At 39.7% G+C, this 288,358-nt stretch overlaps 1 protein-coding gene and 2 pseudogenes across 2 annotated transcripts; 1 reads left to right on the forward strand and 2 right to left on the reverse strand.

Moving 5' to 3' along the window:
- Positions 1–30,632: 30,632 nt before the first annotated feature.
- On the reverse strand, positions 30,633–189,833 carry LPAR1 (lysophosphatidic acid receptor 1). Of its 2 annotated transcripts, XM_065878722.1 has the most exons (4): positions 189,509–189,833; positions 115,551–115,710; positions 89,567–90,314; positions 30,633–32,071 (listed from the first exon to the last, which is right to left on the reverse strand). In XM_065878722.1, the coding sequence occupies exons 2-4, from the start codon at positions 115,593–115,595 to the stop codon at positions 31,770–31,772; spliced, it is 1,095 nt and encodes a 364-aa protein (XP_065734794.1). In that variant the 5' UTR covers positions 115,596–115,710; positions 189,509–189,833; the 3' UTR covers positions 30,633–31,769. The 2 variants fall into 2 exon arrangements, with proteins under 2 accessions (XP_065734794.1, XP_065734795.1); XM_065878723.1 differs by lacking the exons at positions 115,551–115,710; positions 189,509–189,833 and adding an exon at positions 96,305–96,326 and having other exon boundaries at positions 31,770–32,071; positions 89,567–90,316.
- Positions 106,529–106,861, reverse strand: LOC136124769 (ADP-ribosylation factor-like protein 2-binding protein pseudogene; annotated as a pseudogene).
- Positions 189,834–245,551: 55,718 nt separating the features above from the next.
- Positions 245,552–246,506, forward strand: LOC136125115 (eukaryotic translation initiation factor 2 subunit 1-like; annotated as a pseudogene).
- Positions 246,507–288,358: the final 41,852 nt, after the last annotated feature.

The following is a 288,358-nucleotide window of genomic DNA, read 5'->3' on the forward strand; positions in this document are numbered from 1 at the left end:
GCAAATGGCAGGTTAACTACTAACCAAAATAATCAACATTATAAAACTTCACTTGCTTGGTTGAAAAAAGAAGAAAGCCTGTGCGAGCCAATTTTTAAAGAGAGGGATGGTTTATTTCTCTAAATGCTCTTTTACTGAACAGACAAGGATAACTACTAACAGCCTCCTGGAAAACCTATCAGGAATGAATGAGAAACATTTTTAATGACTTCAAATTGTTATATCCAGTTGCTTCCAGCATGCATAAAAATAGATTATTATCACCATATTAAGTACCCTGTCTTGTTTCTTAGAAATATCTTTCCCCATACATGTGAACATTTAAGACATCAGCCCACACAATGATACGATGATTAAAACCATAAATAGGTTGGACGTTAACTAATGAACGTTTCCATTTTTAGAAAACCAGCAGCATTATCGGAGAAAGGGATAAAAGAGCTGCAAGTACAGAGCTTTTAACCCTACCTCCTGCTGCCAAGGGGCTGTTAAATATTTGTAAACAGAAAGCAACCATAGAAGAAAAGCTTTCTGATTAATGGGGGCAAGTCTTTCAGGAAACACCCAACTTGAAAGATACTCTTTTCCCTGCCAAAAGCCAGAGAAGACACTAAACCCTCTCCCACCACAACTTCAGGAATTTTTTAGATGGCTTTTTTTTTTTTTTCTCAGAACTATTAACATTATGGAACAGAGAGAATTCCAGTATCCCTACATTTCATAGATAGCAAAAAGAACTCACAAAGAGCCAAAGTAATGGGAAAAGTTGATGAAATCATGTAGCCACAGTGGAAATTTCCTTAAAGAGCAAACTTTGGTCTGTTACAAAGTTTGGTCGGTGAAATCATTTTGTCTTATCTGAAATCAAGCGGTAACTAACATAGTATGTCCCATGTGATATGGTGTCCAGGGAAGACCAGCCTAGTGGTGACTACACCAGGCTCAGGGTTTAACCAATAAACCTAATGACAAGAATTGGTAACTAACAATATGGACATTTCATAGATACGCACATGGAGAGAAAGGGGCAGGGGGAGTAGGCTGTGATGACTATGGTTATATAACAGAAGTGCTATACTTTATTTCATAGTTTGGGATGACTCACTGTTTTATAAAATCCCAGGCTGAGTCACTTCATTATTATAAGCCAAGAAAGATGAAATGAGAGACTGAGCTGGCTTGCATCCTTACTACCCTGGGGGCAGAGCCTGGCAGCCCCAAACCAGAACCATGCTGAACGGGTTCCATTTCCCTTTCAAGTAGACCCCACATCAAAACTGGTACAAAATCTCTGTTCTGACACTTCCCCTAATTACAGAGGGGGCCAGTAATTTATTTTGAGGATCAATGTGTAAGAGAAAAAAAAAAGTTATAAAAATCACTTATCTCCATGTTGAAGTAGTAGTTTTAGGCACTTTACCTAGTGATAAAACGTCAGATATAGCTAATTGCTAAGCCAGTTGGAACAACGCTTGCAACCTGGGTCAGACACCTGGGAGAAGATAGACAGAATGGCAACACGTAAATATTGAGTAAAAGCTGAAGACAGACTGAAGTCAAAAATGAAGAGCTCAGAACACCAAGTGGTCATAGAGGGAAGCCTAAACACCATGGTCAGAGAGGCACATTCAAGATGAAGGCCATAGAGAATACTACTCACCCATGAAAAAGAATGAAATAATGCCATCTGCAGCAACATGGATGGACCTACAAATTATCATACTAAGTGAAGCCAGACAGAAAAAGACAAATATCATATGATATCACTTATATGTAGAATCTAAAAATAAAATGAAACAAATGAACTTCTTTACAAACCAGAAACATACAGACATAGAAAACAAATTTGTGGTTACCAAAGGTGAAAGGGGGTGGGGAAGGATAAATTAGGAGTTTGGGATTAGCAGATACAAACTACTATATATAAAATAGATAAACAACAAGGTCCTACTGTATAGCACAGGGTACTATATTCAATATCATGTAATAACCTATAATGGAAAAGAATCTGAAAAAGTATATATGTGTGTGTGTGTAAATATGTATATATATAACTGAATCACTTTGCTGTACACCAGAAACTAACACAACATTTTAAATTAACTATACTTCAATTTAAAAAAATAAAAAAGAAGATTAAGGCTATGGCCATAGAATTTGGAGGAGTATATGCTAGGTGCAGAAGCCATGCATAGTATATCTGAGAGCCAAGCTCCACAGAAAGAACAAACATCAATTACAGACAAGTACAGATAAAAAAGATGGATGCACAGAGTGGGGAGACATGAGACTCAGGAGCTGAGATCTTAACACGTCTTTAATCCTTGTTCTCATACTGTTTTAAGGCCCAACTGCAACACTGCCCTTGAATCGCCTGTGAGACTTCTGTATTCTTATAATAAACTCCCTGACCCCTTTTCTTTAAGTCAACTCCAGTTGCTTCCTGTTACTTGCAACCAAAGAATTTTAATTGACATAGCACACGCTCGTTATAAAGATCTTGAAGCATATTGCCAAGTCGCTCTCCAGAAAGTTCATCGGGATTCATTTACCTGACAACACGGTCTGTTTTTCTCCACTCTCACTAACTCTGGATATTTCCATTCTTTCAAATCTTTACAAATTCTCTTTTATATTCTAATGACTGGCATTTGCAGAAATAGCTTTTGCACGCCATGGCTTTGCCACAGAAATACAGAAGGAATGGAGAGCAGGGAGAGGTTTTGGACTCAGGGAACAGGCACTCCTATTGACATAAATGTGTATTATCTTCCAATGGGAAAATGATGAGATCATCTGTGGCTAAATATGGGATAGTAAGATCATGCTAAGCAAGGGAAACTTGCAATGAATGGACAGAAGAGTGGATGAATGTGCTCTGTGTCATATAGTCTAAGAGGAATAGAGCATAGTAGACACCTCTTGGGTCTCAAGGATTTCCTCTTCTTATGATCTCACTGATGTCCAGAGCTGATCCATCAAAAGGATGCATAATCCACCATACTACTGATATATTAATCATAACTTTACACAAAAAGATGAAGTGTAAGAATTAGAAAGGAAGGAACACTATCATTTTACTAGCTATATAAGACTGACTACTCTGATAGCCTATGAACAACTGAAAATTATGAGAACTTATGAACGAGTTCAGAGAAGAAAATAGTGAAAAATAAACATGTGCAAATCGATATATTCTGGAAAAAACTGATTAAAATAAACAATACAGATTATGTCACTCTCCATCACACAAAAAATTTTAATATCTGGGAACTAGCATGAAAATAAATCTGTTAGGTCTATATACAGAGTAACAAGCACAAAAAAAGAAACAATTCTCTTTATATAAATAAAGACTGCTTAAATAGAGAGACGTATGTTTTGAGATGGGACCATTTAGTATTATAAGATGTAGGTTATCTCCTGAAGTCAATTAAAATTCAAAGATCTATTTAGAACTTGACAAAAATATTCATCTGGAAGAAAAGCCCATGAGGTTTATAAAATGTTGGTTTAATAGGGGGCACTTATCCAAACACGTATTAAAGATTAACATAAAGCTACAGTAATCAAAGAAGGCTGGTACTGGCAGTAGAATAAACGGAAAAAAATTCAGTTAAAAAAAAAAGAACAGACTCAAAAAAACCCATGCATATATACATATATATATATATATATGCCATGCATATGATAAAGGTTAGATTACAAACCACTGGGAAGAGAATGAATTATTAATATATTATATTTGAGATAAATACAGTCAGAGCCATTATGTATTTGTTACACTCGGTTGCAAAAACCCAGTATCTTCTCTAGCTAGTTGAAGCAGAAATGGGTTTAGTGCATAGTACTAAATGGCTTACAGAATCATTAAGAGGACTAAAAAAAAAAAAAGGCTGCAGGCTGTATTTCCAAGAATGACTCCTAAAGCCACATGGTAGGTCTAGGCTAGGAGAGTTGGTGCCGAATGGCTAAGTTGCCTCTACTATTGCCAGCTCTGAAACCATATTACCTCTGCTAGTTTCTGTATCAGTAAAATGGATGTCATATACCTTACCTTCCTCCCCACTCAATTCACTTGCAAAGTCAAGTCTCACACAAGTACATCCCATTCACAAAACCTAAATCACATCGGAAACACTAGCTACCCAGATGTATGGGACTTTTAGCTTTCCCGCATGTGCAGTGCAAGAGATGCATTAGAGGAGGAATAGATGGTGAGCAGACCAATTCACACAGACCAAGATAACCCTCAGATAATTTACATATAAAGAACCAAGTCAGAGAGTAGAACAAAATGCAGATATATTTAAATATGCTGTATCTTGTAATGTGATATATAATAGAAATTGGAAAAATCCTAAAGTTATCAGTATGAAATAGCTTAAGTTAACTATGGTACATGTGTGGACTGTCATGCATCTATTAAAAGAATTACTTTTTTCACAGAAATTTTGCTTTACCAATAATAATTATTTCAGAGAAAACTGTAAAGAAATATAAATACTTAAGTGTATTCAGGTACCTTCTTAAAAACCTTCAACTATTACTAATCACAGATTTTTTTTTTTTTTGCAGTATGCGGGCCTCTCACTGTTGTGGCCTCTCCCATTGCGGAGCACAGGCTCCGGACGCACAGGCTCAGCGGCCATGGCTCACGGGCCCAGCCGCTCCGCGGCATGTGGGATCCTTCCGGACCGGGGCACAAACCCGTGTCCCCTGCATCGGCAGGTGGACTCTCAACCACTGCGCCACCAGGGAAGCCCACTAATTACAGATAAATCACAGATTATTACCACTCTGGTTTCCCTTACAGTTTTCTTTTTCTTTTTTTTTTTTACATCTTTATTGGAGTATAATTGCTTTACAATATTGTGTTAGTTTCTGCTGTATAACAGAGTGAATCAGCTATATGCATACATATATCCCCATATCCCCTCCCTTTTGCGTCTCCCTCCCACCCTCCCTATCTTACCCCTCTAGGTGGTCACAAAGCACTGAGCTGATCTCCCTGTGCTATGCGGCTGCTTCCCACTAGCTATCTATTTTACATTTGGTAGTGTATATATGTCCATGCCACTCTCTCACTTCATTCCAGCTTACCCTTCCCCCTCCCCGTGTCCTCAAGTCCATTCTCTACGTCTGCGTCTTTATTCCTGTCCTGCCCCTAGGTTCTTCAGAACCATTTTGAGGATAATTAATGGTATGAAAAGATGTTCACAGTGGATCACTGAATTTTAAAATCAGATAAAACACTGTGAGGAGTATAATCCTATTTTGTGAATTATTCCTGTAAATTGTGGTATACTCATTAATAGATATATTACATGTAATGTACATATTTAATTTATGCTCTAGGACAACACAAACACACACATATTTATCTGGGGAAAAAGAATGAGAGTAAGGAGAAAAAAGGTTATACACCAAAATGATAACACTGACTATCTCAGGACAGTGGGATTGTGGGTTAATTTTATTTTTTTTTTCTTGCTTATAATTTTAAAATGGATACATAACAACATAGTAACTCCTCTATTACGAAAGAAGGTTGCTTTTTTATAAAGAAAAGGAGGATAAATCAATATAATTTAAAGATTTTTAAAATCCTAAGTAAAATATTAGCTGAGAAATATTTTTAATAAAAGTTAACATTTACTGGGAACTTACTATTTGACAGACACTATTCTTAGTGCTTTAAATGTATTGATATATTTACTCTTTATAAAAAGTGAAAAGGTAGATACTATTATTTTACACTGAGGGAAACTAACCCCCCAAAAAGGTTAAGCAAGTTGCCTGAGGTCACACAACTTACAAGTGGTTGAGCCGGGCAAGGCAAACCGGTTATAGAACACTGCTCTCAATTCTAGCATTAAATAGTGTTATTAACATTGTTAGCTAACATTTACTGGGCACCAACATACAATTCAATTCAGCTATTTAAGGTGTACAATTCAATGGCTTTTCGTATATCCACAGACTTGTGCATCCTTCACCACAATTAACTTTGGAACATTTTCATTACCCCAAAAAGAAAATCCACACCATTTAGTTGTCGCCGGCCACCTCCACCAATCAACCTAAGCAAAATATATGTTTGATGCCTAATCTACTGTATCCTTGCAACGGCCCTGTATGGTTGGGACCCCATACCCACCTCCCCATACAGGTAAGGAAACGGAGGCACAGAGTGGTTAAGAAACTGGCCTGAGTTTACGCAACCAGCCAGCAGTGGAACTGGGACTTAAATTTAGGCTGTCTGCCTTAAGAACACTTCTCTTAACTATGATGTTATGCCACCATCACTATATTACATTCCAAAAGTTAAAATTTATGAACAAGTAGGAATTATTCCAATAATATAAGAATGGTTTGACTTGAATAAACCTAGTAATAAAACATATCAATAATTTCAATTTTAAAACTCATATGCCAAAAAACATTTGATAAAATTCAATGTCTATTTCTAGGAAAAAACAAAACAAAAAGATTTAAAAAACCCTAACCAAGAATAGAAGAATGCTTATACACCATCTCAAATAGATATAATACCTCACAGTGACACAATGAAGCCATCCATAAGTAATAAAGAATAAAACATGTCCATTATCATTACCCTAACGGATTTATTCTAGAAGTTTCATCCAATGCAGTAAGTCAGTAGAAAGAAAAAAAATGACGTTTCTCTTGAAAAAGAAAATGCAAAAAATTATTTCTAGAGAATATATAAATAGAAAAATACTAGAAAATCAACTTCTAAGTCATTTTTGGTAATATAACATTCCAGTACTCTAAGAAATTGAAAAGAAGACTGTGAAAAATAAAACGAGATAAATGTGCGTGGGATTGGCCCATGGGAGTCAGCTCAGAGCTCAAATCTGTCTATCAGGCTGTACGGTCCCCGTAAACTGGAAATCATTAAGTCCTGCTTCACCTCACAAGAATGCATCCCAGTTAGGATTCTTTACATTCTTTTCCCTTGCCTATTTTAACTGGAAGAGGAGAGGATTTTTCATGGCTCTTTTGGTTACAGTGATTTGACATTTTATTAGTTACAGGATTTATCACCCACATGGAAAAAGGAAGAACTTTTGCAAAGGAAGAGTGGAAAAGCTAAGGGCCAACATTGCATATTCCCTTCTTCCCTGACGTACTAGTCAAAACCTCCAGGTGCGTAGGGTAAAAAGAAAGGACCTCTCCTTTGACGTCCGTGTAACTCTGAGGAAATTACAGAGTGACAACGTCTTGGCGCATCTCACAGACTGCTGGTGTCACCAGGGATCCAGGCTGAAGGGAATCCATGGCTTTGCCTATCCTGGAGCCCAAACATATCTGTTCAACTAGAGGCTATCAGGACTTCCAAGAGCTTTGACCTAACAAACTTACCAGATATTTTTTTGATAAACTGTCATTTATGCATCTTTGCTCTCTCTCCTCCCTCCCACAAAGGCTTCTGTGGGTAAGTTGTCAATATATTAATTTATCTTCAGAAGTAGATCAATAGCTGAGATGCACAGGATGAAAACTGAATTGGAGTCCAAACCCTGGTCTGAGACTCAGATTTTCCATTTAAATATCGTGGGTAATCTTAGCTGAGCCACTTAACCCCACATTCACCTAAAATTATCCTCATCATTGTTACCAATAACCTGCTGGTTTCTAAGCCCAATAGATCCTTTTATTTAAAAATCTCACATAATCTCTCTATGGCTTTAGACTCTGCAGATCACCTTTCCTCCCTGGGTTTCATCATACCACCTTTCTGGTTTTCTTCCTATCCGTCAGATGATTCTTCTTATTCTTTAGCTCACTCCTTGCATCGAGGATCTGACTTCAGCGCTCAGTTATTTGGGTTGAAAACCCTTTCTCTGGGTAGCCTCATCCAAATTCACAGATTCAAGTCCCAGACCTCTTTCCTGAGACCCAGAACTGTAGACTGGACATCTCCACCGGAACAAACCATGGAGACTTGAACACAACAGGCCCCAGGCTGAACTAAACATCTACCCCCACGCCTCCTACACTGTCCAAATCAGAAAATGAGTTCCTCAGGTGAGGATGAGCCTGGTGGTCTGTGGATGACCCCTGAGTAGCAAGGTTTGAGAAGCGAGGCCTCTTTTTATAATCCCAACAACTAGATCATCAAGTCTTGTAACGTCCACCTTGTTGACATCCTTTTCCTCCCCATCATCCCCACCTCCACTGCCTTAATTCAAGATCTTATGACATCTCCTTCAATAGTCTCCCTAACGCCTTTCTGGACCAGGCTATTTTTTCCTACATACTTCTGCCATAAGGACCTTTATCAAAGACAAACCTGAGACTCTTCAATGGCTCTCTGCGGCTCTATAACTATTTAAGCTCCCTTATTTTGTACACAAGGCCCTTCATGGTCTGCCCTCATCCTATCTCTAGAATTTCATCTGCAATCACCTTCCCACATTCCCTGCACCTCAGTTAATTACTTCTATTTTCCCAAACATCATGCTCGTCCACTACGCTTGTCTCCCCTCCTTCTGTTGCAATGTCATTCCAAAACCCTAAGCTTACTCTTCTCTCATCCTCCTGGGATCAAGTCATTTGCCCCTTTCACAAGAAGTCTTCCCTTACCCTCAGTGTGATAGGTTGCATTTGTGCTCGCAATGCTTCACCATTTTCTGCATTTACATTTTTGCCATGGCCTCATCACGCGCAAAGTATACTTTCTCACACTTTAACTTTGAGGTCAGCTTTGTGCCTTCCTTTGGCCAATAACACAGAAGCAGAGATGATAACCTGCCAGTTCCATGTCCCTTTAAGCAAACTTCTGACATCGCTATGAGAAGAACATGTCTGAGCCTGTCCCAGTAGGAGCAAGAGAAACTCACGGAGCAGAACTTCTCCAGTGAGCTGACCTGAGTCTGGCTTTGATCAGCTGACCCTCAGAGGACCCACAGAATGTGAGATAAATGCTCACTGTTACATGGCACTGAGATTTTGTGATCGCTTGTTTGGCAGTATGTTCTAGCAACAGATTAACCAAGAAGCCAATGTGGTTTGTCTCTTTGTCCTCCAATAGCATCTTTGCATGCTTCTGTCCAGTTTCTTTCTGAGACAAATAAGAAAGCAAAACTGGCCCAGCTGCCAGTATTACTAGTAAGCACATCACACAAACTTCAGCCAGAGGAGAAAAAACTCCTCTGTGCATTCTGATTAAGTGTTTTTTTTTTTTTTTGTTTTTTTTTTTGCGGTACGCGGGGCTCTCACCGTTGTGGCCTCTCCCATTGCGGAGCACAGACTCCGGACGCACAGGCTCAACGGCCATGGCCCACGGGCCCAGCCGCTATGCGGCATGTGGGATCTTCCCGGACCGGGGCACGAACCCGTGTCCCCTGCATCGGCAGGCAGACTCTCAACCACTGCGCCACCAGGGAAGCCCCTTTTTTTTTTTTTTTTTAAAGGCAAGAACACCCTGCCTAGCACTGCTCCTCCAAATACAGGAAGCCTTGAGCCCTTTCCTCTAGGTTAACTCTCTAATCAAAACAATTTTACCCTTGACTTTTACAAGACTGATGCCGACACATGTATGTTAAACCTTTATTTATAGATGACTATCAAGTGAAGAAACATGTTTTTCTGCCATGAAAAAGCTAATTTAACCTCGGTTATTTGGGGAGCCCAGCTCTGTTAAAGTGTGGAGTAACTCGAAAAACTTCACAAGTAAAAATACTTTTATTTTCCAAGTGCTCTTGTCTGAGCTTTTCTTTGCCACAAGGTAAGGTGTTGCGCATTGGGCTCTACTGGGCTCAGTATTCCAAAAGCCTGTATCTTGCAAGGGTCATGGTAGCTTGGAGATTTGTCAGTGAGAGCAGAAATCTGAAAGGCACTGTCTTGGGGAGATGCTAAATCAAAAAGACCAGCCCCTAGTCCAAACTCATCACCAAACCCAGATGAATAGGTGGGCAGAGAACCCCAGAATGAGTTTGGAGACAGACCTTGGGTACCCACTGTTACACTGATGAAAAGGTATTGCTGTACTGCTTTAGGGAGTGCAGCCTCAGGCACAGGTGAGAGTCATGCTGGCATGGACAACCTCTAATGTCAAGCTTTTCACATGCTGGTGCAAAAATTTTTTTTTTTTTTTTTTTTTTTTTTTTGCGGTACGCGGGCCTCTCACTGTTGTGGCCTCTCCCGCTGCGGAGCACAGGCTCCGGACGCGCAGGCTCAGCGGCCATGGCTCACGGGCCCAGCCGCTCCGTGGCACGTGGGATCCTCCCAGACCGGGGCACAAACCCGTATCCCCTGCATCAGCAAGCGGACTCCCAACCGCTGCGCCACCAGGGAAGCCCATGGTGCAAAAATTTTGTATTTAATTCTTTTGTGCTGTATATACAAACAAGTCTATGATACTTGTGTGGCGATATTTAAAATGGTGTTTATGAATATAATTTAGCTGTATGAGGCATGCTTCTTATAGAATGTTAAATGAAAAAACAGAAAACAAAATGGCTTGCACACCATTATAATACATATTCGTAGAAAACAGACTGGAAGAAAATACATGCCCAAAATAGTTGTTAGGTGAAGTGAAATGAAGAGTCAGTCTCCAAGTGTTTCTATTTTTCAAAACAGTCAACGTAAAAACATAACTCACATAAAACAGCATACAAGTAAACACCGAAAATTTTAAAAGAAAGGTTTCTCAGTGAGCATTGAACCAGAACAAAGCAGTATGAAAAACTCCCTGGCGTCTCCCCATAGAGATACTCATATCAAGACTCCACTCCTCTCATTCCAGTCAGTGTGGTCCCATCTCCAAACTGGGTTGGAGATAAATGACTCACTCTTTGGCTCTCGATTTCTAGACTCCACATAGACTACCATCCTTCCAACACATTACAATTACTTCGATTATACGCCAGTTACAGATTCAGGACTGGTTTTCTTGATTAAACATGGGACATACCTGGATGTTTAGCCGAAGGTCTTGAAATATCTCAGCAGCAAAAGTACTCGGCTTTTTTACTGAGCGCTTGTACACAGAAACTAGAAGCTTCCTTTTTATTTCATTTTCAGAGGATGAATTTTCAGACTTCATCTCCAAAGGCAAGGCTTCCTCTGTTTGGTAGCTCCATACTATCTGCAGCCTGTTCCTGCTTTTAACAAGGGTGAGTGAAAGCAGCTGGTCCCAATCCCGTGTAACCCTTCACGGGCTTGATGTTTAAATGGTCCATCAGCTTTTTATTCAAATGAATTCACCTGCTATGTTTGGCTTTACCACTGAGGTTTTGTTTGCCAGGAGAGAAGTGAATTTTTTTCTGAATACCTGTGACTATCTCCCTCCCCACTGGTATTAAATCGAAGATATCGAAAAGGAATACTCAATATTGGTGCAAATATCCCCAGCATCGCCTTACTGTAAAGCAGAGTGTAGGGTGGCGTGGGGAAAGGAAGCAAACAAAGATATCTTTCTTTGTAGATTTCTTTTATAGGCTATCACACGTAGGCATGATGTTAGGCGATAAATACAATCTTTGTGCTAATAGGAATCTGTTTCAAATAACAGATTAGAAGTAATCTATTTATGGAACAACCAGATTGTAATAACAAAGAAATTAGTATGAGATTCCTGTAGGAATAACAAAATACCAAGAGTGCTTTTTAGAAAAGATTCACTTTGGGGACTAATAAAAGGGAATATAAAGCTTTACAAAACAATGGGATAGGAATATGCCTCTTGCCTTGCAGAGCTGACAGAACTGTTTGAACAAAAACACTTGGAGCAGAATATAGGAAAGAGAGGATTGGGACTGGATTTTCCAGGAACAGTTTGGAGATGGGCCAAATTGATAAGCGGGGGAGTCAACAGTCAGGTTCTTCTTATGATAGAGGCAGAGAAGTCAGAGTCAGAGGTTCATGTGCCGAGGCTTAGAGAACCATTTCTGGAAAGAGCCAGAATTCTGAACTCAAGTTAGGTATAAGCAGCAATGGGGATATGGCAGCAAGAACGGAAGCTGTGACTATTATGAATCTTGGACACAAGTGGACTTGGTTCCTGGATGATGTCACCTTCAAGGCAGCACGCTCAAAAGAGCCAAAAATAGTAATTTTTAAAAATGTCAACGTTAAACACACAACTCAAAACAAAAAAGAAAGAAATTGTACCCAATTCAAAACCCGTGCCTTTTCTCTTATTATGGAGATCAACTTCATATCTTTTCCCCTGAGGTCTTCTCCCCTCTTCATCTCCCATCTCCAGTTAGGGTTTTCTGGCCCCTTTCACTCTTTCCAGGAGCTAGTGAGGCAGAGAAAAATGCTCCTCAGAGAGAAGTAGAAGGGGAATAGCCAAGTGAGACAGCTCTCTCCTGGGTAAGGTGGGACGCTAAAATGATTTACATAGACTAATAATTTCTGACTATGTCTCCCTGCCCCTCTTTTCAAAATTACACCCCCAACACTCACATATACACACACAGACAAGAAAATTCTTCTATTAAGTGGGGATCCCAGAAGTTCTTTTTACTTACAACCTAGCTGTCCCTCTCTCTTCTACTGGGGACATTGTAAGTCACCCTTGTCATATGCTTCTGGATATCTTCCAGGTGGACAACACAGCCCCCTCCACTCTCCTTACTGAACTTGATGCTGGCAGATGGGCAAATTCCTGAGAGGCAAACACAGTCAACTCAATATTTAATGGAATGTCACTCCAGGAGTTCTGTCTCAGATTTTTGGTACCCAAGTTTTGTCTCTGGTAACAGTCCTCCTAGTTGCAGGTTACCACTAGATGTCTCTCTTCTCCTCAATCTACACCAAGGAGTGTGTACACTCCACCTCAGGGTCTGTAACCAAAAGGGGGAAAGAATATCTGTGTGGGCAGAGCCTGTCAGTGAATAATTAGAAATGCAATTCAGAGTCAGAACTTGGCTGCCTTGGAGAGGTCCACTGGCATCTCTCTTTCAGGTGCTCTGTCTTTAAAGAGTGGAGCTGCGTCTACACACTCTATCCCAGCATTAAGTTATCTTCATTAAGAAATCCTGTGCCTTCAAAGCTTTAAATGTTGACTTCTTTTCCTCCTCAATTCTATTCTTCTTAACAGTACGACTTAGAGGGTCTTCAGAGTGGCAGTGAAGTTCAATAATTCCTGATTGGAAATTGACACTGCGTGAATTCTAGAATCTCCATTCATTAACCACACCCAGAGAAAAACTTGTTCTCAGACTCCTCCAGTAAGTAGCCAATCAGATTGAGCCATACTGGGGAGGCCAAAAAAATGACATGTACAGTCACTGAAAGGGCTCAGATCAAGCTTACCCTTCACTGATAAAAAATATATTCACCAGGGCTTCCCTGGTGGTGCAGTGGTTGGGGGTCTGCCTGCCGATGCAGGGGACACGGGTTCATGCCCCAGTCCGGGAGGATCCCACATGCCGCGGAGTGGCTAGGCCCGTGAGCCATGGCTGCTGAGCCTGCGCGTCCGGAGCCTGTGCTCCGCAACGGGAGAGGCCACAGCAGTGAGAGGACCGCGTACCAAAAAAAAAAAAAAAAAAAATATATATATATATATATATTCATCAAAGTACCCTGCAATAAAGAGGATCACTAGCTTAGTGCCTAAGCTCATCCTCTTGGAGACATAGAGTTAGCAAAACCAGGAAAAACTTAAAACAAAATCACACTGTGTATTTTCAGAGCAATTTAATAGACTATAGGGATGCACAGAACTAACATGGGGGCTATGGGAAAAAGAGTAATCAGAGAACAAGAATGAGTTCCTGTAGGGGAAAAAAGATGATTTATCAAATTAAAAAATAAATAATAGAGGCCAGAAATAGCAGAATGGACACTAGACTGCTGAAAACAAATTAGAACAAGCACACCAAGAATTCACTCAGCTATTCAATAAATATTATTTAAGCACCTCCTCTGCTCTCTGTTCTGGCTCACATCCAGACACTGGGTATACAAGGAGCAAACAAACCCCTGCTCCTATGGAGCTTCCATTCTAGTGGGAATTATTACAGAATTTAGAACAAAAACAGACATTATGTAAATGATAAGAGGAATACTCACTAACATGAATAATAGAGGAAGATGGTCCAACATCTATATGATTAGGTCTTTCAGGAGACTAGAGAGCACAGGAAAGAAATAATAGAAGAAATTTTCTCTGAGTTGATTGAGGTTTACATCAGAAAATCTCACTGAATCCTGAGGAGAAATGGTAAAGAAGCATTCGATATCAAATTTAAAAACACAAGTTAAAAAGCATTATTAGAGATAACAAAAACCACTACATAATGACAGATTTAATTCACTAGGAAGATCTTTTTAAACATAAACACTAATAAAATAGCCTCAAAATACATAAAGAAGAAATGGATAGAACCCCCAAGGAAAAAGTGACAAATGCACTATCAAAGTAGACCTCCACACAGCTTTCTTGGTTATTGACAGGAAAAGCAGAAAACAGCAAAATATCAAAGACATTAAAATATAATGAATATGCTTGATCTAAAGAAAACATTAAATTTTGCATTCAACCATTAGAGAACATTATTTCTTCTCAAGCCTACAAGAGACATTTAGAAAAATGATAGATACTAAGATAGAGATTCCTGATTTCTGAATTCCAAAATAAACATTAAATCCTACACTATAATAATGTTCCAGATTGGCATCATTTATCACTCCTGTAACAATCAATGCTAGAGACAGCTGAGCAATGTTTAAACTTTTCTTAAGAAAAAAGATTATTACCCGAGAACTGTAAACTTGGCCAAAAAATGTTCACGTGAGAGGGAAAATGAAACATGTTTTAACACATAAAAGCAATCGCAAGGTACGCCTCCTGGAAGAAAAAAATCATTCATGGGAGCAAAAAGAAAAATGATTCAGCATAAAAATTTATAGAAAGAGGAAGACATAGTACAAAAAAAAACTAATGAGCTATATAACCAGCAAAGTACCATTTTCTAAGGACTTGTTGGCCTATGTTAGCAAAGATCCTTCAAAGAGAAACTGCATTATGAGAAAGAGGATCTGGAAATAAATATGCAGTTTTTTTTAGTATATGAGGAATTTTGGAGAAAAGGGTAGGAAGTAAAACTGCTAAATTTCTGAACTTGAAAAAGAAATACACATATTCTTTTCATTGATAGAAGTTAAAATGTTTTGAAAAATATTTTGAAATATATAACTTCAAAGAGATTAAAAAAGTAATTTAAAGATGGCAAATTAGAAAAAGAAAAATAAGGATATACAAAAGCATAGTAAAGAAAAATAAAGAGAATCAACTAAATAACTCTATTATACAAAACTTCATGGAATGAATAGTAAAGCAAAACCAAGCTTTTTGCTGTTTATAAACTGTATGCCCAAGACAAAATAACATAGAGCTGAAAAATGAATAAAGAAAAAAAACAGCAGGCTTGGAAACACTAACATTTGGAGAAGTCTAAATTCAAACAAACAAAAAATACTGTTATCAAGTTGATTTAAAAAAAAAAGCCCAACAATGTCCATCTAAGCCATAGGCATTAAATTTGGCCAAATTCACAATCATAAAGGGATACTATGGCAAACCATCCTAACGGGATACCTAATGTCAAAGAGAATAGTTTATGATATATTAAACTAAATATACCAGTCACAAATTTTATTAGAAAGAAAATATAGATCTGTGTATCTAGCAAAGAACTCACATGCTTTTCAAGTTACTTTGGGATTTGACGCATTAATTCTAAATTGTAAATAGAACAAATGTGTAAGAATACTTACAAAAATATTGACACAAAGGAATAGGATAAGTAAGTTTCCATGTCTTATATTAAAACATTTAACACTGTAATAATTAAAATATTAAATTATTATATATAAATTATTTAACTAAAAGAGTTGAGATCAACAGGCTACTTTTTCTTTCTCAGCCTTTCTCTTTCTCCATATGCACATATATTTATAAAGCATATATATATATATATATATATATATATGCACACACACATACACACAAATATGAACAACTCCGCAACTGATGTTAGAAAAATTGACTTCTTCTTGGGAAAAATAAAGGTATATCTTCAATTCTTACCATATACTTAAAAATTGCAGTAAGATTGTTAATATTTAACCACTAAAAATAATAGAAGCACAAAATAAATGAAACAAAAGATCAGATATACTTATAAAATGGGGGGAGGACAAAGCATTTCTAATCTTGTCACAAAATGCAGAAACCATAAATGAAAATAATATGGAATTTATTAAGGGAAAAATGAATGTAGCCAAAGACATTACATGCAAAGGTAGGAAAAACATTCACCATATATAAGAAAGACAAAGAGTTAGTGTAACAACTTCCAAATTAAAATGACCTATAACTCATAAAAAAATAGAAAAAGGGTATGCAAAGAAAAATAAGAAACTTATGAAAAAAAGGTCAATCTCACCAGTAAACAAATAAACTAAAATTAAAGTGAGAAACTGTTAAACACATGTCAATTTGGTTAAGAATCAAGAGACTGCTTAGGACCATTATTAGTGAAGGCATGGGGAATGGGCTCTCTAATGACTGGAAATCTTCAAGGACATCCAGTAAGCAGAATCAAAAATTGAGTGCACATATTCAATTGTTGTATCAGCAATTTCACTTCTAGAAATTTATCTTAGGGAAGCAATTAGACAAGCGTGCAAAGATACAAAAGATTCCAGCACTTTTCATGAAAGAAAAATTATAAAAACTTAAATGTTCACCAAGCATTATTTTAATTACAGTGCATGCACACAATGGAATATTATGCAGCAATTTAAGAGTTGAGATACGTGTGTATGCATATGCGTGAATGTTGCCCTGAGTAAGGGAGAAAGACAGATTATGAGGCAATAGGTATGCCATGATCCAATTTTTGCCTGATGAGATTAAAATTTATAGTTACATCTTGGAGGTGCAAAAATGTAACTTTATTTCTTTATAACTGAATTCGATCTTCTGAGGTCCTATTTCCATTCAGTGGTAGGAAAAAAAATCAATCTCACTCACGCAGAGTAACTTTGAAAATTACTTGAAAATTTAGTTTATTGAAGCTTAACTCAGTTTCCTCTGGAAAACTTTGCTCTGCACTGCATTTTCTTTATCTTGGAAACTTCTTGCCTGAGGCATCTAGGTATGGGGGGGGGGAGGGGGGGGAGAGGGGAAGCTCATGGATATCATGGCATTGGAAAAATGAAGTGGGTCTATCTCTGAAAGTTGCATTGATTCCAGGCTTATCCTACCTGGTGTCTGAGGATTAGACAGTGGCTTCTGCCTAGATGTTAAGTAACAAGTCCTGCCTTGCTCTTTTGTGTGTTTGCAGCGTGCCCTGCTGCTGTCTGTGGTTCTGACGTACCTCCTCCAACCCAGACCCTCAGCCTCTTCCCACCCACCAGGTCTCTCAGCAATTTGTGCAATACAACATGGTTTTTTGAGGGGATGATAGTGCTAAGTGGTTATTTTTTAGGAGATAAAATCACGACTCTCATTCAAAAATAAAATAATACATGGCAAAGATTTTACTAAGCTCATTAATTAACGAGGGAACCAATAAGATGTTACAATTCAGTAAAAAGGAGAATTGAAAGTATAGGATCTGGAATTCTTCCCATTAGTATTAAGCTGGAGCAGAGCAACTGCCACCAGGAGGCTCCAAACTATAAAAGGGAGGGGATAGCTTTGGCCCATGTAGCAAACCCCAGGAAATCTCAGAAGGCTCACTGCAATTTAATCACTTCATTGACCTTTAAATAATGTGCTACTGCATTTAATGCAATTAAATTAAATGGACTTCACTGATTGCATTACTGTTGGGATTTACGATATTTGGTTGAGTAGTGTCTTCTCTCTCTTAAATCTGAACTTACTCAACATAAGTAATGCAAACATCTGACTACCTCCTTATTTCCTCTACTGTAGTGCCTTTCTGAGCATTTACATATGAAGCATCACTTTATTGTAAATTAGTTTCCTTTCATATGTTTTCCATTATGTTAGTTAGAGAATTAAGAATATTGACTTTTTAAAAAATTATGAATTAGGTAGATTGCATTACCTAAGACTCTCATTTCAGGATAATAATAATTTTTTAAAAAATATATTTATTTATTTTTGGCTGCGTTGCGTCTTTGTTGCTGTGCGCAGGCTTTCTCTAGTTGCGGCGAGCAGGGGCTACTCTTCGTTGCGGTGCACGGGCTTCTCATTGCGGTGGCTTCTCTTGTTGCAGTTGCAGAGCATGGGCTCTAGGCGTGTGGGCTTCAGTAGTTGTGGCACGCGGGCTCAGTAGTTGTGGCTCACGGGCTCTAGAGTGCAGGCTCAGTAGTTGTGGTGCACGGGCTTAGTTGCTCCGCGGTATATGGGATCTTCCCGGACAAGGGCTCGAACCTGTGTCCCCTAAATTGGCAGGCGGACTCTTAACCACTGTGCCACCAGGGAAGTCCCAATAATTTTTTAAACAAAAAATTGTTAACAAAGGTAGGCACTGCCTCTGATAAAGTTGAGAGCCACTGTATTGCACCAGTCTGCTTCTTCTAGGGACCTGTGCTCTGGTCATCAAGGAGAGAAAATATCTCCAGTAGAGACAATGACATTGGGCTTTACTTAGGTTTGCCTTGTCATAATGGTGAGTCCTGGAACTCGTCCTATTTAATGGCCTGGGTGGGGCCAATGCCTCATTAGTATAGGTGACACCTGAAGTCTATCATGCTGTTTCTGCTCAGTATACTTGTATAATTGAATGCGGTGAAAAATTAGTATTCTTCTATTTCCCATAGCACTTCCAAAACTAAAATATGCTCAATTTATCCATATATATGGGTATGATTATTCTGAATATATGATTCTTTTTTCTATTATTCTCTGTGAAATGGGCATTTAAATTTTACACAGTAAATTAATTTTAAATTAGACAAAATCTAATAGATTCTTCCAAATCTGAATTCAGGATTCAGGGTAAATTCACATCTTTAAAATGTATAAACTTTTACATGAATGAAGCATTCAACTCATGTGTCCTAAAATAAGGCAAGGATATGAGAAGAAAAGAATGAACAAAAATAGGATCAAGAATTACTGAATTCACGTATAAGAATACAGTAGGAGGAATAACAAAACTCAACAGCTGTTGCTTGGAAAATACTAATATATTTGACAGCCTCTACCAAAGCTAATCAAGAAATAGAGGAAATGTCAATACATTAATAGTGAGAAGGGACTATAACCAATATAAAATTGATATGTTTTAATAAGGAAAACTTATTGACACACACTCAGCCCTGCAATCAGGGGTAAACAGATCTCCTTGAAGATATCAGAGGTAGCAACTACCAAACACATCTATAAGTGAACTCATATTCTTCTCCCTAACCCTCACTCCAAATCTGTTCCTTATCTAAGTTTTCCTATCTTAGTAAATGGCACCACTATCAGGCTTAATCCAGAGGCAAGAGAATTTTCTTTATTATTTCATTTTCCCTTACAAAATACATCCCATCAAATTACTAAATCCTGGTTGTTTTTATCTCTTACATATATCTCAAATTGTCCCTCTTCTTTCCATCTCCACCACCAACACCCTAGTCTAAGGTAACATCATTTTTCACCTCAGATACATTAGTTAGCGTCCTACTGGTCTCCTTTCATCCACTCATGCCCCCATCTAAACTATTATCCAATTAGCAAGCTTTGGAACCTGCAGAGCTCATGGTTTCCCTCCCTGCCTTGAAACCATTGAGTGGCTCACTGCCCTTAGATTAAAGGAAAAACTCCTTAGCACGAATGATAGAGTTCTGCCTATCAGATAATATAGCTCTTAATTATCATCCCAATTCTAGCCCCCCTTTTTTTTCATGCTCCATATATACAATCTTTCAAATACTTAAGGGCATGCTTTAAAACTTCTATACATGACTTTCCATTAACCTTTCCATGTCCCCCTTTCACCTAGATAACTTCTACACACTCCTTTCAGCTGTAAACTTGAAAGTTACTTTTTCAGAGAAGCCTTGTTTGCTACCTCACCCCCATTCTCAGACAAGGCTGAGTCCCCTATAACATTCATCTCATTCGTATTAATTACTCTTCCCATGGCTGTCCTCCTTTCTAACTGTAAGCCCTGTGAGGATAGGCACAGGATTGAACTTAGGGGACCCCAGCAGAAGAAATGATTCGATAATATAGTCTAATAACACCAAAGAAGTAACAATGTGAGATTTCCAAAAGTAGCATCATAAATATGGTCTTCAAGGCTGCTGCTGGTGAAGACTTAAGAGAAAGTGAGAAAAATAGTATTGGAAACTGGAAAAAAGGGGATCCTTTTTAAACAGTGGCAGAAAGTTTAGTAACACTAATACCTAAAGTAACATGGAAAAATAAAAAATGTACCTATAGGCTGGGTGGTTTAACTAAGGAGATTTCCAGATATAGTACTGGAGGTTTTGCTTGTGCTTTTTTTTTTTTTTTTTGACATTTATAGTAAAATGCAACAAGAGAGAGATGAGCTAAAGAAAGGACTGTTCAATACAAAGGATCCAGGAATTGTTTGGTTTGAAAACTGTCAATTTCTAAAAGTGGTAAAGAATGCTAAGTAAAAATGGCTTTGGGCAAAGAACGAATTGAGGGCACTGTCAGGAAAACATGGTCTAAAGATGAAGCTAAGTTTGTGACCATAAAATATTTTCTTCAGATTTCAGAAAGCTCTAAGTTGGTACCTCCAAGAACCATCCAAACATGGCTTCTAAAGAACAAAAAAGTGTTGTCCTTGCTATAAAAATCCATGTGAAGCATTTTCGTGTGGACATGAATTTTCAACTCCTTTGGGTAAATACCAAGGATCTCAATTGCTGGATGCTGGAAGGTAACAGTATGTTTAGTTTTGTAAGAAACCACCAAACTGTCTTCTAAAGTGGCTGTACCACATTGCATCCCCACCAGCAATGAATGAGGGCTCCTACTGCTCCATATCCTTGCCAGCATTTGATGTTGTCAGTGTTTTAAATTTTGCCATTCTAATAGGTTTATAGTGGTATCTTGTTCTTTTAGTTTGTAATTCCTTAATAACATATGATGTTGAGCATCTTTTCGTATGCCATCTATGTATCTTCTTTGGTGAGCCACCAGTTCAGGTTTTTTGCCCATAGTTTTTAATTGCATTGTTTATATTGAATGTAGTTCTTTGTTTATTTTGGGTAACAGTCCTTTATCAGATGTGTCTTTTGCAAGTATTTCCACCCAGTCTGCAGCTTGTCTTCTCATTCTCTAGACAGCATCTTTCACAGAGCAGATACTTTTAATTTTAATGAAGTCTAGCTTATCAATTATTTCTTTTATGGATCATGCCTTTGGTGTTGTATCTTAAAAATCACTGCCAAATTCAAGGTCATTAAATTTTTTTCCTTTGTTAACTTCCAGGAGATTTATAGTTTTGCTTTTTACATAATGTCTTTGATCCATTTTGAGTTAATTCTTGTAAAGAGTGTAAGGTCTGTGCCTAGATTCATGTTTTTGCATGTGGATACCCAGCTGTTCCAGCATCATTTGTTAGAAAGACTACCTTTGTTCCATTGTATTGGAAGAAATCTCTGTCGAAGATCAGTGGACTCTATTTGTGTGGGTCTATTTCTAGGCTCTCTATTCTGTTCCATTGATCTACTTGCCTAGTCTTTCACAAATACCAGACTGTCTCGATGACCATAGCTCCACAGTAAATCTTGAAGTTGGATAGTGTCAGTTCTCCAACTTTGTTCCTCATTATTGCATTGGTTATTCAGGGTCTCTTTCCTCTCCATAAAAACTTTAGAATCTGTTTGTTAATATCTACAAAATATCTTGCTGGAATTTTGGTTGGGATTGCATTCAACTTGTGAAAAACTGACACCCAACAATATTGAGTTACTATACACAAACATGGAATATCTTTCCACTTATTTAGTTCTTTTTGACTTTTTATCAGAATTTTGTAGTTTTTCTTGTATAGATCTTGCCCATGTTTTGTTAGATTTATATCTAAGTATTTCATTTTCTTTGGTGCTAATGTAAATGGTGTTGTTTTTAACTTCAAATTCCACTTGTTCGTTGCTGATATACAGGAAAGTGATTGACTTTTGCACATTAATCTTACATCTTATACCCTTTCTATAATTGCTTATTAGTTTCAGTGTTTTGTTGATTTGTTCAGATTTTCTATGAAGACAATCATACCATCTGCAAACAAAGACCTTTATATTTCTTCCTCCCTCACCTGTATATCCTTTATTTTTCTTGTCTTAGTACATTAGCTAGAACTTCCAGTATCATACTGAAAAGGATTGGTGAGAGAGGATATCCTTGCCTTGTACCTGATCTTAGTGGGAAAGCTTTGAGTTTCTCACCATTAAGTATAATGTTAGTTTTACCTTTTTTGTAGATATTCTTTACCAAGTTGAGGAAGTTCCCTCTATTTCTAGTTTACTGAGAGTTATTTACCATGACTGGGTGCTGGATTTTGTTCTTTTTCTGCATCCGTTCACATGATTGTGATTTTTCTTTTTTTGCCTGTTGGTGTGATGCATTTTTTTTTTTTTAATGTTTAACAAGCCTTACACACCTGGGATAAATTCTACTTGGTTGTGGTGTATAATTCTTTTTATACATCGTTAGATTCCATTTACTATATTTATTCAATATTTTATTGAGAATTTTTGCATCTATGTTCATGAAAGACATTGGTCTCTAGTTTTCTTGTAATGTCTTACTTGGTTTTATTAGGGCAATGCTGGCCTCATAGAATGAGTTAAGTAGTACTCCCTTTGCTCAATTTCTTTAATAGATACAGACCTACTCAGATTGTCTATTTCTTCTTGTGTGAGTTTTGGCATATTGTCTTTCAAGGAATTGACCCATTTCATATAGATTATCAAATTTATGAGCATAGAGCTGTTCATTGTATTTATTATCCTTTTTAAGTCAATGAGATCTATAGTGATATCCCCTTTTTCATTTTGATATTTGTAACTTGTTTCCTCTTTTTTTTCTTAGCCTGATTATAGGCTTATCAATTTATTGATCTTTTCAAAGAATCAGCTTTTGGTTTCATTGATTTTCTCTTCTGATTTTTTTTCATTGTCCCAATGTTATTATTTCTTTTCTTCTACTACTTTGGTTTAAATTTGCCCTTCTTTTTCTAGTTTCCTAAGGTAGAAGCTTAGATGATTGATTTCAGATCTTTCATCTTTCCTAATATACACATTCACTGCTATAAATTTCCCTCTAAGCACTGCTTTCACTGCATCCCACAAATTTTGATAAGTTGTATATTAATTTTTATTTAGTTCAAAATATTTTAAAATTTCTCTTGAGATTTCTTCTTTTACTCACGTTATATAGGAATTCTTTATATCCAAGTATCTGGGGATTTTTCATCCAAACTTCTTTTAACTAAAGGAACTTCAAAGATTGGTAGCATCCAGTATTGGTAAAATACAGATTAAAAAATGTTCTCATATATGCAGGACTATAAATGGTATGATTTTTTGAAATGTATTTTTGTATTATCTACAAAAGTTAAAATTTAAATGTACATTCCCTATGGTCCAGAAAAACAAAAAATTAGAAACCTAACATTCATCAAAATTTAATACTATTTATTAGTATTAAAGCTAGGTTATGTTGCAGTAACGAATGAACCACAAAATCTCACCATAAACACCGAAAATGTTTATTTCTTGATCATGCTATACATTCATTATGAGTTGGCAGGGATTCTGCTCTACAGAGTCACTCAAGGTCCCAAGCTGATGGGGACTTCACTCTCTTCATGTTCACATCTCTGTGCTTGGCTTTCAGGGGGGAAAAAGATCTGGAGAGTAGCACAGCGGTTTTTTACTTCCTCAGTCCAGAAATGACACTTGTCACATCCACTCACAGTCTACTGGCCAAAATTAGTCACATTGGACCTGCCTAACAGAACTTTAGTTTTCCCAGAGCCCAGGAAGGAGGAGAAAATAAGATATGAATAGGCTCTAAACATCTCTACCCCAACTACACAGCGAGGCAGATACATATTTATCAACCTTGTATCTATCTCTGTAATGTACTATCAAGTAAAAAGAACACCCACCAAATATACTATATATAGTTAACCTTATTTTGTGAAAAAGAAACATCTCCACGTTTCTAGATAATATTTTCAGATATTAAGTTCTGCTCTTTCATTCCTCCCCATTTCCTTCCTTTTCTTTCTTCCTAATCAAACAGATCAAAGGCTCTGTGTTTCCTATCTTGAGGAAAATGTGGCAGGATGACAGCAGAAGACTACAGACCCCAAAATCTAGATCTTCAGTCCAGAGATGCATCCTGAGCTTCATGTATCACAACGGCACTTCCCTACTTCAAAGTTCTCCTTGGGTGCCTCAGATATTTCAAAATGTACTCAATATCTTCTTTCTGTAAACTTGCTCCTCATCCCATGTTCCTTAATCTCACCATATCACATCCCCATCTGTCCGGAGGCCAAGGTCATAACCTGAGGTATGACCTCATTACACAATCACTAGGTCCCGCACACCTCTCAAATCCTTCCACCTCCTTCTCTACACCTCCATGACCATCTTCATCTTTCACTAAAGTGACAACCTCTGATCTTGTCTTTTGCCTCCAGGGTTCCTCCTCTTCAATTTATTCAGAAGCATAAATCAGACTGTGTCACTCCCTTATGTAAGTCCTTTAACTCATTCTCCATATTTCTCATCATAAAATGACTTTCAAAATCACTCAAGACACCATACTTACTGCCTTACAAGCCTCATTCTCACAGTCTCTACTGCCCTTCTTTCCAAAATGCATGCATTCTCTCACCAAGCATTTACATGTCTTGCCTGGAATTCCTATCTACCTATGCTGGATTCATGTCCATTTCTCTAATGGGTTGTTTTGATGTGTCCTGGTTACCAAAGTGGGTTCACGTTCAAGAGCTTGACAGAGCCACACCTTTGTGCAATGCAGGCTCAAGGTGAGGGCTTTGAGAGGACAATTCCTGTCCTAATAGGGAGCCTTCCTAGACTCTCTTTTCAAAGGTAGTTCCTCTCCCCGCCTTCTCTATCTCTTTTATCTTCAATTTCTGTGTCGTGATAATTTCCTTCACAGCTCTTAATACAACTTGTAATTTACTTTTAACTTCCTTATTTCTCTCCCTTATCTCCCTCACTCTTACTAAATTTCAAGCTCCATTAAAGATCTTGCGAATCTCCTTCACAGCAGTATCCTAAGGGTATACAGAGGGCCTCAAAAAAGTCCTTCTGGATGAAGAAATTACAGAACAAGTGATAGTAGTAACAATGACAACACCTGATTATGGTCTTACAGTCCTCACTCAAGAACCACTTAGTAAATGGCACCCTATTTTTAGTTTTGTTCTAGTGATATGAATCATTAAAAGGAGGTGGAAAATATAAGATTATCTCATTCTCAAAGAATTTATAACCTAGCCTGCGATATAGGCATACTTGCAACAATGTAAACCCAACACAGAACAATCCATGCGTCTGCTCATGACCTCATTTACCTATAGCTTTTACTGTTCTGGGTTCTTTAAAGGAATTTTTAAATGTAATGCATCATACTGATCAAGGAACTCATAATTTGGAGGACCAAGATAGATAAGTACATATGAGGAATTATGAATGACAATATAAAGAATAGGTAATTAGATTCAAAAAGTTCTCTAGGCAACAAATATTAGGCTTCCAATTATCCCCCTGAGACACAGTTTCCTCATGTGTAACAAGGTTATCGCAAAGATCAAAATACAAATTATATGAATGTCTTCTGTAAGCTGTAGATAGCATTACAGATTCAACATATGGTAATATTAAAAATCAAAATAAGTCAAACAAGACACTCAGAAAGCACAAACGTTGTATTATTCAAAGGCGTTGCCCTTGGTTTTTCATTGTTCTTACTTAATTTTAACTGCAATATTCTTAAACATGAAGGGAAACCTTTATCAGGCTTGTGGAACTAAGGAGCATTTCTTGGTCAAGAATACCCTTCCTTGTGGCTCACACATTTTCTTTCATTTAGACAAGCAAGTATTAAATACTATTTAGCACTGTGTGATGTGAGGTGGAGAACACAAAGTGAAATAAGATTCCTTTCCAGAAAGAAAGATGCAAGTTAAGAGATAAGATGCAAAACAAGTAACAAACCTGAAGCCTGGCTCCCCTGATGCCAATGGGAAGACATGGAAAGTTGCACAAAACAAGACGTAAAATCACTTTGTGGAAGTCTGTTTGACAGGTAACGTGCTCAACAAATATCTGTGGTCTAGCTTCCATCCTACAGGAGAGATTCTTACTTTTTACTTTATTCATTTCTGTATTCCTTGAAATATTAAGTTTGTGTAGCTTTTATAATCACAAAACTCTCTCTCTGGAAGTTGCATACACAGACACACACAACAACAACCACTTCAATACTCTGGGAAGTATCAGCCCCCAACCCTGAAACTGTTGTTGTATAGAAGTTTTTAGGAATATAAAAAAAATAGTTAAAATGTGACTGACAAAATGAGAACAGATTAGTGGTTGCTAGGGGTCAGGATGGGTGTAAGGGAGATGAGTGTGGCTATAAAAGTGTAACAGGAGGGATTCCTGTGGTGGTGGAACTATTCTGTACCTTGCCTGTATCCATGTCAATATCCCAACTGTGATGTTATACTCTGGTTTTGTAAGCTATCACCACTGGGGGAAACTGGGTTACGGGTATAAGGATCTCGCCATATTATTTCTTACAACTGCATATGAATCTAAAATTATCTCAAAAGTTTAATTTTAAAATAATAACAACATTATAACCAATTGAATAAAATCAGAATCCATGAGCCCATACTTGTATAAATAAATGAATAAACAAACAGGAGAGGACAAAGCTTTTTTTCACAGTAGACAGCTAACTAATAAATTTTAAAGAGAAAAGAATTAGAAATTCATCATCTGGCAATCATCAGAGTAATGATTCATTCATCCAAGAAATATCAATGGATGCTAAAACTAGATGTTAAAATTTGATGAGAACAGAAAATTTCCTACAAAAAGGGAAAAAATAGTTTTTTTCACAGTGGAGAAACCTGGCAGACTTCATAAGTAATCAAAGTTAATGGAACAAATCAACATCCTGTGCTCCTTGACAGGATGCAGTGAGAAGCACCACAGCAGCATTTCTATGTTCTTTTGTCAAAGATAAATGATACGAATCTAATTATGAAGAAATATCAGATGAACCCAGAGTGAGGGACATTCTATAAAATGCATAGCCTGTGATCTTTCAATGACAAGGTCATGTAGGTCAAGAAAAGACTGAGGGACTGTTCAAGATTGAAGATGGGGCTTCCCTGGTGGTGCAGTGGTTGAGAGTCCGCCTGCCGATGCAGGGGACGCGGGTTCGTGCCCTGGTCCGGGAAGATCCCACATGCCGCGGAGCGGCTGGGCCCGTGAGCCATGGCCGCTGAGCCTGCGCGTCCGGAGCCCGTGCTCCGCAACGGGAGAGGCCACAACAGTGAGAGGCCCGCGTACCGCAAAAAAAAAAAAAAAAAAAAAAAGATTGAAGATGATTCAAGAGGTATGACAACTAAACACAACCAGTGACCCTCGATTGGATTCCTTTGCTACAAGGAACATTATTGGAAAGACTAGTTAAACTTGAATGCAGTCTGTGAATTAAGTGGTAGTTTATGTCTCAGTGTTAATTTCCTGATTTTGATGGTTGTATTGAAGTTATGAAAGAGAATGTCCTTGTCTGTAGGAATGACACAGTATTCAAGGATGATGGGGCATCACACTGGCAACTTACAAATGGCTCAGGGAAAATGTTCCATAAATTCAGCAAACTCTTCTGTGAGTTTGAGATTGTTTCAAAATAAAAATTGTTTATTATAAAGAATGCAACTGACAATTTTCTCTGCAGTCTAGAGCTCAAGAGATCGCGGTGTGCCCAATTTCTGCTAACTCTTCCAACGAACACACAGTTAAATGAGGATAGCAATGACTGAAAATGCAATTCTCTAAATCAGGGGTTGGCACACTTTTTCTGTAAAGGGTCAGAGAATAAATATTTTAGACTTCGAGCGACAGTCTCAGCTGCAAGTATTCGATACTGCTGTTGTAGTACAAAAACAGCCATAAACAACACATAGCCCTAGTGAGTGTGACTGTGTTCCAATAAAACTTTAATTTATGGACGCTGAAATTTGAATTTCATATAATTTTCATGTTTCACAAAATACTCTTTTTTCCCCAATCACTAAAATGTAAAACCCATCTTTAGCTCATAGGTCATATAAAAACAGGTAGATTTGGCCATTGGGTCTTAGTTTGCCAACCTCTGCTTTAGATTTGTAAATGGGTCTTTATCTGCCATATCACTAAACAGAAGAGCAGTAAGTAATCTGTGAATATGAGCATTATCAATGGAAGAATTAGAGAATTTTATATGCAGACTATACAAAGTATAGGGACTGAATGGTCCCTGCTTTGGAAGACTGATGAGCCATTCTGGCTCCTCGTTACACACATTTCTTCTGTCAGATGGTGCCTGAATCCAAGTCCATCCCAACACACAAACTGACCCCAAGCCTTCCCAGGGTTTGGGATCAGGTAAACTTGGTGTTAAAAAATAAGCAATTTGTTTCAAACGGTCTTAATGTAAAAATGTTCTGCTTACCTTGGTGTAATGAAGGGACCTGATCGAGGAGCATTTCTATGGTTTTTATCTAGCACAAGTCACACTCTGGGTTTAAGAAGAAGGGCTGAAAACAGTATCAAAATTCCATTTCAGAAGCTGAGAGACTAATGGAATAAATGAGAAAGATGATGAACAATGGAACCTAAAGCAATAGCTAACTGGGAAAGAGGATGGGAAAACTGATAAGACTCACTAATTGTATAACGTTAGCTGAGGTTTTGAGTCTAGGAAATTACGGTTTCACTAAAAAAAAAAAAAAAAAAAAAAGCATGGTTAATTTGTGAAGAAGACTCCTGAGACATTTGATTTCTAACAATCTTACAACCACCTAAATTTAAAGGTTCAGTATTCTATTCCAAATACTCATTGAGACATTCATTTGAATAACCATTGTTATTTTTCCCGTCTTAGCAATATATCAAAAATACAATTAGCATATAACTGGAAGATACCTACCACTTTTATCCTGTTAGTCATTAAATCTAAAAACATAAAGACCACTGTAACTTTATAAACTCCTAGTGAGAGTTTTCTATAAAGTCATTGTAAAGTTTTTATAAAATCAGTTTTTCCAAAAGAAACTCACTCTAATAGTAATACTGCTGACAAGTGAAGTATTGTCCTAAGATGTTACCTCTCCTTTCATGCAACACAAACCACCACCTCTTGTACACTGGAAAGACTTATGACTCAGGTTGAAAAAAAAGCAGTTCTGAGCTGGGGAAGCATATGGTGGCTTCACCTGTGAGTTCAGAAGCCCTTGTGGCAGGAACAGAAAAGAGGTCAAAGAATGCAGGCACCATGCAGTGCAAGGATGACTCTCCAACAAAAGAAACAGCACTGACCAGAACCACACATTAGCAAACACTGATTGAGAATGATTTATTAAAGTCCAATTAGTATGTTTTTAAATTTCAAACAGTCCACATCTCCTTCAGAATAAATGCGCGTGAGTAAAAGTCCAAGTTCATTTGGTTCCCTTCCACTATAAAATGCTCTGTATTTTGTGTAAAGTCTGTGCAAACACCTTTCTGCTAACCGGTTCCCCATATTCTTTCCAGTTTGGGCACTTGTTGAGTCTGCCCTCTGCTCAAATGGTGACCATGCACTGACCTCCTTCTTCCTAAATAACCATTCTTCTTCTGGACATCTCTCTCTCAAACATACTCCTGACTTTCCCACACCTGCTTCGTGACTGTGACTTTACTGGTTACTTATTACGACAAACTGGTGCAATAATTAGTTTACCCGGACAGTTGAACAGGTATCACCTAATATGGCGGCATCTGTGGGGGCGACCTTAGAGAATACACAGTATCCAGTCACGTACCAACACGCTCAACCCATTTGCTACAGAAGCTATTTAATATGAAGATGATCCTTTATTCACTCGGCATGTTTGATTTCTTTGCATTGTCTTCAATTCTACACTAGAGTTGTGGCTACCGAGAGTTGGATCATCCATTGTTCAAATGAAATTTGGAATTGCTAGACATATTAAGTAGGGTATCCTGGCTATTTGTGGCAGTTGACCGTTTCTAGTCCATCTTGTTATATAAAAAAGTCACTCTCAACTAAAGTAACCACTGCATTTCCTTTGTAAAAAGGTAATTTAACTGCCTTTCCTCACAATTGCCACCTACATAGGGCAAAAGCAGGAAATCCCCTTTTATAAAAGGTAAGAGCATAAAAAGACATTTCACATTAAAAAAAAAAATCCTTCATGGGAATGTGTCCTAAGTAAATAATCAATTACATGGACGAAGTTTTATGTACATAAAATTTTTGCAACATTATTTATAATAGTGAAAATTAGACATAACCTAAGTAGTCAACAATACAGGAATGGTTAAATAAACTGAGTTGCATCCATTAAATGGAATATTATATAGCCATTAAAATTATGTTTTTGTAAAATTTTTAATGCCACAGGAAAATGTGGCAATTATGCAGTGGAAAAAACAAACTGGTTATAAAATTGTTTACAGTATGATCCCAATTATATAAAAAGGTATATAATATACATATAGGCATACGCAGGGGAAAAGCTGTTAATGGTGGTTACTTCTGGGTTGTGATATTATCAGTATTTTTTCTGAGTGTTTTATACATTTCTGTATTTTTCAAGTTTTCTACAATGACTATGTATTATAATACAGAAAAACACAGGTCATTAAAAAATTCCTCTGATGAACTAATAATTAGAATGTACTTGGATATTATAAATATGTGGGAACAATACCACTGTGCTCATCTCTATAACTTTTATAGAGTACAACATATTCTTCTGATAATAAACTTACATTCCCTGTTTGTTTTATACATGTTACAACACTTTAATAAAAAAGGTAATATTGTGATTAGATCATTGTTTGTTTCATAACCTAAACAAATACTGGCTTTGACATCTAGGTTTTTCTATTTCCTAGAAGATTTAAAATTAATACCCTTTTATCTTTTTAAGTACAGCATACTGCATACATACATTACATGCATGCTTTCTAGAAAAGTAATTCTAATTTACAGTTTTCCTACATAAGGAAAAAAAATGGAGTTATGGTCGTTTAAAAACAGTCTATAGTCTTATCCATCACAAGCATGCTGATAGGCATAAACGTGTTTATTAAATGAAATGTATCCTTTAAAAAGAAAAACAGGGAAGCCTGTATGTAAATGAAGTTGTGGATTCAATTAGTCAGAACTGATTCTGACTTGCACCAAACCATACAAAATCTTTTGAAGACTAGTTAGTGTAGTGTAAATGGCCACTCCAGAGTCTGTTTATGAATTCTATCGCAAGGTCTCCACTTTCTACTTTCAAAAGGAACGGGGAGAAGGATGAGGGATGTCCCATAAGCTAGTTTTTCAATATACATCAAGTCTTGGTGGGTCTAGGAACAAATACTGCCATGGGTTAGTGTTTAAGCACACGAGTGTGTTTTTCCTCTCTCTCACACCTCACCCTGCCCGTGCCTTTGGGAAGGGGGAGGATGATCATCCCTCAGTAGATGACGGCCGCGGCTCATCTTAGTTAGTTTCCTTTCTAAACCACGGAGTGGTCGTTGCTGTGAACTCCAGCCAGAATGGTGTGGTTGACGGAGGACGCTGAGCGGTCGGAGCCTTCCGTGGGGCCGCTGGTGTTCTCACTGCGCTGGCAGCAGAGGATCTGCCTGAAGGTGGCGCTCATCTCCTTGTCGCGGTAGGAGTAGATGATGGGGTTCATGGCAGAGTTGAACTCGGCAAGCAGAAGGAAAAACTTCTCATAGGCCAGAACGTCACACTGTGGGCAGCACACGTCAAGAAGTAACAAGACCAGTCCAGGAGTCCAGCAGATGATAAAGGCACCTGCGAGGACGGGGAGCGGGATCGGGAGGTTGAAAAAAAGAGAGAACAGAAAAATAGAATGATGAGGCGAGCAACCATGGGGTGACACGATTTCAGTTCAAGGTAAAAATACTGAGCTTCAAAGCCACCGGATCATCATTGGCAATAAAATGTTCAGTTTCTGAAATAATCAGAAAAGGTTTTGACGATAAAATGAGCAACTGATTAAAATCTCATTAATTCAGACCTTACTAAAATTGGGTATTTCTGAGACACTGACGATGATTATTTTGAGCAAAACAGAGTTTGCTAAGCAATTGCGGTATGAAATCGAGACATCCTGCAGTCAGGATACACACTTTGATGCTTATAGGTTTTTTTTTGTTTGTTTGTTTTTTGCGGTACGCCGGCCTCTCACTGGTGTGGCCTCTCCCGTTGCGGAGCACAGGCCCTGGATGCGCAGGCTCAGCGGCCATGGCTCACGGGCCCAGACGCTCCGCGGCATGTGGGATCTTCCCGGACCGGGGCACGAACCCGTGTGCCCTGCATCGGCAGGCGGACTCTCAACCACTGCGCCACCAGGGAAGCCCCAAAATACAGTTTTTAATAGTGTAAGACTGTTTTCAGGCAAAAGCACTGTGACAAACACCCTTTAACGTTTAGTTGAGGCACAGTTTCTGGATTCGGTTTGACTGGGCTCAAATCCTTGCTCTGCTATTTAACAAACTGGGCGAACTTAGGCAAATTGCTTTCCTTTTTTAATTGACGTAGAGTTGATTTACAACGTTGTGTTAGTTTCAGGTTTACAGCACAGTGATCCAGTTTTGCGTATATGTGTGTGTGTGTGTGTGTGTGTGTGTGTGTAGATACACATATATATGTACTCTTTTTCAGATCCTTTTCCATTATAGGTTATTACGAGGTCCTGAACACAGTACCCTATGCTACACCATAGGTCCTTGTGTTGGCAAATTAGTTTTTTACCTCAGTTTTCTCATCTGAGAAACAGAAATGATTCCATTTGCCTCATTTGGGGCGTGGCAGGAGTAAATGAGTGCCCAGAAAATAATCACCCAGTAAATCTTACCAGAAACAGCAGTAGCAATAATATTGTTATTATCTGCTCAGCGGCACGGGCCTGTTTGGAAATAGCAATTTCCAACAGTAAGATGCACATTTATTTTTATTTTAAGTCAACTATCACTTAAATGGTACTTTTCTATATGCTTTACAAACATTAACTCACTTAATCTGTACCACAGCTGTAGGAGATAGAAACTATTATCTCATCACCCAGAGGAAGAAACTGAGAAACAGAAAAGTAAAATAACTTGCTCAACGCCACAGTCCTGGAAAGTGGCAGACCCGAGGCAAACCCCAGAGTTTCTGCTTTTAAAGGCTGGCTCCAGAGTCCATGCTCCAGAAAACACTATGTTATATTCCCACTTCTTAAATTAATAAAATTAAATCTTTTAAACCAGAATTTTATGCTCTAGATGTTTCCTATTTAAATTCTCTTGCTTCCCCAACTCTTCTAAATCATGAATATTTTACTATAACTGTAAAGGGATGGAAATGCAAATTATGTTCTTGGTTCCAACTTATTTAGCTCCTGAAACCACTCACTTGGCTCCCAGGGGAAATGGAGGTTGTGAAATAGCATTAAAATCTACCACCGTATTACCCCAGGAATGAGCTGGGGATCCTTGGCGAAGAGACCGTGAACTGGTGGGCACCATCATGTCCCATTACATCTTACTTGATAGGCCCCTCCTTATGTGTAATTAGGCTACACAATGAGCAGACAGAGTAGGGATGATCCCAGAAGTGCATTTGAAGCTTTTGATTTAAATGGCACTGGCCTAGGTGAAGGCGGGCTTGGATTGGGGTCATGAATTGTACTAGCCTCAAGGAATGAGTTTCATAAAATGTAAACAAAGGAGATTTAGTCTCCAAACAGCCCAGTTTTGAATGTGAGCTTTCTTTTTTTGAAACTTTTCAGCAGGGAAATGAAAATAAAGCAAGGAGCAGAGTATCCCCATAAAGCTCTTTGTTCTAAACACAAATGTGTATTGGTTTTAAACTGCTGTTCGCTTTGAAGACTGGCCAAGGTGCTTCATTTTCTAATAAATACAATACCTTAGACTTTGCTTAGGGAGAAAAAAAAATATTTCAAAAATCAGGAGATAATAGCCAAGGAGCTATTTGAACTTCAAGTAAAAATGTTAATAAAGCATTCATTCCAAGTCCTTGAATTTCCTTGCTTGAAAATCACTCAGAAAGCTAAACATAAAGGAAAATCAAAGGAATGCCTCTTGAGTTTCAGAAATAATGCATTATTCATTGAGAAGCTGGGAAGGGAATTATTCTCAGGATGGAAAATGCCTGGATGGAAAATACATGGTCCCATTATTCCATTTACTTGGAAACTAAAAACATGCAGGCCCTTCATGAATGGGAGAGCATTCTTTCAAGTCTCCTTTCCCCTTTCTTTTATCAAAGCTCTAGTTGAGCTCAAATTCAGAGCTTGATTAGATACCAGCAACATGCATCTCAATAGATTTATTTTAAATAAACGATCTTTTTCTCCTTCCAGGCAGCAGAAGGGAAGACCCTTATTCTCATGGATTTGCTCAAGCTGTCTGACTTTCTTCAAAAGTGGCAGAATTCAAATACAGTCATTTGCTGTTTATAACTTCTTCTAATTTTTAAATTCAAAAAGAGCAAGATTTTTGCGATAAAACCCATGATGGTCTCAGGAACTAGCCCAATGGGCCTTATCAACTCTGCAAGGAGCCTAGATTAGAGACAGGAAGTGGGGACACCATAGCCTGACCAGGAGCTAATACACATGGGTGCTTCACTGAGGAACTCCCCTCCCTTCTTCTTCATTAAAAGGAACTGTTTTTAGTAGTACTATAATTAGGCCCAACCACACCGTCCCGACACTCTGTGTTTGGATCTTCGAGACCTGATTGAGTAATCTAAGAGACTCATAGTACAGGCCTCAAAAATCAACATCTAAAATCAATCATACAGAGCTTTTCCTTCTCCCTTCCCCTCTCTTTCACAGAGGTGCCAAGGATCAAACTGACCAAAAGCTGAAGGTGGACTACCTCAGTGGAAAATGGGCCCTGGAAAATTCCAAGGTGATTAGGCTTCTAAACAGTCGTGATTGAACATTATGAGATCAACTTTGCTCAAATCACGGATTTACCACCAAGTTTCTAAAAACAAAAACTACGACCAAGTCCCTTTAGTAAAAAGGAGCCAACCATAATCCAGTTGGGTCATAGAACTTGAGATGTGCATTGGGGACCCTTGATCTGTAACCTGTGGACAGATTACCAACATATAATCTGTAGAGACTCAAGTGCACACCTATAAGGCAGGTTGATAAGAATGAAAAGAACCTCCATCTCCACATCTGTAAAGTGGAGAAATAATAGCCCTCTGCCTACTCCACAGGGTGTGGCGAGGATCAAATTGAGATAGATATGACACGTAAAAGCCCTCTAGACACTGCACATCTACCTGACTACACTACCTATTGCCATCATGGGAAGCATAATGTGTGTAGGCTGGTGTAGCACAGTTCCAGGGCAGATTTCTTCCAGGGCAAAAGGTGGAAGCATGTTTTGGACCATGAAGACCTGGCATTTCAAAAAGTTCTGAGATGACACCATCCTAATGATAAGAGATTCCTAGGACTTGCAGTTGGATGTGACAAGAATAACAAGAAGGAAAAGAGAGGAACACAGAGAAGCATGGAAGCCCCAAATCATTTTGGAGTTTCTCATGGGTCAGCTCAGTACCTACCAAGATGATGTAAAAGATAATGTGGTACTCAGTAGGGACAGTCCTTTAGGTAGTTTGTATATTTCTGGAACATTTCTGATGGACAAATCCCCACAGATCAAGGCATAAAACCAAGGATGGTATGCAATAGCATGAAAGAAAGAGGAAGCACAAGTAGTTTGTGGTTGCTTATTGTAAAGTCAGAAGCAGAAGCAGCAGATGATAAGATGTTCAAGACCGTGAAGACCTTGTACATAGCCTGGCAAAGATATTTGAAAATTTTCCAGTCTAGCATTTATTCTCAGCCCCAGCCACATACTACAATGGCCTGCAGAACATATAAGAAATAATGATCTTCACCTATCCTTCCTCCCATGAGATTTTAATTTCATTGGCCTCATTGGCCGGAGTCTCATTTAATATACAACACTGTAAGAGAAGGGAAGAAGAAAATGATGTGGATAAAAATAAAGGCAAAACCATCAGATATTTCCAAATTCCAGAGGTGAAAGAAGAGCCTGAACACAAGCAGTGGCAATGGGAGAAGAGAGGTATGAAAGGATTGGAAAAGTATTTAGAAGATGGACTGCATGGAATGGATGAGAAAGATATGAGTCTAGAATGATTCCTAGATGTTCCATTTGGGTGACAGAAGGATGGTGCTACCTTCCACTGAAGGAAGAAATACAGGAGAAACTATCAGTTGGTGTTTTCTCAGGGTAGGTGAGGAGAACACAGATGGTGCCCTAGGTTTTATTTATCTTCAGCTTGAGGTACCTGCACGACTTCAGATGGAGAGGCCTCAAAGACACCCTGATGGGCTCATGGCAATTTGAGTCCTTTAAGACTGTTTCTCAGTGGGCTGAACAAGAGTGGTTACATTTGGCATGATTTGCCAATATTGCAAGTAACATGGGGAGGAGAATAATCAAAATATATCTGTCGTTTGGAATAAATAGCAGAAGTCGCTCTTCCTCGAGCGAGCTTCAGTCCTTTCTTCTACATCTGTCAAACCGGTCTGTGAGGGCCCCGGTGCCCACGATGATGGAAGGAGAGATGCTGGAATGTGGACGCAAAAAGCAGTGAGGAAGGAGGCTGTTTTGGAAGAAGGGGTCACAGCTGCAGAGCAAGATCAGATTACCACACCTTCCCTGAAATCTACACACCCCCATCAGCTGAATAATGCTTACCATCTGGTCTCAGAATTAGAGGCTTTTTTCTAGAGGGACTTTTTCCTAACTCGTTGAACTTTGCTTATATTTGGAACATAAGAACCAAAGTTAAAAAGAAAAAAATGTCTGACAGAGAAGACCTCAAGGGAGGGAGTCCAAGGTTTTTGATGAAAAAAACAGAAAGCACTTCCAGTCTGGTTGGCAAATTTGTGTTTTGACAAAAAAATCAGACATCTCACAGATCTAAAACGAGTCAAGGTAAATCCATCCTACACTGCTGCTGTGTCCGAGTTAACCTCTCCTTGGCCTCACTCTTCTTGCTTCTAAAATGAGGATCTCGGTCCTCCCTACGAAATCAATGTGTGTTAAACCATGTTAAGATGGGTCCCCGCCTCTCCTCTGCCCCCCTAAACATGTTTTCGGATTTCCACCCAGCTCTGTCTTGGAGTGAACTAACTAGAATAAGACTGGCTCACCAGAGCATTATTACCCACTAATATCTAAAAAACAATGCTACTCTAAATGCCTAACAAAGGTTTTTCTTATAAGCCCTTATCATTTTTAAGTAACAGATATATTTTAAACTTAAAAATAATATATAATTTATATATATGCATACATACATATATACACATACATATACTATATAAATGTACATATAACAAATATGTACGTGTTACATACCCATACACATTCAAAACAGTCACTGCGTCTTAGTGTCTTAAAAAAGACACACACAAAAAAAGACAATGAGATTTATTTTCTTTCATACGAGACCCAACGAAAAAGGGATAATGTCACTTGCATATTCTTCACACAGGAGATAATTCACCATTCTCAGAACAATTAAATCTGTTTTGCCTCCTAAACATAGTGATTACAAAATTTTTCAAACCCAGATTTCCCTCCCTTATTTTAAAAATGATCAATCTTAAACCTCACAGAAAATCAGTGTTGTCAGCCACAGTTCAACACCATCTAACTGAGAAAATGATACTAAACTTATTGCATGACTGTGGTCTAGCTGTTACCAAAGTGATTTGAATAATACTTATCCCTTAAAGGATAAATGAAACTCCCCCTGCCCAGAATCTTTCCTTAGAAAAAGTCCAACATAAACAGGGAATTTGTAATTGGTTTTACAACATATTTAATTTTTCAGCTATGAATTAGGATTCTCCCAAAATGGTACAAGTCTAAACGACTACTGAAATCTGGCTGAAAATACGCACAGAAGATAGCTGGTGACAGAATCCTGTGGATTTTATTCTTTGCAGTTCATGAACTACTGGCTGTGGTAGTTCATGGATCGACAAGATGCGTGTTACCCAGAAGACAAAATTCGAGGACGAAAAAACATAATGGAAATTTAATTTATAATTCATTATTTTACTAACAAAATGAGGGGAAAAATTAAAATTTAATCCAAAAGCATATTCAGAAATATTCTTGCAATCTAAAAATGTTTATTTAAAAATTATGTATGTGTTTATGTGTATATATATATATAAATGGTTATATATATATATATATATATATATATATACTTAATGGCTGAAAGACACAGAAAGAAGAAGAGCAGAAACTGTAAATATGATAGTGCATTTGGAGACTGGCTATGTCTCTTACAGTTGCTAAATGCTCTTGGCAGAGTAGGAGGGAGGCATAGTCTGTTCTACAGTGAGATAGCTGTGTGCCTAAGATATCTCTTGTTATCAGAAACTTGTATTAAAAAGTTCTTTTTAAGTGATAAAAATGATTATTCAATTGGGAAGTGGGTATTTAGGCTAAAGACTTCCAAATTCAAATCATAAACATATTTTTGTACGTGAGTTTCAATCAGTTTAACTACACGTTCAGAGTGAAATATCGGTTGCTCAAAACTAAGACAAAATATCACAAAGCAAGTTCTAACACATAAATCCTGAATAAAAATCAATCAGTTCTAAAGCCATCAAAACAAACTGCATCAAGATCACTTCTCAGAATTTATCCTATATATTTACACATAATAAAATTATGTACGTGCCAGGAATTCTTGGCAGCATTGTTTATTTTTAAAAATTGGAAATAATCTAGGCAACCACAAGTAGAGAAGTAAAATAAATTAAGTTGATTCATAAAGTGGGATTCTATTCAACTTTCTAAAGTTCTCAAGAAATTCTATCCTTACCAAATGATCTCCAAGATACACTGCTAAGTAAGAAGAACAAGGTGTTAAAACACATAAAATGTTAATACACATAAAATGCTATCAATTATGCTTTAACAACAGAGACAAAAAAAATGTGTGCACACACAAACACAGATACCCTATAATAAGCTTCAGTTGAAGCTAACAGTCAATTAATTTAAAAATTGTTCAGAATACAAAATTATAAAAATGATACCTTCAATATTTTATTTGAATTTAAAATACCGATTTGTATTCATGTGCCAATCCTTTAACCTAGAACCAAGGCTTTATATTTGAATATGGGTCTGTTAACTGGAGTTCTGCATCACCTTCCAAGCAAAGCCACACCAATAAAGCATCACATACTAACTCCCTCCAAATTGGCTTCTTCAAAGTGGAGTCAGAACTTAAAATTCTTGGAAAGCAATTTGAGTACAAAAACCTTGCTGATTTTTTATGGTTTTCCCCACACTGACAGTTGTTCTCCCCAGCAAACTTAAAGCAGTTTCTTTTTGCAACTTGTCTTCATTGAATATTAACAAAGCCTTCCCCTTAGCTTTCCCAGAAACGTTTTCTCATTGCCCTCATTTTGATTAGATAACGTGATATTTACCTAGTTACATTATTGTTAGAATAACCTGGCACCTTAGCAGCAAAAACAATTGATTCTTGGTAACTGTCAGAGCTGAATGACCTGGTCTTAAGGCTATAGTCGACTAACCCTTTTTAAAAAATTCATCTAAATATATGAGTGTATACTATATGTCAGGTACTATTCTAGGTACTGGGGATGCCACAGTGAACCAAACAGGAAAAACTATCTCCCCTCATGGAGCTTAGGTTCTAGGAAGGGTGTGAAAGACCTTTACTAACAAAATAAATCAGTAAAATATCTTTCAGAGGAGGACAGTATTTGGAGACTATGGGAGAGCAAGTGAGGAAGAAGCAGGGCAGCTAGAGGCTCACACAGTGATCCAGACAAGAGCTAAGGGTGGTTCTGAACATGAGAAGCTTGATGGTAAAGCTGATATGATTCGCTGATAGACTGAGTGCTAGGAAGAGGGAGAGGAGGGGAGGAAACCTATAAGCAACTGAAGGAAAGGATTTAGCGATAAGGAGGTCACTTGAGGACAGTTCAGTGGGTCTTGAGAATGTAAGCCTCATTGTAGTTGATTCAAGAGTGAACAGGAGAGAAACTGGACCCTCCAAGTACAGACAAATCTTTTAGGCAGTTTTGCTGTGAAAGGAATAAGAGAAAAGTGGCTATGGGCATGAATTACTATGTTTTACAAAGTTTTTGCTAATAATCAAGTTGGTTAAGGGAAAGCTAAGAATAGGTATATACTCTGTATGTGTGTGTGTGTGCATCACATATCCCTCACATATATGTTCATATACGTACAGATTTTTATTTTTTATATTATTATTTTTTTTTGCGGCACACGGGCCTCTCACCACTGTGGCCTCTCCCGCCGTGGAGCACAGGCTCTGGACGCGCAGGCCCAGCAGCCATGGCTCACGGGCCCAGCCGCTCCGCGGCATGTGGGATCCTCCAGGACCGGGGCACGAACCCACGTCCCCTGCATCGGCAGGCGGACCCTCAATCACTGCGCCACCAGGGAAGCCCCACATACAGATTTTTAGATTGCTATACCAGAAATTGATTATTATCAGTTATATCTAAACTGTATACTTTAAATATATGTAGCTTGTTATATGTCAATTATACTTTAATAAAGGCGGGGGGGGGGAAGAGGGGGAGAGGGAGGTGGGGAGAGAGAGAGAGAAACTGAGATAAGAAAGATTGAATTAGCACCAAATCATCTTTAGTTTGTTTTTCCCATCTGTTGGTAAGAAGCATCTGTCTGGCCCTCTCAGAATTCTGCATGCAGGGAGCTTAGTGGCTCAGACTGTGTGTGTGGGCAGGGAGAGGGGGCAGGGGCATGGCTGTCCAGCAATGTCCATGGCTGGGTGGTTGAGTCTTTCAATCCAAGAATGAAACGCTAGAAAGCTCTTTTGGCTTCAGAACTAAAGCTCATCTGCATTAAATATTATATTCTTATCTTAAAAGTACAGCTAACAGACTGGGGAAGATTTATAATCCTATTAATGACGGCATGAGTAGTAAATCCATGGACACACCGATATACTGCTGACAGAAGAGTCATCTGACAACCTTTTTGGAGGCAATTTGGCAATGTCTAAATTTAAAATGTCCTATCTAACAATTCCACCTGTAGAAATGCATCCCATCCAGAAATACTTGAAGCAGCATATACTATGAATACAGAATGCTTGATGAAGCAATATTTGTACTGGGGGAAAACTGTAAATCTAAACATTCGCCGACATTATATATAAGTGGAGTGGTAAGCAACCATCACACAGACTGACGTTGCTCTACTGTACTGACCCACGTCAGAAGATACACAAATTGTATTAAGTCTGTAAGGTTACAATACTCTATTTGTTATAAAATTTCTATAGATATGCATATATACCTTACATGTATTACAAAAAAGTCTAGAAGAATACACACCAGATTGTTGACAGGAGTTACCACAAGGAGGCAGGGTGGCAGTATGGACTTTAAATTTTAATGTAAATATTTTTGTAATTTTGGGTTTTTTACAAAGAGCATGTTTCTCTTTAATAATTAAGGAAACAATCGACAATATTCAGGCATTATTCCCACAGGCACTCAAGAAGCTAGTTGGGGGCTTCCCTAGTGGCGAAGTGGTTGAGAGCCCGCCTGCCGATGCAGGGGACACGGGTTCGTGCCCCGGTCCGGGAGGATCCCACATGCCGCGGAGCGGCTGGGCCCGTGAGCCATGGCCGCTCAGCCTGCGCGTCCGGAGCCTGTGCTCCACAGCGGGAGAGGCCACAACAGTGAGAGGCCCGCGTACCGCAAAAAAAAAAAAAAAAGAAGCTACTTGGTGAGGAAGAGGATGGATTGAGGCTCCTTGCAGATAAAATTTCTTTTAACCTCCCAGGCTGCACAACTGGAGGATTTTATGTTATAGGAGAAAAGAGATAGGCCTGAGGTCACATACTGTTTCTTTCCCTTACTAGTTGTGTGACAATGGACAAGTTATTTAATGTCACTGAGCCTCAGTTTCCTTATCTGTCAAGTGGGGATAATATGTACTTTCAACACTGCTGCAAGGACAGAATGAGACACCCTGCAGGTAGAATATAAAGCATGAGGCCACCTAGTAGGCTCCTTCCATTTTTTCCCCTTTTGTTCTCCTTCAGGGAAAACTCAAGGAATAAATCTATAAGAAATATGGATATCTGGGGCAAACTGCTATTGGTTCTTCCAGCCCAGAGAGAGAGCAAACTGCAGGGCTGTGTTCTCTGGTACACTGCCACCTCAGCCACAAAGGGACCATCAGCCTGCTTTCCTTCAGTTTAAAAACCTTCTGAAAGTCCCCACAAGCATTTCTTGATGAGCTCTCAAATTCCAGGTCATCCCCTTTCTTCTTTCAGTTGGAAATAAAAGGAGTATTTTCTTTTCATTTCTTACTTTTAGAGCCTACCTCATATGAAAAAGGATTTGAGGTAAGAGACAAATTAATACAAAGTTTAAGTGATCCTTGATTTTCCTATGCTTCAGGCAGAGGGGAACAATTTCAAAGAGTAATGGGCCACCTTAGCCTGTTCTGCTGCTCTCGAGTTCTGGAAACAATGAAATCCTTCTGGCTTCGGAGAGCCTGGGAACACAGGAATGGAGACGCTGTACTCTGAGCCTGTTCAGAGCTGGCCAGCCAGTGGGGGGTCTCTGGGCAGCTTGCTCCAAGTTTCTCTGGGGTGGATGCTGCCGCCTGGCCACGCGACAGTGTGGGCCCCTCCACGAGGAGAGGCAGGACTGAGTCCCCCGCTCAAGGCCCAAGGCGGAGGCCAGATCTTCCTCCTAACTGTGAAGCTGGGTGAGGCTGTCTTGTTTTTAACGACAGGGCCTGAGCCAGATGAGATGTTTGAAAAAAACAGATAAGGCAGGGAAGGAACTTCTTCAGGGAGCGGACGCAGGCCTCACATTTCTGTTGCCCACATGGCTGAGGAGGGGATGGTGGGGACGGATCAGACCATGAAAGCACTGAGGGTGGGTGGTCAGCATTCGATGCCCTCCGGCCACCTCAGTAGGACTGAACCCCACCCTCCTGAAACAGCTGGGCTGCAGGGAAAGGGCCAGTGCTGAGAGAATTCCACCACACTCTAGTTTTGGCAAAAGGAGAAAAGAAAACAGATAAAACAAAAAATTTTCCTAAGAACAAATGAAGTCGAGAGGGGTTGCATGTTTGCTTTTGTAAGGAAAGGGAAGGGACGCTTTGGACCACCCCAGACATTTCCCTTGCTTTTCTCGTTACATTCACCCACCCACTTCATATACATTTCTTAATAAAAGACCTTAATCAGTTCGGGCTTACAGAGAGAAAAATCCTGCTAGGGAAGATATAAGCTGTGGCGATTCATCTGCCTACTTTTTGCTCCAAGCTGTCACTAAAATATCTGCTTCCGGTTTAGACTGGAGAGAGAAATGGACTTTCCTGATTTCATCCAGGGCTATGATGCCGACGTAGACCTTCAAGTCCAATTTGTAGAGTCTTGTTACCTCTTAAGATTTTAAACTCTGCTGATACTTTTCAGGGCTCTAATTTTTCAAAATTACTACTGATGGTTTCCTTTTAATAAACCTTTATTTTTCAGACACCTCCTATTTCTTCCAGTCTTTTGTGGCTTTTGATTTTAACGATGTAAAGTTATAAAGTGCAATTACACTTTTTAAATGCATTTCTACAAGGTATCTTTTATAATGCCCAGTTGAACTTATCAGGGGCAACCCACATATGGAACATACACAAGGCACCTCAAAGTGTGAAATGTAGTTGCTTAGTCTGACTACTGACAGTTTATTCTGCAGTTTGCACTTAAGTATTTGATTTTTTTAAAATTCCCCATTGTGCTCCAGGGTACAACATGCAAAGTAACCCAACACCTAAACTGGTAAGAAAAACAAAGCAAAGGATCAGCAAAAATAGGACCATTCCATCTTATTAGATGGAATAGTATAAGATTAGAAAGTTCCAATAAGATGGAACTATTATTATATAATACAAGTGAGGTTGCTTGATTAAAGACTTCTGAAGAGTGTACTACACAAGAACATTTATCAAATAAATAATACATGTAAGCATGGCTTAAAAGTTGGGGCTGAGGGTGAGTAACTTGTATATGGATGTGCAACGTTTTATTCAGGCAGAAGAAATTTTTTCCTGCATCCTGCCTTCCCACCCTCCAACCCCCTTAGCATATTCACAAAGCTCCAACAGATCAGAATTGCACACAGATCATATAGGGAGAAACCTTTGTATCAGTGCTATCTCTTGCGTAAGTTATAGACACCTGTGTTTTCCAAACGAGAGTATTCTCATCATACTTTCTTTGATGAGCATAAGACCTATGGTAGAAGAAAAAAAAAGACAACTAGAAAGATAGGGAGAAAGGCAGCATAAGCAGCAAGAAAAAGAACCGGGTTTTGACTAAAATGAGCTCTTTAAAGTTTTTTTTAACTAAGCAGATACCCACACTACTCTTGTCAATGACTGTCATCTCTACAGCACTGTTGTCGAATTTTCATCATTTGGGGATTATTTCATAGAAGTTACATAAAGTTCACAATCATAGAAATTTTAGAGGAAGGAAGAAAACGTTTAATAGAAAAACGTTTCGAGAAAAAAGGTTTCGAGAAATCCTACTAATAAAACTTGCAATCTTGCAAAAGTCATGTTCTCACCAGCCCTCAGATTGTATATATATATTTCAGGAGTTGAAAAGACTGGGGGTTCTTAATCATTTCTATGACATCAGCCCCTCTCAGAGTCCAATGAAAGGCAATGCTCTATCCTCAGGGGAAAAAAAAGTGTCCTAAAACAACTTTTTGCTTACAATTCTAGGCAATCCACACCAAAATCTCTGGACCAAATTATTTTTTTGCAGTGCTAGTTGTGCTTTCAGGAATTTTAAGTCTGTTTGGCTTTGTCTAGTAAGTTTGGAATTGCAGAACTCTAACAGAGAATTTACATAATTTGACACTTTTATTCACCTATGTATGAAATTAAAACTTTTAAAATTCAGATTAATATGCACAAAGAAGCATGAACTTAAATCCAACTTCAATACCAGTACTGTAGTGAGGGTTTCCACCCAGATGGAAATAGTCTACAGAGAGGCAGTGTGAAACTATGAAAAGAACATTACTTTTAAAATAAGGAGAACTGGATTAAAAATGTTTTCAAAGTTGCGAGGGGCATGCGAGGATCTTCTGGTTCACTCACTGCATGCATTTATGAAATGAAGACAAGAGGTCTAAAAGAAAGGTCTCCCATGTTGCCCTTTCCACAAAACACAAGCAATGGGACCATCTTTTGCCCCACACTGACTTCTCTGGGTCTCAGTTTCCTTATTTGCAAAATGAAAGAGATCCCTTACAGTCTGAATAGTCTATGGCTAATTAAACTACAATTTTTAATTTGTCCCTTTGCTACAGGAGTTAATTCTTATGTATGCTACAAGCTGCAACACTCATAAAATCAAGCCGTTCATGGAGTCTACGTCACCTTACCTCCAAAACATCTGATGAATGTTTTCATTGCACTGGTGCAAAGAAAGAACAAGTTAATTCCTTGCAGTGGTAGCTACCACATAAAGTAACAGATTTTGATTGATACCAAAAAAAAAAAAACCTGATAATCCTCTTAGATGACTCAAACATGAGGCATTTAGTTTTTAATGCGATACAAATTATTCCAATAGAACACATGATGATTCTGGAGATGTCTGTAGTTAATATTAATAGTAAAAAGTGCTGCTTCATTTTGTTACCCAGAGACAGCATACTATGATGCATTCTCGTCTTCACATCGTGGAATCACTAGGAATTTTAATTCACAATGAACCTTTCATTCACAATATTTGAAAAGGTTTTTTTTTTTAATAATCAAAACTCTAGGAAATGCTCATATTATAAAGGAAAAGATGAAAATAGCCATCGTTTTGGTTAAAAGAAAAAGGACCTATACTAAGACTGCTCAGAAGTTATTTCAATACAATTCAGTCCAGAAACAATAACACCAAGCAACTATGCTGTGCCAGACAGTGTGTTAAATGTCTCTGGGGGAGGGGGGAGGGGGGAGGGGGGAGGGGATGAAATAAGACATAGCTCTGGCTGGAAAAGCCTAGAAACTGAAGTTGAGAAGAAAGGCGTTTTGTGCAGCCAAAAGGGAAACAGAAGGAGCACCAGAGGGAAGGAGAAAGGAAACAAGGCAAGAGAAAGTCACTGAGACTTTTCAAACTTGAATGTGAACATGAATCATCTAGGGATCTTATTAAAATACAGATTCTGGTTTAACAGATCTGGGGTGGGGTCTGAGAGTCTGCATTGCTAACATGCTCCTAGGTAATGCTGATTTTACTTGTCCATACATAACACTCCAGGTAGCAAGGGTCTGAAAGACCAGTACAACCCAACAGAACTTTCTGCAATAACAGAAATGTTCTATATCAGTTATCCAGTATGGTAGTCACTAGGCACCGTGACCAGTGAGCACCTGAAATAGGACAAGTGTGACTGAGAAACTTCATTTTAAAAGTATTTAATTTTAATGAATTTAAATAGCCATCTGTCTAACAGCCATCCTGTTGGAGACTGCAGGTACTAGATAGACCACGCAGGTAATATAGAGCAAACTGCACGGTAGGCCTCAACTTCCTGTATACTTATGAAAATCAATCTAGTTTAGGATTTCTCAACCTGGGCACTAATGACATTTTGGACTGGATAACACTTTCTTGTTGAGGGGCTGGTCTTTCCATTGTAGAACGTTTAGCAGCGTCCCTGGCCTCTCTATCCACTAGATGACGATGGCACCCACCCTACTCATGGAAATAAAAAATGTCTCCAGACATTGCCAAATGGGGGGAGGGGGTAGGGCAAAGTCAGTGGTGGAGTAATGCTTTTATATAGAAAAGCATATGAGGTGAACAGCAACATCCTTAAATATAACCTAAGTATTTGCATTAGTTTTCTACTGCTTCCATAACAAATTATCACAAACTTAGGAGCTCAAAACAACAAATTTATTATCTTATAGTTCTAAAGGTCAGAAGTCTGAGATGGGCTAAAATCAAAGAGTTGGCAGGGCTGGATATCTTTCTGGAGGCTTTAGGGAGAACCCATTTCCTTGACCTTTCCACCTTTCAGAGGCCACCTGTGTTCCATGGCTCATGGACCCTGCCTCCATCTCCCAAGCCTACAATCCAACATAATCTCCCCACCTCAAGGTCCTTAATTTCATCACATCTACAAAGTCCCTTCTGCTGTGTAAGGGGACTTACAGGTTCCAGGGAGAAGAATACAGATATCCTTGATAGGCTATTTTTCTCACTCTCATTGTATTAAAACGAAAACTTAAAACAGTAAATAAAGTTTTCCCCCAAAGTCCTGGAAAACTGTGATTTTATTCTGTGCTGCAAGTATTTTCCTAGCTGAAAACATTTTATAGCATTTTCCATTCACACATAAACTCATCTAAGGGAGAATCAAGTTTGTCTACTTTTACTATTACAGTTCTCATGCACTGCCCCAGGCCTCCCCAACCCTGCTGAGGTCACTAGTATAAAATTATATTGTTTATATTTCTTTACTATTACAGTTCTCATGCACTGCCCCAGGCCTCCCCAACCCTGCTGAGGTCACTAGTATAAAATTATATTGTTTATATTTCTCACACTCAACAAATGAGAAAATATCACTTATTTCTAGATCTTCGGATTTTTCCTAGAATTTGAGAATTCCATTTATAGATGTATATAGTTATTGTTCTGGTCCATTCACACTGCTGTAACAAAATACCACAGACTAGGTAGCTTGTAAACAACACAAATGTACTTCTCATTGTTCTGAAGGCTGGAAGTACAAGATCAGGGTGCCGGCATGGTCAGGTTTTGGGGAGAGCCCTCTTCTGGGTTGCAGACTGTCAGTTCCTCCTTGTATCCTCACACTGTGAGAGGGGCTAGGGAGGTCTGTGGGGTCTCTTTTATAAAGGCACTAATCCATTCATGGGGGCTCCACCTTCAGCACCTCCCAAAGACCCCACCTCCTAAGACCATCACCTTGGGGGTTAGGTTTCAACAAATGAATTTGAGAGGGACACATCAGATTACAGCTGTTATATTTACTAATTCTTTAAATTTCCTTTAGATTTTTAAAAAAATTATTTCCCTTAGAAATGAAATGAGTATTTGATTTTCTGAACCCTCATGCAAAATCTTCATCAGCAACTTCCCTGCATTTTTCAGATTTTTGCCCAAGGGCTGGGGCATTTTCAGTTATAATACAATTAGTGACTATGTTAATTAAATCAAGTTATTGTTCAAAAATTTAAAAACAAATCCTTTCTTTAATCTGTTTCTATAAACTGCTCTTTAGAGTAAAAGCTTGCATCTGTCCAGCTGTTTCTGAAAGAGAAGGGTGATGAAGAGTAAATAAAGGCAGATGGCATCTACACTTAAGGTTTCTTTCTCTTTTTGAGTTTGATGTTCAAGAGGTGACAAATTGTCTTTAAAAGCCCATTTTCCCAGTCTTGGGAAGTTAAGCTCGGTGAGGTTGACAAGAGGCCATGGTGGAGGAAGAAGTGGTGGCCCAAGGATAGAGCATTTGCTGACTCACTTTCCCACCACAAAGGGTGGCAAACTGAAACCAGGCTTTAATTTAACTCTTTTTCTGCACTTTCAAAGATACAAGAACTTCCATTCATAGAAGTCTATAGTGGTAGCATGATCAGAGAAGTGGAGGAAGGAGGGGGAAGAAGGAGCAGTTAGATTGTGTTCTGGTTTCATTTATAGGGAACTATAAGAGGTAGAAATGTACCAGAATAGAGTACTTTCTGCTGAAATAAAGCCACTGACCAAATTCATATTTTTCTATTATGGGTAGTCTTAAGGGTTTCCGTCCCCCAAAAGTCCATGAGCGAGACTTCCACTCATGGAAAAGTCTGTGAATGGCACAAACAACTTTCTCCCTGTACCTCTCCCAGCTAAGTATTGATATAAACACAAACCCTGGAAAAAATACAAGAGGCAACCAAAGAGAGCTCTGAAATGCAGAAAAGGAAGGTGAACGGATTAGAGACCCCAGGACTAAATGGTCTTGCAATCCCAGACCTAACATAAGAAGGTCAGCCAAGCCCAGACCTTCCAGACCCCCAAGCTAGCAACAGAAGGCAGCCCAGGTAGGCTCATTCCCCCCTCAGATCCAATGGGGTACCACCAATACCACCAGGCTAGCAAGCAGCTGGCAAAAGGGATAGATCGGGAGCACCACTGACAGTAAGCGGCCAGGGAAAGCACTCTCCTTACTCACCAGGCCTAAGACTCCCTTCGCCCAGTGAGAGATAGCAGGCAGCTAGCAGCACCAGCAAAGGGGATTCTGACACAAAAAAGCCCCACCTGGGAAGTGTTCTCCTTCCCTGCAATGTGGGGCAAGGAGTGAGGAAAAGAGGATCATAGCACAGCAAGCGCCAGGAAGTACGTTTGTTCTCACTGGCAAAAGAATTCCTCTCCCCACCCTCACCAGAGACACTGGGAGGCCACACCCAGGGAAACTCCTCCATCCCCTCAGGTGGAACCAGCAGGGACCGTGGGATCCTAAGCAGCCCCAAATAAACCAAGTTGATCAAAATAGCATCACAAAGTCTCTGAAAATGCTAAGCACAAATGGGATGACTGCCTGATAAAAGATTTAAATAGGACCTTGAGTCTCCAAATATAATAGCCAAAATATCTAGAATACAATGAAAAATCACCCATCAGCTTCCCTGGTGGCGCAGTGGTTGAGAGTCCGCCTGCCAGTGCAGGGGACACGGGTTCGTGTCCCGGTCCGGGAAGATCCCACAGGCCATGGAGCAGCTGGGCCCGTGGGCCATGGCCGCTGAGCCTGCACGTCTGGAGCCTGTGCTCCGCAACGGGAGAGGCCACAACAGTGAGAGGCCCGTGTACCGAAAAAAGAAGAAAAATCACCCATCACATCAAAAACTAAGAAAATCACTACTTGATTGAGAAAAGAATCAGCTGATGCTAACACTGAGATGAATCAGATGTTAGAATTATTGATAAGGATTTTAAAGCAGCCATCATAAATATGATTCAACACAATTGCAAATTCCTTAGAATGTAAAAACAAATATCTCAGCAAAGAACTAGAAGTTATAAAAAATAACTAAATGAAAGTTTAAAACTAAAATATGCAATAACAAGAATAAACAACGGGTTGAACAGTAGAGTGGAGATGACAGAGGACAGATATTAATGAACCTGAAGACACATCAATAGAATCTACTCAATCTGAACAAGAGAAATAAAATAGACTTAAAAAAAGGAAAGAAAAAATCCACAGTGGCAGGGACTGGGACGATAACAAAAGATCCAACATTTATATACATTATCAAAGTCCCAGAAGGACAGGAAAAAGGAAGTGAACTTAAAAGAATATTAGAGAAAACAATGGTTTAAAATGTCCAAATTTGGCAAAAAATATATATAAACCTACAGATTCAAGAAACAGTATGAAACTCAAAGAGGATAAATGCAAAGAAATCCACACCAAGACATGACATTTCAAAATTAAATTTTGAGAAATGAAGCAAAAAAAAAAACCAAAAACTTGACAGCATTCAGAGAGAAATGACACATTACCCATAAGGGAACACCGATTCAAATAAGAGCAAATTTCCCATCTAAAACCATGACGGCCAGAAGGAAGTGGTACATTTTCCAAGTGCTGGGGGAAAAAAAAAAGAACTGGTCATCTTCAAATTCTATATCCCGCAAAATTATCCTTCAGGAATGAAACGAAAACAGAGACATAACTCAGATGAAGGAAAAAAAAGAATTTGTTGCTAGCAGACCTTCCTTTAAAATACGGCTAAAAGAAGTTTTTCAAACAGAAAGAAATGGTAAAGGAAGGAATCTTGGAACATCAGAAAAAAGAAAAAAGGAAAAACAAAAAAAGGAACAGAAATACGGCTACATACAATAGACGATTCTCCTCATGGGTTTTATAAAACATATTAGATCACTGAAACAAACACTAAATATTGCCTGATACTCAAGATAATTATATTTAAAAGTGGGGAAAGTACCTAAAAGGTGGGGAATGGACCTAAAAGGAAATAAGGCTTCCACACTTCAAAGTGGTAAAATACTGATATCAGTAGATGGTCATAACACCCAGAGCAACCATTAAGAAAACAATACAAAGAGATACTCAATAACACTGTAAATCAAGATGCAATCCTAAAAGCCCTGAATATCGACTTGGGATTCTGTATATTAGGTGGCTAAATGTATACAAAAGCATAAAGTCATTCAGGGAACAGTCCTGGACTGGGAGCTACCTCACTCTGGGATAGATCTAGAATACAGCATGATCTGAACCTACCTGGGAATGTAGATCACCAGAACTTACTGGGCATCAGTTTCCACATCTTTGAAATAGAACTGGCTGGAGAAATAGGTCTATAAGACAACCTGGGCCATTTTTAGGGCTAAAATGTGATTGTTCCATAAATTATGGATCTCCATTCTTCTCATCCATCCTGTGTTATTCCTTAAGATTCAGATGTCTCTAAAAGTGTTCTGAAAACTGCATATTTATTTGTATGCACATTCAAGGCTCTCACAGATTCCAGTAAAGAGAAAAAGTAAAGAGGAGGAAGAGGCTTTAAATGTAACATATACCCATTGGAGTATGGACCATTTCCACTTAGAGGAACTATTCATTCCTTTCCCGCCATTGGTAGGAAATGAAAGTAAGCAAAGTATTTATTCCTGTTCACTTAGCATTCTTCTTAGATCAACCTATATCAAATCTCTGAAACCAAAGGGATTATAGGTAAACTGGCTGATTCCCATCACAGTACACCGATTCAACATGCTTTAACTTCTTCTTCATCTGGCCATGCTACCCTAATCCAAGTCTGCATCAGTGGTCCAAAAATAATTTACCTTTGGGAAGTGCTAGGTCACATATGGATTGTTTGGTACATTAGACAAAGAAATACATTTAATACAAAAATACCCTTCACTATGCTTTATAAATAAGTATAAACACCTTAACTTTATCATAAAGGTTAAAAGCCTTCTGTTTTCTTATCAGTAATGTGTAAGGATTAAAAAGACTCTAGGGAATTCCCGTGGCAGTCCAATTGTTAGGACTGCAGTTTCACTAATGAGGGCGAGAGTTCAATCCCTGGTCAGAGAACTAAGGTCCTGCAAGCCGTGCAGCGTGGCCAAAAAAAAAAATATATATATATATAAATAGACTATGAACTTCCTTCAATCTCTCATGTTATGTGACCAGAATTAATTATTTTTCCTAAACAGAATTAGGTGGAACCACTCAACAAGGCAGTCTAGCTTGGTGGTTAAGAGCTTAGGCTTTGATTTCAGATGTACCTGGACTAGAAAATGCCCTGGTCTGTGTACTTGCTGGCTGAGTGTCCTAGTTTAACATCCTGGGTCTCAGTTTATTCATTTGTAAAAAAGATGTGGTAATACCTACTTTACAAGACTGCTGTAAGAACAAAATGAAGTTACAAACATCAAGTGCTTGGGATATACTAAGCATTCTACAGCAAAAACATAATTTTGGAAACAAAGTGAAGCATTTCAAGAGGTCAGATCAGTAAGGGTTACGGCACAAAAATACAAGTTCTTAGAGATGTTACTTCTGAAGCCAAAATTCTCCTGTGTTCACACTTGGGACTCTCAGATCATTTAGCACATGACTACAATGCTGGGCTACCCTCTGTCTCCTATGTTAGTACAGTCGTTAACTCCTCCCAAACTTGGTGTAACATGTTCCGTAAAATAGGGTAAAATTCTACTTCATTTGTATGATGTAACTCTGACACTGGTGATTTTTTTTAAAAGCTTATTTCAAGCCATGTGTCCTTTTCTTTGAGGGAAAACTGAGTAAAGACATGTAATCATTAAAAACAGTATCTCCATAATTTTAATGTGTACTAGACATGTAAGCTTATCTTCTCTTTTTTAATACCAAAAAGACACCAAATGGTTACCTAAAAAAATGATCTAATAAAAGCACACATTCCAATGATTCTGTGGTAGAACTTTTGTCATATTTAAATATTTTCCTTGGATTTGACTCTCACAAGCATTAGCATTGATAACCAGCTAGTTTTCTTCTAGGCCTCTTCTGGGACAAGACTCTTTAAATTAAAGTGATTTCTATTTAAAAAATATAAATATATTTAGAAAGTATAAAATATAAGGGATATATCAGATAAAATTAAAGTAAGACCAAAATTTCTATAGTGATATTGGATACACTTTAAGAGGCCAACTTATGGATAAAGGAAGTTTCGGAAAGTTATGACATGAGGAAATCCTTCATTGATGCAAAATGGATTTGGAACAATATTTTAATTTTGTAATTTAAAGAAACCTTAAAATTAAGAATAAAATAACTTCAACAGATGTCTTTACAGTTTCTGCTATTACAGTGTAGATACCTAACCACAAAAGCTAACGCGTGTTTGAAAACATTAAAAATGTATTCATCATATCACTTTAACAAAGAGGACAAAAGGATAACACCGTATGAGATAAAATCTTATTTAAGAATTTGATGGAAATGATGTCACAGACAATCAATGTTCTTAATAATGCACTGTTCAGTGATTAGCATCATGGAACCATCAAGGGACGGGTAGAGAGAAACTAAGACTAACAGACATGGGTGGAGGACAACCTAGAAGGATTCATTAGAGACCTGGCAGGCCCCCAGGCACTAAGGGCTCTAATCCCCTTAGTGCTGTAAAACGGCAAGGGGTAAAGGTTCCAGGTTGCTCTTTGGTGGAAGAAAGTGCAGAGACAGAAGTAGAAAGACAGTGAAAGAACCATACAACCACCTACATGGAAATAAAAAGGTTACCCGTAAAGTGAGAATAATCAGACTGACCTCAGACTCTTCTAAATCAGGATCCAGTAAAGCAACATCTATAAGGTTTGCAGGAAACATCCCTATCCATTAATTCTATATTCTCTCCCTCATTCACATGTCAGGATAACAGAAAGACCCTCTCAGATTATGTTACTGTCTGTGTGATGGGACTATAGAGGTGACTATTTTCTTCTTTTTCAGTATTTCCTAATTTATCTGTATTGATCATATATTACCTCACAATGGAAGAAAATAAACATCATTAATAAAAACTTAGCTATTAAAGCAGAATAAGGAGAGAGTAGAAGATGGCTTGCTATATCCAAAGGACATTTGAGATTTCTGATTTATATCAGTTTAATCATTCTAAAATTTTCCTACCGAAAAAGAAAGACATCCTTAAAACACACACACACACACACCACATTCACATACCCCTTTTATGATTTCAGAATGGATTCATTAAAAAATTATAGTAGAAAAAGGTTAAGCTTTTTTTCAATCCAAAGAGTTCAGCCTCCCATCTACTGCTCTTTGTTTATTTGTCCTTCGGAAATAACTATTCAGTGTTTTTCTTTTTTTTTTTTTTTCCCTTAAGCTTATTTTAAGAACATTTTCCATTTAAACTAGGAATTAAAGTACTATTAATATTATTTTATTTAAATATTTAGAAATACTCATCTATTTTAAAATATCTTTATTTTTATTATTTTAAAATACTTAGGACAATTTAAAATGATTTTATGATTTATTAATACTAAAACAGTAATAAATTATTATTTAGATGGGTGTTTTTACTATTAAAATATCTTAAATATAATAGTTTAATTTTAATGATTAAAGTCTTAAAATAGGAAACTCCTATGTAAATGAATGCCTGATCACATAATATCTTTGAAAGAAACCCAGAGGGGAATGTAAAATAAAACAATAACCTAAGAGGATAAACACATTTTCGTAACTGCATTGAATAAAACATTCTAGTCTATGAGAGAGAAACTCATTAGGTAGTGGGGTTAACTAGATATTGTAAAGCAATGCCTTTTCCTCTGCAGACCAAAAACTCTCTGACGTGGGCACAACTTCCCAGAAACAAAACAGCTAAATCACAGGTTTTCAATACTTAATAATAGAAAATGGAAAGACAAACATAACATCTTTCCAAACACACCCACTTTTGACCACCCATAAGCCCAGACCTCTTTGCTGTGATCCTCTGCCTCTGTAGAACTGTGTAGCACAGAAACTTGGAACTTGGAAACTTGGACACTGCCAAGAATCTACCTCCCTCAAAACCAATTCTGACCTCTTTACAGATGCAAATGTCTGATCCCAGACCCAGAGACAGAATATAAAACTTTGAAAAAGGGAAAACCTTGTCTTTTAATGACAGTTTACAAAGGAAGAGAATTAAGAGAGGTCAAAGACCTTTTTGTTGACTAGAGTTCTCATTCAACTGTTTTTACTTCTAAAAGCAAAGAGAGAAGAGGCAAGATTAAATGAGCTTCACCATTCATAATAAAACCCCTTTTCAGACATTCGTCATTCAGACAGCACTGAAATGCTGTTAATGGAGCTAGTGTTTGGATGTTCAGGCTTTCACCAACTATAGAAACTGGCAATCTCTAAATTTGAACTATTATAGCCCTATGGCTCTTGCTGGAGACAGTGTCTCAACATCACAGTTTTTCATTACTCAGAAACTGTGCCCAGAGGGAAGGGCCAGAGATTCCACTCTAAATGTCACCAGGACACTGTCCTTCCTTCTTCAACCTCCCGATGAGACTGGCCCCTTTTAGTTCACAAGGTGCTTGCTAATCTTGCCTCTCTTGGGACTGCCCCAACTAGTGAAAGGGTTGACCTCAACTGGACTGAGCCACTGGTCAACCTTACGAGGGTCAGATTTTCAGCCATAAGAAGGTCTGGCACAGGAACAAGGACTCCATGGCAGAACATTTTTTGTTTACTCTTCAACACAGTGTATAAAGTAGGATCAGTTGTCTTACTTCTGATGAGGAACCTAAAGTTGAATTCAATTGACTTGTCAAGCTACCATTCAAATTAAATGTGTTCAAAACTAGATATTCCATTGTATTCCCAGACCCTGAAATTCATTTGGCATGTAACATACTACCTATCTACCTGCCTATCTACCTACCTTTATGGAAATAAAGTGTTGAACTATCTTATTCCAAGATAATTTTCCACCAGACCATGCCACATGAAAAGTACAGACTTTTAGAGCAACCATTACATTAGGTACAGGTTTGCAAAAGTCATATTTACCACTATTACAAGTCAGTCTTACAGCCAAATCAGAAAGGTTCATCTTCCTGAGAGAAATGAAAATTAGCACGAACTTGTCATTACACACACACACACACACACAATTCTAAAAGTCCCTAAGCCAAAGTTTTACAGAAGTATTGATAAAAGGTTTTATATATATTTAAATTATATCCATTTTTAGCGTTAGATATTACAAACCCACGTAATAACGAGACTAGAACAGCAGATAAGTGCATGATACACCCAAGAAACAAAAGCCCTTTTTGTAGGGAACAAAGTAAGTGAAGGGGAATTATGGGAAATAAGTCTGAAGAACAGGCTGCAATATGATTTTGGAAGGATGAGATTATTAGGGTAAGAGATTTCGGCTTTCCTTCTTAGGCAGAGCGGATGGATCCATTTGAACTACTGATTAGGAAGATCAAAGGGACTATTTTGCAGGATGTAGAAGGGTGAAAAGCTGAAAGTGGAGAGAATGGCTAAGAAGTTCAAGTGGTCACACTCCTGCACAGGAAGGCTGGTATTGTTAGATTGTATTAACAGGACATGTCAAAGCTTGACAAGTATCATCACTGCCCTTTATCTTTGGCAGGAGATGAGGAACCAAAAGTTCTCCACTGCATTTTTCCTGTGGTTCCTGCCCACAAAGGATGCCATCATCTTAAAAGGTGTCTCTCCCGAGGGGAAAAGCAACCTCCACACCCAAGAACTTACAAACTCCCCCTGGATTCTAACCATACTTCCCTTTGTCTTCTTATGTAGCTTCCTAACTTTTAAACTGTTTTATCACTGAGTACGCAAATGTCTTTAATAAACATGTTTCTAACAAACATCTAGAACAATCCTGGTTGAGAGAATAACTCATGGGTTACTCTGGTTGAGAGAATAACCCATGAGTTATTCTCTCAACCAGGATTGTTCTAGATGTTTGTCAGAAACACCTTCCTTCCCAGATTGTATCCATGTAAGCATCACAGAGGCTTACGTGGATATTCCCAGACACTTACAGGGAAGATGCCTAACACAGTATGAATACAAAAGTCTTCTCCCTCTCTTTCCACTTCTTTCCTCATTAAAGACTCAAAGAGAAGCTTGCTTTATTTTGCTTGCTGAGGTGCTGCTTCTGCGTTTTACTCCTCCTTAAAAAAGGATGTTTTTACCTCTTCCGCTAGGTCAAGTGCTAATCCTTGAAAACGGAAACTGTCCTTAGTTCTAACCACCTGGCTTGCATAGCAACCTTGGATGAAACAGACTTCACAAGTTAAAAATAAAAGTCTGAATTCAGCGATTGTAATGATGATAAGGGCCCCTTTGTGCCAACTGCATTGATGTGCAGCATGTGGGTCACATGTCTAAGACACAGACACTGTCCTCAAGAATACTTTAGACTGTTTTTAAACTCTGTTTAACTGTACTCTTAAAAATACTGTGTTTAGCTTTTTATAGCTTTTTTTTACCTTCTTTCACTAAAAAAAAATGTTACTATTTTGTGATCATGAGAGTTCTACACAATGTAGAACCCTTTAAAATGCAATATACAACAAAATTCATAATACCGTCTTTGAGAGCAAGTCTGTGAACAGCATATATATGTGTACACCTATGTACACGCAGACATATACATGTGTACATATACATACAACCATATACATATCTTTGTACACATTTTTTTCCTCAGAATAAATTCCTAGAAGTACAAAGACATAAAAAGGATATGAATAAAGTCTCTAAATGGAGCTTTTAGCTAATTTTCTATACTTATTATCATGGAGAATGAAACAGTGACTTCCCTAAGAAGAGAAACTGAACAAGTTTGCCTTCTATTACCTCTTCCTGCTTACTTCGAGTATCTGTCAACAAAACAATTTAATCAATTATCAAACCATAGTAACAGCATGAACGACCAAAATAAAGCAAACAGGTAAGTATAGAAATAAAATAACCCTATGGTAAATATTAGGCAGACTTTAAATATTAAAGATAAAGGAAGCAGTATCAAGTATGATATCAATTTTATGACTGTATCTATTTATGTGCATGTATACACACACACAATACCTGTTGAAGGCATCTGCCATGTGCCCTGCCCTGTGCTAAGCTCATCTCGCGTACTTGCTCATGTAGTTCTTTAAATAACCTCAGGAGACAGACACTCCTACTGTCTCCATCTTACAAATGAGGAAACCGAGGTTCAGAGAGCTCAAGAGGCTTTTGTGGGCTACACAACTAAGAAATGGTGGAGCTGGGATCTGAGTCCAGATCCGAATCCCTCCGGAAGCCTTTGTTCCGAGCGACAAGGCTACACTGCAATGGGAAAAAACACACTGGGTAGAAATATGTCCCAATGGTGGTGGTCAAAGGCAAGGTGGCTTTACTTGTATTTAAATGTTTGCCCTTTATAAAACATTGACATTAGATGTGATGTACTTTTCTAGGCAGGCATAAAATCAGTGAAGAGTGAATAAATATCACATGTAGCCCTTGTGACTCCAGGCCATCATTACTGATGATCCCAGGACATTTTTTTTTTTTTTTTTTTTTTTGCGGTATGCGGGCCTCTCACTGCCGCAGCCTCTCCCGCCGCAGAGCACAGGCTCCGGACGCGCAGGCGCAGCGGCCACGGCTCACGAGCCCAGCCGCTCCGCGGCATGTGGGATCTTCCCGGACCGGGGCACGAACCCATGTCCCCTACATCGGCAGGCGGACCCTCAACCACTGCGCCACCAGGGAAGCCCACATTTTTTTTTTAATTTTTAATTTATTTTAAACGTATTTATTGGAGTATAACTGCTTTACAATGGTGTGTTAGTTTCTGCTGTATAACAAAGTGAATCAGCTATACATATACATATATACCCACATCTCCTACCTCTTGTGTTCCCCTCCCACCCTCCCTATCCCACCCCTCTAGGTGGACACAAAGCACCGAGCTGATCTCCCTGTGCTATGGCTCCTTCCCACTATCTATTTTACATTTGGTAGTGTATATATGTCCATGCCACTCTCTCACTTCGTCCCAGCTTACCCTTCCCCCTCCCCGTGTCCTCAAGTCCATTCTCTACGTCTGCGTCTTTATTCCTGTCCTGCCCCTAGGTTCTTCAGAACCATTTTTATTTTTTAGATTCCATATATAGATGTTAGCATGTGGTATCTGTTTTTCTCTGACTTACTTCACTCTGTATGACAGACTCTACGTCCATCCACCTCACTACAAATAACTCAATTTCGTTTCTTTTTATGGCTGAGTAATATTCCATTGTATATATGTGCCACATCTTCTTTATCCATTCATCTGTCGATGGACACTTAGGTTGCTTCCATGTCCTGGCTATTGTCAGCAGAGCTGCAATGAACATCGTGGTACATGACTCTTTTTGAATTACAGTTTTCTCAGGGTATATGCCCAGTAGTGGGATTGCTGGGTTGTATGGTAGTTCTATTTTTAGTTTTTTAAGGAACCTCCATACTGTTCTCCATAGTGGCTGTATCAGTTTACATTCCCACCAACAGTGCAAGAGGGTTCCCTTTTCTCCACACCTTCTCCAGCACTTATTGTTTGTAGATTTTTTGATGATGGCCATTTTGACCGGTATGAGGTGATACCTCATTGTACTCTTGATTTGCATTTCTCTAATGATTAGTGATGTTGAGCATCCTTTCACATGTTTGTTGGCAATCTGTATATCTTCTTTGCAGAAATGTCTATTTAGGTCTTCTTCCCATTTTTGGATTGGGTTGTTTGTTTTTCTGATATTGAGCTGCATGAGCTACTTGTAAATTTTGGAGATTAATCCTTTGTCAGTCGCTTCCTTTGTAAATATTTTCTCCTATTCTGAGGGTTGGCTTCTCGTCTTGTTTATGGTTTCCTTTGCTGTGCAAAACTTTTATTTTTTTATTTATTTATTTATTTTTATTTATTTATTTTTTTGCGTTACACGGGCCTCTCACTGTTGTGGCCTCCCCCATTGCGGAGCACAGGCTCCGGACGCGCAGGCCCAGCGGCCATGGCTCACGGGCCCAGCCGCTCCGCGGCACGTGGGATCCTCCCGGAACGGGGCACGAACCCGTGTCCCCTGCATCGGCAGGCGGACTCTCAACCACTGCGCCACCAGGGAAGCCCTGCAAAACTTTTAAGTTTCATTAAGTCCCATTTGTTTATTTTTGTTTTTATTTCCATTTCTCTAGGAGGTGGGTCAAAAAGGATCTTGCTGTGATTTACGTCACAGAGTGTTCTGCCTATGTTTTCCTCTAAGAGTTTGATAGTGTCTGGCCTTACATTTAGGTCTTTAATCCATTTTGAGTTTATTTTTGTGCATGGTGTTAGGGATTGTTCTAATTTCATTCTTTTACATGTAGCTGTCCAGTTTTCCCAGCACCACTTATTGAAGAGACTGTCTTTTCTCCACTGTATATTCTTGCCTCCTTTATCAAAAATAAGGTTACTATATGCGCGTGGGTTTATCTCTGGGCTTTCTATCCTGTTCCATTGATCTAAATTTCTGTTTTTCTGCCAGTACCATACTGTCTTCATTACTGTAGCTTTGTAGTAGAGTCTGAAGTCCAGGAACCTCATTCCTCCAGCTCTATTTTTCTTTCTCAAGATTTCTTTGGCTATTTGGGGTCTTTTGTGTTTCCATACGAATTATAAATTTTTTTGTTCTAATTCTGTTAAGAATGCCACTGGTAGTATGATAGGGATTGCACTGAATCTGTAGGTTGCTTTGGGTAGTATAGTCATTTTCACAATACTGATTCTTCCAATCCAAGAACATGGTATGTTTCTCCATCTGTTTATGTCATCTTTGATTGCTTTCATCAGTGTTTTATAGTTTTCTGAGTACAAGTCTTTCACCTCCTTAGGCAGACTTATTCCTAGGAATTTTATTCTTTTTGTTGCAGTAGTAAATGGGAGTGTTCCCTTAATTTCTCTTTCAGATTTTTCATCATTAGTGTATAGGAATGCCAGAGATTAATGCATTAATTTTGTATCCTGCTACTTTACCAAATTCATTGATTGGCTCTAGTAGTTTTCTGGTAGCATCTTTAGGATTCTCTATGTATAGCATCATGTCATCTGCAAACAGTGACAGCTTTACTTCCTCCCTTCTGATTTGGATTCCTTTTACTTCTTTTCCTTCTCCGATTGCTGTGGCTAAAACTTCCAAAACTATGTTGAATAATAGTGGTGAGAGTGGACAACCTTGTGTTGTTCCTGATCTTAGAGGAAAATGTTTCAGTTTTTCAGCATTGAGAACGATGTTGGCTGTGGGTCTGTCATATACAGTCTTTATTATGTTGAGGTAAGTTCCCCCTATGCCAACTTTCTGGAGGGTTTTTATAAATAGGTGTTGAATTTTGTCGAAAGCTTTTTCTGTATCTATTGAGATGATCATATGGTTTTTCTCCTTCAATTTGTTAATATCGTTTATCACATTGACTGATTTGTGTATATTGAAGAATCCTTGCATTCCTGGGATAAACCCCACTTGATCGTGGGGTATGTTCCTTTTAATGTGCTGTTGGATTCTCTTTGCTAGTATTTTGTTGAGGATTTTTGCATCTATGTTCATCAGTGATATTGGCCTATAGTTTTCTTTCTTCATGACATCTTTGTCTGGTTTTGGTATCAGGGTGATGGTGGCCTTGTAGAATGAGTTTGGGAGTGTCCTCCCCGTGCTGTATTTTGGAAGAGTTTGAGAAGGATAGGTGTTAGCTCTTCTCTAAATGTTTGATAGAATTTGCCTGTGAAGCCATCTGGTCCTGGGCTTTTGTTTGTTGGAAGATTTTTAATCACAGTCCCAGTTTCAGTGCTTGTGATTGGTCTGTTTATATTTTCTATTTCTTCCTGGTTCAGTCTCAGAAGGTTGTGCTTTTGTAAGAATTTGTCAATTTCTTCCAGGTTGTCCATTTTATTGGCATATAGTTGCTTGTAGTTATCTCTCATGGTCCTTTGTATTTCTGCAGTGTCAGTTGTTACTTCTCCTTATTCATTTCTAATTCTATTGATTTGAGCCTTCTTTTCTTGATGAGTCTGGCTAAGTGTTTATCAATTTTATCTATCTTCTCAAAGAACCAGATTTTAGTTTTATTGATCTTTGCTACTGTTTCCTTCATTTCTTTTTCACTTATTTCTGATCTGATCTTTATGATTTCTTTCCTTCTGCTACCTTTGGTTTTTTTTTGTTCTTCTTTCTCTAATTGCTTTAGGTGTAAGTTTAGGTTGTTTATTTGAGATGTTTCTTCTTGAGGTAGGATTGTACTGCTATAAACTTCCCTCTTAGAACTGCTTTTGCTGCATACCATAGGTTTTGGGTCGTCACGTTTTCGTTGTCTTTTGTTTCTAGGTTTGTTTTTTTTAATGTATTTGTTGTGATGTCTTTGGCATTTGATATATGCTATAAAACATATAGAAATCTAAGAAATAATGTGATACCATCTGTGATATGCTTCAAAATTCTAGTGACAGTTTTATTTCTAATTTTTTGTTAAGTTTTTATTTATTCATGGACTGATTTCCCTTTGACCTTGCTAACTTCTTTAAAGCCTTGATTTGATTACCCTGACTGAATTATCTCTTTTCTAGCCTTAAGACTCTAAAACCAGAGTGAGCCCTAGCCACTGAAATAATAACTTCTTTACCTGGAATAAACGAATATTTTGCTCGAAATCCCAGTCCTTCAAGTTCTTCATCAGAACTGAACTTAATCCACATGAATCTCCCTGTTGATCTAATTCATGCAGGGCTTTTCACACCACAGTAACGATCTACAAGTGGAGACAAACCAAACGGCCCATCTCGAACTTCCAAGTGATCAGACCAACATTCAAATGATGGTTCTATATAATAATGTTCATCAAACGTCAACTCTACTCTTTGACATGGAGCAGCTTCCAAAATGTAGATACATTCCTTGTTTGGTGGATATGAGTCAGGATAATTTGGTGAAGCAAAATGACCTCCATTGCTGGTTCGAACCCAAATGCCACACTGGGTTGCAGGAATGTGCTTGATTCCAATATTTTGTCCATCTTGGGTCTTCTGGGCCACAGCAATCCCTTCCAATACAAGTACTGTTATTAACAACACTTTGAGGACCGAGCAGAGCTGCTCCAGGGCCATGTTCCCAAGCTGCCTGGCGCTGCACGAGGGGCCAAGGTGGCAACGAACAGGCGGTGGTGGCGGAAGTGCGGCGCTCATGGCTCAGCGCAGCGGCAGCCCCGCTGTGTCCCCATCGCCCGCCACCAGGTTGCTGCCCGTGGGGTAGGACTCAGGTCCTGCAGCCCGCCATGCCCGAGCCTCCTGGTGGGCTCTTGTGCTGCCCCAGCCCACCGATGGGCACTGCCTCCTGCTCCGCAGCACTCCGCTCCATGGACCGCCTAGCTGTCGGGGAGCGCAGACGTAGGGGACCGGACCTGCGTGGGCTGGTCCGCCTGCGGCCGTGGCCCAAGACCCACTGAAGTCTAGGTATTTTTTGATTTCCTCTTTGATTTCTTCAGTGATCTCTTGATTATTTAGTAGCGTATTGTTTAGCCTCCATGTGTTTGTACTTTTTACAGATTTTTTTCCTGTAACTGGTATCTAGTGTCATAGCGTTGTGGTTGGAAAAGATACTTGATATGATTTCATTTTTCTTAAATTTACCAAGGCTTGATTTGTGACCCAAGATATGATCAATCCTGGAGAATGTTCCATGAGCACTTGAGAAGAAAGTGTATTCTGTTGTTTTTGGATGGAATGTCCTATAAATATCAATTAAGTCCATCTTGTTTAATGTATCATTTAAAGCTTGTGTTTCCTTATTTATTTTCATTTTGGATGATCTGTCCATTGGTGAAAGTCAGGTGTTAAAGTTCCCTACTATGATTGTGTTATTGTTGATTTCCCCTTTTATGGCTGTTAGCATTTGCCTTATGTATTGAGGCGCTCCTATGTTGGCTGCATAAATATTTACCATTGTTATATCTTCTTCTTGGATTGATCCCTTGATCATTCTGTAGTGTCCTTCTTTGTCTCTTGTAATAGTCTTTATTTTAAAGTCTATTTTGTCTGATATGAGAATTGCAGCTCCCGCTTTCTTTTGATTTCCATTTGCATGGAATATCTTTTTCCATCCTCTCACTTTCAGTCTGTATGTGTCCCTAGGTCTGAAGTAGGTCTCTTGTAGACAGCATATATACAGGTCTTGTTTTTGTATCCATTCAGCCAGTCTATGTCCTTTGGTTGGAGCATTTAATCCATTTACAATTAAGGTAATTATCAATATGTATGTTCCTATTACCATTTTCTTAATTGTTTTGGGTTTGTTATTGTAGGTCTTTTCCTTTTCTTGTGTTTCCTCCCTAGAGAACTTCCTTTAGCATTTGTTGTAAAGCTGGTTTCATGGTGCTGAATTCTCTTAGCTTTTGCTTGTCTGTAAAGGTTTTAATTTCTCCATCGCATCTGAATGAGATCCTTGCTGGGTAATCTTGGTTGTAGGTTTTTCTGTTTCACCGCTTGAAGTGTGTCCTGCCACTCCTTTCTGGCTTACAGAGTTTCTGCTGAAAGGTCAGCTGCTAACCTTATGGGGATTCCCTTGTATGTTATTTGTTGCTTTTCCCTTGCTGCTTTTAATATTTTTTCTTTGTATTTAACTTTTGATAGTTTAATTAATATGTGTCTTGGCGTTGTTTCTCCTTGGATTTTTCCTGTATGGGACTCTCTGTGTTTCCTAGACTTGATTATTTCCTTTCCCATATTAGGGAAATTTTCAACTATAATCTCTTCAAATATTTTCTCAGTTCCTTTCTTTTTCTCTTATTCTTCTGGGACCCCTATAATTCAAATGTTGGTGCATTTAATGTTGTCCCAGAGGTCTCTAAGACTGTCCTCAATTCTTTTCATTCTTTTTTCTTTATTCTGCTCTGCGGTGGTCATTTCCACTATTTTACCTTCTTGGTCACTTATCCATCCTTCTGCCTCAGTTATTCTGCTATTGATTCCTTCTAGAGAATTTTTAATTTCATTTGTTATGTTGTTCATCATTGCTTGTTTGCTCTTTAGTTCTTCTAGGTTCTTGTTAAACGTTTCTTGTATTTTCTCCATTCTATTTCCAAGATTTTGGATCTTGAATTCTTTTTCAGGTAGACTGCCTATTTCCTCTTCATTTGTTTGGTCTGGTGGGTTTTTAACTTGCTCCTTCATCTGCTGTGTTTCTCTGTCTTCTCATTTTGCTTAACTTACTGTGTTTGGGGTCTCCTTTTTGCAGGCTGCAGGTTTGTAGTTACTGTTGTTTTTGGTGTCTGCCCCCAGTGGCTACATTTGGTTCAGTGGGTTGTGTAGGCTTCCTGGTGCAGGGGACTCATGCCTGTGTTCTGGTGGATGAGGCTGGATCTTGTCTTTCTGGTAGGCAGGACCACGTCCGGTGGTGTGTTTTGGGGTATCTGTGAACTTATTATGATTTTAGGTGGCCTCTCTGCTAATGGGTGGGGTTGTGTTCCTGTCTTGCTAGTTGCTTGGCATAGGGTGTCCGGCACTGTAGCTTGCTGGTCACTGAGTGGAGCTGGGTCTTAGTGTTGAGATGGAGATCGCTGGGAGAGCTTTCACCGTTTGATATTACATGGAGCTGGGAGGTCTCTGGTGGACCAATGTCCTAAACTTGGCTCTCCCACCTCAGAGGCACAGACCTCACACCCGGACCAAACACCAAGACCCTGTCAGCTACACGTCTCAGAAGAAATGGGAGAAAAAAGAAAGAAAGAAAAAAAAAAAAGAAAATGAAGTTATTAAAATAAAAAAATTATTAAAAATAAAAAAAATGTAAGTAATACAAATAAGGAAAAACAAAAAACGGACAGACAGAACCCTAGGACAAATGGTAAAAGCAAAGCTATACAGAGAAAATTCACACAAACAAGCATACACATACACACTCACAAAAAGAGAAGAAGGAAAAAAAAAATATATCTTTTGGGAAGTCTGAGGTCTTCTGCCAGCATTCAGTAGGTGTTCTGTAGGAGTTGTTCCACATGTAGATGTATTTCTGATGTGCTTGTGGGGAGGAAGGCGATCACCGCATCTTACTTCTCCGCCATCTTGAAGGTCTCCAGGACATCGTTATTATCATGAGGCAATCCTTCACTTGGCCCTGGTTCTCTTCCTCCTTTCCTTGCGACTGAGGTGGTACAGTCTTCTAAAGAGGCAGGTGTCTCCTTAAGCCCCTCAGGTTTTCTTCAGAGAATGTTAATTACTGCCCCTGACCTCCTGCCCCCCCACCGAAAACACCGCACTGACTCCAAACATTTTATACTTAACTTGAAATGTTAAGATAACAGTGGTCCAGATATTATCAGGACATACCATCTGAAAAACAAAACCTTGAAAAAGGAAGTATAATATGCTTGGCAAACTGCATAATTCATTCTTCTGAATAAGGTAAAATAAAGATTCTTAAAGGCTGTTGAGAGAAAATATAGCAAAATTCCGAGCGGTGGGCATATTCATTTTTAATGCTATAACAACTTTATAGCTAGAAGATTACCAACAGCATCTTTTCAAAACATAACCCAAGGTATGGAAAATGAAATTTTAAAATTTTCTTAAACTTCTGAGGTGCAGGACAATAAGATTTTAAAAGTCTAAGAAATACTCTAATGAACCTCACTCTAGATTGAATCAGCCAATATATTAGAAAGTCAAGCGGCACAGAAATGTTTTCACTGAACTGCCCTCTGGCAGCGGAACCCCTGCCTTCGTGAAGGAATATTATAAAAAATGGCCCTATGATGTGTGGTACTACTGCACGTGCTGACCATGGTTAGCTGTCCAGTACCTCACGCCGTAACCGATGTGTCCATCACAGACGAAGACCCGTAACAGAAATGTCTCTTTGGGCTCAGTATTCAAAAGTGCTGTTTCTCCTGATACCTTATGGCCACTAACTCATGAACTGTGTTTATATCTGCCTTAACTGCTAGAAAGTATATCTTTACATGGCACTTTCTTACACTTATTTTTCCCTTCCCCTCCTTTCTCTTGCTTATTTTAAACTTTGTCTTCTGAACTGTATGCATCTTTTTAAGCTGTCTTAAATCCTTTTTTTTATACAAGGTTAAGTATAAACAAACATAGGCAGACACCCTGCACACGTCTGTAAGACTGTTTATGTCATACTGCTATTTGGACATAACAATTACCCAACATGAATGGAATCAGCATGTCTCCTATAAACCAAAGAGGAGAAAATACATTTTCACTTCTATTTTCACAGTGAGGTCCAGTCTAAGGTCTGTCACAGGCCATTCAGCAGACACTCAGATGACAACTGACCCCAACAGAGTTGCTGGCTTATCTGCAGGGTCACAATTACATCCTGATTTTGTGTTTCTGAGCCACTGTGCTCAGGAAGTAAGTGGTCAGGGATATAAGACTTCTGCTATCCTTGAGGTGAGTGGACAAAGGGAATTGTCAGGTTGGAGATGTGACATCTGAAAAACAAACAGTGGACGGAGGAAGTGCAAGTGAAGGGATGGGGCAAGAGACAGGAGAATCAGGAAAGAGTAATGTCTCAGCAGCCAACAGAAGAGAAAAATTCAAGAAGGTCGTGTCCAATGATACATTCTTTAAGGAAGGACAAATATTTATGAAGCAAATATTTTTTAATGTACACTTAAATATATAATATTCCATCCTTTAGTCTTCCATCGAATAACATTAATTCCTTTTAAAATGGTGCTTTTCAAAAGCCAATTTTTCTTCCAACTGTGCTCATATTAAAACACATGGCACATCTATGGTGGGCGCACTCTACACAACCCCCCACGAGTCACAGCCTTGTACAGTCCCCTCCCCTCATGTGTGGGAAGAACCTGTAACTTGCTCCTAAGAAACAGAATATGGCAAAGGTTATGCATCATTCCCTTGATGGTTTGGTTACATGGCAAAGGTGAAAGGATTTTGTATATGTAATTAAACTGACTTTAAATGTATCAAAATGAAAATTACCCTGGGTCAGTTGGACCTAATCAAGTAAGCTCTTTTAAAAAGAAGTCAGACATTGGAAACTGTGAAGACTCTTTCTCTCTGTTGCTGACTTTTTTTTTTTCCAATTTATTATTCTTTTTATTGAAGTATAGTTGATTTACAATGCTGTGTTAGTTTCAGGTGTATAGCAAAGTGATTCAGTTTTATACACACACACACACACACACACACACACATATTGTTTTTAAGATTCTTTTCCCTTATAGGTTATTACAAAATATTGAGTATGGTTCCCTGTGCTATACAGTAGGTCCTTGTTGGTTATTTACTTTGAAGAAGCAAGCTGCCATGATTCCACAGCCACAAGAAAATGAACTCCACCAACCACCTGAGAGAACTTGGAAGCAGATCCTTTTCCTGGTCTGGCCTCCAGATGAGAAGGCAGCCCAGTCAACACGCTGATTTCAGCCTGGTGAGACCCTCAGCAGAGAACCCACTATGGTGCGCTTAGAATTCTGACCTACAGAACCTGTGTGATAGCAAGTAGATGTTTTTTTACCACCAAGCGTGTGATCTGTTATGCAGCACAGAAAGCTAATACAACATCTAAAGAAAGTCAATTTGCATGAGAATTGCCTTAAAATACTCACAGAAAAAAATGGAATGGAAGTTTCAGACTCTATTTGTGAGCTTCTAGGTATCTATCATTTATATATATATATATATTTTTTGGTAGCCTTAATGTTTATTTTTTAAACCTCTTTTTGAGGTACAACTGACTCTTAACTGCTCACATCCTACTTAGCCAAGCTCTCCCACATTAAATGTTCCAGATACTTAAAGCTTCTGCCACCACGTCCACGACGCTTGGCTGGAGGACCACCGCACTGTATCACTGTAGGGGTTCAGTGTTTGCCTGCCCAAAAAAACTCGCCTCCAGTAGGCCAGGAAATGTTTAGCTTGCTAGCCTGTGACTTTCACAATTTTCCAGTAAAAGCCAAGAGAGAACCGAGCTACGTCTTTACATTGTTACAGTGACTCAGCACTCGAGAGTCAACGCCTTCTGCCTCGAAGCTACAAGACCACTGGCTCTCCCCTCAGCTTCTATTTGGGCATGAAAACTACATTAACTATGGGACCAGCAAACTCCCTACAGACCTGAAAGGAGAGCCGAGGTTTCACTTCCATTTTTACACTGAGATGAAAACACAGTCTAAGGCCAGGCTATTCAGCTGACATGCGGTTCCATAATCGCATGTTCCAACATGCGGTTCCATAATCGCATGTTCTCTCTGCTGTGTGCAAAATTATACACTGATGATGTATTTCCATGCCTCTGTGCCCAGAAAGTGGTCAGGCAGCAATGGCTCTAGCATGGGTGAAAGGGTTAGGCATGTGAACATTTGGAAAAAAGGAGAATGGGGGAAGGGAAAGTTTGTCTCTTTCTGAAGCGCTCTTCTGTCAATTGGAAACTGAACTTAAAAATGCTTGTATTATATTTTTTGATAGATGAATACAATGTTTTGACATGCAGTTCGATAAGGCCACACGGCATTTTCTCTCTTGGCATTATTTCTAATGAAGCATTGGCAATATTTTTTTCAAACTGCTGTGGTCCTTCTACACTAAATTAAAACTACTGTAACACGTAAATGTACTAGACACAGCAGAAACAGCAAATTTTCATTGCTTAGAAAAATCGAAGAGAATAGCAATCATCTTTTTCTTTCCTTTCCTTCCTTCCTTCCTCTCTCGTTTTTAACGTTTTAAATATTAAAGGAAGCAACAAAGTAAGGAGGAGTGGCACTGAAATTGCAAATCTGGAGTGAGGGTGTGGCTTTCATCAAATGTTGAATTATCTTGAGCAATTCACAAAATCTCTTGAGCCTCAGTTTTATCATCTCTAAAATGAGCAAAATGTCATGTGCGTAAAGTATATACCTATTATGTCATGAAAATCTTGAGATTACGTGTCTATTAAGAATACTTTTGGACTTCCCTGGTGGCGCAGTGGTTAAGAATCCACCTGCCAATGCAGCAGACACAGGTTCGAGCCCTGGTCTGGGAAGATCCCACATGCCGTGGAGCAACTAAGCCCGTGCACCACAACTACTGAGCCTGTGCGCCTAGAGCCCGCGAGCCACAACTACTGAGCCTGCGTGCCATGACTACTGAAGCCTGTGCACCTAGAGCCCGTGCTCCGCAACAAGAGAAGCCACCGCGATAAGAAGCCCACGCACCACAACGAAGAATAGCCCCCACCTCGCCGCAACTAGAGAAAGCCCACACGCAGCAACGAAGATCCAACACGGCCAAAAATAAATAAATTTATAAATTTATTTTTTAAAACAAGAATACTTTAATTATATAAATCAAATGTTATGAGTGTAAGGTGTTTTTTCATTTTAATATTGATGTTCTCTCTCATAAACTGGTAAAAAGACAGATACTAAATTTTTTAAATGAGTGCTATTGTTACTTTATTCCTAACAAAAATCAACATAATTGAAAATAAATTTCATGAGTGCTTTCAGAAAAATAAAATTAGTAACGGTTAACATTTAGGCACCAGATTTTATTTTATTTCGTTTTATTTTCTCATTTTTCATACAAAGTCAGTCCTATTATTAATCTCCATTTTACAGATGAGGAATCTGAAGTTTCAGGAAATTAAGCAGTAAGTGGTAACCTAGGATACAAAAGCAAGCAGTCTAATCCAGAGCCCACAATTAACCACTCGACTACTTCAAATACATTTTCTGGATTGACATGCCAAGAACAGGGAAGTGAAATGTGTCCTGGGCAGGCCTCTGTTGCCATAAGGCCACGAGCGGCCCTGGTGGATTGGGACATCTGGTGTGGAGCACGTGCCCGTCCACACCACAGGGAGATGGCCACCAACCGATACCTAAAGATACTGCACATCACTGGCAGACCACCTGGGCAGCCTGCAGAGGAAATGAAGCTCCCTAGAGTTGTGAACTGACGGAGTCCTGTAAGATTTCGTGCCCAGTGATTGGTCCACAGCCAACTACCAAACCATACGAGTCCCTCCGGGGCTGCCTCTAGGTCTGCAAAAGTCAAGGAGTAGCTCCAGAGACGGCTGCTGCTTGATGCGGAAGAAGCGGAGCCAGGCTCGGGGCAAAGGGGAAGGAAACTGGACAGCTAGAACTAAGAGCTAAGTAGAAACAGGAACCAGAGAACAAGAGAAGTCGAGTAACCAGAAGAAAACAAAACTGAAGTAAATCCAGAAAGCAGGAATACAGCAGGGCTCTGGTTCCCAAACTGTGCCCCGAGGCACCTTAGAGTTCCAGTTGATTTAAAAGAACACAGCCAGATAAACAGATAGATAAATAAATATAGATATAGATTAGATACAGACATAGATATACGTCGAATGTCACTGTTTCCCTCCCCTTTATGTGTGTGTGTGTGTGTGTGTGTGTGTGTGTATATATATATGTTCAGAAACCATGTGAACTGCTAGCTTGAAGTAGTTCACAGTTTCAACATTAGGTGGCATTACATTCCTTTCTGTGACATCATGTCACTGCAGTTTGTCTGCTATGAAAAAAAGCAAGTATTGCCTAAAACTCAGTGTGGAACAGGAAATGAGGATGGTGGTGGCCCATCCAAGTCAGGTTTTGAGAAGCTGTGCAGTGCCAAACAAGGCACTCACATTCCTTAGTCACTGCTGCTAAGAATTAGTTAAAAATTATTTTCTTCCTTTCAGTGTATATGTTTTTGCTTTGTTTTATGAAATGGCTACTAATTAAGCAGGACCTATCTACTTATTAGGTTGATTTAACCGCTTAATAAGTGAAACTGTCAGGTACTTCTTCTGGTCTAAAAGCACTGTGAAAAAATTACTGAGACAATAAAGGGCACTGAGGGATGATGGGAACATCTGCATTAGGGATTCAAGTTGTCTAGGGAAGCCAGAAACATGGCAGATCTCAGAAGAAAGTTGTGTTATCTGTTTTCAGAGTCATTCAGGATCACCTGACATGGTGGCACCACCCAGTCCAAGTAAAACCTGTCCCACTGAATCCCAGAAGCACGATGGGTCCTAATCCTTCTGGACTGCCTCTTCTTCTCACAGCATAATGAAGATTTACAACAGTAAGGATTAATCCTGGGACTTTAGGTTTCAACACAGCTATATGATCATTCAATGAAAACACCACGTTTTGTATTTCGTAATAGTATCTACCAAGTCCTTACATGCCTGGTATCTTATATAATAATCTTACTTAATTTTTTGAGGTTTTACTGTTTCTGCCCTGCCTCTCATCGTACAGACAAGAAAACGGAAGCTTGGAGCCGTTGAATATGTTGCCCAAGTTGACTCTGCTGGTATGTAGGAGGGCCAGGATTAGAACTGAGGCAGTTGGCACTTGAGAGATAACACTGTTATCCCCTGTGCTATACTGTTCAGCTGTTAGGCCTTTAGTTTCTTAAGAAATAAATATACTTTAGACTTTTACACGGAACGAAGTACTTCAAAGTAGTACATACATTTAAATGGGGCTAAATGCATTTCTATTTTTGTTTAGTCTTAGCTTCTAAATCCCAGAAAAAGTTTCCATCTCTTTTCTAGTTTTGCTAATATCCATCCTCACAAATAGAAATAATGTTAACGGTTACAACATGACACCACTAAGAGAGAAAAAAGAGCCACCCAATATTGGCATGAATGTAACAAAATATTCTCATCCCCTTGTGGTAAGAGTGTAAATTGGTGCAGACTTTCTACAGAACATTAAACCATAGTTAATCAAGATTCACAAAGTCTCAGTGAAGAAAGCAGAGATTCATATTAGATAATATTTATCTCAATATTATTTATAAGAGTAAAAAAAGAGAATAAGAGATAAAACCTAAATACCCAGTGATTATATAATATTCCATCATTTGGATGTACTGAACTTTGTGTAGAAAACTCATGCTTTCAAACATTACTTAATGGCATGGTAACATGCACAGGATACTTTTAAAAATCATACAACAAAATTGTATGTACCATATGATTTCAGTTGTAAAGTATTAATCAGAACAAAGGATTGGAAAGAAACATTATATTCATTTTAATATTTTGGTTCTTCTCTGAATGGTTTCAGAATTCTAAATTTTCTTAATTTTTACTTCTTAATTTTTAAGTTCTTAATTTTGCCTTTCCCCCTCAATAAATATGTGTTACTTTGGCAATCAAGATTATTATTAAAATAGGATTCAGTCCTTAAGGGGGTAAATGCAGTCTAACAGATTACCTCATTCCTTGAACATCACCTATGATTCAATACTCAACTCAAAAAACTCATTTACATAAAGTTTTCCTGATTATACTATTGATGGGATTCCCTCTCTCTTCTAAATTCCCATACAGCTTTATCCAGACTTCTTTTCTGTTTTATAATAATCATCTATGTACATGTGGCATCTTTCCTACCAGACTGCAGGTTTTAGGATGGCAGGGCCATATTTGCTTTGTAACTGTATCTGCCTTAGGCCTTACTCCCATTCTGCCTTGTAATTTAGTCATATCTGTAAATGAGTAGGGATTACACATTTTGGTATTTGTTATCCCAACACACAAGAGGCAATAGATGTCACTTGAATTGAATTGGTTTGTAAATAGTTGCAGCGTTCTTTATGGCACCAAAGGGAAAAGAACTAGATCTAGTGGGTGGCACCCTAAAATATAGCTTTTTACCAGATTTTGGCTCAATATATATAATAGTCCTAGCTATATGAAGTCAGTCTGGCCTCTAGGGAGATGAGAATGTTTCCTGCATCCAAGATGTTTGAGGAAAGGCTGAGAGACAACATATTACTACTGTACAGACAAGCCAAGCCTGGCTTTGAAAGACGCTGTGAATGCCATAATCCTTGCAGTCTCAATTCCACACCAGGATTCTACATTCATTGGTTAAATGAGTAATTAAGAGATGAATGCATAGATGAATAAACAAACCACAGTAATGGGTTGAGTTCCCTAATAGGACACTCAATTCCATTTCTATGGGCAGACAGTGGGGAAATGCTGCTAGTGATTATATAGGTCTATAAAAGAGGGTAAATGGCTCCAAGGAATGACCATCCTAGGAAAACAGTTCTAAAAATTAATTGCTACTGGCCAAAGGTAGCACTTTTATGAATGCAGAACAACAGGTAAGGCATGAGAACTTCATGTTCACTGTAACATGTGCCAGATAGCATTCTAAGTACTTTAACATCTATTTAATTCCCACCACCTCCCCATTTGGGGGGAGAGTGATAAGTAATGCTGTCCCCAATAGGAAACAGAGCTCAGAAAGGTCAAATATACTGTCCAAGGTCATAAAGTCTGCACGTCAGCTGACTTGGGGTTTTTAACCCATGTACATGTAATGTAAGTCTTAATTCCATGCCCTTTAGATTACCCCGTGCTACCTCTGGAAGAAAAGGAAAGGGGAGACAGGATATCCTTTATGTAGCCTATGAACTAAATGATTGATTTATCCTATTCTGTGAAGGTCTCCATGTAGACAAATACAACTAACTGTATTAGGTTAATGCAAAAACAAACACTGTTGCTTTATCTCCTCTCTTGTGGGAGAGAAAAGGTTCCTCCTTAGAATAATATAAAATCACATGCCTACCTGAAAAAATCTTGGATTCTACGCCATGATTTCTCAAGGTATCTTAATGATAGGTCAGTCACATTTTCGGTCACTAAATTTAAAGGTGACATTTTTCTTGGATGATAATAAGAATCAGTGTGGCTACTTCAAATACTTTGAGGAAAGTCTATTAAGTGTAAAAGGATCAATTTTCTTTAATAGTAAGCTCTTCAGGAGCCAAGAATTTCATCTTAGTTCTGTGTTTTCTCCTCCCTCCACCTTCCTTTACCTTTTCTCCTCATCCTCTTGTAAAGCAGGTGTACAAACACACGTGTGTAGGGGTGATCACAGGTCCTCACTCACTGTTTAAATGATACCAATACATTTTGGCAGGAAAGGTGAAAAACAGACTTTAGAGATGAGCAAGGGCAGATTTAATGCCAGGTTTGTGTGACTGAACTATGGATGCCTGGAAACCAACACAAAGATTCTGCTTCAGTAGGTGTGGGCTGGGGCCCAGGAATCAGCTTATTAAACAAGCATCCCAGGTGATTCAGATGCAGGTGGTCCTTGGACCACACCTGGAGGAACACTGATGTAGCTGAGCCCTTCATGACAGATGAAGAAATTGCCATAAAGGTTATTTAATACGATTGCCCAAAGTCACACCAACCAGTAAGTAGCAAATCTGGAGTCAGAACGTAGTCAATGCCTCTGCAACCACACTACATCACATTTCATGCTTAGCATTCCAACCTTTTTTTTTTGGTCACTGCTCTATAAGCAGCAGCTGTGAAAACATTCATAGCTTACATTTATGTGACACTTCCTATAAAAAGAGCTTTCACAATCACTATCACATATGATCGTCACAAAAATATATTATCTATATCTGACTTATGAGAGAACTGAAATTCAGAGAGTTTAAGATTCTTGCTTAAATTTTTAAATAATATATATTTGAGGCAAAGTAGTGAATTTAATGAGTCTTGATGACTACTAAGCACTCAAATGTTAACCATTATTATTCTCATTTTTTTTTTTAGAAACTCTCAAAACTATAAACATTGACCTAGGTAACGTTAAAATTGGTATAAAAATTAATTAAAAATAAAATTAACGTCCAAACTACACAAAATCTATTACATATTAAAACCTTAAAAAATCAAATATCTGGGCTTCCCTGGTGGCGCAGTGGTTGAGAGTCCGCCTGCCGATGCAGGGGACACGGGTTCGTGCCCCGGTCCGGGAAGATCCCACATGCCGTCGGGCGGCTGGGCCCGTGAGCCATGGCTGCTGAGCCTGCGCGTCCGGAGCCTGTGCTCCGCAACGGGAGAGGCCACAGCAGTGAGAGGCCCACATACCACAAAAAAAAAAAAAAAAAAAAAAAAAAAAAAAAAAAAAAAAAAAATCAAATATCTTTGATAAAACTTAGCTGTAAAATAAAGCCAAAGGAAAGTAAATGTGAGCGGAAGAATGAAAACTCACAATGGTAGACACTTTAATTGTTACAATCTGGTTTGTTCCCAACAAACTAATGGATAAATTAAGTTTTCATTTTACAATCTATACAAAAACACTTGATGTTCATGAAAATTTCAGTTAAACTAAATCTGGAAAAGTATAGCGAATTAGAAATGTTTTAAGTATATTAAATTGTTGAAGGGATTAAAGTAGACTAATATACGCTCTAGAAAATATCTTCTCAACCAAAATTGAATGTTACTGTAATTTTGATTTAAATATCTATATTCACAAAGATAGTACAAAAATGTCCTTGAAGTCGAATTAAAACAATGGGTCAAAATATTCCATCACTTCTATAGGCTACCTAGTGATAAAGCTACATACAACATTATTAATGTTATAATTCAATAGTTGCGAAGGGACAACACATTGAACATACAATGTATTATAGTGTAACAGCAGCAAATCATTTACTATTTGATATATTATAGACAAATCAATGTATATAAATGAATGTATTTTCTAATTCTGTTTCAAATTCTTTCTGTTCCTGATTCTCATGTCTTTTGAATGTATGCATGCTTTAGTGACAGATTTCTAGCCTTAAAAGTGGTAGAACCAATTCAGATTGAACTAAAATATTAAGAAATTCCGTTATGGAATTTAGCATAGCAATGTAATCACCTATACTACAGTTAGACTTACTATTCCAATTTGATTTCTACAGTATTCTCTTCTATTTTAAATAAGCTGATCTTATGTATTAGTACTTGTAGATATGCTAGAGTACATGCATGGTGCCTTAGAAACAGTGTTTTTTAATGAAAACGTCTTCATTTTCCCCAAGACATAAGAATTTGCCTAATTAAATAAAGCTAGTGCTCTAATCTCTACGACTTTTGTTTATTTGATCATTACACATGGACTTTGCAGGATGTCCAAATATAGGCTTCCCCTGTTTCGTTCAGAAACTCAGATTCCAGAGCCTTGATTTATAGCTGGGCTTCTCCTCTGGGGCTGGGGCAATATACAAAGGAGCATTCCCGGGCATCATGTGCTTAGCAAGGTTAGCAAAGCAAATCCCTCCAGAATAACGTGGTGAATCACTTGTTGGCCACAGCAAACGCTTGTCAGCTTTTCACCTCATCAGTTTCCTGTGCAGGTCCTGTAAGGCTGGGCTCCTGAGTGGCTATCTTCCCTCTCCCCCCAAGAAAGGAAAATAACTCGAGCAAATGAATTCCTGCCTGCCACATGAAGAGAAGCTTTCTGAAGTGTAGAAATACCCATTTAGAATGAACTCATGGAAAACCCTACTTAAAGTGCAGTGTTCTTTGTGTCAACAAAAGTCTACTTGGGCAGGATAAACAGGTGAAGCCATGAATTTCCAGTCTCCCGATGCCATACTAAATCCCACTTCTTCAAAAAGACCCTGTTATTGCTGTGTAACCCTATTAGAACTTCATATTTGCTTTGGATCATTATAATAACTCCTCTATTGGTGGAGGAGACCAGCCAGGGTTTAAGTAAAGCCATGACCACACTCAGTCTAGACAGTATCATCTTCACTGAAATACATGAATAAAAAGTAGCTTCTCAGAGTATAAGGCTCTAGTTTAGACCTCAAAGAAAAAAACAGCAAAGGTACAAACACAGGAAAAAAGATGATTTCTATGGAAAAACAAATTGTTAAGATACTTTTTTTCAAAGGGCATGACAAAGTATATGTAAAAGGAGAGAAAAATTCAGTTTTGAATTGAAGGTATACATTACCTGTTTGTAAACATATATAATTGCTGATAAATAAATATAAGATTCTATAAAGCAGATATGTCCCTTTATTTCTAGACAACCCAAAATAAAAATCAGAAATATTAAATAAGTGAAACCCCTTTGTACTTAAATTGATCTCCAGGATAATACAGAAACCTGCAATACATAGAAAAAAAAAAATCTATGTATAGAGAGTTGATTGCCATCTAAAATGCTTTATTTCCCATCCAATGCTGTGTGTATTGGAGTTGCCTCATAAAATACATAAAGCCAGTTAAATCTGAATTTCAGATAAACAATGAATACTTTTGTTAGTATGAGTATGTCCCATGCAATTACTTATATTTGCTAAATATGGCAATTTGCATGCCTGTATGTGTGTTCATCAGAAGTGTAAGTGTCCACAGCTCCAGGCCATGATCTTTCAAGTCCTGAAAACATACATGTCACTTCAGAGCACTTCTTACTTGCTACAAGATGTTAATTTGCACACGCAGAAAAATCATCCCTTTCCTTATAGGTCAGTAACCATGCAAACTCATTTACTTCGTAACCAATTTAATGTGAATCTGATTAACTACAGTCGATTCAAAAAATGAATTATACAGTGCAAAATACAGGCAAAAAATTAATTAAGCACAATGCTGTCTTAAAATCATGCAAGCTTCCCCTCCCACCCCCCAAAAAATGCCAAATGGGTTATTTCCATATCTAAGTAACGTATTAATTGCAATATAAGGAAGTAACTGAATACTTAATTCAGAGTGCAAACAATAGCTAATAGTAGTAATTTCTTTGCCTGGGTTCACATGGCAAACTCCTATACATCATCTAAGATGTTATTCCTAAATCTCCTTCATCATGAAATATCCTGACATTGCCCAATCAGAAGACAGCACTTCCATAGCACCTTCCATATTTTATTTACCAAATTACATTGTTTTTATTTATTTAAGTTATCCATTATGATCTCCTAAAATAAGAGCCGCTTGAGAACAGGGTCCATATTATCACTGATCTCTGCTTCCCTACTCCTTAACAGAGGGCCTAGTACACATTCAATACATATTTGTTAACAAAACAAACTATTATTAACAAGCTCACAGTGGAACTTAACCTAAAGAAATGCCCTTGACAGGCAGGATGCGGAACTGCCTTATTACAACTACCTTTAAACAAATATTCCTTTGAATGAGACTCATTATTAAATCCCATTGAATTTCAAGCTACACAGGTATATTTCTACTGTTACTAGGGAACCTGTGAAACTCCATCCAGAATAAAAGGTGTAGTTCATTTATTCATTCAAAAAATATCTAGAGGGCTTCCCTGGTGGTGCAGTGGTTGAGAGTCCGCCTGCCGATGCAGGGGACACGGGTTCGTGCCCCGGTCCGGGAAGATCCCACATGCCGCGGAGCAGCTGGGCCTGTGAGCCATGGCCGCTGAGCCTGGGCGTCCGGAGCCTGTGCTCCGCAACGAGAGAGGCCACAGCAGTGAGAGGCCTGAATACCGCAAAAAAAACAAAAAACAAAACAAAACAAAAAACCAGAGTTTTCCAAGTGCTAGGCCCTGTTCTAGGGGCTGGGAAATAAGATAAAACCTTGCCATCACTGAACTCCCAAAACAATACTCCAAAGAGGTATGTAAAGTAGCAGTGAGAGATTAGATGGGGGGTGAAATATCCTTTCCTTTCTAGGTGGATAGTGATGGGACTCAGACTAAAGGAATCGCAAGTGGTCTCACAATAAAGCTGGGACTGACTAGGGAACAGCAATAAGGTCTCATGACCCTATCCATTTGCCATTTCTTTCATTTATGCCAGACACAGTCTTTCACTTCAGATCAAAAGGAAACAGAATGGTGCCCTGAATGATGCCTGGGTTGCCAGCTGTGCCCTAAGCATGGCAGGTCCACCAAAAGGAGCTAATGACCCTTTCTAACAGATATTGACAAAGTGGCCTGTTCCATTTCAAAACTCATTTTAATGGCCAACACTATTTAACTGTTTAATCTGGAGACGTCCAGAGAGTTACCAGGTCAAAACTGTCATTTCTTATGGGGTAATAGGACTTTTCATACATACGGCTGAGGCTTAACAAATAAGACGCAGGCAACTCTGCAGTGTAGATGTATCTTTGGGAAAGCAAAGGCCACTGAGAATAAAATTTACAGCCTGTTTTGGAGCCAAGAGCTGCTAAACCACAACAGTACTTTATTTTTTTTTTAATTTTTTTTTTTTTAATTTTTTTTTTTTTAATTTTGCGGTACGTGGGCCTCTCACTGTTGTGGCCTCTCCCGTTGCGGAGCACAGGCTCCAGATGCGCAGGCTCAGCGGCCATGGCTCCCGGGCCCAGCTGCTCCGCGACATGTGGGATCTTCCCGGACCGGGGCACGAACCCGTGTCCCCTGCATCGGCAGGCGGACTCCCAACCACTGCGCCACCAGGGAAGCCCCACAACAGTACTTTAATACCATGTCACAGAAATGAAGCACCATCACAGCCACCAAACCCACTATTGTATGTATGCTGGTGTGTGGATGAGTGGAGGTATGTCAGAGAGAAGACAGAAAGGGCGGGCGGGGCGCAGGGGGAGAAAAGGCACATGCAGACAAGACCTCATGGTAATGACAATACTTGCTACCATTCAGTAAGTGTTTTACATTAGCCAGATCCTGTGCTAAGTGTGCTTTACATGAATTACCTCGTCTAATGCTCGTGATCACTTGATTATAGGAAGGTCCTACTATCCCTATGCTATTAATCCTGAAACTGAGGCTCAGAGACCTTCAGTCATTTCCTCAAGGCTATGAAACTAGTAAGTGAGGGGTCAGGATTCCAATTCTAAACTCTGGCCTATTTTATTCCAAATCGAAGCTCTCAAGCCCTAAGCAACAGTGATTTCCAGTGGCTGCCACAATTCCTTCAGGAAACCTTTGCATCTTCTATGACCTTTAAGGACGAGGACAAATGACTGTGTGAGGTTCACTCTGGGACTGACAGGCATCTCAGCGAGACGAGGTCTGAATCACTCATCAGACCTGAAGTAAGAAACAGCTTCATGTTCTGCCTGCTCTGTCCACACCTCAGAAGAAACCCTGTTAGGTTCATGTGGTATTTTTGTTTTCTGTTTCTGTTTGAAATTTTCTTCTGAATAAAAATATTTGAATGGAGTTGGGCAACAAAAGGGTACAAAGAGCTGGTATTTGCAAGTTGTTTTCTCATTTGACCAGGCCCAGGATCTGGGGTCTGGGCAGCACTGTGGGGCTTCTGCAGGGATTCTCTCCTGACCACACCCGCAGTGCCAGCCAGCGCCGTGGCTCGTCCAACAACAGAGGCTCTCATGAATGGTCTCACAGGTCCTTCCTCAAAGAGGCCTTAACAGGGACGCCGCGGGGACCTGAGGAGACTCGGGGTAGCTCTGGTTCCTCTTCAGAGAAACAGGATGTGCAGTTGGTCACCTGTGGCCAGGGAGTAAGAGACTCTTGTGTCTAGTCCCTTCCCTTAGCAACAAGACCAACTGGGAAACCCTCCCTTCTTGCCACACAGCTCTCTACTGCAGAGTAATTTTTTTTCAAATCGTTTCTTTGAGACTGTCCTCTATCAATGTGCCGCTCCCTTTAATGGGGGAGAGTACACCTAAACCTAGTTATTCAAAAGCTGATATGGAGAAAAATCATAGTCCCTTGCTTTTACTCCAATTCTGTTTCTACGTTTTCCACTAGAAAACTCTACGTGGCTGATCCACAGTAGTTATGTCCTTATCGTTTTATTTATAGAGTTATAAGTAGAACTCTAAATAACCTTGGAAATCAAATTGGCCAACTCCATCCTAGAGATGAAAGTACAGAGAAATTGCTGCACAGAGAAAGTGACTTGCCCAGAATCACCAAGACAGTTAATGACAAGAGTCAGGAGTAGATCCCAGAGGCATCCTGCCTCAATGAATGTAAGTGGGAAAACTACACATACACATACACACACACACACACACACACACACACACACCACACACACGGTAAAATAGAAACAATAAAAAACCAAGATAAATAAGAAACTAATACAATGCTGTTATGAAGAAAGTAAATAGGATGATAAGAAGGTGTTGGGACTTCCCTGGTGGCGCAGTGGATAAGACTCCGCACTCCCAATGCAGGGGGCCTGGGTTCGATCCCTGTTCAGGGAACTAGATCCCACATGCATGCTGCAACTAAGGAGCTGGTGAGCTGCAACTATGGAGCCCGCCTGCCACAGCTAAGACCCGGCGCAACCAAATAAATAGTAAAAATTTTAAAAATAAAATTAAAAAAAATAAAGAGCATTAGTTTAAAAAAAAATGTGTAAAAACTACATAATGTGCCAGTAATTCAGCTTCCAATGACTTTTATCAAAGCTTCATTTCAGAGATCACCAGCTGTTTATAATAAGGCCAAATTCAAGGGAACCCTTTCTGTGGGTTCCGGGTACCTTTATAGCCACAATGTTTACACCTAAACCTGGGTAGCCACAGAAATACATGTTGATGTTCACAAGGAAGAAAATGATGGAAGGTGTGGATGGAAATGAACAAGCTGGAGGCCTAGGCAGTAGGAACAGCACCTTACTGGAAGTTAACAAACCTAGTTCTCGGTTTGAGCCACCAGCTAACTCAGACCTAAATTTCTCAATTAACTTGGGAGCTTCGGTCCCTTTATTTGTAGGATTAGGAAGTTGGATAGCGTGATTTTTAAAGGACCTTTCAGCTCTAAAATTCTAAATCTGGACAGATCCTTGCTTTAAAAAAAAAAAACAAAAAACGAAGAAGAAGTTGTTTCTTTACTATGTTTACACAGTGGAACAAGTCCAGTGTTGAGCTCTACATTTACAAAGCCAAACGAAAATGTAGAAAGAATACAAACAAACAGAAAGCAGAGCCTAGAAGGAGAATGACTGTACATCCTGGGTTGACCAGACTAGTCTTGGTTTAGGCCCGTTGTCCCACTGTCCCAGTTAGTGCCTGTTTTCACTACCAGAAGTGTCTCAGTTTGGATGATAAATTATATGGTTATCCCTATAAGGAACTGGTGTTCTTTATCTTAGGGAATCCTTTAGCATCTCTGATCACCTAAAGGCAGAAACTCAAACTCCTTAATACATTATAAAAGCTCTAAGCCAAAATTCTATCCAGCATACCCACCACATGGTAATCACACCTGACTACTTTCAGTTCCCCAAAGGTGAGCTGTTGCTTAGCTTCTCCTCTACCCCCACCCTACAGGAGGACAAGCTCCTCCACATGCATCAAGACCCAACTCAATATTTCCTCCTGTGTGAGGCCTCCCTTCCCTCCACTCTGCCCAGACATCAACTAGCACATGGACCCGACTGCTTTGCAACTCCTTCTCAGTCACCTCTAACACGCTGTAAGCTCAGCAAAGAATGACGTTTAAAAAGCAAAAATAAACAAATGGGACTACATCAAACGAAGAAGCTTCTGCACAGCAAAGGAAACCATCAACAAGACAAAAAGATAACCTACTAAATGGGAGAAGATACTTGCAAATGATATATCTGGTAAGGAGTGAATACCCAAAACATATAAAAAACTCACACAACTCAACACAACAACAACAAAAATCTGATTAAAAAATGGGCAGAGGAGCTGAACATACATATTTTCCAAAGAAGACATACAGATAGCCAACAGGTACATGAAAAAATATTCAGATCACCAATTATTAGGAAATGCAAATCAAAACCAAAATGAGATATCACCTCACGCCTGTTAGAGGGACTGTTATCAAAAAGGCAAAAAATAGGGCTTCCTTGGTGGCGCAGTGGTTGAGAGTCCGCCTGCTGATGCAGGGGACACGGGTTCGTGCCCCGGTCCGGGAAGATCCCACATGCCGCGGAGCAGCTGGGCCCGTGAGCCATGGCCGCTGAGCCTGGGTGTCCGGAGCCTGTGCTCCGCAATGAGAGAGGCCACAACAGCGAGAGGCCCGCATACCGCCAAAAAAAAAAAAAAAAAAGGCAAAAAGTAACAAGTGTTGGCGAGGATGTGGAGAAAAGGCAACCCTCCTACACTGTTGGTGGGAAATTGGTACAGTCACTATGAAAAACAGTATGGAGAGTCCTCAAACATTAAGAGTAGAACTACCATATGATCCAGCTATCCCACTCCTGGCTATTTATCCAAAGAATACGAAAACACTAATTTGAAAAGATATATGCATCCCATGTTCATCACGGCATTATTTACAATAGCCAAGAGATGGAAACAATCTAAGTGCCCATCAACAGATGAATGGATAAAGAAGATTGTAGTATATATGTGTGTACACACACACACACACACACACACACACACACACACACACACACAGGAATACTACTCAGCCATAAAAAAGATGAAACCTTGTCATTTGCAACAACATGGATGGACCTTGAGGGTATTATGCTATGTGAAATAAGCCAGAGAAAGACAAATATATGATTCCTCTCACTGTGGAATTAAAAAAAAAGAATAAACCAAATAAAAACAAACATGTAGATACAGAGAACAGAGTAATGGTTACCAGAGGGGAGGGGGTGGGGAGGAGGGTGAAACAGATAAAGGAGATCAACAGTATGGTGATGGATGGAAACTATATTTTTGGTGATGAGGATGCTGTAGAAATATTATGTTGTACACTCGAAACTTATGTTATAAACCAATGTTGCCTCAATTTAAATAAATGGTATTTACCTTATTCATCTTTTTATCCTTTAGCACATAATTAGCACTCAACAATATGTTTGTTGAATTAAACTGAACAGAGAAGTACATAAAGATTTGCTTACAGGATATTGGCCAAATTATCCTTCATCAGAGTAATGAGAAAACAATGGGCTTAAACTCATCTGGCCCCAACTACTATTATTAATACCAGTAACAGTCTCTTATATGGCACGTGACCAGTGTCCTATGATAGAAGGTCATGGTCCACAACATTCTTACAGCTGGATTCCAGTTCTGCTACTTACAAAATAAGCACTCTTGAACAAGTTACTTACCCTATCTTAATTCAGTTCCCTCAGTATAAAATGGGAGAAACACAACTTTCCTTGGTGTAAGGTTATAAACAGTGCACGAAGAGTAATGCCGAGTATTGACCCTGGCACAGGGTACGTAGGTAAAAAGCAGTAATTTAGCTTCAGTGGTGATCATTTCCAGCCAGAACAGATCCAACTAGAAAAGGTATCTCTCTCTTCTTCCCCAAAGACATAGGCTCCGCCAGGATTTATTTTGCTTTATTTTCCTCACTCTCTCCCACAATTAAGATGCAAAAACCTCTACACCATAACCATTATTTTCTCTTTCCAAATCCTGGTTTCTCTCTTCTCTAATTATCCCCAACAGAAGGGTCATCAGAAGGAACAGAGCAAGAAAGGCAAGGACTTAACAACTCAAGATAGACTGTGGTCAAATAAGGAAGAACTTGACTACCACTCTGATTCAACCGTGGAACAGACTCAAAAGGAATTCTTGGTAAAATGTCAAGTGGGGAGAATTCAAGCCTGGGGAAGGATTACATGACTTCGCACTAGGACAATGAACCCTCAAGTTAACTACACCTTGAACTAAACACTCCTTCAATCAGAAGCAGTCAGTTACTGGTGCTCCAACACCAAACAGTGGAAAAGGGCCAATGAGATGAGAGTCATAACCATCATGATCAGAAGCAAAAGGAGGAAAGGAATGCTCCCTGAAAGCTTTCTTCTACCCAGGAAATGAAGCACAGGCAGCTAGGCAGTATCAAGAGAAACAAATGGGATCACAATGTTTCAATTTAATAGCACAGTGCTGTTCAAACTTTATAAAACAATCCAGCATGTGCTGGTAGCTGTCTGTATTATAGAGAGGCAGGATAGCATGGAGGTGAAAAACACATGGGCTCTGGAACCAGACTGCCTGAAACGTATCCCAGCTCCTGTACTTAACTAGCTGTGTGATCTTGGGAAAGTTACTTAACCTCTCTGTGCCTCAGTTTTCACCTCTGAAAAATGAAGGTCACAAACCTAGACTCCACAGGGATGCTCTTTACAAAAACTCATTTCTAAGGCAGAGTAGTGCTAGGCACATGATTAATGCTTATACGTGTTTCACAAATAAAACTATTAAGATCCAGGACTCACTCAGGAGCAGCTTATACACAATCTTGTGCTTCAAAACTGCTGCTGGTATTGCCATCATAAATCTCAAAGACCCCTTTATTTTATGTTGACTCCTAGAAATTCAACTTGTTGACTAACAAATCCTTTTATTGAAGGATAAATAACCAATAAACACTGGTTTATTGAACCGAATAGGTCTAAAACCCAGAGGTCATTTTGACATGGTGAAATGGAAACCGAAGGTTTGACACTTAATCAAACTGTAATCATCCCCAGAATAAATGAACAAAATACACATTATTTATTGAGCAGCCCTTGTGGTCACTTTCCAAGCTGTTGTATTTGACTGGAAGGCACAAAACGAATAGTGGTGCAGCTAGGTTTGGTTTCTGCCACACGACTGAACCAAGTGGCATCAACTTAGTGAATCCACTATGGCTTTCTCTGGTCCTCAGTTCTGAAGGCTCAGAAACCTGGTTTTGTCACCACATTCATTCACTCAACAGTTATTTTACAAGTACCTACTTTGTGCCACATCCCACAACAGGTAATGTGGAGAAACTGGACAACACATCATCACACTTCCTGCTCACTGCCGAAAAGCTGACAATCTGGCAGAGAAGACATATTAAAAAACCGAACGTGCATCACAAAAAAACCTGATGGTCAATAAACTTGTTCCTACAAGACCAACCCATCTTTCGCACGCAAGCACGACTACATAGAATTCAAGCAGGGGAGTACGTTCTACGAATGGTAACAGGCACCAACTTGACAAACCTCTGGCTGTTTAGGGTGGTGAATTACCTATTCCGAGCCCTGCCCATTCTCCCATTCTTGCTGCTTTTCTCTGCAAGGTTACAGTCCACTTATTTAATTTCTCCTTCCTATACTACAATCCCATACACATCTTGCTTCACCAAATTTCTTTGCCTATCACCCTGACTGGAGTTCTCCATGTTCTGAACTTCATCCATCACACATCTATAGAGATAATGCCATTTATTCCAGAGGCAGCTACATGTATTCAATCTTGGATTGTGGAGCCCACTAGTTTAACCTCAGAAACCAGCGTTATATTCTGTTATTTTCAAGTCTGGGGTTGGTGTGGTAGGGCAGAAGGGGCATTTAGGGCCAACGTGCACTGAAACTGTGGCCCCATGAACCCTCAAAATAATTCTCGGGCTTTCCTGGTGGCTCAGTGGTTGAGAGTCCGCCTGCCGATGTAGGGGACATGGGTTCGTGCCCCGGTCCGGGAGGATCCCACATGCCGCAGAGCGGCTGGGCCTGTGAGCCATGGCCGCTGAGCCTGCGCGTCCACAGCCTGTGCTCCGCAAGGGGAGAGGCCACGACAGTGAGAGGCCCGCGTACCGCACCCACACACACAATAATAATAACTCTCATTTAACCTGCAAAACCACCCAATGAGGCACAAAAGTTAATTTTATATGAATCGTTAAGCATACCACACACCGGAAAATGCTAGTCATTGTACAAAGGTCAAAATTCAAACAAGAACTTAGCAGGTTCATAGTCCAAGTTCAGTAGTCATTTTCTACTGGTGGTTCTATGAACTACAAGCAGTACTTGAGATGATACTAGAAAAAGTGTACCCGTATGAAAAGTTTCAACCAACACTGAGATCAGCAGTAAACAAGCAAATACTTGAGTCAATACAGAAGTGAAATCTCTCATGTTATTTAATACAAAAAATAGCATCCACGGTAAACAAAGATGCGCTTCATCCCTATCATGGAGAATGTATACTTGTGGCACAGGTATGTGCAAGGCTTTTGTTGATAATTAAACATAGAGGGAAATCATTTTTATACTTCTACTGAACTTTGTTGGATGGAATAAGAAAATTTCACGTCTGAGGTGGTGGGGGCCTCAGTGGGGATACTACCTACACGTGCCAGTTAGTTACAGACAGGGCTTTAGTTGTGTCAGCAATCCCAAGGCCTGGTCTTTATTCTTAGAGCCATAATTAGGGCTTTCTTTCCTGGGGCTAAAATTAAAGTAGCTCCCAGAGTTTCAGAGGAGCCACACCATCCCAGGTTCCATCCACTCAACCCTGCTTTACAAACTGGAACAAAGAGCATTAGAGGAACTTTCCACTGAATTTCAATGGAGAAAGATGAACTACTAAAGATTTCTTAAAAGATATTTTTTAAATGTGATCAGACATTAACCCAAATATAGCCCATGGAGAAAATGTAATTCAGTAGGGTAATTATTTAAAATTCTCACTGGTTGAACTTTAAAAATAGGCCCTCTAAGCTCCAAAAGAAATGTTCTGTGTATGCTGTCTTCATGGACACAGTTCCGGGAGTCAGCACAGGGCCTGGAACTTATGAGGTTCTCTTTAACTATTTTCTGAATACATAAATGAATAAATATACTCCTTGTGATCATTAATCATGAATTTTTCACCCAGGAAAAACAATAGTTATTTAAAGGCAAAAGTTATTCGAGTATACATTACATAAAAGAATAAAATCCTGCTTTTCACCTTGAAATATGAATTAACTTCCACCACTAAAAACCGAAAATTAATGGAAAAAAAGTAAGTTTTCGTAAAGGTGACTGTCAGAGATGGTATTAATTCCAACCCATTTTGCGCAATAAATCTATACAAAAACTTGATATACTTACCTACGTGTGTGCAGTAACAATGACAGAAAGTGAAAGACTCCTTATTTGGAAACAGACTCATAAAAATAGCTATGTGTGAAAGCATATTCATGGGACAGTAAAAACACTTTCTGAGAATCTGTAATAAAGAGACTATAGGCAAAAGTTCCACAATTTGGGCTGTAATAAAACCTTTCAAAAGCTGATATCTTTCAATACTTGATAGCCAAACTCGTCAATGACATCTTCCACATCACCGTGATTTATAACACATCACTGAGACATTATTTCCCTGAAACCAGTTCTGTAATTACAGAAAGACTGGGATGCTGACTTCATCATAAACATTTGCTATAAAGGTGCCTTGTCCCCTTGTAATTCCTGCATATATACCCACTGATGTTCACATTGTTGCTTACCACTATCATAAACTACCCTGGTTTGTATTAAGACATCGAGAATCTGTAAAGTAAGTTACAGTCAAGACACAACTCACCGAGCACGATGACCACAGTCTTCAGAAGACTCATCATGGTATCTCGATTGCGCCGTGGCCCAGAACTGTGCCGAGACATCCTCATAGTCCTCTGGCGAACGTAGCCAAAGATATGAGCATAGAGAACCACCATGACGACAAAGGTCACCAAGTTGAAAATGGCCCAGAAGACCAAGTAAGAGTCACTGTAGAGGGGTGCCATGTTGGAACAGTTTTCAATATCACAGATGCAGTTCCAGCCCACACTGGGTATGGCCCCCATAACAATGGCCATGGTCCAGATGACCACAATCACCACCACCACCCGCCGGTTGCTCATCCGCGTGTGGAGCTGCATGCGGAAAACCGTAATATGCCTCTCGATTGCAATGGCCAGTAAGTTGGCCACAGAGGCTGTCAGGCTGGTGTCAATGAGGCCCTGACGCAGGAGCCACGTGCTAACAGTCAGTCTCCGAGTATTGGGTCCTGTGTTGAACATTAGGTAGAAGTAGGCCAACCCAGCAAAGAAGTCCGCAGCAGCCAGATTCGCCATTAAGTAATAAATAGGAAAATGGAAGCGGCGGTTGACATAGATCGCCACCATGACCAGCAGGTTGGCCAACATGATGAAGATACAGACGGTGATTCCAAGTCCCATCACCAGCTTGCTAACTGTGTTCCATTCTGTGGCAAGGTACTTTCCACTCCGGTTATAAAAGAAGGCAATGGACTCATTGTAGAAGCACTGTGGTTCATTCATGGCTGTGAACTAAAAGAGAAAGGAAGAGAGGTTAAAAAAGAGAAAAACCATGGACCCAAATTTAAAGATGTGTAGATAACGCAAGTCTTCTACGGTAAATGTGGCCAAAAAAGAGCAAAAGCAAAGAATTTGAAAATCTGATCCTGTGTACTGTTCTATGATTATGTTGAAACCCCAAGGTTTCTTACTGTTTTACTGTTCTCGAGATTAAAGACAGTTGGAGTTAAATAAATGACACGGTCTGTTCTTGGTGGCTGCACATCATTGAAGTCTACTAGAAAAGCCACACGACCCAGAAATCATGCCTAAAATACATGAGACAGATGAGAAGTTTGCAGAGCGTTGCGACTGGAATATTTACCATAGTGAAATCTATTTTGGCCCGTTATTTAGGGAATCTGTAAATACAGACGGTTTATAGATAGGGTATTATTGCCCTATTATTCTGCATTTCTGTTCTCACATAGTGTGTGCAATCTGTGTCAGATATCTTGTAACGCGAGTCCCCACAAGGACCATCAGTCCCAACATTGCAAAGAGGTCACTATGCATCAAAGCTACTATGCCCAAAGCCAGCATCTGCTGTTCAACATTCCTGTGGTCAGCACTGTCTTCCCCCACAACTCCTTACCCCAGAAGACCATTCATCAAACAATCTATGACGTTTGAGAACGTTTTTCTTCTTGGAGGACGTAAGAAATATGTAACTAATGTAACCGTCAGAGAGCAGTTCATACTTTGAAACTGCTCTAAAAGTACACCTTCTAAAATGTTGAGCGATAATGTTTCATTATGTGTTTTCTTATTTTTAACATCATCAATCAGAATATATTTGCTTATTAACTACTTATACTCTCACTTGAATTCAAAAGGATTGAGGAAGTTTCTAATAGAATGATGTAGGTGTCAATAAAACCATTAAAACAAAATTAGAAAGGAAAAAGTAACACGGAGGGCTTCCCTGGCGGTGCAGTGGTTGAGAGTCCGCCTGCTGATGCAGGGGACGTGGGTTCGTGCCCCAGTCCGGGAAGATCCCACATGCCGCGGAGCGGCTGGGCCCGTGAGCCATGGCCGCTGAGCCTGCGCGTCCAGAGCCTGTGCTCCACAAGGGGAGAGACCACACAGTGAGAGGCCCGCGTACCGCAAAAAAAAAAAAAAAAAAAAAAAAAAAAAGTAACACGGAGAAACTAGAAAATTACACATCAAATAGAATAAATCACCCTTCCTAAAGCCTTAGGTTTGTCTGTGACTTCTAAAATTAGAGAATATTTCTTGAAGATAGCTCACATTCAACCTTTTTCTTCATATCTTGCACTGCATTTAGTAAATTACCTAGCAAATATGACAGTTTTAACCACTATTTTTGACCGAATATTCTACCGAATATCCGTGAGTTGTGCCTTAATGTTTACCAAACACAGAAAGTTCCAAAACAGTGTGTGAAACTCTTCTTGAATGGTTAGTCTCCTGACCTGTCCAGACATCTAGGGTCTCTTTCCTCATTTAGACTAAATAGCTTTTAGATTATGCTTCTATAATAACCACTCTTAGCATGTTGTATAATTATGTATCACCTTGTTTCTTAAAAAGATGATAGTCCAGGGCTTCCCTGGTGGCGCAGTGGTTGAGAGTCTGCCTGCCGATGCAGGGGACACAGGTTCGTGTCCCGGTCCGGGAAGATCCCGCATGCCGCAGAGCGGCTGAGCCCGTGAGCCATGGCCGCTGAGCCTGCGTGTCCGGAGCCTGTGCTCCACAACGGGAGAGGCCACAGCAGTGAGAGGCCCGCATACCGCAAAAAAAAAAAAAAAGATGATAGTCCAGGGGAAGAGTGAAGACCTTGTCTTACACATCTTGGTATCTAATATACCTTCCACAGAGCCCCACTCATTGGCGATCTGAGAACTTGTGATGTTCCATTCCACTCCAAATCTTGCCATTACTCTGGGTATCTCATCTAATTTTCTAGCCTCTCAGTTTCTTGACCTCATCTTTCATGACTTCCTATTCCATTGCAACTCAGCTGCCCACTTCCAAGGTCACACCCTGGACTCTGTAACCACTCAGAACTGTCTCCCTTTGGAAATAATCGATTGATACATTCTAATACTCTTTCCATTCTAATTACTCTTCCCATTCTTCCAAATTTATACATTCTAAGTACTCCCTTCCCATTCTTCCAAATTTCTCAATTGATCCCCCTACCTCAGTTCTTTGAAGCCATCTATTTCCTTAAGCATCCTACTTTTTCCCAATGGATTACCTCCCTATCTTCCCCCTTTTCCCTATCTGGCTTAGGTTCCATAGGACACGTTTCAACCTCTTTTTTTTTTGCTAACGCAAGAACACAGTCTCTTCTTGAAGACTTTGAGGTCAGGTGTCCTTCAGAATTCAAAAGTTTGCCAGTTTTAAGAACAGTTATAGAGGACATAATCTATGTTTGATGTAACAGCCCCACCAAAATCTGAGACAGCACTCCATAATGATACACGCTAATCTCTAAAGTAAAATATATGAATATATACACTAAGTTTGATAAATAAAGGTTATAAGTAGCCTCATATCTATTCATTGAGAGCAACTTTTACCACTGCGTTAAGAAAAAATTACCAGTTTTCAGACCTTCTTAAATGTTATAGTTTCAGATAAGGAAGTAGAGACCTTTATCTTTTAATCTACTTGCTCCACTGCACTTCTGTAACAATTTCTTAGAATAACACCAGTCTTGGATGAATGCAATTGGTTCCCACTTCCACACCTACACCAAGGCTTCTGAGAAATGTTAGAGAAAAATCAACATCTCTGGCAGATTGATTCTGCTATAAATTCACATGTCTTGCCTCAACTGAGAATTTAATGCCACAAGAAATCTGATTTTCCCCCCAATTATTATTCTGTATCTTCTTCACAGTAAATACTCTAAATTTATTATTCTCTCTTGAGTCTCACCTTCCCTCTCTCCAGCAGCAGTTGCCAAAAGAGGAAACTTAGAAATCATCAGATTGAAACTCTTTTTCCTTTAAAATTACCTATTCAAAAACCCATTTTTTTCTTCCCCTTCTGTTACAATGGAAAAGGTGTACCCTTTGCCATCCAAGTGTTCTGAATCCCATCCATTCTTACTATTTCCAGAACCTTGTTCTATAAAATGCTTTCTTTCTTCAAGTCCCTCCTCACTCCTTCTCCTCTCTCTTGAATCTTTCCTATCTATATTCAAGTAAGTTTAATCTCTACCAAAGACAGGAAGGAAGGAAAGAAGGGAGGGAGGGAGGGAGGGGGAGGGGGGGAGGGAGAGAGGGAGAGAGGGAGAGAGGGAGAGAGGGAGAGAGGGAGAGAGGGAGAGAGGGAGAAAGGGAGAGAGGGAGAGAGGGAGAGAGGGAGAGAGGGAGAGAGGGAGAAAGGGAGAGAGGGAGAGAGGGAGAGAGGGAGAGAGGGAGAGAAGGATAGAGGGAGGGAGAAAGAAAGAAAGAAATCCCCATATAACTTCATGTTTGGCTTCCAGCTCTGATAATTTTTCCCCTTCATAGCCAATTGCTCTCCAGTGTCTCACTGGACACACACAAATTTCTCAATTACCTATGGTACAGCTTCTCCCCCTTCCCCTCCATCAAATCCACTCTAGTCAATTCTTGAGTTTCACATAACTTCCCCAAATCACACAATCTGGTGGCTGTTCCAATGGAAATTTTTCAGTTCTCACCTTATTAACCCCTCAAAGCATCAGATACATGACTGGGAGCCTCTTTTTTAGAAAATTCTCTTTCTTTAGCTATCATGACATCATACTATCCTGGCTCTTGATCTCTCTCTCTCCCTGGTCGGTCCTTCTCAGTCATTTCTGAGGTTCCCCATCCCCTGTGCAACATTACTGTTTCTACCCTATATTCTCATTCAACACACTTTCATTGAGTTTTCTAATATGTCTTCCAAGATTTCAATTATCTTATATATCTCAAATACTCCCATATCTACATATTTGACCCTTATTTCTTTCCTTAACTCTAAGCAAATACCAAACTGCCCACTGTTATCTCTGACAACCTCATAATTACTTCTGTCTCTGTGTTCAAAACCAAGCTCAAACTTGTAACCTTCCCCAACTTGTTCCTCCCGCGGTCACTATTTCAGAGGCTAGAGAACCACTATCTTTCTAGTGGCCTGAATGCTAAACGTGGGAATTCCTTTTCCCCTCATCTTCATCATTTAACCAATAACCATACCCTGTAACTTCTCCTTCCTAAGTATCTGTTCAACCTGTTTACTATTCCATCCTCATGGCCACCAGCATTACTACTACACTGGCTTCCTAGGTGTTCTTTCTACCTAGCACCAATCTCTTCTCTAGTGATCTTTCTAAAAGACAAAGTTGCCCAAACTGTTCCTCTACTAAAAATGCTTCAATGGCTAACAAGTGCACTTAAGCTAAAAATCCATACTCTTCAACCACCTTATCAGGCCTCCTTATCAGGCCTCTCCAGCCTCAACTCAAGCTATTAATGACTTTAAACTCTCTGCTTCAGCTCTATTTAATGTACTGTGCTCTCTCTCACCTCTGGTTCTCAGCACTGCTGAGAACAGAGGTTTTCTGCATCAGCACCCAGAGGGTTTGTAAAACACAGCTTGATGACCACATCTGTCTGATTTAGCAGATCTGAGGTGGGGCCCCCCATGACACTGAGGCTCCTGGGCTAAGGACCACACTTTGAATACCACTGGCCTAGAACAATCTTCCCCCCATTTTCACCTTATACTCATTCTTCATGTACCAGTTGAAATATTTTTATTTCCAGTCATTCTCCCCAGATCTTCCCATGTCTGGGCAAGGTGCCTCCTACCACAGTTCCCTGCATTACTCCTATAACAACACTTACCACACTGTATAATAATTGCTTCACTATCTATTGACATCTCCCCACACTAGGCTGTAAGCATTATGACGGCAGAGATTCTAGCTTTCTTGTTCACTGTTGTATAGCATCCAACTATTAGATTAGATTCTAAATATATACTGATTGCTTTAATAAATTAAAGATAATTCAAAAAACGTTTACACTTCACAAGTTTTCTTTCTGCAAAGGATATTAAAAAAATCATAAATATTATATAAATGAAAATTCTGTTCTTTCCTTTAGCTCCTGTAACCATTTACTTTCTCCGGACAAAGAAATTTCTTAATCAAACAGGAAGCATGTAGTATTTCACAGCATTCCAACTTCTAAACACCAACTGCCAACAAAGTCAAGCAGTGATATGAACAGCTTCTTTGCTTTTCCCACATAGAAAAACCATATAATTAAGAATGACAAAATAAAGTATAAATTGGCTTTTTAAGCCACAACATGCTAAGATGAATAAAACTGAAAAATTTTCTCTGAAGGTATCCAATGTTTACTCAGCAAATGGCATGTGACCTGGTTCTATTCCATCTCTTATCTCTCAAAAATTGAGTAGTGATACCATAAAAACCATATTTAATGACATAACTTACATGATTTTTTGAACCTCTCAGTTTTACCATCTGTTAAATGAGGAAATTGGACTAAATTATACATAAGGTCTATTTCAGATTTAAAATTCTATACTAAGAATATTATGGGTTAGAACTCTATATTTAATCAAATTGCCAACTAAATATTAAAGCAGTAGAAAATGTACCAGGAATTAAAAATAGTAAGGGTAGAATATACCTGAGAAAAACTTCAGGAATTTCAGCTAGATTTAGTACAACAGGACTGAATTGAAAGAAGAATTAAAACTTTTCTCCTATCATCTGCAAAAAGCAGCAGATCTGGAGAATAAGTGAAGGATACCCCGGCAGCATCTTCAAAGGTAGTCACAAGGGTAGTGTGAAAATGCTTCTTTCCTTTTTCAGGACCTGATGGATTTAGGCAGAAACCCACATCAAGCTCTGAGAGAATGCAATTCAACTGTGCTTGGACTATAAGACATTCAGGTAGTCATGGTTATAATGATATGGCAAACAGAAAAAATTAGCCAACACAGTGGGGAGGAAACAATCTCAGAGGAGGAGATGGCCATCCTAAAGAATAACAGAAAATACCTCCCCCTGAAGCAGATTTATTAAAAAAGAAAAAGGGGGGGGGAATGGAAAAGATTAAATACTAGGATATTTCTGATTTGATCCTCAAAATGCTTTGTTAGGGTACAGGCACTGAAAATACAGCCAGCCATTACGAAGACAAAAAAAAAATTTTTTTTTTTTTCAGAGAAAACTACATAGAGATTATATTAGCTTCCCATTGCTACTGTAACAGATTACCACAAACTTAGTAGCTTAAAAAGACAAATTTATTATCTTACAGTTCTGGAGGTCAGAAGTCCGAAGTGGGGCTCACTGGGCTAAATCAAGGTGCTGGCAGGACTGTGTTCCTTTCCAGAGGCTCTAGAAGAGCATTTTTCTGTCTTTTCCCACTTGCAGAGACTGCCCACATTCTTTGTCTCCTGGCCCCATTCCAGCTTCAAAGCCAGCAATGGCCAGCCAAGTCTTTCTCACACTGACATCATTCTAACACTGACCCTTCTTCCTCCATCTCCCACATTTAGGGACCCTTGTGATTACCTTCCCAGATAACCTAGGATAATCTCCCCATCACAAAATCCTGAACTTCATCACACCTGAAAAGCCCCTTTTGCCATGTAAATTAGCCTATTCAGTGGTTCCAGGATTAAATATGCAATGGACATCATTAGAACTTCATCACTGAGCCCACCAAAGAGATGAAAAACTATTTTTCAATTAAAAACAATAATTCAGGCAATGAAATGATGTATAAAAATTCCATAAAACTGGGCTTCCCTGGTGGCGCAGTGGTTGAGAGTCCGCCTGCCAATGCAGGGGACATGGGTTCGTGCCCCGGTCTGGGAAGATCCCACATGCCACGGAGCGGCTGGGCCCGTGAGCCATGGCCGCTGAGCCTGTGCGTCCGGAGCCTGTGCGCCGCAACGGGAGAGGCCACAACAGTGAGAGGCCTGTGTACCGCAAAAAAAAAAAAAAAAATTCCAGAAAACTGAAATGGCAAATAGAAAACAAACTTAGGAAGTTTACTCAGTGCTCAGAGAAGATGGTCAGAGATAAGAATGAAAGGAAAGAAGGCACGTATAGGAAAAACATTCCAAACATAACTAGCTTTCCAAGTAAGCCTAGGACAAAGCTTAAGTAACACAGCTTGAAGCATAAGAAAAGTTATTGGTTAAGGAGAAAGACCTCAGATTACTGGTTTAAGCTTACATAAATTACAAAAGAGTCGATTAAAATCACTAAAATTGGGCTTCCCTGGTGGTGCAGTGGTTGAGAGTCTGCCTGCCAATGCAGGGGACACAGGTTCGAGCCTTGGTCTGGGAAGATCCCACATGCCGCAGAGCAACTAGGCCCGTGAGCCACAACTACTGAGCCTGCACGTCTGGAGCTTGTGCTCCGCAACAGGAGAGGCCGCGACAGTGAGAGGCCTGCGCACCGCGATGAAGAGTGGCCCCCGCTCGCCACAACTAGAGAAAGCCCACGCACAGAAACAAAGACCCAACACAGCCAAAAATAAATAAATAAATAAATTTTTTTTAAAAAATCACTAAAATTCAGACATAGCTAGGTTAGATTTTGGAATCTCAAGGTTAACATTCGAAATTCTAAAAATATAAAAAAATAAACGAAAAGCAAACAAATCAAATATTGAGAGAAAGAGAGAAAATATGGTATTGCTAAGCTTCTGCTGTAGAATTCCAAAAGATAGAACACAACCAATCAAAATCTCCATTATTTCGATTATACTTCCATTTCGAAAAAATCTCCATTATATGGAGAAAATGTTTGAGATCCATAAATTCCACAGCCAACTATACTGATGTTCTCATAGGGGATAATAAAGAACAGTCCCAGAGATGTGGGAGCTCCAAAAGATCATCATCTACATTTCCTTCCTAAAGAAAATACAAATGCAAGTAAGCCATGAAAAAGTAAAAATAAAAACCACAATCGAATAGAAAGACTGGCAGTAAGCATCAAAAATACACAAAACAAAATTGAGTCTAAGTAATTGCTCTCCAAATGGTTATAAAACAAATATCAAAAATAACTCTTGAGGGTATACTTATTATAAAGACAATAAATTAATAATAATCTGGAACTAAAATCACTGTATCAATAAGAACTTAAAAATAGGGGAAGAGAAGTATGGAAATATCTGTTCATTTTCTCTTATTACTCGGGTACGAATCAAAACATACTATTTAAGTTGTAACAATAATTTTCAAAAATAAGTTTAAATATAATCGATTCAAAAGCCACCAAATTGAGTAGTTAATATACTAAAAGATGATTACTGGAGAAAATAGAGTAAAAAAACGATGTATAGAATGACAATTCTGTGAAATTTATATAGGTAAGACTATAAATGATTTTCTTTTCTTCTTTAGAAAAGTAGTATCTGTTGCAATAAATTTAGGGGGAAGCAAGAATATAATCAGACAAAACTCAAATACTTTTTCAAAGTTCATTATTCCAAAATCCCGATGACTACAATTAGAAATTTCTCTGTTAATAAGTTACAGAATTCCGCCCTGCCCAAGAAACAAAGATGTAAACAAAATAGAATGATTCCAAAAATAAACTGTCCTCAAAGCTAAAAAGAGAAGTCCATACTCACGCCCTTTGCACATCCACCAATTACATTTCAGGATGATGGGGTGGAGGGAGGAGGCCTCGTTTGCTGCTCTACAGAACAGATGTTCCAAATCTCAAAAATTTACCTCACCCATCATGTGATCTCAAAAGCCTTAACAACTCTGCCAAGCCTGAACTCTAAAGAGACACAGAGGGTGTTCATCTTCGCTATGCACTTCATTTCTTCATTGGCACGTTCACAAACATTTCTGGAATGCCAGGTATGGGGCATGGCACTACACTACGCTATGCCTTCCAGGGGTACCAACATGAAACACCCGGGCGCCTGGTGTGGGGTCACTCACGGTCCATTCAGTGTGGTATTTAATCTCCTGAAAGACAGCTACATCTTCATTAGCCAAGCGGAGAAGGGAGCACTTAGCACAAGCTCACGAACTGGTAACTAAACCTTTATGATTTAGTAAGCATTTAGATAAGAATGTAAATATGTACTCTATTGACATCCCAAAGGGAGATTTTAATTTATACTGAATAAAGGACCAGTAATAAGATCTAAATCAAGTCTATTTGGTTTCCCACTTCTGTTAAAGTACAACAATGGAGTGGGTGAGGACTTCTTCCTGATTCTGGTGCTCACCAGCTTCAGTAAGTCTCATAACTGCTCTGAGTGTCAATTTCTCATTTGTAAAATAAGATATCTCTAAGGGCTCTTCAATTCTAGTTCTTAAATCTAAAATAATCAGACCTTCCACACATTTCCTCCCTCTTCCCCCCCCACCAAAAAAAGACTGAAAAGAGACGGCACAGAATTTAATTAAATGCAATTAAGTCTCTATTAACAAGAAAAATAGTTCTCACACTTTTTAGAGTCTCAAATTAGAAACAATAAAAAGAAAAAAAGGAATGATCTACCACTATAATCAGAAAATAGGACACAAAACAATGCTGATGCAAACTAAAAATGTTCTAAAGTTAGAAAGTTAGCCTCACAGTAGCTGAAGAATGAGCAACTACTAGATTTTTTTAAACTTTATCTGAAAAAGTACATAAAATGCTACTTCTTATACAGTAACAATGTACGTGAATATGATGTACACACATGTAAAAAAGAAAACTATGGAAAACAAGTGTAAATCAATAAAAATACTTTGTATCTGTTATGGCCCCTTGTAACAGGCTGAGTGAGTGACATCATATTACTTGAATTTCCAGAGAGGATTTTGAGTCTGGGCCCAAGAGGAAGAAATGGAAAACAAACAAACAAACAAACAAACAAGCCTAAAAACACTAAGACATGCTGGAGAAAAAATATAGTGTTTTAGATACACTGCTGAGCTAAAAGGGAACAGCAAACTGAGGTGATAGGCTGCCCTGGTAGCATACTGTCAGGATCATGGAGACAGGGCGTTAAATATAACTGGGAAAAAGAAAATGAGCCCTTGGCCTTGACTGAGGAAGTGACTTAGAACTGAGACCCAGTAGTTAAGCTAGGAGTCTTGAAGATCTCCCTATCAGTAAAAGAGTGGAACAGAAAAAATAATCTACACAGGTGCACTGGGGAAAACAAGGAAGTTTGTCTTAGCTTAGGCTCCAGGTTGGGAAATAAATAAATTAAAAGACTCCCTTCAGAAATCAAAACCCCTCCCTTCCCCATCAAGATGGGATTTGAAGTTAGACCTTCTGCCAAGTCTGAGAATGAAGTTAGACCTTTGCCAAATCTGAGAACCCACAGGAGGAGAAATTAACACAAACCACAGTCCTTAGCCTGTGATATCTCCGCCCCCCCTCCGATCCACGTGCTGGTAGTAGCAAGCATCAAACCTCTCCAGAGGGCCAGACCTCAATACAGCCACACAGGATTCTCTCGAATCAGCCCCACTGATGATGAATTCATCATCCCAAAGACTACAAACACACAGGAAGGATACCATGTATGAGAATCAGCAGAACAGTACACAGTAGGATAGGACCCAAGAATATCAGACTAAAGAGATGACTGAACGGATTGAGGTTTTGCATTCTCCCTTCTCCACTTCAACTGGTTCCAGTTACATTTCCATTTCTACTCTTTCATGCTTATCTTTAATATTTTAACATGCATACTTGACTTGAAGTCTAAAGGTAATCCTCTTCCCTCGATGAGCTTTCACTCCAACACCTCTGGCTCCCATGTTACTGTAGTTCAGCATTTTACTTCCATTTGTTTTGAAACCTACCTAAAATTACCTCATACTACTGTTTTGATTTTCCATTCTCAGTTTATTTGGTTATATTTGTATGAAGCCAGCACACCCATGGTACAAGAACAAAAAGGAGATTAAGAGTGAAATAAATTACTGGCCAGTATTATTTAAGAACATAAATGAAGAGTTCCTAAATAAAATATAGTTTCTATATCTGTAGATCTACATCTAGATCTATATAGGGAAAGAGAGAGAGGTGTGACTAAATAGAGTTTATTCCAGAATGCAAAGATGATTTAACATTTAAAAATCTGGTAACAGAATTCATCACACGAACAAATTCAAGGAAAGAAGAAAGGCCAATGATCATCTCACTAGAAATGGAAATACGCGTTTGGAAAATGGAAAAGGCTATTAAATTTAAATAGCCTTTCATGATAATTTGGCAATCTAGGGTTAGAAGGAAACTTCCTTAACTTGGTAAAACGTTTATGTATGGCAACTGTCATACTTGATGGAAATATTCCCTTTTAAGGCAGAAACAAAACAAAGGTGATTCAATCACCAGTTGCTTTTAGCATGTATTGGTGATTATAGCCAAAACAATAAGGAAAAAAAAAAAAAGGAAAGAATTGGAAAAGAAAAACTTACTCTTTTTCACAAATGATTAATCAGTTACATATAAAATGCAAGATAATATATAAACAAACTGTACTAACAGAGTTTAGTAAATTTGCTGGATTAACTATCAAGCCACATGAATCAACTGTGTTCCTACAGAAACACCAGAAAAAAAATTTTTAATTATTATTTCAAGGACAACCCATTTACAATAACAAAAGGTCTAATGTATCTAGGAATAAGTCTAAATATTCAAAAGCTTACAGCGAAACCTAAATAATTGAAGAGATAATATTTCATGGGAAGAAAAAGGTGTTAAGATGTCAATTTTCCCAAGATTAATATATAAATTCAATGCAATAAAATGGAAATCCCAAAAGGGTTTTTCACGAAGTTTGACAGGCTCCCTAAACACTGCTACAGAAGTACAGAAGAACCAGAGTATCCAAGATAACTTGGAAAACAAAGAACTAGATGCCCTATGGAAAAGAATACGTTATTTTAAAGTGATAAAATAAGACATGATATTGGCACAGAAAATCATGAACAGCCAATGGAATAGAATAAAGAACCAGAAACACACATTTCCATGGAAACTCGATATAAGAGACATGGCTTTACCCACCAATGGGGAAAACAGTGTAACTGTTCATCTATATGAAAAAATAAAACAAATTGACTGTCTATGTCATATCATACCCAGAAATCAATTTCAGGTGATATAAAGACATACGTAAAAAGCAAATAAAGAATATATTTATAATTTGTGAATAGGGGGATTTTTCTAAACAAGATCAAAACATTGACAAAATTCAAGACTTCCGTGCAGCGAAACACTTCCTAATCAGTGGAAAGAAAAGCTGAAGAATAGTCAAAAGTCTGGCAATGCACCTAAAAAAGGCTTAGTTTACAAATCAAAATAGAAAAGCCAAACAATCCAATAGCAAAATAGGCAAAGATGGGGACAGGCAATTCAGAGAAGAGGAAAACTAAATGGCCAGTCGTCACATGAAAAGATAATTACCCTTCCGGGGAATCAGAGAAAGTTAAATACAAACTGCCGTCAGACCCAATTAATCATTCCATCAGGTGGACAAAATTTAACAAGTCTGAAAATATCAAGAGTTGGCGAAGACCGTCATACAGTTACGGTGGGAATAAAATTTCAGTGCAACTGCTTTGCAAAACAGTTTGGCAAAAACCACTTAAATTGGACATGTTCATACACGTGATTGAGAGATTCTAACGCCAGAAAAACTCACACATGTGCATAAGGAGACTTATACAAGAATTTTCATTGCCACTCCTTTATAATATCAAAATATTAGAAGCAACGTAAATATCTGTCAACTGGAGAATGATAAATTGCAAAATAACCAGAAGGGTATGCTATAAAGCAGTCAAAATGAACAAAGTTGAGCTTTACGTATGCTAATGACTAAAGCAATTTGCAAAGTATACATGCAGTGCACCATTCTTAGAAATGTACAAAACTTACATAAATACACTACATACTGTTTAAACATTTTCTCCACATATGTATATATCCACAAACACATGCGGGGAGATGATAAATAACAATATTTATGGTCTGAGTAATGACGGAGGTTAATAGAATTGGGAAGGAGTACAAGGGCCTTAACTTTATAATGGTTCTTTGTTTTATTTATTAAAGCCTAAGATATTTTCTTATTGAGGTATAATTGAGATATAGCACTAGTTTCGGGTGTACAACATAATGATTCGATATTTGTATATATTGTGAGATGATCACCATAATAAGCCTCGTTAACAAGCATCACCATATACATGGTTACAAAATTTTTCCCGTGATGAGAACTTTTAAGATCTACTCTCAGCAACTTTCAATAATGCAATATAAGTATTATTAACTATAGTCACCATGCTGTACATTCCATCCCCAGGACTTTTTTATTTTACAACTGGAGGTCTGTACCTTTTGACCATCTTCACCCAAAAGATTTTGAAGCAATTACATCAAAATGTTAACATTTTAAAAGCTGGGTAATAGACATCCTATTGTATTATAACACTCTCTACACTTTTCTGTATGCTTGACATATTTTTTTAACACCTTTATTGGAGTATAATTGCTTTACAATGGTGTGTTAGTTTCTGCTGTATAACAAAGTGAATCAGCTATACATATATCCCGACATTTTTAAAATAACAAACAAACACCTTATTCAGTCGGAGTCTAAGCAAATGGGTTCTGTTGTCAATAAAGCAGGGAGGAGAAGGAAGGAGAGGGGAAGGAAAGTAGTGAGCACTATTGCTAGGCTCCACCAGGCCCAAAGAATGATTAATGGATAAAAACCGAAATACGTGATCATGCTTCACTTAACATTCCTATTTCCTGGGAGACAGCGAAGGGTCTGGGAGATAACATTACAGATTTCTAGTAGCTTAGAGCTTAGACCCCAGAATTGGTGAGATCTGGGTTCAAATTCCAGTTGTTTTGTTTACTAATATGACTTCAATAAATTATTTAACACTCTCCTCTTAGAAGTTAGTTTCCTCATCTATAAAAGAGAGAGAAACACACCACGTTTTAAGGACTGAGTTTCTGTAACATCCATTTCTCCTGAAACTTTTAAATCAAGTAACCCAGGAGGTTTAAACCTTCATAAACCAAACACCACCTCTAAAATGCAGCCTTCTTGAACTCACGGATCAAAACAAGATAATTAAATAATTCATCCGATGAAGAAAATTATTTTCGTGGCCCTTTTTATTTCCATAGGCTAAGAACAGAGTATCTTTCTTTATTATCTTGTTTCAAATCCATTTTTTTTTTTTACAATAATACGTGTGGATTGGTGTCTAGGCTCTATTTCTTCCAATGGTTTATCTATCCCTATACAAATACCACATTGACTTATTTATTATAATGTTATAATAAATTCTGATATCTGGAAGATCACTTTTTCCCACCTCGGTCATCTTCTTCAAGATGATATTGGCTAGTTTTGACCTTTTGTAGTTTGATATGAATGTTAGAACCAGCTCGTGAGGTTTCAAGACAGTTTTTTGGAATTTTTACTGTGACTGCATTCGATCTCCAGACGCATTTAAAGAGAACTGACATGAAATCAATGAATTTCACAATCCACTGACATGGTATCTCTCTGTTTAAGTCTTCTTTAATGTCTATTAATAAGGTTTTATAAATAATCTCAGAGTCCTTATACCGAATTTATTATTAGAGTTATTCTTAAATACTTGATACTTTTAAGGCATTTGTATACAGGATTTTGGGGTAGTTTTCTCATTTAACAGTTTTTTAAATTGAGATATAACTGACATAGATCATTGTATTAGTTTTAGGTGTTCAATTTTTTATTATTTATTTTATTTTTACTCATGGTAAAAAGTATTTAATAAATGCCACATCGGCACAGAAAAACACACAGCCTATATAGCTCATCCTTTAAAACCAGAACAGCCAAGTGAAAAGTCAGCAGAGATTCTTATTTTTACTTGAAAAATAAAAATAAAAACAAAATAACAACTAAGGTACACATTGGGAATTGAACTACTACAGTTTTTCTTTCTAGCGATGTGACATCCATGTTTTCTTGTCAGTCACGTTCTATCAAACATTGTACTAAACCAGTGTACTAAACCCAAGCAGACAGATGACCAGTAAAGCTGTTTGCTACCTCCTACTGAGCTAGACCAGTGGAACACTATCTTGGTAATATTATTTTGACTGTAAGAAGTAAGTGCAGAGCCCCTACCCCAACAGAAAACCTAAGGAGCTGTTTTACACAGAAAGGGTTTTAAGCAAACCTGCACAAACACTAACACGCTCTAAGAAAGGAAACCTTTCAGGCTACTTCCAGCATACATTCATTGGTGCCCAGTAAAATAGGAACACCAACGTAGCAAGCATGTTTGCTTTCATAGCACTAACAGCTAAAAAGCACACAGCATATAATATTTTGATCTTGAAGTGGGTAATCATGGAAGTTCCAAGATTATATCCACTAGGTTAGCCTGAGTATTCATTTATAAAAATATTTTTTAAAAAACACGTAAACGAGAGTTATAGAAACAATGGGACTACATCAGGACCAGCAGAAGACAGTGATACAAGGACTGTACATGTAAGACTAGGAATTGATTTTCACATGCACCTTTTAGGTAAAGGGAATCTAAGTTGATTCCTACAGCCAAGACTAAATGTGATAGGATTTTCAGAAACCTTGAGATGGGCAGCTAGCTTGAGTTAACCCCTAGATAAATACTCCCAGTCAAAAACCCCACTGAGGCTGCAGGACTGAAACTCTGACCCATATAAAAAGCTGTGAGTGCACAAAAAGCCTGATGGGACATGCAAGGCCTGCTGGGCCAAGAGAGTTGATGATAGGGTTCTTCCAACATGGGCACACCAACATGTATGCTGGGGAAGTGCCCCCCAGGTGGAATGCTGGTCTTGGGCTTGATGCAGGAGCCAGACTCAGAAGCTCCTGCGAGAGGTGTCTACTCAGGGAGGAGTACGAGGGTTACCGAAGACAAGAACGTGTCCAGGAAGTCAGGTAATTTTCTTCTGACCCATCAATACTTAACATTAGTGAAGAGTTGTAGAACAGAGTCAGTCTTTCCAAGACATATTCTTCTGACATCATTAGCCAAAGCCTCTCCCAGTCTATTGGCCTGGTGATGTCTCGAAAGATCCCATTACCTGCAGGTGGGACCTAGCGTCGCAGACTGTTCTGGGAAGTTGGCATAGAAGATGATTTGCACAATGAAGTCACCACTCAACCGCTGCTTAAGTCCAGTCCCCAGCCTTCTCTTTCTGCTCGGTAGTCCAGAAAGCTTTCTTTAAAAGCCAGAAAATCTGTAAACGTGAGAAGCACGTCGAAAATGTCACCGGCCACTTCATCTTTATGGTGCTGTAAAGTTGTAGTGAAAGCCCCCATGTTAAATCCAGGAATCCGCTCCAACAGCTGTTCTTCTATATACTTTTCTACCAAAGAAATATATTCGTTAAAAGTAGGTGTGTAGGTGAGCTTACTCTCTTCTGCGTCTTCAAACTCCTGGTAGTACTTGTCCATGCAATTCCTCTGTAATAGCTGGAACTCACCATCCATGATAATGTCCTCTTAATATCCAACCACAGCATCAAATTCTGCATCATGGGCGAAGAGACGGCAGCGGGAAGCTCTCTTCCTCTAGGGCGTCCATTGCCGCCGCCGCCGCATCCACCGCCCGCGGGGGAGCGGGCCGCTGGCCTTCTACCACGCCCGCGGCACGGGCGCATCCTCCGCTCTGCTCCGCAGAGCCCCAACCGGCATCAGGAAGGCCTCGCCGCCGAGGCCGCGGGCGGCTCGCGGCCCAGCCGGGTAGTGCCTGCACACGACGCCCCAGCCTCAGGCTCCGCGGCTGCGGCCACGGGCCGGCCGGGCCTCTAAGCCCTGCCAGGCCTCACTAAACTCGCCGCTGCCGCCACGGGGTCCAGGCGTCCGTTACCGCGCCCGCCTCTCAATTTTTAAAAAATACGATTGTATACCTATTCTTTAAGTTCTTGTTGTATTCTACTACCCATACTTACTGTATTCTCTTATTCTTACAAACAGCTTCTCGATGCTTTTTCTGTGACTAGCTTAGAGGAAAGCAATAAGATGTGCAACTGAAAAGAGGCAGTTTTTAATATTTTAAATACTTAATGCAATTTTTTAATATGTTTGAGAAAAAAATCATGCAGAAAAGTTCTCATAAGAATAAATGTATATTCCGGATACATCATTTGAGTGAAACATCTTGGCACAACAGGACTACAACCTCTCAGATTCCCTGTCATTCGCCACCTTGTTCTTTCTACCTTTTTTCTCCGCTGATATAGAGTTGAATTCCCAGCTGCAGGCTGTGTTGCTCTGCTTTTCCAAACTGGTCTTGAATGAGACAGTGAGCTGACCAGCAACTGAGTGTCTCCATCTGACTTGTCACATCTATGCCTGACCATAACCTCTGAGTCCTCACTGTGCATCCATATACAAACCAGCATGTCAGAGGTAAGCCCAGAGCACAGACCATAGGGCTGGGCTTCTTCCTGGGCCCTTTGTTTTTGCCAGGTTTTTGCCAGGTGACTTCAGTAACTTGATCAACCACAGTTAAGGTAATGCTAAACAGAGTTCTAGAATATGCAAAGCCCTTGGAGTTGGGGCCCAAACCTGAATCCAGATGAATGACTTTTTCTCCCAGGCTTGAACTAAGGCTTCAAACCTCTCTATGCTGGCTGGTGGAAGTTCATCTCAGTGCAAATACTTTTAAATGGGGCAGCTATCTTGTTCACCAACAACCATACCCTATCCCTCTTCCTACAGGACAGGTGCTCTTGCTACCAAAGGTTGTCTGAATCTTTGAAAGTTGCTTAATACCTAACCTTGCCTTTCAGGAATTCATCCCTTTCAGAAACATTTTATCGGATGCTAAGGAGCAGATAACAACCCACTATCACTTCTCTCCCAGCCTGAGCCTGCCCAGGATAATCATTTACGAAATGGAATAAGTCTAACTTACAGGCACTTCTTTAAGGGATGCTATGTGATTACCAAATGGTAGTATCATCACTTGGTAGTATCATCCAAGGTGGAATTTTTAAATGACAGTCTTATTACAGCAAGGTACAGTTCTCAAAAGACAAAACTCCCCTGCACCCTCTGATTACCATCTCCTCAGCTGGTAAAAACAGCAGGGCATTTTCCCACCTGAGCATTTATTCATGGAATAGCTGCAACTAAAGTTCAAAGCAAAACAACTGGAGAAGCTAGGAGTGTACAAAGGAAAACAGGCCAAGAGGCCCATCATGGGCAGTAAGAGGGAAGAAGCCACATCACTCTGAAGGATAAAGAATTGGCTCCATTAATCATTAAAGACTAAACCAATTAGAAAGAAAAAGAAACAAACATGAAAGGTCTCATTTGTGGTTTGCCCTAGGTATCCCAGTAAAATTTTGTCTTATGAATAGAAAACTCCAAATGTGCCCTTGGATTCTGAAATAAGATATCCTCTCAAACTTCATCTGTGTTTATAAACACAAAAGGGGGCAGAGATGAATTCAAATTGCAATATGAGAACAAATTTAACTTCTAATAGAAACATGGTTCAAGGTGGAGTAAGTCAGAAATCTCAGTGTTTATCTCCACACGCATTTATTCCTGGCAATACACTGGAGTTTTCCTTAGAGTGTTTATCCAACTTGGCTTTCCTCTGATGGATCCTCTGGCATACTACACATAAGCGCGTCATACACACAGACCATATGTAGAGATAACCACTCACTCCCTGCAAAAAGCTATGGGGAATAATTATGGGGAAAAAGGAAGGAACTAACATATGTCAGGGATCCATTAAGAGGCTAATACTGTACAAAGCACCTAGCAGATATTTTGCCATTTAAATCTGTGAGCACAGTGTATATTATTTGAATTCTAGAGATTAAAAAAAAAAAAATTAGCTGAAGAGAGATTATATTGAAAGGGATTTAAACCTATATTTGAACCAAAATTCACCTGGATCTAAGCCCACGCATTCTCTTTTCTCTGGGTAGGTGAAACCAGACCACACTATGTCTTCATTATATGGCACTGGAAACATATGTCATACTACAAGTAATTGCTCACACTTTAGTCCAAAAGAAAGTTACTACCAAGAGAGCCATGATCCCTTACTTTAGGGACTGATAATTTAACAATTGCAACAATTCCATTTTTAAACCTTAAAAAGTCATTGAATAGTTTCAGGCAGAAGAGTAAACTGATCTAATCAGTGTTTTTAAAAGATAACACTTTATATACCAACTGCAAAAACACTTTTGAGAAAAGCAATTGGGAAATTCTGAATATGGACGAGTAGAAAATGATATTAAAATGTTGTTTATCATTTGCTATGTGTAAGAATGGGACTGTGGTTATATAAGTGAATTCTTTCTTAGAGATGCATATTAATGTATGAGGACTGAGATAAAATAACAGGATGCCAAGGATTTGCTTTAAAATATTTCATCCCCCCAAAATGGGAGAAGGTGACGCAAGTCTGGCCAAATGTTAATAACTGTTGAATCTCAGTGATGGCTATATTGGGATTCATTATATTATTCTTTTGATTTCTGTGAATGTTTGAAAACTGCCTAATACAAAGTTTCAAAAAAAAAAAAAAAAACACAGAAGTCTTTCAATCTCAAAAAACACAACCCACTGAACAAGGAATTCAACTGCTTTAATCCAAATGTATCCACTCTCTAATATCAGAAATAAAACCTCTAAAAACCTATTAGTAATGATGTTCAAAAACACCTGTCTTCCAGCAGACACCAAGTAGAGACCTACTTGTTAGTTATATCAGAGAACTGGGTAAGAACTAGGGGAACAAATCTGTTGATGAAGATGAAGACATTAAGCATCTATCCAAATTCACATCTTTAATGAAAGCTACGGGACATCACTTGAAGGGATCAAAATATCTTCGTTTCCTTGGCTTGAAACCAAGACAGCCACTTAGCAAATGAGAAAGAATGAAATACCTTGTAAAATACTGATGGCAAAGATTCCTTCCTTACTGGAATCACAGGTGTGAGATCCGAACGCCTTTGAAGTTCTTAAACACCTCTTCTGATCTCTAATACCGGTCTGTTTGAGAGAGCCCAAACCACCCATTCATGGATTGAACTATTGACCCCTCCATTCAAAAAGAAAATAAAACTTTTAATCCATACTCCACCCACAGTAACTGGATGAACCACCGTTAAAGTCCTGCTAAACAGCATTCTAGAAACAGAAAATGGTCATTGGTTACCTATTCTACCTCCATCCCCTACATTCTCCCATCCCCGCAGGGTAAGAGCGCATTCGTTTAACCAAAGGATGAGCATGTTCCTGTCTGTACACATCTCCAGAGCTTCCTTTGGGTGCTCTTTATCTGGACTAGCAGAACAACAAAGCAGCTACAAACAGTCTTCCTGCTGCTGCTAGCCCAGTTTCGCCTCAGTATGCATCTAGCTTCAGAACAAGGTGCTCTCTCTCTCAGCATGAGCAAACAAAAATCCATCTTACAGTCTAGGCAGGAGTCAAGCAGGGAATACAAACTTGTCCCACTTCAAAGCACCAGGCATATCTTTCACTGACTAAACAGCAATTCCAGCAAGAGTGACAATGAACCTTTCTTCCCTATTATTGTTGGAAACAATCACCAGCTATTTTGTTCATATTAATTAGTTTATATCTAGTAATAGGCAGCCTTGATTAGAAAAATGCTCTTTGTTACCAAATGAATAGAGTACCAAACAAAACCAAAAGCTTTTTTTTTAAATTGTTGTTTTTGTCTTAGGAAAGGATTGTCAGGCCTTTCACACTTGAATGTGGGTTTATCTTTGCACAGGTCCCTGAATTCACTCTAAAAGAATGCAAGTTGATGTGCCAGACAATACCGGGTGAAGCTGATTGAGTGAACAGCTTATTACGCCTTGCCTAAGGAGATGCTGTATTTAAATTACTTTTACCTTCTCTGAACCTGGGGAAAACTTGATAATAGGAGAGACTACAATAAATACAGGCTTGGGGGCAAGGGCAAATCAGCCTCGGATTAAAATCTGACTGCACAAATTACATGTGAAGAGTTGACATATAATCAAGATGCTCATCATGGGCGAGAGGATCCTGGGAACCAAGTGACCCAATGAGCTGCATCTCTCCGGAAGGGTAAGCTGCCTCTCTCTGTGACCTAACGCCCCAGCTTACAGCCGACTCCTTCCGAGAGGGCTTGAGTTCCCCCAACTATCAGAAGCTACTACTGCTCCCAACACATGGTGAGAATCATGGGACTCACTTCTCTGGTTGAGATTCTTTAATTAATTGCTTCAACACAGTTGTTAATAGTCAAGGTCTGAACCCAGCTCTAAGACACACGAGCTACACAGGCTTGTTTGAGGTTAATGTTAAATACCTTCATTTGGCTTCCGAGACCCTGCAAAACCTTCTCCAACTTTGTAACCTAAAACATCTACCTTTTCTACAACCTTAAGTATGCCGATAAGTATTTAACAATGGGTGCTCAGGAATGAGGGCCTGTGTTTGCCAATTTCTGTGGTGTAAATACTCCACCCTGGCTGATTTCAGGCTATAAGCATGAAGTCAACTGGCTCACGAAATTCCTTTTAAAGTTGAACAATCAGATCTTGTAAGCGGGCAGAGCTGGTTCTAGCCATCACTGCTCACAACCTCATACCCCAGTCTACTGCAACCACCCCTGAATTCACATGCAAATGCTGTGAGCTCTCACCTTGGGACGCCTGACATTCACACGGGCTGTCTCCTCTCCCTTACCAGAATAACTCATCCTCATTCACAAGCTCCCAGCCTGGCAGTCTTCCTTCGAGAAGCCCCTCCCCTGATTCTACACGTCTTTTCTGGTGTTCCACTTTACCCACAGAGCACCCATTCTTCCTGTATCATAGCATTTGTGACACAGCATTCTAATTTTTTGTTTCCCTATCTGTGTATTTCCCACTACATTTATAAACTCTGACAGGGCAAAAGCCTTCTTTATCTTATTTATTCTTGCATCCCTAGGCCTGCCACAGTGCTTGCTGAACAATACTGAGATGTATTGAACAATATGTCAGATACTGTTCTAAGCTCTACACACATGATCTCATTTCAACCCTAAAACCACCCTATGAAGTTGGCTTTTTCATGATGATGCTCATTTTGCAGATGAGGAAACCAAGGCACTGAGAGAGTGGATACCTTTTCTCCTCTCCCCCAACAGGCTCAGTTACGAAATACTGGAGCCAGGATTTGAACCTAGGCAATGTGACTGAAGAGCCTTGTGTATCCTTCTAGACCAGTGTTTCTTAACTTTTTTTTTTTTCTATTGGTGATGCTCAAGGAGGAAATTTTAATTAAATTCAAATTCTCCCTAAGTAGAAATTAAGGAATAGGATTTTATCAGGCAAGGTTAAGCTCTGGAGGGATTTTTCATCTCCCAAGATCCAATTTTTGCCCTCTTGGGGACAATCTCTTTCCCGTTGGCAATGTGTGTTACAGACTTTTCACTATACACATTTACATTAATGTACCATATGTTTATCCCTAAAAACATATGGTTTTGTTTCACAGTTTTAATGATATCTTCCTGTAAGTATCATTCTGCATCTTGCTTTCTTTTCCCTCCACGAGATATCTTGAGGAGACAGAGTTGTGCTGAGATAGACAGATATCCATCATTTAACTGCAGTATTAAAATCATATCAACGTGACCAACTTGATTAAGTCCTTCTACTATTGAATATTAGAAAGTTTTGTACTTCTTGGCCTTCAACGAATGCGTCAATGAATATCTTCCTGCACATCTCCTTGGACTCACATGTTTCTAACATAGGTACCAAGATGGGAACAGGGCATGTGCAAAGGTCTATAATTTTAACAGATACTGTCAAATTACTTTCCAGGGTGACTGGACCAATTTACTTTCCCACAGAGACTTTACAAGAGTATATATTTCCCCAAGTGTTTATACTAAATATGACCTCTTTCTACCTAGGGCAGTGCTAAACGTTTTCATTAAATGAGTCATTTAAAAATATTTATATTACTCACCAGCTGATAGTAGCTTGTGTAAGAGGGAAGATGTGTAGATAAGATGATGCTGTTGGAAATGCTGACAAAAGAGAGCAGTGAGACTGGGTTGCTGAAACGCCCTGTCCAGAAAACCTGTACTAGGGCCTAACTCACTCCACAAAAGGCTAAGAATAGTCATTGCAAGGGAACAGGTGCAGTGGACTTTGAAATGGTGACCTCAGGTAACAGGCAGTAAATCTTTTTACCCATTTACCATGTCTCTCTCGGGCACCAAGAACACTACTAAGGGGAATGGAGACCAAACACCCAAAGTAAATGAGGTGTTGAAAAGACAATGATCCATTTACCAGAAAACAGAAATACACATGATGGTGATAACACTAAACATCCTGGAAAATGATACTACAAACTTTATAATGTTAAGGAACAGCAACGACTATCCATGTGATAAAATTCCAAGGTCTTTCAGAGAAGAAGAAAACATTTATAGTAAATAAAGTGGAAATGCTCCTTTCTCCTTTCTCCCTCTCCTTCCTTTCCCTCCATCCCCTTCTTTACACACACACACACGCCTACCTGAAATATATACAACAAGGACCTACTGTATAGCACAGGGAACTCTACTCAATATTTTGTAATAACCTATAAGGGAAAAGAATCTGAAAAAAAAATATATATATATACACACAGACACACTCTCTCTATATATATGTATAAGTGAACCACTTTGTTGTACACCTGAAGCTAACATAACACTGTAAATCAACTGTACTTAAAAAAAAAAAAATTGAAAAAAAAAAAACAATAAAACCCCATCCAGCATAAAAATACATAGGTCTGTTTCTTCAGATCTTCATTTCCTTATGAAGGCTCCCATATCATATTAAACTTGTATTCAATTAAAAAAAAGAAATATATACAAAATTTAGCCTGCAAAATGATACAAAGAAAAAAAGTATGGACAATATTTTGTATCATAATGATTCAAATTCCAGTCAATATGGCTTTTTCTCAAAGGTGTACTTTTTTCTTCAATCTTGACCTAGAAGTGATTCTCATGAATGCGATCAGAGGTCACAGTCCAAAAGGAAGAGACGAAAATAATGGAAGAGCAAGTGGGAAACCACACTTGTTGAGTACTACATGCTTTGCATAGCTTCTCTCCTTTAATCCCCATAACCATGCTGTGAAAGATGATTACATGAGAAGAAATGGAAGCCGTGGGAGGTGAGCATGACTAAGGCACCTTATCCAGCAATTGAGATGTGAGCACAGGCCTAATGACTCCAAAGTCTGCTTCCCCACTATACCATGCTGCCTGCTGAAACTGAAAGAGTCCAGTTAATACTTGAATAGATCAAACTGTAAAACAGTGAGAACAATGTTCTTGCCACGTGACTGTTCTTCACTGGACAGAAAAAGTAACTCATATTACTGTGGTTCAGAAGTTTCTGGAATTGCATTTTCTTCTCAAAGTTACTAGAACAGGTCAAGACAAAATAATCATCATTATAAGAGGAGGACATCAAGACAACATTCAGAAAACTTGTTGTAAGATTAGATCTGTTCTGGACTTCCCTGGTGGCTCAGTGGTTAAGAATCCGCCTGCCAATGCAGGGGACATGGGTTCCATCCCAGGTCTGGGAAGATCCCACATGCTGTGGAGCAACTAAGCCCTGTGCACCACAACTCTAGAGCCCACGAGCCACAACTACTGAGCCCACGTGCCGCAACTACTGAGCCCGCGTGCTGCAACTCCTGAAGCCCACACGTCTAGAGCATGTGCTCCGCAACAAGAGAAGTCACCGCAATGAGAAGCCCACGCACTGCAAGGAAGACTAGCCCCCACTCGCCGCAACTAGAGAACGTCCGCGCACAGCAATGAAGACCCAACGCAGCCAAAAAAAAAAAAAAAAAAAAAAGATTAGATCTGTTCCAAAATAAACCCTAAAAAAGCCAACAGCAGGATTTACTACTAACTGTCTTGATTTGGAGTTTGATGCCTATGGTAACAGCCAGACACCCTAGGCACCAAAAACCATAAGCACCTCCCTCACAAAAATACTCTTCAAAAAAATCCCCACCAAATGACACTTCAGAGGAGACACATGATCTCCAAAGTCAAACACACTTTCTGAAATTCAATTGAAATACTCAACAAAACTATGATTAGCCCAAACCTATGCAGGTTTGAATCACATACCTGGGGCTGTGAAATGACAGGGGTGGACGTAGAGGCAGCAGCCATGGCAGCTCTGGAGTTGTGGGCGGTGACCAGGCCCCAGCACTAAGGCACCCCACACGGGAGTCAGATTCTCGTGGTTGCTGATCAGATCACGGTCATGCTAGGAGCAACTGTGTACCTGGAAAAGGATAGGAAAACCCACCGTCAGCCTCAGAGGACTAGCATATGCGAGTGAAGTACCTTTGGCCACGGGAAGTGAAAAATCCCCTATACCAAATGCCAACTACCAGCTTAATGAAAAGAGGAACCCGGGAGGGAGCATCTAACATCTCACGGGAGGACTTCTGTACCACTCAACCAAATCAGTTTATGTATTTTCATAAGTCTGAATCCAACTCGGTATGATAGCTAGATGTTCTGGGCAGGTGATTTCAAGTTGTGAAGACAGGGAGAGTGGGCAGAGGGAAGAGCCGTCCTGTCATTAAATAACAAAGGAATTGAGTGACTCACAATTAAGAGCTGACAGTTTATAGACAAAGGGCAAAAAGAATAATAGTATCAAGTGTCTTAGAGACACCCAGTTCAACCCTGCCCATTAGCAGATGAAAAACCCTGTGGGTTGGAGAAGAGAGATGACTGGAACCTTACTCTTCATTAATGGCAGAACCAGCCCTAGAGCAGCAAGCAAGTCCCAGTCCCAGATGAGACATAAGTGAATGTGTTCCATGTTTACATTTCTTTAGGGAACTTGTTACCACTTTCAGGATTAAAGAAAGGCAAGATGCCTCAAAGTTATAGACATGAGTCGGTCACAAGAAAAAGTAAAGTACTTGGGTTGGGGGAGGGGGAAGCTTTGTAAATCAGACTTCCACATGTATGAGGAAGAGTACGTTTCTCAGTTCCTCTCAATACCCTTAGAGAGAGGATGCTAGACCTATGTGATAATTTCCACATTGCAATTTAGTCCAGAAGGGGACATTTTTCCAGGTTAAGAATTTAAGAAAATTTTTCATTTTTAGGTTGTTTTCATACCATCTTACAATATTCTTTCTTTTATTCAAAAGATATTTATGGAGCATCTACAGTGAACTAAGGGCACAGTGAATAAAATTGAGGCTGCCCCTGCCTGCAGGGAGCTTTTGTCTGTAAATATACTTTCTGGTTTCAGCAGCATGCAAGATAACACTGGAATACTTTCAAACTATTGGCAAATGATACTCTTCATAATAGTAAAAGTTATGAACCAGGATCACAAGATCCAAGTCTTGAGCAGTTAAGTAATGGCAGAGTTGGATATTTAACCCAAGTCTTTGCCAAATCCTCTGGCACTATTTTCTATTAGCTGGATTATGCTGAGCAAGTCACATAACCTCAGAAGAACTGCTTCCTAAGAAACAATCAAGGTTTGGCAGCAACTTACATTCTGATTTTCGAACCTTACATTCTGATTTTTATCCTGTCTCTGTGTATTATCCTTCATACTGTAGTTTTAATCACTTTAGGTGTTAGTTGTTTAGAACCATGGCACCTTCCTATTTTCTTCCTCTACCTTTCTGTTAGAGTGACTTTTTTTTTTTTTTTTTTTTGCGGTACGCGGGCCTCTCACTGCTGTGGCCTCTCCCGTTGCGGAGCACAGGCTCTGGACGCGCAGGCTCAGCGGCCATGGCTCACGGGCCCAGCCGCTCCATGGCATGTGGGATCTTCCTGGACCGGGGCACGAACCCGTGTCCCCTGCATCGGCAGGCGGACTCTCAACCACTGCGCCACCAGGGAAGCCCTAGAGTGACTATTTTTATTAATAGATAAGAAGTAAAGCTGTCAAGCCACATTTTGGTCTAACATTCCACACAAAATTCCATAGCTGCCCTAAGACAACAGTGATGCTCTCCTCAGTCCCAGTTTTAGAGGGAAAAATACCTGCTGTTTATCACACTGTGATTTTAAGTAACAGCCCAGGAGAAAGGCACACATCCACAGAGTGTATTTCCTCTTTCATGAGGGGTGCCAGAGAGCCGAGCCTACCCTGGGAAAATTACAGGGTCCTATGGTGCACTCCTTCATACTGAACTTATTTCTGGTACCATTTTGTGCCACCCCTACTTTTGTATTTTTCCTTTTTCCTTCTCACATATTGACAATTCACATCTTCTTGCTCTATTATATGTGGAGTGGACAGATGAATATATAAATATGTTATATAATATATAAATATATAAACAATGATAACAAAAAAGCAAAACAAGCAGGCAAGTGAGATTCTATTCTAAAAGACTCACGCTCTGTGTGCTGGCCCAATATCACTTCTGCCGAGCTAAATCATTAAGCGATAAAACCATAAAATATTTTCAATGACCAGAGTACACAGAGTTGCCCAAAAGGTGAATGCTGGGCACCCAGCCTGCAGTCGGGAAAGGGATATCGAAATGGATGTGACAAATATGCCATATGGCATCACTGCTGACAGCAAAAGGAGGAGGGGCAGGAGACTGAGATTTAATGAACACCTACTAGATGCTGAGCACTGGGACAATCCTTTCACATACAGTTTAAGGCAGATATTGTTAACTCATTTCATAGATGAGAAACCCAATGCATTGTTCCCAGTCATGTGGTCAGGAAATGATGGAGCAGAGACCTGAACCAGGACCCACCCCAGGGCCTTTCCATAGATGAACCCTCCAAGTGTACAAAAATTAACAGTGAGAAAGTGCTTGGAGTTTTTTTAAGCAAAAATTTCATAAAGTCCTTCAGGAAGCAGGATGCAAGTCAGACGTTCTGCAGAGTAACTATTTCCCCAAAGCCTGAAACAGAGCACCCTGGGCTGCTCTCATCCATAAAAAACTTTCATGATGTGCCCCTAGTTTTGATTTATGTGACACATGCCTGAGCTACATAGTAGATAGTACAGATTGTTAGTTTCATATTTTGAAGAAGAACATTAACTGTCTTCCCCTAAAGCATCTAAGACATATCGAGTTTTGATGCTTTTGTTAAACCTTTTTTTTTTCAGAGGAAGAGATCTTTATTTCTGAGATAATAGTGTATAACACTAGAAGATTCATAAAAGTGTATGTTGAACCTATTCTTACATTATAAGAGCCTTTTGTAAGATGGGATATGGTTACTTAACTCTTAAAATATAAGAGCTAAACAATACTACCTCAAAGGGTATAAAATAGCTCTCTCGGAGCAACGTCTTAAAATTACATTTATGAAACCTATTTACTTCCCAGCCTATTTACAAAACTGTACAAATCATGGGGGAAGAGATGTGATGACAAAAAAGACAATATCCTAAATAATGATGTCATTCAGTCTCTGGCCAAGTAAGCTGGATTACTTTGACATCTTGTGTCCTGCTTTCCCAGAGCCCCAGACTGCTAACTACAGAATTGCATGGAATTTTTAAAGAAATTCATCCCTCTTTGAACTCTTCCAAGTATTTAGATACCTGACCTGCAATTCTTATAGCCTGCCCTCACCGTAACTCTCTACTTCATTTGCTTGAGCTCCAGGTACAGGAAACCATAAAGCAGTGTGAGTCAGCTCCATTAACCGCAGGTGCCCTTGGCCGTCACTATTGCCCATTCTCTTCTTCCCTAGTTGTCCCCATTTTCCATTCTAGGCATGCCTTCTAATGTATATCATTCTTGTCAAAACCGCAAAACTACATCTAATGCCAGTCACTTGCAAAATATGAGTTTTGTCACCTGTTGACTTGCCCATTCATCCATTTTACAGTCTTTGGGTATGAATTACCTCAAAATCCCTCCCTATAGTTCGAAATATATATATATATATATATATATACACACACATAAAATAGGTAACCAACAAGGGCCTACTGTACAGCACAGGGAACTCTACTCAATATTTTGTAATAACCCATAAGGGAAAAGAATCTGAAAGAAATAGATATGCATGTATATATAACTGAATCACTTTGTTGTATACCTGAAACTAACACAACATTGTAAATCAACTATACTTCAATTTAAAAAAATAATATTTTAAAAAATGGATAGATAAAATACCATTTACAAGTAAGAAAGCTACACAGGCTCATGGTTCTGTGCTAGATTAATGGAAAATAACCAATTGAATATAAGAAAAGGAAATAGCCTGAATCAACCCTAGAAGTCACAGATGGATCCCAGCTATTGCTTAAACTTCCAGAAACATACTGGAAAGAATTAATATGGAAGGTTGGAGAACATTTAAGGCTCAACATTCCCTTCATGTGAAACTGTAATTAGGTGGACAGAAAATAAGTAAATGAGACCCCAACAGACTCACAATGATGCTCCCTGTTCAGAGGGATGACGGCTGGAGTGAACTAAGCCAGGGAGCGTTGGAGTACATTTAAAATACACTCAGCTCCTTAAAAGAGGTTCATGGCTCCAACTGAGCAAGTAATCTCTGTCTGTATTTACTTCTAATTTACATGTGGCCATAACGACTGGCCCAGAAAATATGTGGGAGAAAAGCACTACCAGCTGGCTTTCTGATATGGGCAGCCATGCCAAGTGACAATGATCTTGCTAATTACTGAGTGCCACACCAAATACCTTAAAAAAAAGTCTCTGGTTCTGAGGCAAATGTTCCCTTTGATTACTTCTGGAGCTGATGCTGGCTCTTTTCCTAGGCCTCATAGGAAGATGAATTTCTAACCGGCAAATTTATCTACTATAAAGCTAACCTTTTTCCTTCATCTGGACTTGAGTCAAACAGTGACTCATTTCAGTCTCTAGAAAGAATGCAGGGTAATACCTGATACTGAATATGCATAGACTTCATTCTCTAAGGATAAGAGACAGAAAAATCCAAATCCACCAGGCAAATGAAAAATATTATGGGGCTCAAGAGAAGGAAGACTATAGAATCAGAGCAAATATTTACTTAAGAAATAGGTACACTACATAAAAGAGAACTTTAGAAAAACATGAGGTAAGAAATGAGTCAGCATTAACAAAAAAATTATGAATTATGAACTTGAATGAAGGCAGTCGATCAAGTAGAAAACAATAAAAAAGCAGAAAATGGTATTACTGAAGCAGAACATAAACCAGAGCTTTGGGTGGGGCCTACAGGACTAAAGATTTCAAAGCTTCCATTCTCAAAACAGAACAGATGAACACAAAGTACTAAAGGAGGAAAGCAGTCATCAATGCTGAAACCAGGAATGGATACATTTACCCTCAAAATTTTAGAAAAGTGTTACACATAAATAGAGCCATTTAGATCAGGTAGGAAAAAAATTCAGACTTGAAATGTGTGTATCCTTCTTCAGAGAGCTCTCTACTCTATAGAGTTCAGCAGAAACCAAATAGAAGAAACTCTCAACCTCAAGCCTGGACGGACAAGATGACGTGATAGAGGAAGGTCAGAGCTATAGCCTGTCTTTCTCAGTATTTATCTATTTCTATTTATCTATTTATTTATCTTAAGCATCTGAAGCCAGCCTTATATCTAAAGCCTGAGACTGGAAGATTCTTCTCTTGAATCTGAGATGAAAAGACCTTAACAACAGTAACATCACGAAGAAGATACTGCACCCATTCAAACAACAAATAGGAGACTTAAAAACCAATCACTGGAAATGCAGGAGAAGGATTGGAATATAAAGTTAAGAAACTTGCCCAAAATGTACAGCCAAAAAACAAAGTGAAGGAAAATAGAACAGTAAGAATGAGAAAGCTAGAGGACTAATCCAGGAGATCTAATTGCCAAATAAAAGCAATTCCAGAATAAAAAAAAATAAAGGAAATGGAACGGGGGCGGGGGGAGGATCAAACAACAAACTCAAAACATTTCCTAAAGTGACGAGTCCTAAGTTTGTTGACTGTAAGGGTCCACTGATGCATACCTGCCCACCTGCATCGATTTTAATATGCCCACGTTAAGCACATCATCATGATTTTTTTTTTTTTTTTTTGCAGTACGCGGGCCTCTCACTGTTGTGGCCTCTCCCGTTGCGGAGCACAGGCTCCGGACGCGCAGCCTCAGCGGCCATGGCTCACGGGCCCAGCCACGGGGCATGTGGGATCTTCCCAGGCCGGGGCACGAACCCATGTCCCCTGCATCGGCAGGCGGACTCTCAACCACTGCGCCGCCAGGGAAGCCCCATCATGATTTTTTTAAACACAGATTTTTTTTTTAATTGCTGTAACTGACCAGAAAGTGATGCGGGGGCTCATAAACAAAGGATTAGGCACCAGAAAGTCCCTGCATTTCTCAACAGCAATCTAGAAGCTAGAAGACAATGGACAATGAAGAAAGTGATTTACAGTCTACGATCTTATTGCAGGATGTCCTTTGCAAAACAGGGAGGAAACTAATCAAAATGAAGGCATGGGATGCAGGAACAGGAGCTCGATTCAGGAGAAAAATAAAGGGAATACCTGGCTTACTTGTGAAAGGACATCGCTGGGTGACAGGTAAGTGGACTCACAAAGTAGGTTTGCAGAATAACCATCTGTCTGGGTATGTTGAGATATTTCTGGAACTGACAGAGTTTGCGACTGAATGAGCATGTAGAATCCTAAGCACACAGAATAGAATAATAAGCACACAGAAAAATAATAAGCAAACATAAGAAGAAGAATAAGAAAACATAAGAAGAATAATTAAAATTTAAAGGAGAAGGATTTACAGAAAAAGAAAAGGATCCATAGAATTCTAAATGAATTCTAAATGTCTCCACTGTGAACGACATTAACAAGTTCATAATAACACTAACACTGAATATGGCCTGATCAAAATCACGACCTAATTATATCAGGATGAAGAGGTACAGGAGGGGAGTATGCATGCAGCACATCTTCCACAAAGGATGTCTATCAATACTTGAAACCGATGTATCAAAAAGTACAAGTCTTAGTGATGCAATGCAAATACCCAATGAAGCAGCTAAACCAACTGAAAATGGTAGCTATGGGGAAGGTAAATGGCAGGGAGAGAGAAAAGAATTCCTTTTCCTTAGAAAGCCTCATATAGCTATTTGACACTTTAAATTTCAAACATTTGAACATTTAAATCATTTCAACACTGATTTAAAAATAAAGCAAAAAAATATCACTGCCGAAACTAAAAATGTATTTAAAACTACAACAGGCAGAAGTGCCACTACAGAAAACCAAGCTAATGCCATGGAAGACAAGCTTAAGAAAAGTCACACGTGCTTATACTAAAAATAGTTACTAGACTGATTAGAAATTATGGCTGTGGAGCACAGAAAATAGAGATTCAGTATAAGAATTGGTACCCCTGGAAGAACAAATGGAACAGAAGTTATTTAACAATAAAAGTAAACTTTTCTTAAAAGATTAGAAGTTCTTAGGCTTAAAGAACACAATCAAAGAAAAAATAGATAAAATGCACTAAATCAAAATTTAAAACTTCTGTGCACAAAAACACAATCAAGAGTGAAAAGGGGCTTCCCTGGTGGCGCAGTGGTTGAGAGTCCACCTGCCGATGCAGGGGACGCAGGTTTGTGCCCCGGTCCGGGAAGATCCCACATGCCGCAGAGCGGCTGGGCCCATGAGCCATGGCTGCTGAGCCTGCGGGTCCGGAGCCTGTGCTCAGCAACGGGAGAGGCCACAACAGTGAGAGGCCCGCGTACCGCAAAAAAAAAAAAAAAAAAAAAAAAGAGTGAAAAGATAATCCATGGAATGGGAGAAAATTGATATCCAGAACATATAAAGAAAACTCAACAACAAAATCAAACAACCGAGCTAAAAATTAAAAGACTTCAATAAATATTTCTCCAAAGATATTCAAATGGCCAAAAAGCACCTGACAAGATAGTCAACATCACTAATAGTTAGGGAAATACATATCAAAACCACAATGAGATCCATTAGAATGGTTGCTAACAAAATAAACAAGGATGTGAAGAAACTGGAATCTCTATGTACTGCCAGTGGGAATGTAAAATGGTTCAGCTCCTACACAAATCAGAATGGCAGTTCCTCAAAAAAAAGTAGAATTATCCAGAATGACCATCATCAAAAAATCTACAAACAATAAATGATGGAGAGGGTGTGGAGAAAAGGGAACCCTCTTGCACTGTTGGTGGGAATGTAAATTGATACAGCCACTATGGAGAACAGTATGGAGGTTCCTTAAAAAACTAAAAATAGAACTACCATACGACCCAGCAATCCCACTACTAGGCATATACTCTGAAAAAACCATAATTCAAAAAGAGTCACGTACCAAAATGTTCATTGCAGCTCTTTTTACAATAACCAGGACATGGAATCAACCGGTGTCCATCAACAGATGAATGGATAAAGAAGATGTGGCACATATATACAATGGAATATTACTCAGCCATTAAAGGGAATGAAACTGAGTTATCTGTAGTGAGGTGGATGGACCTAGAGACTGTTATACAGAGTGAAGTAAGTCAGAAAGAGAAAAACAAATACTGTATGCTAACACATATATATGGAATCTAAAAAAAAAAAAGAAAAGAAAAAAAAATTATCAGAAGAACCTAGGGGCAAGACGGGAATAAAGATGCAGACCTACTAGAAAATGGACTTGAGGACACAGGGAGGGGGAAGGGTAAGCTGGGACGAAGTGAGAGAGTGGCATGGACATATATACACTACCAAACGTAAAACAGATAGCTAGTGGGAAGCAGCCGCATAGCACAGGGAGATCAGCTCGGTGCTTTGTGACCACCTAGAGGGGTGGGAGGGAGGGAGATGCAAGAGGGAAGAGACATGGGGACATACGTATATGTATAACTGATTCACTTTGTTATAAAACAGAAACTAACACCCTTGTAAAGCAATTATACTCCAATAAAGATGTTAAAAAATAAAATTAAATTGAAAAAATAAATAAAATAAAAATAGAATTATCCAGCAATTCCACTGCTGGGCATATATACCCAAAAGAATTGAAAGCAAGGTCTCAAAGAGAGATTTGTACACCCATGTTCATAGCAACATTATTCATGATAGACAAAAAGGTGGAAGCAACCCATGGACAGATGGAATGGATAAACAAAATGTAGTATATGCATGCAATTGAATATCATTCAGTCTTAAAGAAGAAGGAAATTCTGGCACATATTACAACATGGGTGAACCATGAGGACATTATGCTAAGTGAAATAAGCCAGTGACAAAAAGACAAATACTTTGTGATTCCACTTATATGAGGTGCCTATCGCAATCAAATTCATAGAAGACAGTACGTAGAATGGTAGTTGCCAGGGGCTGGGGGAGGAGGGAACAGGGAATTGTCTATAGGTAGAGAGATTCCGTTTTGCAAGATGAAGAGAATTCTGAAGATCTGTTTCACAGCAATGTAAATATACTTAGCACTACTGAACTTGAAAATGGTTAAGATGGTAAATTACATGGCATTTGTATGTTACCACAGTTAAAAGGCAGGTTTGTTAAATAACTAAACTTCAAGAGCTAAAAGAATTCCCATTAAAAAACAAAGTGGGGAAAAATCAAATCACAAAGGGAAAAACTTAGGCTGGACACAGTCATCAGCTTGGCCACAACAGATGACGAGACACAGAAGCAATTTTCATTATTTTGTCAGAAATATAGAATGACTCAAAAAGTATACATTCAGCCAAGGTGTCATTTACCTGCAATAGCAAGAACAAGGCACGTGTATTAAATATAATCAGGCTTTATTTCACCCTGAAATCTCCACTTGATGACGTAATGCAGGTAATCACGTGTCAAATCAAATTAATGTGCTCAGGAGAGCCTCGGCATGAGCTTCTTATCAATCCATGTAAACAAAGGATATCTGTGATAATAACGGTGACCAAAAAATGCAGCTATTGTAACTACTGAAAGAAAAGCTATATGACTGAAATGCATGTAACTGTAATAAACGAAGATAAAAACTCCAGGAAATCTCAAGAAGAAAGAAAACATTCTTCACCTTTTGAGAGTCAATCAATACTGTTTTATTTCTAAAGTTGCTAAAAGAGGAATTTCAGGGCAAATTTAAAGAGCAAAAAGGGGAAATGGGTGACAAAGGGATGGCAGTGCTACACTTTTTTATCTGAGCTTCCTATCCTTACCACTGCTTCCCATAAAACCAGGGAGGCAAATGGTCCAGCTGGGATGAAAAAAGCTGTGATCACTTTCAGAGTCCATTTGCTTCACATGCAGATTTAGAACAAGGAAGTCAGAAAAGCACTTGAGAGACCAAATAATTTCCTCATGTTTTGTTTTAAAATACCACCTTCTACCTATGGCAGCAGCAGCTTTCTTCTTCAGAGGATCAGACCCAAGATCTTCCTTCAATATACTCACTGAAGACAGTATATTTCATGCTCTTAAAAATCTTTCCTTTTCCACATATAGGATCAGTTTTTCCATTTGCTTCTCCAGCTTTTCAATCAGACCTACATTTGGCCTAAAAGTCTACCGTTCTTTCCACGTGGCACTCAGCTAATGCATTCAAAGGCAGGAATACAGCTAGCCCATCCTGCTTGCGCTGCCTGCACAAAAGACACCCAAGCACCGCAGTCGCAGTGTTTTACACGTATTTTAACAGTTCAGAGTTCAGGATTCTACAGATTGAAGGAACTGGCCAAAAAGTATTTAAATAAACTCACTGTTTGGATTTCAACGACTATATTGACAGACATACAGTTTTCCCTTTTGGAAAGTGTTCCTGCTGGGGAGCGATGCTACCCTGAAACTTGTCAAAATAACCAGGAATGGTAAAAACACAATTTTCAGAAAAATCTCAGAACAGTTGTCACTGCTAGGGCCAAGGATGTATTGGCCATACTCTATTTACAGTTTCAAGCTCAAGCTACTTTGTGCTGTATTATTTAGAAAATGGGGGAAATCTGAAGTTTAGGAATAATGGGTCAGAAATTGGCCCAAAGAGAAACACACCCTCTAAGTTCAAAACAAAAATAAAAGAATGGTGCTCAATCATAAGGGAGAGAGCAAGAAGAACTAGGTGATGAGAACAAAGGAAGAGAAGTCAACTCAAAAGACTGAGAAAATCCTCTTGAAAGACAGGACAATTAAAAGAATTACTCTTTGAATAAGGATTACTCTTTACTTACTACCACCCTGTTTCTTTCCATTACCCAAGGCCCACAATGTCTAAACTCCTGATCTCTTTAGTATCTGCATGCCTTGACTCAGTCAACTGTACAGGGACCCAGAGCCAGAGTCCTGAAAAGACTAATGGTAATCAAGAGTTCCACTCAAGAAAGTGGAAGCATAGATAGGGTTGATAAATTTCTACTGAGGAGTGTTCATGGAGTGAGCCTCTGAGCCACGCTGGAGCGTCTGCAGTCCACAGGTTTCAGGACAAGGAGATTACAACTTTATAAGCAACCCTCAGGCTGAGCTAGACTCTTCCAACCAGAGCCAATGGAGAAGTCTTTGGGGGATAGTTCCTTCTAAGAGCAAGCACATGTTTCTAAAATCAGAAGTAATTCCCAGATTACTTAGAATAGAAGGGTGTAAGGGGAAGGGAAAGAGGGAAAAAGGGAAAGCAAGTGCGGATGGGGGCAAAGTGTCAAAATAGCTGGCCAGAATGCAGAAGTCTACAGCTGTGATAAGAAAAGTATTCAGCCCAGAATAACAGTAAAGGAGGGTTTCCCTGGTGGTGCAGTGGTTAAGAATCCGCCTGCCTATGCAGGGGACACGGGTTTGAGCCCTGGTCTGGGAAGATCTCACATGCCACGGAGCAACTAAGCTCGTGTGCCACAACTACTGAGCCAACATGCCACAACTTCTGAAGCCTGTGCACCTAGAGCCCGCGCTCCACAACGAGGAGCCACCGCAATGAGAAGCCCACGCACCGCAATGAAGAGTAGCCCCCACTCGCCGCAACTAGAGAAAGCCCATGAGCAGCAACGAGGACCCAATGCAGCCAAAAATAAATAAATAAATGAGTAAATATATTAAAAAAATAACAGCAAAGGAGTCTGTGGACAGAGGCATCTTCCATTACTTAAGGTTTCCAGTAGCTTAAATTTCAAGTTCTTTTCAGAGAGTAAATGAAAATCCATTCTGAGGGCCTGAATTGAAGAAGAGTGGTTTAAAACTGTACCTCAGACTTGTGGTTGCCAAGCTGGGGGGCGTGAGGGGAAGGATGGAGTGGGAGTTTGGGATTAGCAGATGCAAACTATTACATATAGAATGGGTACACAACAAGGTCCCACTGTATAGCACACGAAACTGTATTCAATATCCTGTGATAAACCATAATAGAAAAGAATATGAAAAAGAATATATATATATATGAATCACTTTGCCATACACCAGAAATTAACACATTGTAAATCAACTATACTTCAATAAAATAAATTTTTAAAAATAAAAATAAGACCGTACCTCAACATAAAAAGGTTATGCCTGGAAGACAGCTTTCTGATGTGTTTGCCACAACGTAAGAGAATTGGCACTCAAATTTATTTCTGGTATAGATAGACTATAATAATCTTCCTGGAATACAATATGGATGTGTGTGTGTGTGTGTGTATGGTTTGCATCAAGATCCTAAAAAGTACGTTGAATCAGAGGGTACGTAACTCTACAACTAGGAGTTTATACTGTGGAAAGTGTTAATTAAGGACAAAGATTTTGCTACAAGAGGGCTTAATGCAATATATTACTAGAAAATTGTAGAAACTATCTAATAATATAGTGCTTGCCAACTGAGTTATTAAAACTATGTTCACATGCAATTCAATTTTATACAGACAATAAAAATTAAATTGTACTGAAATTAGGTATCTATATATCACTCCCATTTGGGAAACACATACACACAACAAGATTATACATATATATCTATTGTGCCCTGAGGTGGTATGAGTATTTTAATTTTCTACAGAAAAGTAATGTACAGGGCTAAGATAGAGTAACAGGGACCTGATGACTGTGTGTCTAAAAAGAAAAAGAAAACTATAAAATACTGGACATCTAAGAAGCAGGAAAAGAACAAGGTGAGCCCTATGATTGCCCCAGCTTCCTGCCTCAAGAGTGTCCAGCCACAGTACGGGGGAAATCCAGGTGGGATCCACAGAACTTACTGAGTTAAAGAGGCAGATGTGGGAACCCAAGAAGCTCAAGGCAGCGAGAGTTCGCAGAACAGAGTACCGCAAAAGAGAGAACCAGAAAGACAGAAAAGTAAAGAAACACGAAAAATAAAGAAAACATTTTAAATCTTACAGTACAGTACCTTGAAAAGTACAGTAGTTCACACCAGACACATTAACTAACACAACTGGACATGCAAATGCACTTTCACATCTTTGAAAGTTCGCAACTTGAAGGTTCGTATGTAGGGGACTTACCAATAGAATATTACTGGGCAAGAAAAAAATAAAATGATAATAAATGCTCTTGTAGCATGCATGAACCTTAAAAGCATTATTCTGTGTGAAAAAAGCCAGTCGTACAAGGCCAAACACTGTGATTCCATTTATATGAAATGCCCAGGATAGGCAAATCTCTGAGACAAAAAAGTAGATTAGTTGTTTGCCAGGGGATTGGAAAGAATAAATAGGGAATGACTGATAACAGATGTAGGGTTTCCTTTGGGGATGGAGAAGATTTTCTAACACTGTGGTGATAGTTGCACAGCTCTGAATATATCAAAAACCACTGAACTGTATTCCTTAAATAGTTGAATTATATCCCCATAAAGCTGCTAAAAAGACAATTGACAAAAATAATAATGATGGGGTTTATTACAGAAATAAAAGTTTTAGAAAAGTTAGGAGGGAGAAAAATAAATATACTGTTGTATACTATAAAGGGTTATAATATCACTTAAAAGTATCACTTAAGAAAATATCACTTAATATAATTAATTTAATTAAATAAATATACCTTAAAATAAACTTAAGCCTACTATAAATGCTGAATCAACCACTAAAAACAAAACAAGGAATTATAGCTAATATGCTTAGGAGGAGATAAAAATCATAAAATATACCAAATGCAAAAAAAAAATGAGAAACAAAGAATGGACAAGACAAATAAGCAAACAGCAAGACGAGCAAGATGATGGACTGAAATAAAACCATAACAAAATACACACACACACACACACACACACACACACACACACACACACAAGAAGTGGTCTACACAACCCAATTAAAAGGCAGATATTGTCAGACTGGATAAAAAAAGCAAGACCCAACTCCCTACAAGATACACTACCTACAAGAACCATACTTTAAATATGAAGACACAAATAGTTTAAAAGGAAAAGGAGAAAGACCTGCCAAGCTGACACTAAAAATAAAAGTGTAGTTGCCTATATTAATATCTAGCAGAGTAGATTTTAGAGCAAAATACATTACCAAGGACAAAGAAAGTCATTTAATAATGATAAAGGGGTCAATTCATCAAGATGACACAGCAATAATAAAAAGTTTATACATCTAATAAGGGAACTTCCAATGATATGAAGTAAAAACTGAAGAGAGGAGCAACACATAAATCCGCAATTACAGCCAAAATTGCAATACCCCTCTGTAATTAACAGATAGAACAGAAAATCAATATGGATAACAAGAACTTGAACAACATAATCAATCAACTTGATCTGACGGACATTTTTAGAACACTTAACTGAGTGCCAGCAGAATACACATTCTCCTCAAGTGCAAAGGAACTGGTACCAAGATAGACCATATTCTGGGCCATAAAACAAGTCTCAATAAATTTAAATGGATTCAAGTCATATAAAGTATGGTCTCTGACCACAACTGAATTAAATCAGAAATCAATAACAGAAAGATCTTTGGAAGATCACTAAATGCTGGAAAACTATCATCTCTCTAAATACCTTTTGCAATAAAGAAGAAATTGAAGGAGGAATTATAAAGTACTTTGAATTGAATATTTTGAGTGTTTTGAATGAAGATAAAAACAAAGCATCAGTATTTATGGGGTGCCACTAAAGCAGTATCGAAGAGGAAAATGATAGCATTAAACACTTATAGTAGAAAAGAAGTCTCAAATAAATGACCATCAGAAACCAGAAAAAGATGATCTAATTAAACCCAAAGTAAGCAGAAAGAAAGGAAACCGTGAATAACAGCAGATAACAATAATATTATAATAGCAGAAAATAAAAGCAATAAACCCAAAAGCTGTTTCTTTGAGAGAATCAATACAATTGCTAACCCTCTAACCAAACTGGTTAGGAAAAAAAGATGACACAAATTTTTAATGGCAGAAACAAAAGAGGGGTGGTCACTACTGACCCAATAGACATTAAAGGATATAAAGAATAAAGATAGTGTGGTATGGGCCTAAAGAAAGACAAACAGATTAATGGAACATAATAGAAAGTTGAGTAGACCTATACTTATATAAACAACTAATTTTGGACAAAGGTAAATAGGCCATGCAGTGAAGAAAGAAGAACCTTTCCAACAAATTGTGCTGAACTACTGGATATTTGAATACAAAACAAAAAACAACTTTGCTTCATAATTCAAAAATTAACTTAATCTTAAATTAGCTCATTAGACCTAAACGTAAAACCTAGGACTATTGATATAAAACTGCTAGAAGAAAACATAAGAGAAAATCTCTGCGGAGTTGGGTCAGGCAAATTTTTCTTAGGTAAGATATCAAAAGCATGATCCATAAAAAAACAAACTGAAACACTAGTCTTCATCAAAAGTTCTTCTGCTCTTCAAAAGACACTAAGTAAGGGGCTTCCCTGGTGGCAGAGTGGTTGAGAGTCCGCCTGCCGATGTAGGGGACACGAGTTCGTGCCCCGGTCCAGGAGGATCCCACATGCCGGGGAGCGGCTGGGCCCATGAGCCATGGCCGCTGAGCCTGCGCATCCGGAGCCTGTGCTCCCCAACGGGAAAGGCCACAACAGTGAGAGGCCCGCGTACCGCAAAAAAACAAATAAAAAAAAAAGACACTAAGTAAATTTAAAAAACAAGCCACAAACTGGGTGAAAATACTTTCAAATCATGTCTAATAAAAGACTTGTATCCAACATGTATTTTTAAAAATCTCAATATTCAGTAAAAAACCAAACTCACTTTTTAAACTGGGCAAAAGATTTAGACACTTCACCAAAGATAATATACAGGCAGCAAATAAGCACAGAAGAGCAATTAGGAAGAAACAAATTAAAACCACAATGAAATACCACTACATATCAATAGAATAACCAAAATTAAAAAGACTGACCATACCAAGTGTTGGTGAGAATATGAATCAACTGCAACTCTCACACACTGCTATGGGAATGGAAGATAGGATCAATTTGGAAAACAATTTGGCAGGTTTTTTAAAAATTAAATGTGCACTTACTACCCAGTCAAGCCATTTCACTCCTAGGTATTTACTCAAGAGTAAAGAAAGTATGTCAGCACAAAGACTTGAGCACAAATGTTTATAGTAGCTTTATCTTTAATAGCCAAAAACTGGAAACAGCTCAAATGTCAATTCACAAACAAACAGATAAACAAATTGCTGTGACGTCCATACAGTGGAATTACTACTCAGCAATAAAAAGACATGAACTAGTTAGAGACACAAAAGCATGTACCAATCTCAGAATAATTACACTGAGTGAAAGAAGCCAAACAAAACACAGCATTGGCTGTATGATGCCATTTATATAAAACTACAGAAAAAGGAAACTAATTTATAGTGACCAAAAGCAGATCAGTAATTGCCAGGAAATATGAGGGGAGGGTAAGGTAACAGAAGGAAGGACTTCAAAGGGACAGGAGAGAATTTGAGGGGTGGTAGATATGTTCATTATCTTGATGGTGGCGATGATTTCAAGAGTATATACACACGTCAAAACAAATCAAATTGTACATTTTAAATATATGCACTTCATGTACGTCCCCGATAAAAAATATTAATACGAAGCATGTCTTATAATAAAGAAAAATGCTATGATACAGATCTTTAAAATACAATATTTAACGAATATTTTCCTTGAAAGGAAAACACTGGCTTATAAGAAAATCTGAGCACTAACTATAATATATACGTACATTTGTAACAACGCAAGGGCAGCCCAATGCCGAGTGTCAGAGGTTAAGTGAGGTAAGGAGGATGTCCTCATGGGAAGGCAGCTGACAGCACTTGTCAGAGCATAAAAGGTAAAGGGGCATCCAGCAGAGGAGGAGAGAGAGATACAGACTCATGGTTTTCAAGAGCTATAGAAATAAAAATAGAGGTTTAAGAGTGTGTGTGGTGGGGTGTACGTGTGTGTGTGTGCAAGTCAGAGGCCTGGGAGTAGTGGCACCCCAAAAACTATGAGTATCCTAGCACTTAGATCTTGGTCTCTAAATACCATTCTCTACTGAAAGGAACCAGGCTCTTTGGAGAAACGCCTGAGTCCAGAGCTGTGGCCAGGGAAGTATACAATGACTTGGAACGTCTTCTTGTGCCTGAAAGAAAGAGAGCACTCAAAGAATTATGAAGAGGTTAAAAAGACAAGAAAATTAGCTTAAAGGGCCCCTCCCTGGCCTCAAATGGACATTTTTGAGATTCAAAATAAATGACAGAACAGATTTATAACACTTTGAATAAAATAGGAATCTTTGAGTTCATTATAATATAAATTAACTAATAAAAGTTTGATAAGAAATAGGATATTTACATAGACTCAAATACTTGCCCACAAAATTCTTACTACTTACAAAGGAAAAACAGTAACTTTACAGTGGAGAAGTCTGGAAGACACTACCTTCGTCAAGTGATAAAAGTAAACATCACCAGAAATTGGGACAAATACACATTGTGTGCCACCTGATAGGATGCAATGAGAAGACTATGGCATCACTTTTGTGATATTCCTGTCAAAGTTTCAAAATCTGAGTTTAATTAACAAAAAAAAACAGGGTCAAACTCAAATTGAGGAACGTTCTACAAAATAACCATCCTATAACCTTTAAAAGATCAAGGTCATAAAAGAAAAAAAACTGAGAAACTGTCCCATATTAAAAGAGACTAACAAGAGACATGACCAACTAACACAATGCAAGATTCTGAAATGAATCCTTTGCTATAAAGGGTATTATTGAGACAATTGGGGAAAACTTAAATGGATTTGAATATTAGAGGATAGTATAATAATGATGTTAATTTCTGAACTCTGATGATTGTTTTGTGACTATGTGGAAGAATGTTCTTGTTTTTAGGAAATACATTATAAAGTACGTGAGAGCGTTAGGACATCACGTCAGTAATTCATTCCTAATTGACTTGGCAAGCTAAAAGGTTCTTTGCGTTTTTGTACTGCACTTGCAACTTTTCTGTAAGTCTGAGAAAGGGGCGTGGGGGAGGAGGAGAAGCCCCATGATCTACAATAAAATGTGTTTAACTGGAAGAGAGTGTTCCTGTGTCACTACTAACCATAAGAATAGATGTGCACAAGAAGAAACTGAATTTAAAGAAAAAAAAGTTTAATCTACTTAGAAGTTACTGTTACAAATTACATGACTATCCCAGACACACATGGGCCTGATTTTAGAGAAGACAGGAAAAGACGTCTCAGACAAATGGCAGAGTATAGGAGGCATGCTGCCGAAAGTCAAATAGGTCTTTTGAAAAAGGAGAAATCTGGACCACAGTAAACAGTGCAGGCAGCAACATCCCACCAAGTTTTGCTGTATTTCCAAAAGCTAAAGAGATACTATAGTAGTAGAGAGACACATTTATGTTCAATGTGGAACAAAGAAAAGGGCAGATACCCCACAAATGTGGTCCTAAGAATGTCTTCTGTTTCCCATATATAGGGAAAATGTGACAAGGTACCATGTTCTTTGAGGCGGTGGATTATGAAATTTCTTCTGCCAACTAGTGAGAATAATCTCTTCCAGATGTTGTTTGGCCCACAGTGTGCTATTCAAAAATATGAAATTTTTGTTTATTTTCAGAGTTCAAGAACCAAATAAGAAACTTTGTTTCCTTCACTAACTTCTAATTAAGTCGGAGATAACAGCTTTTAAAAAAAAAAAATCAGTGTACATCCTAAATGTAGACTTATAGATCCTGCCCAAAGTTTTAAGGGGAAAAAGAAAAAAATCAAACCTGTTGAATACAACCCTAGTATCTAATTCACCATGGGGGAAAAAATGAAATTTCATTTCCTTTCCTGCTACAATAGATACCAGTTTTCTTCAGTGAGGTCCTTCTTGGCAATACCTCTTTAAAACAGTAGGTAATAGAGGGAAATCTAAAGAAAACTAGTATTGTGTTGGAGAATGAGTTATTCCCAGCTGGGTTGAAGATATGTGAAGACTGTAGTTTTCCTGAGGATTCACATACATGTTTTTCCCACTTGAGAGGTCAACAAGGAAAGGATGGCCTCATTCATTAATGTAACAATTCTGTGAGCAACATTTCAAACATATCACCCTGTGGAAGAAATCAGGAATGTGAAGCAAAGGGAATCAAATGACTCCTCTCTGTTCACAATAATTCAGTAACCATGATAACAAATAAACCAAAAAAGGGCTCCTCCCTAACTCTCAAGTGAATGGTATTCAAACTCCTGTTTTCCTTTTATGAAAGGGTTTTCAATGTAACAGTGGATATCTGGCATCTTTTTCAATTGTTGTTGAAGCTGTTTATCACGAAAGCAGAATATAGACAGGAAAAGAAGCCTTTTTTAAACTGTGAGGAGATAATAAAGCCACAAAGTAGCCACAAGTCCCTCTGCCTGAGATGTGACCTAAAAACCAAGTGGAGACCTAAAAACAGCTGTGAGGTGCCACTTTAAAGACTTCTAAGCATCTAACCATCAGCCCGAAAGATGCTATCCTGAATGTCCAGAAGATCACAGGGGGAAATCCAAACATGTGGAGAATGAAGAGTGTCATGCAGAATATTTCTCACTAGTCTGAAAGGGATTATATGGCCACTCCAAAGAGAAGAGAAGGCATTATAACATGAAAAATGAAATTCTGGTTATAAAAGGGATCAGGAAAAAAAAGAAGGTTTTGCTAAACTGATATTACCTAAAAAATCTGGAAGATGAAGAAACAACCGAACGGACTCAGCTGTAGCAGTTTCTACCTGACCAAGAACTGGGGCTTGAAACTGGGGCTTGAAAAGGAGGAGTGTGCTGGAGGGTCAGACTCAGTGTGATTGCTATTTTAAGCCAAGTCATGGAAATAAAATAAGCAGGCAACATACCTATAAATGCTTTGTGTTCCAAGATGTCTCCAATTTACACTACTGTAGTTCTGGGCTCCAAGAAACTGAATGTAGTGTTAATCCTACTGCAGAGAAGTGGTTCCAGAGGGAAAAGGAAAAGGTCACCTCGAACCACACCAGTTTCTTTGGGCGGTGGCTGTGGAGGTGACCAGGATGACAAGCAAGGACTCTCCTCCTGTTGGGACCTGATGGTTTCGTTTTGGAGCCTGATCTCAGGTCCCTGTTACATGAACTCCTCTCAGTTGGAGCTCAGAGCACCACATGGATTTCTTTTGGCCCCAATCCCACATTGCAGCTGTTTGTACTTATTTGAGGTATGGTGTATTTTGAAACAAAATGAGCCAGACTTCCCCTACTGCCTATGTCAGTGCCTGGTAATGGGAAACATTAACTCTTTCACAGCCAGGCAATAACTGTAGTGCATCCATCAAATGGAGGAGACATAAAGAAATACTGACCAAGAGCTGGGAAAGTTTCTCCAAACAAGAAGCTCGTTTCAAAGCAGAGGCAGATATTCCATCATTTACTTATTTTCTGGACCCCATTTATCTCCAAACAAGTTTCAGCCAGGTTACAAGAGGTCATAAAAGAACAAGAGTCATGACTATGAACAATTATAAGCCAACAAATTGGATGATCTAGAAGAAATGGATAAATTCCTAGAAACATACAATTCGCCAGGACAGAATCATAAAGAAATAGAAAAACTGAACAGACCAATAATAAGGAGACTGAAAAAGCAAAACCTCCCGAAAGGGAAAGACTAGGACCAGAAGGTTTCACTGGTGAATTCTATCAAACACTTAAAGAAGAATTAATACCAATCTTTCTCAAACTCTCCCAAAAAAACTGAAGAGGAGGGAACACTCCCAAACTCATTTTACAAGACCAGCATACCCTGATACCAAAGCCAAATAAGGATACTACAAGAAAAGAAAACTAAAGGCCAATATCCCTGACAAATACAGATGCAAAAATTCTCAACAAAATTCTAGCAAACCAAATTCAACACCATGTTAAAAGGATGAGACACCATGATCAAGTGGGATTTATCTCTAGGATATAAGAATGGGTCAACATAATAAAAATCCATTAATGTAATACACCACATTAACAGAATAAAGGTCATATGATCCTCTTAATAGATGCAGAAAAAGCATTTGACAAATTCAACATACGTTCATGATAAAAACTCAAAACAAACTGGGTATAGCAGGAATGTACCTCAACATAATAAAGGCTATTTTGACAAACTGACAGCTAATATCATACTCAACGGTAAAAGGGTAAAATTTTTCCCACCAAGATCAGGAACAAGACAAGGATGTCCACTCTTACCACTCCTATTCAATATAGACCTGGAAGTCCTAACCAGAGCAATTAGACAATAAAAATAAAAGGTATCCAAATCAAAAGGAAGCAGTAAAGTTGTTTGCAGACGATGCGATCTTAACTATATAAAATCCTAGAGATTCCATCAAAAAACTGTTAGGTGTAATACACCAATTCAGTAAAGTTGCAAGATATAAAAATAAACATACGAAAATCTGTTGTGTTTTTATACTCTAATAATGAATACCTGAAAAATAAAGAAAGAGGGCTTCCCTGGTGGCGCAGTGGTTGAGAGTCTGCCTGACAATGCAGGGGACACGGGTTCGTGCCCCGGTCTGGGAGGATCCCACGTGTCGCGGAGCAGCTGGGCCCGTGAACCATGGCCGCTGCACGTCCGGAGCCTGTGCTCCGCGATGGGAGAGGCCACAACGGTGAGAGGCCCGCGTACCGCAAAAAAAAAAAAAAAAAAAAAAAATAAAGAAAGACAACTCCATTTATAATAGCATCTAAAACAATAAAATTCTTAGGAATAAATTTAACAAAGGAAGTGAAAGATCTGTACACTGAAAATTACAAGAGACTGATAAGAAAAACTGAAGACACAAATAAATCGAAAGATATCTTGTGCTCATGGATCAGAAGAATACTGTTACCATATCCATACTACCCAAAGCTATCTATAGATTCAATGCAATCCAAATCAAAATTCCAATGGCATTTTTCACAGAAATAGAACAAACAATCCTAAATTGATATGGAACCATAAAAGATCCCACATAGCCAAAGAAATCCTGAGAAAGAAGAATAAAGCTGGAAGCATCACAATTCCTGATTTCAAGCTTCATTACAAAGCTATAGTAATCAAAACAGTATGGGGAACAAGATCAAGATGGCCGAGTAAAAGGACGTAGAGCTCATCATCTCCCACAAACACATCAAAAATACATCTACATGTGGAAAAATTCTCACTAAAACCTGGAAACTGGCAGAAGGACTCCTATACGTCCAAGGCTGTAAGAAAGATACAAAAGTAGTCAAGTAGGAAGGGAAGAAAAGCAGTCAGCTTTGGGACCTGTGCCCCTGGGAAGGGACCCAGAGAAAAAGGGAGATTACACAAGTGGACACCTGCCCTGGGGCGTCAGCAGGTCAAGCCAGAGACTGGGCATCCTAGTCCTGGGGTCCGACACAGTGGAGACAAGCCCCCTTGGCTATCTGGAAGACCACTGAGTCAGACAGAAAGGCTGGAGAAGACTGGACTCCACTCATAAGGAGCATGCGTGAGTAATGTGCTTACCTAGGTAGTGCCCCTGGAGCTGCCCAGATCTCTGATGGCGTCCCCCTACCACAGCTAACTCTCCAACACTCCTTGAGAATCCATGCCGGTACCCACCAGCCCTGTGGAGTAGTTCCACAACAGGGCAGGGGTGGTAAAGGAAGGGGAGAATGATCGGCTATGAGAGACAAAGGGGGCTCACACCTGAGGCTGTGTCTGAGCAGAGCCACAGCCACCTACGGAGGCAACACATTAGACCTCTGTCTATGCACAGGCCCCACTTGCTTCAGCACTTCCCTCTTCTGGGGCAAAGTCCCAGTGAAGCGAGAAGGGAAAACACACACTTAAAGGGAACAGAGCCAACATGAGCTCGACCCTCAGGGCTTCTGCCCCAGCAACTTGGGATCAGACCCCCCACCCCTGACAGGGCAGTGACAGCCACTGAGCAGCAGAAGGAAGTGCCACCTCACACCTGGCTCCAGCTCTAGTCCCTCCATCTCCAGCACCCCCGCCCCCACCAAGGTGAAAGCTGCCAGCACACCCTAAGGAAAGACGGGAATGGCATCCATGTCAAACCCAGCACTCCCACCAAAGGCACTGGCTAAAAGCAGTCTGTATAGGGATGCTCCCACATAAGAACACCCCTTCAAGACCACAATAGGTAACTGTTTTATCTAAGTTCATAGAGCCAGAGAAAGTTTAGCAAAATGAAAAGGTAGAGGAACTACTCAATTGAAAGAGGAAAAGAAAACCCCCGAAAAAATAATGAAATAGAAATAAACAATTTACCAGATAAATAAATAATTCAAAACACTGCTAACAAAAACGTTAACTGAATTAGGAAAAAGAATTGACTTAAGCACTGAACAAGGAACTAGAATATATTAAGAAGACCCAATCAGAAATTAATGATTCAATAGCTGACATAAAAAACACACTAGAAGGAATGAATAGCAGACTAAGTGATACAGACAGAAGAATGCATAAGTGATCTGGAAGATGGAATAATGGGAACCACCCAATCAGAAAGTCAGAAAGAAAAACAAATTTTTAAAAATGAAAGCAATTTAAGAGATCTCTGGGATAACATTAAGTGTCCCAACATTCACATTATAGGGGTTCCAGAAAAAGAAGAGAGGGAAGGGGATCAAAAAATGTATTTGAGGCAATTATGGCTGAAAACATTTTTCCAAAGAAGACATACAGATGGTGAATAGGCACATGAAAAGATGCTCAACATCATTAATTATTAGAGAAATACAAATCAAAACGAGATATCATCTCACACTTGTCAGAATGGCTATCATCAAAATACAAATAACAAATGTTGGTGAGGATGCGGAGAAAAGGGAACTCTTGTACAACTGCTGGTGGGAATGTAAACTGGTGCAGCCACTGTAGAAAACAGTATGGAGGTTCCTCAGAAAGCTAACAATAGAACTACCGTATGATCTAGCAATTCCACTCCTGGGTATATTTGTAGCAAAAATGAAAACACTAATTTGAAAAGATACATGCACCCCACTGTTCATAGCAGCACTATTTACAATAGCTAAGATGTGGAAGCAAACCAAGTATCCATCAACAGATGAATGGATAAAGAAAAATATTTGCAAATGATATGACATTGTATGTACAAACAAGCAAAGACCCAAAACTATAAAACTACTAGAAAAAAACATACGGAAGAAGTTCCTAGACACTGGTCTTGGCAATGATAGTTTAGATATAGCACCAAAAGCACAAACAATAAAAGCAAAAACAAGTGGGACTACATCAAACTAAAAACTTTTGCACATCGAATGAAACCATCAACAAAATGAAAAGGCAACCCACGAATGGGAGAAAAAGTTGCAAACCATCTATCTGGGTCAGGGGTTAATATTCAAAATATATAAGGAACCCATACAACAATAGCAAAACAACAAACAATTCAATTAACAATGGGCAAAGGCCTTGAATAGACATTTTCCACAGAAGGCATGCAAATGGCCAACACATATATGAAAAATGTTCACCACTTACCATCAGAAAAATGCAAATCAAAACCACTATGATATATCAACTCACACCCCTTAGAAAAGCTATTATCAAAAAGAGACAAGTGTTGGCAACACTGTGGAGAAAAAAGAACTCTTGTACACTGTTGGTGGGAATGTAAATTGGTTCAGCCACTACAGAAAACAGTATGAAGTTTCCTCAAAAAATTAAAAATAGAACTACCATATGATCTACCAATCTTACTTCCGGGTATATATCCAAAGGAAATAAAATCACTGTCTCAGAGAGATAACCGTACCCCCATGTTCCCTGCAGCATTATTTACAATAACCAAGACATGGAAACAACCTAAGTGTGTATCATTGGATAAATGGATAAAGAAAATACGGTGTATATGTATAATATATATACAATGGAATATTACTCAACAATAAAAGAGAAAGAAATCCTGCCATTTGCCACAACATAGATGAACCTAGAATGCATTATGCAAAGTGAAATAAGTCAGAAAGAAAAAGATGAAATACTATAAGATCTCACTCATGTATGAAATCTAAAAAAGCAAACTCACCCAGAATAGGCAAATCCATAGATACTGATTAGCAGTCATCAGGGGCTGGTGGGAGGGGAAAATGGGAGTTGACTGCTATTGGGCATGCAGTTTCTTTTGTGATAATGAAAATGGTCTAAAATTAGATGATGATGATGGCTGCACACCTCTGTAAATATACTAAAAACCACTGAAACATACTTTTTTTTTGCGGTACGTGGGCCTCTCACTGTTGTGGCCTCTCCCGTTGCGGAGCACAGGCTCCGGACGCGCAGGTTCAGCGGCCATGGCTCACGGGCCCAGCCGCCCCACGGCATGTGGGATCTTCCCGGACCGGGGCACGAACCCGTGTCCCCTGCATCAGCAGGCGGACTCTCAACCACTGCGCCACCAGGGAAGCCCCAGAAACATACATTTTTAAGGGGTAAATTTTATGGTATATGATTTATATCTCAATAAAGCTGTTATTTTAAAAACTAAAAGAAATGGGAATAAAATGGAAATTCCACTAAAAAAATTTTTAAATAAAAAAAAAGCAAATTCATAGAAATAGTAGAATAGTGGTTATCAGTGGCTAGGGGGTGGGGGAAATGGGGAGATATTGGTCAAAGGGTACAAACTTCTAGCTATAAGATGAATAAGTTCTGGGGATCTAATGTACAGATGATAATTAATATACTATATTATATACTTGAAAGTCATTGAAAGTAGATCTTAAATGTTATCACGACCCCCTAAAAAAGTTGATTTTTTGAGATGATGGATGTGTTAACTAACCTTATTGTAGTAATCATTTTGCAATCTATATGTGTATCTGATCATCATGTTGTACACCTTATGCTTACACAATATGTCAATAATATCTCAATAAAACTGGGGAAAAAAGAATGAGTCATGGACTGAAGTGGGCAATGGAAATAGATTATTTCAAAATTTTGTGCAAAATTTTTCTCTGAGCTCTCTGTTAACCAAAGCAAAAGAAAAAAGAAGAGTTGCACATTAAGTATCAGGAGAGAGGGACAATTCTCTTCTACTAAATACTAGTAACAGTTCTCATACAGAACAAAATACACAGAAATATTAACATGATGATTTCTTCTATCAATTCTCAATGAAATCCGAAGACAAAAATACCTGGGCATTTCACGCATGAACTTAAACACAAAACATACACAAAAACAAATACTTCTCCTCACCCCTAACCAGATCTCTTGATATAGTAGAACCCAGTCTCCTGTATTTTTAAAGTCTCCTTAATTAATTCTGAAGCAACCTCTGATCACATGCCATTGTCTTAAATCAGAGTTCTATAAGGACATTTACATAGGAACCAAAGTATTGTATTCTTCACGTAAAGCTACTGACTAATGTAATATGACACAAAGTGAGAGCCGAGGTTCCCAAAGCAGGCTTTGCCACAGAATATAAAAACACTGATTCCTGGGCCCTACCTGAGGCCTACTGAATCAGACTCTGTACAGGTGGGAACCAAGAATCGGTACTTTAACAACTGTTCAAAGTGAGCCTAGGCTGAAAGTCAGATGTGTTAACTCCTGCATAAGACCAGTAATTCTCAAACTGTAGCATGCAGCATCCAGAATTCACTGGAGGACTTGTTCCAACATCAATGGTTGGGCTCCATCCCCTGAGTTTCTGATGCAGTAGGTCTGGGATGAGCCTGAGAATTTGCACTTACTAACGGGTTCTCAAGTGATGCTGGTGCTGCAGGTCCTGGGACCACACTTTGAGAACCACTCACTGGACTGTCCATTTAATATACCGGTTGCCTCAAATGGTCTTTGACAGGACTGGAAAGTAGATAATTCAAGACTGAAGTCTCTGATAAGTGTCTGAAGTGTAAGCGGTGAGCACTATTAACCAAAAACCACTTTCATGTGTTTTTTGTTTTTTTTTTTTTAAATTCCCTTCCTCCTTCCCTCCCCCCTCCCTTCCTTTTTTGGCTGTGTCAGGTCTTGGCTGCGGCACGTGGGATCTTCGTTGAGTCACGCAGGATCATTCGCTGTGGCCCAGGTTCTTCATTGTGGCGCGTGGGCTCTGCAGTTTGTGGCACGCGGCCTCTCTCATTGAGGTGTGCAAGCTCAGTAGCTGTGGCGCGCGGGCTTAGCTGCCCCGCAGCATGTGGGATCTTAGTTCCCAGACCAGGGATTGAACCCACATCCCCCTGCACTGGAAGGGGATTCTTTACCACTGGACCACCAGGGAAGTCCCCTCATGTGCTTTTTTTTTTTTTTTTTTTTTTTTGCGGTACGTGGGCCTCTCACTGTTGTGGCCTCTCCCGTTGCGGAGCACAGGCTCCGGACGCGCAGGCTCAGCGGCCATGGCTCACGGGCCCAGCAGCTCCGCAGCATGTGGAATCTTCCTGGACTGGGGCACGAACCCATGTCCCCTGCCTCGGCAGGCGGACTCTCAACCACTGCGCCACCAGGGAAGCCCCCTCATGTGCTTTTGATACCAGGCATTTGGAATTTTCTTTAACAAACAAAATAAATTAGATAATCCAAATTGAGGGTCATTTCACCTATTCAATGATGAGGATAGCCAGGAAGTTTCTCAGGAAGGAGCTTTTGGATTATTCAATAAAGACTTTAACTGAAACACCACAGAAAAATGCAGGGCAGGTAGAACCATTCATAAACCTTGGACACTTTTTTAAAAACACACTTAGCGAAGCTGCTAAGAACAAGTTGTTTTTGAGCAGGACTTGATCCCAGTGTGTGTCCATAAGAATAAAAGAGCTGCGATGTATCCACCACATCATATGAAGTGGCCTGTGGAGTGGAGCTATTTAATGTCTCCATCTGAATGGTGAAGGGTGTCTGCCAAAAGCAACAGCTTTAGTTCTGACGAAGTCCACAGCAAGCTCTCCTTTAAAAAAGGACTGGACAGAAAAAAAAAAAAAAAAAGGACTGGACAACACATCTGAGGTTTCTTAAATTCATTTCCTGTTCATGAGCACAAGATCATATTATAGCTCTACTGGAAAGGCAATATCTAACTCATACAGAGGGTTTTTTAAGCTCTTAAATTATAAATTTGAAAGAAGGCAGAGGGGTGAGGACACAGGTTTTATATCATTTGGAAATGGAATTTGATCTGTCAAAAGGTAATTCCTATACACCACGTGACTCTCAGTGAGGCTGTGTCAATCCTCTTAAGAAACATTAACGTCCAAAACCTTTGAGATCAGCCAGTTCAACCAGAGGCATTTCCTTATAATCAAAAGCTATGATTAAATAACTCATACTGTAAATGGTCATAAACTGACTTCTGAATAAAGATGACATTAGCCCAAATTCCCTGACTGTCCCCACCCAATTTCCAGTTAAAATACACATAAAGACAAAAAGGCAAAAACTCAAAATTGGCTCTGAAACCAGGAAGAGCCAGCCATTTATAAGAACCTGGGAATAATATACACTAAGTGCAGTGTAATATCTATTAAGTGCGGTGAAGATGGAGCTGAATCAAAAACAATCAGTGTCCAATGAATGCTTTGCTTGCTGAAAACGAACAGGGAGAAGTAAGTTAGAAGGGTCAGACCTCCCCCACTCTATCTCATTTTCCAGAAAAAGGGGTGGAGACCAAAGAGAACAGCATGGACCAGCTCCATACCATGCAGCTCTGCTTTCGACCAGACAGCGATCCACTATTATCCCTTTCTCCCATCACTTTCAGAAGTTCTGTGCTAAGAAGTTTTTTCATAAGTCAGTAAGTACAATAAATAATCCATTGGCTGGTTCGTGGCCTCCTGAATACGGGAGAACAGAAACAGTTCTAAAAGATCTGGGTAGAGGAAGAATTCTAACACGACAATTTTCCTTGTCAATAGCCAAGCCTCTCAGCATTGATTTGTAACTCAGGAAAGAATGGGCCCCACTTTGACTGGGGAGACTTCCTGGCGAAATGGGACCAGGGTTTTCTCCTGTTTTAGCAGTCAAGGTGCAGAGCCTAGGGGTGGTCAGGGAGATGGTCCTTGTCACTGTATAAGGGCATGTGACTAAGTGGGAGAGGCAGGGCTGGAATCCAGCAAGCGCTGGACCACTTGCCCAGTTGTGTGCCTCACCGTGCAGCTGTGTCTGCCCAGAAGAATAAGCTCTCTGAGACGAGTTAGGAGCTACACAGCTAGCAAATGAGGGATGGTTTTAACTCCAAAGTCAAGGCCTGCACTGTCCGATATGATAGTCACTTGCCATATGTGGACAGTGCAAAAATAGAACATTTCCATCTCTAAAAGTTTCTATGGGGCAGTGCTGGCATACTGTCCACAAAAACTGTGAAGTGGAAAAAAGTTTTGTCACTTTTCAATGAAAATGGAAGAAGCATCGTTCTACAAAATGGGGTCTCCAGAGAGTTCTGTCATTTTGGAGTCAGCATGAAATCTAACTAAATGCATCTAGAACAATGTAAACATTAAGACAAGTAGTTATAATAAGCTCATAATTAACCCTTCTTGTTCATCATGTTTTCTAACTTTTAATACGTTAAAATCAAACACATGGAAGTGCTAAGCTGTCCTATGTTCCTTTAAAAGGAATAGAGTTCTAATTATATATTCATCTATTACGTGTTGCACAGAAAATTCCCTTGAGAAATAAATTTTCAAACTTATTTCTAAGCCACATCACTCTGCACACTAAACAGTAAATCAGGGTAATATGTGTATGTATTGTAGTTAACGTAAGGTAAAATAAGCAGTTAATTTTACCAGTCAGTACTCATTGTGTGTCACAGTGAACCACACAAAACCAGAAACAAGAAAGAATTTATCTTTTAAAATCAGGAAAAGTGCCACATGATGTAAACTAACAATGGGTGGGGACAGAATCTAAAAAAATGATACAAATGAACTTATTTGCAAAAGAGAAACAGACTCACAGACTTCAAAAACAAACTTACCCTTACCAAAGGGTAAAAGTATGGGGTAGGGATAAATTAGGAGTTTGGGATTAACATACACACACTACTATATATAAAATAGGTAATCAACAAGGACACAAGGAACTCTACTCAATATTCTGTAATAAACTATATGGGAAAAGAATCTGAAAAAGAATGTATGTATATGCATAACTGAATCACTTTGCTGTACACCTGAAACTAACACAACATTGTAAATCAACTACACTCCAATATAAAATAAAAATTAAATAAATAAAAGGACGTATTAAAAAAAATTTTTAGGTTGGCTGAAAAGCAAAAAAAGGCAACAAAATGTAAACTATATCATTATACATATATTGAACAATTACGTTGTACACCTGAAACTAATATATGTCAATTCTATCTCAATTTAAAAAATTAAACTGTAAAAAAAAAAATGGGTGGGATATAGTGAGGCTGATTGTAAAGCAATATCCATTGTCTTCTGAGAGCTAGATAGGAAGGCATTCTCATCACTAATCAAAGTTAGATAAACCAGAGGATCTAAAGCCACACATAGAGATAGGATTTTTCTTGCCAAGGCTAAAAGAACAAAGAAATTAAAACTATCAGTAAAAGAGGAATACAAAGGACAGGCTCTAGAAATAAGTGGTCCATCCAAACTCTAAAGTATTAGGGGTGTGCAACATCTCTTTAAAATAAAGAAGTGCTGGTTATAAGAAGGCTAATTTGCATACCCAGATCAGGAACTCTAGGAATCCAGGTCATTTAGAATGGAAATCCCTAAATCCTGTGGTTCTATAGGAAAGTATTTAAACCACAGACATCCATTCTCAAACAAAGGACAGACTATGGCTGCCTCAATCCCTGGATTTTAGTAGGCAACCCAGAACGCTCCAAGGTAGGAGAGAGCTTATAGGTGCACACAAGTGCTTGTTAAGAAAAAGGCTGGCAGGAGTGAGACCAGCATGGTGGCACACAAATCATCCCAGAGCATATCTTCTGGGGAAACCTAATGTAATTTGCTTGATGGAAGGTACCACAAATTGAAAAAGAAAGGCTATCTTTGGCACTTAAAGAGATAAACACGCAGGCATCTCTGAAAATGCCTTAAAAAGTTTTCCTACTTGAAAAGAAAACTTCCCTCTGTTTTGGGGGGTTGGAGTAGGGTGAACAATTATTTGGGGTGCAGTAACTAAAAAGTGGTGGCAACGATCACAGAATGGGCAGCGTCATCCAGGTACCCATGCAACTTGGTGGGGTTAGGGGCTTCCTTCCTTCCCAAGAGCACCACCCCACACAGCTGGAGCATGAAAAATAAACCCATCTTTATAGAAGTGAAGGCAAGACTCTGAAGCCACATATCATAGTGATCATCCCCCTAAACCTGACTGTACTTCAGGTTCTTGGGGCTCACAGAAACAAGAATGTAAGGGAAACCAGAATTAGGCTGGGCAGCAATAACCCAGAAGTAACTGAATTTACTTACATATACCTTTGAACACTGTTCCAAGGGACATGTAATATTCTCATACTGTTAGTAGTATCAAAGACATATTAATGATCCAATAAAGGTTATCCCAGCTATTCAGACTTAGGGGAAAACACCCAGCTAATTTTTCCATAAAGACATAATTAAGGCTGTAGCATACACCCAATAGACAGCTACCAGAGTTTTTGGGACCATAAACATTTGTGAAATGCTTGCCTGGAAAACCTGTATCTTCCAAAGATAATAACAGTCACCAATTCTGGCCAACACTGACTTTGTAAGACATTTCTCCCACCCATTCTTGTCCCCAGTTGGCCATGAATAGTTTAGAACTAAAGTTGGCTTCATTCAATTATTCCCTCTCTGTACCTTCAGCTTTGTTCTCTCCTCAGTTCCCAGCCCTCAGAACGAAAACATGCTATGATTCCCATTTTAAAAAGAATACAGAAAGAAATACTCCTTGAACCCAACTACTACCCCTTCCTCCTCTTCCCCAGCTCCTTGCCCCTCCCCCACCCACTCTCTCTTTTCAAGGCCAAGAATACTGAATGAACAGTCTGTGCTCACTGCTTTTGCATCCTTGTACGATGTACCATGGTTTCTGCCCTCACTGCTCAAAATTTTGAGAAAAGATCCTTTTCTTCTAAATAAGCACATTTCTCTGTCCTTGACTACTGGACTCTTTAGTGGCACTTTACATTGTTAATCAGTCTTTTAAAACTTGCCATACTCATGACAGCACGCTCCTTTGATTCTTATCCAACTTCGTACTGGTTCTCTCAGGCCTCTTTGCAGCGTCTTCTTCCTCTAAGGATCCGGAAATGTTGGTGCACCCCCGAGTCCTTTGCTTAGCCCTTTTCTATTTCTGCTTACTTTCGCTAGGCCATCTTATTCGTACCAATGGATCCCAAAGACACTTTGCAGGCTCTTGGTTCTTAAATATGCAGCCCCATTCCAGAACATTCTCCCACACTCCAACTGACCTGTCTAAAATTTTAAAAACCCCAATTCAAAACCATCCCAGACCCAACTTATTTTCCTACGCTGAGCATGACACTAAATCCTGTTGACTACACTTTTCAATAAATTCAAATCCATTCTTTCTCCTCCAGCTCCCACTTAGTTCAGGTCATCTCCCTGGGACAACTGCAAGGGTCTCTATCTCTAATCTGAATTCACTTCTCTGTCTCTCTCCATTTTAACCTCCCATAATGATCTAACTGGAAACAAAACAAAAAATAAAAAACTGTGGAAATCTTTCAACTGTTAACAACAACTGAAACAGAGAAGAGGCAAACTTCAGACTCCTTGGAACACCCCACAAGAGGTCGGGCCTCTGACTCATGCCTGAGCAAGTCTTCCATTACTTACCAACCGAACCACCTGGAGTTCCTGGAAAACACATTATTTCATGTCTTCTCATATTCTATTTTCATGATCGGAATGCCCTCTTCCACCGCCTATCCACAAAGTGAACTCTCCTTTATTCTTCAGTCTTTCATTATAAAGTCTCAGAAGCCTCCTTCCTAAGTCACCCCCTAACACACACAGCAGCAGCAGCAGTGCGTTGCTCACGCCTTCCTATATGCCATCCCCTCTGCACCTTGCACATAAGAGACAGCATTCATCACACTAAACTCTGTTCACTTGTGAGACAATTACTGGACTCTGAGCTCCTTGAGGACAAAGTCAGCACCATAATTATCTTTTTATCCTAATGTTCAGTATGTCTGGCATAGAGACAGTCCTCATAAAAGGCTTGTTGGACAAAAGGAGAAATGAAGGCAGACAAGGAACCACGAGAAATGAAAAGTGAACCGAAAACTTGGTTTACCCCAAAATACACAGTATTTAAACACAGCTCTATTTCCTAACCAGGGAATCTCCATTCATTCATTCATTCATGCAACAAATACTGATTGAGCACCCACTGCATACAAAAAGCCATTTCACACAAGAAACAAAGTGTGGGTAATAAAAGTCTTTCCAGCTTTTTCAATTCAAGAGCCTTTCTGGTCGATCCCACACATTCTTTTTCCAATAGCAATCAGAACAACAGAAAACACACACAGGTGGGTGGGAAGATGACCCTGTGACGGTTAAGCCCTATAGTTATACTTATACTTCTTTATACTTCTTTATACTTCTTCTTTCTTCCTTAACACACTCACCTGCTTTTTTCATCATGGATTTGGAGTTCACCATTGCCTGCATAAACATCTACATTCCCAATTCAGTATCATACCAATTCTATATCGTGCCAATTCCGTTTTCAAAAGTTACAGCCTCGACATGAAGAAATTCCCAAATGATTTGGCTTTATCTAAATCATACCTCCAAAAAGGAACACAGGCAAACCAGCTTGAATAAGAAATCCACAATGGTATAAAGTGAGAGACAGATCTTCACATTACATAAACAAACACATTTTCTACGAAAAACAAAGCCTTAACAGACCTAAGGGAAAACATAGTAAACATTTTTATAATCCTAGAGTAGGGGAGGCTATTTTAGCATAATGCCGAAGCAAAAAGCCTAAACGACTGACAAAGGTGACTACCTAAACATTTAAAGCCTCTTTATATTTAAGAATAAAGAAATACACACTGGAAAGATGTCTTACATTATATGAAAAGCTATTAATATCTCAAAAGTTTTAAAAAGAAGTATATATATATTAAGTATATAATTTAAATGAATAAAAAAAACTACTCATGAGCATCCCAGTAGAAAAATGATTGTAAAGATGAACTGGAAATTGATGAGAAATACAAACATTCAATGTTAAGAAAAAGTTGTGCTTAACCTCTCCAATGATCAAAGAAATCTGAATTTTAAAAATAAAATGTCATCTCCCCGATACACTGATGATTTGTTTAAACTTATAACACTCAGCGGTTAATGAAGTATGGCATTTTCAAGTGCTGTGTTCAGGAGTTTCAATGTGGAGCAATGCTCCTCATACTTCAGGATGACTATGGCAATATCTATCAAAAACCAAACAAGCATACACTTTGACCTAGCAATTTTGCTTCAAGATATTTATCTTGAGGAAATAATCAGCCATCTATGCTAAGATATCTATATGAGGATATCCTTTGCAACAAAAATTGAAAGCAACCTTAAGGTTCCAAGGAAGAGGATTATTTAAGTAAATAAAAATGTAATCAGGGATCCCCTGGTGGCGCAGTGGTTGAGAGTCCGCCTGCCAATGCAGGGGACATGGGTTCATGCCCCGGTCCGGGAAGATCCCACATGCTGCGGAGTGGCTGGGCCCGTGAGCCATGGCCGCTGAGCCTGCGCGTCCAGAGCCTGTGCTCCGCAACGGGAGAAGCCACAACAGTGAGAGGCTCACGTACGTACAGCAAAAAGAAAAAGAAAAAGTCATACTGTAGACTTCCTTTCCAGGAATACTGAGGACAAAATACCCTGAAAACCCTCCTACTACAAAAACACCTAAAACTGCTGGGTGTATGAACACATATGTAACATACACACACACACACACACACGCGTGCGCAAGCACGTGCACACATCCCTACCTACCTTTTAAATGCTTAGCCAAGTTGGCTAGAAAAGTAATGAACCCCCTGAGAAGCCAAATTATGTCAAGGTAAAAGAACACATAACTTAGCAACCAGTTATATCCCAATCCCACGTGACCTCTAGTTGTGACTTTTACAAGCAGAAATCAAGGGGGAAGTCAAAGTCAGATCAAAAAGCTGGGACATCCCACCCTCAACAGGTGAACAAGGGGGAAAAGTACTGACCCATGTTACATAGGGAGAGGATAAAGAAACATGACTGTCTCAGATTTGGATCTAAGCAGGAAGGTGCCTCCTCTGAGAATTTCTATCCAGACATTTGCCCCTAATACACTGGGAGCCTGAATTCATACTACTGCTGTGGCCACCCAAAAACCTCGACTGGGATATTTAAACTGACGTGGACATGAGTTGATAGTGCCTTTAAGGCATCAGTAGAAGCAAATACAAGTTCTTTGTATTTCACTTTAAGTTCTCAAAGAATTACTAGAGGAAAACTTCCTAGAAACATAAGCTCACATCAAAAAAAAAAATCACAGAACACATAAGGAAGCAAGTCAGCACATACCAGAGTCATCAAAAACAACAAATAGCAGAATCAGACCTACAAAGTTTACAGAAAATGGAATTATCAGATACAGACCGTAAAAGTAAAATGCTTAATATGTTTAACAATAAAAGAGGATACAGTAAAGGAATGGTACATTTTACAAGACCACACAAATTTGAAAAAGATTAAGAGTTTCTAGAAATGAAAACCATAACTCACTGTGTGAGATAACTACCTGATTAAGTGCAACCAATGAGAAAATCAGTAAATGAGACTGTTACTACAAAAAAAAAAAATTACACAGAATGGAGGACAGAGGCACAGAGATGAGAATTTGAAAGTGAGGTTCGGAGGCAGGAATGATACTGAAAAGGTTTCATAATCATCTAAGTGGGGATCCAGAACCACAGAACTGCCAGAACAGAAGTGTTACTCAAAGAAATAATGGACAAAAATGAACCAGAACTGGTGGTAGACATGAATCCTCAGATACAGGAAACAGCAAGATCAATAAAAAGAAATTCACACCAAAACAAACTTAATAGTGCATTTACTGACAAAAAATATTTGATACATTTCTAAGTTAAAAAAAGCGAAACCACAAAAAAACCCTGCAAAGCAATATACACTCTAGTACTTTTATTTTTTTTTAAGTATGCATTTACTATCACAAGTAATGATTTTGAAACCGTAATTAAAAATCTTCCAACAAACAAAAGTCCAGGACCAATTGGCTTCACACATGGATTCTATCAAACATTTAGAGAAGAGCTAACAACCATCCTTCTCAAGCTCTTCCAAAAAATTGCAAAGGGAGAAACACTCTCAAATTCATTCTAAGAAGCCACCATCACCCTGATAGCAAAACCAGAAAAACATGTCACAAAAAAATTATAGACCAATATCACAGATGAAAAAATCCTGAACACAACACTAGCAAACAGAATCCAACAACACATTAAAAGGATCATACACCATGATCAAGTGGGATTTATCCAAGGGATGCAAGGATTCTTCAATATATGCAAATCAATCAATGCAATACACCACATTAACAAATTAAGGAATAAAAACCATATGATCATCTCAATAGAAGCAGAAAGAGCTTTTGACAAAATTCAACACCCATTTATGATAAAAACTCTCCAGAAAATGGGCATAGAGGGAACCTACCTCAACATAATAAAGGCCATATATGACAAACCCACAGCAAACATCATACTCAATGGTCAAACACTGAAAGCATTTCCACTAAGATTAGGAATAAGACAAGGGTGGCCATGCTGGCCACTCTTATTCAACATAGTTTTGGAAGTCCTAGCCACAGCAATCAGAGAAGAAAAATAAAAGGAATACAAATTGGAAAAAAAGAAGTAAAACTGTCATTGTTTGCAGATGACATGACACTATACATAGAAAATCCTAAAGATGCCAAAAGAAAACTACTAGAACTAATCAATGAATCTGGTAAGGTTGCAGTATACAAAATTAATGCATAGAAATCTCTGGCATTCCTATACACCAACAATGAAAAATCAGAAAGAGAAATTAAGGAAACACTCCCATTTACCACAGTAACAAAAAGAATAAAATACCTAGGAAAAAAATCTGCCTAAGGAGGTGAAAGACTTGTACTCAGAAAATAATAAAACACTGATGAAAGAAATCAAAGATGACATAAACAGATGGAGAAATATACCATGTTCTTGGATTGGAAGAATCAACATTGTGAAAATGACTATACTACCCAAATCAATCTACAGATTCAATGCAATCCCTATCAAACTACCAATGGCATTCTTCACAGAATTAGAACAAAAAATTTTATAATGTGTATGGAAACACAAAAGACCACAAACAGCCAAAGCAATCTTGAGAAAGAAAAATGGAGCTGGAGAAATCAGGCTCCCTGACTTCAAACTATACCACAAAGCTACAGTAATCAAGACAGTATGGTACTGGCACAAACACAGAAATATAGATGAATGGTACAGGATAGAAGGCCCAGAGATAAACCCACACACATATGGGCACCTAATTTATGACAAAGGAGGCAAGAACACACAATGGAGAAAAGACAGCCTCTTCAATAAGTGGTGCTGGGAAAACTGGACAGCTACATATAAAAGAATGAAATTAAAACACTACCTAACACCATACACAAAAATAAACTCAAAATGGATTAAAGACTTAAATGTAAGACGAGACACTATAAAACTCTTAGAGGAAAACATAGGAAAAACACCCTTTGACAAGATCTTTTTTGACCCACGTCCTAGGGTGACAAAAATAAAAAAAAATTTTTAATGGGACTTAATTAAACTTAAAAGCTTTTGCACAACAAAGGAAACCATAAACAAGACATAAAGACAACCCTCAGAATGGGAGAAAACATTTGCAAATGAAACAACAGACAAAGGATTAATCTCCAAAATATACAAACAGCTCATGGAGCTCAATATCAAAAAAACAAACAATCCACTTAAAAAATAGGCAGAAGACCTAAATAGACATTTCACCAAGGAAGACATACAGATGGCCAAGAGGCACATGAAAAGATGATCAACATCATTAGTTATTAGAAAAATGCAAATCAAAACTACAATGAGGTATCAACTCACACCAGTCAGAATGACCATTATCAAAAAATCTAAAAATAATAAATGCTGGAAAGGGTGTGTTATAAAGGGAACCGTCATGCACTGTTGGTGGGAATGTAAATTGATACAACCACTATGGAAAACAGTACGGAGGTTGCTTAAAAAACTAAAAATAGAACTACCATATGACCCAGCAATCCCAGTACTGGTCATATACCCTGAGAAAACCATAATTCAAAAAGACACATTCACCACAATGTTCATTGCAGCCCTACTTACAATAGCCAGGACACAGAAGCAACCTAGTGTCCATCGACAGATGAATGGATAAAGAAGATGTGGCACATATATACAATGCAATATTACACAGCCATATAAAGGAACAAAATTGACTTCTTTGTAGTGAGGTGGATGGACCTAGAGTCTGTCGTACAGAGTGAATTAAGTCAGAAAGAGAAAAACAAATACTGTATGCTAATGCGTATATATGGAATGTAAAAAAACCCCAAAAAACAAAATGATACAGATGAACCTAATTGCAAGGCAGGAATAAAGATGTAGACATACAGAATGGACTTGAGAACATGAGGTGGAAGGGGGAAGCTGGGGCAAAGTGAGCCTACCACTGACATATATGTACTACCAAATGTAAAATAGTTAGCTAGTGGGAAGCAGCAGCATAGCCCAGGGAGATCAGTTCCGTGCTTTGCGATGACCTAGAGGGGTGGGATAGGGAGGATGGGAGGGAGGTTCAAGAGAGAGGGGATATGGGGACATATGTATGCATATGGCTGATTCACTTTGCTGTACAACAAAAACTGACACAGTACTGTGAAGCACTTATACTCCAATAAAGATCTATTTAAAAAATATGCATTTATAGACATGTACCTACTTGAAAATAATGGTTTAAAAATGGTTAATGTTTATTTTTAAGTGGAAAGACTTCTGTCAGCATTTGCTTTATGCTTTTTATCTTTTCCAGAGGTTCTGAACTGTACATGTATCATTTTTAAAATAAGAAGTTACTAAATATTAAAATTTTAACAATATGAAATGCATCAATGCCTTTTAATATATGAAGAGACATATATCAAAAATATTAACAGCTAATATTCCTAGTTCGTAAGAACTTGGATTTTTCCCTACCGTTTCTAATCAATGACCAAACAAATTATAAGCACAAATGCAGAGGGGGAAAGAGTTGGTATTTGCAAACATTAAAAGTGCTTTTATTTTGGATGCTTAGTTACATGGTTTATAATTTTTGTGTATTTTACAAATTTTCATGTTATATTGTTTCTATTGCTTATATTTTACCCAATTATTATTTCACAATTAAGAAAACAATTTTTAACATATGCATGTGGATACACAGGTGGGTCATCTGGCAATAGATTGCAGGTAAAATTTTGTGCAACAAAACCTCATTTAAAATAATCAAGACAAGAGAGCTTCAAGATGGCAGAAGAGTAAAACGCGGAGATCACCTTCCTCCCCACAAATACATCACAAATACATCTACACGTGGAACAACTCCTACAGAACACCTACTGAATGCTGGCAGAAGACCTCAGACCTCCCAAAAGGCAAGAAACTCCCCACGTACCTGGGTGGGGCAAAAGAAAAAAGAAAAAACAGACAAAAGGATAGGGACGGGACCTGCACCAGTGGGAGGGAGCCGTGAAGGAGGAAAGGTTTCCACACACTAGGAAACCCCTTCGCGGGCGGAGACTGCGGGTGGCGGAGGGGGGAAGCCTCAGAGCCACGGAGGAGCGCGCAGCAACAGGGGTGCGGAGGGCAAAGCGGAGAGATTCCCACACAGAGGGTCGGTGCCGACCAGCACTCACCAGCCTGAGAGGCTTGTCTGCTCACCCGCCAGGGCGGGCGGGGCCTGGGAGCTGAGGCTCCAGCTTCAGAGCTTAGATCCCAGGGAGAGGACTGGGCTTGGCGCGTGAACACAGCCTGCAGAGAGTCAGTGCGCCACGGCGAGCTGGGAGGGAGTCCAGGAAGAAGTCTGGAGCTGCCGAAGAGGCAAGACTTTTTCTTCCCTCTTTGTTTCCTGGTGCACGAGTAGAGGGAATTCAGAGTGCCGCTTAAAGGAGCTCCAGAGTTGGGCATGAGCCGCGGCTATCAGCGCGGACCCCAGAGACGGGCATGAGACTCTAAGGCTGCTGCTGCCGCCACCAAGAAGCCTGTGTGCAGTACAGGTCACTATCCACACCCCCCTCCCGGGAGCCTGTCCAGCCCGCCACTGCCAGGGTCCCGTGATGCAGGGACAACTTCCCCGGGAGAGCGCACGGCGCGCCTCAGGCTGGTGCAGCTGGCATGCTGGCCTCTGCTGCCGCAGGCTCACCCCGCATCCGAACCCCTCCCTACCCCCAGCCTGAGTGAGCCAGAGCCCCCGACTCAGCTGCTCCTTTAACCTCATCCTGTCTGAGCGAACAACAGATGCCCTCAGGCGACCTAAACGCAGGGGCAGGGCCAAATCCAAAGCTGAATCCCAGGAGCTGTGTGAACAAAGAAGAGAAAGGGAAATCTCTCCCAGCAGCCTCAGGAGCAGCGCATTAAATCTCCACAATCGACTTTATGTACCCTGTACCTGTGGAATACCTGAATAGACAACGAATCATCCCAAAATGAGAAGGTGGACTTTGGGAGCAAAGATATATATTTTTTCTTCCATTTTGCTCTTTTTGTGAATGTGTATGTGTATGCTTCTGTGTGTGATTTTGTCTGTATAACTTTGCTTTTACCATTTGTACTAGGGTTCTGTCTATTTCTTCTCCTTTTTTTTTATTGCTTAAAAATTTTTCTTAATAATTTTTATTTTTTATTTTAATTATTTTATTTTATCTTCTTTCTTTCTTTTCTTCCTCCCTTTCGTTCTGAGCCGTGTGGAGGACAGGCTTTCAGTGCTCCATCCAGGCATCAGTGCTGTGCCACTGAGGTGGGAGAGCCAACTTCAGGACACTGGTCCACAAGAGACCTCCCAGCTCCACACAATATCAAATGGCAAAAACCTCCTAGCGATCTCCATCTCAACGCCAAGACCCAGCTCCACTCAACGACCAGCAAGCTACAGTGCTGGACATCCCATGTCACACAACTAGCAAAACAGGAACACAACCCCATCCATTAGCACAGAGGCTGCCTAAAATCATAATAAGGCCACAGACACCCCAAAACACACCACCAGACATGAACCTGCCCAACAGAATGACAAGATCCAGCCTCATCCACCAGAACACAGGCACTAGTCCCCTCCACCAGGAAGCCTACACAACCCACTGAAACAACCTTAGCCACTGGGGACAGACACCAAAAACAAAGGAAACTACGAACCTGCACCCTGTAAAAAGGAGACCCCAAACACAGTAAGTTAAGCAAAATCAGAAGACAGAGAAACACACAGCAGAGGAGGGAGCAAGGCAAAAACCCACCAGACCTAACAACTGAAGAGGAAATAAGCAGTCCACCTGAAAAAGAATTCAGAATAATGATAGTAAAGATGATCCAAAATCTTGGAAACAGAATGGAGAAAATACAAGGAACGTTTAACAAGGACCTAGAAGAACTAAAGAGCAAACAAAAAGTGATGAACAACACAATACATGAAATTAAAAATTCTCTAGAGGGGATCAATAGCAGAATAACTGAGGCAGAACAACAGATAAGTGACCTGGAAGATAAAATAGTGGAAATAACTACTGCAGAGCAGAATAAAGGTAAAAGAATGAAAAGATTTGAGGACAGTCTCAGAGACCTCTGGGACAACAACAAACGCACCAACATTCGAATTATAGGGGTCCCAGAAGAAGAAGAGAAAAGAGACTGAGAAAATATTTGAAGCGATTATAGTTGAAAACTTCCCTAATATGGGAAAGGAAATAGTTAATCAAGTCCAGGAAGCACAGAGAGTACCATACAGGATAAATCCAAGGAGAAGCATGCCAAGACACATATTAATCAAACTATCAAAAATTAAATACAAAGAAAACATATTAAAAGCAGCAAGGGGAAAACAACAAATAACACATAAGGGAATCCCCATAAGGTTAACAGCTGCTCTTTCAGCAGAAACTCTGCAAGCCAGAAGTGAGTAGCAGGACATATTTAAAGTGATGAAGGAGAAAAACCAACAACCAAGATTACCCTACCCTGCAAGGATCTCATTCAGATTCGATGGAGAAATTAAAACTTTTACAGACAAGCAAAAGCTAAGAGAATTCAGCACCATGAAACCAGCTTTACAACAAATGCTAAAGGAACTTCTTTAGGCAGGAAACACAAGAAAAGGAAAAGAACTACAATAACAAACCCAAAACAATTAAGAAAATGGTAATAGGAACATACATATTGATAATTACCTTAATTGTAAATGGATTAAATGCTCCAACCAAAGGACATAGACTGGCTGAATGGATACAAAAACAAGACCTGTATATGTGCTGTCTACAAGAGACCCACTTCAGACCTAGGGACACATACAGACTGAAAGTGAGGGGATGGAAAAAGATATTCCAGGCAAATAGAAATCAAAAGAAAGCTGGAGTAGCAGTCCACATATCACACAAAATAGACTTTAAAACAAAGACTATTACACGAGACAAAAAAGGACACTACAAAATGATCAAGGGATTGATCCAAGAAGAAGATATAACAATTGTAAATATTTATGCACCCAACACAGGAGCACCTCAATACATAAGGCAAATACTAACAGCCATAAAAGGGGACATCAACAGTAACACATTCATAGTAGGGGACTTTAGCACCCCACTTTCACCAATGGACAGATCATCCAAAATGAAAATAAATAAGGAAACACAAGCTTTAAATGATACATTAAACAAGATGGACTTAATTGATATTTATAGGATGTTCCTTCCAGAAACAACAGAATACACATTCTTCTCAAGTGCTCATGGAACATTCTCCAGGATAGATCATATCTTGGGTCACAAAACAAGTGCTGGTAAATTTAAGAAAAATGAAATCGTGTCAAGTATATTTTCCGACCACAATGCTATGAGACTAGATATCAATTACAGGAAAAAATCTGAAAGAAATACAAACACAAGGAGGCTAAACAACACACTACTTAATAACCAAGAGATCACTGAAGAAATCAAAGAGGAAATCAAAAAATACCTAGAAACAAATGACAATGAAAAAATGATGACCCAAAACCTATGGGATGCAGCAAAAGCAGTTCTAAGAGGGAAGTTTATAGCAATACAATCCTACCTTAAGAAACAAGAGGGCTTCCCTGGTGGCGCAGCGGTTGAGAGTCCACCTGCCGATGCAGGGGACACGGGTTCGTGCCCTGGTCTGGGAAGATCCCACAGCTGCAGAGCAGCTGAGCCCGTGAGCCATGGCCGCTGAGCTTGCGCGTCCAGAGCCTGTGCTCCGCAATGGGAGAGGCCACAACAGTGAGAGGCCCGTGTACAGCAAAAAAAAAAAAAAAAAAAGAAACAAGAAACATCTCAAATAAACAACCTAATCTTACACCTAAAACAATTAGAGAAAGAAGCACAAAAAAACCCCAAAGTTAGCAGAAGGAAAGAACTCATAAAGATCACATCAGAAATAAATGAAAAAGAAATGAAGGAAATGATAGTAAATATCAATAAAACTAGAATCTGGTTCTTTGAGAAGATAAACAAAATTGATAAACCATTAGCCAGACTCATCAAGAAAAAAAGGGAGAAGACTCAAATCAATAGAATTAGAAATGAAATAGAAGAAGTAACAACTGACACTGCAGAAATACAAAGGATCATGAGAGGCTACTACAAGCAACTATATGCCAATAAAATGGACAACCTGGAAGAAATGGACAAATTCTTAAAAATGCAAACTTCCAAGACTGAACCAGGAAGAAATAGAAAATATGAACAGGCCAATCACAAGCACTGAAATTGAAACTGTGATTACAAATCTTCCAACAAACAAAAGGCCAGGACCAGAGGGCTTCTCCGGTGAATTTTATCAAACATTTAGAGAAGAGCTAACACCTATCCTTCTCAAACTCTTCCAAAATATAGCAGAGGGAGGAACACTCCCAAACTCATTCTATGAGGCTACCATCACTCTGGTACCAAAACCAGACAAAGATGTCACAAAGAAAGAAAACTACAGGCCAATATCACTGATGAATGTAGGTGCAAAAATCCTGAACAAAATACTAGCAAACAGAATCCAACAGCACATTAAAAGGATCATACACTATGATCAAGTGGGGTTTATCCCAGGAATGCAAGAATTCTTCAATATACACAAATCAATCAATGTGATACACCATATTAACAAAGTGAAGGAGAAAAACCACATGATCATTTCAATAGATGCAGAGTAAGCTTTCAACAAAATTCAACACCCTTTTATGATAAAAATCCTCCAGAAAGTAGGCATAGAGGGAACTTCCCTCAAAATAATAAAGACCATATATGACAAACCCACAGCCAACATCATCCTCAATGGTGAAAAACTGAAACCATGTCCAGGATCAGGAACAAGACAAGGTTGCCCACTCTCGCCACTATTATTCAACATAGTTTTGGAAGTTTTAGCCACAGCAAACAGAGAAGAAAAAGAAATAAAAGGAATCCAAATCAGAAAAGAAGAAGTAAAGCTGTCACTCTTTGCAGATGACATGATACTATACATAGAGAATCCTAAAGATGCTACCAGAAAACTACTAGAGCCAATCAATGAATTTGGTAAAGTAGCAGGATACAAAATTAATGCACAGATATCTTTTGCATTCCTATACACTAATGTTAAAAAATCTGAAAGTGAAATTAAGAAAACACTCCCATTTACCATTGCAACAAAAAGAATACAATATCTAGGAAGACACCTACCTAAGGAGACAAAAGACCTGTATGCAGAAAATTATAAGACACTAATGAAAGAAATTAAAGATGATACAAATAGATGGAGAGAGATACCATGTTTTTGGATTGGAAGAATCAACATTGTGAAAATGATTATACTACCCAAAGCAATCTACAGAATCAATGCAATTCCTATCAAACGACCAATGGCATTTTTAACAGAACTAGAACAAAAAATTTCACAATTTGTATGGAAACACAAAAGACCCCGAATAGCCAAAGCAATCTTGAGAAAGAAAAACAGAGCTAGAGAAATCAGGCTCCCTAACTTCAGACTATACTACAAAGCTACAGTAATCAAGACTCTATGGTACTGGCACAGAAACAGAAATATAGATCAATGGAACAGGACAGAAAGCCCAGAGATAAACCCACGCACATATAGTCACCTTATCTTTGATAAAGGAGGCAAGAATATACAATGGAGAAAAGAAAGCCTCTTCAGTAAGTGGTGCTGGGAAAACTGGACAGCTACATGTAAAAGAGTGAAATTAGAACACTCTCTAACAGCATACACAAAAATAAACTGAAAATGGATTAAAGACCAAAATGTAAGGCCAGACACCATCAAACTCTTAGAGGAAAACATAGGCAGAACACTCTGTGACATAAATCACAGCAAGATCCTTTTAGACCCACCTCCTAGAGAAATGGAAATAAAAACAAAAATAAACAAATGGGACCTAATGAAACTTCAAAGCTTTTGCACAGCAAAGGAAACCATAAACATGACGAAAAGACAACCCTCAGAAAGGGAGAAAATATTTGCAAATCAACCAACTGACAAAGGATTAATTTCCAAAATTTACAAGCAGCTCATGCAGCTCAGTATTAAAAAAACAAACAACCCAATCCAAAAATGGGCAGAAGACCTAAATAGACATTTCTCCAAAGAAGAAATACAGATTGCCAACAGACACATGAAAGAATGGTCAACATCATTAATCATTAGAGAAATGCAAATCAAAAACTACAATGAGGGCTTCCCTGGTGGCGCAGTGGTTGAGAGTCCGCCTGCCGATGCTGGGGACACGGGTTCGTGCCCCGATCCGGGAAGATCCCACATGCCGCGGAGCGGCTAGGCCCGTGAGCCATGGCCGCTGAGCCTGCGCGTCCGGAGCCTGTGCTCCGCAACGGGAGAGGCCACAACAGTGAGAGGCCCGCGTACCGCAAAAAAAAAAAAAAAAAAAAAAAAAAAAACTACAGTGAGATATCATCTCACACCGGTCAGAATGGCCATCATCAAAAAATCTAGAAACAATAAATGCTGGAGAGGGTGTGCAGAAAAGGGAATCCTCGTGCACTGTTGGTGGGAATGTAAACTGATATAGCCACTATGGAGAACAGCACGGACGTTCCTTAAAAAACTAAAAATAGAACTACCACACGACCCAGCAATCCCACTACTGGGCATATACCCTGAGAAAACCATAACTCAAAAAGAGTCATGTACCAAAATGTTGATTGCAGCTCTATTTACAATAGCCAGGACACGGAAGCAACCAAAGTGTCCATCAACAGATGAATGGATAAAGAAGATGTGGCACATATATACAATGGAATATTACTCAACCATAAAAGGGAACGAAACTGAGTTATTTGTAGCGAGGTGGATGGACCTAGAGACTGTCACACAGAGTGAAGTTAGTCAGAAAGAGAAAAACAAATATCGTATGCTAACACGTATATATGGAATCAAAAAAAAAAAAGAAGGTCATGAAGAACCTAGGGGCAAGATGGGAATAAAGATGCAGACCTACTAGAGAATGGACTTGAGGATACGGGGAGGGGGAAGGGTAAGCTGGGACAAAGTGAGAGAGTGGCATGGACATATATACACTACCAAACGTAAAACAGATAGCTAGTGGGAAGCAGCCACATAGCATAGGGAGATCAGCTTGGTGCTTTTTGACCACCTAGAGGGGTGGGATAGGGAACGTGGGAGGGAGGGAGATGCAAGAGGGAAGAGATATGGGGCCATATGTATATGTACAACTGATTCACTTTGTTATAAAGCAGAAACTAACACACCATTGTAAAGCAATTATACTCCAATAAAGATGTAAATAAATAAATATCACAGGCCGCAAAATAGGGACATTCCAATTCTCCTTACCAGTTTTTCACAAACACATGGGTGTTTCTTCAAAAACTGCATCTTTCTTTTTCTTTTCTTACAGAAAAACATTTAGATGTGATATTATATATACTTAATAAAAAAGATATTGTTCTGGTTTATTAGGGAAAAAATAATAATCAAAATTTTTGGACTTCACTGGTGGCACAGTGGTTAAGTATCCACCTGCCAATGCAGGGGACACGGGTTCAAGTCCAGTCCAATAAGATCCCACATGCCGTGGAGCAACTAAGCCCGTGTGCCACAACTACTACGCCCATACTCTAGAGCCCGCGAGCCACAACTACTAAGCCCGTGTGCCACAACTACTGAAGCCCGTGCACCTACAGCCCATGCTCTGCAACGAGAAGCCACCGCAATGAGATGCCTGCGCACCACAACTAAGAGTAGCCCCTGCTCACTGCAACTAGAGAAAGCCCGCGCGTGCCCAACGCAGCCAAAAATAAATAATTTTAATCAAATAATCAAAATTTTATAAATCATGTGCCAATAAATAAATAAAAATAAAATAACACTCCCCCAAAAATAAAATAATCAAAATTTAAAATCTGCTGCATATCCATATATTTATATATAATGTTTTCAGAGACTTATGATGTTATGGGAAAGTGTTGCCTTTAAATGTTAAAATTTTAAAGCACAGAACGAATGTATGTGCTGATCTCATACAGAAAGTGCAGGGGAATCATGGGCAGAAATAATAGAAGAATGCTAATGGTGGCCGTCCCTGGTGTCGCAGTTTCCTTCGTGCGTTAATATCAGGAAGGGAGAGAACAAGAGAGCCAGTCAGGGTTTCTCAATGTTGACACACATCTGGCCTCAATTTTGAGTCTTGGGAACAAGAGCAGTGAAAGCAAGAGAACCAGGAAAACAGATAGGTAGGGGCTAAAACCACCTACCTAAAAAACACTTCAAAATTTACAATTATTGGCATTTAGAGAAAGAAAGTCCACATTTACTACGGCCTTTCAACATAACAGCAGAAGACCGATGCAATGAAGAAAAAGGGGGAAAAGCTAATAATGTCTGGCTGCTGCCAGTTCTCTTTCATGACATCAAAATCCACATCAGATACATGATTTGTGTGTTTATGTACAATATCCTTGAACTAGAAACCACAGATTTCAATCTCTAATTTATTCAGGAATAAAAATTCAGACCATAGGCAGCATACTTTTATGTGACTTTAAATATATGTTACTAACTAATGATAGGAAAACCTCACATTGGCTCATGAGTTCACATAAATTGCCATGACTCCGTTTCCATAAGCAGATCTCCAAAGGCAGATCCCTAGGCAAAGAACAAGAATCTACAAAATATCAGGAAAAAACTTTTAATTTATTCTATCCAGCCATCGTCTGATCTTTAAAAGAGTGATTCTGCAGTGCCTTCCAAATTCACAGCAGAACCGATGTATAAACATCAAATCATCAAAGACAGTTCAAGAGAGCACTTCATGTCTCGAAACATTACAAGCTAAAACTAAGAGCTTCTACACCTGCAAATAATAAACTTCAAAGGCAACCCAAAACCAGCCTGGCATTTATCATTTGTGAGCCTGAGAGAAAGAGAGAGAGAGAGAGAGAGAGAGAGGGGGGGGGGGGGGAGGGAGGGAGGGAGGGAGGGAGGGAGTGTGGTGTGTAATCCATTGACCAACTATAGTTTACCTAGTCTTATTTTCACCTTGGACTCTTGTATAGAATCCTAAAACTTTTAAGTGTGCTGTTCATGAAATAAGTAGTAGCTCACAATTGGAAGGAAACTGCTGAGGTCATCTAGTTCTTCCTCTTCCCCAATGCTTTCATCTCGTCTACATTCTCCATTATCTGCTGGAACACTTCCAATGACGGGAAGCTCACTCCCTTCCAAGGCCAGCCATGAAGTCCTTGGGCAGGTTGCTCGCTAGAAATTCTCTTAAATATAGTTCACATCATCCCAGCTGAAAAGCCCATCTAGGGGGCTCAGCTGCTCTTCTATAATCAAACTGAATCTCATCCTTCCAACACCTGAAGGTGGATCAGGCAGACAAGGGTAGAGGTCGAGTCACCCATTTATTCCTTTCCTTTCTCAAAATTCCTATCTCATAGATCCTTTACAACCCCTTTTACAACCTAAAACACAATAGAGTACCCTTGCTGGGTGCTTCTGACCAATCCAGAACACAGTGAAACCTACATCTCACTTGCTTTCATTTTAATTTTCAGATATGAGGTATTTAAAGAACACATTATCATGAAATAAAGTCTATAGTTTGAGATAACAGCCATTTCAAATGGGCCCAGCCTTGAAATATGCTATTACTGTGAAACTGAGAATTATAAAAATTAAAGTCCCTAAAAGTTTCTCAAAGAAAATGTGGGGGAGAAAATATTTGCTAATGAAGCAACTGACAAAGGATTAATCTCCAAAATTTACAAGCAGCTCATGCCGCTCAATATCAAAAAAACAAACAACCCAATCCAAAAATGGGCAGAAGACCTAAGTAGACATTTCTCCAAAGAAGATATACAGATTGCCAACAAACACATGAAAGAATGCTCAACATTACTAATCATCAGAGAAATGCAAATCAAAACTACAATGAGGTATCACCTCGCACTGGTCAGAATGGCCATCGTCAAAAAATCTACAAACAATAAATTCTGGAGAGGGTGTGGAGAAAAGGGAACCCTGTTGCACTGTTGGTGGGAATGTAATCTGATACAGCCACTATGTAGAACAGTACAGACGTTCCTTAAAAACCTAAAAATAGAACTAGCATACGACCCAGCAATCCCACTTCTGGGCATATACCCTGAGAAAACCATAATTCAAGAAGAGTCATGCAGGAATAGAGACGCAGACCTACTAGAGAATGGACTTGAGGACACGGGAATGGGGAAGGGTAAGCTGGGACAAAGTGAGAGAGTGGTAGTGTATATATGGACATATATACACTACCAAATATAAAATAGATAGCTAGTGGGAAGCAGTCGCATAGCACAGGGAGATCAGCTCGGTGCTGTGTAACCAGCTAGAGGGGTGGGATAGGGAGGATGGGAGGGAGGGAGACGCAAGAGAGAAGAGATATGGGGATATATGTATATGTATAACTGATTCACTTTGTTATAAAGCAGAAACGAACACACCATTGTAAAGCAATTATACTCCAATAAAAATGTTAAAAAAAAAAAAGAGTCATGTACCACAATGTTCATTGCAGCTCTATTTACAATAGCCAGGACATGGAAGCTAGGCCTAAGTGTCCAGCGACAGACTAATGGATAAAGAAGATGTGGCACATATATACAATGGAATATTACTCAGCCATAAAAAGAAACGAAATTGAGTTATTTGCAGTGACGTGGATGGACCTAGAGTCTGTTATACAGAGTGAAGTAAGTCAGAAAGAGAAAAACAAATACAGCATGCTAACACATATATATGGAATCTAAAAAAAAAAAAAAGGCTCTGAAGAACCTAGGGGCAGGACAGGAATAAAGACGCAGACGTAGAGAATGGACTTGAGGACACAGGGAGGGGGAAGGGTAAGATGGGACGAAGTGAGAGAGTGGCATGGACATATATGCACTACCAAATGTAAAACAGATAGCTAGTGGGAAGCAGCCGCATAGCACAGGGAGATCAGCTCGGTGGTTTGTGACCACCTAGAGGGGTGGGATAGGGAGGATGGGAGGGAGTCGCAAGAGGAAGGGGATATGGGGATATATGTATATGTATAGCTGATTCACTTTGTTATAAAGCAGAAACTAACACACCATTGTAAAGCAATTATACTCCAATAAAGATGTTTAAAAAAAAAAAGAAAATGTGGTGTGTCAGTAGAGTTTGTTTAAAATGCAGTCCTGAACCCTTCCCAGATTGCCTGAATCAGAATCTCTGTGAGAGGGTCCAGGACTTCGCATTTTAAACATACTCTCTGTTGATTCTGACACAAAGTAAAAGGCAAGAACCCATGCCCTACCTTCACGGTTGCTAAATGATTACCGCTTAACCACACACAAAACCATCCATTCTCTCTCGTTCTCTCATTCTCCCTCCGCCTCTATCTCCTGTAGGTCCACAAAGGCAGAATCCAAGTGACCAGTACAATCTGGGCTGGTTTCAACTGATGGTTAAACTGGTATTAGAAGCCAGTACTGGTAATCCCTTCTTTTAGTTCCAGTCCAAACTTGTCCCTACAGGGAGAACAGTATCTGGGATGTAGTAGGAGAATGAGGGAAGGGCAGCGTATGAGATGGGGCTCAATTTAGGGAAATAAATATCCTAAAGAAATTATTCACTGACACTTGATCCTTGGAGGTGGGTGGTAAAAAGCTGAGAAACTGCTCAATGTGGAGGACTTGCCAGAAGAAAGAAGAAAAGGAAGGCAAGGAATGAGAGGAGAAGAAAAGTAAAACCCCAAGCAACAGAGGAGAGGGATTTCTGTGACCATACAAGACACACCAGTTGGATTTCAGCCCGTAGCTTTGTGAACGCTCTAAAGTTTCACTCTTACAATTTTCAACCTTTCTTGTATTAATAATAAGCTTGATGTGATTTAGAAAATGCTTTTCCCCAAATAAGCAAACTCAAAATCCCAGTAGTTGATGTCTGCATTTGCTGCAACAAGAACTCAAGAGTCATCTTTATATGCTAGAATGAGGGTCAAATTTATCTCCTCCAACAACCACAAGAAATTCTACCGCTGAACACAGAATGTGCCCTCACAGTTCTTTCCATTGTTTTGGGTCCTAGCTTTAAAAACGATACTTCGTTCTCATTCCAAATACAGATGCAAACGGCAGACAAAACATCCTACCGCAAAACTAAAATGCCAGGACCAACAAATCCACAATAAAGAGGTTAAACTCCTAACCCGAAATGGTAAATGTAGTAACAATGACCTTTGCCGTGTGGTAAAAGATGAATCCAACTAACCTTACCTTTAAAAAGAACTTCAGTAACGCCTCTCCTTCCTGTCATAATTGCTCCTTACAGGCCTCAGAAGCCAGCTGTTTGGTGGAGACATTTCTGACCAATGTACTACTTCACCCTGTATGAACCCTACGAAACGTGCCCTAATAGATTCCAACGGCATGTAAAGAGGCCATAACCTGTCAAACATTTACAGTTACAAGGGGATCAATAAAAATAGAAGTGTTAAATGGTTACTTTCCAGATTGCTGCATTCGGATTCCAAAACAACAAAAGGGAGGAAAAAAAAGGATAGCAGTGGCTCAAAAAAAATGATATTTTGTTAAATCATAGGGCTGGAAGGACCTTAAAGGTTATTTAGTAAATCCCTCCTACCCTCCATTCCCTCCTTCAAACAACTCAGTCATCAAGCAAGTCATTAGCAAGAGTAATTTCAACATACCCCCAAATCTGACCTCTCTGCTTAGCTCCTCATTACCCAGAACTGCCCCATGGCACTTCAAAATCCCCTTTCTAACTGGAACTGTACATCCGTACAGCTGTTATCACTCACATACGCTCTATCTGCCCTTGGATGTCAAAATATTCAGCTTCCTGCCCCCTCCATTTTCCCCATTTTCATCAGCTCTGTCCAGCCTCAGTTCCCACAATATCCAGCCTAAATGTCACAGGCCACCCCCCCCCCCCGCACCAGCCTGCTACCTCACACACTCCTTTCTGCCTTTTAACACCTCAATTCTGATTAGTTCTGCCCCCACTCACAGCCTCCAGAGGCCCCATGGAGCAAATGTATGGATAAGATGAAGATGTCACTGCTCATCATTTCTTCTCATCCCAGCAGAGCTCATGACAGCAGCCATTAATGGTGTCATTGCTCTTTGCTGTCTTCCATTTCTCCTGGTAGCTCTTCTAAGCCTTTAATCCTCTCAAATAAGCTCCATAACGTTCACAACCATCATGGAGACATCAGTGGACATCAGGCAAGAAGCCTCTTGAAATTCTGCCCTTCCCCTCCTGCTCTCCCCTTCCAGCCATCACTTGAGTGATCTGGGCCATTCTTTCATACGTCTTCTCTGGCTCACCCATCACATGCCCTAGACACTCCTCTCAAACTCGGATGCACATTAAATCACGAGGTGGCTGCCCCAGTGTCTGTCCCAAAGATGGGGTCAGAGGGTCTCAAGCGGAACCCCTGCATGTGATTTATTTTAAAAGCTCCCCCAACAAGGCGATTCTTAAAATAAGACAAGGTTGGGTACCACGGTCCAAGATCACTATCTACTCCCATGGTTTCAACTACCAAATCTGGAGCACTTTTCTGAGCTGTGTTCTCACATCTCTCAACGCATTCCAGAACCACCACTGCACATCCACAGGCATCTCAAACTCAACATGTACCAACTACACTCCTCATCCTTCCTGTTAGGGGCTGAACTGTGTCCTCAAAGATTCATATGGTGAAGTCCTAACACCTAGTACCTCAAAATCTGACCTTTCTTGGATATAGGGTTTTTAATGAGGTAATCAAGTTAAAATGAGGTCTTTAGGGTGGACTGTAATCCAATATGGCTGGTGTCCTTAGAAGAAGAGGAAATTGGGATACAGACGTATGCATACAGAAGAAAGGTCATATGAAGATACACAGGGAGGTGGCCATCTACAAGCCAAGAGATGCCTCAAAAAAAAACCAACCCTGGGCTTCCCTGGTGGCGCAGTGGTTGAGAGTCCGCCTGCCAATGCAGGGGACACGGGTTCGTGCCCCGGTCCGGGAGGATCCCACATGCCGCAGAGCGGCTGAGCCCGTGAGCCATGGCCGCTGAGCCTGCGCGTCCGGAGCCTGTGCTCCGCAACGGGAGAGGCCACAACAGTGAGAGGCCCGCGTACCGCAAACAAAACAAAACAAAACAACAACAACAACAAAACCAACCCTGCCAACACCTTGATCCTGGGCTTCTAGCCTCCAGTTATGAGAAAATGTTCCATTGTTTAAGCTACCCAGTTTGTGGTACTTTGTCATGGCAGCCCTAGCAAACGCACAGACTTCCCATGCCCTCCTTGCTCTCTCCTACTTCTCCATCTTAGTCAATGGAATCACCATTCATTCACCATTGCTCCCCACTCTCCCTCGCCTACCATATCTACCCATTCACTAAACTGTGTCAATTCTTCCTCCTGAACATCTTTCACATCTGACTCCTTCCCTCCAAACCCACTATCACTGCCTTAATTCAGGTCCTAATCATCTCCCCTAGGATATTCCAAGTCCCTTCCCCCTACCATTTCCCTTAGCTGTGTGGAGGCTAATCTTCCTGGAACAGATATCTAGCATGCCAATGGTCAGTTTTAAACCCTTCCATGTTTTCCCATTGCCTCAAGTCCAAGATCCTTGAGCGCAGCCTACTGAGTCCTCCAGCTACTTCCCACTTCAGCCATAACCTCCCATCCTCATGAACCATCAGCACTTTGGACCTGCTCGAAACTGCCCTAACACATAATACTGATCCACACAAGTGTCTTTACACACGCGCTTGGCTCTTCCTGGAACACCTTCCCTTGCCCAAACTCTGTGCCTGGCAAACACCTACTTCATCCTTCCAGTCCCAGCCTCAGAACCACCTCTCAACAAAACCTTTTATGACCCTCCTCCCCACCCAGAGTAATCACTACCTGTTCTATGCTGCCTCGGAAAGTTACACATACTTCACATTATGCTGTGATCATACCTTGGCAGGTGTCACGAATACAAACATCTCCAGGGACCAACCAGGTATCATAAATAAATGAAGTATCTAGCGAAAACAGATCTCGACTCTGCATGATTAGGACCAGTCATAATGCCTGCCTGGCTATGTCACCTTTTAAAACCTCATACTGAACAAAGCAAATGCATATGGCGCCAAATTCATGTAGCACACAGACTGCCAGTTTTGCAAACTCCAGCCAAAGGCATAAAACGTCAGGGCCATCATTTCTATTCCTTCTACTCCTTGAACTGAAAAGACTACAGAACATGCCTGTAGGTATTCCCATAGCATGTGGTCGCATTCCGATCTTCGTTCCTGCTGCCCAGCAGGGGTGACACTTAAAGCACACAGCTCCCCACTTACCTGAGTACAAGAAAAAGACGCAGCGTCGAGCTGTATAACCTCGAACTCACTGCTACTCAATACTTACCAAAAATATTATTTCTGAAGGAATAACATTCACAGGCAATATCCTGAAAGGCATCTAGCCCATTATTCCATGAGGAATGTGAAATGTCTATCCTTGTACAGAGCTACATCAGCCAAGAGCTACTTGTCTGAACTGTCTTGCTTTAGCTCCCATAGAATTGCTTTTCTGAGACAAACTCTGGCATTATGCCATTGACCCCTACTGGGCAACGTTGCTGTTGTCTTTCTAACCCCACGGTTATATTCATTGTAAAGAATTTGTTTGGAGACATTGTTCATTACATTAACATACTGAATGTTTAAAGAACCATTCATAAAATCCTCTCTCCTCCCAGCACCATGAAGAGTTGTGCCCTTTGTTTAGCCCTTATACTTGCAGGCTTTCTGGATCATACAGTTGTTTGTGTCCCCTCTTCGTGTCACCTACTAGCAAGGACAGTGAAATGTGTGGCCTTTTCCTAACACATGGATAGGACCCTGAGGGGGACCCTCTGCCTTGGTCTCTCCCGAAACTCACACTCTCACTTTCTCTTCCTGCATTTCCTTCCTGTGCTTACTAAGTTTCTTTACCTTCGGTAGGGAAATATTCAAGTAACTAACTTCTAGCGCTTCATTCACCACACAGTATTTTCATTTAGTTCCCACCTCTCCCGTTTGTGAGTTTTTTGAAGACAAGGCCTCCATCTTACTCATCTTTGTATCTGTGAAGGCTAATAAGTGACCATTAATTGAATATCAAATTGAACTGTATTACATGTGATTCCTTCTAGTTATGGATGAAATGCTAAATTAACTATCTCTTAAGGAAGCTCACTTAATTTCCCCAAAAGAGCAAAAGTAGTCCCTGGCCTCAAGACCAACTGGCATCTGGAGGAAAATAAAACTTATGGGGACTGATATGAGTAATATACACCAAACAAGTACAGGTATAAATACTATTTAGCTTTTAATCCTTTGCTATCGATTTTTCGAGTAATTGTTCCATTTTCTAGTAGTTAACCAGTTCTTTTGCAGAAGCATATTAACCAGGAATTTTCCACAATCAGTCAAGAGAGTGAATACAGTTAAAACCAAAATATTTTATGGCACATTAAAATCTGTCCACTCAAAGGGTACAGGACCAAAGAAAGCTGCAAGATGCTTTCGTTAGAACACGGAACTGTAAAGGAATGAAGGATTTCACCGCAGTGGAAAGAAGTACATCCACCAGTAAGGTCTGGTCAGTTGCACTCAGTGTCATCCAAGACCAATTATTATCAAAGTTTCCCATTGCTCTACTCATTTTCCAAGTTCTACAAACCTACATTTCATTCACGCAAATTTCTATCTTTAAATTTTTCTCAAACTTGGTTGGTAGGAGTATAACATGTTATCATTGTTTTGGAAATCGATTTAATCATTTTTCACCACTAGTCAAAAAATCATCCCTACCTTTTGAGGCAGTACATTCTGTAACTGGGAATCTACCCTAAACAAATCATCCAAAACACAGAAAAAGGTGTTCATTGCAGTGAAGTAGAGCTTCTGAATGGAATTAAGGTCACCTCTAATTATGATATACTATTAAGACAAAAGACTGTATACTCATTGTACTCAGCAGGGTTTCAACCAACTAGTAAAATGTGCAGAGGAAATATCAGAAGGAAATATCCCATAAAGTTGATACTGGCTATCTCTGGGCGGGAATTATAACAACTTTCTTTCTTCTTTATATTTTCTTTTGTCTTCTACAATGAACACATACTACCTTTGTAATTTAAAAAGTTTTTCTTAATAACCTTTCTAAACCTACTTGGAAACCAAATGATACTACTCTCAAATTAGTGATCTCACTCTTAGTCTCAGAAAATCACATAGATAGTCGTTGGGTGCAGTGCTTTTTTAAAATAGCAAAAAATAAAATAACATAAAATAGCAAACAAATGAGAAATAAAACTAAATGTCCAAAACTAGGGCAAGAGTTGAATGAAAAATAGTTTAACAACTTAATGGATTACTATTAAGCTATTAAAAATATAATGATTCAGACTATATTGTCACATAACAATAGGTAGAAATTGGTCAGTAGAAACAAAAACACATTTGTTACCTCTAGGTAGAATTACATCATAAAATAGACCATAATGGGAATAGACCATAAAACTAACATGATTCAATGAAAAATATATTACATTGGGGAACTGCAAATATGAACAGGTTTGATTTATTTAAATATTGCCATAATGTGGTTTCAAAAATAATTTTCAAAACTTTTTTAAGAATACTCTAAACAGGGGCTTCCCTGGTGGCGCTGTGATTGAGAGTCTGCCTGCCGATGCAGGGGACTCGGGTTCGTGCCCCGGTCCGGGAAGATCCCACATGCTGCGGAGCGCCTGCGCCCGTGAGCCACGGCCGCTGAGCCTGCGCGTCCGGAGCCTGTGCTCCGCCAACGGGAGAGGCCACAACAGAGAGAGGCCCGCGTACCGCAAAAAAGAAAAAAAAAATAGTGGGTGGTACATGAGAACACTCTGTGCATCTTCCTGACTCTGTCAGCCTTGAACCTAACCTAACCCCATGACTCCAACCCCTTCTAATCCAACCTACTTCTTAGAACCAGCCTTGAGCAACATCCATACCTATTACGTGCCTGGACCTATGCCCAACCTGATCCCAAACACCGCCTGTGTGACCTGCCTCTGCCTTGTCCCAGACAGGGAGCCTGAGGTCCTGGCCAGGTTTCCACATAGTATCAGCTTAAGGAGAAGATACTCAACAGCAAATAAAGGCATATAAGCTGATGAAGCAATACCAAAACACACTAAGTAAAATACCCACAGTTACTTGGGCTTCCTGAATAAATATTTATTATGAATGAGGAATTAGGTAGTGCTCAAAAAGAAAAAGCATGAATCTTATCTTTTGTTTCCTCAAATACATTTTCCTCAAAAGTAAGAACAAGTGAAATAAAGTACTTGTAAGTGAAATTGGGAGACTGAAAATTATTTTGAAATTACCAAAACTAATATATTTTAATCAACTGATTTAACACACTGGTAAGAAAAGCTGAGCTGCCAAGTACTTTTCATTCCCTTTCACAGAAAACCCAATCCTTGTCCAGTATTCCTTAAACTTGGAATAGTCATTATAACTGAATTAGTCTTCCATGGGATTCCTTAGCCCTTTAAATTTCTTTGATATAACATCACTACTGTTCAATGGGTTTTTATAAAATGTGGATTATGTATAACAATTTAGATACTACACATTTCCCCTAAAGCAAGCATCCAGCATATAAACCTAAGATAATGATTTTTTTCCACCCTCACTGAATCTGAAAGGTTAAAAACCAATGTAATTTCAAGTGTGGGCAAACTACAAACTATGATGTTAAAGTCTCAAGAATTTGCTCGGGAAAGTCTTCATCTCTGCCCACTCTTCATGTTTCCAGAAGTATCAGTGCTGGTGTCCAATGTCAAGATGTTTGTACCACCTGAGCCTCCCTTTACGATACAAGTAAGGATGCAAATACTTGGAGTTCTCCCATGTTTAGCTTGGGCTTGTCAGACTAAATTAACTCAGTGGCACAAGAACGTCAATTCTTTGAAGGTGAAACAGCCAGAGCAAAGTTGAAAAAAAAAGCATGAAGTCACTGCATAACACGATGGAGAGAATGATTTGTGCACATTATTCTGAATCTTCTATTTCAAGACAAGGACCTTGAGGCCTGGAAAGGGTGGGTCCTGTCAAAGGCCCCATGGACAGCGGTGGGGAAACTGGTACTTGAATTATGGTCGCCTGTCTTACTTAGTCTCAATCGGTCCACTTAATTTATGGATATCCAATTTAAAATATTTTAGAACTCTTCACCCAGCTTTAAGAAGGGGGCAGGGGAATGAACCCTAAAGCCCTGTCATGACAAAATAAGGAAATAAAAAATAAAAATTCTAACACAGCAATAATTCCAAACCATTATTTAAAAAATCACTAAGAAGCTATGAAATGTGCATTCAGTCATCAGATCTCCACTTACTAAAACTTAACTTCAGTGCTCTACTTTCTCACAAATTATGCATAGTTACTAGATTGGTAATTACACTACGTAGGATTTTTTTTTTTTAATCCAACCAAAACTACTTCTCTACATCCACACAGAGCTTTGTACAGTTTCTAGTGCAGAGCATACCTGCAACAAATGCTATTATTATTTACCAATATATAAAACTGCTATAATACAAAACTGCTTCAAACACACTGGCACCCACCTCCCCCAAAATATTCTTTCTATTCCTCTGACTTTAAAAAAAAAGCCACAAACAGGAAGGCCCACTAAGTATCATAAAAATGCCAACTCATCAAACAAAAAGGTCTGCCTTCCATCTGTCGTTCACTTCCAGTACTTTATTTTGCTTATATTACTCAGTTCTTCCATGACTCTACAATCCCGCACACACCCCACCTCGACCCTTCACTGAGTTAACCCCTTCTCATTCTGCAGATCTAATCAAATGTCACTTCCTGAGGGAAATCCTGAATCACCCCAAAGTCAGATGAGGTTCCCCATTTAATTTCTTCTGAAACTCCCTGTGCTTTTCCCTCGTAACACACATCACGTTTGTCCATATATATTTGGGTGCTCATTTGGTCAATATCCTCCTTCCCACTGGACTCTGTTTCATGCCCCCAGTGATGATCACTGCTTTGTTCCCCACTCTAGTCCAACTATTAGCATAAGAACTGGTACTGTGTATATAATAAAGACCTGTAGAATAATGAATAACCCTAATTCCACATAGAACAGCAACAAACTAGATCAGTGTTTTTCAAACCACCCTTCACAGCCAAATCAGTGTTTTCAAAACTTCTAAATTATGACCAACACTTCTTTTAAATGAAAACGAACAGATTATAACAGAAATGCGGGGGGATCATGCTTATTATATGTAGTAAGCTGCATGAAACTGTCATTTTCTTCATATATATGACCCTTTCTAACTATGGGTCATGGTCCAAAAAGTTGGAAAGCCACTGAACTGAATGTCCCAATACAACTCCTCCCCACTTCCCACCAAACTGCTCAAAAATGTGCAGAAAATGGCAAAACTGGCAGCAGTACTAGAAAGAGGCAGGGCAAAGCCAAAATCTCGGCATTATTTCCACTAACTCTGTGAAGGATAGGTAAAAAGAAAATTCTTGAACCACATGAATCTTAAAGACTCACACTGCACCTTTAGAAATTCAACAGGTCAGATGCTCTGATGAGTGCAGAAAAAAGTCTGAGTCGAACTCAGGAACGCAGAAGATACAACTGGCCCGATAAAGATGAGGACATACCCCAACTACATGGGAGGCACCTTTCAAACTAGCATAAGCAAAGGGACCCCAAGTGCAAATGAGGGTCAAAACTAACTAGAGACACACACAAAATACTGCTGCAGATTTTATTACAAACTAGAATACAAAAGTCTAAAGTCTACACTTAAAATTTAAGCTATACGCTGAAATATATATATAGTGTATATATATATAAATATGATGGAAATTGAGAAGAGGCAAGAAGGCAAAAAAATAAAGGCATACTAAATTCTCTGTTGTGCAGAGGAGTGGGATCAAAAGCCATTCAGTTCTTTGACTTTGGGAACCAGAGAAACACAGAATCATGAATGTATTTGGAAAACAAAGATAATCACTAGTAAAGTGGAAACTAGATTTGGCCATTTAAAAATAGTTTATGTATATGAAACAAATGATACATAGAAAAAGACAGAAAATAAAGTCCAGAAAGTATATTAGATTGAACCGTAGGAAACTGCTATTTTTATAGGTCAAAAGCAATCAAATAACAATTTCATATGACTCAATCCATCAACAATGACAATAATAATGTCAGCTAATTTGTTCAGTGTACGAGGCACTTTTAAAGGATTGACTGAAAATCTATGTATGCATGTTCCTTTACAAATAAAAACTGTAGTCCTAGAGACATTATGTAATTTATCTGAGGCCATGCAGCTAGATACTGGTGGGAAGAAGTAAACCAGTGCTTTTCACAGTACCTCTCAGAAAAAAAACTTAAAGAATTAAGGTCAAACATATTGGCCAGGGCTTCCCTGGTGGCGCAGTGGTTGAGAGTCCGCCTGCCGATGCAGGGGACACGGGTTCGTGCCCCGGGCTGGGAAGATCCCACATGCCGCGGAGCGGCTGGGCCCGTGAGCCATGGCCACTGAGCCTGCGCGTCCGGAGCCTGTCCTCCGCAACGGGAGAGGCCACAACAGTGAGAGGCCCGCGTAACGCATAAAAAAAAAAAAAAAAAAAAAAAAAAAACATATTGGCCATAACAATAAATATTAAAGGAATAAGTTTCCCTTTGAGAGGTATGTTAAAATCCAATTAAATGTTGCTTATAAGCAAAAATATATGAAACAAAATGACAGACACCAACAGTTTAAAATCAGAAGGATGAGTGAAATTATTTCAGACAAAGAAAAGAAGAAAACACTGGGATTAATATCAGGAAAATAGTAGCATGCAGTGCCAAACGCATAAAGGGTTATTTTATATTGATAAACAAAATAAAGGCCTAACAATAATCTTTATGCATTTAATATTATGGTAACACATAGAAATTGCTATAAAGAAACTGACAAAAGCCCATTTGTAGAAAGAGACTAAAGGACCATTATTATCAGTCTGTGACAGCTCAAGTACAGAATCAGGACATAGAGGATATGAATAATATTACTATAGTGGCTGAGTTAATAAACATATCTGCACTTGTCACCTGTAGAAACCATGCTCTTTTCAATCCTCAGGACACAGAAATCCCTAATAGACAATAAGTAAAAATTGTACAAACCTCACTTAATTACCATGATAAATAAAACCGATAATTTATGCAAAAGTTTCTATGTAAACAATAAAGCAATATTCAGCCAAGTCATACTGAGCCGCTAGCTGCATTCCCAATAAAGTCAGGTATTAACAAAAATATTTACTGTCCCTGTACTGTTTTAAATTTTTAGTGATTATATTAGCACAAAACATAGAAGTTAAGCTATCTTCATTTTTTTAACTGCCACCTTCGGACTTTTATATGAAAATTCCTCCTCCCTCAATAATGACTGACTCAAAATTTAAAATAAAATACTGCTCATTATTTCAAAATCATTGAAAATGAAGTCATGTACGTCAAAGATGACAACAAAGTTGATCCATGTCTACTCCTTCATTGAAAACAAATGACCTAATATCAACTCAAGAAGTGAGAACCAGAGTTTTGTCTATTTTCTTGATTTTTTTCCCCATCAAATCAGCCCATCTTTTTCTTTAATCAATGTCTCCCTCCTCTTCTATTCTCACCTCCCAGTTTCACTAACCTATCTGAACTCACCTTTCAAGCCCCCACATAAATGCCACTTTCTCAGAGATACTTTCCTCACCCTCGCAGACAAGGTCAATCCCCAGGACACTTCCAGGAGACCCTGCTTTCCTCCCTAATTCCAAGTAACTTGGAGTTACTTGTTCAGAGGCTGTCTCCTTCACTAGATTGTAAATCTCATGCAGTCGAGACTGTGTCTTATTTACTAGAACATGTGGAGATGGTAAATATATTGATTCTTTTATTCAGAAAATTTCAGTTCAAACAAATTTTTAATTCAAAATATTTGAGTTCTACGTGCAAGGTATTACCCTAAGGGTATTACACTGGGAAAACGGCAGTAAATAAAACAGGAATTTTTTTTTAATTAATACTTTCCCTCATCAAAGAAGTAAAAACAATATAAATGCAATGGAGAAGAAAATAACAGGCAAGCTCGATAAATGGGAAGGGTTATACAATGTTAAATGTAGTGATCATTAGAGAAGGCCACACTAAGAGGTGACATTTGAGTTAGGATGTGAAAATGATGACAAAGCAACCATATGGACGCCTGGAAACAGAGCATTCCAGCAAGCGGGTACAGTCGATGGCAAAGGGCTAGAAACCAGTCTACTCTGTAGGTAAGTCCATACATAGTGCTCGTTTAAAGTAAGGACAGAACTCTGGGAACATGAGTACCTAAAGATGGGCAGAGAAGCAAAAACTCTTAAAAGAATAAAGAAGCAAACAGAGGTAGGAAATGATTAAATATGATACATATTAAATACTGTGACTATCATGTGGTCCATGAAGAATTAACGTAAAAGATTTTAATGCCATGTGTACTTAGGATACAAAGCAAAATGCTATAAATATTCAGTAAGATCAAATATTTTAAAAACTGCAAGAGTTATCCCAAAATGGAATAAGGAAGTTATCCCTGAGCAGTGGAACTATGGATGAGCCTCCTGGACTTGCCAAATTCCAAAATGAGCATGTACTGTTTTTACAACTTTCAAATGGAAATCAGTATAATTTTAAAGAATCATAATGGCTTAGAGAGAAAAAGGCTGAGAACAGATTATCTTTGCTCTATCTTACTGCAAGAAGGTATGCCAATATAATTTCCTGAAATGAAAATACATTTTTAATTGGAAAAGATCTTTTTGTAACCAGGTAAAGAGCAAAGTTCTACTGTATGTTATTTTTAACCTTCATCAAGCAATTAAAGCTTAAATTTACTTGACCAGAGTTTATAAACCCCCATGGCAAACTTGCTGGGGTTTCTCAAAGTCTGGGCTTTAGGCTGAGAAGTTTTTCAGCTTGTCTTTTACTACAGTGATGACAGTAATATGATACTCAATGCTGTTAGTACAGCAGTAAACTAAAACTATATTTGCAACTCCACTCAGGCCCCAAATCACCAAGAATCTTCCAATTCTTTTCAGGATGTTTTTTTCCTTTGCCTGAATGGATTGTTTTGGAAGCTTTTATTCATCTCAAAGGAACATCAAACTGAAACTCCATCTCCTTTGTATCATACCAGGACCACCTCATCAGAGAAGCCATAGTGGATGTTCACTGAATGTTTGACAACCTACAAAACTATTTTAAGCACCTGCTGGATAGAAAAAGTACCTGAAGAATCAAAATATGACTTACTGTCCTTGTTAAGACACCTAGTACTTATATCAATGGGAGAGGATCCTTTCACAATGTGTTCGGATATCAAATCATCACATTGTACACTTTAAATATCTTAGTTTTGTCAATTACACTTCAATAAAGCTGGGAGGAATTTTTTTTAATAATTTTTAAAAACCCACTGAGTATATATCACTTTTCTCACTCTAAAACTTCTCTCCACCTTACCACATCAATTTCATTGGTATTTACTCTGACATATAACAAGTACTCCTGAATACTGCCACGCCTTAGCTTCTCAGCTAAGTTGCAAGCTCAAATTTCCAGCTACCAGCCGAAAATCTCTGCCTCCTTAGCTTTAGACATGTCTAAAACCAGCATGCCGCACGGACACAATCCTCATAGCCTCATGCCCCTGCTCTCTGCTAATGGCATCGACGTGCCCTTTTTTTGTCCCCAGAAGCTCCCTGCACCCTTCTAGGCTGGGAGGCTGGGAGGCTGGGAGGGCTGACCCAAAGGGCTTCCCTGGTGGCGCAGTGGTTAAGAATCCGTCTGCCAATGCAAGGGACACGGGTACGAGCCCTGGTCCGGGAAGATCCCACATGCCGTGGAGCAACTAAGCCCATGCGCCACAACTACTGAGCCTGCGCTCTAGAGCCCGCGAGCCACAACTACTGAGGCCCACACGCCTAGAGCCCGTGCTCTGCAACAAGAGAAGCCACCGCAATGAGAAGCCTGTGCACCGCAAGGAAAAGTAGCCCCTCCTTGCTGCTACTAGAGAAAGCTCGCGCACAGCAAGAGACCCAACGCAGCCAAAAGTTAATTAATTAATTAATTAATTTAAAAAAAAAAAAAAAGACTGACCCAAAGCAGACCACCACTCAGCCACAAATTGTAACCCATCACTCACATGCAGCTCCCGGGCCTTCGATATGGCTCCTCTGCACGGAATGAGCTTCTCAGCCCACTTGCCCATTGAGGCCAGAAACCCCCTGCAAATGTTTCCTCTACTCCAAGGTAGAGTTACTCTCTCCATCCTCAGATATTCAGATGGCACTTTGTTTAAACCTCGGTTTACAATATTTATCACTGTCTGCGTGATCCCAGGCATTTGTATCCATGCCTCTCCATGTCTAGAAGCTGGCTGAGAGCAGGGAACCATCCTTTCTTGCTGGTTGTTTTTCCTTCTTTAATTTTTTTTACTGTAGTGTCCTCAGCCAAGCACAGGGACTGAATCTCATAAGCATGCAGAGATTTTAGCTGCATGAAACTGAACTGACAGGGTCTCAGATAAAGGGAGGAGAGCACAGATCCTACTGAATTTGGAAAAGCCAAGTCATCCTGCCCTAGCCTTTGAACCTCTGGGTCTCTGTGTCTACTCAGAAAGTAAAGCAAGCAGTTCTCTGTGGAATTATAATAAATACCACGTACAGAATGAATTCCTCCTTTTCTCGACATGACAATAATCCCTCTCCCAACAAATCATAGTCCAAGATGGCAAAGCAGCCCCTTAACAAAAGGCAATTCTATTTCAGCTGTGCTGCTCCCTGGGCTAAAAACTCTCCATCCTTATCACCTGCTGATTGCCGACTGCTAGGGGGGCCTCGTTTAATGCTCCCATAATGAAACCTGCCTGTAATGAGTAACTCCCCCTATCTGCTCTGCTCTGGAAGCAGTTGATAGGCGCTCCCCAGCTGCCTTGCTTTGCACCTAACGAAAGGTTCGCAGATACCCACCACGTGCTTCTAAATGCCCCGCCTTCCCTCACCAGAGACTGGGGTGAAGCAGAGTCCTGGTGGAAACAACATTCTGGGGCAATGATATTTGTTGTCTTGGTTGTCATGCAGCTGGAAATTGTTTTCTTCTTTCCCATTCATAATAGCCCAACCTTCCCATCTCTGGGACAAAAACCCTTTTTTGTGTTTGTTTTTGGTTTTTTTTTTTTTTTTGGCTGGGCCACACGGCTTGTGGGATCTTAGTTCTCTGACCAGGGACTGAACCCGTGCCCCCTGCAATGAAAGCGTGGAGTCCTCACCACTGGACCGCCAGGGAATCCCTCATAGCACGCTGCACCGATTCAGGAAGAGCCATGCAGGCTCCTGGGACCTCAAACGTCTGGCCCATGGTGGCAATCTCAACCACAGCCTCTCCAAAACAAAAAGAGGCAAGAGAGAGCACATGCACGCACAGACACATACCCCACATGCATCAATATATATAAACACAAACATTAGGTTTGTATAAGCAGAAGTACAATTATGGAAGGCTACGTAACAAATTCATGACAGAGGGGTTGGTTACATCAGATGGGTACGCTAGAAAGAGCAGAGGGATATTACATTTACTTTAGACATATCTGTATCATTTGAATCATTACAAAACCCCCATCTTTCTATAAATGAATGCAGCTATCTTCTGGTGAGAACACTTTGTACTGTGTTCATAGCCGAGTGACTTAAACAGGATAAGTAAAATGCATTAACCAAGCAGAGTTCACTGTGGCATGACCTCAAAATAGGTCTGACTTCCCACCAAGGCTAGGTTTGGATTATTCTAGGAAGCAAGTCATCAACTGAATACAGAACCTCAAACACAAATTGCATCAAAAGTAAGAATATCTGAAATGAGAAGGAAGCAAGCCAGGGCTACAGATAAGACACAGTTACGTCTATCTCTGGACTTGACAACTAAGAGGTAAATCTGGGCAAAAATGTTTCAAGTTTATAAAACGAAAATGAGAATACCAGGATCCATCTCTTCTCATCTTGTTAAGAAAAGCTAACTGACCTGAAAACACTGGGCCTAGTTTGAAGAAAACATTCCTAAAGTTGAAACTCAACAAACATGCTCCATATCTGAAGATGTTTCAAAAGAACTTCAGTCATGAACATAATATGATAGAATGCAAGCTCCTCGAGAGAGGGGACCTTCTGTGTCTTGTTTCCTACTGTTCCAGAGTACCTAGTAGGTGTGCAACAAATATCTACTGCATCTGGAATAAATGAACAAATTAAAGATTAAGGAACAAAGTAAACGAAAACTAGAATTAGCAACTAGATAATATCAGTGCCTATTCTTATTTTATAGATATAAAAAGAATTGGGCTTCCCTGGTGGCGCAGTGGTTGAGAGTCCACCTGCCGATGCAGGGGACACGGGTTCATGTGCTCCGCAACGGGAGAGGCCACAACAGTGAGAGGCCCGCATACCGCAAAAAAAAAAAAAAAAAAAGAAAAAAAAAGAATGGAACTTCGACTCATTCAGCAATAACAACACTGGAAATTAAAAGCCCCTTGATTCCCTCTATCTTGATTACCTTTTTCTCTTCTGTGTTTCTTGTTTTATCTCCTAGGTCCCTCCCAGATCTTAATCTCCTAGGAGCCTTCCCTCACCCTCACCTCCAACCCATGCCCCTGAGGGTCAGGTGCCCCTGCTTGGTGCTCCCACAGTGCCCTGAGCTTATCTCCCTCATCACACCTGTTACACTGAATTGCAATCATCATCTGTTAATATGTCTGTAAACTCAGCTCCTGCTGGAGGGTAGGAATCCTGCCTTATTCATCCCCCCTCCCTGCCTCCATCTAGCACCTAGCACAATGCTTGGGTTATAGCAGACTGTCAGTTCAGTGCTGCTAGGGGTAGAACAGAACTTGTTTCCTCTGCCACCAAATCATTGCTCCTTCCAAAGAGCCAGGAGTATCCTTCTGTTAGGGCCAAGTTTCAGAATGAAGGCGGCTTGGGGATTGGTCAAGAAGAACCGCTTAAACATAGAGGAAGAAAGTTGAGTATAGCAGACTTACATGAAATCGAACCCAGTCTATTGTTCTGAGATTTAAGAAAATGGGAAAAAAGAAAACTTGCTAAAAAGGAATGGTTCACAGTAGCCCTCTCTGTACAGTGAATCCTAAACCTTAAGAAGCCAAGGCACACACAATGGCCATGATGAACAAGAGTTCCTTTAACAACAGTTTCAACCTTGGAAATCCCACCCCAGAGAGATCCATAACCAGGTTTTATTAGTCCAACTTTCTCTCTTTCAGAGAAAGAGGCTGGTTCTGAAATCCCTTTCCTTTATCTCCATATTAAATAAACACAACCTGATCTACCTCATTCAGGCTTACACGTTATTTGTTTTAGCACTGGACTAAAGTTAAGAGTCTGCCCTGTCCTTAACACCACTTTTTTTAAAAACAGTACCACAAAAATCAAATAAATTATAGCCTAAATCCACACATGTAGTAAAATAGTCCTCTCATTTCTGAAAGAAATTTGAATGTTACATGAGCTTCAAAGTTGAAGTTTCTACAGTACTGATCAGATGACAGGAGCCAACATCCAAGGATTGAGACAATTTTCTTTGCCCCACACCCCCAGGTCAATAATAGTAACAACAACATTACTTTGAAATCATACCAACCTGCTGCAAAAAAAAAAGCCAGGGAATTTAAATAAAATCACCAAAACCAGCACTCTCCCTCCCCCCTCCTAAAAAAACCAAAAAACTTTGAGTTACTTCAACTTAACTAATTTAATTAATTGATTAAACGTGCCAAACCCAAGTTCCCTTGCAGAAGATAAAACAAACTGCTGGGAGGATCATTCACTCAAATTGTATTCAGAAGACAGTAAAAAGCAGCTGACCTAGTCTCCTTTCATCATCTGTCTCCTTATTAGCCCAGCACCTCCAGATGCGAAGGCAATTAGAAGACTTACTCAAATCAGCTGTACCTTTGACATGCAGCTGAAAGGCCACCCACTCCCACCTTTGACACAGAGGTATTGTGTGTGAGAGGAAACCTCCAGAGTTGCTGGAAGTCTCTCCCAAATGGAGCCCACAGAGATTCTTCCTGTCTGAGAGATAATGAGCTATACACCTTCGCTCTGGAGAGTTAGGGGAAAGGACAACATCAACAAAAGAGGCACACGACCAGAAAGGAGGTTCTTAGAGAAGTATTCCTCCACAGCACTGGGCAAGCTACTTCTAGTGGAGGTTGAACTTAAAGGATCTCCGTGGTTGTGTCAGCCCTCACTGCAACACCAAGGGTGCTTCTCCCTTCTCCCCAACATCACCCCCTTACCTTTTACAAGGGCGTTAACCCCATTTCTAAACTAATAATAATTCTCTTCTGTGCTGCAAATATTCAACCACTGTGAAATACTATGTATCACATACACACAGTCAAGAATGTCGGTTGCCGTGAGATTCACGTTTCAATTAGCATTAACTAGCAGGCCCTTCCCTAAACAAAAACAAAACAAAATGCTTTCTTGGTCAGCTCTGAGCCTGGAGAGCAATTTTAACCCACATGCTTCAAGGGCCTCGCAAGGTCCAGATGTAACATAATAACATCATTAATTTTCACTAAATTAAATTTCTCAAAAGGCCACTATCAATTTGGGGGCAATACGGGAGAAGAAACTGCATATTCTTTATTCTGTAACCTTTCTATAATCTGGATAAACTGGCAGCAGCGCCCTGAAACTCACTCGGCATGAGTTACGAGGGTATGTGATGGAATCAGGGCCCAGGCACCTCTCAATCATTTCAGCCCTCTATGCCCAGTATTTGTGACTCAGTGCCTTCCTGCGTTGTGGGGTTAAACCGTACTTCCCCCTCCCTGTCCCTAGGTAGTACAATTCCTTAAAATAACAGCCAAGGTCCCCACAATTTATCGCCTTGTATCTTTCCAGCCTCCATTACTCCGGACTCCAACTACATAGTTCACTCCCCACCATTCATCTTTTAAGAGACACATCATTTTCATCCTTCAAGTCCCTTTTGTGAAGTCTTCCCCAGAGACAGAATTTAATTTTCCATTGCCTGGCATGCCAAGTTTCTTAGATTCTACAGCTGCCGCCTAGTTATGCAACCCAGCTGCTATATATTGAAGTTAGCTGCATCTTTTCCCTCTGTACTGCAGCTCTTTCTAGAGCCTCCTTTTTCTCATCCTTGTATCTGCCACCGTCGAAGGAATGCAGTAACTGCTTATCCAATTAAAATTTCCTCCTTTTCTCCCAACTTTCTAAGGCATCCATAATAGCTCTCCATGAGATAGCTAAATAACACTACAGGGATTTGGAACATAGCGTGGTATGTAAACATTAGAAACCAAATAAGATGCTGAGTTAGCAAGGCCAGAGCAAGCTTTCAAATTTTAAACCAAGTTTTATTACATCACACTTCACTTTTAAAATACACCATGTTCCTCAAGTGTGTATGCATATAGGTACCAAAAAAAAAAAAAATTAAAGAAAAGGGAGACAGGCCACACATCAAGCACGATATTAAAATCGTGACCTCAAACTAAATCTCAGGTCTTGTTATTTGGACACTTTGAGCGTCCCAGTGAAAATGATACAGTATATTCCACTCAGGTTGCAACTTTCCTTACTAAGCATTTGAAATAAGATTCTCCTGCCTAAAAATCATGAACTTCAGACTGACTGTCACTATGTATCAAAAAGACTTAGCAAGTGAGAGTTTTACTTGCTTTGAATTTTCCAGTAGGTCTAACAGTCAGAACAGATTCAGTAAAACCTTGAGAAGTCTGTGGTAGAATCTTCTTTTAAATCAAATTACTTTTCGGAAAAGATTAGCTTCAAATAAAAACAGACGTTTCAAACTCAGGTGTTGAAAGGGCTGCCACTTACATTCCCATGTCTGGTAACTTTTCCCATCACTCACAGAGATTTCTGAGATCCACTGAGTGCCCTCAGCACTGAGCTGTAGCTCATCTCTTGAGAGACAGCGATGCAAATGGGAAGTTGGCCAGGTCAGACTACAGACTCCAAGTCAATTTTAAGGTTAAGTAGCTCACCCACTTTAAATAATACGGGTAATGGAAGACTGACTGGGGTGGGGTAGGGTGGTATTATTGATGTCCTTGTGCAGGAGGAAAGAAAAAACAGGGGAGAACCGACTCCCAGCTCCAGGTTCTTCCCCCTCCAGGCATCTCCCACTGCTGCTTTTCCTCAACCCTCTTGGCCTTCCTGCCCTCCCCCTTACCTCCCAGACTAACAGTTGACACTTCCCTCTACTCTCTCCCTACTGTTCTAGCATGGGATAACCACCCTCCAGTTTGTAGTTATGTGGGGGGAGCTGGAAGGAACAGCAGAGATGATCAAACCCCTCCATTTTCCAGATGAGTACACCAAGAAGGAGGACCAGCTGACCTAACCGGCTAAAGTCGCACCACTAGGGGACGTGGTGTGTCTGTGGGATCAGATTATGATAACCCAGTCCTCCTGCCTGGCCCCTCAGCCCGGCCCTCCCGCCACACACTACCTCTTTCTCTGGCTACTTGGCTTCTTTATCCTCAAATTAAATGGTATCAGGAAAAATGCGTCTTAATAATGCTGATCATTATTCACACTTTTGCTTTTGGGGCAAATATGCTCCGGCCTCCCCAGAATTGGAGAATCAAGGGCAGAAACAAATGGATGACATTATGTATGTGTGTGTTAATGCAATTTAATTCGGTCCAAATAGCCATAATTTCAGTACACACCCTTTTTCCTTGGGGCTTACTACTCTTATTTGACAAGGGAATAGTTTCTTAGGAAAATGAACTTAGTTTTAAACCAGCACGGCCTCCCTCTAACCCGAATTGCAAGCTTTGAATAACAGACCTCCTGCTTCACAGTTATGTTTAGGCTGGGCAAACGACACTTAATGCAAATAGGTGAAAATCACGGATTGTTAAAGCCCGAAGGAATAGAGGATTTTGCTCTCATAACTGCAGTCACCTGTTTTCAAGATTCATGTTTGTAAATATGTATCTATTCCAATGGGAAACAACGCGTTCATAGTGAAACTTTAACAAGTCAGCGCTCACTGGAAACCCACATTTAGGAAACCTCCATAGATTTCAACAACAAAAAAAAGAGAAGTAGCAGCAGAAAGCAGCAATCTCAGGCCCCAGACTGAAGGCAGCAACAAGTCCTGGATACCGTCATTCTTACACATCAAAGTCCAAATGGCAGCAAAGAAAAACAAGAATAAATGGTAAATCCATTCACAACAAACTAGTCCTGCGCACACGCGCGCGCACACACACACACAACGAGCCCGTCTATTTCAAAACCACCAACTCAAAGCCAGGTCCCTCCCTTGCCTTAGATTCCCCAGTTACTTGATAAACGTGTTTGTTAGACGTCCGGACAGAAACTTAAGTTTAAAGTCCTCAGGCGGGGAGAGACCGTTGCGTGGCCGGTGAGAAGCAAGTGGTGCGGAAGCTCGGCGCTGCGGGTCGCGGGGACCCCCGGCGGTCCACGTCCACCGGGACGCGGCTTGGGGGTAATGTTGAGCGCCTCCCGCCTGCCAGCTCGGGCCCCCACCCAGACCCAGGTAACCGGAGACCACCTACGTGTCACTTGGGCGGGTCCCGGCCGCTGGCACGGGGCACAGCGTGGGGGACGGGAGGGCCGGCGGCCCGGACGGCTGCGGCCACTTCTCTCGCGGGGCTCGATCAACTGGTTGGCTGGGGAGGCCAGGAGCGCCTCGCCTCCTGCAGGTCGGCCCGCGAGCATGCACACCCACCCACACCCGGCTCAGGCGCGCGCGTACACACACACAGACACAGACACACACACACACACATACACACAGCCACAAAGCCTGTCTGCCGCAGGACAGCGCGCCGTTTGGCGGCGGAAGGGACCCGGCGAAAGCTGGCGCCGCGCTCAGAAGGCACCGTCCCCTCGCGCCACCCCGCGCCGCGCCAGTTCCTTTACCTGCGCCCGTCGCCGCCGCGCGTCCGGCTCCCGCCGCCCCCGGGCTGGCTTCAGGCTGCGCGGTCAATCCCCGCAGCCCCCGCCCCGCGGCCCGCCGAGCCCGGCCCTCCGCCCGCCCCTCGGCCGTCGCCCGGAGCGGGGCCGCCCCCTGCGCCCACCCCGCCGGGGTCCCGCGCGCGCGGCCGGGAGGCCGGGGAGGGCTCGGCGGTGCCGGGGCCCAGGCCGCCCGAGATCCCGGCAGGCTCCGCTGGGGGACAGGGGCGTCGCGGCTCCGGGAGCGTCAGCCGCCGCTCGGCCCCGACTGCTCCGGCTTTGGCGCGCTGGCAGGGCGGCGGGGGAGGGGGGCGCCGAGGGAGGGCCGCGGGAGCAGGGCGGACGCCTGCCCCCTTCTTCCTCCGCCTTCTTTCTTTTCTGCAGGCTCCACGTAGCACAAGTCAGCAACTCCCACACCCCCCGACTCCCTCCCCCTGGCTCATTCCCTTACCTGGCGCGACGCCCCCAGAGCCCCTACCCTCTGTGCTCCTCCTCCCCCATCCAGTTGCCGGACTCCCCGCCCCGCCTGCAGGGGCGGGGGCGGAGGGTAGCCCAAGCCTCCCATTCATCATCTTCCCACCGCCCCACACCCGGATCGGACCCACCAGCGTCTGGAGACCCACGGCCTCCAGCTCCGGATCTCCATCCCCACCCGCTCCCGCGCTCACCTCTGCGACCGACAACTTGCGGGGCTCGGGCGGCCTCTCCTACACGTTGCATTTTCATTTCGTCGCTCTTCTCTCCCCACTTGAAAAGCTCTGGAAGACATCGCAGGGCCCGCAAAATCCCCGATGTCTGGCCTCTCTCGTAGTTCCGTTTCCAAACTTTCCCGGAGGCACGGAGTTTCTCCCAGTGCAGCCTTCAAGTCAAGGCTGCAAAGAACGCAGAGTCAATTTTGCTGCCGGAAAGGTGCACACGTTTCCATTTCTGAGTTTTCGATTGCCTGGGTCTGCAGACCAAAGCAAGTGTGACTGTGTTCCCCTAGTTCTCCATATCCATGATTATAAATTTCTCTTCCGCTTTCCCAGTGTAACTTTGCAAGTGCAAACTATCAATTTTAGAAGAGTAATTAAGGGCGGGGAATACACACCTGGAGGTGTGGTTGGGAGCGGCGGAGGACTAAGGCCTGGGGATGGTTCTCGGGAAAGTGGCGGGCACAGAGATTCGCCCAGGTTCTGGAACAACACCCGGTCCACCGGGGGCTCTCCAGCCGCGCCACCCCCTACCCACCTCCCACCCTTGGCTTCCTGGGGTGTTGGCAATTCTCTGCCTCTAGCTCCACTGCTAAAGCCGCGACACAACAAAAGTAGCAGCTTACAAGTAAAAACTGGGCAAACTCTAAACGGCACGTGGGGTCTACGACAGCAGTATGTCAGGGAACTTGGCAGGACTGATACAAGTACATATAAGAAAGAAACGCAGAACCAGGAGGGAGGGCTGCGTTGGTGGCAGTCACTCGGTAACCTTGGGCTTCGCAGAAATGAGAGGTCACCGGAAACCGCACAGGGCGGGGAGGGGAAGAATTCTTGGTGGGGATGGAAACGTCTCAAGCTTCCAGTGAGGTCTGCCTCGAAGAGAACGTGACCGTCGCCCGCAAGTGACTGCTTCGAACCTTGATTGAGTTCGTCTTGCGGTTTTCACAGGGCGCTCAAAGCTAAACCCTGACTGCTCATCCATTACTCTCAAGCTGTTTCCTTTTTCAAACAATGTAGCAAATCCCCTTTGTTAAAAAATCAGCCTTAAAGAACTCTGCTTCCTCTCCTTTCCTACCAAATTATCACTTATTTTATAATAATCCATTAAAATGTGAAAAAATAGAAATTTTAATACATGCACGGTGCTAATATGTTCATTTACAGCATGCAGAAATGCATATAAAAACTTATCACAAAAATAATGAGAGCTGATCTTAAACTCTAAAGAAAGATACCAGGACAAATAGGAAAATGTCCACTATATAATCTAAATATAATAAAAAGCATATATTGGTAAGAAAAGAAAGACTATACTGAAAGGGACTCTTGTTTTGCACCATAGCTCTACCCACCTCAGAAAAATCACTTAGCTCATTTTCCTGTCTTCTTTCTACTACACGCTCTTTGTATTTACTGTTGGGTTTCTCAATACCAAAACTTCTATATCTAGTAAAAAGAATATTTTAAAATTTTATTTAAAATAATTAAATTATTATATTAACTATAGCAATAAATAGTATCAAATAATTAATTTACAAATTAATTATTTCAATCTTTCACCCTTCCTCATAAATCAAAGATAAAGTGCAAATGAGTTTCTTGCCTACCACTCAGCTTGAATGTTTTCCCAGGATATTGATTTTACCTCTTACCATATTAAGGAATATGGTTGCTTCTGCTTTGACTATATATTAACTGCCTTAACTACTCTGTGATCCTTTCTAACATCAAATGAGGAGTTCTGTCCACGCAAGACGTGACATGTATTCAAGAGTTCCAAGTTATTTGCTTTAAAAAAACTTTCTTTCCTCTTTATTTGTCCTACCATGGCCTAGAATGAATTGGAGAGCAAAGTACAAGGTCAGCCTGGACAGACCTGTCTCCCTGACACATGCGGACCTGTCTAAATGAGACTGCTCTTCACCCAGTTTTTGTTTAATAACTTCAAAGTCAACTGTAGGCTGTATGCCCAGTGTAAAAGGAGAGAGAAAATGAAATCCAATACAGAATCCACTTCAGCACAGAGATTAATCCATCAAAACTAGTATTGTGTTCCAAACAAGCCAGTTTTCTCATCTGTAAAATGGGATAATAATACTATTAAAGTCTATTTTATCAGGTTCCAGGTTGCCTTTAATAAAGTAAGATAATATATTTGAGCAGGCTTCTTCAAACCCAACAGTAGGTGATGTTATTTCAATAGAGATGCAGAAAGATACCTCGATATACTTTCTTTAATGTTTTTATCTGTCTGTGGCCCTCTTGCCAATCAAACTGATTCCATTTCTTGGATAGTCATCTTAATGCTTTCTGTCTTAACCTTTCTCTCTTATCCTCTGCCAAGCAATGTTTCTCTAGATCTGTTTCTTCAAATGACTTCACCAGAGCCAGAGGCCCAAAGATAGCTGGTGCTGTCAAACGTGAGAAAAAATATTTTCAGCAAAATGAAGAGAATTTGAATGAGGAGTATTTCAAGTACAGTTTACATTAATATCTTGATAACTGTAGACTTTGTCAGATTATTGCTGTTATCTAGTGGTCCAAGGACTATAATCTGCAGAGCATTTAGGATTGGAACATTGGCTGTCACTACTTTTGGCTCTGTTATTTGTTCAGAAGGGTTTGCTGGTCATGCCAGTTCCCTCTGCCTTCCCACATTCCCTTCCGTCTGGCAAAAAGCCTTTGAAATTTTCTACTAGAGAGTAGTCAAACCTATCAGCAAAAAGATCTGTTGGAAACTTTCCCTCCAGTCTGTTAATGTAGAGACTGATGCAGAGAATGTATTCCGGTGAAACAATACCCTGAGAGAATTCAGCCTGCTTGGGAAAATTTTTCAGGTGCCTCTCAGGCAGAGGTTTCTTCCTTGTTAAAATGGGGTATTTATGCCTCGCTGCTGTTTTTCCCTTGACTAGAAAGAAATCATTCTCCTTAGGAAACGTGTCTATTTTAAAAGGCCAGTGGCAGAGGTGGGTGAGGTCAGCCCAATGTAGTAAAACTAAAATAGCATAAAATAAAATAACACTCTTCAGGGTAGAAGTGACATAAAGAGACTCTAGGAACAGAGAGTAGAAGATGGGATTGTGTGGGCAGCAGCCCTGTACGAGGACCAGACTACAATGAAATGAAAGCCCTAAATACACTGACTATTTGCTCACCTTTTTCTTATCACCTATTTCTGCATGAATAATCTGGGTAGTGTCTGAAGTAGATCAAGGGTGAGCAAATCCTTTTCCTGTAGTTTCCCTCACCCAAATAAAAAGCCTTTGATCTAAAACAGAAGGGGAGGGGGGAAGAAAATGAAGAAAAAAACATATATGTGTGTTATATGTATAATTTTAGAGCTAAAAATAGACCTAAATATCCAAAAACTCATAGAAAGGGTCACAAAACAAAAAGTTCTATAAAACAATAATAAAATTGGTAAATTTCTAGTAAGACTGATAGTGAGGAAAGAGAGAAAAGAAACAAGACTATGAATGAAATTATAATTATAGTTTCGAGACTTTTTTCTAATACTAACAGAATGTTGTGAACATTTTTAAAACTTAGCTGAAATAGATACTTTCTAATAAGATGCAAATTACAAAACGTTATTGAGTCAAACAAATTAAAAACATGAATATATTTGTAACTATTGAATAAATTAAATTCATATTTCTAAATCTACCTACAAAAAGGGTCAAAAATTTGGTGGCAAAGATTTACCAAATCTTCATAGGTAATCTCTATTCAAATGATTTCAGAGAAAAAGAAGGAAAGCACCCCAATTATTTTATGAGCTAATAAAATCTTGATGCCAAGATCAGACATTAAAATAGAAAGGAAGGGCTTCCCTGGTGGCGCAGTGGTTGGGAGTCCGCCTGCCGATGCAGAGGACACGGGTTTGTGCCCCGGTCCGGGAAGATCCCACATGCCGCGCAGCGGCTGGGCCCGTGAGCCATGGCCGCTGACCCTGCGCGTCCGGAGCCTGTGCTCCGCAACGGGAGAGGCCACAACAGTGAGAGGCCCACGTACCGCAAAAAAAAAAAAAACAAAAAACAAACAAACAAAAAAATAGAAAGGAAAATTCTAGACCAATCTCAAAAGGAATAAAAAATTTTATTCTTACATATAATCAAACCAAGTTCAGCAATGTGTTTTAAAAAAATACATCACAAGCACATCAGGCTGATACCATAATGTAAGAATGGCTTCATATTAGAAAATGTAAAGAAATTTGCCACTAATTTTTCTTAATCTCAACAAACTAGAAAAGGGAGGAATTTCCTGAACATCATAGAGTTGCTACCAACAACCTAATTCTAGAGGCATTATTCTTAATGTTAATTCATTAAACATTTTCCTTTTAAAGTAAGAAAGAAAACGGGGATCACTTTACCATTTCTATTCCACATTGTAATAAAGCACCTTGCCAAGATAATAACACATACACATGCACACACACACACAGAAATTGGAAGATATAAGGTGTGGAAAAGAAGAAAAAAGTGATTTGTAGATGATATAATTGTCTTCTGAGAAAATTCAAGCAAATCTAATATTAGAACAAAGAAGAGAGTTTAGCAACATTGTTGAATAAAAGATCAATGTACAATGAAGCCACAGCCCATTATAAATAATAAATGTTTGAAGGTCTCACTTATGTAGCAACAAATTTTTATTATAACTTGAATAAACATTAAAAGAAAGGTATAGTATCTGTATTTACTATATGTAGAAAATTATAAAAATTTATTGAAGTACATGAAGAGGTCTCAATAAATGGATAGATAATATCATGTTCATGGACGAGAGGACTCCATAAACAGAGTGCAATCTACTCCAAATTGTAATAGGGTTTTTCATAGACCTTAACAAAGTGATTCGACAAGTCATGTGGGAGTGGAAGAGGCCAAGAATAACTAAGACAATTCTGAAGAAGCATAAGGAGGGAAAATTGTCACTCCAGGTATCAAAATATTCTAAAGCTTCACCAACTGAAACAATGTAGGATTGGTGCAGAGACTGGTAAATAATCTCATGAAAGAGAATGGCAGGTTCAGAAACAGAACCACACATAAATGAGATAAGCCCACGTAAAATAGTACATCAAAGATGTTCTCTGTAGTTCTCTTTAGCGTTCTCTAGATATATTTCCAAAACAACATGGGATACCTACCTCACACTGTAAACAAACGTAAGTTCCCAATGATGTGAAGACCTAAAGTAAAACTTCCAGATTTTTAGAATATCTTCATCTTTTCAGGGTAGAGAAGAATTTCTTACAAACGGTGCAAAAAGTACAAACCATAAAGGCGTCTGCTCTTTTCTTTCAAATAAACTATGGCCGAGTCTAATATGCTGGATTCTTGTGAGTTCTAGTAGTTGATGTGATGTCTGCCTCAAGACCTGCAATGAGTGTTCCAAGGAATATGTGCAGTACTGTGCCACTCTGGGCAAAAGTGGGACAGGGGTTTTCCCAAGTCATGTGTATCTTATGTCATTTCTGTTGTTTTGACTTGATAGCCTATTATACCTCCTAGAGCAAGGTGGAAGAAGCAGTGGGGTAGTGGTCCCTTAACAGAAGGCTCTGAAACATTTTTGGATGTGGACCCCCTTCAGAACTGAATCAAAGCTATGAAACTGCTTTACAGGTAAACATAGGATACACATATTGTAGCAGAAGCAACTGCAATATCCATTCTCTCCTTTTGGGGCACCAGCTAGATTAGATTTCCCAGCCTCTCCTGCGATTAATCAAGGCCACGTAACTGAGGTGTCTCCAGGTAACTCGAGCATAAGTGACTTCTGCTGATTGTAGGACTACCAAAAACTCCTCTCAGGTGTGCTCCCTCAGGTTCTTTGTCCCTTCTGTTGATGGGGTGGCAATACCCACACCAACCTTGGAAGCCACGGATGGAAGATGACAGGCAGCCGTGACTCCTGACGCTTGAAGGACGCTCCTGTCCACATGAAGGAGAGCCTCTCTACTGACGTGAGCGTCTCTCTGGACATTTATGTGAAAAAGAAATTTTTTGTTCTTTGAGCCACTAAACTTGGGGAATCTCTCAGTTACCTTGGCTTAACTAATATATATATATATATATATATATATATATATATTCATACACACTTTGAATGTAATCTCAGGGGTTCAATGACACCCTATAGCCTAGATTGTGGATTGATCTGAGAAAAGTAGAGATTCTGATGACCTGCCCTCTAGAGTGGGCATTCGCCAGAAGTGGGCGTGTTACACCTTTGCACAAACTCTACTGGTCACATTGAACTGAATGCCTCTGCCAATCCCCCTCATTTCTCTGACAACATTTACTCTTGCCAGAAGCAGAATAAATTCCACAGGTTAAAAAACAATAATGGACGTGAATGGAAGACTGGTCAGCAATACCGGGAACAAACTCCTGATATCCACAGCAGTACAGATGAACCTCAAAAATATGCTGAACAGAATTAGATCCAAAGCAGTACATACTATATGATTTCATTTCTGTGACGTTCCAGAACAGGCAACACTTATCTATGACGTTAGAACAATGATTGCATAGGGAATGGGGACTGATAGAAAAGGCACACAAGGGAACTTCCTGGGGTAAGGGAACTATCCTATATCTTGCTTTGTGCTGTGGTAACATGGGTGTATGTATGTGTCCAAACTCAGTGAACTGAACATTTAAGATTGGTGTAACTTATTGTTTGTAAATTACACCTGAATAGTAGATTTCAAAACACAAGTGTCATTATCTGGATCTATCCATACACTGATATTTCTAAGACAAACTATTATGGAATACTATTCAGCCATCACATCCTCTGAGGGCTGCTGTTTTGATTGAACATATGAAACACTACAACACTTAAGAGCAGAGAATGACTGTACTCCTATATAAAACCAAGATACACTCCACACATGTCCTAAGAAAAATTAACTATAATAAGCAAGTCAGGATAAACAACAAGTTCCTATTGCATAGCACAGGGAGCTATATTCAATATCTTATAATAACCTGTAATGAAAAAGAATATATATACATGCATAACTGGATCACTTTGCTGTACACCAGAATCTAACACAACATTGTAAATCAACCATACTTCAATAAAAACTGTTTTTTTAATAATAAGCAAGTCAGTAGATTATTTCTATGTAAAAAGCCTGTGACTTTCCATGGCTAGGATTCTAATTCTATATAACCATAAAATATATTTATATAATCAATAGTATGTGTCTTCTGGCTTTAGTGGGATATAATAATTACATGACCAAACTATATTTTGAGATTTTTTTTCCATGTTTTCTTCTCCCTGTATTTCTACTTTCCTTCTCTCATTGTTGAATAGCCGTATGTTCTGTGCTCATTGCTCTGGAAAGTATATGACAAAACAGAAAACAGAAGAGCCAAACTCTTTATAGAAAACCTAAGCTCTTAGGAGAAGGGGATTTACAGGCATAAACAGTATGCATAGACCTGAAGGAAAAAACGTATACTTGGAATGTGAGAGCAACAGAGAGAAGACTGTGTATCCCAAGAACAGAGGGCACCTCTGTCCTGCTTCCCAGCAATTCTGCTGGAGAGAAAGCAAGCTGCCTTAGAAGAAAAGACTGCAAGATGTGTTTAGGTAGATGGAACATGGCATAGCTTAGTCACAGATGGTCATGTCTCACAGGTAACATATCAGCAGTGGACTTGAACAAAGGAAGTCTCAGAGGCAATCTCTGCAGACCGATGCTAGAGAAGCCCCTCCAACACGTTGCCATTACATAAAACTCGGGAAGAGTAACCGACCTAGATAGGGGTGTGTAACTATAATTCCCTAAGAAAAGAAGAAAACTGCAAAAGAACTGAGCTCATGTTTTCCCACCAACCATGAGGAATGGGAGATCCAGAAAAGAATTTAATCTGAAATATAGAAAAACCCTTCTTGAATATCTAAGTTTATTGGCTGAGATTGATACCCACTGTATTAGTTTGGCAGGGCTGCCAATAACAAAGTACTACAGACTGGGTGGTTTAAAAAACAGAAATTCATTTTCCCACTGATCTAGAGGCTAGAAGTCCAAGATCAAGGGTTCTTTCTTCTGAGGCTTCTGTCCTAGTCCTGCAGACGGTGGTTTTCTCCAGATGTCTTTACTTGGCCTCCCCTCAGTCTGTGTTCGTCTGTGCCCTAATCTGTTCTTATGAGGATAGTCCTGTTGGACTAGGGTCCACCCCTATGACCTCATTTTACCTCAATCACCCCTTTAAAGGCCCTGACTCCAAATACAGTCACGTTCTGAGGTGCTGAGGTTTAAGTTCTTCAAAAAGAGTTTGGGGGAGACACAATTCAGCCTATAACACCCAATAAATATGGAGTTCTTATCCATGATTGCTAAGGACCCCTGGCCACCTTGTATCTGTGCCATGCAAAGATCACAAACCCTAGAACAGGAACGAATTTGATATAAAATATGGCCACAACCTTCGGAGGATTGCTCTGCAGACAAGAGGTGACCTCACAGAAGTCACTGCTAATTTGCAGAGTACAGAGGGACTATAGGGGGTTTGAGATAGTAACACGGGATACTCTAAAACCCCTGGGAAGATGCACAGTGATCAGAAGGAAGGAAGTAGAGCAATTGAGCCTGGACAGAATTTGCTGATGAGGTTAATTAATCTCCAATTACTGAGAAAATATCTAGAAAAAAATATCTCTGAAAAGTTATCTAAAAGTCATTTCTGGGACCTTACGTTGATAAAAGATAAACAGCAATAACAATAACTGGACTTTTTCCCAGAGAGAGATCTGAACTGACTTGTAGAAATTTAGACTAACAGGTCATGCGTCTGACCCATTAAGGACAGGTTTTGGCAAGTATAAATTACACTGGGTATCGTAATATATTCCAAGATGAACTTGAATGCACACGATCCTCCCCCTTCCGTAATTCTTCCAACTGGTAAAGGAGAGGGAAGAGGTGGAATTCCTGACCATCTCCACAAGCAGGAAGGCTGAGCTTGCTCAGCAGACATGGATATGTGCCATTCAAATCCATTCCAAGAAAGAACTCACAAACCTGCTGCAAAGGGTGTGGTTAGCAGATGGTCCATGGCTTCAGCAATTTAAGGTGATGCCACATTCTTCTTAGGGCATCCCTTGAGCCAATGAATGAGTAAAGTGATAGCCAAGATTACACTCTTCTCATGGTCAACCATGGCCAATGACTGAGCGGTGGGGGGGAGGGGGGTACAAGGACGTAGCCATTTCTGTCTAATGAGGGACTTCTCTAATGAACCATCTTTGCTCCCAAGGTCAGTATTGGGCTAGTGAAGACTTTATTGGGTCTGTATCATGGTCTGGTAGCTCCCCCTGTCCTATCCTTCTTCTCCACCTTTTCTTTTCATAGATGTTACTCCCCGATAAACCCTTTCTTTGTTCTCCTACCTCAGCCTCGGCATCTACATAGAACCCAACCTGCACAAGTATTTTCCACAGTTTCTATCCTATTTAGCTTTCTATTTCTCTTTCAATGATCGTCATATAATAGTCTTTTTGTTGATATTTTCAAATTGCTTGAACTGGAATTGTTATGGTCTTCACCCCTTTGTTTAACCTAGTACTGTAGGTTACGTGTTTTTTGTTTTGTTTTGCTTTGTTTCAATGATTTGCTTTGCTAAGGATTTTTTTTTGACCTTTATGAAAAAAAGAAACCGATCTAGGATGGATTTATCAATGCTATTCATTTTCTGCTGTGTATCTCATTCGTTGTTTTGTTCATAGTTAAATCCTTCCTACTGACTTCCTTGGGTTTATTTTGTAAATCTCCTTAGTTTCTGGTGCTGAATGCTTAATGAATTTATTTTATTCTTTCTTTTTAATAAAAAATTTTAATAATAATTTTTAAATGTTCTCAACTTGGTATACACCTCAGGCACTTGGACTAATGTTTACATTTCTCGACAAGGCTTTATGGGTAGTATATATTTAGTCTTTGTGTATCTTTGAATGTTTTCTGTTCTCTTCAAAAAAAATAAAAAGTAAATTATGTAGTAACCTAGAAACTACAAATCTACAGAAATAGGTCTTTATATAATAAATTTATAATTCATTTTATACATTTATACAATAAGCTCAGGAAAGTTTTCTTCTACTATATATGTAATTGTGGCTTTGCTTCATTTGTTCTGTCTCCTTCAGGATCAGCCTCGTCAATATACTGGCTCTTTGTTCTCTGTTCTCCATTCAGTTCCTCTCTTGTCATTTTTATCTCTCTGCCCTTTTTTTAATCTTTTGCCCTGCATCCTAGGAGACCTTATAAAGTGTGAAACCCACATGATTGATTCTATTATCCACAGCATATTTTTCTTTCTAATCACTCCAATGTGGCTTTTATTTACATTGAATGTTAAATTGTTTTCCAGTTCTTCCTTTTATCTTTTTAAAAATCTCTCATGCTGTTAACATTTTATATCAAACTGCCCTTTTCATAACACACCTGTTTTCATTTCTTAAAAACTCATCTTTTTACACTTTATTGAATAGGTATGCCTCATGCAGTACCTAGCACTTAGTAGAGGCTTAGTAAATACTTGTTGGATTATTAATCTTAAGTGAATGAATGAACCTTCAACAGTAGGTCAAGTTCCATAGTAGAGAGAAAAGATAATATGCTAACAAAATGGCAGTTCATTCAAAGAAAAATGAAATGTCATTATTTTCTGTGTTCCAAGTTTCATTCAAAATTGGTTGTTAAAGTATGATGAGAAGATTATCTAACATTTAATTTAAATCTGTCTAGAAGAGATAATAGACTATCATCAAGACTGAATCCCACCTATGCAACAGGGCACCTCTTTTTTAAAAATTGCCTTCAAGAAAAAGCTTATTTCTGAGATGCTGAAATCTCCTACCCGCTCTTTTGCACTCTACAAATATATTTGAAGTTCCTTCTTTCTGTGTTCTCTTGAAAAAAAAAGTTTGAATTTGAAACATTAACAGCGGAACACTTAAACAAAAAAACAAACAAACAAAAAACACCATAAAACCTCTTCTGGTAATATTAACCAGCCACAAATGGCCAGGGTAAACTTCCTTCATGAAAGCTTCTTGCCTAGAGGTGGGATTGGGTCATTATGTCTGCACAATAGCCTCCCTGCAAACATATGAATGCCAGATGGTTGGAACTGTTCCATTAAGAAACTAATGTTTTCATTGTTTGGAATTTGATTTTGTAGCTTTCTCCATATAGTGATTTGATTGCAGCATTTAGAAGCCTTGAGAGCCTTCCCATAAATTATTCCACCTCTCAAATGTGAAACTAGGTTAGCCTGTTTTTCCATTAGTATGTCATTCCCACTTTCTTACTCAGATGTGGATAATTTAAGTGGGATTCATAAAAAGAAAATGTGGGTTTTGTGCTTCAGTTGTTTCTTCAAGGAACTTGCTACTGAATACTTCCCTCACTTTGTTTATTTACATATTTATATATGAATATTCATGAAAATTAATAATAGCTAACAAAGTTCTTACTATGCATTTATATGGCTCTTAACTTTATTTTCATAGTTCTCACACTATTCTAAACATTTTATACATATTAACTCATAGAAGCATCACATCAACTCTGTGAGGTCAATACTATTATTATTTCTACTTTGCAGTTGAAGAAACTAAGGAATAGTGAAGTCAAGTAACTTACCTAAGGTCAAACAGGCAGTGAGTAGTAGATGTAGAATTTCAATCCTGGGGAAAATGTCTCAGAGTCTATGGTCTTAACTACCTCACCCTACACTACATTGTTTAAGTCCCAACGTATCTAGCTTGTTCCAAGAGAACAATGGTAAAACTGGATTCCCTGCTCCCTGGTTAGTCCTCATTAATATGAACAAGATCTTGATATTACTGTGGCAAACGTCTTATCTATTCCAAGCCTTAGAGACTATGGCAGGGTATATAACCAACTATCAGTAGGACCAGTCTCCATTGTATCTTGGAGAGATCTATTATTCTGTTTAAGAAATAAGGGAGGTTTTCTTTCCTGAAATCCTTTACAAATTACTCTTGCTATGGATGCTTTAGTTTTGGTGTCCCTCATTATATTAAATGGGACATGAAGTTTTTTTAAGTAATCCATTTCATTAGAAATAAAGTACAGGGACTTCCCTGGTGGCGCAGCAGTTACGAATCCGCCTGTCAGTGCAGGGTACACGGGTTCGAGCCCTGGTCCAGGAAGATCCCACATGCCACGGAGCAACTAAGTCCGTGTGCCACAACTACTGAGCCTGCGCTCTAGAGTCTGTGAGCCACAACTACTGAGCCGTGTGCCACAACTGCTGAAGCCCACACACCTAGGGCCCATGCTCTGCAACAAAGAGAAGCCACCGCAATGAGAAGCCCACACACCACAACGAAGAGTAGCCCCCACTCACCGCAACTAGAGAAAGCCTGCACACAGCAACAAAGACCCAACACAGCCAAAAATAAATAATAAATAATTAAAAACAAAAAAAGAAATAAAGTACAGCATGAAGTTACAGAAAATGGAAGTGGACTGCAAAATGAAAACCTTAAGAAATTATAATTGCAAAATGGCAATTACTGTGATGTAACTCATGATCAGTAGGTCCTTGTAGGAAGGCATATGCCTGCCCTCAGGGTTAAAGACCATGAGGACATGATAATGACAAACACTTGGAGTATGACTGCAAGAAGAAGACTCAGGGAAACTAAGTAGTTTAAAGGGCTTTAGAGTATCTTTATTCAAAGGCAAGTATTTAAGAGTCATCCTAAGACCAGTTTGGATTTGTCAACTTCATAGGCAAATGAATGGGCAGTGGACATCTGTTGTTGTTCTGTTGCCCAGGATCCATGCTCCCTTCTGCTAACAGCACCCTGATCTTCCTTTCTACTGATTTGTGTTGACTTAGCTTTCTCCTATGATGTGGTGCTGACCATTCAAAGCATTCAATTCCACAGTCACATTGATTAATTCAAACATAAGCCAGTGATCCTATCAGAGCCACTGATGTACAGTCTTGGGTACTTTTGCTTCAGCTGAGGAGAAAGGAGTATATTCTCTTTTCCTGCTACAATCAGAGCTATGAAACTTAAAGCCTGAAATGTTGGAGGCCAACATGAATGAGAACTTGCCAAAGGAGGAAACCAACACTCAGAAAAGTAGCATTGAGAGACATAGAGGGAATGAGATAATATCCTGATGACATAATTTGAACCCCTGGATCAAGGTGTACCTACAGTCTGTCCCTTGAGCTTTTAAGTTACATAAGCCAATAAATTCCAGTATTTATTTAAGCTTTTTGAGCTACCTAAGAAGTCCTGACAGAAGGAGAGAACTAAGAGTCCTTGGCCCCTTTGGAGAGAGTTTGCCTTGTGTTCCTTTGTGAGGAAAAACAATGGAGCACTTGAAGAAGGCTCTGGAGAAAAACAAAAGGCTGAGATTTGAGGATATCCCCGAGCAGAGCTAATCTTTCAGGGCATTAAAAGAGAGGGTCTAGATTGTGCCTTTTAGAAAAGCAAAGAAAATATTCTGGACTTTCACACAGAATCTTTGGGGATGAAGCAAACAGAAAACGATTTCAACAATAGTTGAAGTTTTATGGTGGTAACTAAAAGGCTCCATTGGCACTGTTGTGCCAGACTTCACAGACTTGCCTCTTGACTCGTAACCCACAAAGATGGCTTTGGGCTCTCAGAGAAAGACATTATTGACCTGGGTTTCCAAACTTTTCAAGAGATTTACTCCCTAGTAGGGATTATCTTGGTGTGGCATGCTGCTAGCGGTTACCAGAAATCCTTTCTTTTCTTCTTCCTTAATAGTGGAATTTTACCTGGCACATGGACGTTCAGCTAGCACCTCCACTACCCAGCCTACTTTGCAACTAGTTACGATCAGTGATAGGTGATTTGTTCTCACCAGTAGAAGTGGAAGAGTGTGAGTAGAAGAAATGTATGCGACTTCTATACCATTTGCTTAAAAGGAAATTGCCTGCCCTCCATCTCTGTACTTTCTCCTTCTAGCTTGATCTAATTTCAGATGATTAATGAGAACAACACCCTAGGGACTGCAGAAGCAGCAAGATGGAAGAAACAATGTTCCTGAATGATTAACTGAAGACTGGAAAGCTCTCCCACCAATCTGGACCACTCACCACTAGACTGTTTCTTGACCGAGAAATACATTACTATGTTAGTCAAGCCCCTGTATTTTAGGGCTCTTTTTTCCTATAGCACCTTAGCATCTATTCTAATATTCCTATTTTCTGAATCTTTCACCATAGCCTTCTCCACTTTTTCATAACAGATAGTTTCCATTCCACAATGTCTCCTTAGTTACACTCCATCTGTTCAGGGTCTTTTTGTCTCTTTTTAGGTTCTATAGGCTATTGCAGCCATCACCTTATTGCTTTCTCCTCTGACAACCATGCTGAAACTTTTATCAAACAATATTGAGAAAACATCTCTGCTCAAACGTTAAGAGAGAAGCCCCTCAGCTATTATACAGAACTTCATTTTGATCCATTTCTGAAAGACTTGCCTGCTTGGATTTTGTAAAGGGTATGTCTGTGTCATTCTTAATCATCAGGAAGACTTCACCTACTCTGCTAGTGACTCTCACTGAATGTTCCAGAACAAAATGCTCTCTCTCTCATTGGAATTTTAAATGTATAAAGTAGAGGGAAAAAAATAAAAGTTGATAAATTTTTTCCCATAAAATATCTGACACTTTTCTATTTTCTCAATTTCCGAAATGTGCATGGTCTGATTATTAAGAACCGAATCATCTTCCCCCAAAAGTCAAAGGATGTAATTGTCATACATTGTCCAGGGGCACTCTGCTGCTCTGTATGATCTCATGGAGACTGTAACTGATCTCTGAGAGAAGCAGGTTGATAGATACTCACTGTAAAGCATGCCTTTAGTGTGACTCCATTGCTATCTCAATCTGTGTTCTTTCTGTGTCTTTTTTCTTCTCATACTATCAACTGAATTCATCACCCTTGACTGTATGTCTTTGATGTAAATGAAATGTTTTCTGCTTCTTCATAACTTTAACTTGATCCTGGTCCCTAAAGTACCTCAAGATCTCTCTCTACACCCTTTTATATTCTGTTCTTCCTGCCAGTGCCTGAATCTCACCGTATTTCCCCGTTTGAATTCTTGAGAGTGAGAATCTGACTGGTCCAGCTTGTCCCTGTTTGGACAAAACTGTTTTGTTCCAGGCTTTCTTGTAGGACTGGCTACCTTTGGGTTAGATACCCTCTCCCCTCCCTGAGTAAACTGGTGTAACACTGTGGTATAACGGTTAATCGATACTGTGATGAACCATTACACCACAGTAATGAATATAAATGAATATAAAGTTGTAGACAGTGGCCAATTCTGGTGTTTATCTCCAGACTTCGTTTGGTGAGGATGGCACAAATAAATAAACTGGACAATTCTTTGTAGCAGGCTTCTGAAGTAGAATGAAGTCAAAAATTCTACTCAGTGGAAGTTTCCACCACAAAACCACATGGGAGGTGGGGGGGACAGCTCAGTATATCAATAAAACCTCACTCATGCTTAGTCATTGTAACCCCTCCTGCTTCCCACTGGCAACGACATTTCGAACCATCCATCAATGTCCCTGGGATCCCATGAGCAAAGGCTGTGTGAGTGGCAGGTTGAGGATCAGGTCAGCCACCAGAGAGCAAACCACAGGATGTTGAAACCCACCCTGAGTGGCCCATGTGCAGACCGCTGGCATATCATTCAACCTGAACTTCATTTGAGACAAGTGAAGTTGAGTAGGGCTTTGGCCCCCAAGAACTCCCTAAAGGGGTGGTTCTGAGATTGTTCCTCAGGTCTGCTTCTAGCTGACACATCTGGAAAAAAGAAAGTTTTCTGACCCAGACCAGCTGACTCAGCTTATCCAAGATCCTTACACCTACCTGCCCTCCACAAGGCTGGAAGGGAAGAGGACTACCAAGGGATGCTCAACACAATCCAGCAAGATTGCTAAGGAAATCCACGTTGGCCACTGGTGCTGATTGTTCTAACCCTTCACTCATAAGTGAGTAGACAGCAAAAAATAACTAGATGAAAGAAGAGAATCTGCCACCAGAAGACAGGTTCTCTTCTGAAGAGTCAGAGAAAATGACCTTCATTAACAGTAGTCATGGGGGAAAACTAAATAGAACTTCAAAAGAATTGTAACTGATACTCCCCATGAGATTTAAAGGATAATGCATAGATAAAATTAAAACGGGTTTCCATTAGATGGTATTAGAAAGTAGTCATTGAAAGCAAGAATGAATTCTTATAGATTTAAAAATATGATTGCAAGTAAATAAATAACTAAACAACTAAAAGCAAAACTGACAAGTGGCAGAATGGACATTTATGGAAATCAAATTAATGGGTTAGATCCACTGCTAGACTTCTCCTAGAACAGAGTGTAACCACAGTATAGTGTTGTGGTGGGATCCTAGACTTTGTAGTTAGACGACCTGTACTCAAATTGTAGCTCCACTCCTTTTCAGGTATTTCATCTTGTGCTACTTTAGTTATTTTTTCTAAGTATTGATCCTAGGTTTCAAGTCCTCATCTGTAACATTGAGCTAAATAGTGCCTCCTTCACTGGAGTGCCATAAGGATTAAATGATTAATTTATGCAAAATCTAAATGTCTGATACATAAAATACTTAACAAATGTTAGCTATCATTATCAATACCCAGTAAAAAGCAAAGAAGTGGAATTTTTAATAGAGAAGATAAAGAATGTAAAAGAGAGATATGGAAAATCAAACGTTATACGTATCTAATAGGTTGTTGAAGAAAACTTTTCCAGTTTTACAAAAATGGGTTACTAAGGCTGGTAGCTGAAAATAAGGAGATTCCAAGTGTGTGCTTTCTAAAGAGAAACACTAACAAGTAGGAACAGACTTACATGGTGTAATGAGAGATGACACAGCAGTCCCTAGCCACTAATAGCACTGTTTTCCCCAGCCCCAGTCTATACCAGGAGAAAGGAGGAAGGTGAGGATTTTCAGAGAGTTCACATAAATGACTGTATATGATTCTCACTGCTTGTACATATTGTCTAGTGAAACCACTGTGAAGCTATAGACATAGCAGAAGCAGCAGGGAAAGATGACCTGCACCAGACTCGGTCCAGCATATTGATGAATCCTGAGAAATGTAAAATAAGTGGGAGGGTAGCAGTGAAGAATACTGTTCATTGTGAAGTCCAGGAGCTCTCTCTTTCTTTTTCTTTTTTTTAATTGAAGTATAGTTGAGTTACAATATTATGTTAGTTTTAGGTGCACAGCATAGTGATTCAGTATTTTTGCAGATTATACTCCATTATAGGTCAGTATAAGATAGTAAGTATAATTCCCTGTGTCATACAGTATATCCTTGTTGCTTACCTATTTTATATACAGTGGTCCCATCCAAGGGCTTTCTCCTGACAGCTCAACTTGGGACAGTTTTAGGTGAGAGATTTGACAAAGGGTAGAGGAGTAAGGAAAAAATACAGAGGCACAAGTGGAACTTCAGATTAAACAGAGCTTAAGAGACATATTGACCAATAGCAATGTATGGACATTTGTTGGATCCTGATCCAAACAAATACATTTTGTTTTAAAATTGGGAAATTTGGATTGTGACTGGGTATTTGATGATATTAAGAAACTATTATTAATGTTTAGGTGTGATAATAGTATTGTGGTTATGTTTTTAAGGTTATTTTCTTTTTAGAGATATATATTGAAGTGTTAAATATAAAATATGATATCTGAGAATTGTTTCTAAACAACCAAAGAACACATGTGGGTACAGGTATTGATGAAAAAAGTTTTTAAAGTTTTTTTTAAAGCTTCAGTGTTTGAATAAAATAACAATTATCTGCTGTTTAAAAGAAGCAGACCTAGGGCTTCCCTGGTGGCTCAGGGGTTAAGAATCCACCTGCCAATGCAGGGGAGACGGGTTTGAGCTCTGGGCCGGGAAGATCTCACATGCCGTGGAGCAATTAAGCCCGTGCACCACAACTACTGAGCCTGCGCTCTAGAGCCCGCAAGCCACAACTACTGAGCCTGCGTGCCACAACTACCGAAGCCCATGGGGCTAGAGCCCATGCTCCACAACTGCAACAAGAGAAGCCACCACAATGAGAAACTCACACCACAATGAAGAGTAGCCCCCACTCACCTCAACTAGAGAAAGCCCACGTGAGGCAACAAAGACCCAATGCAGCCAAAAAAAAAAAAAAAGAAGAATAAATAAGATAAATAAATTTAAAATAAATAAAAGAAGCAGACCTAAAAGAAAATATAAGTTTGAAAATAAGCAGAATAGGAAAATACTAGGCAAATACTAGTCTAAAAACTCAATAATGGCATTATTAAGATCAGAATAAGTAATAGTCAATGAAAAAAATGAAACGAGATAAAAATGGACAGTTCAGAAGAACCGATGGTATAATTTTTCAAAAAGTTGTAGTAACGAAACTTGGCGTGTCAAACAATATCGCGTCAACTATGTAGAGCAAAAATTATTGGAAGCACAAGAAGATTTTGAGATAGTAAAAGGAAGTACAAATCAATTTGACTAACAACTATAGATAAAAGTATTCCAGAAGCAACATTTTAAAATAGATGGCAGTATTATAAAAGTTCAAAATAACCACATAAAATTATTTCTAGGAATTTAAAAGTGACTTGTAATTTCATTCATAAGTCATCCCAAAATGAGGTCAAAGGAGAAAACAAAATACATCTTAGTAAGTGCAGAAAAGTCCCATTTTAGACCGTGGAGACACAACAGTGAACAAAATATAGCTATCCCTCAAGGAGCTTACATTCCAATGGGAGGAGACAGAAAATCAACCAAAAGGCAGGTAATGTGTCGGGCAGCAATAAGTGCTATGAAGAGGATTAGAGAAAAGTGAATGCAAAGTAATTAGGGGAGCACTTACGTCAGATCCAATGGTCAGGAAAGACCTTTCGTAAAGATGGCACGTAAACAGAGACCTGAGGAAAGCAGATAAGGGGGGGAGGAAGGGGGGGAGGTAAGCCTCCCAGGTAAAAGGGAAGGTAAATGCAACAGTCCTGAGAGGGCAGTTCACTCAGTTTACTCAATAAGGGAATTTTATAGCAATTTACAATGCCTCTAAATAAAAACAAACAACACTTTTAAAATGATAAACTGGAGAAATAGTTGTGTTAGATGAACAATATTTTTGAAATAATCTAATGTAGTTTGTCCTTTTCGAGTAGCCCTGTGACTTGGATGATGGTCAGGGGTAATAAGGACTCTTAACAGCAGGAATGCAGGAGATGGAAAGGTCAGTGTTCAGCTTCTGTCAAATGGCTTTGCCCAGAGAGAAAAGGATTTTCTCAATTCTTTGAGATCTCACTTTCATAATCATTAACTTGATCGTAGAGTTCCGCTACAAGTATTAAGTCGGGAGAACTCAGAAAACAAAGGCCATGCTTTGGAAGGCCATGCTACAAAGGCCATGCTTCCTGCTTATGCAGGAAGGAATAGAAGTCCATCCTTTCTTTTTCTATTGGAGTTTGGAGAAAAAGAAGGATGAAGTCGGATCCTGGGGATCTCACTTTCCTCCTCTTAGCATACAGGGGTCAGTAAAAAACATCCAGAAAACGTATCAGGGAAACTGAAGACCGTGGAGCTAGTGGACGGCTTCCCTGGGTCTAGGGAAGCCGTATCTAGTCTTGCTCAATGCGAGGGTCAACGATGTATGATGTGTGAGGGCTATAACGCAGCACCAGCAGAGGAAGGTGTTTGGAGAGATGGCTCCCCACCCCTGTGTGCGCCTTGCAGGGGAGCAAGACATTCCCATGTGCCTTCACGTGGGTGGCCCAAGGGCGTCGGCGGACGGGCAGGCCGCTGAGTGTCGGCTGCAGTGTGGGGAAAACGCCCACCTTGCTTCCTCCCAGGTGGTAAGGTGTGCATAGGTTATTTCAAGGTCTTTGTAGTCAGCCAAGTCCCCTCCGGAATGCAGGCAACTGCTTATCAGTCTATTCAAGAGCCATGTTTTCATTTTCTCTGTGGTTCCACAGTTATTTTAGTGAGACTTTATGTGAGTCTGCCTCAGGGAGCAGCAGTCTCGTTATCCGTACGCCAAAAAAAAGAGACTGGAATGGTTTCAGCCACCCCCCTCAATAATCTCCATCACCCCTTATTCTTTGAGGTGAACAGTTGACTTTCTCAAACTTACGTAAAGCGCTATACAAACCCAACTCTGGCTCCCTTCCAAACCTCTTACTGCCTGCAAGTCCCTCATACAAAGAAATTTTGTAATCATCAGTGGCTAACCAGATATCATTTTTGAACTCTATACGCTTAAAATGGACACTTGAACTTTGACATTTTGAAGTTTTCTTTTCTGAGGTGGGGAATAACAGCCTTCCATCTTTCCATTGGCAACTTTTGATCCTATCTCTCCTGGATCCGATTTTCTTCAGCTATTTTGAAATTCCGTCTTCCTCTCTAATAAAAGGCAGGCACCTCAGTAGAACTTCTGGGAATAAGGGAAATGAATTCAATCAGTCATTTATTTCTCATAGTACTTTCTTATGATTTCCCTCTTGTGTAATAAATATCTCAAAGAGAAGTATTGGGACAGAGGACTTATCAAGTGATCAAGGAATTCAGCCCTAAGTTTTGGCTAATTTAATTAATGCCTTCACAGCAACTTGGCCATCTTCTATGTCTTCTCCTTCTCCTGTCTTCTATTTCATCTCATCAGGCAAATCTGGATGTTAGAAGGTAAAAAGAATCTCTATAGGTACTCACTTCCTCTTTTAACCCTCTTTCTCCCACATCTCGTGAGGTCACTTTTGTTTTGCTCCTAACACACTCCTCTGACCGTGTTTCCCTAGTTCCCTCTCAAATGTTCATTCTTCTTTCTGCTTTTGTGACTTCATTATGTGCCTGCAGCGCCGCTTCAGGCAACTTCCGCAGGCTCCAATACCTGGGAGCTACTGCCCTTCAACATTATTAAGACTATTAAGTTGTTTCTTGTTAAAATGCAGATTCCTGAGCCCCAGATAAATCAGAAACTGTCAGCGAGTCTTGGGATTCTTCATTTTACGAGCTTCCCAGATAATTATGATATGCACTAAAACTTAAGAAGTAAAAAATAGATAAGGCCTTCAGTCCTCTGAATTCCTGATTCTTTGGTTCCTTTCTTCCTTCTTGGGAAATTAATGGAACACCCTGGCCTCACTTTCTGGTCTCTAGTCTTTCTTCCTCCCTTTTTTTCTCATTTATTCATTCATTCTCTCTCTCTCTCTCTCTCTCTCTCTCTCTGTTTTCCTCTGACTCTCCTGCCCAGTCCTGACTTTGACCTGGCATTTAAGGACATCATGGCAGTATCTGGAACATTACAAGTATCTGCTACTCCTTATAAAATTTTTAAAAAAGAAAAGAAAAGAAGGAAAGAGAAGAAAAGGAAAAAGAAAAGAAAGGAAGAGAAAAGAAAACTAACTTTGGCAAGAGCTGCTGGACCAAAATCTCCCTGGAGCTTTGGACACGTAGACTACAACCTAGAAAATGGTAAAGAGCCAGGAAACCCCAAAATAAGCACAGCTGGGATCCATAAAGTACCCGCTCTCTGATTCAGGGAGAAGCATGAAAACAGCTGACCTGTTGCTCCAGCATTTCTGCTCCATCATCTGGAATGTGTGATAAATGGCTATTTAAAAGCTGACATTGTCCTGTCTCCTTTATCCTTCACCACAATTTCACTCCTTATTTTTGAGAAAGTTTCCATCCTACAGCCCTTGTGTAAAAAGGCTTATTAATTCTTCCACGTGGTTTTAGAGGTCTGTGTGAGCAGAAAATGAAGCAATCTCTTCAAAGCCTGTTGGCTGCAGAAGTGGGTAACACAGGCAAAGTCTGTGGTGGTTGTTTTATTAAAAACAAAAAGCTAAAAGAAAACTGTTTAGAGATTTACTGTTCTTTATTGCAATCAATGTTATTGAAAAGGTGCATTTAATTAAATTATGGTTAATAAAAATATATTTAAACTATATTTAAAGGAATTTTGTAGTAATCTGGGGTTCAAATAATTAATTTTTGCATTGTGCAAATAATTATTCTGCTCTGACTTGTTTTGCAAACCCCCATTTTCCTTAAAGTGGAGACATTTCTGTCTCATGGAGTGTTTTGCTTTAAATGTTAGGAGAAACACAAATGCTATAACCATGTTTACTTTGCATAAGAAACAAGGGTAATTATATGTAAGTTAACTGGTGAGTATCACCGTTTATAAAAAACATTACGTGGAAAGTGGACTGAAAAATGTTAGCTGGCTCTAGAATCGTCTCAGATGACCAGGCTTTATGTCCAAAAACTATATAACTTCTTTCACCTGAAAAAAGATCTATTTTATCATCATCAGTTGGTTTTTAAAATAACACATTCTGTTTTATTTGCAAAAGTTCACAAAGAGACCTATTTGATTTGCCGAATTTAAATAATTTATAGACAGATAGCTTTCCTAGAGATAGGAAGGGGGAAAAAGTAACAGCGGCACCCATGGAGAATTATCTTCCAAATACCGCCTGTAAGTCTGGACTTCACATCAAGATCTGGCAAACAGACAGTACTGAAATTGTCAGCTCTCTGAAATAATCACACCCACTGTCAGTCAGAGGTTTTGCAATTGAATTAATGCACATTTCTCCCTTACACAGCGACACTCCCGCCTTGAATTCCCATTCTTCTCACTTACTTTTATAACAACTTTATTAATTGCCACCTCCCTCTGCTGTGCAAACTCACAAGAGGACGTATAGGCCAGGGACCTAGACTGATAGATTAAAAAAAAACCTGTGTGTATGGGAAAAAGACGAAACAGGGAAAGAAAGCCCCAACCCCTGAATAGCTTCAATATGCCTGTCCCAAGTCTGATAAACATCTCTTTCATACTTTCATACTAAATATTGGCTGGAAGTACTTTTACATAAAGGAAAAAGAAGACCTTTTTATGTCTTTCAAAGGTGAGCACAAGATCAAAGCAGCCAGGATGGAAGTTTCTTGACTGGAATTCCACCAACACAGATGGAAAACCCATTTAAAAAAAAAAAATCTATTCACAAATAAAAATAAGCCACTAGGTTTTAAGAGCTCTGGCCCGTGTTATGTGGGACATCAGGAACCAATTAAATTGCTCTCCCCTTCTTGTTTATCCTAAATAATATGGTCTTTTCCCTCCTCTGATTTTACCAGCTCATGCCCCTGTGGTGGGGGTCTTTTCTTTCACTCTTTATTAAGGTTCTTTCCCCATAGCACACAGAAGCTGGTAGAAGGTCGAAAGCCTGCATTTTATCACGCTAAGGAAAAATAACTAAACATCTACCTTCTAACATGTAGTATATTCTTCTGCCCCCAAAAGACAGTTCGCAGTTGGTTCATGGTTGAGTGCATCAATATGTTGACTCACGATAGCCAACCATTGACAATTATTCGTTTTTCATTTGTTTAAACTTTTCACCTCCCTCCTGAGCTTATAATGGAACATATTCTTCATGTTCTGCTTTTAGTTTTCCTTTTTAAGGCTTAGGCACATGGCTCAGTTCTGAGAAAGCCAGGCTTAGTGCCTTATTGTGAAATATGGACTATAAAATGACATCAATCTTTCCAGTTACTGTCTGAGAACAAACCACTCAGCGTGTCTGTTTCCCGTCTGTCCACCAGGACCACAGTCCCGGTAGAGGGTACTATGTCTCATGTCTACACATCAACACATCTGCATATCTGCTCCAAGGGTTTACTCCGAGGAGCAGGGTGGATATTACACATTGGAAAGAGCTACCGGTGAAGCTCAGAAAACCACAAGTCACATGGCTCTTGAACTTGTACAATATACAGACATGATCATCCTTGTACATTTTGCCATAAAAAACAAATGGGGAAAGAGAAGGAGCTTGGGCCAATGCCCTTTTGAATCTATCCAGAGTGACTAAGAGAACACTGGAGCCTCAGTGTGCTTAGGTAAGAGCGGACAACGACCTCACAGACTTTTTGGAGCTTCTGCTCCCTGTGAATTCCAATCGGTGAGTTCAAAGTTCAATCACGTGTCTTGTTAATGTCCAGATAATTATGCCAGGAAATGATGGAGGAAATATTATCTCTAAGTTGAAACATAGCTTTCATCTCATATCCATAATAACCCAAAGGCTTAGCCTCCCCATCCCAGGGGCTCACCAAGAAATACTTTTTCCTCAATAAATGCCTTCACTGTTCCACTCAGATCTGCTCAGTGCCTGCCATTTACAACTGTACAGTATCTCACACTTTTCTCTTTAACTCAACCACTGAACTAAACTCTGTACCTTCGGGGACAGTTTATTGTCTTTTTGCCTTGCTGTCTCTACAACAGTGCTACTTTGAGGGCTTTTCCAGGAAACAGAAAGGAAGAGTTGCCTTCCTAGAAACTGCCTAGTGGCCTGGCATAACCAGATATGTCCGGGTTGCCTAGTAGAGGTCATTCAAACTTGAGTGGTGACAAAGTGTAATGGGGGTCGGAGGGAATCAGACTAGGAGAAAGGAAACCGAAATTTGGCCAAATCTCATTTTCAAAGACAGCACCTAATCTCTAGACTCAGTGTTCTAAATTATTGAAGGGATACAAAAATTAACATTCACAGAGTAGATACAATATTCCATGCACTTCTTAAACTTTTTATATTTCACACAAAACCCTTGCAAAGAAAGGTTTTCTCATGAAGAATCTGGAGCTCGGACAGGTTAATTTGCCCAGGGTCACAAAGCAGAAAAGTAGCAGAGCAGAGATTTGAATCTTTGTCTAGTTTCAAAGCTATTGCCTCCCCTAAGAATACATGCATGAAAGCATTATGCTCAGTGCATAGATACTGCTTGAGAAAGGTTTTTTTTCCTTCCAAATTTCCTTCTAGCTTTAAAATACAAATTCTATTGTAAATTCCAAGCTTCAGACCTATTCATTTATGCAAATCACATAGCTCACTGCACACACATCAAGGCACTATCTGCTGAATTCCCCACTTTTGGTTCTCACCAGACGACTCTCCCTTTTAACATCTTCACTTCTTTCAAGCAAAATTTCTTGCTACCCTCTTATTCCAGTGTTCCCACATTCCCATCTTTGATGCCTATCAGGTTATGCCCTCCCCTCCAATACCATTTGCCAAGTTCTGATGCTTTTTTGTATGCTAAGAGCTCTTGAAATTTCAACCTTCATTAAAGGTCTTTTCAGAGTAAGTTAAAATAAGTGTAGTAATTTCCTGACCCCTCAATGACATAATTGACAATTGATTTTCATTACCAACTTGTATTCAAGTGAAAATATACAATATACTATATGTTATATATATCATAATGTCACAGATAATTATATTATATTATATATAATTATTATGTTATATATAATGTTATATATATATTATAATGTTATATGTAATACATTATATATTATAATGTGTATATTTATAATGTCATATATAACATGTTATATATTAAAATGTTGTATAACATATAGTGTATTGTATATTTTATATATACAACATATAATTACCATATATAGTGATGTATAACATATACTATATACAAATCAATGTATAAAATATCTAATATATATTATGTTATACTATGTATATATTGCCTGTGGATAACTGTGAAAACATACACATACACACACTTCATAAGAAAAACAATTTTTAATATCAGTGCAGTCTAAGTCATATTTAGAAAAGCAGCACTTTCCAAAAGGAAATAAAATCTGCAAAGATCCAACTCTGCCCACAATGAAGTCAACCTTTTATAGGAATAGCAGAGGATTTTTGTCCCTGGAAACCACATGGTCTTCCAGCTCTCCAATCCCAAATGAGGTATTTGTGGTGGTCTTTCCCTAACAAAGGAATGTCCCCCACATGCACACACAAAGCAAAGAACTGCTGGGAGCTTTGAACTGACATTTGAGCTAGGAATCAAGCTCTCCAACTGTGGGATCCCCTTCCCTCAGCAGCCTTTCAGAGGGAAATAACTTTAGCCAAGCCTGGCCTGGGAAGGGGAGCCTGAGATGAAGATAGCAGAAGACTTCCTTCTCCTCGGGTGGCAAATCCCGGAGGTTGTGACCTTTTTTCCCCTGTTAAGGTTATTCTCATACCAAGACATCTATTTCTCCACAATTTTTTTTTTTTTTTTAATGCAGTACGCGGGCCTCTCACTGTTGTGGCCTCTCCCGTTGCGGGACACAGGCTCCAGACGGGCAGGCTCAGCGACCATGGCTCATGGGCCCAGCCGCTCTGCGGCATGTGGGATCTTCCCGGACCGGGGCACGAACTTGTGTCCCCTGCATCGGCAGGCGGACTCTCAACCACTGCGCCACCAGGGAAGCCCTCTCCACAATTTTATATTCCCCTTTTTTCCCCAAACTCAGAGAATGTGTGAAAACAGGCATCTTTCTCAAATGTGACATTAGTGATGCTGCTGCTGCTGGTCCTATTTTTGGTTTTGTATTTGAACAATTTTACTTTGAAGTCAAATTGTTCAAATACAAAACCCACCTTCTAATAAGTGGTTATTAGAAGGTGGGTTAAAAGAATTGGCAGGTGGGGGAGAAGGCAGGAAAGGAATACTCCAGGTAGGATGGAAAAGAAGTCCTGCAACTATCTCTGTACTTTCGACAAATGAAATTCCCCCAAAGATGTCTATTTTAGGTTATTTTTACTTACTTTTAAAGATTCCATCTCTATTACCCTAAGGGAATAACATTTGTAGACTTTTAAAATTATTATTTCCCTTGGGCTTCCCTGGTGGTGCAGTGGTTGAGAATCTGCCTGCCAGTGCAGGGGACACGGGTTCGAGCCCTGGTCCGGGAAGATCCCACATGCCGCGGAGCAACTAGGCCCGTGAGCCACAACTACTGAAACTGCGCGTCTGGAGCCTGTGCTCCGCAACAAGAGAGGCCGCGACAGTGAGAGGCCCGCGCACCACGATGAAGAGTGGCCCCCGCTCGCCACAACCAGAGAAAGCCCTCGCACAGAAATGAAGACCCAACACAGCCAAAAATAAATAAGTAAATTTTTAAAAATTATTATTTCTCTCCCACCCTGAGCTGAAGAAAGGAAAGAAAAACAAAGGAAATCTGGAACCTGGCACTATTTCTCTCTCCTCATCAGCTTTTTCTCTTACTCACTTCCTCTTCTTGTCCTACCAGGGATCGCAGTCCAAACCCTGCCCACAGAGACTGGTCAGCGAGCAAAAGAAACCACCTCAGCACTCTGCACACTCATAACCTCAGTACTAGAGTCTCAAGTTTTTAGAGTTGCATTATACAAGCCACTCTTCTTAGTGTAAGGGCATCCTATTTCCTGGAAAAAAGAAATGCTAAAATCACACAGGAGAATGAACCCAGACCTAAATATATCTTCAACGTGCTTCCACAAAACTCTTTTGCTGCAGGGAATAAGGTCCCAACTTTCTCATTCTCAATTCTATTCTCTCAGAATAGAAGAACTGGTGAAATACTGCTCCACAAAGGCAAATCAGGACGATCAAAATCCTACTGGTAGGAGACCTGGGGGGTAGCTAGCTGTCTGGATATTTTCCAGCTTCAGATGAGTTAGATATCAGGGAAGAAGTTATTTGACAATGTGACCAATAATATCCCACTACTCAGGAACTACAGCACTCTTTCTACTCCATTCTTCCTCTTGCACTAACACCCTGGCAGAGGGTGAAATATTATGATAATTAACACGCTTGTCCAAGGAAGAAGTGAGAAGAACTCCAGAGAATGCCCAGAGCTATCAATAACAGGAAAAACCTATTTGGGAATGCCTGGTAGAAAGGGGTGACTGAAAAAGGAGTACTGTGCATCCTGAAATGAATGGTGTGGCTCTGGAACCCAACTCAGCGGGAACTTTCTACTCTAAGAGACCACGTACGTTACCTGTTGGTTTAAACATTTATGCAGAGACATCGAAACGCTAAAGAAACATATAATTTCATTAGAGGAATTTTCTAGGAACTGATCCAGGCAAAGGGCAGATGCTATAGAAATGGAAAATAATGAACTTAGTTGAGAGGTACGCAATATGGTAACTTTTTTTCTTTCTTTTTTTTTGCCACACCGCACAGCTTGCGGGATCTTAGTTCCCTGACCAGGGATTGAACCCACACCCTCGGCAGTGAAAGTGCAGAGTCCTAACAACCGGACTGCTGGGGAATTCCCAAGGCGTAGGGTAACTTTGAAAAGAGAGCTGATAGTACAAGGCCCATGGCTCCTAGGAAAGTAAAGAGGCAAAATTGACCTCATTGATAAGAATTTTGTGAGATCAGATGAAAAATGCCCATCAAAATGGTCTCCAGAAATCCTCAGAAAGACCTATGCAGTCTCTTGTTTAGAGAGTGATGACAGAGGGTGATGACTTTGAGGACTGAATCCTGCTCTTGGGAAGACATTCTGCTGCCCTCAAGCCAATTCTGAGGTCACTTTGTCAGGCCAGCAGTCATTTAGAGAAGGAGTCAATAAAAAGGAAAGTCTTAGAGGTAGGGGATTGCCCCCCAACTTCCTAGAGCACATGGAGGCAGGGGATCTGAAGGCCTTGGCCCAGATCTCTCTCATTGGGCTGGATTTGTTGAGGTAGGAGTTGATTCCTAGGCAATCCAGATATCTGGATGGATTTTAAAATAGCATTGGTGTGCTCTTGATTAAAATGGAGACAAGAGATTGAGCTCATAGAAGCCACCATATGTGATCAGCAGGAGCTTCTTGGGGTTTGGTGGAAAATTCCAAGAAGCGCTCCTCGAACCATATGGTTTCCCTAAGAGTTCTAGGAAAACTCCTTAAGCCTAGATTCCTAAGGATCCAGATATAGTAGGAAGTACTCTCTTATTGCGGGGAGGGGAGGGTGGAGGGAAGGGTAAGTTTTATATTCAAAAGTATTTTAGGGCTTCCCTGGTGGCGCAGTGGTTGAGAGTCCGCCTGCCGATGCAGGGAACACGGGTTCGTGTCCCGGTCCGGGAAGATCCCACATGCCGCGGAGTGGCTGGGCTGGTGAGCCATGGCCACTGAGCCTGTGCATCCGGAGCCTGTGCTCCGCAACGGGAGAGGCCACAGCAGTGAGAGGCCCGCGTACCGCAAAAAAAAAAAAAAAAAAAAAAAAATTAATGCATGTAATTCTCATTTGAACAATCAAATAATTTTAAATTGTTTCCAAGCTGGCATTTACAGTGCATATAATTCCTAGCTTACCAATAGCTGTTCTCATTGTACCAGATTTACTTTCTCCATTTCTCTTTGTCAGCTGCATTTAGTCTCTTAGTGAACCGGTGTTTAGCATCTAATCTACCTAACTTTTGCTTACATAAATTTGTTGCCATCTCCAGTGGATTTATTCCCCAGGTTTTTCAGAAGGCAAAGTATCTATGTTAAACTGAATGACAGAAGATGAGTAGTCCTAACATTGACTAGTCACATGACCTTGGGAAAGCTACTGATATCTAATTCAAAATGGATTCGGTAATAGTGTCTGCCCCACAGAGTTGCTTTGAGGATTAATTGAGGTGACATATGTGTGACACTGACTGGCCTATAAGAACTGCCTAATGAGTGGAGTTCCCCTCTGAGATGTCTGGGTGGTGGACCCTTCTGGGACTCTTCTGTTTCCTACTTGGCATCACGTCAGGCAGCCACTAGCTGAATATATTATCTGACCTCCTCAAGTCTCTTTATGTACTTCTCCATTCTCAGACCTAGAAATATGGTGTAATTCCTCCCCTAAAACCCAGAGTTACTTTCTCAGCTTCTTCAAACCTTTGCTCCTCACCATTGCACTGAATACTATTTCCCCCAAGTTCCTTCTGGCCCCCATTCCATGCCCTTCGCCCTCCTGTGCTGGCAGCATCTTCTAACTCCATAACTTTTCTCATCCTCTTTTTGGGGGTCCACAGCCCCATCCACAATCAGTCTGCCTGCTATGACGACTCCAGCGACCTTCTCTGTAGTTCAGCCTCCAGAGAAAGATAGTCCAGCTCTCGAGAGATTTTAAAAATAACAGGAAAAAACGATGATATAGGCATTCAGGGGAAGCTAATAAACAGTTCCGTGTGATTGGGAAACCTACATTCTGGGAGTTAAATGCAGAGTTCATGGAGAACCAGGAAATGTCTTCACTCCCCACTTCATTCCAGGTCCTTCTCCAATCTGAGCAGCACTGTTTGAGTTCTTAGTATTTTAGAGAGATGGTCTCATTTCATCTTAAACTAAGCCTGTAAGTAGACACATTTATTATCATCACCCTCATTTTATAGATGTTGAAACTGAAGCTTACACTGATATTCAGGGTCCCATGGGCAGGGAGTAACTCAGACATTCTGGCTCCAGGGCCTGTCCCCTTAACCACTGCTCTAAACTCAAGGATTCAAGGCTACTATGGTTTTCAGGCTAAGAGAAAGTAACTATCTTAGCCTAACCAGTTTTTCTAAGACTTTGGACCCTGATTATCCTACTGATACATTTTAATGAGCCTAGCAGAAAGGATCTGACAAAGATAAAAATGTTAGTACACTGCTCTCAGAGCTCCAGAATTTTCCATAGCATTAAGGTAATAAACATAATAGCTGCCATTGAGAATTAACTATGCGATGGTGCTACAGTAGGAGCCTTCCGTATTTCACTTAGTTCTTAAAATGACCCTTCCAAGTACTTATTATTATCCTCACTTTATAAGAGAAAACTGAGGCTTAAAAATCCTTAAGTAACTAAGTAGATGAGATGGGATTTAATTCAGGTCTCCCAGTCTCCAAAGCCCTTGCTCTTTCCAAGATACTGTCTTCTAATTATTTTCTTTACTTTTCGAAAAAGCATGCATTGAAATCTTGTCCTATAGTCTCTGACCTATGACCATCTTTAATTCTGTATGAAAAGATTTAAATGAAAAAGAGATTTAAATGATTCAAGTAATCAATTTCTGATTATCTCAAGTTGCCAAACAAAGTGAATTTATCCCATGAGCCAAGACCTTTCACCAAGAAAAGGAATAAAGCAAACACATTATTTTATCTTTCGTTATGTGGTTTTCGACTCCCAGTGAAAGGAACTCAGCTGTAAAATTAAGAAACAAAAACCAAATGGTTCACAATGAAGTTCTGGAATCTATTCTCTTTAACAGGTAAGAGAAGGGGGAGAAGGGAGGAACTGGGCTAAATAACTAAAGGAATTTTGGAAAGATCATATTCCATGGAAAGAGCGTGAGGGTTTGGGTTCTAATCCCAGTTCTGCACAAATCATATGTTCTTGAATCAGTCACTTTTATATCTCTGAGATACAGTTTCCTCATCTGTAAAATGGGGCCAATATCTACCTTGCTCAACCCATTAAATTGATGGAAGAATTAAAACGAAAGAAGATGTATGAAAGTATTTTATAATTTTAAAAGTCTATTTGAATACATCGCTCTGCCATCATCATTGCCTTTGGAGTTAGATGGATCAGTCCTCATTCAGTCGCTCACCGTATCTGGGATGTTGCTCAGGTCGCCTAACCTCTCTGTCCTTCCACTTCTCATTTATAAAATGGATGTAGTGAATGTATGTTACCTAATTCTGGTTAGTTACCAGAATTTAATCCCCCCTTCTGTCATCCTAGCATTATCCATACTTTTCATTCAGGAAGCCACCTCTCCCCCATGGAGTTTAGAAATTTTAGGTCACCTGACTGCACCTTCAGTTTGAAAGATTAGTCTTGATTGAACTAAGAAAATCAGGGACTACAATCCACCTTGTCATAGGGATTGATTTATAAGTAGCATAATCTGATAACCGAAGAGATTGGTTCAGAAATAAGCAAATTTAATAACCCCCGCTGACCAATGAAAGGCACTGGAGGTTTGCAGATGAACTGGAGCATTGGGTAAGAAGTTTTCTCGTTCTTAAGCGGGGAGTCAAGATGGCGGCATGGGAAGACATGGAGTTCGTGTCTCCCTGTAACTAGGACACCTGCTGGACGCTGGTGGGGGACCCTCAATGCCCAAGGAGACAGGAGGAAGCCCCAAGTGAACTGGTAGGACGTGGGAGGACTGACGGGGGGAGGAGAAGTGGAGGATGGACAGGACCAGTGCCCCTGAGGGGTGGCTGAGAGGGGAGAGGGGTTCCCATGCCTGGAGGGACCCTTGGGGGCTCAAACTGGGGGGAATGCACTGAGCGTTTCACCTGCCAAATCGGCAGGGGAAGTCTGCTGGGTCCTACACCCTCAGAGGCCCTGTCTGGGCCACAATGGTCCTGGGGGCGTAGGAGGGAGGGTGGGGGGAGAACAAGAGAGGCAGGCAGGAGGGGCCCTACAGAATGCAGGAGCAGGAGAAGAGTGGAGGGCGTCTGCCCCACCCACTTGGGCAAGGAAACCTGCTGGGCTCCCAAGCGGGGTCCCCCACTCTGTTGAGCCTAAGCCCCACGCCCCACACTCACCAGGGTCTTTTCCAGCCCTGTGGGTCCTAAGCATAGGCCCCACCCACCACCCAGACCCCACCCCTGCCTAGGCCCCACCCTCCACAGCCAAGGCCTTTTCCTCCTTTATTTTTGTTTTTTTCCCTTTTCTTTTTTCCTTTTTTTTTTTTTTTTTTTTTTTTTGCGGTACGCGGGCCTCTCACTGCTGTGGCCTCTCCCGTTGCGGAGCGCAGGCTCCGGACACGCAGGCTCAGCGGCCACGGCTCACGGGCCCAGCCGCTCTGCAGCATGTGGGATCTTCCCAGACCGGGGCATGAACCCGTGTTCCCTGCATCGGCAGGCGGACTCTCAACCACTGCGCCACCAGGGAAGCTCTTTCCTTCTCTTTTTTACTATTGTGGTTCTTTTTTACCTTCCATTTGTTGTTTCAGCTCTACTTTTATTTTTATATTCTTTCTAATATATCTGTTACTTTCCTAGTCTAATTTTATTTTTTACTCTTTGTTATTGTTCTCCTTTTCTTTTTTTCTACCCTGTGCAGCTTGTGGGATCTTGGTTCACGAGCCAGAGGTCAGGCCAAAACTCCTGCAGTGGGAGCTCCGAGTCCGAACCACTGGACTAATAGAGAACCTCAGACCCCAGGGAATATTCATCTGAGTGAGGTCTCACAGAGGTCCTCATCTCAGCATCAAGATGCAGCTCTACCCGACAGCTTACAAACTCCAGTGTTGGACTCCTCAGGCCAAACAACCAGTAAAACAGGAACACAATCCCACCCATTAAAAAAAAAAAAAGAGAGAGAGACAGTAAAAAAATATGTCACAGATGAAGGAGCAAGGTAAAAACCTACAAGACCAAATAAATGAAGAGGAAATAGGCAATCTATCTGAAAAAGAATTCAGAGTAATGATAGTAAAGATGATCCAGGATCATGCAAATAGAATGGAGGCATGGATTGAGAAAATACAAGAAATATTTAACAAAGATCTAGAAGAACTAAAGAACACACAAACAGAGATGAAAAACACAATAACTGATATGAAAAATACACTAGAAGGAATCAATAACAGAATAACTGAGGCAGAAGAACGAATAAGTGAGCTGGAAAACAAAATGGTAGAGACAACTGCCAAGGAGCAGAATAAAGAAAAAGGAATGAAAAGAATTGAACACAATCTCAGAGACCTCAGGGACAGCACTAAATGCACCAACATCTGAATTATAGCGGTCCCAGAAGAAGAGAAAAAGAAAGGATCTGAGAAAATATTTGAAGAGATTATAGTGGAAAACTCCCCTAACATGGGAAAGGAAATAGTCACCCAAGTCCAGGAAGTGCAGAGAGTCCCATACAGGATAAACCCTAGGGGAAACACACCAAGACACATATTAATCAAACTAACAAAAATTAAATTCAAAGAAAAGTTATTAAAAGCAGCAATGGAAAAAACATACAAAGGAATCCCCATAAGGTTATCAGCTGATTTTTCATCAGAAACTCTGCAGCCAGAAGGCAGTGGCAGGATATACTTAAAGTGATGAAAGAGAAAAACCTACAACCAAGATTACTTTACCCAGCAAGGATCTCATTCAGATTTGATGGAGAAATCAAAAGCTTTTCAGACAAGCAAAAGCTAAGAGAACTCAGCACCACCAAACCAGCTTTACAACAAATGCTAAAGAAACTTCTCTAGGCGGGAAACACAAGAGAAGAAAAAGACCCACAAAAACAAACCCAAAACAATTAAGAAAATGGTAATAGGAACATACATATCGATAATAACCTTGAATGTAAATGGATTAAATGTCCCAACCAAAAGACACAGACTGGCTAAATGGATACAAAAACAAGACCCATATATATGCTGTGTACAAGGGATCTACTTCAGACCTAGGAACACATATAGACTGAAAGTGAAGGGATGGAAAAAGATATTCCATGCAAATGGAAATCAAAAGAAAGCTGGAATAGCAATTCTCATATCAGACAAAATAGACTTTAAAATAAAGACTGTTACAAGAAATAAGGAAGGACACTACACAATGATCAAGGGATCAATCCAAGAGGAAGATATAACAATTATAAATGTGTATGCATGCAACAGAGGAGCACCTCAATACATAAGGCAAATGCTAACAACCGTGAAAGGGGAAATCAACAGTAACACAATAATAGTAGGGGACTTTAACACCCTGCTTACACCAATGGACAGATCATCTAAACAGAAAATAAATAAGGAAACAGAAGCTTTAAATGACACAATAGACCAGATAGATTTAACTGATATTTACAGAACATTCTACCTGAAAGTGGCAGAATACACTTTCTTCTCAGGTACACATAGAACATTCTCCAGGATAGATCACCTCTTTGGTCACAAATCAAGCCTCAGAAAATTTAAGAAAACTGAAATCATATCAAGCATCTTTTCTGACCACAACACTATGAGATTGGGAATTAGTTACAGGAAAAAAACTGTAAAAAACACAAATACATGGAGGCTAAACAGTGCACTACTAAATAACCAAGAGATCACTGAAGAAATAAAAGAAGAAATAAAAAAATACATAGAAACAAATGACAATGAAAACACGACAACCCAAAACCTATACAACACAGCAAAAGCAGTTCTAAGAGGAAAGTTTATAGCAATTCAGTCTCACTTCAAGAAACAAGAAAAATCTCAAATAAACAATCTAACCCTACACCTAAAGCAATTAGTGAAAGAAGAACAAAGAAAACCCAAAGTCAGTAGAAGGAAAGAAATCATAAACATCAGAGCAGAAATAAATGAAATAGAAACGAAGAAAACAATAGCAAAGATCAATAAAACTAAAGGCTGGTTGTTTTAGAAGATAAACAAAACTGATAAACCCTTAGCCAGACTCATCAAGAAAAAAAGGGAGAGGATGCAAATCGATTAAATTAGAAATGAAAAAGGAGAAATCACAACTGACACCACAGAAATACAAAGGATTATAAGAGACTACTACAAACAACTATATGCCAATAAAATGGACAACCACGAAGAAATGGACAAATTCTTGGAAAGGTACAATTTTCCAAGACTAAACCAGGAAGAATTAGAAAATTTAAACAGACCTATCACAAGTAATGAAACTGAAACTGTAATTTAAAATCTTCCAACAAACTAAAGTCCAGGATCAGATGGCTTCAAAGGCAAATTCTATCAAACATTTGAAGAAGAGCTAACACCGATCCTTCTCAAACTCTTTCAAAAATTGCAGAGGGAGGAAGACTCCCAAATTCATTCTACAAAGCCACCATCACCCTGATACCAAAACCAGACAAAGATATCACAAAAAAAAGAAAATTATAGACCAATATCACTGATGAACATAGATGAAAAAATCCTGAACAAAATACTAGCAAACAGAATCCAACAAGATAGTAAAAGGATCATACACCATGATCAAGTGGGATTTATCCCAGGGATGCAAGGATTCTTCAATATACGCAAATCAATCAATGTGATACACCATATTAACAAATTAAGGAATAAAAACCATATGATAATTTCAACAGATGCAGAAAAAGCTGTGGACAAAATTCAACACCCATTTATGATAAAAGCTCTCCAGAAAATGGGCATAGAAGGAACCTACCTCAACATAATAAAGGCCATACGTGACAAACCCACAGCAAACATCATACTCAATGGTGAAAAGCTGAAAGCATTTCCACTAAGATCAGGAACAAGACAAGGATGTCCAGTCTGGCCACTCTTATTCAACATAGTTTTGGAATTCCTAGCCATGGCAATCAGAGAAGAAAAAGAAATAAAAGGAATACAAATTGGAAAAGAAGAAGTAAAACTATCACTGTTTGCAGATGACATGATACTAGATACACCCTAAAGATGCCACCAGAAAACTACTAGAACTAATCAATGAATTTGGTAAGGTTGCAGGATACAGAATTAATGCACAGAAATATCTGGCATTCCTGTACACTAACAACGAAAAATCAGAAAGAGAAATTAAGGAAACAATCCTATTTACCATCACAACACAAACAATGAAATACCTAGGAATAAACCTACCTAAGGAGGAGAAAGACTTGTACTCAGAAAACTGTAAAACACTGATGAAAGAAAGTGTTTATGTCAAAGATGACATAAACAGATGGAGAAATATACCCATGTTCTTGGATTGGAAGAATCAATATTGTGAAAATGACTATACTACCCAAAGCAATCTACAGATTCAATGCAATCCCTGACAATCTACCAGTGGTATTCTTCACAGAATTAGAACAAAATATTTTACAATTCGTATGGAAACACAAAAGACCCCGAATAGCCAAAGCAATCTTGAGAAAGGAAACCGTAACTGGAGGAATCAGGCTCCTCACCTTCAAACTATACTACAAAGCTACAGTAATCAAGATAGTATGGTACTGGCACAAACACAGAAATGTAGATCAATGGTACAGGATAGAAAGCCCAGAGATAAACCCATGCACATGTAGTCACCTACTTTACAACTAAGGAGGCAAGAACATACAATGGAGAAAAGACAGCCTCTTTAATAAGTGGTGCTGGGAAAACTGGACAGCTACATGTAAAAGAATGAAATCTAACACCATACATAAAAATAAACTCCAAACGGATTAAAGACCTAAATGTAAGACCAGACACTATAAAACTCTTAGAGGAAAACATAGGAAAAACAATCTTTGACATAAGCCACAGCAAGATCTTTTTGACCCACCTCCTAGAGTAATGAAAATAAAAACAAAAATAAACAAATGGGACCTAATGAAACTTAAAAGCTTTTGCACAGCAAAGGAAACCATAAACAAGACGAAAAGACAACCCTCAGAATGGGAGAAAATATTTGCAAACAAAACAATGGAAAAAGGATTTATCTCCATAATATACAAACAGCTCAGGGAGCTCAATAAATAACCCAATTGAAAAATGGGTGGAAGACCTAAATAGACATTTCACCAAAGCAGACATACAGATGGCCAAGAGGCACATGAAAAGATGCTCAACATCACTAATCATTAGAGAAATGCAAATCAAACCTACAATGAGGTGTCACCTCACACCGTTCAGAATGACCATTATCAAAAAATCTAGAAACAATAAATGCTGAGAGGGTGTGGTGAACCCTCCTGCACTGTTGGTGGGAATGTAAACTGATACAACCACTATGGAGAACAGTATGGAGGTTCCTTAAAAGACTAAAAATACAATTACCATATGACCCAGCCATCCCACTACTGGGCCTATACCTTGAGAAAACCATAATTAAAAAAGACACGTGTACCACAATATTCATTGCAGCACTATTTACAATAGCCAGGACATGGAAGTAACCTAAATGTCCATTGACAGATGAATGGATAAAGAAGATGTAGTACATATATACAATGGAATATCACTCAGACATAAAAAGAAATGAAATTGAGTTATTTGCAGTGAGGTGGATGGATCTAGAGTCTGTCATACAGTGTGAAGTAAGTCAGAAAGAGAAAAACAAATACTGTATGCTAACGCATATGTATGTAATCTAAAAAGAGAAAAACAAATACTGTATGCTAACGCATATGTATGTAATCTAAAAAAAAAAAAATGGTACTGATGAACCTAGTGGCAGGGCAGGAATAAAGACGTAGACATAGAAAATGGACTTGAGGACATGGCAGGGGAGGGGGAAGCTGGAGTGATGTGAGAGAATAGCATCAACATATATACACTACCAAATGTAAAATAGATAGCTAGTAGGAAGCAGCTGCATAGCACAGGGAGATCAGCTCAGTGCTTTGCGACCACCTAGAGGGGTAGGATAGGGAGGGTGGGAGGGAGGCTCAAGAGGGAGGGGATACGGGGACATGTGTATGCATATGGCTGATTTGCTTTGTTGTGCAACAGAAACTAACACAGCATTGTGAAGCAATTATACTCCAATAAAGATGTATTTGAAAATATATAAGAACTAAAGTTAACTTAAAGAACAAGTTGAAGATAAGAAATGGAAATTAAAACAACTAATTATACAGTAAAAAAAAAAAGAGAGAGATAGTGCCTTAAAAACCCTTTACATTTCCACTTCTGGGCATGATAGAATAACTGATACCAGACTAACCTTCCTACAGTAAACAACTAGAAAACTGGACAAAATTTATAAAACAACTATTTCTAGACACCATACGATTGGCAGCACAGGATTGTGACTCCTGAAAGAAGGAAAACAAGTGAGTTGAATCCAACGATTACCCCAGCTTTCTACCTGGAGATATTTACCAGACATTGACTCCAGGAGGAAGAATCCAAGCAGAGCACAGCAGTCTCAATAAGCTGAGGTTACAAAGGTCAGCATTCAGGGGCGCCAAAGTGGCTAGAACTTGTATGGAGCACCAGAAAGGAACGAGGTGCCTAGATCAATTGCTCCATAAATCTTCATGGGAATCACCTTGAATATTCGGTCAAATAATAAGCTGTGTATTTATAGGATAAGAACATACAAGAGCAACCACTATAGGAAAAAAACTTATGTGGAGCTGTAAGTTGAACAACTACCAGAACTCTCATAGTGTTAAGAAACCTTTCGGTCTGACCAATCAAAGTGGAGAAGCCTCACTGAACACTCAGGGCATTCATTAGAATCCACAGAAGGCTACACCTTAGGAAAGGTAGAGTAAAGGCTACCTGAAGTGTCAAAATGCCTTAAAAGGATCAAGATCTAGAACTAAAGTAATTGCTTTCCAGAATAAAATCCAATGCTGATTAAAGGAAGACAACAAAACCCAGACACTCAACAATGTAGTCATCACATTGTCTAGACTCCAGTAGAAATGATTATACATACTCAATACCATTATTCACTAGATAAATGAAAATCAAATCTGCAATGAGATACCACTCCACACCCACTAGAATGGCCATAATAAAAAAAATATGGAAAAAAGCAAGTATTGGTAAAGATGTAAAGAAATTCTCACATTGCTTTTCAATAAATTAAACCTAGAATTACTATATGACCCTGCAATCCCATTCCTAGATATATACACAAAAGGATTGAAAACATGTGTTCAAACAAAAACTTAACATGAATGTTCATAGCAACTCTACTCAAAATAGCCAAAATGTGGGAACAACCCAAATATCCATCAACTCATAAATGGATAAACAAACTGTGGTATGTCCATCCAATGGAATATTATTCAGCCAAAAAAGGAATGAATTACTGACATGAATTACAACACGACAACTTGAAAACATTGTACTAAGTATAAGAAGACAGATACAAAAGATCATATATTGCACAATTTCATTTATATGAAATATTCAGAATAGGTAAGTCCATAGAGACAGAAAGCAGATTAGTGGTGACTAGGGGGTGGTGGAAAGAAGGAATCAGTTATGACTGCTTAATGGGTACAGGCTCCCTTTCGGGGTGAAAAAAATGTTCTGGAACTAGATAGAGGTGATGGTTGCACAACACTGTGAATATACTTAATGCTACTCAATTGTAAATTTTTTAATGGTTAAATTGTAAATTTCATGTCATGTATATTTTACCACAATTTTAAAAAATTATTATTAAGAAGTAGGAAAATTCTTGTGTGCGTGTGTGTGTGTGTGTGTGTGTGTGTGAGATTTCTTGTTTGGAACTTTTGTTATAAAACAAGGAGAAAAATCAGACAATAGAAATAAACCCAGGAATAAAAGTGATGATGGGATAAGCAGACAAGGACTTTAAAACAGTGATTATAACCATGTTAAATTATTGTATTACTTATCTGTTGCTGTGTAACAAATTAACCCAAAATTTAGCAATGTAAATAGCAAAAATATATTGTATTATCTCACATTTTCCAAAAATGAGAAATTCAGTAGTACATTAGCTCGTGGTTCTAGCTAAGACCCTAACAATTCCTTAAGCATTTAATATGACAAATTTTGCAGTAAATATAAAAGACAATAAAATACAAAGGGCAGTAAAAGCCAACATGGTAAGTATAGTAATAAAATGGCAAACGTGGCAGTAAATATAAAAGATCTTTTCTGGTTTTTTAATTTCTCTCAAAGATAATTGGAAGAATTCTCTGGTTATGACAGATGAAGTCCCCTCCCCTCTGCAGAAACAACTATGAAACATAAATATGAACATAGTGCTGAGACCTTTATCCTAAGACAGAACCCAGTGGACTCAGACCGGCAAGAAAGACAGAAAGCTTATGTGTCACATCTTATAGGAAACACAAAAATCACTAGGTAAGGCCTGCCTGGTTATGTCATAATCTTGAATAATCTCAGGAGAAAAGCAATAGGGTTCACGTAAAAAACTTAGACGAGACCCAACTTAGCACACACTGGGGAATAAAATGAAGTTCAAACCAAACATTGCTGGTATATGAATTTATTTTTAGGACTTGTTCGCAAATCAAAATTCTCTATTAGATTGCCAAGGAAAAAGTGAAATATCTGTCCCGATGGAGTTAAACATGGAGCAAAATTCTAAAATTCTCCATCTATCCGCTGTTACGTGGTATCAAAGTGATGTGCTTCCCGCCAGTTGGGATGCTCCCAGCGCCTGATAACCAAGAGCCATTTGAGAGCTGTGAGAAGTCCTTCCAGACAGCTTTCTTAGACAATGTAATTAAGCTTCCTGTTTCCATGAGTACCAAATTAAGATTTCCTATGACCTCACATGTTTTTAAATTTGGGGACTTCATGTCTTATTTAGAAAGTCAGCACAGGGACTTCCCTGGTGGTCCAATGGTGAAGAATGTGCCTTCCAATGCAGGGGGTGCAGGTTCAATCCCTGGTAGGGGAACTAAGATCCCACATGCCACGGGGCAGCTAAACCTGCGTGCCACAACTACTGATCCCACGCGCCTCAACTAGAGAGCCCGCACACTGCAACAAAGAGCCCACACAAAAGATCTTGCATGCCGCAACGAAGACCCGACGCAGACAAAAAAATAAAAATTAAATTAAAAAAAAAAGTCAGCACAGCCTCTGTCTGAGCAAAGTAACATGATATGACAGGATAACTGGGCATGTAGTTCACCCCAGTCATGCTCGGACCGGGAAATTGCAGAAGTACATGAATCCTCACCATGAGCGTGGAACAAGGGAGGTGTGTGAAGGGGATTGTGGGAATATCAAGGGAGAACAATGTCCCCTTCTTCCAAGTGAAACAAATTAAGATGTAAAAATTCAGTGATGCTAGATTTTGACATCATCAACGAATGGGGTTAATCTCTTCTGCTCTTTGGTGTTTCAGCATGGCTACAACCTCCTGTCTTCTTTGGGATTTAGAGTAATTCAACAAACCTCTCCAGCACCAGCCCCCAGCCCTTGATGTACACTGGAGTTACTGGGGAGCTTAAAAAACTACTCATGCCTGGGTCCCATTCCCAGAAATTCTGAGTTAATTGGTCTAGAGTGCTGCCCAGGCATCCACTTATTGTAAAATCTCCCTGCTGATTCTAACAGGCAGCAAAGTTTGAGAACAGGGTCTCTACTGCTTTGTTAGTGAAAGTGTGGGCTGAGGGCCTGGGAACTCGTTAAAAAGGCAAATCTTAGGCACCATCCACATCTACAAAATCAGAATCTCCACTTTAATAAAACCCCCAGCTAACTCGTATGCATATTCAGTTTGAGAAAGGATGCTCCAGTTCTCTGTAACCTCCTTCTATTCCGCAGAGCAATAGTTCTTGTCCTGGCTATGCATTAGAATCATCTGGAGAGCCTTTTAAAAGTACTGATGCCTTGTCCTCCCTCCAGAGATTCTGTTAGAGTGTGGCCCAGGCATGTTTTTTATTTTTATTTTTTAAATCTCCCTAAGGAATTTAAATATAAACTCAAGGCTGAGAGCCACTGCTTTAGAAAGATAGTTTTCTTCTATTAATTTAACAGCCTTTGGTATAAAGGCTGTTTATTTCTGTTAAGAATGTAAGGTCCCCGGGAGCAATAACGCTTTGTCCTGTTTTTCTACATTGGTTGTCAAATGTTAACATGCAAAGGCAACAATTGAGTTGCTTATTAAAATGCAGATTACCTATAACAAAAAAGAAGCAGATTCACAGATATAGAGAACAAACTAGTGTTTACCAGTAGGAGGAGGGAAGTGGGGAAGAGCAAGATAGGGGTAGGTGATTAAAAGGTACAAACTATCAGGTATAAAATAAGCTACAAGGATATATTGCACAACACAGGAAATATGGCCAATATTTTACAATAACTATAAATGAAGTATAACTTTTAAAAATTGTGAATCACTATATTGTACACCTGTAACTTATATAATATTGTACAGCAACTATACTTCAATTTTTTAAAATCCTATCAAAATGCAGATTCCCAGTGTCTCACCTTCAGAGAGCTTCCTTTGGTAAGTCTGGAATGGGGCCCAGAATCTACATTTTTTATAAGCCCCATTGGAAATTCTGGTGTGTATGGTCCTTGTATCACATTTTGGAAATCACTGCTAGCTTCTGACAGAGGAATCTGAGTGTAGACTTTGACGGGGATAGGGAGAGAAAGAAGGGCATGTAAGGGCCCAGAGTACAGGGGGAGGGAGCAGAAAGAAGTGATGCAGGCAAAGCAAAATATGGAGCTCCTTCATTCTCAGGAACAAGCAGTAAAGATCAAGCTCTGCTGTACCAGGCTACTTCCTGTCCAATCAACTCCAAGTTGCCCAAGGAGCAGCAGCTTGCCTAACCTGAGTGAGGGCCATCATGGAAGCCCCAGGACAGGGAGACCGGTTAGGCTCTTAATTGCTGCTTCCGAGCGTTCCCAAAGTTTTCCCTTTCCCTTCCTGACCCACCAGATTAAGAATTAGAAGAAACAGAATTTACTCTGGAACCTGAAAGAACAGTATTCAAAATCCCAAATCCATCAATGTACCTTGCCCTACAGAAGTGTGTGAACAACCATACATGGAATCTTTGTAAATCAACTGATATTTTGAATCACTACCCAACACCACTAATAATCAGGGAAATGCAAATCAAAACCATAATGAGCTACCACCTCATACCTCTTAGGATAGCTATTATCAAAAAGACAAGGAACAAGTATTGGTGAGGATGTGGGGAAAAGGGAACCCTCACACACAGTTAGTGGGAATGTAAATTGGTAAATTTTCCTATGGAAAATAGGAAGGAGGTTCCTCAAACAATTAGAAATAGAACTATCACGCGATCCAGCAGTCCCACTGCTGAATATATATATCCAAAGGAAACGAAATCAGTACCTTGAAGAAGTATCTGCATTCCCGTGTTCATTGCAGCATTATTCACAATGACTAAAATATGGAAACAACCTGTGTCCACTGACGGATAAAGAAAGAAAATGTGGTATATATGTGCATACACACACCACAACGGAATATTATTCAGCCTTAAAAATGGGAAATCCTACCATGTGAGACAACATGGATAAACCTGGAGGACGTCAGGCAAAGTGATATAAGCCAGACACAGAAAGATGAATACTGTATGATCTATGATCTCACTTTTACATGGAATCTAAAAAAGTCAACTCATAGAAGCAGAGGTTAGAATGGAGATTACCAGGGGCTGGAGGGTGGGAGATATGGAGAGATGCTGGTCAAAGGGTATAAACTTCCAGTTATAAGATGGGTAAGTTCTGGGGATCTAATGTACAGCATGGTGACTATAGTAAATAATAGTATGTATTCAAAAGTTGCTGAAAGCAAATCTTAAGTGTTCTCATCACGCACACACATGCACACACATACACACACACACAAAGATAACTACATGAGTTGATGTGTTACTTAGCTTGATTGTTGCAATCATTTCACAATGTATCACCTTGTATACCTTAAATATATATAAGTTTTATTCATCAATTATACCTTAATAAAGCTAGAGGAGAAACACTGTAGCAGGGAAAAGGGGCTTGCAATTTAAACGAATCCCCTGATAATTTCTGCATTTCTGACTTTCTTAATAAAGGAGGACGTACTGACTGTTGATAGAGTCATTAGTGGATTAAGTGAGAAAATGCACTTAAAACATTAGGACCGGGACTTCCCTGGAGGTCCAGTGGTTAACACTCCGAGCTACCACTGCAGGGGGTGCAGGTTTGAACCCTAGTCAGGAGAACTAAGATCCTATACGCTGTGCAGTGTAGCCAAAAAAAATGTTTAAATAAAACATTAGCACAGTCCCTGGCACATAGTAATATTCAAAAGATGTTAGATATTATTTTTCCTATGATGATGGAATTTGTATAACCTATACCTCAGAAGACCTACCTATCCCTTCCCACCTCAGGGTCATAACCAGTCCTGGGAGCCTTAATGAGATTTATGTCTATTATACAAGAGCTTGCAGATGGACACGTTCTTCAGGCAAAGTCACAATCTGTCAGTGACTGACCAAATGCTAACCCCCTAGAGAAGGTCAGAGTGAGCAGAACAGGGAAATCCAGCCCACAGTCTCCACTGGTAAGGAGCAGTTGTGATTCTTTTTCCCTAACAAACCCATTCATAAACCATTTGGTCTCATTCAGTGCAGGTTTACTATGTAAAGACACAGGTTTAAATCTCTTCTAATCCCTCATGGTTATTAGTTCCACTTTACTGATGCGAAAAGGTCTAGAAAGTGACAAAGCAACCACTAAGAGCTGGGTCTGTCTGTATCCCTAGCACAGGTTGTAACCACTCTGTACATTCACCTTCCTCGGGAACTATTGCCCCAATAAATGTTCACTTTGTCACACTATCAAAATAAGCAAAGGCAAGTTGTTTGTAAGATGACGCTCAGCCACGCTACTTAAGACCTCAACCACTGGAAATGATCCCAAATGACAGAATGTAAGCTCTCTCTCTTAAAAACCAGATTCCATATAAGAAGTTGGAAAGATACTGGCTATTCACATGAGCCTAATTTACCTCATTGTTTGTGAAGTGACTTTCTTAACGACGAATCGGGATGTCAGGCAGATCCAAAAGACAGTCATTTACCCACTGGAGGCCTCCATGAAGAGTCTGAGCACCTGCTCTACCAGCTGAACTCACACCTGAGCCCTGCCAACCAGAGTGCCTGGCTGTGGACTTGGCTCCACAGACTTTGCCCCAGTGTGTCCTCTATGAAGGGTACACAGCTACAATGTGATCTGATATGTTTGCATTGTAAAATGGTCACCACCGTCAAGTTCAGTAACACATCCACCACCTCACATAGTTGCCATTGTGTGCGTGCATGTTACAGTATGTGTGTGTGTGTGTGTGTGTGTCTTTATTCCTGTGCTCGGGCTTTCTCTAGTTGTGGCGAGCAGGGGCTACTCTTCGCTGCGGTGCGCGGCCTTCTCATTGCCATGGCTTACCTTCATTGCGGAGCACGGGTTCTAGGTGTGCAGGCTTCAGTAGTTCCTGCATGCAGGCTCAGTAGTTGTGGCTCACGGGCTCTAGAGCACAGGCCCAGTAGTTGTGGCGCACGGGCTTAGTTGCTCCGCGGCATGTGGGATCTTCCCAGCCCAGGACCCGAACCCATGTCCCCTGCATTGGCAGGCGGATTCTTAACCACTGCACCATCAGGCAAGTCCCAACGAGACAGTATTTTTAACTACAGTCACCATGAGGTACAGATCCCCAGAACTTATTCACCTTATAACTAGAAGTTCATACCCTTTGACCAGCCTCTCCTCATTTCCCCCACCCCAAGGCCCTGGCAACCACCCTTCTAGTCTCTGCTTCTGCTTCTGGGAGTAGACTTTTTTAGACTCCACATAAGAGTGAGATCACCTGGTCCCTCCCTTCCTTCTTAGTCCAAGGGCTCCATCTGTACTGTCTGGCAGTCCCAGGTTTCAGGTTGGAGGCCCCATTACACTTGATGTCCCAGCCGGTGTTCTCAGATGCCAGGGGCCGACATTTGGTGGGGATCTACATCCAGTGTAGGACCACAAGATGACAGCAGCAGGGTGAGGTAACCCAGCCCACGATTGTCTGGAGCACTTAAGGAAATGAAATCTCAGCAGCTTTCCGATTTTCCTCTTAATTAGCTTCCTCCATTCCCTTAGGCGTTTCTTCCCTTAGCAGGATCCTACACCATAAACTTTCCTTTGTCCCGGCTCAAGGGTATTAAGTAAATACCTGGTAGCCACTACCAGCAGCTTTAGAGGACTTTCTGCAGCCCACAGCAGGCCCCCTGGCCTGACAGCTTCTGCTAATGCTAACTGGAGTGCATGGATCACACTTTCAGTCCAGAGGAGAGGATTTCAACAGTGCTGCTCAGCCTGCCTAGACCTCCTGCCGCAGGAGTCCTAGAGTCTCCTGCGAAGAGCTTCTGTCATGTGCATTTACTCCTGGCAAGTCCCCCAAAGGGGCAGCAGGTGTTTATTTTATACACATTAAAGGACTTGCTTTCCCCGTATCTCTAGGTGTTCTGAGATGGAGAGGTCAAAGGACAAACAGAATAAACCCATAACTATAATAACATTAATTCCATTTGAAACAGATTGAAGCAACTCAAATTACAGATCCAATGGAGCCAACGTTAATTCTACAGATAAATGTTATAAATCTAGAAACAAAACAGACTCACAGATATAGAGAACAGACTTGTGGGTGCCAAGGGGGAGGGGAGTGGGGGAGGGATGGATTGGGAGTTTGGGATTAGCAGATGCAAACTATTATATATAGGATGGATAAATAAGATGGTCCTACTGTATAGCATAGGGAGCTATATTCAATACTCTGTGATAAACCATAATGGAAAAGAATATGAAAAAGAATATATAGGGCTTCCTTGGTGGCGCAGTGGTTGAGAGTCCGCCTGCCGATGCAGGGGACACGGGTTCGTGTCCTGGTCCGGGAGGATCCCACATGCCACAGATCGGCTGGGCCCGTGAGCCATGGCCGCTGAGCCTGCGCGTCTGGAGCCTGTGCTCTGCAACGGGAGAGGCCATAGCAGTGAGAGGCCCGCATACCACAAAAAAAAAAAAAAGGATATATATATATATATATATATATATATATATATATATAAATAACTGAATCACTTTGCTGTACAGCAGAAATTTAACACAACATTGCAAATCAACTATACGTCAATAAAATGTTATAAATCTCATCACCAGGTTAGTTAAAATCACACATCATGTGAAAATGACACTGACATCTGGTGACCTGGAGGGTCTGATTCTGCCAACAGCTGCTCCCTCTCCTGAACCTTGACGGCTCCATAGGTCTGTCCAGCATGATCACTATGTTACGTTTTTAAAGAAGAAAGTGGCGAAAGTTAAGAGAGAGAAGAGAATTGGGGAGAGAAGGGACATCGTTCTACTTCTATATTAGAAAACCTGAATCTTTATTTCTATGGCTGAATTATGCTTCCAGGTAAAATGCTGCTAGATAATGTCATGCAAAATGTTGCAGTTGAAATGTTTATCTTTGCTTCCTTTAGTTGGATGAAGATAAAAATTCATTCATTTGTTCATTCATTCAACAGGTACTGGGGTTGTAGTTTAGAGAACAAAGGGTTGCTTTATTATTCCACCTAGACAAAGGGACATCCCAGGACTGTTCTGAATAAAATGGGAGGTAAGATCACCCTAATTATTGAACACTTTCTATATACCTTGTGTAAAAACAGAAAATGTCTAGGGGGGGTGGGTGGAGGAGCTGTTTTTCATTCCTAAATCCAAAATCAGTGCCAATGCCCACTTGCTCTCAAAATATCTGAAAATTTTGGTGAAACCTATTGGTTCTTTCAAGTAACATAAAAATATGTGCTCAGGTCATCCAACCACTGATTTTTCTGGCTTGGAACAATTCTCTCTACCAAACAGGATCCAGGTTCTTCCCTGTATTTTTGAGAAAAGGTTGAATTTGAATAGATAATTCTGTTTTTATTTGCATTCATACATGATGAACAGGTCCCTGAGACCTAATCTTAGCAAAAAAAATTTGTTCTCTTTCGAAAATGAGGAAATCACTGAATCACCACTCAAGGGAACATTACACAGATGGTGAAGATCTATTTTAAATAGTCAAGCAGGACAAAGTACAAAAAAATACACATATGTGTGTAAATACAAATATAGATAGATAGGTAGGTGGATATAGTTTTAGAAAGACGAGCATAGTTGGTGTTAACTCATGTTTTCATAGAACAGCATTTAAGGTTTAGAAATAAATTTTGCCCACATTATCGCAGTTGATTCTCACAACAATTGGCTTAGATAGTATCCCTAACCCCATTTTACAGTCAAGGAAATTAACTACTATAGATAGACACAGACTGGCACTTGAAGCTTTTAACTCCGATTCCACTGATCTTCTTACAATAAAACAATAGCTCATTAGAGATGTTTAAGGGATAGCGTTTATAAAAAGAGTCCCTATACCTCCATCAGATTTGAAACTTTTCAAAGCACTTTCCCATTTGTTTATTCAATATACTTAAAGGGACTACTATGCCACACACACTGACTAGATGCCAGAGGCACAGAAGTGAATAAAACTCTCCCTTATTATAAGGAACTGGACATCTAATGTATAAGACAGATAAGGAAACTGGTCCACTTCAGTAGTTCAGTGAAATGAAGGATGGGCACAATATGCCATGAGCCACAGAAAAGAGCACTGAGTCCAAGTTCTGGGGACCAAAGAAAGCATTCCACTGGCGTAATGCCTGCAAGAGAAGTAGGAGTTTGCTTAAGCACATGAGCTCATGACCTCAAGTCGGGAAACATCAGGCTATATTAAAGCAACACAAGTTGTCTGTAAACAGTTGTAGGAAAAGATGTGTTTCAGGATAGAATGTTGGATAAGTAGCCAGGCCCAGGATGGGAGCCTGGAATGCCAGGCTAAGGAAGTTGAAATGAGTCTATAGGTTTAGGATGCCAAGGAAAGGAGAAAGACGTGAGACAGGAGACAGGGAGACACCTGGGGAAGCAAATGCAATAGGCTTCAGGAAAGATGGCTGGGATCTAAATTTAAGAGAAGGAGGAGGAAAGCATAACCAGGAAATGTATTTAAGATGTAGAGCTAGTAGGATTGGGGGTCTAAATGTGGGAGATGAGGGGTGAGAAGAAAGCAAGTGTAACTCTGAGTTCTTTAAGTTTCATGAACCAGGATGGGGCATATAGAAGATGAGCAGCATTTCTGAGGGACCCCAGTAAGCTCACTCTTTTGGGAGTTTGGGATAAGCAGATGCAAACTATTATATATAGAATGGATAAACAACAAGGTCCTACTGTATAGGACAGGGAACTATCTTCAATATCCCGTAATAAATCACAATGGAAAGTAATATGAAAAAGAATGTATATATATGTATAACTGAATCACTTTCCTGTACAGCAGAAATTTAATACAACAGTATAAGCCAACTATACTTCAATAAAATAAATTTTAAAAAAGAAATTCAAAAAAAAAAAAAAAAGAAATTCACTTTTGTACATATTGAGTATAAGTGCCCTATAGAGCAGTGAAGTGGCAAGACCTAGAGAGAAGTGGCAACAAACTCCTGAAGCTCAGGGGAAAATTCTAGGTGGTAGATACAGATTTGAGACTCTAGTGTGAGGCCAAAGGTGAGGCAAAAAAAAAAAAAAGATGGCCATTCATTGGACAGGGGAGCAGAAGAATACTTCAGGTGGGGAGATGGGAAAGGATTTTTAAATAGTAGAAGGCTGTTATCCTGTTTTGTTTTATTACAGAGCTAATTAGTTGGAAATATGTGTTTTAATCAAACAATATGTAGAAAAAAAAATTCCCCCTCACCTTGTTTTATTAGGAAATATACGTGTACCTCCACAGTCTTTTCCCTTATTAAATGGACTTTGAATCATATATACTGAAAAACAAGATTAAAGGAAGCTTTTCTTCCATGATGTCAAATTGATGAATGTGCGGTGACCTTTCATAGAGGGAGTTGCACTAGGGAGAAGGGGACATAGTTCTAGAAGCCCCAGAGCACTGACCTCCAACGTTTCTGCCAGTTCCAGCACCATTTCATTCAGCCTCTCCACGTACTCGTATCTAAACAAATACTTTCAACCTCCACCCACCCATGTTCTCATCCCTTTCAAATATCAGATGTAGAGGTCCCCACGGCCAGTAATAATGCCAAAGAATGACTGAAATCTCTCTCTAGTCCTGGGAAACAGGCCATGTAATAAGAAAGAGGGAGGTAACTTCGCTAAGTGTCCCACAGTGAAGTCACTTTTGGCTCCGTTCTGATTGTCCAAATGGCCTGAGCAACTGGATCCCATCATCTCAAGAAACGGCTTCCTACAGTGTGAATATGGCTCTGACCTTTGTGACCTTGGATCATACTGGGGGCAGAACTGTCCCCTACCCTAAATTTATATGTTGAAGTCCTAACCCCCAGAACCTCAGAATATAATTAAATTTGGAGATACGGTCTTTAAAGGGTGATTAAGTTCATGAGGTCTTTTGGGTGGATCATAATCCAGTATGACTGGTGTCCTTATAAGAAGAGGAGATTTGGACACAGATGCACAGAGAAGGCCAAGTAAGGGCACAGCAGGAAGGCAGCCATCTGCAAGCCAGGGAGAGAGGCCTCAGCAGAAAACCAAACCTGCTGCTACCTTGATCTTGGACTTCCAGCCTTCAGAACTGTGAGAAAATATATTTCTGTTGTTTAAGCCACCTAGTCTGTGGTACTTTATTATGGAGCCCTAGCAAACCAGTACAGACACTTATTAAAATATGTGCCAGGGATTTCCCAAAATGAAGTTAAATGGAAAAAAAATCAGGCTTGTTTTGCAATTGAGGGTATTGATGACACATAACTGTATTTTGTAAAATCTGTTCATCTATTTACACATTCTATAGAAGTCTAACCATCCAGGAGAGAAGCTAGTGTGTGGTTACTTGAATTTTATGTCATCTTTGCTACAGAATTCACTGATGAGTAGGGTTGCATGAAATTACATCCATTCTATGGCTCAGATGTTGTACCACAAGATACAGTGAACTGCTTTAGACAGATTGTATTGAGTTGATTCTGCAAAACTCTTAATATTTGAAACACAAAACTCTAAATATCATATAATATTTCCAAAGCAGAAAGAAAAAAGTGTGGATAGTATCTCTGCTTGTGTACCAAGTTATATTTTCCCCTCACTTTTCCCTGTTTGATTTGTCACCAAGTCTTCTGAAATAGCCCTCACATCTGTCTTCCCACCCAGACTGACTGTCACTGCCTTCATTCAAATCCTTATAATTTCTGGCACATCCTATTAGCCACTGAACTAAACCTTTCAAAGGAAATGAAATGCTGTTGGTGGGGATGTAAAATGGTGCGGCCACTATGGAAAATGGTATGGAGGTTCCTCAAAAAGCTAAAAAAAAATGTTTTCATATGATCCAGCAATCCCACTCCTGGGCATATACCCAGACAAAACTACAATTCAAAAAGATACATGTACTCCTATGTTCATAGCAGCACTATTTCCAATAGCCAAGTCATGGAAACAACCTAAATGTTTGTCAATAGATGAATGGATAAAGAAGATGTGAGATAGATCTATATCTATATACATATATATATATATATATATATATATATATATATATATATAATGGAATATTACTCAGCCATAAAAAAGAATGAAATAATGTCATTTGCAGCAACACAGATGGACCTAGAGATTATCATACCAAGCAAAGTAAGTCAGAAAGAGAAAGACCATATGATATCACATATATGGGAAGCAGCTGAATTGCATGGGGAGATCAGCTTGGTGCTTTGCGACCATCTAGAGGATGGGATAGGGAGGGAGACACAAGAGGGAGGGGGATATGGGGTTATGTGTATACATATAGCTGATTCACTTTGTTATACAGCAGACACTAACACAACATTGTAAAGCAATTCTACCACTAAAGATGTTAAAAAATAATAAAATAAAATAAAAATAAAATACAATACAAATGAACATATCTACGAAACAGAAACAGCCTCACAGAGAGAACAGACTTGTGGCTGCTAAGGGGGAGGGGGTGGGGAAGGAAAGGATTGGAAGTTTGGGATTAGCAGAGGCAAACTAATATATATAGGATGGATAAACAACAAGGTCCTATTGTATAGCACAGGGAACTATATTCAATAGCCTGTGATAAACCATAATGTAAAAGTATATGAAAAAGAATATATATATGTATAACTGAGCCGCTTTGCTGTACAGTTGAAATTAACACATTGTAAATCAATTATACTTCAATAAAATTTTTAAAAATAAATTTTTAATTAATTTTTTTAAGGGAGTGAAATGTTGGGGAATGGTTAAGGAGCACAGTCACCTGAGTTAGAGTCCCAGCTCCACCTAAACGTGTGACCCGACCCAAATCTAAGCCTCAACTATTCATGATTAAAATAGAGGTAATTAGTAGCAGTACTCTCCTCACAGCACTGTTAGAGAATTAAGTATAATAAGTAGAAAGCATGTGGTATAGTACATAGTAAAATACTCAGAAAATATGGGGTGTACTATGATTAATCTTTTAGAATACGTCACCCTACAACGTTTTGTCATGCTCTCTTATGCAGAAATTCCAAGATTTTCCCATGCTGAGATTTCTAGTCATCTATAATATGAAAACAATAGGCCTGTTGAATGTTCTGTTTCAGAGACCACAGGCTTCTCCTGCCCAAGTCTCCTCAGTGAAGGGCCCCACGCTCCCTGTTTGAAAATCCCGGTCCTAACTAACATTTCCCAAGTCCCCACTAAAATCCCTTCTCCATAATACCCTCTGCTCCAACTTCTTTTTCCAAAGCACCAAACTCATCTTAACAATCCTTCAGTGGTCTATTCTGGTTCAGGAGATGAAGCCCAAACACTGTGACATGGCCCACAGCACCCTGGTCAAGATGCCTCAGCCTCCAAATTCTCATCTCCAGCCACGAGGCCCAGCCCACAGCCTGGCAAATGGCAGGAGCTCAGCAAATGTTTGTTTGCTGAGAAGAGAACCTGAAAAACTCACACCACAGGCTCGAAGGCTTGCTTCTCCTCCATCTGCATCCGTGTGTTGTGTTGTTTCCTGCGGGGGCTGCCATAACAAACGACCACAAATTGGTTCTCTCACAGATCTGAGGCCCAGAAGTCTGAAATCAAGGTGCTGGCGGAGCCATGCTCCCTCTACAAATTCTATGGAAGGATCCTTCCTGCATCTTTCAGCTTCTGGTGGCTCCTGGTGCTCCTGGGCTTGTGGCTGCATCACTCTCATCTCTGCGTCCATCTTCACGTGGCCTTCTTCCCTGTGTCTGTTCTGTGTTTGTGTGTCAAATTTCCCTCTCCTTCTCTTATAAGGACACTAGTCATTGGACCCAGGACCCACTCTAAAATCATTTTGAGCTCCTGAACATAATATCAATAATATCTGCAAAGCCCCTAGTTCCAATAAAGTCACATTTGCAAGTACCTGGGGTTAAGAGTTGGACATATCTTTTTGAGGAACGTGATTCAACCCACTACAACTTTCAAGGGTTAGGGAGGTCGAGGAGTGAGGTGTGACTGGAACACAGAGAGCTCTGACCATGTGCAGGAAGGAAATGGCATGTTCATTTGCAGTTCAGAGATCAAAGCTATCTGGGTACTAAGTATGCCATCTGGCAAGATCTCCTGAACCAGCCCAGGGTAGCAGGGGAGCAATGTTTTCTGCCCAGCTGTTTTGTTTCAGATCCACATGTTAATGGTATGGGTTTTTGCTTTGGAACTGTGGAAGACTATTTATTAATAAGGCAAATTAGAGGAAAGAAAAAAATTACATAAATCCCTACATTCTCACATCTTTTTTCCCCATATTTAGGTTTTAGTTTGGGTTTTTTATAATAGGTAATTTAAAATTAAACCTGCACATAACTTAGAGTTTATAAGGTTTGTTATAAAAAGGAAAATAGATCACAAAACAAAAACAGCAATTCATAGCTCCCTTCCAGCTCCTGCTAGTCAAAGACAACCACTCTCAAATCTGTCAGCTGATTCTTTAAGCATCTACTTCCACATATTCAGTACCAGGCTTATAGTAATTGCTCTTGCTTTGTCAGCTTCAGATGTTGTTTATCAGCCGGCTGGTGCCTTGGCCTAGATGGCTCTTCATCTCTCCCCCACTTCCACCATCACCACCACCACTACCACACACACACCACGCACACACTCACCCACGCACACATACACACACAATCACACACTTCCTATTGCCTTGTACTTTTGACATGCTTGTATATTAATTTTAGTTAGATCAAGAGCCAGTGTTTACATTATCCACAGTTGAGGCCAGAAGTATGCTGTTTTTTGCTTTGTTTTCTAGATATTTATCACTAATACATTTTCAAATTTTTCTGCATTGTCTAAATCTCCTCTCAATATTCTATTAATGCTTCTTTTGGAGCCCTGACTTGTTTTCACCGGTTCAGTTGTTTCCTGTGCCTGCCACACACCTGCCGTCCTGGGCTGTCCCCTGGCCCTCACCTGGAGGATTCCCTTCATCCCTGTCTCCCACGGGATCTCCTGTTTCCCAGGCCCCCATCTTCCTTTTCATCTGTTTACCCTCGTTGTGAGGGTGCACTTCCTCCAGTATCTTCCTAAGAAAGGATGTCAATTCCTAGAGACCCTGAAGTTCTGAAAATATCTTCAGTCTATTTCATGTTTAATTGATGTGCTGACTGGGACTAAACTTCTAAGTCAAAAATAATTCTTTCAGAATTTGTAAGAAACTGCTCCACTGATTTCTAACTTTCTCAGTTGCTACTGAAAAATCCACAATCATTCTCTGCCAACATCTCCTCCCAACCACCCACCTCTACCTCCAAGCTTATAAGATGTTCTCTTTGTCCCCATGGTTCTGTCATTTCATGAGGATGTGAGGACCAGCCAGAAGCAGGAAACCAACCATACTCCCAGATGGACATTTTTAAGACTTTTAAATAAAGGAACTAGTTACATAGGCCATGATGAAAAGAACCAGGGATTTGCAGACACTTTGGGACCAGCAAGTACAGAAAGCTCTCAGCACCCTTTGATGTGAGGGGCCAGGAAAGAAGAAAGAAATATCTGTGACAGATTCTGTCGCGTACAGCAGCTCTAGACAAAGGATTGCCCAAGGGAACTGTAGCAACAGCAAGAGTAGCCACTTTTAGGACTATGTATGATCTTGTCATAGCTGGGGTCATCTGGTCGTGATGACAGAAAAACCACATTTTTGTCCTCACTCACGTAATCTCCCCAGTGGCTGCTTGGTGCTTGCTGGCTGTATACTGGCCTCTGGCTTATCAGATACTCCTTCCTATATTTATATATAACAAAGGCTTTCTTTTTGCTGAGGAAGAGGGTGTGCATTAGCTGGGGACACAGCAAGGAGATCAGTTGGTAGAACTTAGTCCTTGCAATTTAGTTGGAGAGTCCAGCTGTCCAGCAGGGACGAAGCACAGCTCTTGGCCCGCTCGCCCAGGGCCCTGCGTAAAGGCCAGTTTGGGCAGGAAAGAAATAGACAATGGGATGCTGAGGAGAGTCCACGGCTGCTGTGGGCGGATCAAGTGTGATCTCTCTGATTGAAGAGCGTGGCGCAGGACACCAGTGGGGAATTCAACACACATACCTCACAATGCCGGGTCTAACTTGTAGATTTTATCAGCACAAATTTCCGGATGTAGAAGATGTAGTGATGGTGAGGGTAAGGTCCATTGCTGAAATGGGAGCCTTATGTCAGCTTGCTGGAATACAACAACATCGAAAGCATGATTCTTCTGAGTGAGTTGTCCAGAAGGCGTATCCGTTCTATAAACAAACTCATCCGAATTGGCAGGAATGAATGTGTGGTTGTCATTAGAGTGGACAAAGAAAAAGGATGTACTGATTTTTCAAACAGAAGAGTTTCTCCGAGGAAGCAATCAAATGATCAAATGTGAAGATAAATTTACCAAATCCACAACTGTTTACAGCATTCTTCGTCATGTTGCTGAGGTCTTAGAAAACACCAAGGACGAACAGCTGGAAAGCCTGTTCCAGAGGACTGCTTGGGTCTTCGATGACAAGTACAAGAGACCCGGATACGGCGCCTATGATGCATTTAAGCATGCAGTCTCAGACCCATCTATTTTGGATAGCTTAGATTTGAATGGAGATGAACGGGAAGTACTCATTAACAATATTAATAGGTGTTTAACCCCACAAGCTGTCAAAATTCGAGCAGACAGTGAAGTGGCTTGTTACGGTTATGAAGGCATCAATGCTGTAAAAGCAGCCCTGAGAGCAGGTCTGAATTGTTCTACAGAAACCATGCCCTCAAGATTAACCTAATAGCTCCTCCTCGGTATGTAATGACTACAGCCACCCTGGAAGGAACAGAAGGCCTCTCTGTCCTCAACCAAACTATGGCTGTCATAAAAGAAAAGACTGAGGAAAAGAGGGGTGTCTTCAGTGTTCAAATGGAGCCCAAAGTGGTGATAGATACAGATGAGATGGAACTTGCAAGGCAGCTGGAGAGGCTTGAGAGAGAAAATACAGAAGTGGATGGAGATTATAATGCGGAAGAAATGGAAGCCAAAGCCGAAGGTTAACTTTGTGGGCAACAGAGTCCAGTTTAAGGAACACAAAGCAGCCTTCCTGGCTGTTAACCCTAGACTTGAAAGTTTTCCAGTATTGAAAGATTCAAAGTTGAGTATTTTTTATTTCGAAGTATTTAAATGTTCCGACAGACCAAAATGTGAAATGCCCTCCTAAATGTCAGCTGTTTTCACACAGTAGCTCTAACATCTTGAGCATTTTTTAAGGGAGTGGCCTAATTTCACTAGAGACAGATCTTTAAGAACAGTCATAAAATGGGGCATGTGATTTCCATTTCTGATGTCTCCAGATTGGCACCCCTTTGTAGTTCAGTGCCTCCACGAGCTTTACCAGGGGCACCCAAAGCAAATGGTCCTAACCTTTCTATATAAAATGTATCAAACAAACGTTAAATAAATTTCTGGGATATTTTTTAAAAAAGAAAGAAAGAAATAGACAATGGGACGTGTATCTGGAAGGCCTTAAAGGCTCTTCTAAATAGGACACAAATGGGCAGGCCATGAAGGAAAACATCCTTCAAAGGACCCAGGATAGGCCAAGGTAAGTCCTGATAGAGCCTCCGCAAGCCCCTATAGAAAGATCTTGGTATGAGCTAAAGAAAGGTACCCCGTATATGGAGACAAGAGAAAAAGATGCCCTCTCTGGGCAGATCTAGCCCTGTGGGAATACCATTTGGTGAGCAGAACAGGGCTGGGCGCCAGTCCCCTTTCATTCCTGGGGTCAGGTGCCTTTGTCAAATAGGCAAATTTATAATTACGTAAAGTGGTCCTGGGTCCTCTTTTAGAGATTAAATATGACACATTTGTCAGGGTATGGACCGTGACCAATAGGGCATGGCGATGCCAGGAAAAGAGAGGTCTATTGTCACCGTCCCAGAGCTGACTCAGAGTGAAATAATAAATTTTTGGAATCTAAAAATGCAGAGATGAATGATAACCAACTTATCAGACCCAAGAAAGATGAATCATAAACCAGCAACAGGGAAAGCCAAGATGTTATCAGAATTACACCACAAACAGAATTCCCAGGACACCACCAGAATTCCACCCAGTCTCCCCATTCCCTGTTATGTCCTTTACTTTGAAACAAGCTTCACTTATGATCATAAGAGTGCTGTTCTCCCGGTGAGGCCACCAGAAGCCTGGAAAGGATGCTGCTAGCTTTCTGGAGCAGTACCTACAGAGCTGACTGCAAGTGCACAGGAAACCCACAGCTCCCTTGGATATCTTGAGAAAGGTTGGGTTGGAGGAGAAGTTTTTGGCAGAGCAGATAGAGGGATGGATTGGTAATCCCCAGATGGGGCTGCAGAAGCTACAAAGTCTTGGGTGGAAGAGTTTCAAGGCAAAGTAATGTCTGGCGGCCCTTGTTACCCTGGTTTTCAGAAACATTGGAACATGTTCCATTATGCTTCCGAGGACGCTTGTGGCTGTAGGGACTTGGGCAAACCACCAGTCCACACCTCTTACTGTTCCTGCCCCATCTTCCCAGGACCTGAAAAAAAGGTTTTATAAGGAGCTCACTTTCCCATTCTGGACCGTTTATCTCAGCTAGGAATAAAAAAAACCCAGAACAGTAGGTCATAAGTCTAGGTTCTGTGGGCAGCCCCCACTGTGGCATTGCATTTAACATCTTGTTGCAGCTCCACAAGGACACTGGGGAAATTTCCAAGAACTTGAAGGCCTTGACCTTCCCCAGTAATGCACATTGGAATCCCAGAGACCCATTCAGGAAGATCATAGGTCAAAACTATTTTCGTAATGATACTAAGGTAGCATGCCTTTTTCACTGCATTGATGTTTAAACGGATGGTACAGAAGCAATGGTAGGTAAAACTGCTGGTATAAATCAAGGCAGGGACACCAAAAGGTCCAAGTAGACTAGTATTTCTTTACTGCCACATAGTCACAAGGGGAAAAGCCAGTTTCACTTTAAAATGTCTCGGATAAAGCAGTAAAAAGTATTAATTTCATTAACTCTTGATTCTTTTTAATATTCTGGGTGATGGATTTGGCCGTATGCATCAAGTCTGATGCATTCCAAGGTAGTGTATTTGTCTCCAAGAAAAGCACTTGTGCAATTTTGTGTTTCAAGAACTATTAGCTGCTTTTTTTTTTTCTCCACAGAACATGATTTTCACTTGAAAAATTAGCAGAAAGACACATGTTCTTATTCAGATTTGGGTGTTTGACCGACATCTCTGTGAAAATTTAAAAAGCAAATCACGAAAAACAACTGACAGTACTTGTTGCCAATTACAAAATTTGAGATTTGAAGCGGCACTTACAATTTTGGAAAATCTGTACCCGTACCTTGAACTTGACAGCTTCCCAGTACTTAAAGACTTGACTGTCTTTAAGTTACTTACATTTGCTTTTTCTGAGATTGCTGTTGATGTGAATACTTGGGATGCTTTGATGTTGTATAATAAAATGTGTCAACATTTGAAAGATCTAGACAACTTGGTGAAGCAATATATAGTAAAGTCACGAATGGGTAAGAGATCCATTTAAAGTGCGAAACAGACCAGTATGTTCTTCATGTACCTGAGTATGAAAGTTATTTGATATAGTTTCAGATTTCACATTGTAACTAACCTTTAAGAAACTACCACTTATATTTGTTGCGGTATCAAAGAAGAATAAACTTGTCTGAAATGACTACTAAAACACTCCTCCCTTTTCCAACTACTTATCTGTGTGAGGCTAGTTCATCCTCACATACTTCAAGCAAAAGAGCCTATCACAGCAGAGTTCATGCAGAAGCATATGTGAGAATCCAGCTGCTTCTATTAAGCCAGACGTTAGGAGATTTGCAAAAATGTAAAAAAATTCCTCTCTTCTCACTAATTTTTTTATCTTGGAAAATATAGTTATTTTAATTAAAATATGTTACTTATCAACATGTACCAGCTTTATTATTTTAAATGAATTAGTAAATAATTAAAAATTTTAAATATGGCTAGTTTTCATTAAAAGGTACTATATATGTTAATATATAATACTATGTTAATATGTAATAGGTTTATTACAGTTATTTTTAAATGACTTAAATAATTAATAAAATTTTCTTACTTCTACTTTCTAAATATGGTAAATTTGCCTATAGAAACAAAAGCTAGTTGGGGTCCTCAATAATATTTCAGGGTCTGAAGAAGCCCTGAGACCAAAAAATATGAGAAACCCTGCCCTCGAGTATGATCCAAGGCAGCGTGGTTGAGGCTTATGCACTAGACAGGTTCATGGAAGAGGGCAGAGAAGCAGTAAAAGTGACTTTCTTAAACAAAGCCAATCTAGAAGTTACTATTCCTGCTCACATCCTATTGGTCAACACTCAGTCTCATGGGCACGCCCAGCCGCCAGAGAGGCTGGGAAACATAGTCTCCACCTGGGCAGCCGAAAGAGAAGAATTAGAGGTCTCTGCCTTACTCCTAAATCTGGACTTTGTTGGCATTAAAAAATAGAATTCTCTGAGTTGGTTTAAAGGTAGTCGTGTTACAGGGACTTCCCTGGTGGTGCAGTGGTTAAGAATCCATCTGCCAATGCAGCGGACACAGGTTAAAGCCCTGGTCTGGGAAGATCCCACATGCCATGGAGCAACTAAGCCAGTGCGCCACAAATACTGAGCCTGCGCACTAGAGCCCAAGAGCCACAACTACTGAAGCCCGCATGCCTAGAGCCCGTGCTCTGCAACAAGAGAAGCCACTGCAACGAGAAGCCCACACACCGCAACGAAGAGCAGCCCCCGCTCGACGCAACTAGAGAAAACCTGCGCACAGCAACGAAGACCCAACACAGCCAAAAATAAATAAATTTATAAAAATAAAGGTAGTTGTGTTACAGTGGCCAGCACTGCATCGGCTGAGGCTCATGTGGACAATGTTTGGGCAATTCAGGAGCTAATAGTTTGCAATCCTGTGATTCAATTGGCTCAGCTAAGGCTGGCTCAGAATGTGGCATTTATAGTGTGCACAAGAGTATATAACACCTGGACCTGAGGGCTAGCCAAGCAGACAAGAACAAGTAGATATAAACACTGATACTATGCAGTCAAAACCACTCAGTCTCCCATGATCCACCAGGGCTCATGTATTGTAACAATGATGATAATAATAGCATCGAGGGAATGTGGGTGGAGAAGGGACCCTCACTACAAGTTTCAATGTGTCTTCCACCAAAGAGGAGACTAGCTAGCTGCCTCAGAGGACCGTTGCCATCCTTGAGAGAAAAATCTTTCTCTCTCGTTCACTCCAGGATGACCTCTTAATAGCAGTATGTTGGACCAGCTACCAGAGCTCCAGGGGAGAGTGGGTGCAAAGTGGCTTCCTCTGAGCCTAAAGCACTGCAGGTGGGACCAGTCATCATGGGATTGCGAGCCCAGACCATGTGGTTAACACTGGACAGCTGACCTGCCAACCGCAGCAGTGACCCAACAGATCCCCAGCTCAATTCACACAAACAAATCACTTCTTTTCATCTTAGTTTCTTGGTCTTTAAAATGGAGGATAAAAAATGTGTTCCATTCATAGGGCTGCTAAGGAAATCAAACAAGATATAATTTGTGAAACACTATGCACCAAAAAGGAAAATGACCAAGTTTGAGTAGCCAGTTGTCATGGCTACTACCTCCACTTGACACACCTGAGGGATCGATAGGTCACTTATGATTTCTTGTGTTCATATGTCCTCTTCCTTGTCACCCAACTTTGTTTTTTAAAGTTTAATTGTGGTAAAACACACAAAGCATAAAATTTACCATCTTAGCCATTTTTTTTTTTTTTTTGCGTTACACGGGCCTCTCACTGTTGCGGCCTCTCCCGCTGCGGAGCACAGGCTCCGGACGCGCAGGCTCAGCGGCTATGGCTCACATGGCTCACGGGCCCAGCCGCTCCGCGGCATGTGGGATCTTCCCGGACCGGGGCACGAACCCACGTCCCCTTCATCGGCAGGCGGACTCTCAACCACTGTGCCACCAGGGAAGCCCCATCTTAGCCATTTTTAAGTGGACAGTTGGTGGTGTTAAGTATATACATATTGTTGTACAACCAGTCTCCAGAACGTTTTTATCTTGCCAAAATGAAACACTACCCATTAAATTAAACTCTCCATTCCTCTCAAAATTCGTTTGAAGTAATCCTTTCCCTCAAGTTTCCAGAGCCATGATCAGCTAAAGCTGATGTGCCACACTGCCCCAGGACTTTTCTTCACCTTCCCATAATTTACTCGTGAACACGTGTTATGTTGAGCTGACCGTAAGACAGGTTCTTAGCAATGCTTTGAAGCTAAAAAAAAATGCCATTATTCGCAAAGTTCTCGCAGTATGTTTTACAAGTGTGTCAGTAATCAAGTGTGATTCAATGGTTATAAATGATACAGTTAAAGTCCATACAAGGTGTAGAATCAGCACAAAAGAAGAAGCCATCAATGTGTCAGGGAGAGGAATGCACAGGAAACAGGTGAGGAATGTTATTAAAGGTTTCCTGAAGGAGAAGTTCTTCAATCTGGGATTTTAAGAATGAAGGGGTAGGAATTCCTCAGAGATAACAGTGGAAAAGTTTTGAAATACAAACAGTTCAGTCTAATATGAAGTATTTTTTGTCTAGCGTTTTCTCATCAATTGTCTAATTCACCACAGAGGTTTGAAATGATGACAATTTCAGGCAGGAAGTTTAACAGAGTTGGGCAGGGTGGTGATGACAGTGGCAGACCAGTGAAGGAGATGATTTTTGCAGAAAGACATGAAAATTCCATCTCTGTAGGTGACCCCTACCCCTACCATGCACACATTCTTCTAGGGACCATTATTCAGAATAAAAACAAAAATTATTTGTAAAATTTGGGTTTAAAATGTCTTCGTCTTATGATGTCTTTCCTTTCTTTGTTTCTCTCTCTTGATCTAGAGCTTGAAAATCAGTAATTCCTTTTCTGATATATTTTCAGTTTTCATGTTTGATTTCAAAGCTTTAGTCCTGTTTATATTGCTAAAAAGCCTACCAATTGTGCAGGGAGAGTTTTTTGAAAAAACTATTCTTATGTTGTTCAATGCCATTTTAAAAAATCAATCTTTTTAGAAACAATTCCTAAAATCATATTTTACCAATAGTCATTTCAAACATATCTTTTAGATATATCCCAAGTTAACTACTGATTAATGAAGAATTTAACTACTGATTGACTTTCCTTTTTGCCTAAATACTCTAAGATGTTTATAGGATTGCTCTCAATTATTCCAAACACAATGAGATATTGAAAATCAGCACATTACGGCTTAAGTGTAAAGAGTTATTTCTAGTACAAATCCTAGAGATGTTTTGAATGAAGAGTCAAAATATTTACAGACCTGTACATTTTAAGATCCCTTGTATCTTGCAATTGTAGTAACAGCTTCCATCTCACTTCAAAAGAAGGGATCGCCCAGGTAAAGAGAAGAGTGAAGTCAGAGCTGGGATCTGTCTTGGAGAAACAGTCCCAGGGACTTGGGAAGCACTGTCAGCTTCAGAAGGCCAATAGCCCCGGGACGTCTCAACTTCTGAGGCAGAACTTACCTGAGTTCCATCCTTATCTGTCTTAGCTCCCAGGGGCTATAATTCAGAGGCTGCATTCCACAAAAGAATCCTAAACCCAAGTGAAATAACCCTGAAATGTCATGCCACTAGCACACACCTGAGGGCAGGATAAACATATGGCCCAGGTAAACGTAACAAGAATTGTACACAAGCTTAAAGTAGGTCTCCCTTCACCTTGATTTTCTTCTGCTATGTCTATGACATAATTTTAATGACAAATTAAAATTCAACAGAATGCTGAATGAGGACAAAGTTGAAATCTATTTGGAAAACTAGAGATACTTGCTTTTATGTGTATACACACTTGGGAAAAAAAAAAAAGGATGAAAGTTTCCCAGATGTTGTGGACCAGGGGCAAACATCCAGTTGCTTTCAATTACTGGAGAAGCAGGAGAGCGTTTTGACAGAGCATCTCCATGTATAATTTAAATTCCATGATTCAGGGAGTTTAATTAGACGAAGGAAAAATGCCCTGTACTAATTTGTTTCATCATTGATCTCTCCAATTATAGTCTTTAATATGCCAGGAAATCTTATAGTCCTTAGGATGCAAAGTATATAAAAGCCTCATTGGGTTTCTTTTTATTCCATTTCCTCCTTCAGCATCAATGTTTCCATACTTGATTAATTGTAGCCAAAGTAAATATTTTAACATATCTCCCTCCTGAAATATAAAGTAACACAAATGTTTTTTTGAAGTGACCATTTTTCTTTTTCATTCTGTGATTTTAGATTTTCTTTTCTGTTTCAGATACTAGAGCATCTGTTTTAAATATAATGCTTTTGGTTTTGAGTTCCCTCCCACATTTTTGTTAAGTGATACATCTGCTTAATGGTTCATCTTGAATTGGTTCATCTTGAAATGATGTCTGATTCTTTGAAATATGAAAATATATATGAGGAAATGACCATATTATTCATATTTAGAATACTATGTTTATGGATATACACATTTATGGTAAAAGATTTAAGACATGCATGAGAACGTCAGGACACAAGCTAGCTCCCAGGAGGGAGGGAAGAGAAAAGATGGGCTTCTGCTGTATCACTAACATTTTATTTCTTTAATAGAATAAAATATCTGAAGCAACTACGACATATTATTAAATCTGGTGTAGGATGTAGGGCCATTAACTGCCACAAGAATAGTCACAGAAACCTTAGGAATAAAGCCAATGCTAAATTCACATGAACTGTAAAGGTATAAAACATGAAAAGAATGAATATCATAAGGTAGAAGGTATCGTGATACAACAGGAAAAGACCTGGCTTTGAATTCCAGCTCTGTCACTTTGTAGATACAACCCAGGACAAGCTTTCCAACCCCTGTAAGTCACAACTTCTCTATTTGTAAAAGGAGTACAATAATATTTACCTTGTGGGTTATGAAGAGTATTGTGTTGCTATACATGTAGAATGCAAAACCATTATCGGACCCTTACATAATCTTTAGAGATAGAGTGATGATCACTTTATAATTAAAGTTTTAAATTCACTTCTAAACTGATTTCTAGATTTATTGAATTTTTTTAAAATTTCTGACAAACGAATTTCAATATTCCTCACTGAAACACTTTATAAAGTAATCCAAGCAATGAGACGCTAGTGTGAAAATGGATTATGTAATAAGGGATCTGAATAGAGAAAAGAATTAAAATAGAATATGGAAAACGAAGCAAACTATATATAAAAATGGGGTACTGGGGATAACTCTCCTTAATTTTTTTTTTAATTTTTGTGGAAAAAAAAGAGGAAGTCAGTTGAACCACCTGACTACCCAGAGGGAAGAGAAAAGGAAAATTAATTATTTCTTTCACAGATGTTATCACATTTAACACTCTTAATAAAACTCAGAGGTTACACAAGCTAGTAAGTGGGAGAACTATTCTTCAAAACTAGGTTTACTTTCATTCTCAAATTCATACTTTCCCATTATTCTACAAAAGTATTTCCTTTCTGGATCTAATTCTGATCAACACAGAGTTGACTAAGGGGAGGTGATAATTATATACCAGTTTATAGAGCAAACCTGCTTATGAAATCTCTAAGTCACTACATCTTTGAATTTTTAAAAATGTAAATGTGAGAAAAATGTACTTCCAATATTGAAAAAGATAGATTCTGCAAACTGTTCACTAAGGAATTTTTTTAGTATTGACCCTTATTAAAAAAGCAACTGTAACCACTGAAAAACAAATCAGAGTGCAGCCACTGTGGAAAACAGTATGGAGGTTTCTCAAAAAATTAAAAATAGAGCTACCATATGACCCAGTAATTCCACTCCTGGGTATATATCCAAAAAAATGAAAACACTAATTTGAAAAGATCCATGCACCCCAATGTTCATAGAAGTACTAATTAAAATTGCCAAGACATGGAAACAACCTAAGTATCCATCAACAGATGAAGGGATAAAGAAGAGATGGTATACGTGTATACAATGGAATACTACTCAGCCATGAAAAAGAATGAAATTTTGCCATTTGTAGCAACATGGATGGACTTGGAGGGCATTATGCTAAGTGAAATAAGTCAGACAGAGAAAGAGAAATATTGTATGATATCACTTATATGTGGAATCTAAAAAATACAACAAATTCGTGAATATAACATAAAAGAAGCAGACTCACAGATATAGAGAACAAACTAGTGGTTACTAGTGGTGGGCCAAGGGAGGGACAATATAGGAGTGGGAGATACAAATTATTGGGTATATGATAGGCTTAAGGATGTACTATACAACACAGGGAATATAATCAATATTTTCTAATAACTGTAAATGGAGTGTAACCTTTAAAATTATATAAAAATTTTAAAAAAGATCACTCTAACCATAATGGTTATAGAAAAATGGTTGTGGTAAACTAACTTCGTTTCTCTTTTAATAGGTTATGATAGGCTGATCAGGGAAAGGCAATAGAAAATACTTTCCTGAAATTTATCAGGGCACCTGCAAAGTCTCTAATTCAGTAAGCAATTATTCAACACTATACTTTGCAAAGCCCACCTTGATATTTAAATAGCCCATTCCATGATGCTCCACACAACGCACTTGCTAGGATCTGCTCACATATTTCCAAGAGTGCCACTCAATGAGTTTCCTCCATCTACCTCTTTGGTTAACATCTTTGCTCATCCTTCAAGATTCAGGAGTCTCTGCCTCCAGGAAGGCTTCCCTGATGCTCCTTCCCCTGAAGCAGTCCCTCCTGTATACAACCAAAGCTTCTTGTGTACTTATTTATCTAAGCATCTGTCCCACTGACTGACTTGCAACTGTTTGTTGACTTGCTTGTCTCACTCCCCATTATAATCATCCTATTGGCAGGAGCTCTGTTCTATCTCTGTCCCTGGCAGAAAGTAAGGGTCCTATAAATACTGCTTGAATGAAAATCTGTTAAGCAGTATTGGAAGTGGTACCAGGCCTGAGAGCGGTCACCTTACACATTTATTCAAGACAGTTTCTTCTGCGTTTGTTTTGACATGACTAAGTGAGCAAAAGCTGCTCACTTCCCAGCTCCCATTAGAGGTCACCTTACCTACAAAAGTTACAAATGTCTTTCCTCTTCAGATTGCCCAACAATTAACTGCTAAATCATCACAAACACATATAGAGAGCAGCCACACTCACTGCCATAAAACAAATAATAAAGTCTAATCCATAGGAAGCAATTTCCTAATTGCTCCCCTAATTAGCTAAGACCATCCTCCTCCCAGGTGTTTATCCTGAGGTTGAACTGAGGAGGGAGTTCTAACTACATTTTTTGAGCACCTGGTAGCCTAAGCCCTGTCTATGCTTTAGCCCTTAACATGCATCTTTATGTCAATCAAGATCAGCCATTTGGGGTACTTCCCTGGCAATTACCCGTGGTTAAGACTCCGCGCTTCTACTGCAGGGGGCATGGGTTCAATCACTAGTTGGGGAAATAAGATCCCGTATGCTTCACATGTAGCTAAATAAATAATTTTTTAACACATTTATTGGAGTATAATTGCTTTACAATGGTGTGTTAGTTTCTGCTTTATAACAAAGTGAATCAGCTATACATATACATATATCCCCGTATCTCCTCCCTCTTGCGTCTCCCTCCCACCCTCCCTATCCCACTACTCTAGGTGGTCACACAGCACCGAGCTGCTCTCCCTATGCTATGCGTAAATAAATAAATAAATTCTTAAAAATAATTTTTAAAAAAAGATCAGCCATTTGGTTTTAGAGATGAGGAAACGGAGGTAAAGAAAAGAGAAGTGAGTAAGGACATGCAGCTATTTAGAGGCAGGATTTGGACCCAGGGGCTCTGGGTCCCCGGAAAGAGTACATTCTATAACTTAGTACCTTTGAGCCACGATTCCTTTCCAAAGGGAACATCTCTGCAGGGTTTGTCGATCACTCTCAGATTACATCAAACTCTTTGAAACTTCAAGGCATTTTCAAGTATTAAAGCTTTGTAGGAAGCCATGATAAAATGTGGGTCTCCACCTACCAACATTATGCACTCCATGCCCCTTAGCACAACTTGTTTGCTAAAATGCACACAGAGATGAGATAGCCCAGAGGGGTGAGATCATTTTTGTTTGCTTGTTTTTGCTAGAAGGGGATTGTCTTCTCCCAGCCCCTGATGATCGGTAGCAACTACTGCAGCTGAATCCCTGCAAATCAGGCTCCCCTGGTCAGCAGACACAGCTCCCATCCAATGAATAACATTTCAAAGCTCAGAAGAACAGGTCTATTCCATGAGATACTCAGTACCCAGGCCCCAGGAAGACTAAGCCCTTAAAACCATCAACCTAATGACTTGTACACCAAACTGCCTTAAATATAAAATCCCATGGAACAGTTTGATTTGAGAGGACCAAGATACCTAACACCCAATCAGGCCACTATATCCAAGGGCACACAAGAATTAGGGAAAGTATACAAAAAATAAATTTTTTCCCCATTCTCTTTGTCTATAGCTGATTGTTCAATGTTGCAAATAGAGTTTGAGTCTCATCCAATTGGTGTTCAGTGCCTTGAGCTTCTAATTTCAACCTGGAATCTCTTAATGAAACAAGTACAAGCCACCGGGCGCCAACGTCATTTGTTGGTCAGTAACGTCCAATTGCAAGGAGTAATGGCTGTATCTTGGACAGTTAATAGAGTTCAAAATAACTAAAACTTGCCCTAGTTTTTAAGAAATTCTGTAAAACACTTCTGGATTACAATGACATCTGGCTAGCAGTTCCCCATTTAGCTTATCCACTTTTTATGAAAAAGACTGAAATAATGGAAAAGAATATGAAAAAGAATGCAGTCACTTTGCCGTACAGCAGAAATTAGACACAACATGGTAAATCAACTATACTTCAATAAATTTTTTTTAAAAGACTATGAAGACACTGGAAAAAGATGAAAACTGATCATGAACCAAAACTAAGTCAAATAAATGCCTCCTTTCAATAGGTCATTCACTGCTTCTAGAAGTGCAAGACTAGTGAATTTCTTGGGCACACACCCTTTGACATACTTCTTTCACCATTTGTAGCAACATGGATGGACCTGGAGATTATCATACTAAATGAAGTAAATCAGATAGAGAAAGACAAATCTCATATAATATCGCTTATATGTGGAATGTATAAAACAAAATGATACAAGTGAACTTATTTACAAAAACATACTCACAGCCCTAGAGAACCAACTTATGGTTACCGGGGGAAGGGTGGCAGGGAGGGATAGATTGGGAGTTTGGGATTGACACATACACACTGCTACATTTAAAATAGATAATCAACAAGACCTACTGTGTAGCACAGGGAATGCTGCTCAATATTCTGTAATAACCTAAATGGGAAAAGCATTTGAAAAAGAAGAGGTACATGTATATGTATAACTGAATCACTTTGTTGTACACCTGAAATTAACACAACCTTGTTAATCAACTATGCTCCAATATAAAATAAAATTTTTAAAAAAATAAAATAAAGCTTGGGCTTCCCTGGTGGCGCAGTGGTTGAGAGCCCGCCTGCCGATGCCGGGGACGCAGGTTCGTGCCCCGGTCCGGGGGGATCCCACGTGCCGCGGAGCGGCTGGGACCGTGAGCCATGGCCGCTGAGGCTGTGCGTCCGAAGCCTGTGCTCCACAACGGGAGAGGCCACAGCAGTGAGAGGCCCGCATAACGCAAAAAAATAAAATAAAATAAAGCTGATGTGCAGTGAGAGTATGGGGGAAAACGGAGAAAGAGGACTTACAGAGCAGTTCCTTCTCAGTCTACTCCTGAAACATGGTATCGTATTGCCTTTGAATCCCATGAGAGCGCCTAGGATCATTCAAACAAATCCATCGATTTTGCTCAAGTTTAATTAGAGTTTGGTTCCTGTGACTTAGAATCCTAATGGACCATCATTACAAACACACAGAGTTATTAACACAACTCAATTCGTTGATAGGTGATGTCAATTCGAATTTGTACCAATGTTCCATTCTCAATTTCAAGTGATTATTTTTGGAAAACATGAGAAATTAATGAAAAGAAAAAGAAACATTACATACATTGGCTGAATAAAAAACAGCCAAAGAAAAGAAACTGGGGGCCAAGTGGGTTACAGTTTTCTACTACAAAAACAGAAAACCCCATTAAATCTGTATAGGCAGTTCTAGGAAAGGATCATTGCAACTGCACATGAAATTTGTGTGGAAGGTAGAAAATCTCTAAATTATCTGAACTCCTAAATAGTGGGTGTTTGATTCACAACCAGCTTAATTTCACCTAGCCAATGTCCTCACATTTCAGAAATTACCAGTGGCATATTCCCTTCTCAAAACCCCATGAAGACTAGTGGCTTATGAAAGTCTATATACTCAACACTGAACACAAATAAAATGGATAGTCTTGAGGGAAAAAATGTTGTTGAGAAAATGACTTTTCAAAGGAGTTTGAATCCACAACCTTCCTTGGCTAAAATTCCATATCTCAGATTTCTAGACCAAGATCTTAGCTTACAACACTTATATACTAGAATAAATATCCTCAAGCAAATAACATCATTCTAATGTTCTTTCCTAAATCCAAGCTTACTTCAGGAAAAGAAATTTAAGTTACTGTCAGAATTGGTCACAGAAGTTCAGTTTCAGTATACACTGAAAAAACATATTTATTATATTCTGATCCTGACACAAGAGAGGTTCAAATGACTTTGCTTGGTTGGCTGTGTTTAGTTAGTAGGAGAATGTTTGTTCTCCCTCTGTATTGCTATCATAAAACACATTGATCATTGTCTGTAGCCATTTGGTTTTACTGTTTATATTTGAGAGATGTTGCAATATTGAGCAAGGAAGTCTCTGTCACAGAGGGGAAATTATTTGGACCATAAATGGTTATTTACAAATAAAGCCAGCTTATTCATCTGTTTTTTGTTTATTTTGCTAATTATCAGAGCTAAATGAGTGCTTTCGTGTAGACATCTCCTGATTCCCAAGTCTCCTTCAAGCTGATCTTAAATACCAGAGGATTTATTTTTCACCAACCATCACAAGCAAATATTTAGCCTAATTTCCAAACGATTGCAATTGTGATTCCTGCCCCCTTATCTTGCCCTAATTTCACGGAATGAACATAAAAAAATGAGGACATTTTAAATTCAGTGGAACAAACAAGCACTGGATATTTTCAACTGCCAGGCCTGCACTAGCCATTCAGGGTGCAAAAAATCAATACAGTTCTTCGTATATTTGGAGATGAAAGGAAACCAGAGGATCCACAAACGTTGGCCTCTATTCTCCATAAAGTCAAGACAGTCATTAAGAGTAGAGGCCAGTGGGGAGGAAAAGCAAGTTCAAGGGAGACGATACAAGGAGAGGGGCAAAGTGTAAGATTTGCCACTAAAACAAGGGCTAGCGTTAATTGAGTACTATATGCCAGCCAGTGGACAAATTGCTTTACTTATATTGCTCTTTTAATCCTTAAGACAATCTCTTGATGTAGGTACCATTGTTCTCATTTTAGAGATGAAGTAACTGGGAAACGGAGAGGTTGAATGACTTGCCCAAGGTCACACAACCTAGCGAATTGTAGAATCAGGATACAACCCACTCTGTAGAATTAGGATAAAACCCACCTATCTGCACAGCAGTAAGGGCCATGTTCAGTTTAACATCTACGAATCCACAGTAACACAAGCTTGTAGAACAATGCCATTTTTTCCAGCAAAGCTAATTGCTGAAGTCATCTAGGATTGACTGAGGACTGATTTGGTTGTTGTGGCTAAAGTATGGTCATGATGAAGTAACTGAGTGCGCTGAAGAGTCCTGTGGGAAAGAATGTTAGATTAGGAAGCGGAGTTAGTGCTGCCAGTTGAGGGCTGATGTTTTAGAAAAATTGAGTTTATTGATAGACTACAGGATTCAATAAAGACATAGAAGAGATTGAGGGAAGGTCAAGAAGTGAGAAAAATGAAAGAATAGGAAGTATGATCAGAATGGGAATTCCAAATTAGTTTTTTTTTTTTAATTTTAGGCTGCTTTGGGTCTTTGTTGCTGTGCGTGGGCTTACTAGTTGCGGAGAGTGGGGGCTACTCTTGGTTGCAGTGCACGGGCTTCTCATTGCGGTGGCTTCTCTTGTTGCGGAGCACAGGCTCTAGGTGCGCGGGCTTCAGTAGTTGTGGCATGCGGGCTCAGTAGTTGTGGTGCATGGGCTTAGTTGCTCCGCGGCATGTGGGATCTTCCTGGACCAGGGCTCGAACCTGTGTCCCCGGCATTGGCAGGTGGATTCTTAACCACTGTGCCACCAGGGAAGCCCCCAAATTAGATTTTAAAAGTAGAGTTAGGGAGGTCAAAATGGTTGACACCATCAACTTCCAATCCATCCCAATGATTAGACTAAACTAAACATGGTAATCCCAGTCTCTCTATCAAGGATTGGTTTAGGACTAGGCCTCCAATATAGTCTTGGTGGAACGAGGGAAAGTCTGCTGGGGAGCTTCTGGGAATGTTTTTCATCACTATAGAAAAGAGGCACATGGAAAAAACTCAGCCCCCTTCCTCCTCTGGATGCTGTAGTGTCTTGGTCCCCTACTACTAGCTTAAGGTCAAAGCCGGCACAGACAGGAGGACAGAGACCATGGGAATTGTGGAATAATAAAACCAACCCTGATGAATATGCCTAAAGCTGCCTTATGTCTTAAATTTTATTATGTGAATTATAAATTCCCTTATCTTTTAAAGCAAATTAAACGGAGTTTTCTGTTCATTGCAGCCAAGGGCATCCCAAGTGATTCAGGGGTGGTTTCAGAAGATGACAGTATATTTTTGTAATTGTAAGTGACTAACAAGGAGTGAAATCTGAAGCTGACAAGCAGAAGATGAGAATGGTTTTATACAAACCTCCCATGAGTCTTACGGGAGGGAAATTTTTGGCTTGATGAGGTAAGAGGAATGGACTAGGAACAGCAATGGTCTGGGATGCTAAAAGACATTGTTACATATTTCATAATAAAAATAATATATTCATTCGATCAACTAGTGAATGCCCATAAAATACCAGAATTGTGTCTTGGGCTGGGGACACATAGTAAGCAAAACTATGTCTGCCCCAACAAAGCTTTGAGTCTAATGGGGGACACAGACATTAATCAAATAATCACACAAACAAATATAAAATTACATCTGCTACAAATAAAAGGACATCTGTCACAAAAGACAGGTTGAGATTTCTACGTCAAGATGGGAAAATGCACAAACTACAACTCATTTCCTCCTATTCCAAATGAAGATAAATGCTACATAAAAATTATAAATAAAAATATTTAAAACTACACAGAGAAGGAGAGAGAGAGAGAGAGAGGTCTTAAGGAACGAAAAACAGAGAAGGAGCCCATGGTGTTTGGTAGGAACGTAAGTCAGGAAGCCAATAGAGGACCCAGATGAAATGCAGGCCTTGGGGCTGGGGGTTTGGTGCCCTGTGGTGAGGGAAGCTGAAACCATTAGACTCAAATGCTGTGCTGAGCCAGAACTGGGTTCACCCTGTAAAACTGAACACTGGGAATATGTGGCTCATTTATGAACTGGGACTGAAGGATCTCCACACATGTGCCCAAGTTGATGAAGAGAAGCTAGGCATTTGCCCATAGCCTTAGACCAGAAGCCTCTATCTATACCTCATATAATGCAGGGCCCATATTGCATTATTCTAGTTGTTCAAAACTTCAGAGTGGGAAGAAGGAAAGCAGGAGGTGTGACATAGCCATTGCAGAGAGTAGGTAAGTAAATTACAATTTTATATCTGAACCATTGTGACCTCTTGCAGCACTGGGTGCAGACATGGAAAGAACAAGGTAACTGGATTCATCTAGGATCAGGGATTTACCAGACCAAGGTGATGAACAAAACAGAAGTAAAAGAGAATTCTGGCTACAGGAAGGGGTGTTTTTGAAATCATGAGGGAAGGAGATTTTGGTTACAGGTAATGATGTACGGAGTAGTGATTTTGTAAATGGATCAATTAGAAGTACTAGTAATGTGAGAGCACATGGCAGAAGTGTAGAGGAGGAAGAAATCAGAGTTAATAGCACAGAATGGGTCATCTATGCCATTATCATCCTAGGTTACAGGAAAAGATGGGAGGAACTGAGATGGAGAAAATTAGGCAGGTGCCAATATTTTAGATGAATGGCAGGGGAAATGACTGGGAAAGTTGGTGTATGACAGCAAGCAATAGGATAGAGGGTAATAAAATGGATTAAGTCTCAGTGGAGAGGGTTTTTTACAAGACAGTGGCGAAATGGAGGTGGCAGTGGTAAGCTAGGAAGACACCAGCCCTACCTTCTTGTCCTAAGGTATATAGGGTTTGTGAAAGTAAACAGCCACAGCCACTTACGAGAGCTTCAGGTATTCTCAGGAAAGAGCCAGATTTCATGAAAGGCAAGGAAGCTGAGAGAATATTCAGGCATCAGGTGGAAAATATGAGGAAAAGTATCACTGGCTATGGAGCAGCAGTTCTAGAGAGAAGAGCAAAAGAGTTTGGGAGGTGAGGAGATGTAGAGCGGCTAGTTGAAGAGGAAGGAAGCAGCAAGCATGATGGGAACTTCACTCATGCTTTGACTGATTAAAATGGAAGATGAAGCATGGGGGGTCTGATCTCAGTAGTCTCTCTGAGAAAGGTAGTCAATGGACCTGGTAGCCGGACTTAACTCACTTGACTGAGATGATGGTGGATCCAGAACCTACAGACAAAAGCAGCTACTAGATGAGCTTCCACTTATTGAATGAATATTATACACCAAGTATTGCTTGTATCTATTTCATTTAAAGCTGGCAACAGCCTTGTGAGTTAAGTGTCATTATTCTAAATTTACAAATGAAGAAACAGAGACTTAGACGAATGTGGCAAAGCTAAAATCCAAAGTTTAATAGAGGTTGCCACCAGTGGCTCATGAACTGTAATAGGCCAAAAACATACTTTGAATGTTTCATTTGGCCCACATGTTTTCCAAAAAAATACATATAGCTATAGAGGAGTTGATTATCTAGATCACCTTACTTGTTTTTAATGTTACTGGATTACTCCTGTGGGCATCTAAATTTGCTAACCTTATTTAGACTAGATGTATCTGACTCCATATTTTGCCAAGTATTTAAAAAGTATTTAACAAGAAAAGGCAGCTTCTATTTCTGGCCATGACAGAGTAAACCACCCTAAACAACTCTAAAATTGGACAAAATATACAAGGCAACTACTTTCAGGTATTGAACCACAAGCAATACAGGATCACGATCCTCAAGAGAAGGAAAATGCACGAGATGAACAATATTCTCCATAGATTGCTGCCTGGGGACAATTTCCAGATGACTGAGTAGGAAGGTGAAGCCCAAACAGAGCACGAAGTCTTACTGAGCTAATGAAGCGGGAGTCGGAGTTCAGAGCTACTGAAGCAGCTGGAATTTGTGCTTCATCGTTCAAGAGAAGAAGTAATGCACAGAGGAGAGGTTCCAAAATCTGCATGGGGTGCCCAGTGGGTTACTGGACAAGGCTGGGCTATGTTCACAGGCTAAGGTAACACAAGGCCAGCAAAGAGTAGATGATGCAGGACTGAGAGCTGACAGGAGACAAGAGAGATCAATGGAGCTGAGAGATGGTGGATTTCTACTCCAGCCACTGTTAAGGCTCCTAGAGAACTCCATAAATGTCATGTCTTAGGAATAGGACCATGACCTTAAGTAAAAGCCACATCCTACAAATAAGGAGAGCAAAGGCTCAAAATTATTTGAAGACATAATGGTTGAAAATTCCAAAAACTGGTTATAAACAAAAACCTACAGATCCAGGAAGCACAGCAAACCCCAAGTAGCATAAACTAAAAGAAAAGCAAAATCAAGCCTAGGTGTATTACAGTCAAACTACTAAAGAGAAAAATTTTAAAGGAGCTATAAAACAAAAAAGGACCTTAAATACAGAAAAACAAGGATAAAAATGATGTCTGATTGTCTATCACAAACAATGGAGAATAGGACACAAGGGAATGTGTTCTTTAAAACAACAAACAAAAAAGGTTTACCTAAAATTCTTTAACCAGTGAATATATCTTCTAAATATGAGAATGAAATACAGACATTTTCAGATAAAGGAAAGTTAAGAGAATTTGTACCCAGCAGACTTGCATTATAAGAAATGCTAGAGGAAGCTCTTTAGGCTGAAGGAAATGATATATCAGAGGAAGAGCTTTGTTGACACAAAAGGAATAAATAACACCGGAAGTGGTAAATAGCTGAATAAATACAAAAGCTAGCAGTTTTGTTCTTCCTTAATTTCTGTGAAATACAATTAACAATTTAAAGCAAAAATAATGGCATTGTGTTGTAAGGTTTATATCATATGCAAAAGCAGAATATAAGACAACAAGCGCACAAAGGATGGGGATAAATGGAATTATTTTGTAAAAAGAGCAACTCATTTTCAATTCTACCAAAAATACATAAAATACTTAGGAATACATTTTATAAAAGAAGTTCAAGATTTGACCACTGGAAACTACAGCAAATCACCGAAATAAGTTAAAGCTCTAAATAAATGGAAAGACATTCCATGTTCATGGATTGGAAGACAATATTATTAAGTATAAATTATCAACAAATTGATCTATAGATTCAATGAAATCCCTAACAAAAGCCCAGCTGACTTTTATTTTTGCAGAAATTAACAAGCTGATTGTATGAAAATTCTAAGAATCCAGAAGAGCCAAAACAATTTTATAAAAGAAGTACAAAGTTAGAGGACCCACACTTCCCAATTTTAAAACTTACTAAAAAGCTATAGTAATCAAGATTATACGGTACTTGTATATGGATAGACATACAGATCAATAGAATAGAATTGAGAATCTAAAAATAAACTCATACATTTATGGTCAATTGAGTTCTGATGAGTGCCAGGACAATACAATGTGAAAAAATAGACTTTTCAATAAATATTGCTACTACAATTGTAATATACATGCAAAAGAATGAATTTGGAATCAATGAATCTACTTCATACCACATCACTAATCAACTCAAAACAGATCAAAGACCTAAGTATAAAGAGCTAAAACTGTAAACTCTTAGGAGAAAGCATAGCACAAGTCTTCATGACTTGGATTAGGCTGTTTTCTTTGATATGACACCAAAACCTCAAACAACAAAAACAAAATAGATAAATTGGACTTCATAAAAACTTTAAACATATGTGCTTCAAAAGACACTAGGAAGAAAGTGAAAAAATTCACAGAATGTGAGAAAATATTTGCAAATCATATACCTGATGAGGGACTTGTATCCACAGTATATAAAGCACTCTTACAACTCAACAAATAACCTGACTAAACTATGGGCAAAGGATTTGAACAGACATTTCTCCAAAGAAAACATACAAATGTGCCAATAAGCACACTGAAATATGCTCAACATCACTAGCCATAGGGAAATGCCAGTGAAAACCACATTGAGCTACCACCTCACACCCAATAGGATGGCTATAATTTTTTCTAAAAAATAGACAATAACAAGTCTTGGTGAGGATGGGGAAAAATCAGGACCCTTGTATATTGCCGGTGGAACTGTAAAATGGTGTAGCCACTTTAGAAAACAGTTTGGCCGTTCTTCAAAAATGTAAACACAGAGTAACCATAACCATACGACCCAGCAAGTCCACTGCTAGGTATATACCAAGAAAATAGAAAATATATGTTCACCCAAAAACTTGTACACAATGTTCATAGCAGAATTAGTCATAATAGCCAAAAAGTGGAAATCAACCAAAGTCTATCAACTGATGAATGGATAAACAAAATGTGGTCTGTCCATGCAATGGAATATTATTCAGCCATGAAAAAAGAATGAAGTACTGACACATGCTTCAACATGGATGAACCTTGAAAACAATATGCTAAGTGAAAGAAGACAGATACAAAAAGCCATGTATTATAGGCTTCCATTTATATGGAATATCCAGAATAGGCAAATCTATAGAGACAGAAAGCAGGTTAGTGATTGCCAGGGCCTTGGAGGAGGCAGAATGGGGAGTGACTGATAATGGTTAGGGAGTTTCTTTCAGGAAGATGAAAATGTTCTGGAAGTGGATATTGGTGACATTTGCACACTCTCTGAATTTATTAAAATCCACTAAATTATATACTTATAAAAGGGGTGAATTTAATGGTATTTGAATTATATCTCAATTTTAAAACTTGAAGAACTCTGTAGAAAGACATAAAACAATGGCTGTCTTATTTGGGACAGGAAAACTCCCAAAATTAAAGTATAAGTTTTGTGCAGTTGCAATCAAAACCTTAACAGGACTTTTTTTTCACTTGACGAAATAATTCTTAATTTCATTTGGGAAATGAAAGAATCATAAGGAAAAAATCTGGAAAATATAAAACATAAGTTCATTGAGGTTGTTGAATTAGTTCTCCTGGATATTATGTTGTGTGTGTTGAAATGCTACAATGTTTAAAAGCATATTCAGTGAGGTATTGTTCAATTTTTAAAATAATGCAAATATATTACATTTAAATAACACTAAATCAAACAAAAAAGCAAAATAAAAAATAAATTAAAAATATGCATCCCCTTCTCCAATGCTAGTTTATTCTATTTCAAACTGAAAATCCCTCTTCTATCAATATATCCTCCTATGCATAATTTCAAGTCACTTTTTTAGCCTTGTTGATTTTCTCTGAATATAGATTAATTTATGAATAGCCTCCCTAGAGTTTGGCACCTAACCTGAATATATTTGATATGGAATGATTGGCACAAAATAAAGGTTTATTTTGTTGGTTAGTATGGTTACTTCATTAACATTAATGCATCCTAAAATCATACTGGCCCTTTAGGGCAGCTAATTTACAATGTTGACTGATATTGAGTCAATGACTAGTGACTGAAGCCCTATGAGCTGTTCGTAATCAGTGCTGCTAAGCCAAAACTCTCTTTATCATCCTGTCCCTTGTGCAGTAGTATCTGGAATAGAGTATGTGACCTTACCTTTATTTCCATCAAATTTCACTTTAATCTAATTGTCCCAGTCCTTTGTGTTTGATGTAATCATTCAAGGTATCCATGAATTCAGCCAACTCCGTGAAATCTGAAAATTTGTAAAGAACAATCCTGGATTACTATCTAAGTCACTGATGAAAATGATTATCAGGGTATCTTGGGGGACACAAACTGCAGAAAATATGAAAATCTCCATATACATTAATTAGTTCCCATCATGTTTCTGGCATTGAGCCCAAAGGTGCTCAGATCTTAGTATATTTCAGAGTCACCTGGGTAGCTTGTAAATTTCCTGGACTCACTTCTAGAGATTTTGATTCAATAGGTTTAGAATGAGGTCCAACAACTGGCAATTAAACCTAACATCCACAGAACTCACTTTTAGATTTACCTAAGACTGTATTTTTCTCTCTTGGTGATAAGCACACTGAAGAGGTCATGTCATACACCTTGCTGAAGGCAAGATGCAATGTCTACTGCATTCACTTCACCCACCAGCCTGGCTCCCTGTCAAAGAGAATGGAATTAATATGCAACAAAACCCAAGTTATTTTCTTATAAACAATGTTGCCTATGTGCTCACAAACCATTTTTTAATAATCAGTCCTAGAAGCTTACTTTTACACATTTTTATTCAATTAACAAGTATTTGGGGGGGCTAGTATATGCTAAATATTATGCTAGCTACACTCCCCCCAGTGGTATGAGTTTTTCATTGTACCCATGTTCACAATGGTCTTATAATTCTTCATTGTACTTAGTTTGACAAGATAGAATAAAAATTTGTTATTTTAATTTGCATTTTGATTATCTTCCATAATGAAATTGAAAATTTCTCCACATTTTTCTTGACCATTGCAAATTCCCTACTGATTCCCACCTATCAATTGCTGCATTTATTTTTTTTCTTAATAAACATGTAAGTTATCACTGTTATTTTTAATGTTATGTGGGTTGCAAATAGTTTTGTTTCTCAGTTTGTTTTCTTTTAACCTTTTTTTAATATAAATTTATTCGTTTATTTATTTATTTATTTTTGGCTGTGTTGGGTCTTAGTTGCTATGCACAGGCTTTCCCTAGTTGAGGCGAGCGGGGACTACTCTTCATTGCAATGCACAGGCTTCTCATTGTGGTGGCTTCACTTGCTGCGGAGCACGGGCTCTAGGCATGCAGGCTTCAGTACTTGCAGCACGCGGGCTCAGCAGTCGTGGCTCACAGGCTCTAGAGCACAGGCTCAGTAGTTGTGGCACATGGGCTTAGATGCTGCACAGCATGTGGGATCTTCCCAGACCAGGGATCCAACCCACGTCCCCTGCATTGGTAGGTGGATTCTTTTTTTTTTTTTTTGGGTTACGCGGGCCTCTCACTGTGTGGCCTCTCCCATTGTGGAGCACAGGCTCCGGACGCGCAGGCTTAGCAGCCATGGCTCACGGGCCCAGCCGCTCCGCGACATGTGGGATCTTCCCGGACCGGGGCACGAACCCATGTCTCCTGCATCGGCAGGCAGACTCTCAACCACTGCCCACCAGGAAAGCCCGGTAGGTGGATTCTTAACCACTGAGCCACCAGGGAAGTCCCTCTTTTAACCTTTTTATGACTTTTTCCTTTTATAGCAAGTATGTTTCTATTTGTTATGCAGACAAAGCTAATCATTTTATTGTAGTTTCTGCTACTGTGTGAGACCATGTTTTAAAAGTCTTCCTCCAAGATTATATAAATATTGAATTATACTACCTTCAGAATCTTCTATTTTTTATATATTAAAATTTTTGATATCTTTGTATCTTTTAATCTGTTATATATTTCCATAATTCCTTTAAATATAATCCTTCAAAAATCTGGATCAAGGATATTAATAACATTATTGTTTAAATACTAAAAATTGAGGGACTGCCTGGATGTATCACAAGATGAGACTAGTTAATTATGTAGAGCATACATAAGATAGAATGCTGTGGCAAATGAGATTTTGCTCTAAGCAGATATATTCTGACTTGAAAATATTCCGAATTTAATGCTAAGTGAAACGAAGTAGGAGTAGACCTAGAAACACACACATATATACATATTCATCAAGTTTGAAACTAAAACTATATACTGTGTTGAGCTGTAATAACTTTGAGCAAAATAAGAAAATATGACATAGTATAAAGTAGAAACTATTTGGTTTTAGGTGACCTGCATACTATTTGGAAGTTGTTTAGAAATTTTTGTTTTCAAATACAACTGTGCTGTCCCTGTGAATCACCAATGCCCAGACCAAGTCAGTAAAACACTTACTGCAAATGAGCACAAGTTTAACAATTTCTATGTTGTCATATGCAAATATAAATATAACACCACATTTTACTGCAATGACAGCCAGCATGCTTCTTCACTTAAACTCTTACATTTAAATGAATTTCTAATAGTTAATTAAAAACAACTCTCGGATAAGAGTTTCAACAACATGAAAACTGTGTCAGGGGTCCCCAAGGCCACCCCCAGGTTTGATGATTTGCTGGGAGGACTCATAGGACTCAGCAGAAAGCCATACTCATGGCTATGATTTATTACGGCAAAAATATCAAAGCAAACTCGAAGCAAAGGTCAGAGGAAATTATGCAAAGCTTCCAAGAGTGCTCTCCCAGTGGAGTCACACAGGAAGCAGTTAAATCACCAGCAACAAGTTGTGACAACACGTGTAAAATGCTGTCTACCAAGGAAACTCATTAGAAACACAGCACCCAGGATTTTTATTGGGGGCTGGTCACACAGGCACCCTCTGTCTAGCATGTTCCAAAATTCCAGATTCCCAGAAGGAAAGCAGGTATTCAGCAAAAACCATATTGTTTGTACAAACTGTCTAGGCAGAGTGAGCCGCTCTTATCAGTTCTGGGAATGGTCGAAACCTTCCAGAAATCCAAGTTTCCAGATGCTAGTCAAGGGCCACCTTGCAAGCAGGCATTTCCAAGGACAGCAGTCTGCAGCCTGCTATGTTAACCCTTTTCTGCACACACATGTTCACTCTTAAGTACAAGTTACCAAGTATACAGGAATGTGTTAGGCTCATCCACACCCAAATAAATTTAAACAAAGAAAATAAGTGAATTAAGTTCACCCTAAAATTCACTGTTATTGGGCCCACCAATAAATTATTGATGTGACCAACTCAGAAGGGATCAGAAATTAAAATACTACATTTTCCTACCTTTGTAAAACTAAGTGTACAATTGTTTTAGACAACGTGGAAAACCTAGAAAAATATTAAAGAAGATTCAGTGAAACCCTCAATCCTAGATTACCATTGCTAACTTTTTCATGTATTAACATAGTTGATGCCACACTTAATATTAAATTTTACTTTAGTTACCTTCATTTTTCATGTCACTAAAAATTTCCAATAAACCTTTTTCATAATGAAAAGTATTTTATCTCTGGTTTAAAATAATTTCTAAAGCCTCTCCCTTTTGTTGGATAGATAGGTGATTTCCTGTCATTAATATTCTTTTTAAACCTCATAAAACCTTTCAATGGCTTCTTATTGCTCTTAGAATAAGGGTCAAAATCTTTAATATGGTCACAAGGCCCCAGATGTTCTAGGACAGCGGTCCCCAACCTTTTTGGCACCAGGGATCCGTTGCGTGGAAGCCAGTTTTCGGTGTGGGGAGGGAGGTGAAGGTTCAGGCGGTAATGCCGGCAAACGGGGGCGGGAAACGAAGCTTCGCTTGCTCGCTCACCCGCCCGCTGCTCACCTCCTGCTGTGTGGCCACTTCCTAACAGGCTGAGGACTGCTACCAGTCCGGGGGTTGGGGACCCCTGATCTAGGGCCTCCCTCCCTCCCTCTGCAAACTCACTCTTTCCCATTCACCCTCTACACTCAGTCACCATGGCCTTCTTTGAATTCCTCAAATGTGCTACTGTTTCCCACTTCATGTTTTACAAATGTGTAGGCAGCCCCTACCTTATATACTGCAATTATCATAGTTTTAGTCATGTAATTATTCAAGTACACAAATCTTTAAAATGTCCATCTCTCATAATAGGCGGTAATCCATGAAGGCAGAGAGCATCTCTGTCTTGTTCACAGATGTGTTCCCAGCGCTAAATGTTGCCCCTGGAATGTAAATGTGCAAAGATAATTGTGAAATTAAAGAATAAATGCATAACTAATAGAATTCTACCTTTATGAGAACTTTAAATCAGTATATTTCATAACTTTATTCACTGAATTCCCACATTTCTTAAGCTATCATTAAATTTTTTTTTTCTTGTACAACTTTCATTTCCTTTATACTTCTTCAACTATTATGGTAAATAGTTAAATCCATTTAATTCTGTATACATTTCTTTTTTTTAAATGTCTTTATTGCAGTATAATTACCTTACATGGTGTGTTAGTTTCTGCTTTATAACAAAGTGAATCAGCTATACATATACATATATCCCCACATCCCCTCCCTCTTGCGTCTCCCTCCTACCCTCCGTATCCCACCCCTCTAGGTGGTCACAAAGCACCGAGCTGATCTCCTTGTGCTGTGTGGCTGCTTCCCACTAGTTATCTATTTTACATTTGGTAGTGTATATAAGTCCATGCCACTCTCTCACTTTGTCCCAGCTTACCCTTCCCTCTCCCCGTGTCCTCAAGTCCATTCTCCATGTCTGCGTCTTTATTCCTGTCCTGCCCCTAGGTTTTTCAGAACATTTATTTCTTTTTTAAGATTCCATATACATGTGTTAGCTTACAGTATTTGTTTTTCTCTTTCAGACTTACTTCACTCTGTATGACAGACTCTAGGTCCATCCATCTCACTACAAATAACTCAATTTCGTTTCTTTTTATGGCTGAGTAATTTTCCATTTTATATATGTGCCACATCTTCTTTATCCATTTATCTGTCGATGGACACTTAGGTTGCTTCCATGTCCTGGCTATTGTAAATAGAGCTGCAATGAACATTTTGGTACATGACTCTTTTTGAATTAGGGTATATGCACAGCACTGGGATTGCTGGGTCATATGGTAGTTCTATTTTTAGTTTTTTAAGGAACCTCCATACTGTTCTCCATAGTGGCTGTATCAATTTACATTCCCACCAACAGTGCAAGAGGGTTCCCCTTTCTCCACACCCTCTCCAGCATTTATTGTTTGTAGATTTTTTGATGATAGCCATTCTGACTGGTGTGAGGTGATACCTCATTGTAGTTTTGATTTGCATTTCTCTAGATGAGTGATGTTGAGGAAGGAATGCAAGAGATTTCTGTGCATTAATTTTGTATCCTGCTACTTTACCAAATTCATTGATTAGCTCTAGTAGTTTTCTGGTAGCATCTTTAGGATTCTCTATGTATAGTATCATGTCATCTGCAAACAGTGACAGCTTTACTTCTTTTTCTGATTTCGATTCCCTTTATTTCCTTTTCTTCTCTGATTGCTGTGGCTGAAACTTTCAAAACTATGTTGAATAATAGTGGTGAGAGCGGACAACCTTGTCTTGTTCCTGATCTTAGAGGAAACGGTTTCAGTTTTTCATGATTGAGAACGATGTTGGCTGTGGGTTTCTCATATATGGCGTTTATGATGTTGAGGTAAGTTCCCTCTACACCTACCTTCTGGAGAGTTTTTATCATAAATGGGTGTTGAATTTTGTCGAAAGCTTTTTCTGCATCTATTGAGATGATCATATGGTTTTTCTCCTTCAATTTGTTAATATGGTGTATCACATTGATTGATTCGCGTATATTGAAGAATCCTTGCATTCCTGGGATAAACCCACTTGATCATGGTGTATGATCCTTTTAATTTTCTGTTGGATTCTGTTTGCTAGTATTTTGTTCAGGATTATTGCATTTATGCCCATCAGTGATATTGGCCAAGAGTTTTATTTTCTTGTGACATCTTTGTCTGGTTTTGGTATCAGGGTGATGGTGGCCTCATAGAATGAGTTTGGGAGTATTCCTCCCTCTGCTATATTTTGGAAGAGTTTGAGAAAGAGAGGTGTTAGCTCTTCCCAAATTGTTTGATAGAATTTGCCTGTGAAGCCATCTGGTCCTGGGCTTTTGTTTGTTACAAGATTATTAATCACAGTTTCAATTTCAGTGCTTGTGATTGGTCTGTTTATATTTTCTGTTTCTTCCTGGTTCAGTCTTGGAAGGTTGGGCTTTTCTAAGAATTTGTCCATTTCTTCCAGGTTGTCCATTTTATTGGCATAGAGTTGCTTGCAGTAATCTCTCATATTCCTTTGGATTTCTGCAAGGTCAGTTGTTACTTCTCCTTTTTCATTTCTAATTCTGTTGATTTGAGTCTTCTCTCTTTTTTTCTTGATGAGTCTGGCTAATGGTTTATCAATTTTGTTTATCTTCTCAAAGAACCAGATTCTAGTTTTATTGATCTTTGTTATCGTTTCCTTCATCTCTTTTTCATTTATTTCGGATCTGCTCTTTATGATTTCTTTCCTCCTGCTAACTTTGGGGTTTTTTAATTCTTCTTTCTCTAATTGCTTTAGGTGTAGGTTAGGTTGTTTATTTGAGATGTTCCTTGTTTCTTAAGGTAGGATTGTATTGCTATAAACTTCCCTCTTAGAACTGCTTTTGCTGCATTCAATAGGTTTTGGGTCGTTGTCTTTTCACTGTCATTTGTTTCTAGGTACTTTTTGATTTCCTCTTTGATTTCTTCAGTGATATCTTGGTTATTAAGTAGTGTGTTTTTAGCTCCATGTGTTTGCATTTCTTACAGATTTTTTCCTGTAATTGATATCTAGTCTCATAGCTTTGTGGTAGGAAAAGATACTTGATATGATTTCAATTTTCTTAGATTTACCAAGGCTTGATTTGTGACCCAAGATATGATCTATCCTGGAGAATGTTCCATGAGCACTTGAGAAGAAAGTGTAGTCTGCTGTTTTTGGATGGAATGTCCTATAAATATCAATTAAGTCCATCTTGTTTAATGCATTATTTAAAGCTTGTGTTTCCCTATTTATTTTCATTTTGGATGATCTCTCCATTGGTGAAAGGAGGGTGTTAAAGTCCCCTACTATGACTGTGTTACTGTTGATTTCCCATTTGATGGCTGTTAGCATTTGCCTTATGTATTGATGTGCTCCTATGTTGGGTGAATAAATATTTACAATTGTTATATCTTCTTCTTGGATTGACCACTTAATCATTCTGTAGTGTCCTCCTTTGTCTCTTGGAATAGTCTTTATTTTAAAGTCTATTTTGTCTACTGTGAGAATTGCTGCTCCAGCTTTCTTTTGATTTCCATTTGCATGGAATATCTTTTTCCATTCCCTAATGTTCGGTCTATGTGTGTCCCTAGGTCTGAAGTGGGTCTCTTGTAGACAGCATATATACAGGTCTTGTTTTTGTATTTATTCAGCCAGTCTATGTCTTTTGGTTGGAGCATTTAATCCGTTTACAATTAAGGTAGTTATCAATACGTATGTTCCTATTACCGTTTTCTTGTTTTGGGTTTGTTATTGTAGGACTTTTCCTTCTCTTGTGTTTCCTCCCTAGAGAAGTTCCTTTAGCATTTGTTGTAAAGCTGGTTTTGTGGTGCTGAATTCTCTTAGCTTTTGTTTGTCTATAAAGGTTTTGATTTCTCCATCGAATATGAATGAGATCTTTGCTGGGTAGAGTAATCTTGGTTGTAGGTTTTTCCCTTTCATCACTTTAAATATGTCCTGCCACTCCCTTCTGGTTTGCAGAGTTTCTGCTGAAATATCTGCTATTAACCTTATGGGGATTCCCTTGTATGTTATTTGTTGTTTTTCCCTTGCTGCTTTTAATATTTTTTTCTTTCTATTTAATATTTGGTAGTTTGATTAATATGTGTCTTGGCATGTTTCTCCTTGGGTTTATCTTGTATGGGACTCTGCACTTACTGGACTTGATTATTTCCTTTCCCATATTAGGGAAGTTTTCAACTATAATATCTTCAAATATTTTCTCAGTCCCTTTCTTTTTCTCTTCTTCTAGGACCCCTATAATTGAAATGTTGGTGTGTTTAATGTTGTCCCAGATGTCTCTGAGACTGTCCTTAATTTTTTTCATTCTTTTTTCTTTATTCTGCTCTGCAATAGTTATTTCCACTATTTTAACTTCCAGGTCACTTATCCGTTCTTCTGCCTCAGTTATTCTGCTATTGATTCCTTCTAGAGAATTTTTCATTTCATTTATTGTGTTGTTCTTCATTGTTTGTTTGCTCTTTAGTTTTTCTAGGTCCTTGTTAAACGTTTCTTGTATTTTCTCCATTCTATTTCCAAGATTTTGGATCATCTTTACTATCATTACTCTGAATTCTTTTTCAGGTAGACTGCCTATTTCCTCTTCATTTGTTTGGTCTGGTGGGTTTTTACCTTACTCCTTCATCTGCTGTGTGTTTCTCTGTCTTCTCATTTTGCTTAACTTACTGTGTGTGGTGTCTCCTTTTCACAGGCTGCAGGTTCATAGTTCCTGCTTTTTTTGGTGTCTGCCCCCAGTGGGTAAGGTTGTTTCAGTGGGTTGTGTAGGCTTCCTGGTGGAGGGGACTGGTGCCTGTGTTCTGGTGGATGAGGCTGGATCTTGTCTTTCTGGTGGGCAAGACCGCATCTGGTAGTATTTTTTGGGGTGTCTGTGACCTTATTATGATTTTAGGCAGCCTCTCTGCTAATGGGTGGGGTTGTGTTCCTGTCTTGCTAGTTGTTTGGCATGGGATGTCCAGCACTGTAGCTTGCTGGTCGTTGAGTGGAGCTGGGTCTTAGTGTTGAGATGGAGATCTCTGGGATAGCTTTTGCTGTTTGATATTACATGGGGTCAGGAGGTCTCTGGTGGACCAGTGTCCTGAACTCAGCTCTCCCACCTCAGAGGCACAGGCCTGACAGCTGGCTGAAGCACCAAGACCCTGTCAGTCACATGGCTCAGAAGAAAAGGAAGAAAGAAAGAGAGAGAGACAGAGACAGAGACAGAGACAGAGAGAGGGAGGGAGGGAGGGAGGGAGGAAGAGAGAGAGAAAGGAAGAAAGAAAGAAGGAAACAAAGAAAGAAAGAAAGTTATTAAGATAAAAAATTATTCAAAATTTTAAAAGTAAAAAAAAAAAAAGAAAGAAGAGAGCAACCAAACCAAAAACAAATCCACCAATGATAACCAGTGCTAAAAACTATACCAAAAAAAATGGACAGAACCCTAGGACAAATGGTAAAAGCAAAGCTATACAGACAAAATCACACAAAGAAGCATACACATACACACAAAAAGAGAAAAAGGAAAAAATATATATATATAGAGAGAGAGAAAAAGTAAGCAAGCAACCAAATCAATAAACAAATCTACCAATGATAATAATCTCCAAATACTAAACTAAGATAAACATAAAACCAAAAACAAATTAGATGCAGAAAGCAAACCCCACGTTTACAGTTGCTCCCAAAGTCCACCTCCTCAATTTTGGATGATCTGTTGTCTATTCAGGTATTCCACAGATGCAGGGTACATCAAGTTGATTGTGGAGCTTTAATCTGCTGTTCCTGAGGCTGCTGGGAGAGATTTCCCGAGAAAGTTGTCCCTGGATCACAGGACCCAGGCCATGGCGGGCTGCACAGGCTCCCGGGAGGGGAAGTGTGGGTAGTGACCTGTGCTCGCACACAGGCTTCTTGGTGGCGCAGCAGGAGCCTTAGCGTCTCATGCCCGTCTCTGGGGTCCACGCTGTTAGCCGCGGCTCGTGCCCGTCTCTGGAGCTCCTTTAAGCAGTGTTCTTAATTCCCTGTCCTCACGCACTAGGAGACAAAGAGGCAAAAAAAAGTCTCTTTTCTCTTCGGCAGCTCCAGACTTTTTCCCGGACTCCCTCCCGGTTAGCCGTGGTGCACTAACCCGCCAGCCTGTGTTCACGCGCCAAGCCCAGTCCTCTCCCTGGGATCCGACCGAAGCCGAAGCCTCAACTCCCAGCCCCCGCCCGCCCCGGCGGGTGAGCAGACAAGCCTCTCGGGCTGGTGAGTGCTGGTCGGCACCGATCCTCTGTGCGGGAATCTCTCCGCTTTGCCCTCCGCCCCCCCTGTTGCTGCGCTCTCCTCCGCGGCTCCGAAGCTTCCCCCCTCCGCCACCCGCAGTCTCCGCCCGCGAATGGGCTTCCTAGTGTGTGGAAAACTTTCCTCCTTCACAGCTCTCTCCCACTGGTGCAGGTCCCGTCCGTATTCTTTTGTCTGTTTTTTCTTTTGCCCTACCCAGGTATGTGGGGAGTTTCTTGCCTTTTGAGAAGTCTGAGGCCTTCTGCCAGCGTTCAGTGGGTGTTCTATAGGAGCAGTTCCACATGTAGATGTATTTCTGATGTATTTGTGGGTAGGAAGGTGATCTCCATGTCTTACTCCTCCGCCATCTTGAAGGTCTCCCCTATACATTTATCTTTAACTCAGAGTTTTTTCTCAACTATTTTATTAGTTATTTTTAGATTTATTCTTTGGTGTTTTCTCCAAATCACAATGACTATGACTTATGATACTTTGAGTAACACTTATATTTTATCATATATTATTCTCATATTCACTCAGTTACATTTCAACTTTGAATCAATACTTACACAGGTTTTTTTTTTTTAATTTCCTTGATGATGGTGTTTTGCTTAATGTTTGCTTAATGATTTTTAAAAATCAATCTCTATGTCTTTTAGTATCAGCTCTTTGGAATTTATGGAGGCTTAATTATAGATAAAGGTGTTCACCTACAGATTTTTGTTCGTTTTTTATTGGGGTTTTGGGCTAAAAGTGATTGACGGAGGGTGAGATTTTTCCCTTTGCTGGGTTGTTAAGGAATTGAAAGCCACTGACTCTTATACGGCACAAGGTCAAAGACACCCCATTTGGAGAACGTAAACCAGTTCCTACAACTTGGTAATAGGGCAGGGGAAACAAGACAGATGCCCTGAAGGGTCCTGGAATGGGGAATAGGTTTTGGTTTATGAATCCCAGAAGTACTCATATCTAATACCCAGTATTTTCTTTTCTATACTGAATCTCCTTTTGTTATCTGGTATTGTTAGTAGAGTTTTGTTCACTGTTACAGCCTGATCTTAGCTGAGCTCTGGGTATTCATCTATGGTTTTATGTCCATATTCAGGTTGAAGGTGTACAGGTGAGCTGCAGTGCCCTAAGGAACCAGTTAAGAAAAAATTAAAAATTGTTATCCAAAGATTAGAGATGCAGACCAGAGGGAGGTCGCTGGCCCAAGTATGCAGTGAAATCCAGGACTGATCTAGGAAACACTCGAGCATTCTATATGGAGTCCCAGAGACCCTAGGGAGAGGAAAATGGGAAAAGCCTAACTTTCCTGTGGTCAAACATAATGAGGTCTCAGATCCTTTCATTTAGAATTAAAGGGAAGTGCTACTTCTGACCACTGCAGAGGTCAGCAACCTCTGGGTTACAAACCAATAAATTCTTTTAATAGGCAGTCAATGAGACAGAAACTACTTTTCCAGATGCTTTTGTGTCTTCCTGCTGCAGAGCTACAATTACTGTTCTAAAGCTGTATTTCAAAATACATGATATTAATAACTCTGTTTTTTAAAAAACACTGAATATAGATGAAGGTACAATAAATGTGGCATCTTCATATATGGGAATGTGAATAAAGAGCCACAAAAAACTTGTGTAATTAAACCTAGAAATTCTACTTAATGAAAATATGTGAAAAATAATAATTCACAAATATAAGGGAAGGGCCAAAAAAGGGTAAAAAGAAAAATAAATTCAGTTTCACAAAAACACCTTAAAACTCTAGGTGAAAAGCAAAACGTTTTGACTCATGGATAGAGATAATACTGATTAAAAATGATAAGGAAAATATATATTATCTATACCATTAGCATAAAAGTTTTGGACTCAGGTAGGAAATTAGAGAGATACGTGAAATAGACAGCAGCATGAGTGCAAAATGGCAAACAATATTTTAAGCAATTAAAAGGATTAAAATATTAAGTTACAAAAGAACAGCAGTATTATTTGCTACAAAATCGGCTCCACATGGCTTAAGAGTTCCTGGTAGAATGGACAGTAGCCAACCTCAAGTGAGTATTAGGGGTGTGTGATGGCCAGTCACCCACAGATTCCCATTTTCATCTTGATTCAGCCACATTGCAAGTTTTTAAGGAGGGTCACCAAAAAAAGGATGCTCTTGTAGAATAGATAAATAATAAACCTCAAGAAGAAAAAAAAAATGGTACTCTAATATTTAGCAACCACATATATTTTTTAACATCTTTATTGGAGTATAATTGCTTTACAATGTTGTATTAGTTGCTGCTGTATAACAAAGTGAATCAGCTATACGTATACATATATTCCCTCCGTCTTGTGTCTCCCTCCCACCCTCCCTATCCCACCCCTCCAGGAGGTCACAAAGCACCGAGCTGATCTCCCTGTGCTATGTGGCTGTTCCCACTAGCTATCTATTTTACATTTGGTAGTGTATATATGTCAATGCTACTCTCTCACTTCATCCCAGCTTACCCTTCTCCCTCCCCGTGTCCCCAAGCCCATTCTCTACATCTGCGTCTTTATCCCTATTCCGTAACCACATATATTTTTAACCCTATTATCTCCATTTTATTTTTTCTTCCAACTTTATTGAAGACTAACTGAAAAATATAATTGTAACTATTTAAAGTATACAACATGATGATTTGATATTGTGATTTGACATTGTGAAATGATTACCAAAATCACGGTAATTAATACATCTCTTACATGGTTAACTCGTGTGTGTGTGTGTGTGTGTGTGTGTGTGTAGTGAGCGTGCTTAAGATCTACTCAGCATATTGAAGTATACAACAGATCCTCAGAACTTATTCATTTTACAGCTGAAAGTTTGTACCCTTTGACCTACGTCTCCCTATTTCCCCCTATCCACAGCCCCTGGCAACCATCATTCTATTCTGTTTCTATGAAATCAGCTTTTTTTTCTTTTTTTTGAGATTCCACATATAAGTGATACCATACAGTATTTTTATTTCTCTATCCAACTAATTTCACTTAGCGTATGCCCTCCAGGTTCACCTGTATTGTCACAAATGGCAGAATTTCCTTCATTTTTAAGGCTGGATAATATTCCATTGCATATGTATACAACATTTTCCTTATCCATTCCTCTGCCACAGGACATTTTGGTTGTTTCCATATCTCAGCTATTGTGAATAATGCTGTAATAAATATGGAGTGCAGATATCTCTTTAAGATTGTGATTTCATCTCCTTCAGATATATACCCAGGAGTGGGATTCCTGGGTCATATGGTAGATCAAATGGTAGAATGGTGGTTCTATTTTTAATTTTTGAGGAACCTCCATACTGTTTTCCATAATGGCTGCACCAATTTACATTCCACTCACTGAAGGGTCCCCTTTCCTCCACATCCTTGCCAACATTTATCTCTTGCCTTTTTGTAATAACCATTCTAACACACGAGAGGTGATATCTCATTGAACAACATACATTTTAATTTCCAGGTAAAAATAACCTTTTGCAAAAACTAAGGAACCTGTGGGCACAAACTTAAAATTGAATTATGCTAAGTGTTCAGATCACCCCTCTGTCAGTGTGAAGGAATATTATAGTAGTAGAGAAGTAGTCAGAAAACATCAGAATCTGGAATTTCACCAATTCATGACAACCACAGAACATCACAAAGTCTTCTCTGGAAAAAAAAGTAGAGAAAAGGGAGGATATTCTGTCTTTACCAGATTCCAGTCCATCCCTTTCCATTGTCCAGAGCCTACCATCTGTGAATTTAAACTCCACACTCTCTTTCCAGTCTTCTCAGTCAAGTGTTCTGTAGCAAGTGAATGATAGTAAAACCTAGCATATGTCTCCTTGTTAGTAATTAAAGTGGCATAAACAGAATTGCCTTACATTATTTAGCACATGTTTTCCTTTCTCTTCATGCCCAGGGACAACAGATAATTTGACTCTACACGTAGCTAATCTTTCGTGTGCCTTCAAAGAGATATAATTTAGGTATATTTGCAACCCTGCTGAATGCTGAGTCAGGAGGACCTCAGCCCCTCTTGCATTCTCCTGGAACCAGAAACCCAGTGACTATGACTAGAGTTTGCTTCCTAGAAGCCAACTCCTTTCAACTGAAGAGCTTGTCTAGGCAAAACACTCTTCGATCACCTGCAGAACTCTCCTTAAGAATAGCTGTTCGGGCTTCCCTGGTGGCGCAGTGGTTGAGAGTCCGCCTGCCGATGCAGGGGACGCGGGTTCGTGCCCCGGACCGGGAAGATCCCACATGCCGCGGAGCGGCTGGGCCCGTGAGCCATGGCCGCTGGGCCTGCGCGTCCGGAGCCTGTGCCCCGCAACGGGAGAGGCCACAACAGTGAGAGGCCCGCATACCGCAAAAAAAAAAAAAAAAAAAAAAAAAGAATAGCTGTTCAAGGGCTTCCCTGGTGGTGCAGTGGTTGAGAGTCCGCCTGCCAATGTAGGGGACACGGGTTCGTGCCCCGGTCTGGGAAGATCCCACATGCCGCAGAGCAGCTGGGCCCATGAGCCATGGCCGCTGAGCCTGCGCGTCTGGAGCCTGTGCTCCGCAACGGGAGAGGCCACAACAGTGAGAGGCTCGCGTACCACAAAAAAAAAAAAAAAAAAAAGAATAGCTGTTCAAAACATAATTATCTCCACATAGTTACATTTCCAGTAATGGTTTAGTACCCCTATGACCAGAGATCCAGGTATCTGTCTTCTTGGCTCACCTGTTTCACAAGTACAGGAAATCTGCACCATGATAAAAAATCAGAGTGGTTGACTTTGGAAGGGGGAGGGGGAGTAGGAAACAGGGGCAAGGATTGTCTAGGACAAAGCACAAGGGAACTTTCTGAAATTAAGGTAATGTTCTGTACCTTAATAGGCGTTTGGGCTATACCAGTGTATGCATTTGTTAAAACTCGAAATTAACACCTAAGACTTGTGAATTTCATTGAACATAAATTTTACATCAAAAGAAAAAACTAGAAATTAATATTCAACTCTTGCTAATGATATATACATGATACAACATACTGATGTCAGTATATTGAGGTCAGCAATCTACTTTGAATTGCATCATCAAAAATAAGATGGATTAATAGATGCTTAGAGGGATGGATAGATAAATGTCACAAAGAAAGTATAGCAAGGGGGAAAGGGGGGGAGTGATAAATTGGGAGATTGGTATTGACATATACCCACTACTATATATAAAATAGATAACTAGTAAGAACCTACTGTATAGCACAGGGACCTCTATTGAATACTCTGTAATGACCTATATGGGAACAGAATATAAAAAAGTGGATATATGTATATGTATAACGGACTCACTTCACTTACAGCAGAAACTAACACAACATTGTAAATCAACTATACTCCAATTAAAAAAAAATAAAGTATAGCAAAATGTTCATAATAGAATGTAGATAGTGGGCATAGGACTGTTCACTGTAAAATTTATCAGCTTTGTTGTATGTTTACAATTTTTCATAATAAAATGCTGGAGGGAAAAAGCAATCAACTCACATTCTTCACCCCCTCCAACGACCTTCTCCACTCCTGATCACTTTAATTTGGGGGAATTACAGCTCCATTCTCCTCTCAAAAATAGGATTGCTTGTATTGTTTCAGTATACTGCTGGTACTGTGAACATCACAAGGCTCAACTTTAATTACTTTACCTAATCTGGACTATTTGAGTATTAGTTCTTTGGCTGTGATTACCATAAACTAACTAACTTAAACAAATGGGTAATTTATTGAAAGGCTATTAGGAAGTCACAGGATTGAAAAAAAGCTTGGAAACCAGGCATGCAACATACAGAAAATAGACTGCTCCAGAGAGCTTAGGTAACAGGAACTATAGTGTTTCCCCAGGAACTGACGCCATAATGAATCAATTCCAATAATTAACAGCCTTTCATCATTCTGCTCATAATTAAAAATTCAAGCAGGGAATTTCCAACTGGACTTCATTGACCATTAGACTGTATTTAATGGGAGAAAGATCATTTCCACATGGAAATTCAGGTGCTATTATCAAAAGCAAATGGAAAGGTTGAACACCCAAAATAAAAACCCGAAACAAAGAAGCAAAACAAGCACTACAGTATATTTACATTTTCCTGTCACCCTTAACAAGATGCTAGATGCTGTATCATTTATTCAACCACCATTCTCTTTTTCACTTCCGTCTATCTCTCCGTTTTGTCACTCTAACTCTGACTGTGACTTTCTTAAAATCTCCACCAGAACTTCCTAGGTTCTATTTTTGCTCCCCTTCTCAGCCCAGATTCCAAAATTTCAGAAAAAGTCATTATCTCCCTATACCCACTACTAATGCTGGCTGAAGATTTAAGACTCCCCTGGTTTACGTTCTGGATCCCACATTCATGTATCAAAACCTAGATCACCATGTATATTTGGATCTATCTTGTGATTGGAAAGTTCTTCTCTGCATGTTGGTGAGGATGGGACCTAGGTCCAACTGCTTGTCCAACACACTGTATCGGAACATAAGCCCCAGGAGCTAACCTGATCCATCCAAGTGCCACTCTCTCTAAGCCAGGAGGGCTCTAAGGATGACTGCTTCTTAGGAGAACTGCTACCTAACCACAGGAGAGTAATGAAAGTCTGTAAAGCAGAGTAAGCCATTTTAAGCAACCAGATTTGAAATAACTAACAATTTCAACAGAAATTTTGTGAGTTGGGAGTGGAGACTTGGCGCTGGAGCTGCACATTTGGGCTGTGTTTATGTGAGTCAGGAGAAAGTCTGGCTCTGAAGCTGACACACTAGCACAGTAGTGGCTGGTGCCTCTCAGGGTAGTTTGGAGCTCGTCCAGTAAGGATTGGCCCTCCAGCATGGGAGGCTGGAGGCCAGCTGGAACAATTCTCTCCATGGGTACCACACCCCTGGATTTTCAGGGTGTCCCTAGACCATTGGCTCCTTCGTGAAAGTGCACGCCCATAAGCAGATAGCAACCTGGGGGGTGCCTATCACCACCTGATTGTCCAACTTCTGACTTCATTTTCTCCAAGGCATTTTATCCTCATTTTTCTGGTTACAAGGGACTGCAGCTGCTTTACTTGGCTATGTTTGTCCTTAAAAATGAAATATTAATTGGTTTAAGAGTCTACAGCTGCCTATTCATAGCCAGAAAATTTTAATTCTACTGCTAGCTTCAAAAACCATTAATTGGGCTTCCCTGGTGGCGCAGTGGTTGAGAGTCTGCCTGCCGATGCAGGGGACACGGGTTCGTGCCCCGGTCCGGGAAGATCCCACGTGCCGCGGAGCGGCTGGGCCCGTGAGCCATGGCCGCTGGGCCTGCACGTCCAGAGCCTGTGCTCCGCAATGGGAGAGGCCACAATAGTGAGAGGCCGGCGTACCGCAAAAAAAAAAAAAAAAATCATTAATTGCTTGAGTTTGGGAAAATCACTCAAGCTCCTCTAAATTGTAGTTTCTTCCTCTGTAAAAAAAGAAAAACAAAAAAAAAAACGGGCTTCCCTGGTGGCACAGTGGTTAAGAATCTGCCTGCCAATGCAGGAGACACGGGTTCGAGCCCTGGTCCGGGAAGATCCCACATGCCGAGGAGCAACTAAGCCCGTGAGCCACAACTACTGAGCCCATGTGCCGCAACTACTGAAGCCTGTGTGCCCTAGAGCCCGTGCTCTGCAACAAGAGAAGCCACCGCAATGAGAAGCCCATGCACCGCAACGAAGAGTAGCCCCCACTCGCCGCAACTAGAGAAAGCCCGCACGCAGCAACAAAGACCAGACGCAGACAAAAGTAAATAAATAAACTTTTAAAAAACAACAACAAAAAACTGTCCTATCTACTTTAGATTATTATGAGAATCAAATGTCATAATTTTTGCCCATTCCACTACAGGTTTCCAATGTGTTTATGATAAAATTACATAGGTCCTTTATATATTAAATATATTACCATTAAAATACTTAATCTGGTGTTTGTCTTTAATTCTCTTTAGGTTGCCTTAAAATTATAAAAAAGACTAACTATAATGATTATGAAAAGAACACAAAAATATTATACTTTTTAAAGAGACACTCTAAAAAATTTAAAACTACTCATAAATGCATACCCAGTGTGCATTTTGGAATATACACTTATCTTTTGACTATGCATATATTTGCATATATTTGTGAAGACATACATATCTATAACAAAATAGGATCACAGATACAGGCTGTTTTGTATTTCCATTTTTATTTCACAATGCACTGTAGTTGGCAATGCAAAATATGAAATATCCTGCAAATATTCCCTATTACTGTCATTATAATAATTATTTTTACTATTGACCCAGCAAAAATTAGTTTTGCTAGGATAGTGACTACTTTTAATATTATATTTCCATTCTTAAAAAGTATCGTTTCTAAAAGAAACTAGCTAAAATGTACAGAATGCTGAGAGCTAAACAAAGAGGGTAATGTCTCTGAAAAGGACTTGCAGATGTGAACACGGGAAAGTATTACACCAGAAGAATGGAAGCCTGGGTTTTGGAGTCATATACATTGGATTTGAATTCTAGCTCTGTCCTTTAAGTCTTGCTTTTCCTGTCCATTAGCAAAACAAAATATAGTTCTTACCTTAAAACAATTTTTTAATACTTAAAACACTTAGGAAAAAATAATAAATAGTACTGTCTTTAATAATATTGCTACAATTATTAATATTCAATAAGATATTTAAGTTATAAAAATAGGCCTTCAAAAATACTAAGCATATGGCTTTCATGGTTTAATTTAAGGATATGACCTATCATTCAACTGTCACAAAATTGTCTTTTGCCTTTACCTGGAAAAAAAATTAGACCATTAAAATCGTTCCTAGTGAGACTTCCGGGAAGATGGCGGAAGAGTAAGACGCGGAGATCACCTTCCTCCCCAAGAATACACCAGAAATACATCTACACGTGGAACAACTCCTACAGAGCACCTACTGAACGCTGGCAGAAGACCTCAGACCTCCCAAAAGGCAAGAAACCCCCCACGTACCTGGTTAGGGCAAAAGAAAAAAATAAACAGAGACAAAAGGATAGGGACGGGTCCTGCACCAGCGGGAGGGAGCTGTGAAGGAGGAAAAGTGTCCACACACTAGGAAGCCCCTTCGCGGGCGGAGGCTGCGGGTGGCAGAGGGGGAAAGCGTCGGAGCCGCGAAGGAGAGCACAGCAACAGGGGTGCGGAGGGCAAAGCAGAGAGATTCCAGCACAGAGGATCAGGGCTGACCGGCACTCACCAGCTGAGAGGCTCGTCTGCTCACCTGCCGGGGCGGGCGGGGCTGGGAGCTGAGGCTCCGGCTTCAGTCGGAGCGCCGGGAGAGGACTGGGGTTGGCGGCGTGAACACAGCCTGCAGGGCATTAGTGCGCCGCGGCTAGCCGGGAGGGAGTCCGGGGAAAAGTCTGGACCTGACGAAGAGGCAAGAGACTTTTTCTTCCCTCTTTATTTCCTGGTGCGCGAGGAGAGGGGATTAAGAACGCTGCTTGGGGGAGCTCCAGAGATGGGCGCGAGCCGCGTCTAAAAGTGCGGACCCCAGAGACGGACATGAGACGCTAAGGCCGTTGCTGCCGCAACCAGGAAGCCTGTGTGCGAACGCGGGTCACTGTCCACGCCCCCCCTTCCGGGGAGCCTGTGCGGCCCGCCACTGACGGGGTCCCGGGATCCAGGGAGAGCTCCCCCGGAAGAACGCACAGCTCGCCTCAGGCTGGAAACGTCACGCCGGCCTCTGCTGCCGCAGGCCCGCCCCGCACTCCATAACCCTCCCTACCCCCGGCCTGAATGAGAC

Source organism: Phocoena phocoena, chromosome 6, assembly GCF_963924675.1.
Source record: "Phocoena phocoena chromosome 6, mPhoPho1.1, whole genome shotgun sequence".
NCBI lineage: Eukaryota > Metazoa > Chordata > Mammalia > Artiodactyla > Phocoenidae > Phocoena > Phocoena phocoena.

Bases quoted from the DNA above. Each gene is read 5' to 3' on its own strand.
- LPAR1 (XM_065878722.1), bottom strand. From the start codon at position 115,595: ATGGCTGCTGCCTCTACGTCCACCCCTGTCATTTCACAGCCCCAG. The intron at 90,315-115,550 runs GTATGTGATTCA...TTTCTCTTTTAG, and splicing joins CTGTCATTTCACAGCCCCAG to TTCACAGCCATGAATGAACC. The intron at 32,072-89,566 runs GTGAGTTGTGTC...CCGTCCTCGCAG, and splicing joins GACTGTGGTCATCGTGCTCG to GTGCCTTTATCATCTGCTGG.